Source organism: Pituophis catenifer, unplaced genomic scaffold (genome assembly GCF_029215685.1).
Source record: "Pituophis catenifer annectens isolate HBS135680 unplaced genomic scaffold, rPitCat1.0.hap2 SCAF_2, whole genome shotgun sequence".
Lineage (NCBI taxonomy): Eukaryota > Metazoa > Chordata > Lepidosauria > Squamata > Colubridae > Pituophis > Pituophis catenifer.
Genome location: NW_027256882.1, coordinates 64,870,437 through 65,158,794, shown reverse-complemented (window position 1 = coordinate 65,158,794; position 288,358 = coordinate 64,870,437). Strand labels below are relative to the sequence as shown.

The 288,358-nt window shown below is 38.8% G+C and overlaps 1 protein-coding gene and 1 long non-coding RNA gene across 2 annotated transcripts; one reads left to right on the top strand and one right to left on the bottom strand.

Moving 5' to 3' along the window:
- Nucleotides 1–64,820: 64,820 nt before the first annotated feature.
- On the bottom strand, nt 64,821–69,609 carry LOC139309500 (uncharacterized). The gene is made up of 3 exons (XR_011599867.1): nt 69,333–69,609; nt 68,366–68,433; nt 64,821–65,362 (listed from the first exon to the last, which is right to left on the bottom strand). It is a non-coding gene; the product is annotated as an uncharacterized lncRNA (long non-coding RNA).
- Nucleotides 69,610–74,443: 4,834 nt separating this feature from the next.
- Nucleotides 74,444–204,221, top strand: RAD18 (RAD18 E3 ubiquitin protein ligase). Its single transcript, XM_070933585.1, has 13 exons — nt 74,444–74,547; nt 77,799–77,880; nt 84,090–84,155; nt 91,982–92,048; nt 107,325–107,662; nt 110,036–110,135; nt 123,520–123,704; nt 130,044–130,120; nt 134,456–134,516; nt 148,456–148,599; nt 154,711–154,843; nt 166,782–166,844; nt 203,639–204,221. The coding sequence occupies exons 1-13, from the start codon at nt 74,494–74,496 to the stop codon at nt 203,724–203,726; spliced, it is 1,458 nt and encodes a 485-aa protein (XP_070789686.1). The 5' UTR covers nt 74,444–74,493; the 3' UTR covers nt 203,727–204,221.
- The last annotated feature ends 84,137 nt before the right edge of the window (nt 204,222–288,358 follow it).

Below are 288,358 nucleotides of genomic sequence, written 5' to 3'. Positions count from 1 at the left end.
GAGATTTCTGAGGTGGATTGAGGATTAGGCCACATGGAGGCTTGTCAGTGAACTTACCATCTTCAGGATCATTTTTCTTTCATCCCTGTTGTAACTTCCAGGAATAGCTTTTCATCATCCTGAAGAGTCGGACAGAAATTTGTGCAGGACTACTACTGAGCAAATGACAGAGTCTCATCACTTCAGTCACGTTCCCACAACATAGCAAACTATAATGCAGTTTGTTGCTTTGGGTTTAGCTCATTTGATTAAAGGGATAAATCTAGCCAAACGGTATGTTCAACTAACAGTAATGTGAAGCATGAGACCAGTTTTAGAGACACACATAATGTTGTGGATCTGATGATGCTTCCTTCTCAAATCCCAGAGCTTTCCATATTTGTGCAAACATACCTGCTCAGAGTAGGATATCTAACAGATGAGTTTGGCTGAAGATCATGTATCTCTTTCCATATGTTCAAATAACAAGGCAATGGATTGGACATTTGGAGAGAGGTGAGCATACTTATGCCACTGAAGCAAAAAAAGGCTCCAGGTTTAGACCCCGCTGCTACAAAGTGGAGCTCAGAAACATGCTTGTCTGTAGCCAACACACATTGTGAACCAGTCATAAGGCAGATTAATATCCATGGAGATCCTCAGTCATCCAGGTCATGGTTGTCCCAAAGGTGCTTTTTCAAAAGGCAACAGGACTTTGTTTTTTCCTTGAAGATGTTTTGCTTCTCATCCAAGAAGTTTCTTCAGTTTGAACAAAAAAACCCAGTCGCCTTTTGAAAAAGCATCTTTGGGACAAGGTAGCTTAATGTGTGTAACTAGCCCATCCTGTTTTTGCTAATGTCATTAAAGAAGGGACAGCATAAATACAATTTTTAATGTGTGTGTGTGTGTGTGTGTGTGTGTGTGTGTGTATGCAGCAAGGGAATTGCTGCTTATAAACTTCCATTTTATAACACAGAGTATTTCCACAAATGAAGAGTTAAATTCTAATAGGATGGAATAACTACGAAATTAGAGACTGATGCTGATTTTGTGTAAAAGTGTATTTATCAATTCATGTATTTCCAAATACTTGAGAATTGTAAACATGCAGATCATGAAGGAAAAACACACTGATTTCTATTTACTGAGTTTCTAGGGTTTTATTTTTGTTTTGCTGCTATTCATTGTAAATATTGGGAATACTTGAGAGTATTGTTGAAAGCAGCAGTTATGTTTGCACATTGTCCAAGCATTGTAAAATATTAATGGGAAAAATACATTAATATTTCTTCTAAAGCCACAGAAGATGCAGTAGAGAAGATTGCTTTTAAAAAAATCATGTTTTGGATTCCAAAAAGAAATATAGGCAGAAAGAAAAGAACTGCTGATGATAGAATTTATTTGATCTCAAATAAACTATACAATGTCTTGTAGCAGTTGTAGCTCTTGTGAATCTGTTGTTGTACAGGTTGATTTCTAGATGCTGTCTTTGAAAGGATTAAAATCTACATCCCAGATAGGCAGACAGATGACATTAGGTAAATCCTACAATTTTTTAATGGCAATTCTATCACCATCTAGTGTCAGATCTATTGTGAATAAAAGCTTGTGGAAATGATTGTTTGAGATAAAAAAGCGTCTGTAACAGTAGAGTAGTTTATTTGGGATAGTGTCAGAGCAGAGAGGGGGAAGTTTTAAGAAGCAATTAATTGATGGAGCAGAATACACTAATATTTTCATTGTTGTCCCCATGTTATTTAACATCTATATGGAACTGCTAGGTGAGGTCAGCTTGTGACTTGGTATGAGTATTATGAGTATGAGTATGCCAATGGTAGTCAGATGTACATTGACACTCCAAGCTAAATCAGGCAGGTCACAAGCTTGATCACATTTCTGGAGACTGCCAAGGTCTGGATAGGGCAAAATAAAATCCTTTCAAGACCAAGTTCCGTAGTTCTGTCTGGGAACATCAGTCCCATTAGTCTGAATAGGATCACGCTTCCCAATGAAGGATTCCCTCTGCTCAAGGGACTTATAATTACCACTTAAACAGCAAGTGGAAATGGTGACCAAGTGGCCTTCATCCAACTTGCTCAGACTTCTCTGTATTGTTCCAATTTTAGTATGTATGTTGCTGAAGCAAGCACTTCATTCAACTTTCTTTGGTACATCATTTGAGATCCTACCTGGATCCAGAAGCTTTAGTGACAGTTACTTATCCCTTCATTACTACCCACCAGGGGTGAAATCTAGCAGGTTCTGACAGGTTCTGAAGAACCGGTAGCAGAAATTTTGAGCAGTTTGGAGAACCGGTAGCAGAAATTTTGAGTAGTTCAGAGAACCGGCAAATACCACCTCTGGCTGGCCCCAGAGTGGGGTGGGAATGGAAATTTTGCAACAGCCTTCCCCCAGGAGTGGGGAGGGAATGGGGATTTTCCAGTATCCTTCCCTTGCCACCCCCACCAAGCCATGCCTACCAAGCCACACCCTGCCAACCAAGCCACTCCCACAGAACAGGTACTAAAAAAATTTGGATTTCACCACTGCTACCCACTTATATTACTGAAACATGCTTGAAATGAAACAGGCGTTGGTGATAATGAGAGTTGCAACTGCAGTAGAATGTGGAGGCAACAGTCCTGGCAGATTAGACTTGCCATTGCAGGGTAACATCTCTCCTAAAATTGCTGAATTGGCAACCAGTGACCTGTGGGCACAGTTGAAAGTATTGATTATCACCTATAAATTCATCTCTGGCTATAGCAATGGGATAAACAGTTACCGCTTTGCCAGGATTGAATACACCATTTGGTAAGAACATCTAAAAAGGCCTCCTCTCATTGATGGTGAGAGAGGCATGGAACAAACAGCAGGGCTTTGCTTATCCTGTACCAGCCAATGCAAAACAGGAGGAACAACCAAATACAATTTTAAAAGGTTTTACTGCCAAACATTTTGATAAAAGCGAGGAGTAATTGATCAGAAAGCATATAAGCCTTAGGAAGTTCAAGAAGACTGTAATTTTCTGTTGCAACCTGAGCCATAACAATTTGCAATCTGTTAGTAATCTATAGGTAAGAGAGAGGCAAGAGCAGAAGCAGGGCCATAGAAGGCCAGTGTTCAAAGGCAGACAATTCTAGGAACTGGTCCAGATTTCAGGCCACAGGTGAGATGGGCAGTATAGAAATTTAGTAAACAAACAAACAAACAGACAAACACCTGGAGGACAAATGCTGTTTAAGAGACAAGCGGGTCAGGAACACAGCACTTGATGCAAATTGATCTTTGCAATAGGGGGAAAAGAACTGGAAACAGCGGTGGGTTTCAGAAATGCTTACCACTGGTTCGCTGTGCATGCGCACACTCACTTCACTCACACACGCGCCTTCTGCGCATGCACTTTGCTCACACGCGTGCCTTCCATGCATGAACCCGGCCTCGAAAACGTGGCTAAATAGGACGTCTTTACGCCGCCACCCCACCTGCAGTCACTGCTACTGGTTCACCTGAACCAGTCCGAACCGGCTGAATACCACCTCTGACTGGGAGCTACTTTTACATCAGTCTAGGTGCTGAAGTGTCTTGATTATGTCATCTCTTCTCAAGATGATGTTTTCATCATGTTTGCTCAGCCCTTCATAGCTGCTAGTGCATTCTTGATCTAGGTCAGGGGTCTGCAACCTTAAACACTCAAAGAGCCATTTAGACCCGTTTCCCACAGAAAAGAAAACACCGGGAGTCACAAAATCCTTCCTGTGCCTGACTGTTTCTTGAGCAGCCACAAAACTAGCATATGTAGTTGAATTAAACATTCTGTTTTCTTCTGAAACTTTTCTTTTCTTGGATTTATCCATGCTTGGCCTACCGGGGGTTGAAAAGCTCAATAGATTGCGTGCCAGCAGATCTCGCACATTGGCAGTTGTGATGCATATTTTGAATGACAAGGAGCCGCAGCAGAGAGGTGAAAGAGCCACATGTGGCTCCAGAGCCGCAGGTTGCTGACCCCTTATCTAGGTGCTCCCTTAGGAATTGGATGCTAATATTCTGAATAGGGTCTCCTCTGCCCAGGAGAATGATTATGTGAAGCTGCTGCCAGTGCCTGATTGGCCTCCCTCTCCCTCTGTTTCTAACTCTGGAGGTTCAGAGAACATAACTTTTGTGTCATGGTTCTTCATTCAGGAACTCTTGGAGATTCATGCAGTTCCTGAATGGCATTTTTAAAAAGCATCTGAAACATCTCTGTTCCATTGAGCCTTTAGCCCTCGGGCATTGCCAGAAGCATCTGTCTTGTTTTTCACAGTTTCATTAGAGTCTTCTGTTTCAGCCGAGGGAACAATATAATATAAATATAACATAATATCATCATATAAGGAGAGCCAGTTTGGTGTGGTGGTTAAGGCACCAGCCTAGAAACTGAGTGGTGGGGAGTTCTAAATCTGCCTTGGGCACAAAGCCAGCTGAGTGACCTTGGGCCAGCCACTCTCTCTCAGCCCTAGAAAGGAGGCAAGGGCAAACTTCTGAAATCCTGCCAAGAATATTTATTTGTTTGTTTGTTTGTTTGTTTGTTTGTTTTTTGTTTGTTTTTTGTTTATTTTGTCAACAAGAACAAGGAAACAAGTAACAGTATAGACATAGACATGGACACATGAAAAAAATTGGCACAAATAAAAGAATATAAATAGGCAAAACATAGCCATAAAAACATAGAATGATTACATATAAATGGGGACAATAGGACAGGGACATTCCAGGGACGTGAAGCCAATCAACAGGAGGCAATATTTGAAGGCACAAAAACAAAAAAATAAATGTATTTTATACCTCATATCATGCTGTGTTAAAGGATGGCTAACTCAAATGAGAGAGGACAGCCAATAGCCAGCCATCAACACACCAATCAACCAATAGGAAACCACACCCACCCAACCAGCCAGCCACCACATAAATATGACGTATTTAGAGCAGCCCAAAGCACACAGTCCGGCAGAGAGAAGTTCCCTGGATGGGTTCCAGCACAAACCCAAAAGTTCAGAAGACTAAAGCTCTGGTCCCAGTGTCTGACCCAGATTGGATCCTGCAAGAGAGAGAAAAAAGACTAATAGTTCTGAATGGGCATTCCCTCTGAGGGAGATGGGTGGTTAAGAAATAATAAACAAACAAACAAACAAACAAACAACAAATAAATAAATAAATTGTCTCCATGTTTCCATATTATCTACAGACCCCTAATATCCTGGACATAAACCGTTTCAACTTCTTCCCTTAAGATGATACTACAGGGCATTGCACACCAAACAACTAGACACAAGGATAGTTGTTTCCCCACTCTGCTAAATAACTAATTCCCACAACACTGTCAAACTACCTAGTAGGGCTGTATTATTATTGTCCTTCTCCTCTTTCCTATTACCTATTTCCTTATCTTCTTATGACTATAACTTTGCCATCCATTACTTTGGATGGCTGTGTGTGTGTCTCCCTCCTCAGGGACTAGAGGAGAGAACAAAGTTAGAAAAAAACCAGCCTTGGGGATAGCAAAAACTTTCATGGTGGCACAGTTTTCTGCTAACTCAAAGGAAATCCATTGCTCCAGGCCACCTCTTGGTGATATGTCACTAGATATGTCACTAGACTTTTTCCTTTCCATGCAGTGATGCAACTCATAATCCCTGTTGGTTTACAATTTATTATTAAATTGATGTTTTTTTTTTAATAGCTCAAGACATTGTATATGATGTTCCCCGTTACATTTTCCCACACAGCAGCCCTGTAAGATGGGTTGGGCTCAGAAAGTAACCAACTCATTAGTTTCCATGAGTAAGGGTGGGGCTAGAACCCACACTCTCCTATTTTCTAACTTAGTTCCTTAACCATTACCTCAAATTGGTCTTCATTTGCAGTGCTTTACAATACTATGTAGCCCACTGTGGGAAGAAGAATGAAATATTTTGGGGGAATATTAAAAAGGCAGGATAGAATATTTCCCCTAAAAGAGAAATGAAAAAATCTTAAGTAAGAGAGAAACCAGCCCCAGTTTCCCTGCCCCAGGCAGAAACTGAGGAGGCCAGCTTTTAGAAATGCAGATTTGGTAATCCATTCAGAAAGACTGGGTCAAGACAGAAACTCAGATAAGCAACAAACAAAAGGTTGACAAAATTAGCTCAAACAAGATTTGCATTTCCTCTTTTGCCTATAGAGCCAGCCATGACCCCATAAGAATCTGACAACAGCTAATAGAATATTAAAGGACATGTTCTTGCGCAGAAACAGGAAGCTCAGATACAAAGCCCAAAGAAAGTATAAAAACCCACCCACTCTCAACTCCATTTTGTGAGCTGCCCAGAATCACATGTGGTTCTGCTTCATCAATAAAGAGTACCTTTCTTTCCAATCAGCCTCCAGCCTCCATTTTATCTCCAGGGCCTTTCTCATGGTTTGGAACTGAACCAGGTGGATTTTTCTTCCAACATCACCAACTAAACATTTAATCTGGTCATTTGGAGAAAGAAAAACATTTATTTTATACAAGTGAATTTAAGAATAAGTTCACAGAAGGAACCTGTAGATATCTCTGTTAGTCAACATATTTTGCTGTCTGAGATGAACTTCAAACAAGGCTCGCCCCAACTGTTAGCACTAATGTTTTTAAATGTCTTGCTTCATCATTTAGGCTTCTATTCCTGGCTTCCTTGTTTTCTCATGGTTCTGCCTAAAGTCACCATACTGCATGCTGGGAATCTTTCTCTTCACTTTAGGAATGAAGCAACAATGAAGCAGCAAGTTGCTGGATTTTTTTAAAAAACTAAACACTTTTGAAAGGAGTAGAAGGGGTAGAGATTCCCAAACAGAAATATGACAATATAAGGCTGGAAAAAACCCCATCAATCTAGAATCCCAGTAAGCGTTTCCTATTAAGAACTGTAGGCAGTGGTGGGTTGCTATTGGTTCTCCCCAGTTCTTGTGAACTGGTAGTGGAAATTTTGAGTAGTTTGGAGAATCAATAAATGCCACCTCTGCCTGGCCCCGCCCCTAATCTATTCGCTGCCTCCCGAATCCCATCTGATTGGCTAGAAGGAAAAAATCAGGGCTCACTTGACAAAGAAGAGAAAAAAAAAAACCAAGACACCTTAGCTTTAAATTGAGAAGCCAAGAAGCCTCCCAACTGATCAGCTAGAACCGATCCACTCCTTGTAAACTGCTCGGTGGTAGTAGTTTGGCAATTGAGGCCAAACTGCCTGAAAGCAGTTTCCGATGCTCTTGGTGGTGACAGAGCGGCAAAAAACTGTTTAAAGTCTTGCCACGGTGCTATAAAGGGCCACCCTACAGCTGATCAGCGATAAAAGGCACCAGTGAGGGACCAGTGCGCTCCAAAAACAAATAGGTAGACTGGAACACTCCAAAAACAAATGGGTAGACCAGAATGCTCCAAAAACAATTAGGTAGACCGGAATGCTCCAAAAACAAATGAGTAGACTGGTATGGCTCTGCAAGCAGTTAAAAGCCTGGTGGACCAGTACTTCTGCTAAATCCTAAAGAATTGTTTGTCACATGACCATCAAACCACGCCCACAAAATAAGCCATGCCCACAGAACCGGTAGTAAAAAATTTTAGAACCCACCCCTGACTGTAGCCCAACCCAGACAAATTGGCTAAGAAGCCTTGAGGAGGGCTTCATTTCAAATTCATTTCAGTGACAAATGGCAGTTCTTAAAAGTGACAGGGCTATTTTGTAATTCAACTAGAATGGTTAAAAGCAACCAGTTGGGTTTAAGGACTTCCTCTGTAAGTATTCAGTTTGTAAGCTGAAGAGATGCATGACCAAAGCAAGTGGAGATTTACTTAAACAACGGTATTTGCTACCCCAAAGAGGAAACGTACACCATGCTTCAGAAAACACTCTTTGTTTATTGCTGCAGTTTTGTAATCCAGTCAGGTAGAGTTAATACAGAAGGATCTATGAAGAAGAACCCTATTGCCTAAAAATAATCTTGGTTCACTCACTGCCTTGCTTTCCACTGGGCAAGGATAGATAAGGTGCCTCATAAACAAGACATAATGATCTGCTGGAGCTCTGGAATATGGAGAGGTTTGGGAAGCCTAATAAATCTATGCCTATTAACTAAAGACTGCATATTGCAATAAAGCTGCCAATACTTGTATTACTCCTGTAAACAGCAATAAAATCTTTTTTGATAGTCAGATTTTGCATTCATTTGTCATCAAGCACCTTCACATAAATTTAATTGGGATTACATCTCTCTTATAGAGTGTGAAATTAATCCTTTCCCCCCACGTATTTAGTGAATGGAAGCTAATTTTCTGCTTTTACCTCTCCTCCCAAGAACGGTTTTGGGATGCAGAGTCTCCTTTGTCAGGCCACAGAATTGTTCAAAAGCCCTCCTGGCTATGGCTGTTTGTTGAAAAGTCTGGGAGGATGCACAATTCTGATTGATTGGGAACAAATCTTTATGGAGAAAATCTAAGAGTTGAAAATAGCACACAATCAATCACTCAGTCAATTAATTTATTTGAGGTAGTGCAATCTGAATCTGATTGGACATGTGATGCAACACCCAGAAAAATACGGCATATTTCACTTAATCCTCCAAGGAAAGATTGAAGGCAAATGAGGTCCAGGCAGAAGAAAAACATCATGGCTTCAGAATCTAAGGGACTGGTTTGGACAAAACTCAACAGCACTTTTTCGTGCAGCTGTTGATAAAAATAGGATCACCAACATGATTGCCAACGTCCGATGAGGGATATGGCACAACAAGAAGAATCTGATTGTGGACAAGAGCTGGAACTAGAGAGCCTCAAAACCCAGAATCATTACGTCTAGTAAGGGTTGTCTTGAAGCCTAAGATAGAGCCTCCACAGCATCACATGGTTAGCCTGGAGTGAAGAAGTGAAATGGATATTTAGCAAACTGATGGTATCTTGTGCCACATGATGATCTCACTCACCTACTTGCAGAGATGAACGACAAAACTCCTCTTTGCCAAGTCCATTCCCATTGCCATGCCATCTTGCCAACCATCGATTGGTATTTCAGTCACATTGCTCCACTTCTATAGCCATTGCTGACTCTTTGAGGTGTCACCTAAAACAAAGTGATAGCCATGTATGCTTCTGTCCCAAATCACCTAAAGGCCAGACAAAGGATATTAAGAAAACCAGCCAAATGAAACCACAATCCAGTCCTATATAGCCACCTGGTCTGCATCAAGCTTGGAAGATCCCATCGTCCCATTAACCTGCTAGCATCAATCACAAATCCGCTCTGATGTACTAAAATGAGGCCATAATCAAAGCCTTTCACAAGGCCATCATGCTACGATGGAAAAAAATGAAATACTGAATGCTAAACTGAAATCAACGGCACTTAGAACCATAAAAGATGGAGAGTCTCCAACAAGGTGAAGTCAGATGTAAACCAAAAGCAGCATATTTTAATAAGTATGAGAATTAGGATGCAGTGGACTAATATTAGGAAAGGATTTTAGAAACAGTCTGGTTTGGATTGGAACAAGAATGATAATCAGACTTCTTTCAAAAATATTACTAAGAAAGAAAAGTTGGGAAAGAAGTCTGTATTGAAAGGCCTGTAAACATTTCTGAGATATTACCTCAACCTCCATCTTAAAACCACCAATTGACTTGGAAAGCTCAACTAAAATGATTCCATTAGTGGAAGATATTTTAGCCACTGCAGCACCAGCGTCTTAGTCACTGCACCACCTTGTTATTGCAACCTATTATCAATCCTTTCAGTGCTCCAACCAGATGATGAAGGGGCAAACCATATCAGTAAAGAAAAAGAAAACACCAGGCCAAGAAAGCTATTTGAAATGCCGTTCAAGAGGTTGCAATAAAAATTGAATCAAAGATGGATCTGTTTGATCGAGAATGCCGTAGTAGAGAAGGAGCAGAGATGAACCTCCTGTTTAACTTTCACTCTTCTATTTTACCTTTGATGTTTGATTAATATATTACTTTGTGTGGTTGCTGTGGTCTCTTGATTTGTTCTCTAGCAGGAGGTAATCTATTTTTCATCCCAGGGCCATTTGATCGCAAAATGATCTCTTGACTTTGAGGAGGCACTTAGAACTACAGACAGTATGCACATAATTTATCAAGATCTCCCTGTAAATACAGCAAGGCTGACATCTTTTCCCTAATACATGCGATTTTGTGTATTGTTTATGATGGGAAGGAAAGATTATAATAGTCACTATTTATTTTATGTCAGATATGGCACTATAGCTTTAGAAATAAATCAATTATACATTTGGATGTCTCCGTGTGTATTTCATATGAGATATAGCCTGTGGGATTTTTAAGTTTTCCCTCAAAATTGTAGTTAGTTTCCCCAAGTAAAATTGAATATTATCAAACCTGGGTTGCAAAATAAATGCCAAATAGAAACAGCAATATATTTGCTAATGCTCAAAATCTCACCTCAGCAAGTTGAGGGTTGCCAGGTGAAACTATGGGGGCACACAGTACCAAAGTCCTGGGGTTATTGTAGGGAAGGTCTCCCTTTCACCCCTTATGGGTTCTGAAGCCTAAGTATCTTCACTCTGAATAATAGTAGCATCCTTTCTCTCTGTCTGTTATTGATAGGGTGCCAGGACCAAAGCTATTGCAACAGAAGCTTATCAACTGATTATGATGGAGAATGTCTGTACCATACTTACTTGTTGTACTTATTTATTTATATTTATTTTTAGTTATCTGATAGGTTTGAGAGGAGAAGGAGGAAGAGGAGGGTGGTGGAGGAGGAGGAGGAGGAGGAGGAGAAGGAGGAGGAGGAGGAGAAGAAGAAGAAGAAGAAGAAGAAGAAGAAGAAGAAGAAGAAGAAGAAGAAGAAGAAGAAGAAGAAGAAGAAGAAGAAGAAGAAGAAGAAGAAGAAGAAGAAGAAGAAGAAGAAATAATTAGTGCAATGACTTTATCATGTTAGGAATTACCTTATACAAACTCAAATGTTTTATGTACCTGAAGTTCAAAGCAAATCCTAAAATTACTATACATCAAATTTTACTAACGCTAACAAATGGTTTGTGAAAGTGTCTAGATTATAGCCAGTCAATTCAGTCTGATGGATTTGTATGAAGATTTCCTGCTGCTACCAGTTGCAAATGACCTTCATAACAAGTACATTCCATACCGAATCTTCTTTTGATTAATGGACCAGGGAACCTTTAGAATCCATAATGTGGTATAGAAGACGCATATTAACTGAGAGTAAATCACACTGGTGCTGTAATTCTTTATCAAGGTAAATTTACATTCCTAGAATGTTCTAGTCAGGTCCAGTGAATTTAGTAAGTAGAAGATGATCATATTCAAGAAAGAGAGCAGAAGTAGAAATATTGTCAATACTAATAGTGTCAAGTATTTGCAAGCCATTGGCACATATATCATACAGAACACTAGTGGAGGCAGAAAGTGCCCCCACCCCTATGTGGAGAGGAGGGGCTTACACTGAGTATAAAACCCCCTCTAACCTTTCCACCATGCTCTCTTTTACGTTTGTTCTCCATGAGACATGATCTTTGATAGGGGTAGTCACACACGCTGTGTGCCCCCTATCCTAATGGATATTAAGACAACCTTTGTATATAGTTAATATGTTTTGTTATATGAATAAATACATTTATCACATTTATTCTTGCATCTGCCTTTGGACTCTTCTATGCTCCTGGGTGTTTTCTACGATCCCAATTTCCACAGAATGGTAGCAGAGGGAATGGTAGCAGAACTCCACTCCAGGAGCTGTTGAAAAGGCGAGATGCCCTCCAAAATAACCTGTGAGAGAAGCTCCCCTGTTGTGACCAGAGGCCTTCAACGGAGGAGAACTTCACAGCAGCCCCAGACTGAATCAACGATGGAAAACATTGAAGGGGGTTTCCATCCAGCTACACCCTGGCAGCCAGAGGCCACCCAGATGCAGCAAGAGATCCCAGGGGCCGAGCCAAGCGATGCTGGAGAAGGCTTCTTCAGCACTGACGAAGAGGGGGCAGAAGGACCAGATGAAAGCCTGGACAGGCAAGTGGCTGAGATGTCAGAAGAGGAGTGCAGAGCAGCGCTCGCCTGCCTCCTGAAGACAAGGGCAGCAGCCAGAAAGAGGCCTGAGGAGGCAGCACCAGAGATGCCTGCCATCCCGGTAAGGACTCCCCTGCCTGATCTCTCCAAGATGGCGCCTGCCGCCAGAGAGACTGCCCCCCCACCCAGTTTCCCGCCAAACAAAATGGCCGCCAGGCCACTTCCGGAGGCAACTTCCTCCAAGATGGCTGCTCCCCTGGGCACTTTGCCAGAACCACGAGCCAGGCCCTCCCCAGCTCCACAGCCCAGGCCTACAACGCCAGCCAGTCAGTTCAGCCTTCCAGCGGCCCAGAGGACCACTCCGAGCCCACAAGGCCCTTGCCAGGCCCCGCCTGCCATGGCAAACATCAAAGAGGCCATAGAGGCCCTGGTCGCTGCCCTGCAACTTATGGAGCAACCACCCACTGGCCCCCCCGAGGCCCCAGACCCAGCTGCCCACTCAAGGAGGGCCCCAAATCCAACCTCCCACCCCCGGAGGAACCCAGATGGACCTGCAGCCTCCCACCCCCCACTGCAGAGGCGCTCACCATTCACTGAATGCTCCAGGGAGGCCCAGGCTGAGGCCTCCACACCTTTCCGGCCCTGCTGGGATGATCCGGAGCTGCAATCCTGCTCCTCTGATGGAGAAGAGGAGATCCAGAGACATTTCCAGGCCTACCCAGCCCATGGACCTCATCTGATGGGCCTCCAGTCTCCAGAAAGATCTCCAGGCCTTCTTCCCACTCCTCCAAGGCTTCCCCACCACATCGCTGATATCCCGGCCTATTCTGAGGCTCCAGCCAGACCTGACTTCAGAGCTCAGAGAGGGAGATCGGAGCTCCAACAAGAAAAGGCTTTGGAGCATGCTCCATTTCCTGCACGTGCCCAGTTGCTTCAAACTACAGAAGGACTACAAAAAGGAGCCAGACCTAAGCAATCGATCCCAGGCTTAGGGATCCCAATGCCATTCACATCAGGATTTTTTCAGCCATTTGAACAACTCCCCATGCAGTTTAATGGCAATAATTTTGTAACTTTGCCAAATAATTTTGAAAAATTACATTTAAGTGGTCAGAATTTTAAAAAATGGTGTAAAGAGATTCAGATAATTCTCTTAAGAGAAAATACTCTGGACATGATCAAAAGACCACCCCCTTTACCTTGGAGCCCTGAAATTGAGTTCCTGCATAAAAGAGCTTACACAACCCTGTTAAGTTCTATAGACACAGCTCTGTATGCCAGTCTTTCAGATGGCCTCACAGCTCAGGAAGTTTGGACTGCCCTATATAATTTGTTCCATAGTGACAATATGGCTGCCACCAGCAGATTGTCAAGAATGTTCCACAACTATAAACTCAGACCTGGTGTCAAAATGGGGGAACATTTGGCAACGCTTAAAGCCATGAGGGATGAGCTTATACAGAGGGGGGAGCCTGTTTCTGAATCCACTTTAATTAGTGTGATGTTGAACTCCCTAGACAAATCCTGGAGTCCCTTTATTATTTCTCTAGAAGGGGTTTCTAGGGAACAAAGAAATATAGAATACTTTTCTGGCCGCTTTATTGAGGAAGATTTAAGACGCAGAGATGAGGAACAACAAGAAATGAAGGAGGCATATCACAGGCCTAGGCCTCAGAGGAGGCGCCAGGACACAAGTGAAAGGATTAATACCCTTCCCACCTGCTTTGACTGTGGCATACAAGGTCACTTTAAAAGGGAGTGCCCTCGCTCTAGGGCCAGCACGGCTGGACTTAAGCCCAATAAAAATAAAAGAGGCCGTGGAAGAGGGGGAGGTGGTCATAAAGGATACCAATACTGTAGTGTCACTAGTGACAATCACACCTCCCAGGTAAAGGATGCTGAGGGGCTGTGGCTTCTTGATTCAGGTGCATCAACGCATATAGCCAACACGAAGCAACGATTTAAGGTTTTACACCCACTCAAGTCCTCAGTAAAAGTTGCCACTGGGGACAAGGCAGAGGTAACTGGGGAAGGCGTGATCAATGTGCCTGGTATAGGAGATGTCACAGGGGCACTGTATGTTCCCTCAATCAAGAACAACCTTTTAAGCATCTTAAAATTGACTGAGGATAAAAATGTAAAACTGGTTTTTGAGAAGGGTGGAGGTTATGTTTTCAAAAATGGGGGTGTTGTTGGCGATATTGTAAAAATCAACAATTTGCCTTATTTTTCCCCAAAAGCACAGGTCAAAAGGCACAAGAAACCTAACAAGAGGGCTCAGGGAGCTAACGCCCAGATAGAGCAGAAAGCTTCTGTGCCAGCCCCCAGGTTGTCCAAACTCAAGGACCCTGGACCTAAAACCAATGAAGCTTTTAAACCAGCTCCTAGGACATCCAAAGCCATTAAGGCTGAGCCCATTAAGGTCACAACTCCTCAGCCAATCCTGAGGAACTCTAAGGTGACCATTAATCCAGTGCCTACTCTCATTACTGAACAGACCAAAGCTTGTAATGGTAAGATACATAAGGTTGACAAAGTATGCATGGGTAAACCTTTACATTTGGATTGTGCTCATATATTACACCGCAGGCTTGGCCATGCCAGCTTCCCGGTTATTAAGAAAATGCAAGATTTTTCTGATGGGCTTAAGATAAAGAATTGTAATACCTATTTGGAATGTGCCATCTGTAAGGCAGCAAAATCTAAAACTGCTGCTATACCTAAGGTCTCTTCCCGTCGTGCAAGGTACCCTTATCAGCTGGTACACATGGATTTGGTTGGTCCTTTTAGACCCTCCCTTGGTAGGGGGCGTTATTTTTTAACGGTAGTAGATGATTACTCTCGTTATGGCCATGTATTTATTTTAAAGGACAAAACTGAAGTCTTTACCAACTTCAAATATCTTTACAACCAGATCCAAACGCAACACAAGGTGTGCATCGCTCAGGTGCAGAGTGATAGGGGGACTGAGTTTACATCCAAGATTTTTGAAAAGTGGATGAAGGAGAGAGGTATCCTCCATTTTAAATCATCCCCTCGAACTCCGTCCGAGAATGGTATTTCAGAAAGGAGAAATGGAGTGCTGCAGAATGTCATGAACTGCCTACTTGCAGATGCTGACATGAGCCAAGTTTTTTGGGCAGAAGCGGTCAAAATGGCTAATTATCTAGTCAACAGGACGTGGAGTAGTGCCATTAACCAAACCCCATACTTCCTGGTCCATGGAAGGAAACCTAGTCTCTCACACTTGAGAATTTTTGGTTCCTATGCCTGGGTCCATATTCCCAAGCACCTCAGAAGAAAGGGGGGCAAAGCATCAAGGAGGCTCAGATTTATAGGTTATGCAACCGGCAGCAAGGCCTCTAGGTTTGTAGACAAAAATAACCTTGTCATTGTCTCTAGATCAGCTTCCTTTGAGGAGGGGTCAAATTGGTCAAAAATTCATTCCAATGAACCCGGTTATTCCCCTATTAGAAGCGACACTGAACAAGCAGCACCACCTGAAGAGGATGAACCAACAAACTCCAAGCAACTGACCAGCGAAGATCCAGATGGTGATGAATCCCTACCTGACTCTGACGATTCAGACAAGGAATCCCTGGGTGACTTCACACCTCCTGCCTCACCTAAACGACCATATCTTCGCAGCGCCTGGGACAGAGGCCCGCCCCATTTTGATTGGAAAGATACCTCCGGCAGCTCCAATTCTGACACCGATGCTCCGGATGACAATGATGATGGTGAGTGGCAATTTCCCAGACGGTCAAAACGCTCCAATAAAGGGGTGCCACCCAAAAGGTTGGACATTGGCTGTGTTGCCTCGGTCAACAGCGTTACCATGGCCCCTAAAACGTACTCAGATGTCCTTCAGCTTCCCGAGGAAGAACAGCGCAGGTGGAGGGTGGCAATGGAGCAGGAAATGGACAGTCTCAAAAAATTGAAAGTCTTCATCCCCATGGAAGTCCCCAAAAAGAGGAAAGCAATTGGCACCCGTTGGGTCTACAAGGTCAAGCCAATGCCCAACAACAAACTCCTCTATAAGGCCCGGCTGGTAGCACAAGGCTACGCACAGCGCTACTTGCAGGACTTTGATGAAACATACTCCCCCACCGTGAGAGCGGAAAGTGTGAGGGCTGCTTTGGTCACCGCAGCAGCACATGGGGAACACATTTTTCAATTTGATGTGCAAACTGCTTATTTACACGCACATCTAAAACAAGAAATTTACGTCAGAGTTGCCCCCGGATTTCAACGGCAGGAAGGCCACACCTGGCTTCTGAAGAAAAGTTTGTACGGCCTCAAACAATCAGGCAGACTGTGGTACAAATGCCTGACTAAAACTCTCAAATCACTGGGTTTCCATCCATCTCCAGCTGATAAATGTACCTTCACAAGGGATACCAAAGGGGGGCTGGAGAAAGTCCTAGTGTATGTCGATGATCTTTTATATATAGGGCCTGACAAGGGGGGAAGTATTATATTTGCCAGGACCCTACAAAAAATGTTCACTCTAAAGTCTTTAGGATATGTGGACAAGTACCTAGGCGTACAAATCATTACTACACCAAAAGGTTTTGCTCTCTCCCAAAAGGAAAAGATAGAGGAACTCTTGGTGAAATGTAAAATGGAAGATAGCAAGCCAACGGCTATCCCAATGCAGACCGACTATTATGGATTGGCACACAAGGATAGCCCAGAGTTCCAAAATAATACTCTATTTAGGTCAGTGATCGGCTCATTACTATATATAAGTAACTGGAGCCGTCCAGATATTGCCCTGGCCGTAAATCTGTTATCTAGACAAGTGGAACATCCTACCCAGTTCCACTGGTTGGCCATTAAAAAGCTATTAAGGTATCTCAAGACCACAGCAGATTACGTGCTTCACTTGGAACCTGAGAATAGAGACAAGGCCCAATTAAAATGCTTCGCGGATGCGGACTGGGCCGGAGATACCAAGACACGTAGGAGTACTTCGGGCTTCTTGGTACTATTAAATGAGGCACCCATCCATTGGCATGTGGGGCAACAGAAATTTGTTTCGTGCTCCACCGCTGAGGCCGAATATGCATGCTTATCAGAGGCAGGGAACGATCTGATATGGTTTGATGCCTTAATTTCTAGCATCTGGACACCACCGACTTTGCCCATCCAAATTATAGAAGACAACACCGGGGCCATAGGCATTGCCAAAGCATATGCGGTGGGAAAAAGGTCCAGACATATTGATATCCGCTATCAAAATGTTAGGCAACTAGTAGAGATGGGGTTTATATCTTTATCACATTGTCAGACCAAATATCAAACAGCTGATATTTTCACAAAACCTCTACCAGCAGATAGGCACAAAGATCTGTGTAAAAAGTTATGTGTCACAGGGTAAAATCTGTTGTGCATTGCATTTGTATGTTTGCATGCCATTGGCTCGCAAGGAGGGGAACTGTCAAGTATTTGCAAGCCATTGGCACATATATCATACAGAACACTAGTGGAGGCAGAAAGTGCCCCCACCCCTATGTGGAGAGGAGGGGCTTACACTGAGTATAAAACCCCCTCTAACCTTTCCACCATGCTCTCTTTTACGTTTGTTCTCCATGAGACATGATCTTTGATAGGGGTAGTCACACACGCTGTGTGCCCCCTATCCTAATGGATATTAAGACAGCCTTTGTATATAGTTAATATGTTTTGTTATATGAATAAATACATTTATCACATTTATTCTTGCATCTGCCTTTGGACTCTTCTATGCTCCTGGGTGTTTTCTACGATCCCAATTTCCACAAATAGAATATACAATAATTTTTGAAGACTTTATATTTTATTTTTTGGCAAAAACTAACATCCAGTGAGTGTAGCAATTATCTGGTGTTACAGTACTCATTTTCTTCCTAAATAACAATTGCCTACTGATATTAGCAAAATGATTAAATTATGACAATTGGATGTAACATGGCTTATTTGTTATAAAAGCTGTGTATGTAAAATTAATTAACTGACTCTCAGAGCCAAATGTGCTTTATTTCAATTGTCTTTGATCATTTCAACATATTCTCAAGTGTTTTCAAGAATGACTTTTTAAAGCTACATCTGGATTTCTTCCTTTGTTACGTTTATATGCAGGCTGTTCAGTGGTGAAATCTAAAATTTGTAACTAAGGGTTCTGTGGGCGTGGCTTGGTGGGGGGGTAATGTGGCTGGGTGGGTGTGGCCAATTGTTTTTTTTTACTTTTAAAACCATTTTTTCTACAACCTCTTCAGCGAACAGGTTGTAAAAAAATGCTTTCAAAAGGCTCTGACGAGCCCAGCTGAGTTGCCTGATCATCAGAGGGTTTTTTAAAAACCCTCTGCAGATCAGGCAACTCAGCTGCGATCGTCAGAGCTTGGATCGTCAGAGGCATTTAAAAGAAAAAATTTTTTTTTCTTTTAAATGGCTCTGACGAGCCAAGCTGAGTTCCCTTGATCGGCAGAGGGTTTTTTAAAAACCCTCTGACTATCAGGTAACTCAGCTTGGCTCGTCAGAGCCATTTAAAAGAAAAAAAAGCCTCTGATGATCGCGCGGCTTAGTTGGGCATGGGGTGGGGCAGGGATTTTTGCTACCGGTTCTCCGAACCACCCGCCTCCATCACTACCGTATCTGATGATCTGGTCCGAACCAGGAGCATTTCACCCCTGAGGCTGTTCATGAGAAAGTGAAGCATTTGTATCGTGACTTTATTTAATAAGACTTAGAGGAAGTCTGAATTTCAGATGGCAGTTTATATACAAGGACAGAAATTAATAAAATAGAAAAAAAGAAATCATAGGAAAGGGTTCATGGTTCTTCAAACTAATACCATGCATTGTATTTGGGATTGGCAATTTGTTTTGCTTATTATACAGTATATCAATATTATACAGTATACCAATTTCATATGATGCTCCAGATGTATCTTCTTTTCAACTGCTGCAATCTCTGGTAAGTTCTCTATGATGTTTCTTATTGATATTATTTCATTTTATTTGGGGGTGGGGGAGCTTCCTACAGGATCCAGCTGGCACTGCTATTGTCATTACTTTTTACTAGGAGTGACTAGTACTTCAAAAATAATTCAGAACTTGGACTTCCGGTCGGCGAGCTGCAGCGACATGGTGCTGAGTGAGTGATCGCCACTCCTCAACACCGTTTGTCACCGCGTTTTGGGGATCCCTTCGGGGGCGCGGGTCCTGGAGAGCCCCGCGGACAATAGAGAGAGCCGGGTGAGCGAGAAAGTGAAGTGCAAACGCTTCTCGCAAAACCGGGCAGCTCTGTCAAACCGACGCGTGTGAAGTCAGCCTTTCAATGGCTGACCCGAAGCTGTGGTAGCTGACAACTAGATGGGAAGCAAGGAAGATCGGAGGCTGCAGTGCTGAGGTTGAAACGTGTCCTCCCTGCGTACATGAGATTGAACATCAGGAAGGGGTCGGCGGAGTCGGGCGAGAAGGGCTCAAACGGAGAAGAGCGGCGACGGAGATCGGAGAATAGCTGAACGATCACGGAGCTCGACAAGCCGGCGCAGAGAGCAAGAAACTGAGGACGTTAAACTATCTGCGCAAGAAGAGGATCGGTGGATATAGGGAGAAAGGAAACTAAAAGAAGCCAGAAGAACTCTTTTTTACCATTTGCTGGTGAAAGCAGAAAGGTGAACAATGTCGGAGATTGGACTCTATCCAACTATGCCAGAGAACAGGAAGTGCAGCCATTGAAGAAGCCTGACAGAGCAAATTGAAAAGGACTGGCATAGAGACAATCTAGCTTCGAGGCTTACCATAGAGTTTTGACAGTTTTGACAGTGGCAAAGTAAACGTGGGAAGAAGAAAGGGTTGGAGGAGACCGGTGGCTGAGTGAGAAAGAATATCACCCCTCTGGAAAAATATTACTTGTCCCCTACTGAATTTTGGATATTTTCTCCCTCTTTCTCTTTTTTCCCCTCCTCTTCTGAAAATTCTCTTTAAAATATTTTGATCCTCTGCATAAGAATATTGTTATCAATAAGAATGGTAAATTTTTATATTAATTAATTAATTAAGCTCTGACCTTTGCCTATAACATAAGATATATTTTTATAGAACTTATTAGATTTATACACATTTAATTGACTATTTAACTGTATCTAACTATATTTAATTGTATTTAACTATATTTATTTACATCTATTGGTACTGATACTACTCTCATATATTGACTTATTGACATATTGTTATATTAGAATTACAATATTCACATATATTAATTTACTGGTAAACAGTTATATAGGAATTTGAATTAGAAATCTTTTTAAGTAGTAATTTAGTCATAGGAATTTTAGTTATAGATAATAGATGTTCCTAGGAGCTATTGTGTTATTGTGATTTAAATTATTAGGATTTGAATTAATTATTAATAAGTAGAGAAAAATTCTTACTAATTACTATTTAATACATGAATTAACCTTAAATCAATTACAAACCATAAATCCAATTCATCTTTTTTACTTATAATATTGATTGGAAGTGATATAGATTGATAAACTGATATTGATTGATAAGGGTATTTAAGATATTGATCGGAAGTGATATAGATTGATAAATTGACATTGCTTGATAAATAACTTTTCTCCATATTCTGAAAAAGTATAAAAGGAGGTGACAGCCAGTGTATGAAAATTTGGAGAAATATTGAGAAAATAATTAGAGAACAAAAAATAATCTTGAAAGAAATGACGAGCATGTCATCAACGATCCTGAAAACAGGAAAAAAGACCCCCTCAAATCCCACTATATCCTTGACCTCCCCGGCTACCCAAAAGTCAACAGAAGGACTATCAAAAACAGACAAGGCCATAGCAACACCAACATTACTAACAGTGCAGTCAACATTGACATTAATCCAAGAAACAATGATGGCCATGCAGGAAAAAATGTCTACAAATCACACCGAACTAAAAACAGATATCCACCTACTGGACCAGAAGATGAATGAGATTCAAGTCTCAATTTCCAACAACGAACAAAGGATCCAGAAGGCGGAGCAAAAAATAGAACAAAATGAGAAGAAACTGGACTTGGTAGATCAGACGTTGACAATGCAAAACAAGGAATTAGAAGATTTGTTAATACAATTAGAAATGGACAGGGCGTCGTTCTACTTGCGTTTCCAAAATGTGGAAGAAGATAAAGAGGAGGATCTGGGAGAGAAGATGGCGGAACTAATCGCAGAAGTACTCCAACAAGATAAATGTGAGATCATTAGAGAACTGGACGACGTCTATAGAGTTCAAACAAATTACGCGAGGAGGAATAGGCTCCCCAGAGAAGTCCACATTAGGTTCGCAAGGAAAAAAGTAAAAGACATCCTATACAGTATGGCGAGGGACGGACAAATAACATATAGAAGAAAAGAAGTGATAATATTAAAACAGATCCCAAGAAGAGTGAGGGAGGTGAGAAAAGATTATAGATTTTTGGCTGTGCAATTGAACAAAAGAAATATATTATTTAGATGGCTCCTGCCAGAGGGGATGTTAATCACCTGGCAGGGGAGAAAAATAAAAATAGATAGCTTGAGCACAGCACAAGATTTTCTTGATCAGTTAAAGGGTGCAGAAGAAGAACAAAGTAGCAAGGAGGAAATAGAGGCGACAAACTTAGAAGAGGAAGGAACCGCGGAGGAGAAGATTGAAGAAGGAGCTAAGGAAAAAAAAACAAGACCAGTAAGAGCCGTAAGACTAAACAAGAACTAAGACCGAGCAAGGAAAATAGGAATGAATGATTTGAAATTAATCTCAGTAAATGTCAACGGATTAAACGACAGTAAAAAGAGGAAATTAACACTTACAAAACTAGCAAAACACAATTTGGATATAATCTGTTTACAGGAGGTCCACATAAAAAAGGATGAGGGTAAATGTCTGGAGTATAAAAAATATGGTAAATTATTTACATCATTAGCAGAAAAAAGAAAGAGAGGGGTAGCAATTTATGTTAAAAAAGGAATTGACGCAGAATTGAAATATAATGATACAAAGGGAAGAACCCTCATGGTTGAAGTTACGAGAGAAAACACTAAAATGTTACTAGTGGGCATTTATGCCCCAAATAAAAAACAAGGAGAATATTTTCAAAAGCTTCGTGAACAACTAGGGAAAATGGAATATAATGAAATTTGCATGATAGGCGATTTCAATGGAATCGTAGACCCAGACAATGATCACAAAAGCAATAAAATGAACAAAAATAAAAGGACGACTTTACCAAAAGCCTTTTTCGACTTGGTGGAGGAGATGAACTTAATTGATATATGGCGAACTTTACACCCAAGCGAAAGACAATACACATTCTATTCCAATCCGCAACAGTCATGGTTGAGAATAGATATGGTCTGGGTTACCAGGACGTTGGGGTTAGAAATAGAGACGGTAGAAATCAGCCCAAACATATGGGCAGATCACAACCCCTGGAAATAAAATGGAGAAACACAAAGAGAAAGAAACAACTGAGATGGAGGCTCAATGCAAAACTACTATGTGACAAAGAGTGTGTGGAAAAATTGAAAGGAGAATTAAAGACTTTCTTTATAAAAAATGAGAACCAAGGGACACCCCGTGAAATAATATGGGACACAATGAAGGCCTACCTAAGAGGGGTAATAATATCCTACTCTGCATATAAAAATAAATTAAAAAGGAAATCCCGGGAAGATCTTATTAAACATCTGGATGAAGCAGAAAAGAAACTCCAAAAAATACCTGGAGATACTGTAGCAAAAGAAAATTGGCTGGTGTGGAGACATAAATTAAACATCCTAGATCAAGAGGAGCTAGCTCAAAAAATAAAAAGAACAAAACAGTATCACTTTGAGAATGCCAACAAATCGGGCAGGTGGCTGGCCTATAAATTAAAAAAGGAAAATGAAAAAGGGACAATTCAGATACTAGAAGATGCTGAGGGAAATCTTTTAAATAAAGAAGAAGACAAATTGGAAAGGGCGAGAGAGTATTATGAATCCCTATACAAAGAAGAGGAGGCCTTGGAAGGAAAAATAGACCAATATCTGGCAAATGCGGAGCTCCCACAAATAACAGAGGAAGAAAAGGAGATGCTAAACGCTAAGATAACAATTGAAGAATTTAAAAAGGCTCTCTCCAAACTTAAAAACAACAAATCGCCAGGCCCAGACGGATTCCCAGGAGAAATATACAAAAAATTTGAAGAAATCCTACAACCTAAATTAATGGAAATTTTCAATGAGGTTTTGATGGGCTCAAAAATTCCTGACTCGTGGAGGGAAGCACATGTTACACTCCTGCCGAAAGAAGGTGCCGACCAAAAAAAAATCCAAAATTACAGACCGATTTCGCTTCTAAACACTGATTACAAACTATTCATGTGTATAATGGCAGAAAGAACCAAAAAAATATTAAACAATTGGATTCATAAAGATCAAAATGGATTTCTCCCGGGGCGACAAATTAGGGATAATTTGAGAATCGTATTAGATACTTTAGAATATTACGAAGAACACCCAGAAAAGCAGTTGGCCTTAGTTTTTTTGGATGCCCAAAAGGCATTCGACAATTTAAATTGGAACTTTATGACCAAGCAAATCAAAATAATGGGATTCGGGGAAAACTTCGAAAAGATGATAAAGACTATCTACGACAATCAGAGGGCGAGCATTCTAGTTAATGGAGATAGGACAAGAACATTCCAAATCAAGAAGGGAGTAAGGCAGGGCTGCCCCCTGTCACCACTATTATTCATTCTGGCTCTAGAAGTTCTGCTACGTAAGATTAGAAATAACAAAGAAATCAAAGGCCTAAAAATTAGAAAAGAGATCTATAAAACGCAAGCCTTTGCGGATGACGTGGCATTAATACTAGAAGACCCATTAACATCTGGACAAAAAGTATTAGAGGAATTGGGTAAATATGGCGAGGTGGCTGGCTTTAAATTGAACAAATCTAAAACCAAAATACTAACTAAGAATGTAACTGAGGCGCAGAAGAAAGAGATAGAAGGAACTTTGGGCCTACAGGTTGTCCCAAAAATAAAATACTTAGGAATTTGGCTAACCAAAAGGTGTTCATCTCTAAGAGAAGATAATTATACTCCATTAATTAACAAATTAAAACAAGATTTGGATAGATGGAAAAAGATTAAATTGTCACTTATAGGCAAAATTGCGGCAATCAAGATGAACATCCTCCCCAAGATCCTATTTTTATACCAAAACTTACCAGTGATTTTAGAGAAATTTTTTTTCCTAGAATTAAATAAGATCACTAGGGATTTCGTTTGGGAGGGAAAAAAATCAAGGATTTCACTCAAAATCTTACAGGACAAAAGGAACGTGGGAGGATTTGGACTCCCGAATTGGGAAATGTATTATAGAGCAGCAAAGCTGATATGGATAAGGGAATGGATCACTTTGGAGAATAAGAGAATCCTAATGTTAGAAGGCCACGATTTACAGAGAGGGTGGCATGCGTATTTATGGGACAAAGATAAGAAAAAGAAAACCTACTTCCACAGGCATAAAATTAGGGACTCCCTAATACAAACGTGGGCGGGGATTAGACAGAGATATTATACAAAAGTCCCAAATTGGCTCTCTACGGTAGAGGCATTGATTTATCCCAACAGGTGGGGAATGGAGAAACTGTGCAGATACAAAGACATCGTTGACGGAGGGGGAAACCTTAAATCAAATGATGCCCTGAGAGACCAAGGCATAATCTTAGATTGGTGGACTTACATGCAAATAAAATCAAGATACCAGAAAGATAAGGATGAATTTGGCTTAGAATTAGGATACAACGGATTAGACAAAATTCTGATGGGACCAGGAAAAAAAGCGTTGGCCAAGCTGTATAATTACTTATTAGATGAGGATAGAGATGAGGACATAATCAGAAACCAATTGAGAGCGTGGGAGAGAAATATCGGGCATAGTTTGAACTTTAACGAATGGGAAGAGGCGTGGAATAAAAATTATAAATTAACTAGAGCAGCCACGTACAAGGAAAATCATTATAAAATGCTTCATAGGTGGCATTTAGCACCTGCAAGATTAGCACAGATGTTCCCCAATGTACACCCAAATTGTTGGAAATGCGGTCATGGTCAGGGCACCTTCTTTCATATGTGGTGGACATGCCCCGAAGCAAAAAGATACTGGAGCAAAATTCGGAGATGGTTGAAAGACATACTTAAAGAAGAAATTGATTTGAATCCAGAAATATTTCTCCTGGGAATGGTAAAGAAAGGGCATGGAAAGGAAAAGGTCCACCTCCTAATACACATAACTACAGCTGCCAGACTGGCGTACGCTCAATACTGGAAAAAGAAAGACCTACCACCAGATGACCTTATAATTAGTAAAATATTAGAGTGTGCAGAGATAAGTAAATTAAGACACGAGATAAGTGATGATGAAAATTCAGATTATGATATGGTATGGGGAAGATGGTACGAATGGATAAATGATAGAATCAAGGAAGGAGTTAAAGGTGCAGAAATTAATTAGAAATGTATAGTATAAATGACACCAGATATTTTTTCATGTATATATGTACAAACACTGCGAATCCGATGTCAAACAAAATTGTTATTATATTTTATCTGTCTTAAAAAAAAAATCAATAAAGTGTATATAAAAAAAAATAATAATTCAGAACTTGCAGGACAGGAAATGTAACACCTGTCTGCAACTCTTTAAAGTAACTGCATCTTCTGCATGTCCGCCTTCTTCAGCTGCAATGTGATTTTGGAAAAGGTCATAACATTTGTAAGAATTCAAATGTTAATAGACATGCATTCAAAATGTACATTCTGGAATCAAATCCAAAACATTGTTTAGCCCTGCCATTCATTCTTCTGTTCTCTCCCATCCTATAACATCAAATAATCTTACTTTGTGTCGTATTTTGGATTTTGACATCTATAAAGTTTGTTGGTGTTATTTGTTTATCTGACCTTATACAAACACGCATATCACCTCCTTCTCAGAACTCAAGCTAGTTTGCAAGATAAAACAAAAAAACCCACACATAAATATCTCCTATTTTATTTAATAAAATGTAATTTATTTTTGTATGTTACCCAAGCATGAAAAGATGGGATTTCAAGGTAATATAAGGTGGGAACTGTGGTTCGTGCTGTCCCAAAGGTGCTTTTTGAGGAGGCAACTGGACTTTCTTGTTTTTCTTTAAAGACGTTTCACTTCTCATCCAAGAAGCTTCTTCAGCTCTGACTGTGGATCATGCTGTACATGATTTTTTTTTCATGGTAAGACATACTTTATCTTGAAATGGAGCATTTCAGATTTTGAAAACAGGCTGATGCATTGAAGAATCAAGAATGTACTTGAAAAAGAAACATTTTATGTATTTGTTAATGATAATGTTGGTACAAACTGAAAAGCTGTGGTGTAAACCTGTATGATTGATCAAGAACACCATAGACAGGGGTGAAATCCAGCAGGTTCTGACAGGTTCTGGAGAACCGGTAGTGGAAATTTTGAGCAGTTCGGAGAACTGGCAAATACCACCTCTGGCTGGTCCCAGAGTGGGGTGGGAATGGAGATTTTGCAATATCATTCCCCCAGGAGTGGGGAGGGAATACATATTTTGCAGTATCCTTCCCCTTGAATGGGGTGGGAATGGAGATTTTGCAGTATCCTTGCCCTGCTATGCCCACCAAGCCACGCCCACCAAGCCACACCACACCACACCCACCAAGCCACGCATACAGAACCGGTAGTAAAAAAAAAATTGAATTTCACCACTGACCATAGGGTGTCTCCCCCCCACCCCCCACCCCCACCCTCCCAGAATGTACTGTGTTCTTCAATTGTCTAAGACATAAATTATGACAAAATTATGACCTGGAGGGTTTTTCAGGTTAGGATTGGATTTGAGAGAAAGCAATAGAACTATGCAGAGCAGCTGAAACAATAAAAAGCTGCCGAGTCCACTAAAAATGACACAACATGGATAGCACATCATGTTGTGGTTAAATAAGCTAAGCCAATTGCCTAGGTGTGATTCATGCCGTTCCTGATTGTATGTTAATTTACTAAAATCATACAGATAATGCGTACCAAATTAAGAGGAATGCTTGGAAACAATCTCATTAATTTTTAATTATCTCAAGGTTCCTGTGATTAAAGAAAATGTACCTATGTTGCTGCAAGTTATACATCTAGTAATTCATGGAGAGTATATATGATAGCTGAAATGAATTTTTTATGCACTTGCTTAGCCCCACATTGGCTGGGAATGATGGCATTATCTCAATATTTCTGGAGGACATTACGTTGGGAGACCTTTAATAAATATTATTAACCAGATTTATGTGATACTGAAACATCTAGTCTCAAGGGCAACCAAGAGTTCTAGAAGAAGGGGGGGGAGAAACGTACAAGGAACATTTGGAGAAATTGGTACATTTAGCCTGGAGGAAAGAAGTCAAAGGAACATCTCAGAGTTGTCTTTAAGCATCTGAAAAACTGTCATGCAGAAGAGGAGGTAGACGTGCTCAGTGTTCCAGAAAACAAGAAAATAAATAATGGGTTTACCTGAGAAAACGACATATCTTACTTAGACATCAGGAAGAATTTCTTGGTAATAGCTGTTCCATAGTGGTAGAGATTGCCCCAAGGATCAGGGATGTACTTTCTCTTGTTGGCGGTGTTTAAACTGAAGTTGGAAGGTAATCTGTTATAAGTGCTGTATTTATGGATTCTTGCAATTGGTTGGACTAGTGATCCCCAAGGAGCTTTCCAGCCTTCCACTGATTACTTTAAAAAAAAATATTATGGATAAAGCACAGTTTAAAAACAACTCTGGAAAAGTGTTCCAAAAAATCTTTTCTTGCCACAAAATATTTAAATCTGTGTTGGAAGCATTTGAGGGATATAATCACAAATCTGGAGGGTTTGGCACAAAGGTAAAATGACTTGCTACATATCCAAAGATATTATTGTTGACTTTTGCAACCCATTTTCCCAGATCTGAACAATCAGACTCACTGAGCTTAGCTCACAATTTAAATACTTGCTATTTCCACTGTCATTACTACATCTCATCTGGGTAAAGTTTTAACCTCAACTGGCATCAGTACCAATATTTTTATAATTCTTCTTCTAAGAAATCATCAGATGCTCAGCCAGGCTGAGACATTTGTGTGCTTGCATTTTTTGTGTCCTTGCTGTGCAAATGCCATGTTGCATTTATTTATTTGTATTCTAACATTTTCTGTGCATAAGAGAGGACAAATCAATAAAAGACACTTATAAATGTTGCGATTCCCCCCTCCCCAGTCTTTTGGAATTCACATTTACATTCCTATCAACAGCCAATTCTCTGCAAGTGATGAATTCTGTAACTTGCACACCTGAAGTCATTGCGTCAAATCCCCTGTTCAGTACAGGAATTCACAAGAACTTTCCCAGTGAATTCTGGACTCTTAGGACAAGCAGAAGGGAAAGAGTTTCTGATCAAATTTTGGAGCCTCCTATTGCAAGCCACTTGCAATTTTTCTTGCACTAGTGTAATATGCAACAAGCACTTGCAAACTCCTTCCGTTTCTTACATGCTCCAGTACAATTGGCCCAAAGTCTTTTCATAGTATAAATAAAAAAACCCTACCTCCTTTTTGGCTTCCAGGAGTGAGGGAAATAGAGATCCAGGAAACCCAATAAAGGTGACGTGCCTCTTAAAGAAGAACCTGGGTGTTAGTATAAGTTCAAGGAGTTTTTTCAGACTGGAATGAAATGAGAATCTGAAATGGTTTAAACACAGTGTTATTCATGAAATGTCCCACATATGGAAAGAAGTTGATCAGAATTGAAGTATGAAAATGTCTATACTAGTATTGGATCAGGAATGTTTTCTGCAACCTTCCTGTGGTAGCATGATTAAGAAACAGGGATCTTATAGAGTAAGCAATGGTTTAATGATGTTTAGCCATTTTATTAAATATAGTTGAGAGAAATCTCACTGTTTCTGGGGATTCATCTTCCCAGAAATTATTTTCTTGGAAAGGTTGTAGAGAAAAATGTGGTCCTATAGAGACCCTATAGAAGAACCCTATAGAAAAAAGATTATTTGGACTCTTGTTAGTCAAGGTTTAGTCCCAGGATTAGCATGGAAACTGCAGGAGTCATATTTGTGAATGACCTTAGAAGATAGGAACTATGAGAATGTAACCTTCCTCCTCCTCTTGGTCTCAATGGCATTTGATACCATTGACTATATCCTTCTAGACCATCTCCTACCTAGAGACTAGAATGGAAAGCACTGTTTTGCACTGGTTCTCTTCCTTCCTGGAGGGTTGTATCCAGACTGTAGTGGTAAGAAAAGAGAAGGTCTATTCAGAGTTCTCAGCTGTATAGGGTCTTGGGGCTCACTCTTCCTTCCACTTCTTTTCCACATCTCTATGAAATTACTGATGGGGGAGGAGGTCATCTGCTGGCATGGGATTTGCTATCATCAATTCCAGTTTAAACATATGAAGTAGCGGATGTATTCCCTCAATGTCTAGAGGCTGTCAGGTCTGGATGAGGGGGAACAAATTTTGACTAAATCCCTCCAACTTTGAGTGGTTTTATTTATTTTATTTCATCAAGCATGTATTTTATGACAGATACAAGTGTAAACATAATTATAAATACATAAAAAAGATATGAATAAAAGAAAACATTAGGACAGGGACGGTAGGACTTAAAGGAACTTAAAAAGGAGGAAAATCTTAGAGGAAATCCTTTGTTTTGTTCAAGTTTTCAGAAACTTCCTGATGCAGATTGTATGTACTACCATGGCACCTATAAAATACCTCCTGAGTTTTTAAATTAAATTATTATGCTACCCATCTCAGCAAGAGGCAACCCTAGACAACTTACAACCAAGTGAAAGCAACAAGACAAAACATTAAACTATTAAAATAATAGATACTGATATTAAAATTGACTTAAAATTAACAAAGATGTTGAGGAAAGGAGCAAAATGCGCATGGACCAGGTGTGGAATCTATCAGTGACAAAAAAAAAAAAAAAAAAAAATCCATAATTTTTTGTTTAATATCCTTTCTGTTCTTTTTTTGTTTTTTTGTATGGAACAAAATGTCATCCAGACTGTAGTATACTTCTGGAAAAGAGAAGGGTTTAGCTGAGAAGAGTTCAGCTGAAGTAAAGTTTTAAATCAAAGAAAATTCAGGGATTATGTCTTCTTATTTTCCGCAGACTTCAAGTCTCATCCCAGCTCCCAGATTATTAAAATAATGCAAGCATGATGAGTGGCCAGACTAATCCATGTGTGCATCCAGCAAAAATCATCATTTTCAAGTAAAAATAATAATAAAGCAAAAATGAAGCCTGCTAACTGCAGTGAAAACAAGTGCAATAGCAGAAAACTATTCAGGCAATGAAAATTCTTAGTCACTGGCTTACATTGTTTGTATGCCTGTCATTCCTGAAGGCTTTACGTGATAAAGGTATATAGTTATAAAGGCATATAATATAAAATAGAAGATGCTCCATACGTATCTAAGTATAAACATAAAAAAATCAGAAATGCAAATGCAAAGAATACAAGAAATATCAATATGACAAACCAGCAACCAACATTCTAATCAAAGAAACCACCCCCCGCCTTTGCAAATCAGAACAGTTTTTAAAGCTTTGTGAAAGTCTAGGAAGGATGAGGCTGACTGAATTTTCACTGGGAGCAAGTTCAAATGAGGGGGGGGGGAGGGGAAGCCTCCAAATCTCTATTAAGTAGAGTCTGGTCCTAGACCTAGAGGAAGTTAGCCCTCTTTGATCTGGCCAGAAATGTATATGACTAGAGGAGATAGTCTTCGGGTCTTTGCCGTGCATGCTTGGGGGTGTGTGGGGAGGCTACATATGCATGCGCGGGGCACGCACAGGGGACTGCATGCATGCGCAGGGGGCGCACGTTCAGGGGGCACATGCACATTGCATTTGGGGGGTTCGGGCACACACACATGCATTCGGCGTGCACGCTTTGGGCACTTGGTCCAGAAAAGGATAGCCATCACTGTCCTATGTTCGCTAGTGCTTTTTTTTTTTTTTTTAATGCTGATCTCTTGGAGATTCATATTTCCCTGTTAACAGCGCCCTCACCAAAGAATTTCCCTTGATACATTTTGTCAATCTCTTTCAAAGTGGCAGCAATTAATATTGAGATAAAGTTTTCAGGTTAACACTTCTATTTTTTAAAATTCCAGTCATGGGAACATTGATCTCTAGATCCCAACTGGGAAATGTGTCAGGTTGAAATGTTGATATACGGTACCCATGGCAAAAGAAAAAGAAAGAAAACTGACAGATTGGAGACACTTGGAATTCTTTGCAGCAAGTGATCAAAGTTTTCTTTTGTAAAACAAAAGAGAAACGACTTTCTCATCCTGGCTGCCTCTTTTCCTCCTCCTTCAGGAAAATCAGGGGAGAAACAAAAGCAGCAGCACGGCTGACCTTGGGCAGCACAGTGGCAGCAGGGATGAAATCTAGCAGGTTCTGACAGGTTCTGGAGAACCAGTAGAGGAAATTTTGAGTAGTTCGGAGAACTGGTAGTGGAAATTTTGAGTAGTTCAGAGAACCGGCAAATATCACCTCTGGCTGGCCCCAGGAGTGGGGAGGGAATGGGGATTTTGCAGTATCCTTTCCCTGGAGTGGGGAGGGAATGGGGATTTTGCAGTATCCTTTCCCTGGAGTGGGGTGGGAATGGGGATTTTGCAGTATCCTTTCCCTGGAGTGGGGTGGGAATGGGGATTTTGCAATATCCTTTCCCTGGAGTGGGGTGGGAATGGAGATTTTGCAGTATCTTCTCCTGCCACGCCCACCAAGCCACACCACACTACACCATGCCCACCAAGCCACACCCACAGAACTGGTAGTAAAAGAATTTGGATTTCACCCCTGAGCAGCAGTAAGACTGGGTTGGGCTGCTTCTTGGAGCTTTTGACTGCATTAGATCCCCCCTGGCTATGTCTGGACAACCTGCTCTGTATCCTTCTTTCTGCCTGGCCTAGGAATGATCCATTCACACTAAGGTAGCTGTGCTATAGACTTTGGGCAGATTATGATACGTTGAAGAAAATGTATTAAATCATGTATGGTCTTCTCTAAAGAGATCACTGCTTACTGTTCAACATCAGCTGTAGAACCACAACCAGTGGTGGGATTCAGCCAGTTCGCACCACTTCGGGAGAACCGGTTGTTAACTTTGTGAGCAGCCTGGCAAACCAGTTATTGGAAGAAATCATTAGGGCAGAGAACCGGTTGTTAAATTACTTGAATCCCACCACTGACCACAACTCCTATCATTCTTTGCCATTGCCCATACTGGTTGGAACTTTTAGTTCCAGAAACAAAGTACAAATATCAAATTGCTTATCAAACTAAGTGGCTTTTTGCATTGCAGTCTTAAAATGCTTGCCACTTCTGTGTAATCTGGTTGGAACTGAAGCCCCTTTAAAAACAACCCTTTCTGGATTCTTATTCCTTTTCCTGCAATGGCCAAAGTGATTGCCTGCTGTCTGACTGAGTGACATTTACTATAGTCTCTGATTGGTGGATTTTTGTACTTCTTTATCCTTTTAAACACACACACACACACACAAACACGCATGCACGCACGTGCGCGCACACACACACACAGCTTTACCATTTTTCCAGTCACTTGAATTAGAAGAAAAGTGTCAGAACATTTGTCAATTTACTGTTTAAAAAAATCCAGGTCCACCCTTTCAAGTGTTTCATCATTGAAATCATAAAATAAAAAGGCATCTTTCCACTGTTCTCACTTAACTTTTTAAAAAGAATTAGTTGTGGAGAGAAATAATCAGCAACTGAAGGAAAAGGAGAGTTCCTGAAAGAGTACACAGGAGTCAGTTGGGGTGGACAGAAACCTACAATGAAATAAGAGCAGCAGGCAAATCAGACAACATCGCTGAGCCAGCATAAGTTATAAACATATTGATTTATTTTTTAAAAAATAGGTAGAAGGCATTTGTTTTCCTTGTGGCTGGGTATGAGTAGAGGGTGTAGAAAGTTACCGTGTTTCCCCGAAAATAAGATCCTGTCTTATATTTTTTTGGAACCCTGAAATAAGCGCTTGGCCTTATTGCCATGCGCTCAAAAGCCCGATTGGGCTTATTATCAGGGGATGTCTTATTTTGGGGGAAACAGGGTAGCACCTACCCCTCTTAGAAAAATGAAATATTTTAGGAAACATTAAAAAGGCAGAATATTATATTTTCCCCTAAAGGAGAAACATGTTTCTAAAGACAGAAACTCAGCTCCCTGCCTCTAGCAGATATTTGGTCCCCATTGAGAAGGACTGGGCCAGTCTATCTACAAAACAAAAGACCTTCAGTTCCAGGATGATGGGATTATCCTTCAGGGCAAAGCCACATTAGAAACTGCACAACAAAGCCCCTTCATTGCATCAGCCAAGCTTGATTCAGATAACCTACAAAATCAGCTATGTGTCAACTTGCAAAGACCTCTGCATAGCCCCATGGGAGTCTGACAGCAACCAATAAAATACATGCCCTTGCCACAGGAACAGCAAGCTCAAGGGCAAGGCCCAAGAGTGGGTATAAATAAACCTCACTCTCCACTCAGTGTGTCAGCTACCCAGAATCACATGTGCTTGACAGTTCTGCTCCATTAAACCATCTTTCCAGTAAGCCTCCATTTTTCTACTGTCTTTCTCCCCACTTGAAACTGAACCAGATGGATATTTTTTCCAACAAAGGCAATGCTGTTTTTCTGATTTTGAAAAATGATCACTAGTCCATGGTCCTAGGTACAAGCTGGTCATATAGACCAACCTTAAGCATAAATGTTTAATGGTACAGGGCTCTACCAAAGTACTGCAACTTTATAGGTCTCTGTCATATTATGATCCTTCATGTGACCAGAGATCCCTTGACACTAAGCTTTATAAGCAAGCACCTTCCTCCCTGCTAGATAGCAAGTCTCTCATCACCAGAGTTCAGTTTACTTCAATTAAGGCAAGATGTGCTAATGCTTCTTCTTTCTGCATCTAAAAATGCCAATCACTTAATAGTATTTCACTTTGATAATACACATTTAGCATCATTAGGAAAATTTAGGTTTAAAATGTCAGCAGTAATTTTGTAGTTCCTCTGTCATTACATGCAATGTGTTGAAAAATAGATAGAAACATTACACCCAGTAGTAGGTTTCAATTTTGGCCGCTACTGGTTCGTTCGTGGGTACGCGTGCGTAGAGTCATCCAGGCAGGTAGGCGGAGCCTCTCACCACCACTGCTATCCACCACTGATTACACCACACAAATGTGGTGGCGTTAAATTCAAATAGCATTTTTTTAAAAAAATGCTTTCTCAGAATGAAAATATCGGCTATATTCTAAGCCACTTTTCTTGTAAAGAAACTTTACCGAGAAAGTCCTATTACATTTAAATTTCCAGCAGGAACCTGTGCCTATGGATTTTGGCATGCCTTTTTGCTAGCTCTATTTGGTCATTAACTCAATTTTGAAATATTCAATTATTTGTGTCATGCTGAAAAAATTTGCTGTTTTTGTTTACTCATATACTTACCACTGTAATTGAATTTTGTTATTTTACCATTATTGCAAAAAATATATATATATTAAAATGAAATACAGTGGTACCTTGGTATTTGTCATTAATTGGTTCTGGGAAGCATGATGAGTACCAAAAATGATGAGTCCCAAACAATTTTTTTTCCTATAAGGAATAATATATATAAATGAAGCAACTGACACTGACAAGTTCTAGTTTGTGCGTCAAGTACCAAACAAATGATAAGTACCAGGACAAAATTCATTAAGTTTCAAAGCAGTTGAGTACCACAGTATGACTGTAATATAATATTTGCATCCAATTTTATTAATATCTAATTGAAAACTTTAGAATTAGGCCAGAGATACTAGCACTTAGTATGGTGGTTGTCATCTGCTTAGATGAGCCCTTCCATCTGAAATATTTTTTACACTATTCATTCAGGTCCAATTTTTGGAGACTGGACAAGTCCCTGCAGTTTCCTTGGCAAGGTTTCCAGAAGTGATTGCCCTTGCTTCCTTCTTGGCATCTCTAGAATGACAAGCAGTGACTTAGGCCAGCAGTCCCCAACCAGTTTTGTGGAGATAAGTTTTTCCGTGGACCAGAGGAGGGGCATGGGTTTGCATGCTGCCTGCATTCTGTGGATGGGGCTTCACTTGTTTGTGTGGCCCAGTTTATAACATGGTGCAGCCAGTGCTGGTCCATGGACTGGGAGCTGGGGACTCCTGACTTAGGCTTTGTGCCTGAGGGGACTAGAACTCATTGTCTCCCAGTGTCCAAGAGATGTCTTAACCACTACACTAAAGTGGCTCTCAAGTATAATAGAAGTATCTGAACTATAATAGAGCAAAAACTATCAGTTTTTAATATTTCCAGTTGGAAATGGTTACCTGTTACAGTCAGGTCCATAAATATTGGGACATCGACACAATTCTAACATCTTTGGCTCTATACACCACCACAATGGAGTTGGAATGAAACAAACACCATGTGCTTTAACTGCAGACTGTCAGCTTTAATTTGAGGGTATGTACATCCAACTCGGGTGAACGGTGTAGGACTTACAGCAGTTTGTATATGTGCCTCCCACTTGTTAAGGGACCAAAAGTAATGGGACAATTGGCTTCTCAGCTGTTCCATGGCCATGTGTGTGATATTCCCTCATTACCCCAATTATAATGTGCAGATAAAAGGCCCAGAGTTCATTTCAAGTGTGCTATTTGCATTTGGAATCTGTTGCTGTCAACTCTCAAAATGAGATCCAAAGAGCTGTCACTATCAGTGAAGCAAGCCATCATTAGGCTGAAGAAACAAAACAAACCCATCAGAGAGATAGCAAGAACATTAGGCGTGGCCAAAACAACTGTTTGAAACATTCTCAAAAAGAAGGAATGCACCGGTGAGCTCAGCAACACCGAAAGACCCGAGAGACCACGGAAAACAAGTGTGGTGGATGACCGAAGAATTCTTCCCCTGGTGAAGAAAACACCCTTCACAACAGTTGGCCAGATCAAGAACACTCTCCAGGAGGTAGGTGTATGTGTGTCAAAGTCAACAATCAAGAGAAGACTTCACCAGAGTGAATACAGAGGGTTCACCACAAGATGTAAACCATTGGTGAGCCTCAAAAACAGGAAGGCCAGATTAGAGTTTGCCAAACAACATCTAACAAAGCCTTCACAGTTCTGGAACAAGATCCTATGGACAGATGAGACCAAGATCAACTTGTACCAGAGTGATGGGAAGAGAAGAGTATGGAGAAGGAAAGGAACTGCTCATGATCCTAAGCATACCACCTTATCAGTGAAGCATGGTGGTGGTAGTGTCATGGCGTGGGCATGTATGGCTGCCAATGGAACTGGTTCTCTTGTATTTATTGATGATGTGACTGCTGACAAAAGCAGCAGGATGAATTCTGAAGTGTTTCAGGCAATATTATCTGCTCACATTCAGCCAAATGCTGCAGAACTCATTGGATAGCGCTTCACAGTGCAGATGGACAATGACCCAAAGCATACTGCAAAAACAACCAAAGAGTTTTTGAATGGACAGAAGTGGAATGTTATGCAATGGCCAAGTCAATCACCTGACCTGAATCCCATTGAGCATGCATTTCACTTGCTGAAGACAAAACTGAAGGGAAAATGCCCCAAGAACAAGCAGGAACTGAAGACAGTTGCAGTAGAGGCCTGGCAGAGCATCACCAGGGATGAAACCCAGCGTCTGGTGATGTCTATGCATTCCAGACTTCAGGCAGTGATTGACTGCAAAGGATTTGCAACCAAATATTAAGAAGGGAAAGTTTGATTTATGATTATTATTCTGTCCCATTACTTTTGGTCCCTTAACAAGTGGGAGGCACATATGCAAACTGCTGTAAGTCCTACACCGTTCACCTGAGTTGGATGTACATACCCTTAAATTAAAGCTGACAGTCTGCAGTTAAAGCACATTGTGTTTGTTTCATTCCAACTCCATTGTGGTGGTGTATAGAGCCAAAGATGTTAGAATTGTGTCGATGTCCCAATATTTATGGACCTGACTGTATGTTGCCATATTACAGCTGAAGAAATATCTCAGAATGCTTCAGATAATTTGTGCTTCTGTTATTTGTTTAAACTGGCAGCTACAAAGTCTTCTCTGAATCTCTAGAATACAAAAGCTGCTAATGTTTTTGGTTTCCTTGACAACAGATAAAGTATTAATGAAAAAGAAGAGGGAGAGAACATGCACTAAGGGTTCAATCCTAGTTCTACACACATTAAACCAATTTGCCAACCTGTTCATGGTTACATAATTGCTACAACATTGTGTAGTTTTTAGAGCTTTATTATTTATGACCACATTTTTACCAGTGAGATGGTGTGCATAAATTTTAACTCTGTTTCAAATTTACATTTATTATCTAGCAAATTAAGTCAATCTCTTCCATTTTCTTCCCTGACTCTTTTTCTTAATTTGGATCATAGCTGCTGACTAAATAAATATAAACAGTTTGCTGGAGTTGTTGATACAAACAAAGATAAGAATAGCCCTGGATTTCTGGCCAATATTGATTTTATTCTGTTTTCTGAATAACTAGTCTCTAAATAATATCTCTGGATATTTGTTCAGAAAGACATTTTTACTTTTAGTCTATCTCCAATTTTGGAATCTTCTTTCTTTCTTTTTTTTTTTTTTGAAAAGATCTTTTTTTTTTTAAACAAACAAACATAAAAACCATCTTCCATTACAATTACAAACAGTGTGTCGATTGGTTACAAGTCTTTTGTGCATCATTCACCAAATTCATAGCTTACCATTTACAATTTACCTAGCTTCTCATATCATCGACCTAATATATATATCTTTATATTGTTATCTTCATTAATCTTTTATTTGACTATGACTATTTCTTCCCTCATTATCATTCAAAGTATTTTAAGATTTGCATTAATTTTTATTATAACATTCATTTCATCCTCCTGTATCTATCCAATAATAATACATCTATATGTTATATTTCACATAGTTCTACAATTCTTGTATTGTAAAAATCTCTACCATATTTCATTTCCATATTTTTTTAATCTAACCATTGATAGAATAGGTCCCATATCTTATAGTATTGTTTATCTTCTTGTTCTCTAATTTCAAATGTCAATTTGCTCATTTCAGCACATTCCATTATTTTCTTAATAACTTCATCCTGCATTGGTATTTTCTCATTTTCCCAATTTTTAGCAAACACAATCCTAGCCACTGTTAATACATTCACAATCAAATATCTCAATTCTTTATTATATATTTCAATTTTGGAATTTTCATTGCTTTGTAACCCAGTTGATAATGACTTAGTTGTATCCTTTTCTGTTCAGCTCAATGGATCATGTTCACTTTCTAGAGGAGACCAAAGAATGGAAGCAATCTCTGGTTTTAATTAAAAACCCTTTGAATGGACATAGCTGCATCTTTTATGATCTCTTCACTTTCACATAGATCCTCTGTTATTATTTTTCATAATTTAAATTGATGGAAATATCCCAGAACTCTTGGATCCCAAATTATATCCTTTTCTGTAAGGAATACAAAATGTATTTCTCTGGAATACTAACATAGAGATCATTGTTCTATTAAATGGATGTTCTGCTCTTCACTTGGTTCAGCGGAGCTGGGTTGAAGATGAGCAGAGTGGCAAAATACAAATTCCACAGAACCTTTCAATTTTTTTAAAAAAAAAGCTTCTTGAGAGCTAATATTCATGCTAGTGACTAATTGCTACCATTGCTAGCTGCTATTCTTCAGTGAATAACATAACATACAACAGCTAGCATAATGCAACTATTGGCTGATTGTTTATTTATTTGTACCTTTATTATTTTGAAAAATAACTCAAGGCGGTGGAATATATCTATCTTCCTCCTCCTATTTTCCCACAACAACAACATATGAGGTCAGTTGGGCTGAAAGAGAATGACTGACCCAAAGTCACCCAGCTGACTTTCATGGCTAGTAAGGCCTTGAACTCATGGTCTCCTGCTTTCTAGCCTAGTGCCACAACCACTAGACCAAAATGACTAATTATCTCTGAAATATGCCTGAAAAGAATGACTGACTGTTAATTTTCTTCATACGAACAGGGAGATTTCTTGAGTATCTGGTCAGGAAGTGCATCTATTGCTTAGTTCAAAACTTTGGCTTTGCAAATGAGACACTGATTAGTTGTAAATAGAAAGAAATTTGCCCTCTGACAAAATTAAACCTGAAGGTAAATACTTTGTAAGTCTGGTTGAATTGGTTAAGTTTGGGTGATCTGGAGGTGAAATAGCCAAGGTTCATAGATTGGTAGACTTTGCTCAAAAAAGGCTCAATTCGACTGATTAGCCGCTGACAAATTCTTGCCAAGAAACCTGGAGAGCCGCTGCAAGTCACGATTGATGATACAAAACCTAAACAAACCAAGCACTCTTAATTTTGTGCCCTTATAAGGATGTTCAGAGAAGTCCCACCATCACCAGCCCCAATAGCCAATAGTAAAAGATTCTGAAAGTTGTTGCTTAATAGGTTCTGCAGAGCTAAAGGTTTCTCCTCCTGAAGAAAGGAAAGGAAAGGAAAGGAAAGGAAAGGAAAGGAAAGGAAAGGAAAGGAAAGGAAAGGAAAGGAAAGGAAAGGAAAGGAAAGGAAAAGATTCTTTTCCAAATAATCATCCAAGGCTTATCAAGGTATTGGCATTTGAAGGAGGGCCACACCCTTTCTGTGACAGTGAAAATATATTTGCAATAAATAATACAATTGACAATCATTTCATATGACCCCAAATCAGCTATATGTTAGGACTGTCTCAATTTAAAGTTAGGCCTGTTATCTCAAGTTTGAACAAGCCACCATGGCCCCAGTTTAGGATTCCAGTGAATTGCTGTTTTGACCAGAACTATACAATATCATATAGGCAAATGTCTGATCTGTTTAAAACCCACGGTGACTTTCCTATGGCATTGTCAACATTACATTTTACTAACATTCCATGAATAACCAGGTCCCAAATGTTATTAAATGTACTTCATGTAAACTGTAAAGAACATGGGGGATACTTTTCCTCTCAAGATATATGAATTTCAAACAAATTTCCAAAATCACTGGTGAATGATATCCGCTATCTAAGGCAACTCTAGGTCAAGACTGGTACACATGACTGTATAGTCAGGATATCATTGTCCCTGGATGTTTAGTCCAATAGTGGATTGGAAGCTGGGAAATCATCCTATCAAGTTTCAAAGCTTTGAATTAAATTATTCAGCTATTTTGGTAATTTTATTTTGTCCATCATTCATTCTTCTTATCACCTGCTGAGGAAATAAACCCATTTAATGAACCTGCTATTAATGTCAGATCAACATAACTAGCCAAAAAAATTGAGTAATATAATTTCCGGCTTTCTCAGCTCTGAATACTAACAAGCTATTTAGAAGCTACTGTGTTGGGGCAACCTAGCGAAAACAACAAACAAAATTTAAGACAAATATTTTTGTTTGGTAAGGAAAGAAAAAAGAGTATTTTGCACTGAGATGTGAGAACACAGTTCAAGGATAATTCAGAAATGTGAAATTACTGGTTGTTACTGCATCTATGTTTGAAAAGCTTAATATGAACTTCAGAGCCTCGTGACTGTAATTAGACATAATATGTTTTTCTTGGGTCCTGCTGATTATAAATATTTTCAGTTTCTTAAAACACTAGTTTAAACCTTGGGCACTAAAACTTAAAGGGAAAAAAGTACAGGTACGGATTGTTATATGTGTTTTCCATGAATGTCAAGCAAAATATTAGATTCAACACAAGTGTGGAATGTATCTCTGCACTATAAAAAATCTACAGGCAGAATTGCTTCATGGAGAAAATTTAAGTTTTGCCTTAATTCAAGAGCAGCATGGGTTTAAGATATACAGCAGTCCCAGCTATGACATTATTAATCCAAAATTAAAACATACATCCATATTAAAACTGTCTATCTATCTATCATAATCATAAGTTTCATAATCATAAGTTTATTTTGTTAAGCATATATAAGATAACAGGTAAAAGTATAAACATGATTTGAATACATGAAAAGAGTAAGTAAAAAGGAATATTAGGACAGGGATGGTAGGCATGCTGGTGCTCTTATGCACGCCCCTTACAGACCTCTTGGGAATGGGGTGAGGTCAACAGTAGACAGTTTAAGGTTAAAGTTTTGGGGGTTTGGGGAAGAAACCACAGAGTCAGGTAGTGCATTCCAGACATTGACCACTCTGTTGCTGAAGTCATATTTTCTGCAATCGAGTTTGGAGTGGTTTACCTTTTTTATTATTTGCTCGTGTATTGTTGTGGTTGAAGCTGAAGTAGTCATTGACAGGAAAGACATTATGGCAGATAATTTTATGTACTATGCTTAGGTCAGACTGAAGTCGGCATAGTTCTAAATTGTTTAAGCCCAAAATTTGAAGTCTGGTGGCATAAGGTATTTTATTGCTGTTATCTATCTATCTATCTATCTATCTATCTATCTATCTATCTATCTATCTATCTATCTATCATCTATTTGTCTATCTCTATTTTACAATGTTTTTTTCATTGTTAAGTTCATGATAAGTTCAAATCTGAAGCAAACAATTAACAATACAAATAATAATAACTCTCCCAAAGTAAAACATTGGGAATGTTACAATCAATGTCTCCAAAATTAAAACACCAGAGGGAGACACCATAATATTCAGTTAGTTTCAATCTTGCCAGCAAGAACCCAGAGACCTTTTGTTCTGCCTCTGGGCTTTGGGACAGGATGATATACGAGCCTGCTATAATTATATGAATTACATCTCTGGCGCTGTATGTGTACAGTATGTTTTATTTTATTGGTTCTTACTGTTTTTACCAGTTTCTTTGCCTTTGATTTAACTGTTGTTAGCTAATAAGTGTCACCTGGTGAGTATATACATTCCGATTCCTGCGGTGTGATGGAACAGCTATGTTTTAATGGAATTTCTAAAACTAGGAGACATTCAATGCTATTCTAGAGGAGATGAGCGAGATATTCTGGAAGATACTTCCATGGCCTTCATGGATGGCAGTACTTAAGATAAGGTACCTGTAATGAATCCACCTACTTAATCTTATGGTACAGGGAGATGTTGGGATAAGATGATCCTGCAGATATCTAGATCCTTCACTATGAAAGTCTTTAAAGGTGAAAACTGCATCTTGAATAGTACATGGAAGCTAATGCATCTGTCAAAATAGAGAGGTTACACAAGCTTGTTGAAAGTTCCAACTTCATCAGAGGAGACCATCATTTATGGTAGATGACAGTCAGGAATACTTCATCAAAGAATGGTGATGGCTGGGATACCAGAACAAAGAAAGAAAAGCAAATGTAGGGGTTAAATAATAAGACAAAACATTGACACAATTGTATGAAGAAGCACAACAGAGAAGATGGAAGTTGTTACAAAGCATGAAAAAGCACTGGTTTTCATTTAAGTTCAATTCAATTGTATTGATGCATTCCATGGAGTTTTCTTGGCAACAGTAGAAAGTCATTTGCTTTTGCATTCTTCCAGGATACTTTTCCACTTTCCAATCTAGGCTATGTCCTAGAATATCTTGGTGCTTTCCCATCCAAGTACTAACCAGACCCAATTCTGCTTAGCTTCCGAGCTCAGGGAAGGTTGGCCAGAGGCTTCCACCATAATTGCAGACAGGAACTTCATAATGGATTCCAAGAATCTGCAAATGAAGTCCCCTTGCTTTCAATTAAGCTAATGCCTGAAAGGGACCTAGATGATGGCAACTGATGACAGAAATAATGATCTTGGCAGAGAACAGCTGGGGAATAACAAATCTAAGGAACAGTGCAGAATGTTTTAGAAATGACAGTTTTAGAAGAACTCTAATGTTCAAGTAAAATGAACATTATCCCAAGGGGGGGGGAGTGGGTCTCTGCAGCATCCATTGTTTGCCAGCAGGCAGGCAATGAGAAGGTGGCAGTGGTGGCAGGCAAGTGGGCTGGGCCACGGGGTCTGCAGGGAAGGCAGTGGGGAAGGCAGGCAAGCGGGCTGGGCCACAGGGACTGCGGCGAAGGCAGACAAGCGGGCTGGGCTGCGGGGACTGTGGGGAAGGTAGTGGGGAAGGCAGGCAAGCGGGCTGTGCCATGGGGACTGTGGGGAAGGCAGTGGGAAAGGCAGGCAAGTGGGCTGGGCCATGGGGAAGGCAGCGGGGAAGGCCGGCAAGCAGGCTAGGCTGCGGGGACCATCGGGAAGGCAGGCAAGCGGACTGGGCTACAGGATCTGCAGGGAAGGCAGGCAAGCAGGCTAGGCTGCGGGGACCATCGGGAAGGCAGGCAAGTGGTCTGGGTCATGGAGAAGGCAGTGGGGAAGGCAGGCAAGCGGGCTGGGCCACGGGGACTGCAGGGAAGGCAGGCAAGCGGGCTAGGCTGCGGGGACCATCGGGAAGGCAGGCAAGTGGTCTGGGTCATGGAGAAGGCAGTGGGGAAGGCAGGCAAGTGGGCTCGGCCACGGGGACTGCAGGGAAGGCAGGCAAGCAGGCTGGGCTGTGGGGACTGTGGGGAAGGTAGCATGGAAGGCAGGCAAGTGGGCTGGGCCATGGGGACTGTGGGGAAGGCAGTGGGGAAGGCAGGCAAGTGAGCTGGGCCACGGGGAAGGCAGCAGGGAAGGCAGGCAAGTTGGCTAGGCTGTGGGGACCATCGGGAAGGCAGGCAAGTGGGCTGGGCCATGGGGACTGTGGGGAAGGCAGTGGGGAAGGCAGGCAAGTGAGCTGGGCCACGGGGAAGGCAGCAGGGAAGGCAGGCAAGCAGGCTAGGCTGTGGGGACCATCGGGAAGGCAGGCAAGTGGGCTGGGCCATGGGGAAAGCAGTGGGGAAGGCAGGCAAGTGGGCTGGGCCATGGGGAAGGCAGGCAAGTCGGCTGGGCTGCGGGCACCACATGGGAGGTAACTGACCGAGAAGCAAAGGAAGGCTCACCAGGCAGAGATCAACTGGGCCATGTGGTCGAGGCAAGGGAACCAGAGAGCAGCAGAAGCTATGCTGTGGGCGTGACTCTAGGTAAGCAGCCTAGGTGGGCAAGGTAAGAGAAGGAGTGTTGGGGCAGGGTAGGCGGGGCCAGCCAGTGGTGTGATTAGCCAGTTCTCCAAACTGCGCAAAACATTAACCATCAGTTCACCTGAACTGGTCCAAACCGGCTGAATCCCACCTCTGCTTTAGCCAGTTTGTGCGCTACAGTGATGCCAAGTGGTTATAGCAGTTTGTTCTGTCAGATTTTTTTTTTTGAGTGTTATCCTTTTCATAGGTTGCACTGGCTCTGCTGTAATGGATTGTACAGACAACTTCTTAATAAAGTTGCATTGGTATCCACTTTGTTGAAAGATATTGGATCAGAAGTCTGTTTCCTCCTTCTGGTGTTCCATGTTGCTGCAGTGTGTTTGTGACTGTTGAGTAACGTTCTAACAGAGCTCCTCTTATGGAAGGTTAGGTTGCTGCTTTGGTACTGGAGCATTTGGCTACATAGTGTGGGTTACATAATGATATTATCAGCAAATTCTACAGCTTAATTATGCATAATAGTTAACAGTCACTACACTATTTGCTTATATGTTCAAGAAACCCTGTTTCATTAAATAATTAGATTTTCATACTATGGACACTTGATATTTGCTATTTCAAGAGAGAGTTGAAAGCAAAATCTTTGTGCGCTCACTTTTTAGTCTGAACTTGCCAGAATCAATTAAATTGGGAGGAGGTCTTCAGTGTAAAGAACTCCAAACATTTTCAGTGACTGAAAAAAGTTATTTAAATGTTGTTACTGCCTTTTGCTGTTGAAATTGTAAGCGATTTCAGTTCCTTCCCCCCATTAAACTTTCAGGACTGCCGAATGACTCTTGCCAATCAAATCCAAACACAGGAAAGGATTTTTATTGTTGTTTATTTTACAAGAGGCTTTCAGCCAAAAACATATCTTATTCACAGGAAAAGATATCATTGTTCCCAGTTATGCAATTGTTTGCATTTTTGAGCAGGCAACAGAGCGGGCAACAGAATTTCATTTTTAATATGGGCCAGTGTGCTCAGAGTAAAAAATGAGTTTTCCATGTAAATATTAGTAAGAGTGGACTGGCGGGGGGGAACCAACAACCCAAATGATGCATGATGGAGAAGCATTATTCAGTTTGTCCCAAGATTCTGGTCCCCATTTTCAGATCCTCTTAATAGCTACATGAATGGAGAAACCATTTTAAAAAATCAGGAAAGATTGTATCTATATATAATAGCAGGGTTAGAATCTCATGAAAGCAAGGAAAGGTAGAAATAAAATTAAACAGTACATTGCAAAAATAAAAGTAAAAATATTTAGGAATAAATGTTTTAAAAGGTGTTGGAGAATAAAATGTTTTTGCTGATGTCAAAAAGACAAATCTGCACTCACTTAAGAGATATCTATGGAGATTCTCAGTCATCCAAGTCATAGTTGTCCCAAAGGTGCTCTTTTTCAAGAGGCAACTGGACTTTCTGATTTTTCTTTGAAGATGTTTTGCTCAGTGGTGGGCTGCTACCGGTTCGCCCCAGATCAGGCGAACCAGTAGCGGCAGCGGCAGGAGGCTCTGCCCACCTGCCTGGACATCTCTGTGCATGCGCAGAAGTGTTGCGCATGTGCGTGAGCGCCCGAGCACCTGTGAGCGAACCGGTATCAATCAGAATTGAAACCCACTACTGGTTTCGCTTCTCATCCAAGAAGCTTCTTCAGCTCTGGCTGGCTGGTGGGGAATGGAAGGATTTATAGCCCTTGCAGACACCTGGTCATTTGCATTCTTTTAGCAAATCGTTAAGGTCACCTGGAGGTTTACCTGTGTCATCAGGGTCACCTGAGTGGTGTAAATGGATGTGGAGCCTTCTTGGAACTGTTGAAAAGACAGTGTTGGTAAACCTCCAGATGATCTTAATGACCTGCTAAAAGAATGCAAATGACCAGCTGTCTGTAAGGAATACAAATCCTTCCAATTCCCATCATCCAGTCAGAGCTAAAGAAGCTTCTTGGATGAGAAGCGAAACATTTTCAAAGAAAACCCAGAAAGTCCAGTTGCCTCTTGAAAAAGCACCTTTGGGTCTCACTCAAGAGTTTGAGTAACTTTGGGTATTCCAGAGCTGGGGACTATCACTGAGAAGACTTCTCAACCGTCCAAAACTTACTGCCTTCTGCATGAAAAGGCACCCAGATCAGGGCCTTTAAAGATTTTCCATTCATATACAAACATATTAGAAGACATGTTCATTCAGACAAATTGACTTAATCAAATAGGAATTTGATTATTCTCAGAAAAATACCCTTGATAATTTTGGCCAGGATGACCCACGATAAAAGCATCATCTTTATTAATGCTGTTAAAAAATAAACCTTAAAGTGTCTTTTTTTTTCTGGCTGAAGTGTTAGAAAATGACTTTTTAAAGGTGAAGGGGGTTTACAAATAACTGCATGTTATTTCCAACATTTTTTTTTCTTTTTCTTCTTTCTCCTTTTATATTTTGTATCTTTAACCTGGATGCATCCTCTGAATTTCTTATTCTTGCAGCAATGCATTTTGACAAGCTGATTAAGTAAGCCTAGGGAAATTAAATGCCAGATCTGAAGAAAACTTAATCGGGACTCAACCTCTATTGGAAACTGAGTGCCATCTTTTTAATGAAGCCAAATGCTGGGAAAGATTCTGCTTCCTTTGAACTGTTTTCCTTCATCAATAGCACTAGGCTTCATTGCTTGCATTAAAGCGATTCTGCATCACTGAAAGCATGATTTTTTCTCAATAAGGGAATCTCAGCTTTCATGTACTGTCAGGCACTTAACCTGATGAAAGACACCACTATTTTCTCCATTGAATTCTAATATCAAAACCTTGGCTATCCATTCATCGCTTTCTACCAGGAACGACAGATAGAACCATAGAGATGCAGACATTGGACTCAAATCTCATGACATACCGATTTGCCAAGTCACATCATGCTTGGGTAGTCACTGGACCTCCCTTCTGTTCATCTTTTAATGTGATACATACCACTGTTTTTCAGCAATGAACTGAAATGTTATGAACCTAGCCGAAGTTTGTCCTATAAAGAATTAATCAGACATTAGCATGCTAACATTGGAAGGCTTTTTAATGAGAAATCATAAAACATTTTGGGAACTTCCATGGTTGATTTCCATTGTGGCGAATGTCTCTGGATGGTTCTCCTGGTGGGGGTGAGAAGAAGCTATTTTATTTTAGAATAGTATTTGATTTTCAAAAGGATCCCCCCAGTGGTGAAATTCAATTTTTTTTACTACCGGTTCTGTGGGCATGGCTTGGTGGGCGTGGTGTGGCTTAGTGGGCGTGGCTTGGTAGGCGTGGCAAAATCTCCATTCCCACCCCACTCTGGGACCAGCCAGAGGTAGTATTTGCCGGTTCTCCAAACTACTCAAAATTTCCACTACCGGTTCTCCGAACTACTCAAAATTTCCACTTCCGGTTCTCCAGAACCTGTCAGAACCTGCTTGATTTCACTCCTGATCCCTCCCCCTCTTCCTAGCAACCTATTTTGTGAGGTAAGAAAGAAGATACAAGGTATATAATAAAGCAGGAGAGAGAAAGAATGCCCTTAAAAGAGAAAAAGAGCATCATTGTTTCACTCTGCGCCACCTTTCACTTGTTCTGTAGAGAAGCCCTCAGTACAATTTCCATGAGGATGAAGCCTTAGGAAACAAGGCTTGCCCATCCATTTTAGATATTTTCACTGAATGGTCAAGAGTTGAGTTCAGAAGATTTATTTACTGTAGAAAGGGGAAAAGATAATGGAGAAAATGAGAAAGAGCCAGGCAAAAGGATAGTATGGAACAGTCTTTGATGTTCTTAACATTGCTTATGGCTAATGCATTTTTTATGAGAGCTATTTCTGTGGCTGTGGAATAATTAGTATTCCTGCAATTTAATTTTTCTGAATGTATGAACTAAATAAAGTTAATCTATATTTATGATTTATGGAGCAGTAAATGCTTTTTGTGAACATATTTTTTAAATTTCATTTGTTTACAAATGGATATTTGGAAGAGTCGGAACTGACATATCATCTAGTGGTTGTAAAATTAAAAATAAGTCCTTAAAAGTGTAGGAAGTTAGCACCCACCCCTCTCCTAGGAGAATGAAATATTCTAGGAAATATTAAAAAGGCAGAATATTATATCTCCCTGGATGAGAAATGGAGAAACATGTTTTTAAGGCAGGATGCAGACTCACTTTTAATAGCCCACACCCTCCTCAATAGCCCCCAACAGATGTCAGCACTTAAGAGATAAAGAGATAGCTATGTCTATTCATAAGCAAATGCCCTCACCCAAGATCCAACAAAGATAGGATTAGCCCTCTACCCATCTAGCAACAGAACTCGCCAAGTGGCACCTGGGGAAATTGCATCACCAGGCAAGGCTCAACCAAGCCTGGGACTCTAAAGACAACCTACAAAGCTACCCCTGCATGGCCCCTTGGGAGTCTGACAACCAGTCACAATACAATCTTAAATTCAAAGACCAACAGAGGGTATAAATCTCTCTCTCACACACACCCATGTGCCTTTTTTGTCCAGGATCTCAAGCCATGTGATCCTGTCCACCATTAAACCATCTTTTCAAGCAGTCTCCATGTTTCTAGTGTCTTTCTCCCCACTTGGAACTGAACCCAGATGGACAGTTCTTCCAACAATTGGAACAAGGGATCCTCTCCTCTCCTCTCCTCTCCTCTCCTCTCCTCTCCTCTCCTCTCCTCCCTCTTTCAATTCCCATCCCTTCTCCATTCCACCTTACCTTACCTCACCTCACCTCACTTTACTTCCAAAGTAATAAAACTTTCCAAGCAACCTGTTAATAATAAAACTCGACAGGTTGTGTGGCGTAACTGCAATCCATGAAAAGGCATCTAAGGGTAAACTGGTATCTTCTGGAACATATTGAGATTTCAGCTGGTTGAAGATCAGTCGTTAGGTTTTCAATGTAAAGAAGTGTTAATATTTAATCTGCAGCATGAAGTAGGAAAGGAAAGAATAATCTGCCTTTATTTATTTATTCTTATTTCCTGTAGACTTATTTGTCACAAAGAAAAATAAAATCTGGGTATCGAGTTATCAGTCACATCAGCAAACACGAATTCCCTCTTTTCTCAACATGCCCTCATATGCTCTCCAAATTTGCTCTACAAAATTGGGATGATTATCTTTCACACCGTATTACGGGCTAGAGAGGGAAAATGAGAACAAGCATGAGTGTGTGCTATTGAATGTAGCCCTCATAATCCAATATATTGTTTTGTTAGCAATTTTCATTCTTGTTATTGTCAGTACAATGGGAACATGTCATAACATAAAGAGACATAAAGATCAGTAAATTGAGTGGGACTTGCTATTTTGTAAGTATTTGAGCTAATCCAGGTAGCACAGAAAGTCCTGACCTTTGAAAAGCAATTCAGAAAAGTCTCTTTCAATTTTATTTTCTTGGGTGAAGAAGGAATAGGTCATTCAAAATGTATTACCCCTAGAAGAAAAATGGATGATCGAAGTAGAAACATTTAATTCATAATCTAACAGTAGTCCTCATTTAGTGATTGCAATTGGTTCTAGTGAAATGGTCACTAAGTGAACTATGTGACTGAGAGAGAGAGAAAGAGAGATGTTACGAAGATCACTGGTTGCTGCTTTCTCATTCAGATAAAGTTCTATCATATAATGTCCAATGCCAAACCTGTCTTATTTGTTTTTGTTTTTGTTTTTGCGCCCTCACAAGATGGAGAAATTGCTTAAATAAGCTATCTCTTCCTGAGCTGTTTTTCTCTGCAGTGCAGCACAGCTTTCAAAGATGTGAACTGCAGGTTATCAAGCTCAGCTCCTGTGATGTTAATTTGTTGATTAGTTGTTTCCCACAGCTGGAACCTACTGCCTGAAACTGAATAGACCTCAATCAGAACTACACTAAAATCTTTTGCAAATGTGCATGTTTGTTGGAAAATGAATTTTTGATTACTGTTATTTGCTAACTGTTGTTATCTGAGACAGTTGCTAATCGAGGACTACCTGTATTCTGTGACAAATTCTGGACCCGTGGAAGAAAAATGAACAATATAATAAAAGAAGGAGTTTTCAGAGCTTGAAACCCCAAAGCCACATATATTTCTTATGCACCTATAGAGATTTTGAGACAGTGGTATCAGTTATAGCATTTTTATGAAATGGTATAAAACATCTTACTCTACTACCTTTGACATTCAGTCTTATACAATATAGATGATTCAAGGATGGCTGAATTATTTAAGACAACAAGAAGACACTTCTTTTTCCGCCGTAGCAATTATCTGGTATACAAAGAAATAAATGGCGGTCAATGAAGTTTCATAAAAGAGAATATGGATTTGAATTTGCCACATTCAGTGGCTTAGTGTAGTCCTTCAACGATGCATTGGTCATAGTGTTGAACTATCACCTCTATCTGTTGTTCAACATGGTGTTGTAAACTATAAGTGCTAAACAGCAGAAATATCAAATATATCAGTAAAGAACTCTTTCTTGGAAGAAGAGATGGAACTTTTTGACTTAGAACATTCTTGATCCTTCTCAAAAAGCATTCTTGAAAGGTAAAAAGTTTCTGAAAGACTGGTTGGGCCCAGTCTAGAGAGTAAAAACAACAAAGAATAAAGGGATTTTATCTTAGAGAGTAAAGCAAAATTTGAAGATAAACTATCCTACAGGATGAAGGTATCACCTGTTCTGGAAAATCAATGCAGCAGGCTCGGTCAATAGCCAAATAAAGATATGCTTGTATAAGATACTCGCATCAGATACTGGAAGAGGTCCTCCTCAGAAACAGAATACTTGGAGGAGACTTCTCTTGATCTGCAGCAAAGTCTTGGACAAAAAATCTAACCTTAAAAGTTTTTGTGGAAGATGGCACATTTCGTTGAAGCAACAATTATTTATATAAATAAAAATGAGACATCATAGCAAGGTAAGATCTTTTGTAGGAGTTTTGGACTGCAGAGTGGGAAATTCTAGGTTCCAGTTTGTTGTTAGCATCTTGGGATGATAGGAAGGAAACTGGATTGTTTTTAGTCTAGGCCAGGGCTGTCAAACTCCCAGCCCATGGGCTGTATGCGACACGCACTGGCCACCCCTACCCCTGGTTTAGCAAAGGGGGAAAAAAGTCCTGATATGTCACACAACTCCACCAGGACAACGTGAGCTTGACACCTCTGATCTAGACAAACATTTTATTGTTGGAGAGAACTAGTTTTTATAAGGGGGTAACAGTGCTGAAATAGCCATTGTCTCCTGTTAATGAGAGGTGGAACATTGATGGAATTGAAGCAACTGCCCTTAACTGACTATGGAAGGTCTGCAGTTTTGTGCAGGGACATTGTTGTCTTTCTCTATGATGATGTCTACCTCAGGCAACTGCATGGACCAAATTCCTGCAGTTCTTTACCAGTTTGATCCTTCTTGGGTTGGGTTGTGTAATATCCCCCTCTTTTCAGCTCAAGAGCATTATGGAGCCTTGTTTTAAAGGCAGAAATTGTTCCTTTGGGCTTGACAGGATTATGTAAAGTGAGGAACTGGATCTAGTCCCTGTCATATTTACAAGGTCAAGAAAAAAGTCCTAGAAGTAAGCTCCTAACCAAAAATCTACCTTTGCAAAACATCCTTATGAAACTTGTTTACCTAGGGAGTTTTCCAACTCCCTAGTGTATGCTGATGTTTGGACCTTGTTTCTAAGAAACATTATGAATTGGAGTATCATTTGGTAGTTTCCAGGTCCTCTATATGTGTGTGGGTGTTGTGTATGTGTGTATTCCAATAATACATTTTTTTCTTAGCTTATCCTTCACCGTAGAAGTACAGTTTCTTAACTACAGTTTTTACCTTTATGTCACCTTTAATAGACTCTTGGAATGTTGAAGGTCTAAGGTCTCCACTTAAAAAATGGATTTATAGTAAATGGGCAGAAATAAAATCTGAAGTAATATTTCTCAACAAGACATTCATATTCTTCTACAGGAGATGGATTTTCAAGCCAGGAGATGGATAGGTCCAACATATTAAATGGTAACTCTAAATTTCTTGAGAGGTAGTTAACCTACTTTCTAAATTCCTGGTGGGATTTCTAATGAGCAATTCAGAAGGATTAAAAAAATCTTTGTAGATTAAATGTTGCAATTAAAAGATAGTACTGATTAATTACTACAGTTCTACTAAAGGTCACCCAGATATTGTACCAATATGTTTTATATTTTTGTTCTGGCTATTTCTCTCATAATTATATCTAGAGCTTTTAGTGGACTGTAGTAGAGTTTCAAATAAAGTGAAATCTAATAATTGCTACAAATCTACTTACTAGAATTTATTTTGGTGGGAGTATAGTTATGTTTTAATCTTTCCCAATATGGATATATTTTTTTCTATTTCTCCAAATTCCTGACCTAATTCTTATTTGTTTCTCAGTCTTCAGCTAATCAAGTAGACTTCTGCAATGTGCAGTCAACTGCAATTTCTGAACGTGCTCCAATTATACCATTAATTTTTAAAAGAAAGTATATGTTAATATTCAAAATTTACATTTAAGGACATCAATCATTGGTTAAAAGAATGATGAATCTCACTTTTTTTTAAAAAAAATAGAATTTCATTGAATTTAGAGATATATTTGGGACTTTAATAAAGCATATATTTGAGAAGAGTTTATAGTTTATGCTGCTTGGAAAAAGAACAAACAGAAGTTGGAATGTGAAAAGTTGAAAAATAAGGTTAAAATTACTGGCAGTTCCTAGGTTAAGAACGAGTTTTGTTCCCTAACTCGATCTTTAATCTGAATTTATTAGATTATTTTATTATCAGATTAATGTATTAATCTGAAGTGTTAATACTACTTAATAATGCCTTAAGTAAGACCACACTTGGAATATTGCATCCAGATTTGATCGTCACAATATAAAAAATATTTTGAGACTCTAAAAAGAATACAAGAGAAGAGCAACAAAGATGATAAGGAGACTAAAGGCTAAACCATATGAAGAAAGGTTGCAGGGATTGGGTATGTCTAGTTTAATGAAAAGAAGGACTAAGGGTGATAATATCTAAGGGACTGCCACAAAGAAGAAGGGGTCAACCTGAAGGCAGGACAAGAAGAAATGTGGAGAGCCTTCTCTGTGGGGGCACCTACTATCTGGAATGAGCTCCCCCCGGAGATACGGAGGATCCCGGATCTGCGCACCTTCCGCTGTGCTTTGAAGACCTTTCTTTTTCCCTCTTTTCTTTTTAAACATACAAATTTTAATCTGTTTTTAAATGACTGAGGTGTTTTAATTTATCTGGGCCAAATTGTTTAATTCGATTTTATCTTGTTTTTAAATTTTGTATTTATGTATTTTACTGTTTGGCTGTTCACCGCCCTGAGTCCTTCGGGAGTATGGCCGTATACAAATCAAATAAAGATAAAGAAATGGATGGAAACTAATCAAGGAGAGAACCAGCCTAGGACTAAGGAGAAATTTCCTAACAGTGAGAACAATTAACCAGTGGAATGCCTTGACTCAGTAGTTGTAGGTGCTCCAACACTGAAGATTTTTTCTTAAGAACTCGGACAACCATTTGTCAGAAATGGTATAGTCTCCTGTTTGAGCAGGGGGTTGAACTAGAAGACTTCCAATGTCCTTTCCAACTCTGTTATTCTGTTATTCCGTTAACTTAAGTCAGATCTTGTATTTTCAAACAGACTGCATACCGGTATTACCATAAATGGTGGATGGTGTCATCCTTCCACAAGCCAACAAAGTGCTGAAGTTGTGCAGTGATTTTAGGAACCGCTGAAACTGTTGAAAACAGATTGTATATTAAAACATATGGCTCCAGAATTTCCTGAAATCATTGCACAGCTTCAGTGCTTTGTCGGCTCAAGGAAGGGTGATGCCATCCACCGTTTTTGTTATCTTGGGCACTGATTAAATACTTTTTCATATGAGGTACTGCCAGGCCTTGTTTCGTTTTTTTAACCTTAACATGATTGGGGACAGGTAGATCTCATTTTTTACGACTTTTTAAAATTTCCACATGAAACAAAAAGAAAGCATTCCATTCACTTGATTTTGGCAGCTTTTTATTGTGCTAAAATCCTACCCACCTATAACAGGTTGATTATTAAAATTAGGTGGTACAGAATATAATACTGCAACATTGGCTGTTTTTTTGTTTACATTATGCTTACAAAATGTTTACATTAATGTCATATTTAGCAGTCTCTTGTGTTAAAGGCAAAGGTTTTTTTAATGTCTTATATTGGAGCTCAGGTTCAAGCCTACTCTGTAGTGACAAGAAAAGCAAAGTGGGATGATTTCTCTGACCTTGCTATATCTATGAAATGTTGGTTGCACTGTTTAGTCATATAATCTGGAGTTTTCTGAGAAAGATGGGCAGGAGGCTCCACTAAGTGTGAGAGACAATCATTTGACCAGTTATTTTGTAAATGAAATTGCTCATATTTGTCAGGCACAAACAAGTGGACCCACACATGTAAAGTTCAAACTAGCTTCTTTATTGTTCTCCCCAGTCTGGTAGCTTTTCGGAAAGACCAGATAAAGCACAAAGGGGAGGGGGTCAGCTCTTGCCCTCTTGTGTTTATATAGTGGGTCTAAGATAATTCCCTGCTTGAGACCTCTTCTCAACTGGGACAGTTACTCTCCAACATCTTTGCTTTAAGTTATCAACTACTGCCATGGTAATGGATAAAGACCTTTATGATGTGAAGCCCATCACTTGTGAATCTGATCTCACTGCTAGCTAGTCAAAGCAACAAGGAAGGGACTGAGAGTTGGCTGTTGTTGACAACTCATTGCCAGAAGGAAAATTTCAGCTGCCTTGAAAAAGATACTTGTCAACTTCCTTGAGGGGTTTTCCTTTAATCAAGCCATCATCTTTAGCTTTTGGAAGAAATGAACCAACTGGACTCTTGGCAGTCAGGATTCAGGTTAGTATATGGAATAGAAACTGCATTGTGAGTGATGATGTATAGTGAGGCATGACGGGCAGGAAATGCAACCGTCCATGTCCTCCTATATCTCCCAGAAGCCTTTACATTGTTGACTAAAGCATCCTTTTAGGAATTCTGCAAAGTCTGGAATTTGGAGGCATCATTTTATGTACAGGTCCAGAAATATTGGGACATCGACACAATTCTAACATCTTTGGCTCTATACACCACCACAATGGAGTTGGAATGAAACAAACACAATGTGCGTTAACTGCAGACTGTCAGCTTTAATTTGAGGGTATGTACATCCAACTCAGGTGAACGGTGTAGGACTTACAGCAGTTTGCATATGTGCCTCCCACTTGTTAAGGGACCAAAAGTAATGGGACAGAATAATAATCATAAATCAAACTTTCCCTTCTTAATACTTGGTTGCAGATCCTTTGCAGTCAATCACAGCCTGAAGTCTGGAACACATAGACATCACCAGACGCTGGGTTTCATCCCTGGTGATGCTCTGCCAGGCCTCTACTGCAACTGTCTTCAGTTCCTGCTTCTTCTTGGGGCATTTTCCCTTCAGTTTTGTCTTCAGCAAGTGAAATGCATGCTCAATGGGATTCAGGTCAGGTGATTGACTTGGCCATTGCATAACATTCCACTTCTGTCCCTTCAAAAACTCTTTGGTTGCTTTTGCAGTATGCTTTGGGTCATTGTCCATCTGCACTGTGAAGCGCCGTCCAATGAGTTCTGCAGCATTTGGCTAAATGTGAGCAGATAATATTGCCCAAAACACTTCAGAATTTATCCTGCTACTTTTGTCAGCAATCATATCATCAATAAATACAAGAGAACCAGTTCCATTGGCAGCCATACATGCCCACACCATAACACTACCACCACCATGCTTCACTGATGAGGTGGTATGCTTAGGATCATGAGCAATTCCTTTCCTTCTCCATACTCTTCTCTTCCCATCACTCTGGTACAAGTTGATCTTGGTCCCATCTGTCCATAGGATCTTGTTCCAGAACTATGAAGGCTTTGTTAGATGTTGTTTGGCAAACTCTAATCTGGCCTTCCTGTTTTTGAAGCTCACCAATGGTTTACATCTTGTGGTGAACCCTCTGTATTCACTCTGGTGAAGTCTTCTCTTGATTGTTGACTTTGACACACATACACCTACCTCCTGGAGAGTGTTCTTGATCTAGCCAACTGTTGTGAAGGGTGTTTTCTTCACCAGGGAAAGAATTCTTCGGTCATCCACCACACTTGTTTTCCGTGGTCTCCCAGGTCTTTTGGTGTTGCTGAGCTTACCGGTGCATTCCTTCTTTTTGAGAATGTTTCAAACAGTTGTTTTGGCCATGCCTAATGTTCTTGCTATCTCTCTGATGGGTTTGTTTTGTTTCTTCAGCCTAATGATGGCTTGCTTCACTGATAGTGACAGCTCTTTGGATCTCATCTTGAGAGTTGACAGCAACAGATTCCAAATGCAAATAGCACACTTGAAATGAACTCTGGGCCTTTTATCTGCACATTGTAATTGGGGTAATGGGGGAATATCACACACCTGGCCATGGAACAGCTGAGAAGCCAATTGTCCCATTACTTTTGGTCCCTTAACAAGTGGGAGGCACATATACAAACTGCTGTAAGTCCTCCACCGTTCACCTGAGTTGGATGTACATACCCTCAAATTAAAGCTGACAGTCTGCAGTTAACGCACATTGTGTTTGTTTCATTCCAAGTCCATTGTGGTGGTGTATAGAGCCAAAGATGTTAGAATTGTGTCAATTTCCCAATATTTCTGGACCTGACTGTAGGTTCTGCTTGGTCCTGAATGGGCAGGTCTAGTTGCTGGTTATAGGAGGAGAGAGGTCAATTATTCAGACACTGTAATACAATCTGCCTTGCTTCTCTCCTTATTGTTAACATCTAAGTATATGAAGGAGAGGTAATATATAAACTGCTCAAAAAAATAAAGGGAACACAAGCAGAAGACATCCAAGATTTGAATGAATGAAATAGCCTTATTAAATACTTTGTTCTTTACATACAGTAGTTTATACACTGCTCAAACAACTAAAGGGAACACAAAACTACTGTATGTAATGAACAAAGTATTTAATAAGGCTATTTCATTCATTCAGATCTCGGATGTCTTCTGCTTGTGTTTCCTTTATTTTTTTGAGCAGTGTATATATATATATATATATATATAATAATGGATGGGTGATGCAGTGGAAATTTTGACTTAGTCTGAAGGCTGACAAAACTTGCTCGCAAGAAGTAGTCCCAGACTCAACTCAAGCAAGATGGAGTGGGGTTGGTTTAGTAACCAACTGATTCTGGGTAATACAGATTTTGGTTTTATACGGGGTTGGCTCTCCCCTGAAAAAGAGGGCTGATAATCTGGACTTCTGCTGAAGAAGGAAGTGGAGATCAAAGCCAGAAAGTCTTTACCCAGTTTTGGCTGGTTCCCTAGCTGCAGGTGTACCTAGACCAGGGGTAAAATCCAGCAGGTTCTGACAGGTTCTGGAGAACTGGTAGCAGAAATTTTGAGTAGTTTGGAGAACTGGCAAATACCACCTCTGGCTGGCCCCAGAGTGGGGTGGGAATGGGAATTTTGCAGTATCCTTCCCCTGTAGTGGGATGGAAATGGAGTTTTTGCAGTATCCTTCCCCTGCCATGCCCACCAAGCCACACTACACCCACCAAGCCACGCCCACAGAACCAGTAGTAAAAAAAATTGGATTTCAGAACTGACCTAGACAGGATGCTCTGAAGAGGACTACTCTTATTTGCCTTTGGATTACTGTCATTTACTGTATATGGGACTGCCCTTGAAGATCACTTTGACCATTTCAACTGTTGAAAGATACAGCTGCCTTTGTGTTGGTTGGGCAATCATATTATTACATAACACTCCTGCTATGGGAACTGCTTTTTTACCAGTCTGTTCCTGAGTGCAGTTCAAGGTGCTGGTTATATATTTCCTAGCAGGGCTTGCGACCTGGGTATGTACCCCAAATAAATTCTGTGCATCTGACCCAGGTGAATAGGAGCACCAACTAAAGGCCTTCTAATTCAGAATGTATGTTGGAAAGGGACCTGGATGTCCTCAATAGACTCCACAGACCTGGATCAAGTTGCCCCCTGAAGTATGAATGGCCACCGTTTATATGGTCTCATAGAGAACAGCTAAAACCTGGCTTTTCTGAAAGGCCTTTGGTGTTTAGCAATTATGGTAGAAGAAGACCCATTCCACTATTGTTCATTATTGCATACAGTTTTATTTTTATTACTGTGTTTCCCTGAAAAGACATCCCCCCCAAAAATAAGCCCTCCCCCTAAAAATAAAATCTCCCCAAAAATAAGCCCTCCCCAAAAATAAGCCCTTCCAAAAATATTTAAAAACATGCACAGCCGGTCCATGCCATTTTCTCTGGTTAGGATTAGGGAGATAGAGCTCAAAATCAGGTAAGACGACAAGAGGAGCCCCATCTTGCTCCATGTGCTCCAAAATAATAAGACCTCCCCGAAAATAAGCCCAAGTGCTTATTTTGGGGTTCAAAAAATATAAGACAGGGTCTTATTTTCAGGGAAATGCAGTATCTTGTTCTTTGAACTTTGATTTTTTTTTTAATATCACCTAAAACTTCAGGAATGAGGCAATTTATAAGTCCAATAGGTTAAATAAATCATGTTTTCTCTATATAAAAAAAGAAGCAGAGATTTGGGGGAAGGTGAAATTTCTCCCTGAGCAGCTGACTCAGTTTTTATTGTTATGTTATTTATAATCCAAGTATACCATTACCAATGTTTTTAACATCTACTTTTTTTTTTTAGAACTGAGATCATAATTAATGGTGATCCTATTCTTATCAAATAGACTAACAAATTGGGGTATTTGAGAACCTCACTAAGCCAACTCAAGGAAGGTTTTCATATCAAGTGTTAAATTGTTCCAATTTTAAATAGCAATTTGAAATGATCCGAACACACTGAGGAAGTATAGACTTGCAAGGAAATAAGGGGCATGTAGCAACTGATAATTGCACACACTGGAAACAGCTGACAACAATTGAATAGCATCCTAGTGGTTTTCTGAATCATTGTCACCCGATAATGATACATTGTATATGTTTGCACAACACGGACCAAGCTATTCTGAATGGTTAATTGGAAAGCAAGCATGACTGTATGTCGGCTTACTGCATTCTATGGCTAGTTTAACAATGGTTGGTGGCTTTCCTAGAATTAAACACTGTGTCGAAATGGTAGTTATCGAGTTTTTCATGCACACTTATTAAGTCACAGCGCTAAGAAAATATTGCTCTAGCTGTGTCACCATATGAATCAAGATGTTTCGTCTCTGTGTGTGCTGGGATTGAAGCAATGAATAAGGATAGCACTTACTCATACCGAACCACAGAGCAAAGTATTAATCACAAAAATCAATGCAAGCAATAATTCCAGCCTGATAAATCTCTCTATCCCCATAGGAATCACGTAACATTAAATCAACAAAGGAAAGAATTTAGGATCAATGTCTAATAATATTACACAAAATATCTTCATTATGGAACAGGTTATCAGAAAGACATCCCTGCACATGGAATGCTGTGTGTAAGAAGAAAGCTGTTGCTGTTGCAAATGAAGTGTCACCTCTGGAAAAAAGAAGCCTAGTAGGACAATATCATGGAGGTGACCTGATTCTTCTTTTTCCATCTGTAGATCAAACTTTAAACTGCCAGAATGAAGCCACCTTCTTGGCTTTGTCTTTGGCCAAAAATAAGTCATCATTGGTACGTGTTTCTGGTATTACCCGACATACCAGAAGATGGGCCAGGCTCTGCATCTCTCCGCATTCATATGTTGTTATCCACTAACAGCCTCCACTTGAGCATAATATATTTAGGCACTCCAACTCTCCACCTATTCCAAGTTCCTCCAAGTAGTATAAAGGAGGTCATATCCTTCAGCCATCTCCTCCTTTAATGTTATTCCTTGCTCGATGGTCTCTTTCTTCCATCTTTGAAATCAGTTTTGTTCTTGTGTACCCTCAAGAATGTTTGTTCTTAACATAAAGATGTTCCTAGATTTGAGTCAGCGGGCTTGGGATATTATGTCTGAGAATAGAATAGAATAGAATAGAATAGAATAGAATAGAATAGAATAGAATAGAATAGAATAGGATAGAATAGGATAGAATAGAATAAACTGAGTTGGAAGGGACCTTGGAGTCCAACTTCTAGTACAAGCCAGGAAACTCTATAGCATTTGAGACAAATGGTTATCCAATCTCTTCTTAAAAACTTCCAGGTTGGAGCATTTACAACTTCTGGAGGCACTCCACTGATTAATTGTTCTAACTGTCAGGAAATATGTGGGGGATCATTCTCTTGCTTGGTTCCCTTGGAATCTGCTGCTATTTCTCTCCTGATCCTAGGTGGGGTAATGCCAGTGAGAGAATATGTTTTCTCAATGGGTGTAGGTTTGAGACAATCTTTCACTAAGCATACTGCTTAGTGCTTACAAGTAACTAGATGTTAGTGTTTGAAGAGAGATACCTAGTTGGAACTAGCATTATTGTTTTTGGCAAAAGGCAAAGATGTTTTTGACATTTTTTCCCCAGAATTTTTAATATATTCAAATTTATTCAAAAAGCTTGCTCTTGATCAATTCAATAGTCATTGTAACCTATGATTATCATTAAGTGTTGTACCTTATGATTCTTGAGGAACGTATCTTTTATTTTATGTACACTGAGAGCATATGCACCAAGACAAATTCCTTGTATGTCCAATCACGCTTGGCCAATGAAAATTCTGTTCTGTTCTGTTCTGTTCTGTTGTTGTATTGTATTGTATTGTATTGTATTGTATTGTATTGTATTGTATTGTATTGTATTGTATTGTATTGTATTGTATTGTATTGTATTGTATTCTATTCTATTCTATTCTATTCTATTCTATTCTATTCTATTTCTGTATTTTATCTTGTTTTCATAAAATACCCTGGACATTTTTTCTAATGGCAGCACTGAAGTCTTTAAAATTGCTTAAGCATTTTTATGGCTCGTATTTCATATGAAATCATAATGAGATTCAATAGGGTTTCCTTTGTACAGTACCTGGTTTATGACTTGTCACCTGCATGACAAGGCATTACAAAATGATAGAAAAATTATACCTCCCGAGGTCTGGCTGGCCTTGGGTGGAAAGTGCTTTTTCTTTAAGTTAAGTGATATGCTTCACCTCCGTTGGCTAGGATTCCATAATGTGCTAAGCAATAAATAATAAAACATGCTTACCAGTTCTTAGTGACATATTCGCTCCGCACTTACGACGACAAGAAGCTTTCATTCGGGAGTATAGTAAGATCCTGTTAAATTCCTCTCTACCCATACATGGATACATTCCTGATCTCTTAAACTGCCGATTAAAGTCAAGAAATCCACCAATCTTGACAGCGCGTAAGTCGATGGCCGATCATCAGAACACCACACAAAAGTGGATGGAGGCGTGGAATAGCTGTTCCCCCCAAGATGTCTCCAAGCATATCAGTCCTAGTAGTATACCTCCAGGATTTAGCCTACCCCGACACATATGGGTGACATATAATAGAATTAGAACAACTCATGGGGTGTGTGCTGACTCCCTGTATAAATGGGAAAAGACACCTTCAGCACAATGTGATTGCGGGGCCCCTCGACAGACTATCCAGCACATAGTGAGGGGATGCCCTAACAGAAGGTATCCAGGAGATTCTAGGGACTTCCTCTGCATAACAACGGCAGCTACTGACTGGATCTCCAAACTCGACATTAAACTTTGAAATGTTATTTCTGTTTTCTTTTTAGGTTTTCTTATTGCTTTTTTATTGTTTTAATTGTTTTTAACCTGTAAAAATGAACTGTTTTAATACTGTGTGGGACCAGCCATACGCTAAATAAATAAATAAATAAATAAATAAATAAATAAATAAATAAATAAATAAATAAATAAATAAATAAATAAAACATGCTTTATTGAATATTTGTGCAGAGTGGCATGTAATTAGCCATCTTCGTGTTTTTGAGGTACAAATAAACTTCTACTTCTGAGGAGTTTGTAATAAACAAACAAAAAGTTAGAACTGAGCAAAGCTAGCTAAGCCAAAATTAAAACAATTTCAAGTAGTGGGCATGAGAAAAAGCTGGCATTTGAAGGTGGTGCACAGAAATAAAAGCTGAAAAAACTCCAAAGAGAAAGATAAGCAACACTCTTAGAGCTGAGCTCATTTTTTCCCCCAGAAAAACCATTAAGAAGAGAAGACAGCATTGATCAGAATTGAACAGTGATCTGAAACAAAACGAATTCCAACTTTTCACTGAAACTTACCTGAATCTCTTGAGGCTTAGCAACTGATCAATGGCATCGAGTCACACAGAACCATTGAGAGCAGAGGACTTTACAGACAAAACAGTAAAACTGTTTTTGTGCTCAATTGGTAATAACTATGCCAGAAAATTGGGTTTTCCAAAGATAAATCAGGTTTGAGTGGCCCTTTATGCCCTGTCCCACAACCCCAACTTCATACAGTTAAGGATAATGTTCTGGATTCCAGTCACTGATCTATAATATTGGGGGCATAGTGTCTGCACAACACACATACACACCAACAGACTATTCCCAGACAGAAGAGGACTGACCAACTTCTCGGGGTTTGGACTTCCCCACTTATCCAGAAAATAAGCTACTGTTTCTGCTGTTAATTTTTAAAGATTTGTTTTGTTTTGTGAGTTTGACATGTTGCTTATTGTTACTCTCTCTGGGGATGATCTTAGTCTCAGATTCTACTTAAAAATGAAAAAGAAAAGAAAAGAAAGTATTTTGCTTCGCTTCTAAGTTTGGTATTATTTACATTCCTTTCAGTGCACTCTGTGCACTGTGGGTGTCAATCTGTATAGTGTGCGGTGTTTATTCTATCCTAGCTGTTCCTCTGCAAATAATCTTGAGTGATTTTTGGAATATAGGAAATTATTAAAGGCAGAAATTATTAAATTTATGCAGACTAGACACATTGATTGATTGATTGATTAAAATGAAGTCAAATTTTATCTTGGATAGCAGGTATTCTGATAATACTTACGTGATTAGATTTGTATGCATGTTTATGGACTAAGGAATACTATTTTTGGAATTGTCCTTTCAACCAAACTGGAGCCGAGATGTGCCCAGACACTTTTCTGGAATGGCTGACTTGTTCAATGTATGGCATCACATCTAAGGAAAAATCCTACAAAAGCAGCTCAGTTATTCTTTCTACAATTCATATTAGTGTCTTGGGTCTAATGAATAGATCATTGATCCTAGCCATGTGGTAAAAACATTACAGGCAAGACATAATATTTTTATAGTAATATAGAAGGGTACAAACCCCAAATCTGATAGGGAACTCTGGGATTTGCAAATAATTCCAATGTATCTGAAGGATTTCCTTGGGGTTGTTTGTGGATAGTGGGATGTTTATAGTAGAGTGATACAATTGGAAAGGCATTCCCAGAAACCAGTTTCTCCTGTCTTCTGGAATAGATAAATCAGCCAGTGTGGTATAGTGAGAGCCAATGCGATCTCATAGTTAAGGTGTTGGGTTTGCTTTGGGGAAACCCAAGTTCAAGTCTACCCTCAGCCCCAAAAAGTTGCTGGGTAACTTTGGGCAAATCATTCTCTTTCAGCCCAGCTTGTCTGGCCAAGTTTTTGCAGTAGTAAAAACAATGTGTCCTTTTGAATTCCCAGACAAAAGGTGGGAGATCTGTCAAAGTAAAGTTTTCTTATTTGAACCTATTGAATAAAGGACTAATCCAAATGTTGTAGATAGTATTTATCAACAATCCATGCTGCAAATGAGGCATAGTTTTCTACTTCTAGTGTTGCATGATAATTCTTTCAGCCAACCCCTAGTCCTGAAAACCCCACAAGTTCTGATATCTCGATTCCATATTCAGGGGTTCAGACAGGAAGAACATAGGCATATTTGACACATAGTAATTGTTTTATGGTTCTATGTCAGTCCAAAATGCAACAATACCGGGGCCAAACAACACGAATTACATTTCCAGCAATAGGATGTCCTTAATCAACCCTTATTGACCAATCCTTAATCAACCCTTATCAGCATTCTCTGGGATAGCCATTTTTGTTGTATTGATCTCATTTTGAGAACATATGAAATCAATTTCACATTATTTAGTGCAACACTCTATTGGTTTATCAGACACGACTTTGAAACTTGTAATTCCATGATACTGTAAATAATTAATATCAATTTCATCAGCTTCCTTCAACTTCCTATACGAAACAGTTACTGCAGTGATGAAATCCATTTTTTTTACTACCAGTTCTGTGGGTGTGGCTTGGTGGGTGTGGTGTTGCTTGGTGGGAGTGGCAAGGGAAGGATACTGCAAAATCTCCATTCCTACCCCACTCCAGGGGAAGAATACTACAAAATCCCCATTCCCTCCCCACTCCTGGGGGAAGGATATTGCAAAATCTCCATTCCCACCCCACTCTGGGGCCAGCCAGAGGTGGTATTTGCTGGTTCTCTGAACTACTCAAAATTTTCACTACCGGTTCTCCAAACTGCTCAAAATTTCTGCTACCGGTTCTCCAGAACCTGTCAGAACCTACTGGATTTCACCCCTGAGTTACTGGCTTAGGAATCACCATTAATTACTCAAAAATATCTTATCACCACTGAAATTCAGAAATAGCAATCATATCTGGAGGTCCTAAAGCAAATTAAAAATGTTTAATTTGAATAAATTGTCAAGATGTGCTCTGAGATAAGGCAAACTTTAAAAAAAACAATTCTGAAAAAGCTTTATAAATAGCTACTCAGAACTGACGTGATTCAATTATTAATGTTGTGAAAACACCCTTTATACAGATCAAGATGCTACTTTAAAGTAAGGTGTAACATAATCTTTTTATGCGCACATGAATCCCCCTTTTACTCACTCCAGTGGCTGGCTCATGTTAACAGAACAGCAGCTGTTCCATGGCCCTAAAACCCCATATACACACATTCTGGTCAGCTTCTCTGTCCAGGTGATAGTCCAGTTCAACTTGTGTTAGTATGGAACATGGCTCATTCCACTTCCTCCCATTATCTGAGCAATCTGGAACATCTCCAGTCATCTGGTACTTGAAAAAAAATCGAATGACATTATTATTACTACATTATTATTAGATTTTTAAAATCCCACCTTTATTATCTTTTATAAGTTAGTAAAGGTGGCGAACATACATGTACCTAATACTTCTTCCTCCCTCTGCTTTCCCACAATAATAATCCTGTGAGGTTAGTTGGGCTGAGTGAGTGATTAGTTCAAGTCATGGCTAAGGCAGGACTTGAACTCACAGTCTCCTGGTTTCTATGCCAGCACATTAATCGTTTACATCAAACTGGCTCTCATTGTGATGCCTATAATTTAAATGTTTAATCAGAGCATGATATTTGCAGGCATAATGGACAATTTTTAAATGCTTTCATTCATGACATAATTTTCAGGCTTTTTTTTATTGCGAAGCTTATCATGTCAGATTATGTTCATTCTTTAATATTGTTGTTTGTATTTGTACTATTCTTTTTATGATTAGTTTACCATAATAAAATAAAATTGAAAACTGTTTATGGTTTCTAATAGTCCAATAAGAGTACATTCATTTTTTTCCTGCTATTTATGTCTAAAAAGATAATGTACAAAATGGTGTTATTTACTGTCTATGGATTGTATTAGTGTAAGTAAATATTCACTCAGTGAACAAGATACTATATGTGAGAATAAATACATGCTCTCAAGCACATAAGCAATAAAGGCAAAATATACTAAAGTGCTTAACGGGAAGGGGTTTGTTGTTATATCTCTAATGGCATAATCAGTAGAGCAAAATATGCTCAGGATGCAATGGTTGAGGGAAATTATTTATATTAATTATTCAGAGTTATTTCGGGTCAAAGCATACTGTATATTCATTATTGACATGGTGGGATTATATTCTTCCAAAGCAAAATTCTTTCAATCTTTGCAGGACTCTTGCAATTTAGGAGGAAAAAAAATAACAGTTTGCTTTATACATATTTAATGTGGACAACCTTACAACTGTGTAAAGGGTCAAGATAGTACCATTCTATATTGAAATGATTAAAACTACAGCTGGGTTCTGTCAGTTCTGGTTTTTCTATATAAAAAAAAGATACAGTATCTGGTGCCAGGATTCTCAAACTTGGCTTCATTAGCTCACTTCTGAAAATGCTGTTTTTGTATGTTCATATCAGCTTGCATTTGATTGTGTCATTGGTTGTGCTTTATGAGGATGTATCTTTGAAAAACTGAATATGTAATGAATAAGTAAAATAATAATTCCGAGGTGTAAAAATTCTAGAAGCAATTAGGACTGGGGAGAGAAGAAAGATATTCAATGAAAGACATTTATTATGGTCCTGTATTTCTTTCTTTTACTTCCATGTTAATACTGTTGCACATTGTGGTGAAACTGAACCTAAAGAATACAGATTTACCTGGAGGAAACAAAATGACATTGTTCTTATTAGCCCCACAAACTGGCAAAGCAAATACAGGTAATTCTCGACTTACAAGAGTTTGTTTAGTGACTGTTGTTTTAGTGCAATGGCACTAAAAATGTGATTTATGACAATTTTTCACACTTATGACCATTGCAGCATACCCATGGCCATGTGATTTACATTTTGGATGCTTGATAAGTGATTCACATTTATGACGTTGTAGTGTCCTGGAGTCAGGTGATTACCTTTTGCAACATTCTGACAAGCAAAGTCCATGGGGAAGCCAGATTCACTTAACAACCGTGTTACTAATTTAACAATTGCAGTGATTCACTTAACAACTATGGCAAGAAAAGTCGTAAAATGGAACAAAACTCACTTAACAAATTTCTCACTTAGCAACATAAATTTTGGGCTCAATTGTGGTTGTGAGGATTGCCTGTAATAGAAGCACCTGTTGTGATTTTCTTGCAGTACAAACCAGAAACCGTAGCTTGTTTTCCTTCTAAAAGAATAGAGTTGGATGCCAAGGTTTGCTCTGACTTTGGATTCTTAATTAAGACCAAAGCAACGTTCCCAGTTTCCATATGATGGCAAAGAAACAAGAGGAGTAACTTTCATGGCTATTTTTTCTTAGCTCTTCCAGCAGTTATCAGCTGAACTCACTATAATATACGGAATAAGTAAGCACTGAAGGAGCAAATTAGTTCTAGAAGCCAGAACAATTAATGTATTGTTATATCTATTGTCAAATGTCACTGGCCATCAACTATATTCAGCATAGTTAATGTTAATATGTGGGTTAAGCATGTCAGAATTGTTCGGCTATTTTCTTCCCTGCGGCCATCCTTAATCTCTCTCACTTGTTTCTAATTACCTTGTGAATCTCAGCAATACCTTCTTTATGAACATCCGTGGGGTCCAGAATGTACAGCAATGATGACACTCAAACCAAGTCCTTTTTTCCAATTTACTCTAAAACGTACAAGAGCTGCTATAATCTTACTGTAATAGTAAATAACACTCCCAGAAGTCTAATAAGTAATCTTAGAAAGAGCGCAGAGAAGAACAACTAAGATGATTAAAGATCTTGGAGACTAAAACATATGAAGAAAGGTTGGAGGATTTGGGTTTGGCTAGAATAGAGAAGAGAAGGGCTAGTGGGGACATGATAGTTATAGATTGACCTTAGTTAATCCTTGGATGGGATAGGATCTCTTGTTTAAGCAGGGGGTTGGACTAGAGACCTTTAAGGTCCCTTTCAACAGTTACCTTATGTTTCTTGACAAATGTATCTTTTCTTTTATGTACACCCAGAGCGTATGCACCAAGAAAAATTCCTTGTGTGTCCAATCACACTTGGCCAATAAACTATTCTATTCTATTCTATTCTATTCTATTCTATTCTATTCTATTCTATTCTATTCTATTCTATTCTATTCTATTCTATTCTATTCTATTCTATTCTATTCTTGTTATTCTAATAGCAGTCTCCCAGTATTTGGGAGGCTGCCACTGTTACAGATGAAAATACCTAACCTGATATCTGTAAATATGTGTGCTTGTGTATATGTCATTGTGTGATGTCATTGTGTCACTTACCATTCGTTAGTACTTACCATTAGCCCCGCCTTCTCTGTATATAAGTTCTCGCTCCTCCCAGATTAGGGCTTGTCTAATTGTGTTCCTGAGGAAGAAAAGAAATAAATATTACTATTACAAGAAAGTCTACAGTCTCTTATATATGGGCCTAACCAGGATAACCAAACTAGCAACAAATTGGTAGCAAGAGGATGGTTTGGTAGGCCCAACCAAAAATAAAGATGCAAGACTCACAAAAAGAAAAAAGAAGACCTGTCACCAGATACACAACAAAAAGAATGGCAGCCCAGCTGACTCCTGACATATATACACCAATTGAAAACATGAAGAAACAAACGCAATCACAAGAATATGAACAGCTAACGCAAAACGAACAACCACTAGCTGAAGCAGAAGAACCCTTCTCAACGCCAAACAAAGAAGATGAAGTAAAAAGAAAAATACTACAATTAATAGAAACAACTACAACTGAATCAAATCTGCTTGTGAAAATCCGCAGCATGATAAAAGACCACGGAACAGCAGCAGATAACGAAAATAACAAACAAGAAAACTACGAGGTAAGAAACTCAACCCCTAACTTCAAAAACGACACCAAAGATGGCGACAGCTTCCCGCCTTTTTCATGGCAGCCATCTTACCCACCTAATACCTCTAAAATGCCTGACCAATTAATAAAAGAATTCCAAACCTCAAAATACGAAATGAAAAATGAAAACTACCAAGAAGATGACTACCTGAGCCCAAAAACAAATAAAAAACAATTATTTAAACAAAGCAAAGCTCAACCTACTGAAGTAGAAATAGACAACGCTATACAAGTGCTGACTGCAGCACTCGGGACTAAACTAAAAATACCAAACGAACTATCAGAAAACAAATTAGAAAATTCTAAACTACCATCAGCAAAAACCCAAAAAGAAACAGACTGCCTAAACAAAGACCTAGCCACCCGAAGAAAGACGCGCTGGCAATCATACTCACCTACCGAAGAGCAACTCGCAGAGCAACCCGGCTCCATCGGCAACAGCAGCAGAGAAAATGGCCGACAAGCCTCCAGTGTCTTCTCCCCCGATCCTCGCGACTCCGGAGACTCCACGACGAGCAGAGCAGCATCCCAGGCATTTTCCAGCCACCAGAGGCCCTCCGGAGACAAAACAGAACAACGGAAGGCCGTCTGGGACATCACCCCGGGAGCTGCAAACAAAGGAACCTCCCTCGCCGACTGCTGGAAGAAAATGAAGACTGAGCATGCCCAGAAAGAGCCTGCAGAAAAGGAAAAAGGAAACATAGATACAAGTCAAGACAACGTAGAGATAAGTAAATACAGACATACATCTACCATCCCCAGACCTTATTGTGAGTATGCTAAGGTCTTAAACCATGGACAGCTACTAAACATGAATAACACCTCACTACACTCAGGGACAATACCTCCAGACTTTATAAAATTGAAATTAGATGGAAGCAACTTAATGGAATGGGATCAGTGTTTACAGATTGTATATTTGAAAGAAAATGTTTTATTTTTTATTGATAACCCACCAAATAAGCCTTGGACCTATGAAATAGACTGCCTCCATCACAAAGCATACTATATGTTAATTGTTTCTATTTCCCCAAGTATACTCCCCAGTATAGAGCATAATTTAACTGTATTTGAAGTATATCAAAAATTATTCAGACTGTTCTATAGCAAAAATGTAGCCACTACCACAAAAATCTCTAGGGAATTCTATTCTGCCAAACTAAAACATGATACATCCATGAGTGAACATATCTTGAATTTAAATGCTGTAAGAGCAGACCTTATTCAAAGGGGAGAAACCATTTCTGACAACACCATGAAAAGCATTATAATTAACTCACTAGATCACAGCTGGGATAACTACATTACCTTAATAGATAACCTAAGTATAGAGCAAATTACTTTAGAAAACCTTACCAATAAGCTTATTACTGAAGATAGACTTAGAAGAGAGAGATATATACAACAAAGAGAAGGTAGAAATCAAAGAAGGACTGATTTCAGGGCCAGAGACAGATACCCACATGAATGTCTCACATGTGGATCTGAAAGACATCAGAGTAGAGACTGCCCCAAGAATATAGGATACGGTGACTCATATAAACACAAGGATAGAAGAATACATTTTTTAGACAGAACTTCCCCAGATTACAGGTATAAGAGAAGAGAATCACCACACTCTAGAGAAAGACAAACATACAGAAATAACCCTAGAGAAAATAAGAAAGGATCACTATATGGAATAAGAAATAATAACACTTTGATATCTGATTCACTCAACACCTGGCTCATAGATTCAGGAGCCACATGCCATACAACTCATAATAGAGAAATATTAAGTAACTTCACTGAAAAGAAATATTATATTAAAGTAGCAAACCAAAATAAAGTCCTAGTGAGAGGAATAGGAGACACGCATATAAAAGGTATAGGAAAAATAGAGGGGGTATTATTTGTGCCCGAAATTCCAAATAACATATTGGCAACCCTAAAGTTAAGCATAGAGAATGAAATAGAAACCACTTTCAGAGGTGGAAAGGTATTCATGACTAAGAACAACAGAAACATAGGTAAACTATTTACAAATGATGGACTAACATACCTACTGCCACAAGATAACGAACTAGTCTATGCAAACTATCAATTAAGAAACGAAAAACCAAATTCAGATAGCCATGATGAAAATAATGATAAGAATGCATCAAACACTGATACTAATATGTCTGAAAATTTAAACAATGGAAAACCTATTCACGATAATTGTAGTCACTTACTCCACAGAAAGCTAGGACACGCGAGCTTTCCAGTCATACGAAAAATGTTAGAGTGTTCCGAAGATTTAAAAATAAAGAACTGTAAAAATTACTTAGAGTGCTCTGTGTGCAATTCATCCAAAATTAAAAACAAGCCAAAACCCAAAAAAGCCACTCGCACCACACAATCAACCTTTCAACTAATTCATATGGATGTAGTAGGCCCATTAAAACCTTCAATTAAATATAAAAAAAGATACTTCCTGACCATAGTCGATGACTATAGTAGATTTGGTTTTGTATACACCCTTAACCACAAAAGTGAGGTTTTCAAAAAATTTAAGGAGTTCTTTAAAATGGTAGAAACACAACACAATACCAAAATCAAACAAATAATGACCGACAGGGGGTCGGAATTCCTATCCAACGAATTTTCAACTTGGCTAAAATCACAAGGAATATTACACTTTAAATCTTGTCCATTTTCCCCATTCCAAAATGGAGTTTCTGAAAGGAAAAATGGTTTGCTACAAACCATGGTTAAATGTGTGTTAGATGATGCTGGCTTAAACCAGTCATTCTGGGCTGAAGCCCTTAATTATTCCAATTACACTATAAATCGCTTATGGTCCAGTACAATCAACAAGACCCCATACGAACTCATGTATGGAAGGAAACCAAAAATTGGGTATTTACACGTGTTTGGTGTATCTGCTGATGTATATGTGCCCTCACAGTTAAGGCGCAAAGGAGAGAAAGTATCCAAAAGACTAATATTTATGGGGTACGAATCAGGAACCAAGGGATATCGCTTCATTGATAAAAATAATCACTTCATTGTATCCAGATCTGCCGTGTTTCATGAACACATGAACTGGTCAAAATTACATCTCAATGAAATTTACCCAGAATCAAAAAATATTACACACACGCACGCAAAACATCACACATCAGATACGAACCCCAAATCCACATCCACTAACAGAATCAAATGCCCAGTAATAGTTAATGATGAATGGAAAAAAGGACACCCCACTTTGAAAGTAGATCAATTAACCGAAAAAGAAGCTAAGTATATGCATAGCGATGAACATCCCCAGAATAGGCCCATTAGATCCAATAGGGGCATAATTCCTAAAAGATTAGATGATTACGTACTGTCTATCCAAGCTAAACACCTGACTCCTAACACATATGATGACATACTTAAGCTACCCCTAGAAGAAAAAAGTAAGTGGGAGGAAGCAATGAAAAAAGAGATGGACAGTTTGAGAGAACTAAATGTATATACACCAACAGACCTGCCTACTGAGAAATCCCCTATTGGCACTAGGTGGATCTATAAAATCAAGGAGCTAGAGGATGGTAAATTCCTATACAAAGCCAGGTTGGTGGCTCAAGGCTTTGCCCAAAGATTTCCGGATGACTATGAAGACACTTACTCCCCAACCGTTAGATCAGAAAGCGTGAAAACAGCACTAGTGTTAGCTTCTATCTTAAATCTGGAAGTATATCAATTTGACGTGCAGACAGCCTATCTACACGCTGATCTAGATAAAGAAATTTATGTGAAAGCATCCCCAGGAAAGGATACAAAAAAGGGAGAAATTTGGCTATTAAATAAGAGCCTTTATGGACTAAAACAGTCCGGTAAGCGGTGGTATGAGTGCTTATCAAAGATACTTAAAAATATGGGTTTTGTAGCTACTTCATCTGATTTTTGTTTTTTCACAAAAAAAAATAATGATTCTATTGAATATGTTTTGATTTATGTTGATGATATATTGTATTTTGGACACGACAAGATTAAATGTGATAATTTCGCTGAACAACTAGGCAAAAATTTCAACTTAAAAATATTAGGAAAGGTAAATAAGTATCTAGGAGTCCAAATTGACAAAACAGATAAGGGGTTCAAATTATCTCAGAAAGACAAGATTATGGAACTCATACAAAAATGTAACTTAATTAACTCAAAAATTTGTGATACTCCTATGTCAACTGATTTTTATAGGAATGTGTATAATGAGTACGAACCATTCAAGGATAACACGTTATATCGATCAATTATTGGGTCCTTATTATACATATCTAATTGGACCAGACCTGATATCACCCTTGCTGTAAATTTGTTATCAAGACATGTAAGCAATCCTAACTCATACCACTGGGAAGGAATTAAGAGGATTCTAAAATATCTAAAGTCTAGCATTGATATGTGCTTATTCTTAGAACCATTTATTTCTGAAAAACCAACTTTGACCTGCTACGCTGATGCTGATTGGGCTACTGATTCAAAAACCAGAAAAAGTACTTCTGGATATGTTTTTCTTATAAATGGCTGTGCGGTGCACTGGTACACAGGCAAACAGAATCTAATTGCCACTTCCACAGCGGAAGCCGAATATGTTTGTTTATCCAAAGCGGTCAACAATCTAACTTGGTTCGATGACTTGTTAACCAATGTGTGGGATGAACCTGTTTATCCAATTATTATCAATGAGGACAATAAGGCAGCAATTGATATATCTGCTTCCGAAGCAATAGGTCAACGATCTCGACATATTGATATAAAATATAAACATGTGAGACAACTGTCAAGTATAGGATTTATTAAAGCTGTCCATTGCGATACTAGTGAACAAATTGCTGATATCCTCACTAAGCCATTGCCAATCAAACAACATATGTATTTGACTTCCAAACTTGATGTACATATATAATCTTAATAACCCACCATTAGTTAGGTATTTTAGAGGGGGATTTGTTACAGATGAAAATACCTAACCTGATATCTGTAAATATGTGTGCTTGTGTATATGTCATTGTGTGATGTCATTGTGTCACTTACCATTCGTTAGTACTTACCATTAGCCCCGCCTTCTCTGTATATAAGTTCTCGCTCCTCCCAGATTAGGGCTTGTCTAATTGTGTTCCTGAGGAAGAAAAGAAATAAATATTACTATTACAAGAAAGTCTACAGTCTCTTATATATGGGCCTAACCAGGATAACCAAACTAGCAACAGCCACAAAGAAGAGGGGGTCAACTTATTTTCCAAAGCACCGGAAGACAGGACAAAAAGCAATGGATGGAAAATAATTAAGGAGAGAAGCAACCTGGAATTGAGGAGAAACTTCCTAACAGTGAGGAGAACTTCCTAACAATTAACCAGAATTGTCATGTCGTATTTTATGATCGGGAAAGGAAAAGAAAAACTACGATACCCAACAGCCTCAGCGAGAGTCCCGGAAATGTTCCCTTGCCGCGCGCTCCTCTAGGGCGCTGAAAGACGGTCCGCGCGGGTAATTTCGAGCCCGGCGGGGCGGGAGAAATAAAAGTTTGGGTAGTTGTAGCTGAACGTGATGTCTTTCCCGGTGACTGAATTGCGGTGGCCCAAGCACCTTCTCCCGCTGCAAGTAAGTAGAGGCGGAAGGGAGCCCAACATAAGGCGCGGGCTGCGTTAATGGCGTGAATTAGGGGTACGGAGGATGTCCCTGATCCTGGAAGGGATGATAGTTTAATGAGAAAAGTGCTTTTCCTTCTGCGAAAGAGCTAAGCTAGAACCTTGGCGTCGCTTCCGTTAAAAGCTTAAAGAAAGAAGAAAAAAACTAGTGCAAATTAATATAAAGGAAGGAAGGAAAAAGAAATAAATCAAAAAGTTAAAAGTGCAAGAAGAAAAAAGAAAAAAAAAAGAAAAAGATACAGAGAAGTGGCTTCTGATCTTTTGCAGCGATTATAAGTTCAGTTATAACTTTACCTTTTCCCCTAAGGTTACAACGTGACTCTTTTTTATAATCTTGTCTAATCATCAAAAAACATGCATCATAACTTCATTTTGTTTCTGTTTTATGCCAAAAGAGGTTTCCAGCCAGCAATAAATATAAATATTATCTTTTCTCTCATCAAAGAAGTCAATTTGGCCATCTCAGCAAGTTCCAACATCTTCACTAACCATTCCCCCTCGGAGGTATTGCTGAGTTAGTGTCTTTTCCGAAGGTCTGGCAGGCTTATATTTTCAGTGAATAGAGATCGGAAAAGGCAAAATCTGTTTCCATTTGTTCCTGAGTTGCTTGCAAATATTCTGGAAGTGGTTTGCTTCTGCATTTTTCCAGACTAGCCTGGAGCTATAATATTACACCTCCCTCCCTCCCCATGATCTTCCATCCCAAGTACTGAACACTCACTTAAACTGCAACAGTAATTTTTGGCATCTCAGCTTTTTAGTTCTGCTAGTACTCCTTAGTAAAATATTAACTGTAGTTACATAATGTGATTTTACATAAGAGATGGCAAAGTTGTTGGGGTGTGACACCATAACATGTAAATGAAGCCTATACCAAATCAAAACAAAAGCAGCAAACTTTAAAGCATAAAAGGAGGATTTATCAGGCCTCAAAGCAAGAAGAATTAAAACCCCCGAATACAAACAGAGATTTAATTTGTTATGTCAAGGACATAAAAAAAATAAAAGTTGATTGCATCTGCAGCCTTAAAGTAGCCCCACATTTGAATTGATTGATTATTAATTAAATTTATTTCTGTGTCACATGGTTACCCTGTTCAAGAAATCAGCCTGGCTGCTGAGTTTTCTTAATCCATTCTGGTTCTCCATTCTCCCTGCTTTTTTAACTGAAGTATTTTGGAGGGATCATTGCCTTCAGGTATTATTTCAAAAAATATTTTGTACTTTTGCAGCTCCTATTTGTCTTTTGACACTGCCTTTTTGTATGCGGATGAATATTTGGCAATTGTGGTTTCTATTAGTACATTTTGTGATTGATGCACATAATTCCAGCGGCTGTGGAGGAATGTTGAAGGGAGTATTAATAGCCATGCAATCTAATAATGCTAAATATGTAATAAAATAGTTAATCTCATCTGCTCAGCTTCATGATGTCTTTGTAGCATTTACTGACAGGGTTCAGAAAGCCTTCTGTCTGAAACCCTGGAGTGCATCTTATAGTCATTGTAGATAGTCTTGTGATCTGATTGGGTCAAGGTGTATTGCACATTACATTTCCTTCCCTGTTGCATTTGCAGTTAGATCTCTGACATATGGTAATATAACTTTTTGTGGCTAAGTTAAATTGCTGCTGGTTCATATCTTTTTTTTTTTTAATTTGATTTATATGCCGCCCTTCTCCGCAGACTCAGCGCAGACTATCTGTATACAGATAGTTGAGAAAGCTTTTAGAGCATTTGTGCAAGCTTTGCAAAAGATATGGCATATGAATAATTTTGCATACTATTACAAATGAATTTCTGAAATGGGTTAAAATACATATTTCTGATGTTTTAAATAATTTTTCCTTCAATCACATATAAAACTCCAATTGGCACCATTTTTTAATGATTCAGGGAGTGGATTTTTAGGGTATTGGGGGCACAGCTTGTGTATTTCTGTAGTAGACAAGTTGATACTATAAAGCAGCTTCTCATATTCTCCCAAATCCTAGTCAAAACAACTATAGACCAGGGGTGTCAAACTCAAGGCCCCTGAGCGGCCGTCCCGAGCTCCGCTTTCACCGGCAAAGGGTTGCAGGAGGATGTGGCAGCTGAAAACGGAGCTTGGGAGCTTGTTTTCACTGGCAGAGCACTCGGGCCACCATAGGTGTCCCCAACAGAAGTGATGTCGAGCTGGCCATACCCACCCTGGCCACGCCCACCCCGGCTCCATGAGATCAAACACAACCCTGATGCGGCCCTCAAGTTTGACACCCCTCCTTTAGACTAAGCAATGCCATTTCCCCACTGATATATGTGGGGAATATACTCTGTGGACCACAGGCTGAGAACTGGACTAGAGGAAGATACTTAAGCCATTGAAATTAGGTTCTCCCTGTTACTGATATGGTTTCAGGTTGCAGATGGAATTTCTAGGGTGCTGGTATAAAGAACCATGTTGTTTTTTTCATTCTTAGCTGTTCATTTAATTCCTTGGATGTGTTCTTAAATTAATAGTTAACTTAAATTAACTTCAATAATCTTAAAAAGCATAATGTTCTATAGATATTATTAAACCATACTCCCAGTGTTGACTGTAGTCATTGGGAAAAGGGCAGAATTAGAGGGAATAGGTTTTTTACGCTATGACTTTCTTACAGAAAAGAATGGAGTAGCTATTCCCCCCAAGATATTTCTGAGCATATTAATCCTAATAGTATACCTCCAGGATTTAATCTACCCCGACACATATGGGTGACATACAATAGAATTAGAACGACTCATGGGGTGTGTGCCGACTCCTTGTATAAATGGGGAAAGACACCTTCAGCACAATGCGATTACGGGAACAGACTATCCAACATATAGTGAGGGAATGCTCTAACAGAAGGTCTCCAGGAGATTTTAGGGATTTCCCTGCGTAACAACAACAGTTACTGACTGGATCTCCAAACTCGACATTACACTCTGAAATGTTATTTCTGTTTTCCTCTTAGGTTTTCTTACTGCTGTTTTTCTAATTGTTTTGTTTTAACCTGTAAAAATGAAATGTTTTAATATTGTGTGTGACCAGCCATACACTAAAAAAAAATAAAAGAACAGAAAAACAGAAAAGAATAGGAATTACATTCAATTTGTTATTTTTTTCCAGTGAGTACTTTTGCAAAATGACTTTTCAGCTTACTCTGTATATAAATACTGTAATTTTTAAAATGTATTTCAGGAAGTTGATAACTTGTTGCGTTGTGGGATATGCTTTGATTACTTCAACACTGCGATGATAATTCCACAGTGTTCACATAATTGTAAGTACAGAAATGGTTTCCTTCCTCCTGTCTTTTTTTTTTTTTTTATAATTATGTATTTGGTCTCTCACTATTTGCTATGATGAAGACATATCTAATGCCTGGCTTTTAACTGTTGAATTATTTTAGTATTTATTTTAAGCTGTGTTTTTAGCTTTCTTTATTATATTCTTAAATTCTGATAGCCATCTTAAGTACTCATAAGAACAGAAAGGCATAATGCATCTTAAATTATACCCAGAAGCTTATAGGGAACCAGTGTTCAGTGCACAGATTGCCTCAGTGTACTTTTTCCTTCCAACTGAATGATTATGAGCAGGGTGGATAAAAATCAATGATTTTTTTTAAAAAAATAAAAAAAATCAGATTTTTTTGATTTAAATCGGATTTTTTTGATTTAAATCATTTTTTTTAATTTAAATCGAATTTATTTTAATAAAAAACTTTTGGAGTAAAAATCTATCGTAAGATTGCTTTCTATTTAAAATACATAAATAATTTAGTTTATTCAGCATGAAATGGAGCTTAGTTATGTAGCATGAGGCTGTATATTCTGCAACACAGGGACTATCGGTGAGTCAACAGTGGGTCAAAGGAGTAGCAGAGATGACAGTTGCTCTTTAAAAATTATGATTTAAATTGAGTTGATTTAAATCAAGCATTTTTACTAGTGATTTAAATCATGATTTAAATTGTGATTTAAATCAACTCGATTTAAATCAAATCCACCCTGATTATGAGCAATCATATTTGATGGTATCAGCATTCTGACATTGTGTGACACCAGGTCACCAGATGGGAATTCTCTCCTTCATCCAGCATTTTCATGGGAAAGTTGAATAGCATGGAAACAGTATGAAAATGGAACCACAGTAAAACATTCCCCAGGTTCAATCCTTCTAGCCATTGGCAATTCAGAAGTTTACGATAGTTGAGGATAAATAAACAACACTATATGTTTTGGTTCTCCAACTCAATTGTATGTTTAATTCCTCAGAGAGTTTATATAGTAAAGCATGTTGTAAATGTGAGAGTGTGAGGTGGGTCATATCAAAGAAAAATCAGCCAATCAATATTTATGGATATAAATGGTGAGCTTTATGAGTGGCTAAGGAGCCTGGAAAAAAAATCTTGTTTTACACTTTGTCTTATAGTTTTATAGCTTTATAAACACTACATTTTCTAAAGCCAAGTCAGTGATCTGGCTGGCACTTTTCTTTCTCTCGTTCCATGTAGGAATCCATTCTATGTTGAATGATCCTAAATATTTTGCTAACATATGAAATAAAGATGTTGTGTTGTAGTTTACACAATCAGTTAGGTTTCCTTTCTTTGGTATACATATGTAGATTGACCTCTTCCAATCTACTGGCTACAATTGTTCTCCACAGTTGCTGCTACGGCTCAGTTAAAACCTTTGCTGATTATTCTTCTGTTCCAATTGATATTCTATCGATTGTATGGGCTTCAATTTGGTAATGACTAGAGGATCTAGTTGATCTATTCATCTTCTAACACTAGGGTCTTGGAATATCAGTCAAAGTATCTTGGATATTGACATCTTTGCTATATAAAATTTCAGCATATGCTTTCTTTGATCTTTGAATCAGTTGTTATCTGTCCATTGGCTTAAATTAATAACTGTCCATCTCCTTTAGCATAACAATTGAAAGCTGAAACTTTCCTCTGAGTTCAGAAATCTTTTGGAATAGTTTCCTTGTTTTTCCATGTCTATTTTCCTCTTTGATGTCTTTATGGATGTTGTATAATAATGCCTCTTCTTGTCTCTTCTAACAGCTGTCTGAAATTCTTAAATTCCTTTCTGAGATGCTGTTTGCAGCTTCACATTTTCTTTTCCTGCATGGCAATATCAGCTACTAGATGTCCCGAAGGCTTTTATCTAGCCATGTTATAAACACCATTAGTACGGTGGGATCCACAACTCTCTCTGAGTAGCATGTTGAGAGCTGTCTGGCCTAGGGCCCATCATCCAGCACTATATCATCAGTCATTTTGTATTTTCTATCCATTTGGTTTTCTTGGTGAGATTACTAGTGCTGTGTAGTATGAATGGATACCTTTGCTATAGATCAGTGGTTCTCAACCTTCCTAATGCTGCGACCCTTTAATACAGTTCCTCATATTGTGGTGACCCCCAACCATAAAATTATTCCTAAAACCATTGAAAATAGGTCTTCCGATGGTCTTAGGCGACCCCTGTGAAAGGGTCATTCGACCCACAAAGGGGTCCCGACCCACAGGTTGAGAACCACTGCTATAGATAGTAAGTGATTATCTGCCTCCAGCATCTTCCTATATTGCTTGTCCCCAATAAAGGTGCCTGCTTGCTTTAGCTACATACTGGGTATGCAAGTAGTCCTTGACTTATAACCATAATGGAACCTACCTATTATGGTTTTAAATCCTGACAGTTGTAAAGTGGGCCATCATGAGATCGGACCCAGTTTTACAATCTTTTTTGTGGCAGTCATTAAGTGAACATCAGCCTTGTAAAGAAAATGCAGTGGTTGTTAAGCAAACTCATTGTTTTTAGTCAAACACCATAAATGTGGGTCAGTTGTCGAGTGCCCAAAATGTGGTCACATGACTGCAGAAGGTATAATTGTTGGAACTTCAAAACCAGGTCTTAACTATCTTTTGGGAGGGGGGGAGGAGTCTCTTATAACTTCAGATGAGTGCCAAGCAATCTGTCGTAAGTGGGAGGCTAACTGCTTAGCATATGTTCTCAACATTATTTGCTCATCGTTCTTAGAAATCATGATGAGGAAACATAGTAGGAGAATAATGGAGATTGTGTTTAAATTTCTAGTCTGCTTGAAGATGAACGGGTAGGAGAAGAGCAGGCAGATCTGGGGGTGGGTGGGTGGCGGAGTTAAATGCATCATCAACTTAGATTTGTGCATTCCCACAAGCACTCTTAAGTCCAACCTCTCTTGAATTTCATTGATCCTTATCTGGCACTAATTTAGGATTCAACTTTAGTTGACCAGATTCTTGTGTATAGGCTTTAATAAATCTATGCTGCAACCTAACTGATGGTCCTGATTCTTTGTGCCTGACAGTACTTCATTATAATATAACTCAGAGTTCCAAAACTTATCCAGGTTGGTGGTCTGGAGTGGGAGGAGAGAAGAAAGGGGGGATAGTTTTGTGGGAGGGGCAGGTGCATGTGTACGCGTGTGCACACACACACAAGCACCCATTGCTTGTGCAAGGGGGGTCACTAGTGCCCACAATGCTCGCATGAGTGGGGCTGTGAGCATTGCACACATGCGCACCAGCCGGCCACCCATGCGGCCCAGTTGTGAATAGGCCATGGCCCGGTAGTGAGCCGTGGCCCACAGAATGGGGACTCCTGATTACCCATTTTATTCTTCTACACTGTTATTTCTTTAATCAGTTGCCAAATTCTGTGAGTTGTCAAACTCACAGAATTTGGCAACTGACTAAAGAAATAACAGTGTAGAAGAATAAAATATGTAATAAACATTAGAGGTCATTCATAATTTTTTGATTCAAATACTTATGTGAAAATAGAAGAATTGGTTACAAAAGTAACTGACACATTTGAAATCCAAGTCCTATTGGAACATTCCTCTGAGCCTTGGATGAAAATATTGATAGAACAACTCACCTGTTGATGATGTAGAGAGTGTGAGCGGTTACACTCTGCTCATGGAAAGACTTCTGAACAGAGCTTAAATAGATTTTAATGCTAGTGAGGAATATAATTTGAATTCTTTGTACTATGTATTTTGCTTTTACAGCAATTATATCTACTTGGAGAAAAACAATGAAATTAATGGATTTTCAAAGGCAACAGGCATGCTATCTGATTTGAAAGCTGTTATGTGCTGTATTGTGACCTAAATGCTAATTACTTTTTGTAAAATAGTTTTACAAAATTATTTACTGGCCAAAATAATGTTTCTCTTGACAAATGAAGTCCATTCTATGCTGCTTGGTTGATAATTATAAATGTTGATTATTTGTATCATTAATACTACTCCATTTTTTAAACCCATGACTTGTTATGTGATTTTAAAGAATGGCTAATTTTAGAGACATGGATTTTCTTCATGGTATTCTGTTTTGTTTTTTGTTTCATACGGAAAAGTGTGCTTTGGTTTAATGTACTTTCATTAGGGATATTCAGTTCTGAAAAGATTAGGATTTTCCCCAGCCATTCTAGGTGTATTGGTCTGAAAACTGAAAAATTATATGGTTAACTTGTTGCATAAAGACTAGTCCTTCAGATCTGGACTGCAAAAATCAGAACTTCTAGACGGCAGCAGAAAGTTAGAATTTTCTATATAAAGGATGATAGTAGGTGAGTTGAATAGTAATAGCAGCAGTAGCAACAACAATAATGGTAATTTGTAATGAAAGAAAAATGGGGCCACAGAAGAAATAAGTGAGATTGGAATGATCTGGTTTGCTGTTGGAGCTAGATAGAGTGACTGTTGATTGTAAGGATGACAGGCAAAAAATTGCAGAGTTAGAAAAATCAAAGGCAAAGGTAGTTGCAGAGGATAATAGATGGAGTCTGGTTTTTGAGTGACCTAACTTGCCAAGAATAGTGAATTTGTGTTTGTTGCTGACCTGATTTGAGTGGTCACCCGGAGGATTGAGTTTCAGACTGGAGGAGGATTAAGTTGCATATTAGAGAAGATGGTGAAGCGTAGGCTGAATGCCATCTCTAGAGGCCATAGACAGGCAAAAGAACAATTGAGAAATGAAAGGAACTGGGGTACCATGAAGCAGATAGAAATATACCAGGATACAAATGGGCCAGGAATGAAGGAATAATGGTGTAGGTGAGAAGGTAACTAAATGGAGCTGGAGGACAGGAGAAGGGAAAAAACCTCAGAATGTATATATAAAAAAATTGAGAACAGTGGATGATATTTGAGATGGTTAAGTTGTGATGATTTACAGTGCTGTGTTTTGACTGTGAAATGTTTTGTATGTTTGAAGGGTCTAGTTTTATACATTATTTTATAAAATAAATACCAGGAGCCCTGGTGGCGCACTAGTTAAAATGCAATATTGCAGGCAAACTTTGCCCATAGTCTTGAGTTTGAACCTGACCAGCCCAAGGTTGACTTAGCCTTCCATTCTTCTGAGGTAAGTAAAATGAGAACCCGGATTATTGGGGGCAATATGCTGACACTTGTAAACCGCTCAGAAAGTGCTGTAAAGCATTATGGAGCAGTATATAAGTCTAAGTCAGGGATCCTCAAACTTTTTAAATGGGGCCAATTCATGGTCCCTCAGACTGTTGGGGGACCAGACTGGCTGGGCAGGCGTGGCTAGGTGGTCATGTGTTGGTTGGGCATGGCCAATTTAGCAGTCCAAACAATACACACAAATTAAACTTTAATATGTTATGTTCTTGGGGTTGGAAAGCAGGTTAGTGAAGGGATGGGGCTGCCTTGGGGTGCGTATGAGGGACTTGTGTGTGTGTGTGTCTCCCTCCCTTCCTCTCTCTCTCCCCCGTCTCGGGAGGCTGAGGAGGCCAAAGACGGCCCATTTTTGGCCTCCTGAGGCCTCTGCATGTCCCATTTTTGGCCTCCCCGGCCTTCAGTACCACTCTGATACCAAAAAATGAGCCCATTTTTGGCCTCCTGAGGCAGCCGTACATCCCAGTTTTAGCTTCCCTGGCCTCCAGTAGCATTCTGCCGCCCAAAAGCGGTCCTGTTTTTGGGCTCCTGAGGCCTCCACAAATCCTGTTTTTGGCCTCCCCAGCCTCTAGAAGCGGTTATCTGGCCCGTGGGCCGTAGTTTGAGAACCCCTGGTCTAAGTGTTATTACTATTGCTATTCATGATTTATGATTAAGATTGTTTTTATAACTATTATGCTAACGCTGAATTTATATCACTCCTGTAAGCTGTGTAAAGTCATAGTAATTGAAGCAGCAAAGAAATATCTGAAATAAATAAGATAGTTATTTCATTTGCTAGTCTGCCTTACCTAATTTCCTCCACTGTACTTTGCGGGTATAATTATTGTGAGAAATACTTACTCATTTGGATACAGAGAAAAGATTTTTAAAAGTTGTGCTAATAAAATGAAAGACATTTTGAAAAGTATAAATCACATTTTGCCTATAGAAAATCAGATCTCATGATTTGCTCTTTTGTGCTCTGTTTTGCTTATGTTTTTGTGTGTATGTTTTTTCTTACAGTTTGTTCTCTCTGTATTCGCAAGTCGCTGTCCTATAAACCTCAGTGCCCTATATGCTGTATGGTAGGTGTGCCTTTATCATGTTAAAAATGTTTTTAATTTTACATCTTACTGCCATCTGCGCTGGATTAGGCTTTTGAGCATACAATGTGGAATAATGTGTAGGTAACTTTACAGAAGGTATGCAGGAGGAAATAAGGCAAGATAAGAGACAATTTAATCCTGGGAAAAGAAAAGGTGTAAAAAAGGACCTCAGAATAGTTCTGTTTGAGCCTGTTTTGTAAAAGAAGGGGCAAAGGAAAGCCACAAGCCTTTCAAGATGCTGTTATTATTATGCATTACCATAATACTAAAAAAGGAGAATATTTGTAGCTCAGTGTTGAAATGAAGGGAACTTGGTGCTCTCTGAGCCTAGTTGTTTTCTTGCAGATGTTTCATTACCCAAACTAGATAATATCATCAATGCTGGTTTGGGTAATGACACATCTGCAAGAAAATAACCAAACTCAGAGAGTCCTCTTACCATAGTAAAGTTCACTCCTATACTTCTTGTAGTGTTTCCTCACCTGGTTTACTTTGAAGGGTTGATGTATAACTGTGCCCCAGATATTACCAGATGTGATATCTTTTTTGTGAGTTGAGCCATAGGTTTCAGTGAGGATTGTTGCTCATTTATCTTCCTCCCTGCAATGTAGCAGCATCCCTGACTGCACTTCTGCATTTTGTCTGGTTGGCAGTGGAGTTCCCCAGAATTATGGTTCTGGGGAACTTCAGTCTCTTTTCTCTGGATCTGGGATCTGAGGTAGTGTGGGTATGCATGGCCACCATGTATTGTCAGATAGGCTTAATTAAGATGTTTATGAATGCTGATGTTACAAGTTTGATATTATAAATTACTTTGGAAAGACAGCAGTTTTGACTAGAAATTCCTTAAATAAATTTATTTTAACCGTTAGCAGCCTTTTTAGTGATACTACCATGTTTTCCCGAAAGTAAGACCCTGTCTTATATTTTTTTGAACCCCGAAATAAGTGCTTGGCCTTATTTTCGGGGGGGTCTTATTATTTTGGAGGTGCAGGAGGTGGCAAGTGTGGTCACCTCATGGCTGCTGCTGTGTGTGGCGCTGCTGCGGCGGTGCAAGACAGCTGTTCGTCAGCTGTTCGTCCCTGAAGCTCTTCCCGTCCACGCCTGCATCCTCCCGTCCCTGAGCCCGGCTCTTTGGGAGCCCGCTCACAAGAGAGCAGCCGCCCGGCACCTAAACCTGCACATGCACAAATGAAGTTTTGTGAGCTAGCCTGCCACTTATGTGACCCAATTCCCAACGGGCTGCAAACCAGTAGCAGTCTGTGGACCAGAGGTTGGGAACCCCTGATCTAAACACATGGAGTATGTAAGTGTATGAAAAATTGATGATTCAGATATCAGGAACCCAGGTTTCCAAGAGGAGTTTTGGAAATTAAAATCTATATTGTAGATTTGTAATAGAAACAAATAACAATAATAAAACTGGGAAAATGGACCTGACACCTAGTCTACTTAATACTTTTGCAGCTATAGTTTATAAAAATTGAAGTTTTGGAGTTAAGTATAACCCATTGCTTGGAGAATAAAACTCAAAAGGACTGTGTACCAGTTGGTTAAGTGACATACTTAAAAGCAGTTTCTTTGTGTGGATCTGCTAACCCTCACCAGGATTATTATGGTAAACAAATTAGGTTTTGAAACATGTTTACTGCTTTGCTGGATTTGGAAAAAAAGAGAATTGGATTGCTAATTGCATACTGATGAAACTCAGACTGACCTGATTCAGTGGTTTCATGTAAATGTTAAAATGACATGAAAAATGGAACTGCTTAGGTATGAATAAAGGTCATAATAATATGGTCTTAATCAATACAACTTGCACAATATCTCCAGAAGGTACAGATGGTTGATGGTAATGAAAGCTGTTGTGAAGTCCAAAAGGACCAACAGGGCGTGTATTTCCCACTTTTTCTTGGAAGAAAGGACATACCACAGGATGAATGAGGCACTTCTAGTGCCAAGCCAAATTACAAGTCTGTTTGAAATGGGTCCAGAAAATAATTTTCATTCTGGAGTTTCTAATGTTGACACACTATTTGTTAGATTACAAGGTATGAATAGGAATAGCTGTATAATTACCAGGAAATTGTAAACTATATAGGGAAATATAAGGTAATGCAAACCTGTTTAAAATCTAGTATCAGTGTTTCAATATTAAGACTGAGAATATTCTGCCATTATCCAGCCTACACATTTTTTTGTATTGGCATTTCATCATACTTTGCCAAAACTAATCACAGATAATATTTAGGCAAGAGATTTTTCACAAGGGTGGATACAGAAGTTTATAAATATCATTGATTTGGTTTAAAATCTAAGTTTTAAAAATACAGTTCCCATCAAATTTGTGAGCTAACAGTATTTTGGAAAACACAACCCTATACATCTCTTTAAATTTAATTTCAGTGAGATATTATCAGAGGTAAATTGGTGAGACATATGATTGTTGAGTACTACTGCATATAGTGTTTACTTCAAAATTAGCATTATAGCATAAGCTATTTGAAATTCTGGCTGCATGTTGAATAAGCTAGAAATACTATGATAATCCTCCAGTGTGGCACTATTTTGATGTGGCTGTGGACATGTGGGCTCTGAGGAAGATGAAATCTATGCCAGAGTTAACCATATTGGATAGGTCTCATCAGAGGAGCCAGAAGAAGAGTGCCTCTCCCAAAAACAATATGGTGAGATGTAATTTACAGAAACTTATATCGAATCGCCTGAGTCAACAAGGGACATTATAGGTGTTCTGGACATGTGGTGAAAAGTGGACTATAGGACTCAGAATTGTTGACTGAGCAATCAGGGCCAGCAGGTGCAGGACTATTGGAAGAAAAGTTATTTTCAAACATTTGAAGTTTGAAAACAAATAATGCCCTCCTTTTACAAATTCTGTCCCAGCTCCTGTCCAACTAGCAGATTGAAAGCATGCAAATGCAAGTAGATTAATAGGTACCACTTCAGTGGGAAGGTAACGGTACTGGTGTATAGTCATGCTGGCCACATGACCAGGGAAAGTGTCTTCAGGCAACAATGGCTTCCTTGGCCAAAAATTGGAGATGAGTACCATGTCGTAGAGTTTGAGACGACTGGGAAAGGGAAACCTTTACCTTTATTACAAATCAAGTCCAAAGAGAAGAAGGTATTTTTTTAAAATGTACCAATTCTGGAAGGACATCATCCAGAATAAAAAAATAACAGAACAAAGTCTAACAGGTCAAAGCTTACTTAAACTATAAAATAAAATATTTGCAGAAGTAGAACTGGAAGAATTGCAAAGTATACCCAGAGCAAAGAAATGAAGGCCTTGCCAGAAGTCGGAAGTAGAGGAAGCCAGCATAGCTATTGAATCATTTTCTTTCCCCAACCAGACATCTTTTCCTCTATCTTCTCAGAAAGAACAAAGCCTTCTAAACTAAAAAAATAAGAGAGATTGAAACAAAGAATAGCTTTGTTTCAAATGGCACGAAAACAACAGAGTAAGGTTGCCTGCATTAAAACTTGTTCCAAAGAAACAGCTGGCACAAGTATTAAAATATACCAACACTGTAATATCAAATATAAGCACCAGCTTACTGTAAGAAACAAACCAACTGCACAACTGCAGTTATAACTGAAGATCTTGGATGCAAAATCAACAAAAACAAAAAATAGCCAACAAAAATGGAAGATTAGATTGGAGAATAAGATCAACATACTAACTTCAGATGCAAACATGGTAGAACAGATGAAATAAAAGAAGCTGAAGAACAAGAACAACAAGTGGGGGGGGGGATAATAAAATACAGAGCCATGCAAATAGAATTATCTTGGCAAAAGAAAGCAAAAATAGTACCAATAGTAACAGATGTCTTTGGTGCAATCTCAGAATATCTGAAGCACCACCAATCGGCATTGACAAAATCACCATCAGTCAATTGCAAAAGGCAGCTTTACTCGGAAAAAGCTTATATGTTATTAAACAATAGCATCTGCCTGTCCCAGGCCCTTGAGAATGACTTGATAGGTAAATAAAAATGCTAACCGAGTCTGAACATCTGGCTGACTGTGTGACCAACCATAATAATAAAGCAAACTGTTAATTGTTCAGCAGAGCCTGCTGTCAACTTATTTGTATTTATTGAGTGCTATACAGCAGGGGTGGGTTCCATTTTTTTTTACTACCGGTTCTGTGGGCATGGCTTATTTGGTGAGTGTGGCTTGGTGGTCATGTGACTGAGTGGGCGTGGCCAACTCAAAGTCACTCACGGCAAGGTGGGGCGGCACCTTGCTGTGAGTGACATCAAGTTGGCCACGCCCACTCAGTCACATGACCGATGCTGCAGAGACAGCGATTTCCTGTGTACCTTCCCCTGACCCTTGGGCTGATAAAATAAAAGCCTGCCTGCCTAGCAGACCAAACTGGAAAATGAGTGGGGGGGGGAGACGCTTCATGTCTAGAAAAACAGCCTTTCTTTTAATCGCCTCATCAAACCACAAACTCCTCCGATCATGGCTTCGGTCTCTGAGTAATGGGTTGGACGAAGAGTGGGGAAGTGACTAAAGGGGGAGAGAGGGACAAAGCCGCCTAACGTGGATACATGTAAAAAAAGGGTGGAATTTTGACAAACTTCTCCCCCAAGACCAAGAAGAGATTCATTTCCCACTCGCCCTACCCCTCCCAACATTTCCAAGAGCCTCCAACATTGCAGCAGCTGCTGCTCCTCGCCTCTCCTGTCCCGGAAGTGGAACCAGGCGCCGTTTCCTCCCCCAAGTCATTGTTGGAGCATCAGAGATCTAAGGAAAAGTCTTCCAGCTCTTCACAATCAACTTTAAGAGAGGCGAGAAGCCAATGCAAAAGAAGCGGCAGCAGAGCTGACAGGGGTGTGTGTGTGTGTGTTTGTCCTTCTGTGGTCCTCTCCCGGGGGACAGCCAGGGCTTCACCGCCTCCTCTTTCCTTCAGAGGGGCTGCCTCCAAATCCTTGCGAAGGGATAAACACACACACACACACACACACACACACACACACACACACCCTGCCTTGTCACCTCCACTGCTGCTTCTTTTGTATTGGCTTCTCACCTTTCTTAAAGTTGATCGTGAAGAGCTGGAAAACATTTCCTTAGATCTCTGACATTGCACAATGACTTGGGGGAGATCTAAGAAAACGTCTTCCAGCTCTTCACGATCAACTTTAAGAGAAACGAGAAGCCAACGCAAAAGAAGCTGCAGTGGAGGCAACAGGGCAGGGCGTGTGTGTGTGTGAGACAGAGAGAGAGAAAGAGAGAGAGAGAGAGACATCCAGCCACCCTCCCCCAGCACTGAAGCTGCTCCTCCTGCCCCTCTCACCTCCAGCACAGCGGCTCCGTCTCCCTGAAGGGCCGCCTACCCACCCACTGGCCGAGCTGCAAGGCAGGCAAGCATGGTAGGGCCATGGGGAAGGGAGCTAGCTAGCCGAGCAGCCCCGACATGCTTGCCTGCCTTCCTGATGGTCCCCTCTTGCCAGGCCCTCTTGCTTACTTTCCTCCCCCACCACCGCTTCTTTTTTTGGCTGTTTACCTTCCACGGCGGCTGGTCCAGAGTCGGGAAGGCAAGCTAACCCGAGTTTTTGGCAGTCCCCTGCCAGCCGCCACTGCTGGAAAGTGGCTGGCCAGAAAGCCTCCGAAAAGGCTTTTTTGCCAGCGACTTTCTCCGCAGGCTGCCAAAAAGCATCTGCTGTTGTTGCCATGTTCTTTGCGCATGCACATTCCATTGGACTTGCAAGGCAATAGGATGTGCATGTGCAAAGAACATGGCGGTGATGAACATGGTAGCCAGGGAACTAGTTTGGGGGCGTGGCCAGCCAGGAATTACTACCGGTTCTCTGAACGATGAGAGATTTTTACTACCGGATCTCGAGAACCGGTGCGAACTGGGAGCAACCCACCACTGATACACAGTTACATTACTGAAACTTAGGTTCTCCGTCCTGCATGCAATTTGAAATTCTATTCTATTCTATTTAATTCTATTTTACAGATATTAGAAAATGGCACTGATTTAATCAGCTTCAGAGGAATTACTGGGCCTTTTCTTCCAAATCTTCCATGGGAGTATGCAGTTTGGGAGTCATTTTTCAAATTCCAATCTGCTTATGTGGCTCCCTGTCTAAATTTGAAATAATTAGCTTTTGCTCCTAGTCACCTCTTCTCAACCTGTGTATCTAGAGTCTAGACTGTCTCTCTAGATACGTGGACTTCAGTTTCCAAGATTTCTCCATGACTATTCCTGGAATTTGGGAATCAAAACATATTGAGGCTTCCCAGGTTAAGGAAAGTAGGTATTTTGTTCATTTTTGTAGCCTGCAATGATTGTTGCAGTGTTTGTAAAACTAAATTTGTTAATAAACATGTATGTTCTCTAGAATCATGTTGAGGAACCATGTAGCACATAGGAGATAATGATTCAGAAGAAAAGAATAAGATCTGTTATATGCATAGAATGAAAACTATGTTCCTAAAAAAAAACTAAATGAAAATAAAATCTGTTACATTCAACTATGTTGGATTAGTTATTATTATTATTATTATTATTATTATTATTATTATTATTATTATTATTATTATTATTATTATTTTGCTTTAATTTATATGCCACCCTTCTCCGGAGACTCAGAGCGGCTTACAATGCGTTAAGCAATAGCCTTCATACTTTTGTATATTTATACAAAGTCAGCTTATTGCCCCCACAAACTGGGTCCTCATTTCATCTACCTTTGAAAGGATGGAAGGCTGAGTCAACCTTGAGCCTGTTGAGATTTGAACTTGCAGTAATTGCAAGCAGCAGATGTTAATAACAGTGCTTTAGTCCACTGTACTACAGGCTCTTCTCTTTTTAAAAAGTTATTGCTTTTAAATTGGTAGGTTTTAATGCAGTACTTAAAACTGTAGTCTGTATGAAAGATGTTGTGAAAGGTTTTAATAAGCCCTGGAAAGATATGTCTTCTTTTCAAGCTCTGCAGTATATCTAATTGGATGAATTTGACTGTAAACTCTTCTGGGAAGTTGGAAGTCTCTATGTTCTGCTTTCAGTCTCTCTCGACTTCTCCTGCTTGTTTGCTTTGTGTACTTTGAGCAAGTAACTTTGTTTCTGTCTTTATATTTTCAACATCACATATTGTGATGTTTTTCTAAAGAACATTAGAAGTTTGGCTTCATACAAGGCAACTAAAAGCTCAAGGAAGATGATTATCACTTACATAAAAGAATACGTGCATACAAAAAAATAATAATTATAAATTAAACTCTAGAAATTTTTCTTTTCTTTTTTTCAGTTTAAGCATTTTCAACAAATATATGTGTCAGCACTCCAAACTACATTCGTTCCAGTGCTGACATAAGGAGGAGAAGAGGGGGCAGCTGGCAAGAGGACGCTTGACTTTTCACCTACTTATTTTCCCTGAAAATAATATCCCCTAGGAGATGAGATGGGAGGGGGGACATTCCTGGGAGCTGAAGTAGCAGATATGGGGAGAGTGATTTGGAAGATGGCCAATGAGACGCAGAGAATTGGGGAACGGAAAGGGAAGGTTTGGGGTCAGGAAGTCAGTGTTGGCTACGACATAATCGAGGACAGATTGTCGTGCTTAATAAATGAAAGATTTCATCAAAGACTATTTGTTTGGAAATGCAATTTATTTTATTTGAGACGACATCGAAACCTGACAATATGTAGATCTCATGTTTATGTCTTTATATGTGGGAATTAATAGTACAGAGAATTTACGAGATCAATAACAGCCAAGTGTACAAGTACAACCTTGAGCATTTCTGTTGTTTTACAGGTAGCCACAGGACCTGACTTGAAAAATAACCGGATATTAGATGAGCTGGTACAGAACTTTATTTCTGCAAGGTAATGAATAATTTTGGGAATTTTAAACTGAGACCCAGGTATGATTCAACCTAAAATCATGTCCATATATATATATGGACACCCCCCACCACACACACCGTATTTCTCTGAAAACATGACCCACCCCAATAATAAACCCAACCCTAATTTTTTTGGGGTGGGTATAATATTACCCCTACCCCGAAAGCAAGCCCGGAGAGATGGGTGTGGCCAGCACAAGTGGTGCCATGGGTGAGGGAGGGGGCGGGAACTGTCTGGCCCCTTGGGGCACTGCAAATATCGCTTTTGCCCTTCTCTTTCTGGGTGCAGCTCTTGTGCTTGTTGGGCCGCTTCCCCAAAGCTGGCAGCTCCACGGCCAGCTGCTTTGCTTTTTGGGAGGCTCGTGGGAGGCTTTTTGGCGAACTGGAGGAAAATGGGGAGGGGGATTTTCCTGCCTGCCATCCTTCTCTCAGTCTGTGCTGTGCTTGAGGAATGGATGATAGGCAAGAAAATTCCCCTCCCCATTTTCCTTCCGTTTGCCAAAAAGCCTTCATTTTGAACGCTGAAGGTTCGGAATGGAGGCGGTTATGCATTCACAGCGCGTCCAGCTCACCGAGTGGCCTGCTGCACCTCAAAAAAAGTAAGACCGCTCAAAAATAAGTCCAAATGCTTATTTTCAAATCTAAAAGAAAATAAGATTCGGTCTTATTTTCTGAGAAACACAGTATCTATCTGTCTGTCTGTCTGTCTGTCTGTCTGTCTGTCTGTCTGTCTGTCTGTCTGTCTATCTATCTGAATGATAATATATGCAGTTAATATATGCGGTATTTTGTCCATATGCAGTTGTAAATTTAGACACACAAAACACTGTCACACAAAACAAATCAAATTGGTTGAAATTCAGTGCTGTTATAGATAGGATACTATTTCTAGAATACAGGGAAGGAAAAGGTAGAATTGGAGAGTAGAATAAAATTGTGGTATGATAGAGTAAAACATGAAATATTTATTAACCTACCCTGTCCTAGGTTTAGTTTTCTGCATTGAAATATTACAATTTGTAATATTAGATTAGGTGAACGAATAATTTGGCCTCTGAGATTCCACAGAGGAAAGATGTGAGGTAACTTTAATTTGTAATAATAATGCAATTGAAGGTTAAAAATTATGATATCTTTCTTCAGCTCTCAAAGTTTCAAATTCTCCCTTTTCCTGAGAAAGACTGCAGAATTTATATATCTGGCAATATTGTAATAACTATTTGCTAGTGATATTTTCATGAGCTATTTCTTTTATATTAAAACATTGCGACATCATTGTTAACTAAGTTAAGAAGAATTGTATCTAACAATATCCTGCCTTATTTAATGAAGTCTGTCCAGTCTTGCATTCTGTGAATGGAAATTGAGGTGTTGCTTTGTACTGATTTTCCATTTTCTCTTCTTCACATTCCTCTCCACCCATCCAGATCAGATCTATATGGTTGGAATATAGTGGCATTTGACATGATGTAGGAGGATATATAGGGACACGGTGGGTCAGTAGCTAAGATGCTGAGCTTGTCGATAAGAAGGTCAGCAGTTCAGCGGTTCAATTCCCTAGCGCCGTGTAAGGGATTAAGCTCCCATTACTTGTCTCAGCTTCTGCCAACCTAGCAGTTCGAAAGTACATAAAAAATGCAAGTAGAAAAATAGGGACCATTTCGGTGGGAAGGTAAGAGCGCTCCATGCACCTTCAGCATTTAGTCATGCTGGCCACATGACCATGGAAACTTCTTTGGACAATGCTGGCTCTTCGGCTTAGAAACAGAGATGAGCACCACTCCTAGAGCCAGAAACAACTAGCACACATGTATGGGGGAACCTTTACCTTTACCTATTACCTTTAGGAGGACATAGTTTTGCAAATAATTCCCACTTTCCCTTCTTTTATTCATGGAAGCTATCCCCTCTACAGAGAGTTGCCTTATGAAGGTAAATATAATTGCCTAATAGGAGAAAAGAATAGTCTTTAACAGACAAAATGTTTTCTTTTCTTTTGATGTGGGGTCTACCTTTCTGAACATAAATTATGCAAGATGACTGACAATCTTATATAAACAGTTTTAAACCATATAAAGACAATTTAAGTTATTGCTACCATAACTTAAAAATCTGGCTTTCCCAAGAAGGAAGGATTCCCAAGAATTGATCTCTATGAAGGAATCCTTCATAGAGATCAATATACTGTCCATGGCAGTATATTTAACTTTCCCATATCTGTATCTAATAGATTTTGGATTATCTTGGAAATTAAGTAGGGTCAGTCTTGGCTAGAACTTAGATAGAGGACCCTCTGGGAATTCCAAGGTTGTTGGCCCAATTTGGAGATCTAACAAACTTCCCAAAAGAAGGCAGTGGTAAGCTACTTCTATAATTTTGTAAAGAAAACTACTACATGGATATGTGGAATGAAGTCTCCAACAGTTGAATTCAGCCTGAATGAGACTTTCATTTAATTATTTGACATGACGTGCTTATCTAGATTGTTGAGAAATGATTGAGATGAATTTGGTGAGGGGAAACAAGCTTTTGTATGGGCAGTGAGCATTCTGTAAGTGAATAGTTTTACCAATCTGTTGTAGAATTAGAGCAAGAATAGATTTTCTTAAGAAGAAATGGAACATTTCCTTTCGGCTAAATTGTGTTACTATTGACTGGTTTATATTTTGGGTCACCAAAAATTATTTCTTCACTAGATGACTCAGAATTGGCTACCTCAATGGTACCAGTAGACTTTTAACCTTTCTGTGTAGAATAAATTGTTCTTTAAAAATGAAGGCAACATTGTAGAATGAGACCCGGTTTGTTCCAGATTATGTAGGCAGTCTTTCGGGATCTATTTCAAGGGATGAAAATCTCTATTGAATTGTTACTCTAACAATTTGCATTTCAAACGTGTGTCTGTTCAAAGTGTTACAATAAATATTCACACTTTATAGTTCTGACAGTAAATAGTTATTTCAAAGGTTGATGATCTGAGAAGTGACTTATTACATATAATAATAATAAACCCATCCATTTTTTTCAAGATAGGACTATGTTTGCACATAGTTTGCACATTCCCAAAGCAATTGCAATTGAAATTACTTCCTTGGATCTGTTTCTCCTTTGCAAATGATGGGATCTATTTCAGATCACTTTTTAATAAACTTTCATGTGAATTAGAAAAATGCGTATTTTTATATCAACAGCAAAGAACTTTTAAATTTTGGATATTCTTTTCTTAACACCTCAATATTATGAAGCAATTTTTTTTCATTTTGAGATAACAGGATCCAACTTCTTGGTACCAAATGTGGACTCTGATAAAAATGAAACTATACTTCTTCTCATATCCTCTTATCTGCAGTTATGAAGACTGAATTTTGGCATGACAAGTTGCAATGTTGTTTTCTCAAAAAATATGTTTAGTGGAAGCAGAATAGGGAAAATTTAGTGAACTATAAAATTAGGAATTTGTCATGATTCATTTTGCCCCTTTGTAGTTAGTTTTATTTATTTATTTTTTATTTTTATTTTATATTTAAATTTATATACCGCCCTTCTCCCGAAGGACTCAGGGTGATGAACAGCCAAGGTAAAAACCATAGAATACAAAAATTTAAGAGCAATTTAAATACATATTAAACAATTTTGGCCCAACAATTAAAATACCCCATTTAAAATTCAAATTAAAATTAGGCCTTTGAAGAAGTTAAGCCAGCCCGACTTGTTGAAATAAAAAAGTCTTGAGGGCCCGGCGGAAAGTACGTAAATCCGGAATCCTCTGTATCTCCGGGGGAGCTTGTTCCAGAGGGCAGGTTCTCCCACAGAGAAAGCTCTCCCCCTGGGGGCCGCCAGTCGACATTGTTTGACTGACGGCACCCCGAGGAACCCCTCTCTGTGAGAGCGTACTGGCCGGTGGGAGGCTCTCGGTGGCAGAAGGTGGTCTCGTAGGTATCCAGGTCCTAAGCCATGGAGCGCTCTAAAGGTGGTCACCAACACATTGAATCGCACCCAGAGGACCACCGGGAGCCAGTGCAACTCGCGCAGGAGAGGTGTTACATGGGAGCGCCATGACGCTCCCATAATCACCCGCGTGGCCGCATTCTGGACCAGTTGGAGCCTCCGGGTGCTCTTCAAAGGGAGCCCTAAGTAAAGAGCATTACAGGCGGGAAGTGACGAGGGCATGAGTGACTGTGCGCAGGGAGTCCCGATCCAGAAAGGGACGCAACTGGCGAATCAGGCGAACCTGATAGAAAGCCCCCCTGGCCACAGTCGTCATATGTTCTTCTAAGGACAGCTGTGCATCCAGGAGGACACCCAATTTGCGAGCCCTCTCCGTGGGGGCCAACGACTCGCCCCCAATAGTCAGAGATGGCACCAGCTGACTATCGGGATGCCGGGAGCCACAGCCACTCGGTCTTGGATGAGTTGAGCTTGAGCCTGTTTCTCCCCATCCAGATCCGCATGGCCTCCAAACACCGGGACATCACGTCAAGGGCATCATTGGGGTGATCCGGGGTGGAGATATACAGCTGAGTGTCATCAGTGTACTGTTGCAACTTCACCCCAAAACCACGGATGATCTCACCCAGCGGCTTCACATAAATGTTGAACAGAAGGGGTGAGAGGACCGACCCTTGTGGTATCCCACATACAAGGCGCCTTGAGGTCGACCTCTGGCCCCGTCAACATAAACTGCGACCCGTCAGAGAGGAAGGAGGAGAACCACTGCAACACGGTGCCCCCCACCCCTAGCCTCTCCAACCGGCGCAGCATGATACCATGGTCGATGGTATCAAAAGCCGTTGAGAGATCTAATAGGACCAGGACTGAGCCCTCCAGAGATCATCGACCAATGCGACCAATGCCGTTTCCGTGCTGCACCTAGGTCTGAAGCCCAACTGGAACGGATCAAGATAAGTTTTAAAGAAAGTTGGTCTATCCTAAACAACGTTAATTTCAGAAAAATGTGACTGGTGTTTATGAAGAAGCATTAGCTTTGTTTATTTTTGTTTTTGTTTACATTTACTATTTTACTGCTGGAAAAAGGTATCAAAGAACAAAAAAACATTCTAGCTCTTTTTCCTGGATTTCGAATGGCATTAATAATTATAATTATTTTATAATTTATTTTAATTATAATTTTGTATTCTGCATTATTGTAACACGTTTATCACTTTTAAGATGGTAAACCACCCAGATTTGCCTTGTGGCGAGATGGGCAACAAATACATTGAATAAAATAAATAAATAAATACATATATAGATACATGCATAATACATACTTAGGGAAATCTGCTTAGGTAAAACATAGTTGTTATAGACAGGACTACTATTTCTTAAGCTCTTTGCGTGATACAGTTATTTATCTACCTAGAATATTGCCGGAAACAGCAAAATATTCTTTATGTCCTGATATGGAATTTAAGAACTGATTCTAAGTTTTTATCAATATTGTTTTAATATAGAGCAAAAAAATGAAAGTGAAAAAGTATAAAGAATCAAAACCAAAAACTTGGATTTGTTTCAGTCATTCTCTGCATCAGCTCCACCTTATAGAATTCTTCCCAGAAATACCGTATGTGTGGCATATTACTACAATTGGAATTAAGTTGAAACTTTTTAAAAATTTCAATATAATTTCCATTCCAACTAAATGATGTAGAGTTTCTGTCTTGGGTTTTCATCTTGGATTTCTTTCGTGGTTAATTTTGGTCCTTTGAAACTGCCTTTGATTTAATTATTTGTTATATATTTTTTTTCTTTGTTTGAAATTTGGAATTGGGCTGTATTATAAGTATTGTAAAAAAAGTATATAAATATTTAAAAAGAAAAAAGATCACAATCAAATACACAGAAAATAGCTCATGTTTCACTGCAGATTAAACCTTGAATGGTTTAGAATTCTGGTGCAGCCCTTGGAAAATTGTATCTTCTGTGCTGATAAAAATACATGTTTTTATTTATTTATTTTTATTCATTTATTCAATTTCTATAGGATGGCGCAGGGCTCAGTGGTTAAGACACTGAGCTTGTTGGCTGAAAAGCCGGCAGCCCAGGTTTGAGCCCCGAGCTCCACACGATAGGGTAAGCTCCCATCCTCAACCCAGCTGCCAATCTAGCAGTTCAAATGTGAGTAGATAAATAGGTACCACTTTGGTGGGAAGGTATCAGCATTCCATGATGTCATGCTGGCCACATGACTGTGGAAATGTCTTTGGACAGCGCTGGCTCAATGTGGTCAACCAGCGGTGGTCTTCCGGGTGTGCTTCAAGGTTTTGGTTACCACCTTTAAAGCGCTCCATGGCTTAGGACCCGGGTACTTGCGGGACTGCCTACTACCACCAATAGCCTCCCACCGGCCGGTACGCTCCCATAGAGAGGGGCTCCTCCGGGTGCCGTCAGCCAAACAATGCCGACTGGCGGCCCCCAGGGGGAGAGCCTTCTCTGTGGGGGCACCTACTATCTGGAACGAGCTCCCCCCAGAGATACGGAGGATCCCGGATCTGCGCACCTTCCGCCGCGCCTTAAAGACCTTACTATTTCACCAGGCCGGCCTGGCCTAATTTTCCCCCTCTTTTATAAAAGATTTTTAAAAATTTTAAATATCTTTTAGTATTTATATATTCAATTTTAAATTGGTTTTAAAAGTTTGGGGTTTTAAATTTGTCGGGGCCAAAATTATTTAATTTGATTTTATTCTATTTTTTAAATTTTGTATTGTATGTGTTTTTATTGTTTGGCTGTGCACCGCCCTGAGTCCTTCGGGAGTAGGGCGGTATAGAAATCTAATAAATAATAATAATAATAATAATGGCCTTGAAACGGAGAGGAGCACTGCCCCTTATAGTAGGCAACGACTAGCAGAGTAAAATCTACAGGGACTCCTTTCCCTTTATTTAATTTCTATAGCCACCCATCCCATTCAATGACTCCGGGTTGCATACAATTAAAAAAATATATTGGCTCAGCATTTTCTTACCGCTCCCGCCTTTTTTTTTTAAGGTCCTGTGCCTGGGCCTTCAAGGGCATGTATAAATTAAAGTCATTTTAAGAACTTTGTCTCTTTTCTGTGCTACCAAAGCTGTCATGGACAATGTGCTCTATTTGCCTCTTGACCAGAAGAGGGTGTTATGACTCTGTAATTCATTTGTCAATCAGATGAATTGGAAGGCATCCTCAAATTTAATCTTTACCTTGCTTTTTATGTCTCCCTTTCATGGTTTATCAGTTTTCTACTTTACTTTGGATGCTTTTGGATCAGTTCTAGAGAAACCTATGTTGCAACTTGTACTAGAGAAGTTTTTTTTCTTCTTGGATTTTCCTTACTCCCTTACTTACACTTCCTTGCCCCCTTTTTGATTGGAATATGAAAAGAATAACAGATTCCTTTAACATTAAATTGTAGAAAAGTTGTAGTTAAAATGTATAAATTAGAGAGTCCTATAAATAATATAGAGTTATAGTTAAAGGATATCTGTTCCCAAACCATCTTAATGCTCATATAGTCACAAGATATTTGAAAACTGAGATATGTGGATGGGTTGGAGGTAAAACACGAGTTCATGGAAAAGATAATAAAAATATGGGTGGAAAGATTATTTAGGCACTGAGGAATATGTGGGGACAATCTGAACAGATGAAAAATACAGACTGCACTTGAATCTGACTGGAGACCGAGCCCAAAAGAGAGCTGTTTTACTTTGGACAGAAATATGTTAAATGAGTGGGGTGAAAATGTTTTCCATTACTCAAGATGGGATGGGATGGGATACACTAAAAATAAACCATGAATAAATAGTAATCTATGATAATCCATGGAAGTCAAAAGTTTGTAAGAGAAAATGTAGATTCTAAAAAAAAATATCTGGAAAAAGTACTGTATTTATATTTCTGTTTTAATTTTGGAAGCATCTTAGACCAAAATGGGATAGTGGTTCTTGAAGAAGTTTCTGTTTGTTTATCTGAATATCTACCACGTGATGGAAACATAGAGGAATGTAAAAAATGGTAGTGTATGGTCATCTTTGTATGGCCAAATGATGGAGTGGGAAGGGAACTTTGGGGTAGTAACACCGTACATCAAAAAGAACTTTAAACAACCAGAAATCAAATTCCTTTTGGAGAATTACTGAAAGATGATTACCAAGCTAAAATATACCAACTTCCAAAATAAATATTAGAGCCATTAATTAAAGTGGTCTTAACTATTCACATAGTAGAAAAATGCCCTCCACATTAAGCATTAAACTTTTAGATACCAAAAATGTGCATCTTAAAGAATTGGTTATGAGCTTATGCAGAGTATAAAATACACATGTTGTTGGACCAACTGAAAATGGTGACATGGTGTTAGCAATTTTTATTTACATGTAAATGGAAAATTGCCAGGGAAGGCTAACATAATTGTATCTTAATTCAGAGAGAAGTTGTAAAAGGACAGTTTAAGTAAGAAAACAAATGTATGTTTTCCAGAATAAGTGATTAAAGGTCACATAGCTCTACAACGTTAAAAGTTCATCTAGCTTTAATATTGCAGATCAGGAAGATAAACTCGAATAAACCAAATGTCATAGCATGAGTATAATGCAACTTCTAAGAAATTGTTAGAACAAGGAAATAGAGAGCCATTTTTAGCTTGAGAGCTGAGATATTGGCTGTATGCCAGCAGTCGACATGGCCAGAACAGTGGCAATTAACTGGTATTTTGCACTAGTACATTCCTATTCTTTTCTGTGAAGCCTAACACAACAGTCATAGTAACACAACAATTCCCTAATTTTCCTCTTTGGTTAACCCATTATTTGGAAGATACACTTTTCCCATATAACACTGAGATTGACATTAGTATATATGGGTGGGATGAGGGACTGCAGATTAAAACTGAGCATGTTATATTTTCTTTCCTTTGGATGGAGTATTCAACTGAGTGGTCATCACAAAAAATGAACATGTTATCTGCATGAATACAAAAAAGGAAAGCAAAGCTACCCAAAAGCTATATAAGCAGACAATACTGAATGCAAATAAGAAATAAAAGAACTATAACATTAATATTTAAGAATTTCTTTCTTACATTACATTCTTTTGTAAGTCTATCCTGTTTGTTTTAACAGTTTTTAATTTATTAATAAACAGATAGCTAAACAAAAAAGGATAGACTTGAAAAAGAATACCAAATCCAGGAAGTGAACATAAAAAAACCCACAAGGGTAAATTGTATCCTGTCCAAATGAATTAACAATGTACATTGATAGAACCTGGCTGGTAGTAGTGATTGACTAGGAAAAGAATATTGAACTTACAGTAGATAGTTTGTGGAAAAGAACTCAGTGTTCAGCTGCTATAAAAATAATCACTTCTATGGTAGGAAACATTTAGAAAAGAACTGAAAATAAAATTGTCAACATTCATTGTTAACACAATTACCCTAATTATGCTCACAGTGAATATTGACAAGATTATGTAGGACAGAGGATACTACGTGCATTTTGCTCACTGTAAAAATAATTATGCATCTAAAAGGAAGCTCATGATCGATGGACTGGAGGAGATTTCTTTGAAGAAAAAGTTACCATGATTTGGATGTTTCAGTTTTAGAAAACAGCAACACTGCAAGTAATAGTGGTATTTAAAATGCATGGTGTAAAAAAAGTACAAACAAAACTGTGTTTCTTCATCTCTCAGTAAAGTAGAATCCTACATTATATAGTTGAGCCAAATTTATAATCATATAGCAAGTTATTACCAAACAGTTCTTGTATGCTATTTTAAATCTGTTGAATCCCTTGGGTTTTCTATTGCTCGGCCCTATTTAATTGGGGTGTGATTTAGGGCTTGGCATTCTCCCAAGGGTCCAATTTTGACTTTTTTTGCTGTTGAAATCAGTAGCCATCTGGACTCACTCTAACTCGTCACCCACAGGTATTATTACTCTTAGTATCAAAACCCATAATAGGTTATTAACAACCACAGATGCATAACACTTATGTGGCAGGCTGTGCACTAGCTATTAATAGTGTTCAATAGTTTACTGGTTCAAAATGCTGGTGGTATCTACTAAAATCCTACAGGGTGTCAAACTCAAGGCCCACGGGCCAGATCCTGGATCTGTCTGGATGCATGCCTGGAAATATCAAAGGACCAGCCTGCGATGCCTCTAGCGGCTAAAACGGGCAGCATGCGGTGGCCCCCAATGCCTCGTTTTCACCCTCCATGGCCTCCTGCAGCACTCTGCTGGCTGAAAACGGGCCGAACACGCCCAAGAACGGGCCTGGAAAACAGGCCGAAAAACTCACGAAAAACAGGCCGAAAAGGGCCGCACGGCCTGTTTTCAGATGGCAGAGTGCTGCAGTAGGCATCTGTCTGCCCCCTCGCCCCATGGAGGAAAATTACAATGCTGATCTGGCCCTCGAAGAAATCCAGTTTGACACCCCTGCCCTACAGGACTTGGGCCTATAGTGTTAACAGAATTCCTTCTTCCAACCAAAATTTAACCACCCCATATTAATTAATACTAAGAGGTGTTTTTATTATTATTATTACTGAATATCCTTCGTACTTTGGAATGATCTCCACTTGCTTCTTCTTTAATAGCATTTTTCCAAAAGCTAGTCATCACTGAATAATATTATATTTTTGTTCAAACAGCAATTATGGCTTCTGCAAGGTCATTAGAAGTTTGCTTATAACTCAGATTTCTAATATTTACCAAGATTTTTGTAAACCGCCTAGAGTTTCTGGAAGGTTCAATATAATATAAATTATAGATGGCTAGATAAAGAGACACAGGCATGCATATACTGAGTTGGCATTAATATATTAACAATCTTTCATAATTCATGTGATTATAAATGGTTAACATTTTAAAGGCATTATATTACTGCATTTATCCATTAGTAGTTCTTCTCATCCTTTTGAACTATTTATGTTTCATATATTTGTTTAATTATGCTTATATTTAGAAAGTATATGGGAAGCTTGCTTTAAATGTGACAAAATTGTGTTTAACTCAGAATGCTTCTTGTTCTTGAAAATCAATGTTAATTTAGAAAATAATGTTTTAAATCCCACAACATAAATATTTTAGTTCGTACTTTGTTCTAAATTGTCTGAGTGACAAATGATTTATTGGAACTTTTATTTTATCGTCTAAAGCTTTGTCTAATATTGCTAAGGTCAAGTAGTCCTGTTCTCATCCAATTTGATATTGGATTATAATATTTCACCATTTTTGATTATGTATAAATCTTACGTGTCAGGGAGGTCAGATAATCTACATGTTTTTGACTTGGAGAAGAACCAAATCAATAGCTGTCCAATAAGGTATCCTTGGCTAAATTCTGGCATAAATAGTACAGTTTAGACACATCTTGGGACTGTTCACATGTTTGCATTCTGAGGAGCGTGCCATGATATAATCATGTATAAAAAACAGGGCTATGGAGATTCTCAGTCATCCATGTCATAGTTGTCCCAAAGGTGCTTTTTCAAGAGGCAACTGGACTTTCTTGTTTCTCTTTGAATTCAAAGTAAAGCAAGAAAGTCCAGTTGCCTCTTGAAAAAGCACCTTTGGGACTATTAAAAAATGGATGCATATGTGAAACAGATGGGAAGATATTGGAATCTCACCATTTCATTTTCCCACTGATCCATCTAGCAAGTTGAAAGAGATTTGTTTTCCATTTGCTTGGTGGACTTTGCATAATTATGAACTGTATGTATGTATGTATGTATGTATGTATGTATGTAAATATGTATGTATGTATGTATTTATGTGTGTATGTATTTATTTATTTATTTATTTATTTATAAGATTTCTAAGGATGCCTACTTCAAAATGACGACTATGCTGAGGCGAAAAACCAGTCACCAAACATACCCAGTGTTTGCCTGGGCCATAACCCATCTTAATCCAGAACCTAGGAAAAAAACCAAATCTTTAGTATCTTCTTAGAAGTTACAGTGATTGGGCTATATGGGGATATACTATTCCAAATGGCAGATACAACAACAGAGAAGACAAATGTCCCTGTCTTGTGCCCTGAAGATCTTTATAGATGATCATCAGCACCTTGATTTGCACCTGGAAGCTAATCCTGAAACTGATCAGAGCAGCAATGTTACAAAGGCAGACTGAGTTGCATCCATAACTAATTACACTACTACATTGTGGATCAGCTGTAACTTCCACATAAATCTTTAAGGGCAGCCCCATGTAATGCATATTGCAGTAATACAGACGTGAGGTGACTGAAAAAGGCCTTCTCATCCAGGAATTGGCATAGTTGGCACACAAATCTATGCAAGGCCTCCCAGATGCTTGCTGCATGTCAGCACGATGTAAAAAAAAAAATGTTGTGACTCTAGAAAGAGTGCAGAGAAGAGCAACAAAGATTATTAGGGGACTGGAGGCTAAAACATATGAAGAATGGTTGCTGGAACTGTGTATGTTTAGTTTAATGAAAAGGAGACATGATAGCAGTGTTCCAATATCTCAGGGGTTTCCACAAAGAAAAGGGAGTCAAGCTATTCTCCAAAGCACCCGAGGACAGGTCAAGAAGCAATGGATGGAAACTAATCAAGGATAGAAGCAACCTAGAACTAGGAAGACATTTTCTGACAGATCAATTAATCAGTGAAATAACTTGCTTCCAGAAGTTGTGAATGGTCCAACACTGGAAGTTTTTAAGAAGAGATTGGACAACAATTTATCTGAAATGGTATATAGGGTTTTCTGCCTGAGCGGGGGGTTGGACTGGAAGACCTCCAAGATCCCTTCCAGCTCTGTTGTCCTGTTTTGTTCTGTTTTTCATGTTCTTTAAGCAGGAGCTGGAAGTCCTCCAAACCATGTGCCAAATTTGCCCGGGAGAGTGCTTCTTATTCATTCCTATAGTTGGAAGACACATACTCATAGCCACTCAGTCTCACTAGGGTTGAGCCTCAATTTGTTCTCCATGGAGACTCCAACAACCTCCAGATTCTGCAAGAGGACCTTAATATTACTATCTGGATCTGAGCCTTGCCATAAGAGTATCATCTGCTGTACTGATCACATCTGACCTGTGCTACCAAATAACCTCACCTAGCGGTTACAAGTAGACATTGAATAACACTAGCCGTTACTTTTCTAGGGAAGTAATTCAGTGAAAGGAGCATCGTTTTTACTATCCTGGCTATAACTGAACTGTGGATTAGGTGGATTTGAGCCATTGGTAGTCAAAAGTTTTGTTTTTATAAATTAAATTTGTAATTGGTTTTTCTGAAGGTTGTGGTATATTTTCATGGGTGAAAATTATATTTTGGCTCAATAGAACATTTTCATCGCTTACATATTTATGGATCCATGGCAGGGGTGAAATCCAGCAGGTTCTGACAGGTTCTGGAGAACCGGTAGCGGAAAGTTTGAGTAGTCAGGAGAAACAGCAAATGCCACCTCTGTCTGGCCCCAGAGTGGGGTGGGAATGGAGATTTTGCAGTATCCTGCCCCTGGAGTAGGGTGGGAATGGAGATTTTGCAATATCCTTCCCCTGCCATACCCACCAAGCCACGCCCACCAAGCCATACCACGCCCACCAAGCCACACCCACAGAACCGGTAGTAAAAAAATTTGGATTTCACCACTGATCCATGGCCTTATGAGCTGAAAGTACCTTTTCTGCCTCCTGTCTAGGAGGAAAAGATAAAAAATGGCAGTGATTGCTATGTGTCTTAGAAGATTTTGACATCTGCTCTGGTAAATGCCATAAAAGATCTGTATTATTTTTATTTTTTGTTTAATTTGACCAATTGAACATGTCAAATAACATTGCATTCACAAAAATTACTTTTATGACTTAACTTTTTTTTACTTTTGGGGTTTATTATGAGGTCTTATTAATTGCACCTAGTATGTGTCCACTAGATGTCACCAGTTGGCTTATTGTAACTAGGCAATAAGAAGTATTACTGTATGACTCTTAATAACTTTTAAAGTTCAGTAATAGTTTTTTGAACTTTTGCAAAAAGTACTTTTATTATGTCACTAATACTTGGGTTGAGCATTTTGCAATGAATTCACTCCATTATGTCTGAATGAGCATTGATAATAGCTTCATAAAAGTTTTAGATCTGTTTGGGGAGTTGAAATTTTATAGAGTGTCAATTATTTTTTAATGTTGCATTCATTTTATAGCAAAATGTTCTGAATTTGTTATCATTTGCATCTGTAATCAACTTTCAGTAATATTAATTGCAGCAGTCTTCAAATTAATATGTAACATACCATCCTAGGAGGAATTTTGTGGCCCAAATCTTTCATAAGAGGTTTATTTATTAAGTGTTAAACACATAGGCCACAGGCTATGTGCATCCTAAAATATATGCAGATTCTCCTCTAAGGATTTTGTCTTTCTCTGCCCTTGTGTGTTCTGTAGCTTCTTTACATCTGTTCATAAATTACACAAAATTGTAGGTACAAACTTTTCCTATCAGCCTTAAACAAAACTGACTGTTTTTATATTATGGTAATTATTTCTTGAGCTTAGAGTCCTACCATAATTAGAGGATTATGGCTAATTATATTGTACTGGGATATGCGTAGGAGAAATGCATAGCAAAAACAAAGTTGTAGATATTCAACCAATAACTGATGTGCTGTGTTAAATGTTTTGAAAATATACTAAATTAACTGATCAGTATTTATTGTTTGAAATATATTTTGGGGAAATGCATTAAAAAGAAGGACAGAAGTTGAGTTACTGTCTGTAAAAGAAAATAAAGTGTATTATGTGATAGAAATTCTGGAATTAAAAGTACACTTTACTAGTGTCAAAATATTGTACTAAAATTGTTGATTGTGAAAAAACTGCTATGGGACCCAGCTATTTAATTCTTCTTTTCTCCTCTCACTCACCCCACACTTTTCTAATTTCAACGACTCCATCAAGTGATCTGAATTTAGAGTAGTCAAACTCTGTCTTCTAAAAATGTGGCAGAATTCCTGGATAACTGATGAGTTTTCCTTCTCTTTATATAAATAAATAGTAGGCAGTTTAGGGGGTTTGTATCTCAGCTCCCAATGCTAGTTACAAATAAGGGGATAAATATTCAGTTGATTGTGGATGCTTACATTAATTATCATCCTTTCACTTAATCTTCAGCAGGACTTCAGCCAGAAGGCAGCATGCTTGGGTTTTAGCTATTGTTCCCCTTTCAAATGTTGAAAAGAATCCTGAGAAAGAAAAGGCATAATAGTTTTGTAAATTGATCTAGCTCTGTATTTTGTTCCTAGACAGCGACTGTTCCAGGCAGTTTTGGATTCTCCATCAATTTCTTCTCCAACTCTGTTACCTAAGAAAGCTCCTCTCCAAGGTCACATTTTGAACTCTCCAGATGGATTGTTTTTAAAACGGAAAAAGCAATGTGCAGATACCTTTCCAGTCAATGAAAATAGACATTTAATATCAGCGGACAAAGACAAAATTATTAAAATAAAGCAAGAAGAAAACCCCTGTAGCTCAGAAGAAAGTTATGAGGCAGGTGGTAAAGAAGTAGCAAATACAGCTCCCACTGGAAGCATCAGAAACTCTGAAATGCCTTCCACATCTGCAACAAAATTTGTCACAAAAGGTAAGGCAACTTGCTGTATACATCAAAATTGCATGTTCATTTTTCTATACTCTTGCTAGTTAATGTCACATAGTTGATTCCGATTATTTTCATCTTTATATTAACATATCAGTTTATTTTATTCATACTGTTGCTTCTACACTAATGTTAACTGTGGGTATTTTTGTGTTAGCTTAGATGTTCACTGCTGCATACAATAAGCTTCTCTTTAGGGGGTGGATGAAATGAATGAAATACTTGAGTCGTGTTTCTCAACTTTGGGAACTTTAAGATGTGTAAAAACTCCCAGAATTCCCAAGCCACTCTAGAATGCCGGATGGGGAATTCTGGGAATCAAAGTCTACACATCTTAAAGTTCACAAGGTTAAGAAACTAGAAGACTATTAGTACTTACATTTCTCTAGATTTCTTACCTCCGTATATAAAGTAAGTGGAGTGGTTCATTTGTGGAGCCTTGCATCATCTGTGTGTGCATAGGATGACCTTTTGGGATGTTTCAGATATAACCTTAGCTTCTCTGGGTTTCTTCTCTTTGTTTTTTAGAAGCATGGTAAGAAGGAAGAAACCTTTTACCTTAATCAATTTTCCCCCCTCTCATGATCTTTTCCCATTTTTAAATGTTAATGGAGGACCCCCAAAGAACTTTTGCTCGTATGGGTTATATTTATTAATATTTACCAACATTAAAAATTAAAATTGATTTATTCACTGCCATTAGCTCTTCTGATGATTGTTTAATGGGATTTTAATATTGTATTATTTTTTAACATAGCGCTGGCAAATAATTTTGAATTTTGGAAGGATCCCCAGGGGTTTTAGGACCACGCTTCAAGAAACACTGCTTTAGATGAATTGGAAGTTTTATCTATTATACAGATTTTAGTGCTATGGTTTAGCTATATATAAGAAAAAGAAAGTTTTCATTATCTTGATTTGACAGCATGGGTGTCTCAGAGAGGGGGCAAATAATGGCCTACTTGAGTCAGATGTTGTGATATGATTGATACAAATTACATAATTTTTCGATGGCTGAATGCATATGTTGTTATTTGATATCAGGATGACTTGTTATACATGCTGCTGTTTGACATGGGTACATTTCAATTTGTAGTTGTTCATACTGCAAGATGTAATTATTGTAAGGCAGAAAGAAGAGCTTTCTTCTGACTGCATGAACACAGAGAGGTTGCATAAATTACCACCTGAATGTACACACAAAGCTATTAATTTAGCTGGATTTTTAAAAGAGTTGTATAAATCCATCCATCTGCACCTAGTAGCCATGATGACTAAATCACTTTATAATTCTGATTTCAATATTCTAGGAATTAGGAGTGATCATCATCTTTAGGACCCAATTGTGAGCTTTTATTTATTTTCTTTTGAATGTTAACAAAAGAAATAATACTATCATTGGAAAAAAGCAATACAGTACTGAAGTTTTGTATTAAAAATCTCAGTGAAAATTGATAAACATCTAGTTGAATGAAATTGTTATTCAGCTGGCTTCCTTTTTCCAAAGCAATAGGAAATTATGAGACCATGTTTTAAATTATTTATAATGGAATTTTTACATTTGTCATACTTTACTTTTGTTCATCTTAAAAAATTGAAATTTTAATTTAATGATTACTTATTTATGGAAAGGTAACACTGTGAATTTTTCCTACCTCTGCACTGCAAGTCGAATCAAAGATATAAAATGCAATGATAGCTTTAATATACTTGCTTTATTCTTACATCAGCATCTTTGCTAACTTGATTTGGAATACCATGTTTGCTCTAGCAATATTATTGCTTAGATGGAGTTGACATTGAAATTTTGCTGACTTATGAGTGTAAGTATGTGGAAACAGGGAATAAAGCTATACATGAAAGAAAAAAAAATTCCTTCATTTCACTTTCTTCTGCTTCATAATAAAAAAATGAATGGGGTAGTAATCGTTCCCAGCTACAAGATAAGCAATTTCAGTCTTAGTTTTTTTTTTTTTTTTACTGAGAATCAAGAAAACGATTTCACTTTGTTTAGGCTGGCAGAAATCTATTTGCATTGTTCTTTTTAGTAATACATAACAATATACAGGGAAACTGTTCATACTAGCTTCATTATAAAAATTGGGTCATGTCTTTTTTTTTTGAAGATGTTGGCTTCATTAGCATTTGATGACGAACTTTGAAATTATATAAATACAAACCCAGTGTCTTCTGGATATGTTCGACTGTAACTTCTAACACCACTTCTGGAGGACACTGGCTTGATAAGAATCCATCTAGATGTCTGCACACTGTATAGCCGCAAATATCCCCCCTTCCCCCAATGAAAGTTTTTGTAATTTAATTTATAATCTGATATGGCTAGTTTATATATTTCAGTGGAGTGTCCTGTCTGTGGGGTTCCTGTTCAAGAACTACATATAAATAACCACCTTGATAGTTGCCTGACAAGAGATGAGAAGAAAGACAGTCTTCGAAGGTAAGGTTCTTGAGTGTATAAATTCTAATAAATGCTATCCATGTGTCAGCGTTCCAGAACAACCCAACTCCAATCAAAAACTCCGAGACAGGCATCATCTCAAATCTTCCATTTATTAGAGTAGGTATACTCTAGGTATACCCGAATCTGAGAGTTCTGGGTTTTCCCTCAGTAAATCAAAATCCCAAATCCAGCTCCTGCACCCATCAGTCCATCACGTGGCCCAATCACCATCTGTCCCAACTTGAGCCATCACTGCAACCACTCCTCCTCCAGATGCAGAAACACCATGACCTTGACCGAAGGGAAGAATGCTATTATGTCTAACTACAATCACTCTACTAAATCCCTCCCTCCTACTTTCCCAAGCGCAAGAAGGTGGCAGCGTGGAAGCTTCCAGTGTTAATATGGTTTCCAAAGCTGACACCATGCTTGCTTTAGCAAGAAAACAGTACCAAATTGGGTCAGTTTTTCTTGTTTTATCTAATGGCCTTTGAATAATATTTTAGGTATAAAAACAATATTAGAGAGAAGTTCCCTGCAGATGGGCTCCAGCGTGAGTCTGAAAGCACGGAAGACAAAATCTCTGGTCTTGATGACCAACTCAGATTGGATCCTAAAAAAATATTAGTACGTTGGCTATCATCAATAAAGTAACAATTTATTCAGATTTGTTTGAATTTATTGGACAAATGCAAGTCCTTCCCTCTGGAGCAATTCAGTTATCTGGAGAATAGCTGAAACAATGTCAGGGCCTCTTTAGTAATATTTTCCAGCAGATGATTTTTCTTTGCTACACTTCCATCAAGGAGGCAGTTAAAACCGTTCAGTTTCTTTTAGTCCTTTGCTGTTTTTGTTTCATCTAGAGGTTTGATGTTACTGTTTCTAATATCCTCCAAATATGATAATGGAGTAATTACTCATCCTGTTAATAGCAGAATGATACAGTTGAATCTTTCGAAGAACGTGTTTGGCATATATTTATCTCTCTCACAATCTTAGTAATCAATACAAATATAAATGAAACATGGCACAAGGAGCCTGGATAGCTCTGCAGACAAGGTACTGTAATTTAACACCAGCTGTCTGCAATTAAAGTAAGTTCGAATCTTGCCAGGCTCAAGGTTGACTCAGCCTTCCATCCTTTCTAAGGTAGGTAAATTGAGGACCCACTTTGTGGGGGCAATAAACTGACTTTGTATAAAATATACAAAAGTATGAAGGCTATTGCTTAACGCACTGTAAGCCGCCCTGAGTCTCCGGAGAAGGGCGGCATATAAATCAAATTAAAAAAAAAAAAAAAGGGGGGGGGGCTAGCAGGTTGCACAATATTGCTGCAAAGCCTCCCCAAATACATCCAAAAAAGATACAGTTAGTTGAAAGGGGAGAACAGATTGTTTCAAATTTTCATATTTGTTGGGGCTGTACATCAGAACATGAACTCAGGAAAAGGGCTGCTGGTTCCAGTCTGGTAATTCTTTGCACTTGATTTCAAACAGCTCCTAAATCAGTCTCAGTTTAATGTTCCTGAGCTTATAAATAAGGGCAGTAATTTAGTAAGTTACTGCATAGAGCAGTCTTTCTTAACTGATGTTCTACAGAACCCTCGTGTTCCACAAGAGGTCATTAAAGGTTCCACAAGAAATAAACTTTTTAAAAAAACTTTCCATGCTCTGCAATGCTAGAACGTGAAGTGGTAAGAATTTTCATGTGCTGTGAGTGATATGCTCACCAGCTACGTTGCTATTGTTGTAAATATTGTAAAATATGGATTTTATAGGTTAGAAGTGAATTGTATTTTGAAGTTCATTCTTGTGACTGTTATGTTCCCTAAGACCTGTGAATTATTCCATGAGATAAATGTTGAGGAAAGCTGGTCTAGAGCAGGAGTGTCAAACTCAAGGCCCACGGGGTGCTTAGATCTGGCCCACGGAGCTGCCCTGGAAACAGTGAAGGACCAGCCCGCTTCTCTGGCAGAGCGCTCGGGCCACCACAACATGAGTGACATCGAGCTGACCATGCCCGCCCCTCGGCAGTGTCCCCCCCTTGGTCAAACACAACCCTCATGCAGCCCTTAATGAAATCAAGTTTGACACCCTGGTCTAGAGCAACAAATATATATGGGACATAACTGTCGATCATCCAAACAACTGCCTAAATAGTAGTAGATACATGTAGACTTAATCAGCAAGCTCAATAAACAAGGGATTTTTTTATTTAAAAAAAGAAATGTTTTCTCATCAGTGTTTCAATTCTTTTTATTTTTGATCAAAATCCAATCAAATACAGATGATTTTCCCCAGTTGTGATGTGTCTACATTCCTTACACTTTAAATCTTTCTCTTAATGTTTACTTAAGAGCTAAGATTGTCCTTTGTACTTTGATTGTCCTTTATGTTTGCCCATAATACAGGAAGGGGTATTTTTAATGAATTTTCTAGATTTTTTAAAATAAGAGTAGTGATCTTAGATTGCTATGGCCAATTCTTGTTGTTGTGCCTTTTGTTGTAAACTACAGAGGGATTATTTTTTCCCCTTTTAGTGGATCTCTTCTAAGGATCCCCCAATAAACAGAAAAAAAGAAAGAAAAAGAAAGACAATGAATTAATAGGACATCACCAATTAAACTGAACATCTTGACATAGTATAGAGTCACATAGAGTCTTATGTGAAAAATAAGACTATGGCTAAGAGCTAAATATGGAAATGGAATAGGTTTGAGCCTGATTAAGCCTTGAAGAGGATACTGCCAAGGAATGCCAAAGGTGTAGTAAAGGGTAGTAAGTCAACCTTTCAGAAGAAGCAGTAGCAAGCCACTTCTACCCTCTTACCCAGGAATGCTATCTTGATCTGTTCATGACACTACCAAGACTGTGAGGAGACATTTGTAGACTAGGAATGCATACAACAGAACTAAAGCTATTGTTCCCACCAATAAGCAGAAACAAAACCCCAAACATTTGGTGTTTTGGAAGAAACAGAGCTCCCACCTCTTTTGGATGTTTTTGTCATGGGAAATATGGGATTCAAAAGAAGTTCTTGAGCTGCAAAAATATGAGTTGTCAGTAGAGCCCTGGAAAGACACAATATCCAATCTTAACTGCTAAAATAGAATGGATTACCTAAAATGTTTTGCCTAAAACAGCTGCATTTCAGCTTGCATCTGGAATAAAAAACACACATAATTCATAAAATACCAACTGCTGTATTTCCAGATTTGGACATAAACAATGTACATCCCTAAATCAGACATATGTAAACATTTTCCCATTATGTTTCATCTCCGATATGAGAAGTCTAGACAGCAATTAAGAAAATTACTTGGAGGCTGAAACTGTTTTGTTAACAATATTATACTATATTGAAAAAAGTATGGTGGCTGTACAATTTTAATTGAATAGGAAATTTTAAAAAATTATGTCAGAAAAACATGGGAAGAAAAGATAGGCTGCAGTTTGTTTTGGCTTTACTTATTTATTATGATCTTTATAAAGATATTAGAATTTATTATACTTGAATTATTAATTCATACTATTGTAAAGTTATTTTGGGCTGTAAAGGGTAAAATAGTCCAGTTCTGGATTACACCAGTATTTTCTTTTCTTTATTTTTGTATCAATTTCTCTTCCTCTTTTTTAAAAAATGAAAATGTGAGTAGGATTATGTGAAGAGACTGACTAAAATTAAATTCTACCGATTAGAATGGAGTATCAGCATTGAATTCTTGCCATAAAGAGCTTTACTATAATTTAAATAGGCCCACAAAATCATGAATGGAGTTAGTTGTGAATGATTTTTTTTTCTGTCTTACGGGGTAAAAATCAGAGGACTCCCACTGAAATTTTAAATAGACAGCATAAACTGTGAACAGTGTGGGAGATTTCTTTTTTAATTGAACTCTGAAAATTGTCTCCGTGGAGCCTATTTTTGTTGCTAGGAAACACTATCTGCGGTGTCCACTAAAAATTGCATTGTGTGCCTGTGGCAGAAGAGTGATTCATGACTGTTGGAAATAATAAATGTGAGTTAAAAAGGGATTAGATAAGTTTTTGTAGTACGTGGTACCCCAGTGCCCAATTGCTAGGTAAGTTTGGGAATGCAATCACATATTGTTAGTAACCTGCTCCTTTACATATCATGCTAAGGCATAATTGAATGCAATGTTTGCGAGTATTAACAAATTGCAGTGGTCTTACGTTAGTACATTTACTTGTCTTACTGCCAAGTAATTAGGATTTGCTTTTACTTATCTTCAACTTTCTGAGAAGTTCAGCTCCGAAACAATAATTAATACTACACAAGGTTAATAAACATTCAGTTTAAATTATGTGATTTAAGATACAGTTAACAAGAGACAGAGTTAGTTGATTAGATTGAGATGATAAGCTAAAAATTTATCTGCATGGAAGGAAATTGACAAAGGAAGAATGTATAAGCCTGATAGTTTTTGCAGCTCATGATTTAGTCAGTTTTTTTCCCCTCAAGGAATTTATTGCTGACTGCTAAATTTAGAGATAGATATTAGAAGATAATCTTTTATCAATAACTTTGCTATTTTACCCTAATGCAGAATTCATTTCCAATTGAGGAGCAAAATATAAGCTAGATTGAATGCACATCTAGTACACTTAATTTTTGTAGTTCAATGTTAAGTAATTTGAACATTTTATTTATTTATATGGTGTCCATTTGACACACAATCTAACAATAATTCAAAATAATTTTAAAGCAACATCTGGTACTCCAAGAGATTCAGAAAACATGTAACCACAATATCAAAATGTCTGAAGGTTGAGTCATGGCAACTGAACTTATTTTTCTTGTTAGTTTCAGATGTTTCCCTGCTCATCCAAGGAGCTTCATTAGTCAGAACAAGTTAGTTAGCCAGAGAATCATTGGAATGTACCAACACCGCCTGCACCAACCTCTGGTTTCCTCCCGAAAGTGTGTTGCAATATATCAATGAAGTTTCTCTACCTAACTTACTTTGACTGATGAAGCTCCTTGGATGAGCAGTGAAATGTCTCAAACTAACAAGAAAAATAAATCCAGTTGCCATGACTCGGCCTTCAAACAACTTTATCTGGATGATTGAGAATCTTCATCGATAAATATCAAAATGTGTTTGCCTAAAAGCCTGATCCAGTACCCAGGGGAAGAACTAAGTGTTCAGTGCTGTATAAAAGGCTAGCAGGGTCATCCATATCTTAGGAGGTATTCCATTTCATAAGGCAGAATTACAACAAAAAGGGCAAGCTTTGGGGGTCCCATTTAAATGATATTAATAGAGGGGATCTGGAGCTTGCCTGCCCTGTCAGTCCTTGTGTGACAGTAGTAAGAATTGGGGACATGGTTATCTCTGTGTGATGACTCCCTTAGATGATTGCAAAGGTACCTCTTTAGATGTCAGCTCAAGGGAGGATGAGCCAATTCCTGGCAGATGGCTCAGAACAACCATCTGTGAGGGATTTGGCTGAGGCTCCAGGTTGGGAAAACATGCAGATGCAGCTGGTTAGTGAGGAGAAGGAGGAACTGCCTTCTGTACCTGATCCAAGAACATGTAGGACAGAGAAAAGGCAGGAGCAGAGAAGGTCAGCCAGACTACTCGAGAAAAGAAAGCCTTACCTGTCTTGATGGGCTGCACCAGAAGCTGGCTATTATTCACAGCAGACAGATGGAGGTGTTGCTGGGAACAATGTGTTTGTTTCCTAGGTGTGTGCTTTCTGGTCGTTGTGATTCCTGCCTCACTTTGGATTGACACTGTGTTTTGATTTGAAGTGTACCTTAGAAACTCTGGGCAGGACAAACGCCCCTTTTCTTGCCTCAGGTAGGACAAACGCCCCTTTTCTTGCCTCATGAGCTCTCTTGTGCTGTGGATTTAAGTTTGCCTGATTTATTTTGTTGCCCGGATTTATTTTGTTTGAGAAACTTTCAAATGCCTTGCGGAATCTTTGGCCATTGCTCTGTGGACTAACGTTGGTCTACTCTTGGCTGGACTTAATTGGGACAGTTCTGGTTTTTATTTTATTTTTTTGGTGAAGGGAATTGCTGGGGAATATTAATAAACTCACTAAGCCATAGTTGTGTGTGTGTGTGAGTGTGTGTGAGCAGGGCAGCACACACTGGCGGATTATATATATCTCTTCCTTACTATTCCATTTTTAGGATTATTTGGAATATAATACCAGGGAGTCCAGAGTTATATTCAGTAGAACTCTTCTCTGAATGGAAAAACTACTGATTCAGTACAACTACAAGTGGAAAGGCTATGATCTATGCTTCACAGTCTTCAGTGTAATATTTAGTACTGTTTTGAAGGATCTCCCAAACCTTTAGAGCAATAATAACATTAGGCCACTGGATGAAAGGAGCATTAGTAAAACATCATTTACTTTCCTTAATTGCCAGTGCTATCTTAGAGGGAAAAAACCCCAGTATCTACATTTATGGTTGACTGGAAACGCTTTATAGATTGTTTGCATAAAACAAAACAAAAAGAGCCGAGGTGGCACAGTGGTTAGGGTGCAGTACTGCAGCTACTTCAGCTGACTGCTAGTTCAGCAGATCAGCGGATCAAATCTCACTGGCTCAAGGTTGACTCAGCCTTCCATCCTTCCGAGGTGGGTAAAATGAGGACCCAGATTGTTAGGGGGCAATATGCTATTTAGTATACTGTCTTTGGTGTAAGCCGCCCAGAGTCCTCGGAGAGTGGGCGGCATAGAAATATGACTAATAAAATAAATAAATAAATAAAATGCATTTAAGATTTCTGGTTTTGATGATTAGAAAAACTGGATAATAGAAAAGAGTGAGCTTTTTCATAATCATAGTAAGATAACTTTGCAATTATACTTACATTTACTGCAAAGAATTTGGAAGCTTCTTTTTGTTTTTTCTGCACTTTACTTTTTTAAACTCTTTAATAGTTTGTGTTAGTTTTTGTGCTCGTTGTAAAACTTTTAACAAAAAAATGAATTGCCAATGCCATTCAGTTGATTAAAACTCCTTTCCACGAATAGGCAGAAATAAATTCTACTCATCTTTCCACAGCATAGTTTTTTTTTTTTAATTTGATTTATATGCCGCCCTTCTCCGGAGACTCAGGGCGGCTTACAGTGCGTTAAGCAATAGCCTTCATACTTTTGTATATTTATACAAAGTCAACTTATTGCCCCCACAAACTGGGTCCTCATTTAACCTACCTTAGAAAGGATGGAAGGCTGAGTCAACCTTGAGCCTTGGCGAGATTCGAACCAGCAGTAAATTGCAGGCAGCTGTGTTAATAACAGGGTGCTTTAAACCACTGTAGTACCAAGGCTCTTAGTAGTAGTCCTTTAAGCTTCTTTCTTAAAGTCAGGCTGGAAATAATATTAGGAAAACCCTTTCTTTATCTTTGAGTTGAAGCTTGTGCTCTATTCTTACTAGAATAAAGTGAAGATAGGACTCTTATGTGACATAAATTTGTTTTGCTTACTTGAAAGTCCTGTAATTCCTTCTCCTTTTTTCCTTCTCTAGTTAAGACCTTTGATTTTGTTTAAAAAAAGATATAAGTATTAATGAAACCTGAAGCTTTTCTTTTAGATATGATGGACAAGTCAATTGAAAAACAATTTGGGGTGCTATTCCTTCACATGGTGATGGCTGTGAGGATTGTACTTGCCACATTGGAAAGAAAAAGAAATGGTGGCTGTTGAAAAATGGATTTTGAAATTGACTGAATTAGGGGAGATTAGGGGAAAATTAACTGCTTTGATTAGAAATAAAGGACTAGACAACTTTAAAAGAGCCTGGAAACCATTTGTGGACTTTCTACACGCTAAATATAATAGCAGATGGTTAACAGAGGGATTTGAAGATTAGTGTAATGTTTAGCACAACCTGTTGAATGATTTTTCTTCTTTTTTCATATACAGGTGAAACTCAAAAAATTAGAATATTGTGCAAAAATTCATTTATTTCAGTAAGGCAACTTAAAAGGTGAAACTAATATATGAGATAGACTCATTACAAGCAAAGCAAGATAGTTCAAGCCTTGATTTGTCATAATTTTGATGATTATGGCTTACAGCTCATGAAAACCCCAAATTCACAATCTCAGAAAATTAGAATATTACATGAAATCAATAAAACAAGGATTGTACATAGAACAATATCGGACCTCTGAAAAGTATAAGCATGCATATGTACTCAGTACTTGGTTTGGGCTCCTTTTGCATCAATTGCTGCCTCAATGCGGCGTGGCATGGATGCTATCAGCCTGTGGCACTGCTGAGGTGTTATGAAAGACCAAGATGCTTCAGTAGCGGCCTTCAGCTCTTCTGCATTGTTCGGTATCATGTCTCTCATCTTTCTCTTGGCAATGCCCCATAGATTCTCTATGGGGTTCAGGTCAGGCGAGTTTGCTGGCCAATCAAGCACAGTAATCCCCTGGTCATTGAACCAGGTTTTGGTACTTTTGGCAGTGTGGGCAGGTGCCAAGTCCTGCTGGGAAATGAAGTCAGCATCCCCATAAAGCTCATCTGCGGAAGGAAGCATGAAGTGCTCCAAAATCTCCTGGTAGACGGCTGCATTGACCCTGGACTTAATGAAGCACAGTGGACCAACACCAGCAGATGACATGGCTCCCCAAATCAACACAGAGTGTGGAAACTTCACACTGGACTTCAAGCATCTTGCAGTGTATGCCTCTCCATTCTTCCTCCAGACTCTGGGTCCTTGGTTTCCAAATGAGATGCAAAAGTTGCTCTCATCAGAAAAGAGGACTTTGGACCACTGAGCAACAGACCAGTTCTTTTTGTCTTTAGCCCAGGTAAGATGCTTCTGACGTTTGTTGTTCAGGAGCGGCTTGACAAGTGGAATACGATATTTGAAGCCCATGTCCAGGATCCGTCTGTGTGTGGTGGCTCTTGATGCACTGACTCCAGCCTCAGTCCACTCCTTGTGAAAGTCCCCAACACTTTTGAATGGCCTTTTCCTGACAATCCTCTCCAGGCTGCGGTCATCCCTGCTGCTTGTGCATCTTTTTCTTCCACGCTTTTCCCTTCCACATAACTTTCTATTAATGTGCTTTGACACAGCACTTTGGGAACATCCAACTTCTTTTGGAATTATCTTTTGAGGCTTTCCCTCCTTATGGAGGGTGTCAATGATGGTTTTCTGCACAACTGTCAGGTCAGCAGTCTTTCCCCTGATTGTGATTCCTACTGAACCAGACTGAGAGATGATTTAAAGGCTCAGGAACCCTTTGCAGGTGTTATGGCTTAATTAGCTGATTAGAGTGGGACACTTTGAGCCTATAATATTGAACCTTTTCACAATATTCTAATTTTCTGAGATTGTGAATTTGGGGTTTTCATGAGCCGTAAGCCATAATCATCAAAATTATGACAAATCAAGGCTTGAACTATCTCGCGTTGCATGTAATGAGTCTATCTCATATATTAGTTTCACCTTTTAAGTTGCATTACTGAAATAAATGAACTTTTGCACGATATTCTAATTTTTCGAGTTTCACCTGTGTGTGTGTGTGTGTGTGTGTGTGTGTGTGTGTGTGTGTACACGTACGGTATGTATAAGGGGGAGGAGAATTTATTGCTTTTTCTTTTAGCATTTAGCAAGGGTGAATGTTAAATGTTAACTCTAATTGACCTTTTTCCTCCTTTTTTGTACATTATTTTTTTCTTTTTTGTTGTTGTTAGGGTGAATGTATGTTTTTGCTTTGTTTCATTTTGTTTGTTTGTTTTACTGTTCTGTATTTTATTATCTATGATAAAACAATAAGTAATCCGAAATGTATAATATCACTGACTTACTGTTAGCTTGCCCTTTGTCATAGAAAGATAATGACAAATGTTTGTAAGTAATTTTATTTCCGTAGAGATTTCTCCCTATCACTTTGAATAATTGCTGGCATCTTTTGTTTGACAGGTTTTTGAGCATTTGTTGATTTTCATGATTATCTGTGGGTGTAATGATTTTTATATGTGTAGAATGTGCTTTCCCTCTGGTATCAAATGGATTATTTTTATTTAGGCTTAGGTACTGTTTGAAACAGTACCTAAGGAGATTGTTTTCGCTAAGATTTAGCCATGGTGAGTTATAATGTAACATTGGTACCATATGCTAATTTATTTCAATAGCAACATATTGAGTTAGTTGTAGCATGCGTTTTTTTTCCCCCCTTCCAAATCCTCTCTAATTCTCAGAGACTGCCAGGACAAGTCCCTGTGATTTTCTTGGCAAAGTTTTTCAGAAATGGTTTGCCATTGTTTCCTTCTTAGGGCTAAGAGAAAGTGATTGGCCCAAGAATACCCAGCTGGCTTTGTTCCTAAGCCGGCACTAGAACCCATGGTCTTCCATTTTGTATTCTGATGCCTTAATCACTATACCAAACTGGCTCTCATTAGATGTGCATAATTTTCAACAAACTCAGAAGGGGAATTATAGCATTGTTTGAGTACTTAAAAGGAGATCACTAAAGGAAGGTCAATGATAATGTCATCACACAATGCAGGATACAGAATAATGCTTTTAAGTTACAGAAAGGCAGATTCTGATTCTAGAATCTGTATTGAAGTAGAAGCTGCTCAGCAATGTAATGGATGATTTAATCTGGATTTCTACACTCAGTAGGGAGTTGATTCTAAGGCAAAGCCAAAGAAAACATAGTTTTAAAGTGTAGCAGTATACGAAAGGCACAGGTCTATTTGGTGCAATATTTGAATTTGATCATAGCATGGCTGTTGTCTGTAATGAGCTGTGAGAATAACTTTGGGAGACAGAAGGAAGAGCTACAGCCTAGGCAATAGTCTGAGAAATGAAAATTGAATCCAAAGGAGGGATAGAGGAAAAGAAAGCATCTCAGAATGTACCACCCTTAATTGTTTGGAAAGTAAAGACGAGGGAAGAAGTGCTTTTCAACTTGCAAGGTTTTGTTACTGTAACCTTACAATAAAAGTAGTATTATCATGTTTCTTCAAAAATAAGACCCTGTTTTATATTTTTTTGAAATAAGCACTTGGCCTTATTTTTGGGGAGGTCTTATTATTTTGGGGCGCATGGAGCAAGCCTCTTGCTGTCTTACCTGATTTCCAGCTCTGTCTCCCTAACCCTAACCAGAGGAAATGGCGGGGACCGGCTGCACATCCATTTAAATATTTTCAGGGAGGGCTTATTTTCGAGGAAACACAGTAATACTCATGGATTTTGGTTTTCTGTCTCAAAGGGCAAGATCAATCTTGCAAGTTTGAAAGTACATCTTTCAGCTGAAGAAATGAAGGAGGGTCCTTTCCAAGACAGTGTCTCTCCCTCATTTTCCTTTCAACTCAATTCTCTCTTGTCAGACTGCTGTCCAGGCTTTTCTTCCTGTCTCTCAAGGTTATTTTCATAGTCCATTACATTGTCCCCATCACAGTTTCTGAATTGCTCTTTGAGAAAGCTTCAGTTTTGATTGATTATCAACATATGCATCCTACCATGTTTCCCTGAAAATAAGACCCTGTCTTATATTTTTTTGAACCCTGAAATAAGCGCTTGGCCTTATTGCCATACACTCAAAAGCCCGATTAGGCTTATTATCAGGGGATGTCTTATTTTGGGAGAAACAGAGTAGTTGAACTGAAAATATAATAAAGCACATAAATAATATTAAACTATATATAAACCAGAGGTATATTCTAATTTTATAAGCATGTATTTATGGAAAGTGAGTGCAATATTGGTCTTCTGTTGAATTCTTTTCTTAGTTGATTCAGTTCTAGCATATAGTACATGTAACTGTTCTATAGCATTTACTAGGTAGCATCTCCTATTTTATTTACAATACAACATATGTGATAGCATTATTGAGTTTATCAGAATATTACTCTTTATCAGGATATTACTGAAGAATTTATATTCCCTTCTGGAATCACGTAACTCTTTTAGATGTCTTTTCTATCTCTGCCAAATACCAAGGTGGTTATAATTAATATTAACAAACATCTTGTAGCTGTTTGAGAATTAAAGATTGAAGGTATAGTACTACTTTGGGAAAAAAACATGGTATCAAGAATATCTTATAGGGAGCTTAAACTTGGATAATATGTAGCAATGGTGAAACAAAGAGTATATATACATGTACATGGCAGCAGTTTAAATAAATTAAAGCAAAAATGGTACCATTTACATTATGCAGCAAAATAAATTCAAACACTTAGACTATGGTTTCTAAGTTTACTGATAAGATAAATTCTTTGGGGTACAAGGGGTAAAGTCACAAATCAAATATTTATTTTTAGAGGTGCCTTTTTAATGTTTATAAATAATATAATGAAGACTTTGTCATTAAACTAAAATAGATATAACTCATTTCAATACAGCTAATGTTATATGAATAATAATTATATAATTTCAGTAATTACCTGTTTACTTATAGATATAATAATTTTTAAATACATATTAAAAAAAACAAGGAATTTCTTTTAATTCCTTTTTTACTAGATTTTCCTAATACAATTTGGAAGGTATGTTAAATTGGTCCTATAAATAAAGCAGTACATGATTGAAGTTGGTTTGGCAGGAAATCTGATCTATAAATGGAAATCGATGGCAGTAATTTTGCATTTCCATAACTGCATTACTTGTTCAAAATTCTTGTCTGCTAGTTCAACTGTTTGTTGAATGCAGTGGTCACATATTTTTCTGCAAACTATGGAAGTTGCATTTTAAAGAGGGAGAAGGGAAGAATGTGACTGGAAGTCAGTTTTGATTAGCAGAGTCTGTGTATGCAATCCTAAATAAATAGTGCTTACATATATGCCATTTTTGTGGCTTGCTGATTGTTGATATTTTGTTAGCGTTTTTGATTTTATTTTTTAAAATAAATAAGCAGCAACTTTTTTTTTTGAGAAACAAGAGATATTAGCCTGAATGAGTTTGATCAGCTACTTTCTTATGTTCTCTATAATAATAACAGAGAAAGGTGCCATTCCTCATTAAATATTTGATTATTAGCTTTTAAAATATTTACTTGAGTGCTGGACCTATCCCTTTGGCTTAGATTAAATCACAGTGTTATTATAAGCATAAGAAAATAAAGCTCTCTGAAAGGAAAATGGGATATAAGTAATAATTTAATCAAAGAGTATATTATTGATGTTGGAGATAGAAATGGGACACGGCAAGGGGTTGAAGAGGGTTAAAAATAAAATAAATATGGTCAAAGTAAAATAACATTAAACACGATATCTGGAATAGAACTTGCAACATATACTCTGTAATTTATTTGTACCCTGTAACATATTTATGTGTGCCTCATAGATTGAATAAAAATATATACATCTGTTCATTTTGCCTTATATGAAATATTTTTACATGTTTCCCTCTATGTTTTTTTTCCTCCTAGTTCTGGACAAAAAAGAAAATTACTGCCGAAACTGGTTTACAGTTTACTTTCTGACCGTGACCTGAGGAAAAGACTGAAAGAACATGGATTGTCTACCCAGGGAACAAAACAACAGCTTATTAAAAGACACCAAGAATTTGTGCACATGTATAATTCAGAGTGTGATTCTCTAAATCCTAAATCAGGTAGGAAAATGAAAATGTAGATAGCGGTTTTCTTTAAATAGTGCTGTTTCTTAAGATATGCTTCTTCCTAACATTTATTTTACTTACCGTTTTGAGCTAATGTAACTTTACCTTGCCAATCTATTATTACTCTTTGAAATACTTTATATGAGACTTGCTTTACATGAAGTGTCTGCCATGATTGAAAACATTGAGCTTACATGACCATGGCAACAGATTTGAATTGTTAGCTATTTGTACGCATATTAATTCGAGTCCTTTTATGCCTATACATTCATGTTTTTCAACCTTGAGAACTTTTAAGATGTAGGCATTTCAGCTTCCAGAATTCCTCAGGCAGCATCGGAGTTGAAATCCATATGTCCTAATGTTGCCAAGGTTGAAAAACACTACTCTATATATCAACAGTATTTAGGCAAATCCTATAGTGATATCAAAGTTATGGGGCCTTTTCACAAAAAAAAACCCCTTTGTTTATTCAGCCCTTTGAGGTATTGGCAAGTGAAGAAACAGATACTGGAGCCCTGGTGGCCCAGTGGTTAGAATGCAATATAGCAGGCTAATTCTAGCCACAGCTTGGAGTTTGAACCTGCCTGGCTCAGGATTGACTTAGCCATCCAAATTTCCGAGGTCGGTAAAATGAGAATCCAGATTGTTGGAGCAATATGTAAATAATGCTGACATTGTCAACTTCCTAGAGAGGGCTGTAAAGCACTATGGAACACTAAGGGCTATTTCTATTGCTACTGAATTGCTGTTGTTACAGGGTATAGTAAGAAAATATTAAAAGTTTCCTTGTGCACTTTTTTTATGCTAAAAAGATTCAAGACAGGATTATCTTGAATTTCAATGGATGAGTTTCTCCATCTTCCTTCCCATAGCTAAGTGGATGATAATTATTCTTGTACTCTTCCTTCAAGGCTAGCACACTCCTCTATACTGGCTAGCACTTAAAATTACTTCCATGTGATGTTCCTGTGTATTGTGAAACTCGTCTCTGATTTTTAATTGCTGCAGATGTCTCTTTCCCATGTGTGGAAATTCAGGCATCTTATTTTGGATTTGTTGTGTTTCTCTCATTGGGGCTTGTATAGTTCCTGCCTGCCAATTTCAAAAGATAGTGGATGGCTTATGATGGCATAAAATTACAACTAGAACATCAACAGCCTAATCTTAATAGCACGAAGGCCTAGAAATGTCACCACTGAGGAGGCAAAATCTTCAAGCATCTCTGAATATCAATCTGAAGAGCTCTGTTTTTAAGCGTAGGAAATGCATCCGAAAAATAGGAGTAAGTGGTTCCATGGTTCCATTGGTATAAGGTGCAGACATAATTATTAGGCACACTTTAAAAGTGTGATGGTGCTCTAAAGAGAACTTAGTGGGGGAATCGCTGACTCAGTTCTGACAAATACTTATTCTATTATAGCTAAAAGCAGAGACATCCTTTTTGCTAAGGTTCAGTGTGTCTTAATGCTACAATGGGAAAAATATGACCAAAGGGCACAGGTATTTGTCTGCAGCAAAGGGAGGCATTTTACAGTTTACCAGTTATAACTGTGATTAAGCTGCTTCGGTTAGTCAGAGCCAACAACAGAAGAGTCTGTTCTAAGTGATTTGATTTGTTAAAATTTTAGCAAGAGGTAGAGAAACATGATATAAACTCAAGAAGAGCTATGCTGGATGAAACCAAAGGCCTAACTAGTCCATGAAGAAGAAATAAAGGCCTCTGGAAAGCAAGATATGAATGAAATTATACCTGCTTTAGTTTCCTAGCAACCAGAATTGAGAATAGTGTGTAGCTAATATGACTAGTAGGCATTGTTAGGCTTAATCTCTGAATTTATCTAAGCCTCTTTTAAGATTGTCTATGTTAATAACCATTACTGTTTTACATTGTATTGTTTACTGTGAAAAAAGTTGTTCCTTTGTGTTGAATCAATAACTGTTTGGATACATCGGATATTTCTTGATTCTAGTGTTATGAACAAGAGAAACTTTTTTTAGATCCATGTATAACTTTATAAGTATTAATTATCTGCCTTTGTTCACATCTTTGCTGCTTTTCCCTGATACATTAATAAATAGTGTTTGCGAAAAAGTCCAACTTTAAACTATGATTTATGAAATCATTTATGAAAAAGATGGTTCACGTGTACTTTCTCACACATTACAGTGATTCACAAGGTGTGCATGTGTCATATATTCATAAAGGCTAGGCTCAACTCCACTGTGTGGTGGACTTTAGCCATTCCTAGTATGTTTCTTCTATCATACTTACTTCTTTAGTGACTATATACTAAGTAACATGGATTCCCAAAGTGAATTAAGTAGTACCAAGTCTTAATCAGATGGTGTCTTGAGTCCTCTATCATACGCTACATGCGTGAATGGTAGGAAAAGGTTTATGATGTGTTTGGATGGTTTTGGAGTACCATAGCTGCCTCATTTCTACATAGAGGAGACAGTATGCTGCTTAATATGCTTAAGGTAAGGTCTGTGAAACAATGACCCAATGGAGCACAGGTTGTCTAGTAGTATATACAAACCTGGAACAGGCAATATTAATGCGACTGTAGTAGTGTGCAGATTTTGAAATACAAGTGACTTTCATGATTCTGTTCGTATTCCAAGTAACATACCTGTAGCAAACAAAACTCTGAGGAAGGCAATTTCCTCAAAGAATAGGTTTATTGAATATGTCATATTGGCACAGGCTGGTGAAAACCGACTCTGATTCTTCCCGTGGTTTTCACCTAATTAAAAGTAAAAGTTTGTCACTTTCTCAAAACAATCAGTCACATGGTCCAATCAGGATACTGTCCAGTTGCTAGGTGACTCCAGTCCCCTCCTTCTGAGCACCTGCAGGAATGTCCTTGGTTCCCAAGAGGAAGTATTTTGTTTTGACTACAACATCCCTATTATCTCCATTCTCCCTCCCTATCCCTCTTCTCCAGTATGTCAGCACTGAATCTCAAAATGGCCTCAGTCAGGCCAGCTTCAGGGTTGACAGATACTCTTTTAAACTTACACAGTAAGAGCTTGCTTTTTTAATTTATGTCAGTGTTTTGTTGAATATGGAACTAGATATATTTCAGGTAAAACACAAACAGATAAATAAAAAGTGGCATATACAATTCAGTGTAACCAAACCCAAGAACCTTGAAATAGGGCATTCTGTGGATGCCAACTCTAAGAATCTTCATGGATTCAGTATAAAACTGAATTTGCTGAATTAAACTATAATCCTGTTCATATTTCCCTGCATTAATTTTCACTGAACTCAATGGATCTTTTGAAAGGGGTGTTTATAAATTCTTGGATCCTGCTGTTGCTGATCCTACTTCTCTGCCATTATACATAAATTCAACAAATGAAAGTTGTTGGCAACTAAATAATCTTTGTCTTGTTTTTAGTGAACTTTCAGGATTGCATCTTACTTTTCCACAGTTAATATACAGTGTCATAAATGTCCTTAAGGAAGCTATGTTGTTATTCTGAAATATATCCATCATGCAAATCATTTAAGAAACTAACTGTTCTGTAGAAAATATTATAGTCTGGCAGACTGGATTTTCTAGTGGCTGCTCTAGCAACTTTTAATGCAGGAACCAAAGGTTATGAGAAGCTTGTAATCTTACTAATATATTTAAAATATTTTTAAGCTGCCATGTAGAGCAGATTTTTCTGCTACATGGTCTACAATAAAAGTCAAACTACAAAATAGAATATAATGATAAATATAAGAATATTGATAATAAAACGAGACTGCATTAGCTTACATAATATATGTTTTTAATACTATTTCTTAATGTAGATATCTATGTTTTTTACATTATAAGTGGTTTTTATCTGATTGTTTGTGTACCACTCAGAGTTGCTTTTGGGGAAATGTATGGTGGAATTGCCAGCTAGAATGGGGGGAAGTGTGAAGAGGGGACCAAAATTAGAATCCTTGCACAGCTGGAAGTGACACAGTTCTTACTTACCCCAGAACCCCTGAAGCCCTATCTAACCATTCCTAGGAAAATGCAGTTGGTCTGGCGAGATTCTTGTAAATAGGCATGCAAGAATTAAAGAAAGTAACATTGATCAACTCACGGTGTTATTATGATTCCTTCCACTTGACAGATGATCATCTGTACAAATTTAATACACAAATAAATAAATAAAATAGATAAAATGTAGTCCTAAATCATTAACTGGCTCTGCTAAACAGTTGAGTCTTTAGGGTTGAAGTGAATGCTTATATTGATGAAATTTAATAGATATCCACTGTTTCACAGCTAAGTGGCCCATGAAAAACAGACTCCTAATTGTTCATAGCAGTGGATGCATAATTGCACGTGTAAAACTTTTAATTCTGATCTCAGTGTCAGCAGGTTGGTACAAATGAAGGCGGGGTTCAGAGTCACTTTGACAAACATTGTAATTAGTATAGCATGATATGATTTACTATTAATTGGCAACATGTCATTAAGATTCCAAATTATGTTGGAAAGGAAGTCCAGTGCAAGGATAGAGTTCAGCCTAGGTATGGTCGAACTATGAATAATTGAAGCATTGTTCTTCCTTTTTTGGCTGAAAGTTATCTACATATTGATGAGAGCTAATTATTTCTGTATTGCCCTTAGCAATCCATGATAATGCTAAATTTCATAACATTGTATTGCTCCTGTGTCATTGCAACCTAAATCAGTCAGGTAGCATATAAATTTAATACATTATTACAATAATTATTATTAAATTGCCATACTGATTCTAAAAGCTCTAATAGCTCAAGGAGAATTAATAGATAAGTTACAAAAAGGATGGCTAGTAGTTTTGAATACCAGTTGTTCACACTATTGTGTTCTTGTAATATTGATGGGATTGTTGCATTTGGATCTGAAACCAAATCTAAATAATCAGCATTGTAGCCACATAGCCTGAGAGGAAATACATTCTTCAATACTTTAAAAGAATATGAGAGTAAATATTGTGGAATTTCATTTTTTTTGCCGAGTCATTAAAATAACAGGCATCCTGCTACTCCTCAGACTATTAATCACTTAATTGTTTATAAGGTCCATTAATCTTAATCACTTATAAGGTCCATGATGGTGCAGTGGTTAGAATGTAGTATTGCAGGCTAATTCTGCTGACTGCCAGGGGTTCAAATCTCACCAGCTCAAGGTTGACTCAGCCTTCCATCTTTCTGAGGTCTGTAAAATGAAGACCCAGATTGTTGGGGGCAATATGCTGACTGTAAACCACCTAGAGAAGGCTGTAAAACACTATGAAGTGGTATATAAGTCTAAGTCTAAGTCCTATTGCTATCAAGCCCTGATAGTTTTTAGAAGGATCAAAGGTGGCGCAGCAGACTAAAGCACTGTTATTAACATCAAGCTGTCTGCAATTACTGTAAATTCAAATCTCACCAGGCTCAAGGTTGACTCAGCCTTCCATTCTTTCTAAGGTAGGTAAATTGAGGACCCACTTTGTGGGGGCAATAAACTGACTTTGTATAAATATACAAAAGTATGAAGGCTATTGCTTAACACATTGTAAGCCGCCCTGAATCTCCGGAGAAGGGCGGCATATAAATTAAATTTTAAAAAAAATGTATGTGTGTGTGTGTTAAGCTTCCAAACAGTTTGTCCAAATCTTCAAGCTGTACGGTCTGAAAAATACCTGTAGTAGTATGTCCAGATAGAGATGTATTGATCAACAGTGGCTAAGAAATTAAAAGTGTTGTTTGGAGAAAACTTGGTATTCCACAAAACATGTGTTGGTAATGTTCATAGCTCTCTCAGCACACTTCAGTTCTCAAGTCTCTTAGCCCTTGAACTTTGGCTGCTGATAGTGTTGGGAGATAAATAGTTTTGGAGATCTGTCTGTCTGTCCATCTGTCTTCTGGAATATCGTTCTCTTTTGCTCTTAGATCTTGTAAGAAAATACTGTATTGATTACAGAGAGAAAAGTTTAAAGCTCAGAACCATTGTCCCATCAAGGATTTCTGGAGAAATCTCTCTGGAGTCATTTACAGTGATTTTAGTTAAGAACAGAACAAACCTTTTCTAATAATTACTTCTTTCACCAGTTTCCACTGAACCTGTCTTCCCTCCCCTAGTTAGCTATTAGTTTTACCGTACCTTTTTCTCTATATCTGTTCATTTTTTAATTCCATTTACATATGGTAAAAAAACCCTCATTTATAATGCATTTTTCATGCACCAATTCCAGTTTTTGCATAATAACTGCAAATATTGAGTGCTCTTCAAAATATTTTATTCTGGGATATAGTCACAGTTATCGAAGTGCTAGATTGCTATTAATGATGTTTATTTATTCTAACAGTTGCGGAAATAGTAAAAGAGCTGGAAAATATTGAAAAGACTCAAGCACAACTTGATGCCAGTAAACCCAAAGAAGATGTAAGTTAATAACCTTTAATTTTAGTCCTGGAGAAGACAAATTTAAATACATTATTCTACCTATTAGAAAACCACAGTGGATTTTTTTTTTTTTGCATAATGATGCTAAATTAGTAGATACATGTGGGTAGATATGTGTGGATAATTTTGATGCCAGATCTGACCAAGGTTTTTAGCATGTGATAATCATAGATTTGATGTCCTGCTGAACTCAAGCTTGAGTGAAGATTGCATTTGGAGTCTCTTTTATTCTGCTCAAGACATCTTGTGCCTTCTGCACAAGAACCATGCCACATTGTAGTGCCTGTGCTGCAGTCAGTAGATAGATATTTGTTATACATGTGTCCCTTTTGCTTGATATATCTGTGCCTGTGTTATTTTCTGTTCATATGCCTGTTGAATAATCTCCCCACCAAAAGTTGACTTTTGAAATGTCATTGCAAAGGCCAAGTAAATGTGCATTGTATGCCCATCCTTAAAGTTTATATTGATGGGAAATAATGTCAGAAACCATCCAATACTGAACTGCATGCTAGATAAACTGCTTCCATCTATTTAATTGCCACCACCAAATTAAAGGTTTGAAAGTTTGTTTGTTTTTCATTTAAAGCATTTATGTCCTGCCCATTTTAGTTTTAGATTGTGCAAAATAGTAAAGCCATTTATTTAAACATAGAAACATAAAACAGCAGGAAATAAAACAACAAAAAGGCTTATATATGGTAAAAGGAAAAATTTCACCAGCTATCAAATTGCTGCTGATTCCATTGATGTGCTGATGGAGATACCATGTGCAGTTTAAAAAAAAATCCATATTGCATGGCAAGGAAGTTTAGAAACCTACCTTCAAAATGAATGAATAAATGAAGGAATATTCACTTAATCTGTGTATTTTGTACTTATATTTTAGAATTCTAGCCTAATCTCTCTCCTGATGTCTAGAAGGTTTATTAAGTATAAATCACTAATGTCTAAACAGCTAGTGATAGGTAGAGAGAAACACCAAGCTTTTATGGCAGAAATGGGTAATTTAGTATCTGATAAACTCTCTTCCTAATCTGATTTTATAAATTATAATGGTGATGATGATGATGATGGTGATGATCATGTATTTAGCATAATACAAAGTGAAACACCTCTAATTTGCATTTTTCTTGGGCCTTATATCAGGATGGTAGAGCAACTGGAGGATTATGTTCATTTTTTATAAAACAGTATTTAGTAATTAGTCTATCCTGACTATTCCCCACTTCTCCATGACTGATATTTACTGAATAAATAAATCTTGCACTTTGTGAACCTCTTTATTAAAAATATATACTCTTAAGTGCCCCTATCCCAAATGATGTCACAATTGTGCTGTTATCATACAGATAGCTAGGTATATATAGTCTATAGCTGTTGGGGCACATGGAGCCTTAGTAGGTCAATTCTCCCTTTCCATACAACAATTCCATTTATACTCTTGAAATCTGAAGTACTGTATTAGAAATCTGAAAAGCCTGGCATATTGTTTCTATGTCAGGAGCCATGACAAGGCTATGGTTTCCCCAGTTGCAGTGTATAGTTGTGAAAGTTGGACTATAAGGAAGGCTGAGCGTCAAAGGTGCTATGAACCTTTGAACTATGGTAGTGGTGAAGACTCCTGCAAATTCCTTGGACTGCAAGGCGATCAAACTGGTCAGTCCTAGAGGAGATCAACCCTGATTGCTCTTTAGAAGGCCAGATCCTGAAAATGAAACTCAAATAATTTGGCCACTTAATGAGAAGGAAGGACTCACTGGAGAAGAGCCTAATGCTGGGAATGATTGAGGGCAAAAGAAGAATGGGACGGCAGAGAATGAGGTGGCTGGATGGAGTCACTGAAGCAGTCGGCATGAGCTTAAATCGTCTCCAGGAGATGGTAGAGGACAGGAAGGCCTGGAGGAAAGTTGTCCATGGGGTCACGATGGGTCAGACACAACTTCGTGACTAACAGCAACAACAATGGCCCATTGAACATTTTTGGGTGAAATAACATTATTGGAGAAGTTGGGGAATGATTTTTCAGTTTGTTTTAATATACAGGTGAAACTCGAAAAATTAGAATATTGTGCAAAAGTTCATTTATTTCAGTAATGCAACTTAAAAGATGACACTAATATATGAAATAGACTCATTACAAGCAAAGCAAGATAGTTCAAGCCTTGATTTGTCATAATTTTGATGATGATGGCTTACAGCTCATGAAAACCCCAAATTCACAATCTCAGAAAATTAGAATACTATATGAAATCAATAAAACAAGGATTGTACATAGAACAATATCGGACCTCTGAAAAGTATAAGCATGCATATGTACTCAGTACTTGGTTTGGGCTCCTTTTGCATCAATTACTGCCTCAATGCGGCGTGGCATGGATGCTATCAGCCTGTGGCACTGCTGAGGTGTTATGGAAGACCAGGATGCTTCAGTAGCGGCCTTCAGCTCTTCTGCATTGTTCGGTATCATGTCTCTCATCTTTCTCTTGGCAATGTCCCATAGATTCTTTATGGGGTTCAGGTCAGGCGAGTTTGCTGGGCAATCAAGCACAGTAATCCCCTGGTCATTGAACCAGGTTTTGGTACTTTTGGCAGTGTGGGCAGGTGCCAAGTCCTGCTGGGAAATGAAGTCAGCATCCCCATAAAGCTCATCTGCGGAAGGAATCTCCAAAATCTCCTGGTAGATGGCTGCATTGACCCTGGACTTAATGAAGCATAGTGGACCAACACCAGCAGATGACATGGCTCCCCAAATCAACACAGAGTGTGGAAACTTCACACTGGACTTCAGGCATCTTGCAGTGTGTGCCTCTCCATTCTTCCTCCAGACTCTGGGTCCTTGGTTTCCAAATGAGATGCAAAAGTTGCTCTCATCAGAAAAGAGGACTTTGGACCACTGAGCAACAGACCAGTTCTTTTTGTCTTTAGCCCAGGTAAGATGCTTCTGACGTTTGTTGTTCAGGAGCGGCTTGACAAGTGGAATACGATATTTGAAGCCCATGTCCAGGATCCGTCTGTGTGTGGTGGCTCTTGATGCACTGACTTCAGCCTCAGTCCACTCCTTGTGAAAGTCCCCAACACTTTTGAATGGCCTTTTCCTGACAATCCTCTCCAGGCTGTGGTCATCCCTGCTGCTTGTGCACCTTTTTCTTCCACACTTTTCCCTTCCACATAACTTTCTATTAATGTGCTTTGGTACAGCACTTTGGGAACATCCAACTTCTTTTGCAATTACCTTTTGAGGCTTTCCCTCCTTATGGAGGGTGTCAATGATGGTTTTCTGCACAACTGTCAGGTCAGCAGTCTTTCCCCTGATTGTGATTCCTACTGAACCAGACTGAGAGACGATTTAAAGGCTCAGGAACCCTTTGCAGGTGTTATGGCTTAATTAGCTGTTTAGAGTGGGACACTTTGAGCCTAGAATATTGAACCTTTTCACAATATTCTAATTTTCTGAGATTGTGAATTTGGGGTTTTCATGAGCTGTAAGCCATCATCATCAAAAGTATGACAAATCAAGGCTTGAACTATCTTGCTTTGTATGTAATGAGTCTATCTCATATATTAGTTTCATCTTTTAAGTTGCATTACTGAAATAAATGAACTTTTGCACAATATTCTAATTTTTCGAGTTTCACCTGTAATCTGAGGAGGTTAAATATGGAAATGAGACTGTTACAGCTGTCATAAATCTTGTATTCCTATTTATCCTATTTAAGGATTTTTTTATTTTTTTTTGCCACTGCATGTGGGAGCTGATCTCAACAAAGTTCAAAAGTTTTGAATGTGACGTTTTTGAGGCTGTGTGCCACTGTTACTGCTTAAGAAGGAAAGTGGAAAAAGGACAATCCTGTGGAATCCATTGACTAGATTTTGTTTGCATTCAGCAATCAGTTGTGAAAACTGTAGTGGAATGGCCAAAGTCATTTTCACTATCATGGATTCTTATTTTTTTTCCTTTTTGAATAATACTCTGAAGATTCTGAAAAAGGTTTTCCTTGCAGACAAAAATACAAATTCCAAGGTATAAATTTGTTGTTCTGAAGGCATCTCATATCACTTTGAGATTATGTAGTAGCAGCTTTAGGGCTTTGCTCATAATAACAGGGTATTTGTCATCAATTTTCTATGATTTTTTTTTTAAAAAAAGACCTGTCCTCTAAATAAGCCTCTAAAAATTAAATGCTAAAACAATATTGATGGGCAGAAAAGTTTTTTTAGTTCCAAGATAATTATGTCTTAAAATCTTTCAGCTGCAGATTTACATCTTTCATCTATTAACCTTTAAAAATAATGTTTGTGCTATTGTTGCAGAGTATGATATTTTCAAAGCACCAGACAGAGAATGAAATAGATGAAATTCATAGAGATTATCGTAAGTAACAAAATTATTTCATTTGTGTTTGAAAAGAAACTGATATTGTCTTTAAGAAATGTACATATTAAAAATGAACTTGTATTAAAATACAAACCTTCCTTTTTTATATATTATTTTTTAATGTGAAATTACACGTTTCTCTCTTAATAGGCTTACAATCTCTATGGTTAGCTTGCATATCGTTTTTGGAGAACAAGTATATAGTTTGGATTTATCTCATGACTTTGGTATGCAGTGTAAGAGAAAGTAACTTAATAGAATTAGAATATATAGGGGAAAGGGGGTGGACATAAAAAAGTCTTAATCATAGAATACAAAATCATTGACTTAGTTTGTATCTGAAGAGAACCATTGGTGAGATTTGGAAAAAAATACAACTATTTGGATCTTGAAATTGTCCTGACAGTCTGCACATGAATCAGCAATATGATATGTCTGCATATATGCCATTTTAGATGCAATAGAAATATTGCTTCTAAATCATAGGAAATGATGCTTTTAATCTATTGTCATTTGTCAGACCTAATCTCAAATCTTGTGTTCAGTACCGGGCACCACCCTTTAACAATGATTCATCAGGCAAACAATTTCATAGAAGGGCAACGAGTAGGGGTGTGCAAAATGTTTTCATTTCAAAATGTCTTGAGCACCAAATGTCATAAAACATCCTTCTCTGAGTCAAAAGCTGTCCTTTAAGAACAAAACAGATTGCCTTGAGCATTCAGAAGCATTTTGAGCTTGTGACAAATTTCTCAATTGGGGGTGCCTCTGTTTTGAGCTCAAAAGCTTCCTCAAATGCCTGGAACAACTCACTAAGAACAGCCTAAATTGCACTTAAGAGAGTATTCTTTATGAAATTTCAAGCTTGAAGCAGTTCACAGCAAGCATTCTGTACACTTCTAGTAATATGAATAATTGACAATTAAAATTAAATTTCATGAAGAGAGACTGAAGAAAGTGGGTATGTTTAAATTTGAGGAGAGAAAGGATACCACTGAAAGCATATCACACAGAAATAGCTCAAGATCAATGCTCTTGTTATTTATTTTTATTTGTTTAAAAGATTTCTATGGGTCCCCAACTCTGTGTGGCTCACAACAATAAAACCAATGGACTATAAAGCAGTAATAAAAACAGGCAGTAAAACAAAAGCCCCCTACACCTTAATTGTCCCCTTAGCTACCTACAGTACAGTAAAATGAAGAATTTAAGTTACAAGAAGATAAATTTCACCTGAGTTAGCAAACATTGTGGATCCAATTATCAAGAGTAATGGCAGGCTCTCCTTTCTCTGAATATTTTAATTTAATCACATTGCTTTAATAGAACTCTAAACTAATGAGGAGGAGGAACTTTTAAAAGTCAACTAAATCAGTAATTGTATTTCAGTGAACGTAAATATATTGGCATTTGTTCCATTGCAACAGGGGTGAGCAATTGGTAGCCCTTGGAGCACATGCCCTTGTCTTCCATTCTGCAGTCCTTGGTGCACTCCCAAATATACCTCCAGTTGGTGGTGCATTGTCCTAAAAAACCTGGAAATCGGTGCATTAAGCATCCCACAAGCATCAAACATCAGAGTTTAAAAAAACACAGGAAAAACTGCTTGACTTCATTGAGTTGTCAGACATATTTCAGAGGCTATAAATCAACAAAGCATGGCTTACAGCGGGAACAAAAACCCTGATGTTGGCCTTGGGATTCAAATAATGTCCAACTTTTGAAATAAAAGATATCAAAGTAAACCAGATGAATTGATTTTATTCAATTTGGATTATTAGACTTCATATGTACGTTCCTACAAGTAGCATTTATATGGGAAAAAAGACTGAGCTTGTCATAAGAGCTCTTGGAAAGTACAAAAGCAAAGCTATAGCTACTGTAAATCTGCTAGTCTTCTTTATTTAGCATCTTTGTGTCGAAAATCTATTTCATTTATAATTTTTGCCTTTATTCTCCAACATTTTGAATTTGATAGGCTGATGGCTAAACAGTACTGTCAAGTTCTCTCCTTTCTTTAGGCTCTTTGTAGAACTGTAAACAGTATTAGTTCTGAAAATATAAAAGGCTTTTCTTTTCTCTTGTATTTTGCAATAGGCATTTGAGGACTAAGGGAGAAAAAAATTCCTTGAATTATGGCCTCATTTTAAATAGCTTCTACATAGCTATAATTTGTGCCTTTCAGAATCAAACAATCTTTTTGTTGGAGAAAGATTGTTGTCAAAAGCTGTCTGTCTGTGTAACAAACACAGTCTTTGGTTTATCCTCCAAGAAAATCTATATACTATTACTGTCATGACCGTTAACTGGATGAAACAGTGCATTATAGGGCAACAATTTTTGAACCAAGGTACTTCAAATGGCTGATTTACAAAATGGGTCCAAAATCTGGGCCCATGACTCCTGTACAAATGAAATTTGTAGAAGCTGTGGCTGCTTCAGTGCTACTGGCAACTGCCATGCTGCTGCTGTGATCACATGATCTTCATCTTCAACTTTCTGTGGCAGTTTCCTAGCCAGTCTCACAATCCCTCACTCCCCCACCAGCCACTTACTTACCTGTTGGGGAGGGAGGGAGGGAGGGAGGGAGGAAGGAAGGAAGGAAGGAAGGAAGATTTCTTATGCTCCATTTCACAAAGAAACTCAATGGGAAAGTTGGAAGTCACTCCTATTCCCACTGCTTTTTGGTTCATCCTTGGCTTCTCTGTTTTTCTGCTTAAATAAGAAAATATGTCTGAAACAATGACCCAACTAGTTATCTTAAAAATTATCTAAAAAATAATAAAAATGACAACACCGTAACACTTTCTGCTAGGGTAAAATAAAGATAAAACACTATGTAAATCCAATGTCAAGCTTTTGAAATGTGTGATAGTTTTCTCCATGGCAATTTTGCCTATAATAAGTTTACTCTTTTTGTTAGTCCATCTTCATGAATAATAATATTAACTTGGAACTATCTTGGAAAGTTGCTTGAAATGTCTGAACTTTATGCCTATGATTAAGATTCTGTTTTGAAAGGAAAAAGGGAGATTTAATGTAAGTCAAATGGCATTTACCTAAAGCATTTCCACATGTCTCTTGTATGAGGCTGTTCCCCATTCTCCCACCTCCTTTCAGTCTTTCTGATATGTGGTAATAACACCGTAAAAGAGATACTTGATTTATGTGCTCCTTGTCAAGCATTACTAAGTTTTCTATTTTTGTTCTGGCAAAATTTTGATACACCAACTATAATTTTTCTCCTCCTTTCCTCAATTTTTCATAAGTCTTCTAGCTCCATTCTCCTATTTGCCTGCACATCAGCTCTTATTTTTCTGTGGAAAGGTTTCTGTCTGTGTGAAAAGTGTGTTATCTTTTCTGATCAGCTATGTAAAAGAACAGTAAGCATGTCCTAACAGGATGAATAACACCATCCAGCTATTGGATACTGTCACAATATAACTCTCCATGTATTAGATATTACCTTATTAACATTTATAAAATGGTAGGAGCTTTATAGTTATTGTTCTTAATTTGTTCATTAGGTTTATATGTCAGGGCATTTATTAATCCCATGTTTGGCTCTGGGACTAATTACCCTGGTTTAGATTAGAGGAGATGAATCGAGGCTTATTCCTTGTTGCAATAATCTGAAAAAGAAACGCGAGAAAGGTTTCTAATAAAACTCATTTATTTGTTATAAAGAAAATAAAACACCTCACTAACTAAGAAAAGTTAATTGTTACATTTTGGCAAGCGAGGTCTCCTGCCGGTCCAAGCCGGACCTTGCTGGCAGGAGAACAAAGGAAGGAGTGTGAGAAGCAAGTGAAGGAATGTGGGTGGATGGACATGCGTAGTAGCTTCTGATAACAATTCTTGGCAAGGTACGGAAAGTCAGATAGTCCAGAAATAATGAGCTCAGCTGGTAAATAAAATAACGCAGTGACATTATATATATACCGGCTTTTTTTAGAAGCTTATACAGTAGTACATGCATTTTTCATTTTATCCTCCCAAGAAGAATTGTTTGTAGAAGGCTAAGCTGAGAAATAATAACTGGCCCAAGTGAGCTTCTCTAGCTGAGGATAGACTTCATCATAAATTTTACTCATGGAAGGAGCCAGAATACATCAATCTAATGGGTCATTGCACCAGATGTGTTATATTAGCAGAAAGCACTTAAGCACAGAAGTTCCCTTAGATCAGGGGTGTCAAACTTGTGGCCCATGGGCTGGATGCATCACACGTTGGCCATGCCCATGCCTTGTTTAGCAAAGGGGGGAAAAGTTGCAATATGTCACGTGCCACTGCTGTGATGATGCAAGTTTGAGAACCCTGTCTTAAATTCTCTCTCCTAATTTTCTGCTACTTCCTTGTCAGCATTCACATGTAATCTTTTGACAATTTTTAAGGGTGATAATGGTTCTTAATTTGTTTTTCTACGTAGGCTTATTGATATATATACCTTCTTTCTCTGTGCTTCTAGGAATCCTCAATGGTTACAATCCTGTTGCCATCCACAAAGTTTTCTTTCCAGAGAGAAAGGTTGTGCCTTTATATGACATTTTTGAAGTGTACAAAATACTTCAAATACATAGCCATATGTGTTTATAGCTATGTTGGACATAAAATATGACCTTTAGAGCCCAACATCTTTTCTAGGCTGTCTTGTTCGTTTCCTTTTTGCTCCCTATTCAGATGCAACTATGAAGAAGACGTTGGAAGCTTATGGTTCTGTTTTAGATTAGGATCTGAAGTTTGCAATTTATAGCTGCAAAACATAAACTGTCATTAGTCTTAATAATAATGATAATAGGTGAAAACAAGCTAGCTTAATACAGTAGGGTTTGTTTCAAACTCTTTATAGCTATCCTAGCATGGTCAGAGGTGGAAGTAAATGAGCAAGTAGGAAACTATAGTTTACATTATGACCAGCTAGTCTTTTCATTTCATTTCTTGACTGCCTTAATAGAAGCGGGTTTAGAAATTACTCTAAATGAAAGTAATTTTAAAATAGGGAATTTTTTTTAATGATTTAAGAGAAGACTATGTACCCTCTCTCTCATTTTGTGTACATGTGTGTGCATATGAAATCTTTAACTTAATTTTTTAAAAAATTCATTATACTTGGATTCATATTGTTTATTGCTTTCAGCTTTCATAATGAATCAGAAAAACAGAACCCTTGCCTTTATATTTACAGTAGCATTATAATTACTGCAATAATTGTTAATTTTTGTGGGTATACTTTCTCAAGTATGGCTTCAGTTGTATACTTAACATAATCTGAAGGAATGAGAATTGTGCCGAGGACATTCGTTCTGGGTAACATCTGTTTTAACTCCTCCTTGTTAATGATTTATTAGATTTTATCTCATCTTTATTAATTTTATTAATAACTCAAGGCAATGAAGATACATAATACTCTTTCCTCCTCCTATTTTCCCTACAACCACAACCCTGTGAGGTGGGTTGGGCTGAAAGAGAGCGACAAGGTCACCCACCTGACTTTCATGGCTAAGGCAGGACTAATACTCAGAATCTCCTGGTTTCTAGCTTGGTCCCTTAATTTTTTGACTAAACTGGCTTTCTCTCTAGTTTATATTAATTCTTTTCGTATGAGTTGGGAGTCACTGCAGGTACTTAATAGTTACTCACGTGAACAGTGGTAAAAGTGAAATGTTTGTAGAACTTTAACTCTACAATGTTAAGGGCTCCCATAGAGAAAGTTGGATTCAGCAATGTTTTTCTCATTTTAGTAATAACAATACAGCTAGTGCATTTAAAAATTGAAGTATTGAACCATAACCATAAAAAGTGTTCTTTTTATGTACATGCAAATAAGACAATTTTCACAGAATTTGTGGTAATCTATTTGTCAGTGTAAATGCATGGCCTCCATCTTGGAATGAGATACATTGCATTGAGCCAGAGATTTGTGTATAATGTTGACAAGAAATGCCAAATTGTACTGGTTTTCCTTAATGCAAGGAATATTATAAGGACAAGAGAAAAAAAAATTATGTGATTTTTCACTTGTCTATCTGTATAAATTCTGGGAAGTGCAAGGAAATGCAAAATTAATTTTGAAATATAATTTGGCTCTATAAAAATAAACTTTTAATGCTTGCATCTATTTTTATACTTCAATACTTAGAAATCTAAAAGTGCTAACCTGAGACTTTGCTGGACAACTGTGAAGTTTATACTTGAGTCTTTTAAGTGTCCAGGATGAGATCAGACCCTTTGAAGACAGAAATATGCCTGTGGTTTATGAAGCAATCACTATTCTTTTAAGCCGTTGGACCGATAAGTCCAAAACCAAGGACACACGGGTAATATAATTAATAGCAAGGTAGTGACTTGAGAACCAAGAGAATAAGAAATTCATTGCTATCTTTGAAACCACTTGAGGTTAACTTGAAAATAAGCTTGTTATTAGTTGGAATGTATGAGGAGAGGAAGAGACCAAATCTATTGCCCTCAATTCTCTGGAGCTCTCCTCAGCATGTAGTATACTGATGTAGTAAATACAGTAATAGGGACAGGTGTTTACTCTTCTGGGGTCATTCTCAATATAGCTTGGATGTCTGTATTTTCTAATACTTATGTAATTGTTTCCCCAATCACTATCCCTTCACCCTTCTTCTCAAACTGTCTATGTTGACAGATAGCCGATAACTGGAAATACAAGGGGAATTCCTGATGCTGCTTAACTGCACAGATAAGATTGGTGTACTTTGTCCAGAATGGAGTAGCCCATTTATTAATATGGGCTGTGTATAGGTGCTTGTAACATCCCTGCTGAAATCCTACAATGGCTTGTAATTATTGCAGGTAATTTAAAATCCTGAACAATTTAGGATGAAGGTAATTCAAGGATTATTTTCTCCCACTGAGTTCTTCTTTGGAGGCCTCCTTTTATGTGCCAAGTTTTATTGTTTCTGTAAAGGCCTGAAATAAAGTAATATAAATAATATAATATGCAGAAAATGAGTAAGGACAAAGGAGTAAGATGCATGTTGTTCCAAGGAAGACCCATCTGATTTCTTAATCAGAAGTTCATTACTATTTTCCTGTTTTTAATATGTTAGATAATTTTATTTTTCTAAAATATAGCTCTTATTCCTGCCTGCCTGCCTGAAGGAAGCAGTTTCACAAACTTTTGATGTTTTAATAAATTTTGCATGTATGATGATTAATCGGATGGTATTCTCAGCTAATCTTTTTAGTTAGCAGAATTGTCTATTGCTTTTTCCAGTTGTTGAATAGTTACAAGAAAGAAACTCTACACAACCTTTTCTAATTAATGTAATGGAATGTATGAATGACCTTGGGCAAGATAAAGATATGCTGCCTAGGGAACAATTAGACAAGAGAGAGAGAGAGAGGAACCCGCAGTCATTTTTAGTTTATTTTAGTTTATTTTGTTTATTTAGGATTTATATACCGCCCTACTCCTGAAGGACTCAGGGTGGTGAACAGCCAAAGATAAAACACATATAATATAATATAAAATTTAAAAAACAATTTAAAACACATTAATGATCAGAGAAAGAATTTCAGAAAGACCTTGCCCTAATTGATCAGACAATTAAAAATAATGGCAGGAAGTTTGTGTCTTGAGACTTGCAAATACCTCTTCATTGTTTCATATCTATTTACTGTGTTTTTGTGACATTTAAAAAATATAGGTGCTAGAAAGAATAAACTGCTTATCAATTTTTAAAACCATTTCCAAAGGAGGTAGAAAAGCCCAAAGACAAGGAACATTATTTTTACAGGACACAAGAAGAAAATCACCTCCGTAAGTACTTTTGAACACTTCACTAATGGACATGAAAGATAATTGCTAAGAATGTTTTGAATCACCAAAGCCCCAGAAATTATTCACATAAAACTATTTTAATAATTTCCCTTTATTTTCTTTCAATTATCTATGAAATGAAATATTTCTTCATTTGAGTATGAAATAGTAGATGTATTTATATTTTAAAAACATAGCTCCCTTTAGTAATACTCTGTTTTTGACAAGATATTTATGGCTCACAAAGTCTTTTTGGTGACAGAAGCAGCTAAAAATTTAGATTTGTGCCTTGAAATTTTAAAGGCAAACAAGATGGATATGCTATTTCAGTAAAGAAATATCATGGATATACAGGTAGTTCTCAACTTACAATCCTAATGGAGCCTGTCTATTTCAGTTGCACATTGTGACAGTCATTAGGAGACATCCCCACTTGATTGCCTCACTTAATGACCAACTACCCCCCCCCCCCCGCTATTTTTGCAAGTATAGTTGTTAAGCCAAGCAGAGGGTGCCTCAGGTGGGGGAAGCTTCGGGAAGCCTAGTGCACACCCAGGTCAATTTACCCCAAGCCACCCCCATTCCCTAAGGCAACCCGTGCTCCACTCCCACCATGTCCCCACAGGCCTTGGTTTCCCACCTGCTGGGTCTCAACCCTTCTCCTCACTCTCCATCACTGATTGGTACTTAACTTCTTTAGATCTCCTTCTGGAAGCCCTGGAGATTGTGTTGGGGAAGGAGAGCAAGCTGCTCCGCCCCTCAGCATCCCTTTGGCCTCCCCCGGAATGGCACCACACAGCCTAGGGATGCTGAAGACTGGAGTGGCTTACACTCCTTTCCCAAAGTGATCTCCAGAGCTTCCAGAAGGAGGTCTGTAATAAAAGATGAAGATTGATCAGTGATGGAGAGTGGTGAGAGGGGCCCGGCGGGCTGGGAAGAAAGCCCAAAGCCTGTAGGAATCTGGGGGAGTGGAATGGGAGAGAGGTATGCGGGAGGCTGCTGCAGAATTTCTGCAGTCTCTTCTAAGAACAGGCAGATTGCCAAGTGCCTGAATTTATTCACTGTGGGAGTGCTGCAGTGGCCATAACTTTGAAACCAGTGTGGGTCTGTTGTAGCTTTGAATGATCGATAAGCTACTAATTGTAAATTGAGGATTACCTGCATGGAATATATAGATTAAACAGCTTGGAAGATATTTCAGTGTAGACATTTTTTTTACAGCAGTCTTGTAATTTGTTACTTAGTGCATAGACCAGAAAGCTTTCAGGACTATCTGAATGATAAATTATCCACTCTATAAAAAACAAAAATAACCCTCTTTTTAAATCTTAAAATAGCAAAGAAAAATGGTAGAGCCAGATATATTTCCAGATCATGATACAAATTTTTCTTTCCTCCTCGGGTTTTTTTCTTTGAGTCTAAATATTTGAAAAGGAGAATTATTTTCTGCCTTATGTTTGAAAAAAAAAATATTGCTCAAGAAACATGTAGCAGAAGAACTTCTACAGGACTAAAAACAAGAATGTTTAAAAATGTATAAAATGCATTTGCATTGAAATTTGTTTTGCTCTGAAATTTGATCTGGTTTGACATAAGGCAGAATCCCTTAGAGATAGAACTGCAAAGGCTGGATGCTAGACCTCAAAATTCTTCTCATCTATTAATGCCCACCATACCTTGAAATAGTTCATTATTCTGTTCTGAAGCCATAAAATGCAACAACTTTGTGAAACAGGATCTGCCTTTTTCAGTGCTTAGAAGAAGACCTGTTATTTGAGTGAAAAATGGTGGGATCTGAAAAATATAAGGCTGACAAATCAAATTAGTTCCTCTGATCTAGGCATATTCCTAAACGATTTTGGGATCAGATGGAAGCATGCTAAATCTGTCGCAAGAGCTATTCAGCTCTGCTGTACCACTGACCTTCCATTGCTCTACCTAGCTATAGAGTTTTTTGGTGCTCTTAGATTAAAATATTGTTTCATAGTATATGAAGGCAGCTCCTCCCCCAAAGGAGGCTCAAATCATTCACTTCTCTCCACTACCAGGAAAACTCTCCAGGCAGTCCCTTCAACAGTTAAGTTTTATGAATGAGATACTTTTGTATCTACTGAGAATAAATGCCATTCAGCATCCATTTACAGAAAGCCAGATATAAACAAAACAAGGGTCTCCTGCTTGGGCGGAGGGGGAGGGTTGGACCAGATGACCTACAAGGTCCCTTCCAACTCTGTTAATCTGTTAAAACACCTTCATCTACAGCTCCCACAGAAGGCTGAAGCTGATGGAATTTGTTAAGGAATTCGCAGAGCAACCCTGAAGTAGCAAGGGTGTGCACATGAAAGCGACTGAGAGCAGTTGCAAATAATCACAGCCAACACACAGATACACTGAGTTGTGTTTACTTTTAGGAAATAGTAATAAGGCACAGTCCAATAAACAGTCCAGGTCATACACAGATAAAGCAGTAGATAGTAAAACAATAGTCCAGGGATAATCCAATAACAAAGTCTTCTTACTTTGCTTCTTACTTACTTCTTACTTACTTACTTACTAAACAGTTGCAAACAGTAGCAAACACAGCAAAGAGCAGTAATGATCAGCAAAGAGAAATAATGATCAGCAAAGAGAAACAAACCATGTTTCAAGCTCCCTCTTAAGGACATTGGCTACAGAGCTAACCAATCAGGACACAGTATGTTGCAATACAACAATAAGTCTTAAAGCTATATTGAGGGTTTATATATTGCCAACCCAACAAGTTAGGTAATTATCATTTCCTAACAGAATTAAAAGCAGAAAAACAAAAATCTACATTCCCTGCCCAGCTCTAAGGACAGGGCATGATCTCCCAGCCACAATGGGAGTCAGGCAACAATAATTAGAATACCAAAAAGGGCACACTCAAGCACATATCAAAGTACACTTCACAACAAACAGGCATCTCAATCACAAAGCCCCAAAGAATGTATAAAAGCCCATCTACTCCCAATCCCCATTTTGCCAGCCATCTCAGAAGCGTCTGCTGTCACTAGTTTCTGGCTACCAAATAAACCGAGACTTCCTTTCTTGCAGCCTGTCTCCATTTTATTTCCAGCATCTTTCTCCTGGCTTGGAACCGGATTGGATTTTTCTTCCAACAACAGTTCTTGAAGAAAGAGTATACTACAAGTGTTCTGAACTAAATAAAAAACATAAAATGTGCCCAGTTGTCCCTTCAATAGCATCTTATGAGGAAATTTGCTTTAGTCTCAATAAAGGATATAGATTGAAGGAAGCTTTATCAGGCTTCAAGTTGGAAACCATTAGTTCTGTCTCTGTGATCAGATTTGGGATACTTACAGGACAGATTCTGTATAAATCATTGTTGTTCATCCAGGTTAAGTTTTTAGAACAAAGCCTTGATATTATCGAAGTTTTGCCTTAAATATTGGTTCGGAATTTGAATGGATCAAAAGAAGAAATCAATGCTTGGGAGAGGGAAGTTATCCCAAAACGGAAGTATCTCAAAAGTATCCCCAAAGGATACTAAACTTTGTCAAATCAGCTGGCAGACTTTACTATTATTTTGGATTATTATTTATTCCTTGAAGTTTAATGTCATTGAGTTCAAGATAAAACCTTGAATAGGTAGTTTTGATTGGAAGATATTTCAGATTTAGAAGAGTGGCAGTGTGTGATTCCTTACATACTATCTTCTCTTTTGGTGCTTATATTTCTTGAATCTTTTTTTTTTAATTTGAATGTTATATACTGTACATAGTGAGAACTCTGAATGGCTGAAGACAACTGGTCTTTGGAGTCTCCATCTTAAATTTAAAAATACTACATATCAATAAATCAAATCTTTATTATGGTCATAGACCAGCAGGTATTGCATATCAGAATTTCTTAAAAGTGCTGCCATGGTGCTTTTAGTCATGTCAGAAAAATCTTCAAGGATGGTTAGATGTGTTGTGATCCAGGCCCAAGTACGTAGTAGTTGACGCAAACAGTTCCAAAACAAACAGATTTTATTAGAACATCTGAGAATTAACTCATTCTCAGCGTGGTCCAAACTAAATCAAAACAAATTCTTCATAACACAAATTCTTCAGTCTAATCACCAACCTTGGTATAATTAGGCAAACTGCCAAAGGCTTCTCTTGGCAAAGTTCAGAAGCAGAAGACGCTGACGAGATAAAAGCAACAAGACAAGAACACTCATGCCCTCGTCACCTCCCGTCTGGACTACTGTAATGCTCTCTACATGGGGCTCCCCTTGAAGAGCACTCGGAGGCTTCAACTGGTCCAGAATGCGGCCGCGTGGGTGATTATGGGAGCGACAAGGCACACCCATGTAACACCTCTCCTGCGCGAGCTGCACTGGCTTCCGGTCTTCCGGGTGCGATTCAAGGTGCTGGTTACCACCTTTAAAGCACTCCATGGCTTAGGACCTGGGTACGTACGAGATTGCCTTCTGCCACCGATAGCCTCCCACCGGCCAATACGCTCCCACAGGGAGGGACCCCTCAGGGTGCCGTTGATCAAACAATGTTGACTGGCGACAGCCAGGGGGAGAGCCTTCTCTGTGGGGGCACCTGCCCTCTGGAATGAATTGCCCCCGGAGATTCGCATGATCCCCGAACCACAACAAGATGCCTCTATTTATTTATTGAGCAAGTGGGCTTCTTCGTTTGCTTTTTCAACAGCGTGTTATAAAAGAACAGCTTAAATAACTTCACATATTGTACAGAAGCAGCTGGTGAAATTCATTCTCTTGTATATCTCTTGTCTATTAAAGAATGTTTAATAAATTCTTCAATACTTTTATTATATAATGCCTGAATATGGAGCTTGATTAAGAAATGATCCTGATTGGGATCTGAAGGCATGTGTACCATCCAATTTTTTGGCAAGGTTAAAGAGAATATTTTCTGCTAAGATAAATATAATTATTTGGATTTGTTTTAGAGTGAGACTCTTATCAGTTGAAAAAAAAACAAGAAAAAAAGATAAAAGAAGAACAATTGGTTGAATAGAGAAAGTGATATATCTACTAGTTGTCATTTGATTCTTTCCCACAAATGTTCTGTCCATTGTTCTATAACTGTCTATCTGTCTTATAGGACTGTTGTATATACATATGAAGAAAGTAACCCAATCCAATTTTATTTCAGTGCACATAATTTTGCATTTAAACTGGTAATGCCAGATTTTTTTTTCATCCGGTTATATATCAGAATCTTCAAAGCAATTGTCTAATTGGTGATTTGTATTTTTAGAACTAGATTCCTGACAGAATTGATCAAGATGCATGTTGAATGATTTGATGTAACATATTTTATTAAGGCTTGCATTCTTGCATTTTTTTCATCCTGGTTATATATCACAGCTTTGTACTCAAATTGTCCTTTCACTGGCGATTTATAGTCTTTGTATTTTTAGAACTAGATTCCTGACAGAACTGTACAAGATGCCTATTGAATGATTTGATGTAACGTGCTTTCTTGCCTTGTTGCCTTAGAGTTGGCTGACTGAAAACATAATAGCATCAGTGCATTATGCAATTAATACATTTTAATTACCCATGCAAACAGGACGAATAGTTCTACTAAGTGACAGTGAGTGTGGCCAGTCCAGAAGGTAAATTAAATCAAAACAACCTGAAAAGCTGCATTCGTGAAAAGACATACATATTGGAGAAAGCTGTGGATGATAACAATGTTTGCCAGAAGTCTGACAAAATAGAATTATACATAGAACCCTACGGTACCGCAATAAGCAAAGTTTGGCTGAGCACCATGATTCTTGTTCAATGTGTGTTCAATTTTCATCAATTCTGGTGGTCTGGTACATCTTTCTCTGTGTTCAGAACATATTTCTAGTTCTTTATACTATCCTAGCAATAATTCCTGCTAAAATTACTGGCCAAAAAAACATATTTTAACCATCCCAGTTAACCATTTGTGGTACATCAAAAAGAAAGGATAAGTACAATAGCAAAATATCTTCTGCCTAACATTTCCTTTACTTTATTCTAAAGCTGTGTTTAAATGACTTCAGTTTCAATGAAAATATGCCAAAAATTTTAAATAAAATCAGTAATTTGATATACATTTATGCACATGTTAAGGATCTTCTTTACACTTTTTTTTTATTTTTCAGGAAAGAAACACAAAGCTGAATTTCAGCTTTTAATTGACCAAATGAAAAAACGAAAGAAAAATGCAAGCAAAGAACAGATAAAGGAAGAAAAACCAGAGCACAAAGAAGAAAGACCAGAGCAGAAAGAAGCAACTACTGACAGTGGTATTCAGTGCTAATTATGATTAATATAATTTCATTAATTAAACAAAAAATAAAACATATCAATTTCCATAAGAATTGATTTAGTGAACTTCTAAAACACCTGTCCAATTTTATTTTGTAAATTTCTAGCTTTGGAAGATAGAATTGCATCCAATTGAAATATGTTTGTGAATTGTTTGTTTGCTACCTAGTTTACTAAAATTGGACAAGAATCATAACATTTGTTTTAATAAGGTTTTTAAAATCATAAAGATACACAGTTTGTATAGTTATTTTACGCTATATTCTGTATCAAAGAAAGATCACAAAAAGGGAAATTGTATTGTGAAGTCCTTGGTGCTCTCTGAGCTTGGTTATTCTCATGCAGACATGTCATTACCCAACTAGTAACATCATCAGTGATGATGTTTAGTACCGATCATGTTACCCAGTAAAATAATTAAATATTTGCAAGCAATAAGCTCAGAAGGCACTGAGGACTTCACAGTTCAGCCCTGAACTACATATATTCTCTATTGTGTATCATGAAAATAGAAACAATTTTTGGCTCCTGCATTTCTAATTCCTAATGTTGCTGTTATTTTTTCTTATGGTCTGAATTTCTGCTATCCAGCTGATGTCAACTTATGACTTTTCCTTCTAGCTAATTTACAGTGCCTTCCGAAAGTATTGTGGAGATTTATTTATACGGAATGGCTGAGATATTCATATTTATATGGATGAAATACAGACATTTTAAAAGATCTTCAGAGAAAGTTTTCTTTTGCTCTTATATCTCTGATCTTTATTGCTGATATTGTCTATGGGGTTTGTTCCCTCAGCTGACATGGACCTATATTTTCTACAACAGAATTGCAGATGAATGCAAACTGTGTTTCACTAATGTAACACTCTGTTTTCCATAACTTTCTCACTTTTATCTTTTTTCTTTCCAATTGGAAATAATGCGTAACGTTAAAAAAAGTAGTATGTCAGGCTTAAAAAAAAACTTTAAATTTAAGTGGTCTAGATCCTACCAATGTTTATAGTTTATATTTTCCCCTCCCCTTAAAATTTCCTTAATAAAATTCCGTCTTTTATTGCCGTGCTTCCCTTTTTCCACATCTCAAACAAAAAAAATGAGATTCAGACAATTTTCAACTTGATCTTCCATGTGGAGGGAGATCTGCCTCCCCTAGGGATGTTTGTCATTATGGGGTACTGAGTATAGATTAATGAGGAAAAAAAAATTCAACAACTATAAAATCCAGCTGCAGCATAACAAATTTGACCAAAGTGATGGGAATACTTTCTGAATGCACTCTATTTCTTATGATAAGGAACATGTTAGTATGGGGCATGAGTTGGGCAGAACAATAGTTGTAGGATGAAAATAGGATGAAAAAGATATGAGTGAAATGATTTAGAGCAAGATGCATAATTATAAAGCAAGAATTATAAATTTGTTTAATTCACTTTTTAATATAAACTAACTAATAAATTTAGAAATAGTCAGAATTCAGTCATTTATCAGTTTTTATACTTCTCTGGATTTTTTAAAAAAATAGTCTTTGAGTTTAAAAAATGGTATGAAAAACTGCATACAACAATTGTATATTAAGAAACATTGCATGCAAAATTTACATGTATATAAAAATTCTTGTTAAAAATTCCACTTCCAAATATTGTTTCAAAGCAATCCCAAATTGTTTTGGAAGTTAGCCAAAGGGCTAAATAAGGTGCTTCCAGCAGAGTGACGGGAACTAAGCAGAATTGAAATGGAATCTTATTTTTTTAATTTCCAAGGGGAACAAATGATGAAAAGGAAATTATAAATGCTCTGAGAATATTGAAAAATAATAAAACCGCAGATATAAATGATAGAACTGAAAAAATGTGGTTATGGTTTCTACAAGTGACTGTGTAATTTGATCAATGTGTATATTAAGAAAGCATCTGTGTCTGACAGTTGAAAAAAATACTGTTACTGTGACAGCAATGAATATGGAAATCCATTGGGAATAATTTACCAAGTATATCTGGGAAGCGTTTGGGCAAAATTCTGATTCAAAGGATACAAGAAATGACAATAAGCAAATTTTGGAAAATGCAATGCCGTTTAATTTTTCTTGGAATTAAAAACCATGTTGCTCCTCAGTAGATCATTGAGAAATTTGGAGAGGTCTTTTGATAAAGTGAATAGGTTTGAAGTATGGAATATTTTGTATAAATCTGGAATTGCAGATTGTTTGCTCCTTGTAAGAGAGATATACCATGGAACTAAAGCATGTGTGACAGTAAATATAATGCTATATGAATATTCAATATTGAGCCAGGAGTAAGAAAGGATATATGAATACTTAGCTTTTTAAAGTATTCATGGATAAACATATACAAATATTACTTAAGAACACGAATGTGTAGGTCCTTTTATATGCTGACAATTTCATTGCTGAAAACTTGAATGATTTGCAACCTTTGTTAGATTATTAGATGTAATTATTAGATTTGTTAGATGTATTGAAGAATATATAATGTAGTATGTAATTAACAGTATTCGATTCGTTAGGTGTAATGGAAAGTACGGACGTGAAAAGAAAATTATCAAACACCAAAGTGACAGAAAACAGAGTGAGTGAATGAGTGCAAGTCATACACATATGGTGGAACAGTAATTACACAAGAATGTGATTTTGGGTATCTTAATAAAATGTTTACTAAAGTTGAGAAAATGGATGGAAAGCATTTAATAGATGCAAATGTTAGTAGAAAGATAACAGGTAATGTGATACATTTCAAAAGAAGCAAAAATAATTGTCTAAGACAGCTCAGTTTATTAAGTGAAGTAAGAGTTGAATGTATCAGAAGAAACATAGAACTAAGTTGAATACAATGGGAATATCAGAATAACAGAGTTGGAAGGGACCTTGGAAGTCTTCTAATCCAGCCCCTTGCCCAAGCAGATGACCGTACATCATTTCAGAAAAATGGTTGGCCAATCTCTTCTTAAAAGCCTCCAGTGATGGAGCACCTACAACTTCTGAAGGCAAGCCATTCCACTGATTAATTGTTCTCATTGTCCAAAAATTTCTCCTTATTTTTAGGTTGGTTCTCTCCTTGATTAGTTTCTGTTCTTTGTTTCTTGTTCTGCCTTCAGGTGCTTTGAAAAATAGGTTGACCCCCCTTGTCTTTGTGGCAGCCCCTTAATAGATTACTTAAGCGTCTATGGTAAAAGAGAACAAATATGGTCAAGAATCAATGGGTGTGAATTTATTAAATACATAAGTGAGTGATCAGTATGAGAAATAAGAGAGAAGTGGTTTGGCCATACAGGGCTAATAAATGAAGATAAATCTCATGAAGGAAAATTGGCTGAGAGGAAGATGAATACTGGGAAAGTCAGTTAAATGGAATTGTTGAGATCCTTCAAAAGAGACAAGAATTAAGTCTAGAGAATGAGAGCCAGTTGTTATATAAGAATAGAAGCAAGGATAGTTAGCAAAGAAATGATGGATGAGGAGATAATAATGAATTACGTTGGTATAAATTAGATTTACTGAGATTTCCTTCCCCCCCTTATCTCCTGTGTCAGATTTCTTTTGCTTAATATTATTTTTCCAATAATATTAAGTGTATTATTGCTTACAGTGAAATGGAATGGCATGCCTGTGAGTATATTGAGGTCCAAATTTTAAAAAAATAATTACTTTTATTTATGGACATATTTATTTTTTATACTTCCATGGAAAACTTCTTATTTTGCACTTTCATCTTGGCAATCACTTCATTGTAAGGATCTAAATCCCAACTGTTTTCAAGTTAACAAGTTTGCTTTTTTGGCCTGTCACTGAATCTTGACTTTTTTTTTTAAAGTAAATCTCTCATGAATAAAAATAAACAGAAATAGCAAGTTGTTTTTTGAACCTTGCTATTGACATCTTATGCAGCCCTTGAAGCCCTCAAAATCTGAAAGGCTTCCAGGAATAAAACGTATTGCTTTTAGTTTATCCAGCAATAGTATTCTTCCTCTGTATGGACATAAATCTTATTGGGTGGAAGGATATCAAACTAACAGTCTGCAATCCTTTTGCAATCCATAACACTGAAAGACTGATCAACACTTCCAGGTAAAATCATAAAACCATACTAAAAAAATGGTTTTCAAGGTGAGAAAAAATCCAGGATTGCTCTAGTGCAGTAGTATCAAACTCAAGGCCTGGAGACTGGATCCGGCCCGCATGATGCTTAGATCTGGCCCGTGGGGCTGCCCTGGAAAAAGCAAAGGATTGGCCTGCGGTGCCTCTGCCAGTGAAAATGGAACTCGGGAAGGCTACACGTAGCCCTCCTGAGCTCAGTTTTCATTGGCAGAGGGTTGCAGGAAACTATTGCAGCCGAAAATGGAGCTCGCGAGGACCACGAGCAGCACTCCCAAGCTCCGTTTTTGCTTGCAGAGGATTGCAGGAGGCCATCGCAGCTGAAAATGAAGCTAGGGAGCCCATTTTTGCTGGCAGAGCACTTGGGCCACCACAGGTGCCAATGACACAGATGATGTTGAGCTGGGCATGCCCACCCTGGCCATGCCCACCTCAGCCCCCAAAAGTCAAACACAACCCTGATATGGCCCTCAATGAAATGGAGTTTCACACCCCTGCTCTAGTGTTACATGCACTCCCAGGTTTGGCTTATGGTCACTCACTCAAATCACTTTCAGCCAAACCTATATATGCTCTTTCTCATACGCACACACTCATTCACACTTACCCCTGTCCTTCTCAACTAGGCTGGCAGGCAATAGCCGGAAGCCGGCAAGCCTAGATCCAAAAGAGTGGGTAGTCTTCAGGAGCTCTTTTATGCCTCCAAATCCTTGATTTGTTGATTCTCAAAACTGGCAGCTACTCTTGCCTTGTTGATTTTCAAGTCTGGTAGCTTTTAATGGGATTAAGGAAGAGGTTTCACCGTGCTCAGGCCCAATTTCTTTGGTCTGGTGAAGGTGACATTTTTCTTTTGTTTACTTAACAACTTTGTTCCATCTTTTCTACCCTCTCTTAAGAGTATCCTCTACCCTTCTACCCTCACTTAGACTCTGGAGAGCTGTTGGTCCAGAATGGTAGCGTCTCCTGCTTATGTAGGGGGTTGGACTAATAGACTTCCAAGGTCTTGTCCAACCCTATATTCTATGTTCATATACATAACATTTTTTTCTGTTCATTTGACTACTGTTCATTTGAAAATTTGTAGTCAAATTTTCATTGTGCTACAGAGGTGGTATCCAGCAGGTTCTGACCAGTTTTGGAGAACCGGTAGCGGAAATTTTGAGTAGTCGGAGAACCGATAAATACCACCTCTGACTGTCTCCACCCCATTTATTCTCTGCCTCCTGAGTCCCAGCTGATCAGGAGGAAATGGGGATTTTGCAGTAACCTTCTCCTGGAGTGGGGAGGGAATGGAAATTTTACAGTATCCTTTCCCTGCCACGCCCACCAAGCCCTGCTCTGCCCATCAAGCTACGCCCACAGAACCGGTAGTAAAAAAAATTGGAATCCCACCACTGCTGTGCTAATTTTATTTACTTAAATATACCTATCTGAATGTGTGCATGTGTGTGTATGTGTTACTGTGTGACTTGGGAAAGGCTATTTATTAAAAAGGCTGAGGTTGCTGTATCAAAAAGTGCTCTGTTTACTTGTGATTTGAAAAGCTTCACAGGAGTAAAATTTCTGTCCTCAGTGACTTCAATGAAGGGAGAGCGGCTTCTTTCTGCAGATTTGCCAGTCTCTGTGTGAAGGGTGGGAAATAGTGTTCTTGCTTACATACTCATTCATTTCTCTTGCAGTTTATTCCTTTTCTTCCAATATCAGAAAGTCATTCTATCATTTGAAGCCTTTGAAGTCTAGGATTTTTTAAAAAATAATAATTACAAAATCCACTTAAAACACTCTACAAGGTTTAGCAATGAGTAGTTTTAAAGGATGGATTTTCAAAGTTTTATTCAATATCGAAACTAGTAGACCTTATGTTCTTATCTGAACGTGTTTCAATTATATACTAAGGAAATAGATATTTTGAAGTAAATGTCAATTGAAACATAGCCTCACCAATTTGCTTATGGTTGTGCTGTAATCTTTCCGCTAGGAGAAAAATTAAGGGTTCAAGAACAAAGTGAGCGGGCCTCTGTCAGCAATCAGTCCCCCGAAACAGAAGCTGCAGTCTGGGAAGAAAACCTCTCTCTTTTTGCTGCCTGTCAGTCCTCTGCATCTTCAAACAGGTGGGTATATGTGTGTGTGTGTGTGTGTGTGTATGCAGTTTTTGCGATTAAAGGGCCCAGAATGTAAGTAGAGTGTTGAATGGGATGAATGCTTGAATACAGTTGAAATTACTCTGTACCTGACAACAGTTACCTAAAACTGTAATATATAGCATTTCCCGTAACTGCACATTTTATCTCTAGGATGTGAAATTATAGTCTAATATGCAATTGCATTTTCTGATACATAGAAATCCATAGTCCTCTGACACCCAAGGACGTACATGGTGAGCAGTGTTTTCCTATTTCTTCCTTCTTGACATAATCCATCTATCTAGTTAATTTCCATTTCAGCTCTTTGTTGCCTATTTCTCCACCCTCCTATTTCAGCGTTTTTGGTGTTTTGCAGATTTATTATTGCATGACAGATATATATTGCAGCATACATACTGTAGCTATGTATAACAGGATTCTTTGGTATTTTTCTCTCATTCGTTTTCTGTCTAGCTGCATTCTGTATTTGGAAATCTTTTCAGATTCAGATACTGTTTTCCAAGACCCATATTGAGTTGTCCTTCAGAAAAACAGAAATAGCCTTGATTTCTCAAATTTATGGGTCTCCTTTCTATAATTTAAAGGCATTAATCTTTATATATTATTGTGAATGTACAGTGTTACCAACTTGTAGCCAAGTCTAAAAAAATCCTTAGAAAAGAATAGGATAGAAATTTAGGAAGTTGGTTTATATTATTCCTTGCAGCTCAGCAAAATCTGTTGCAACTACCAGTTGTCCAGACAATCTGGAGATGCAAGGTATAGTATAGACTTTTTATTTACCACACAACCCCTTCTTACTCTAAGCTATGGATATAGAGATAGAGAAAAATGTCTCAGATTGAGTCAAGCCATTGGTTCATCTATTTCTTTGTTGTTTGCATGGATTGGCTGCACTTCTGTGGGGGTTTTGATAAATATTTTTCCATATCTGGAAAACTCCTTTGCTTCCAGACCTTAAACATTATCACTAAACTATGGCCTTTCCTTTGGAAGCCTCTTAATGAAAAATGCCAGAAAGACAGTAGTATTGGTGAATTATCAGTTGTTTTTATTTTTATCTTTAAATATTTTTGGCGTAGTTAACTTATTCAACTGTTCTAGAGGTCTTAATATGCATATTGTTTCATTCATTCATGCTTCAGGGATGCCTTGCAATGTTTGTGGCTAAGAAAAAAATAATTAAGCAGATAGGCACATGAAAATGTAAAGCATATAAAGAAATTTGGAAAGGGAAATTGGCAATGTCAGCTATAGTTTGAGAAAACGCTTTTTGAAAATTTAAATGTTTAGCTTACTTAAGGAACAGATGTTTTCCATTGTTTTTGCATCTCTGGCTAGAAGAATGCTAATTCAATGTATTGCAGCCAAATAATTGAACAGCATTATTACATTATGTACATTTTAGCCGCAACTAGGATAAACGATGTGCACTTTTATTTTCATGTCTAAATATTAAATTATGGATTAGATTACTAATCCATAGTTTCATAATCCATAATCCAGAGGTTGTTCCTCTGTCCCGGTCCTATTAGATCTCTCAGCGGCTTTTGATACCATCGACCATGGTATCATGCTGCACCGGCTGGAAGAGTTGGGGGTGGGAGGCACCGTATTACAGTGGTTCTCCTCCTTTCTCTCCGACCGGTCGCAGTCTGTGTTGACAGGGGGGCAGAGGTCGACCCCAAGGCCCCTTATATGTGGGGTGCCACAAGGATCGGTCCTCTCGCCCCTTTTGTTCAACATTTATGTGAAGCCGCTGGGCGAGATCATCCGTGGTTTCGGGGTGGAGTACCATCAGTACGCTGACAACACCCAGCTGTACATCTCCACCCCAGACTACCCCAACGATGCCCTTGAAGTGATGTCCCGGTGCCTGGAGGCCGTACAGATCTGGATGGGGAGAAACAGGCTCAGGCTCAACCCATTCAAGACCGAGTGGCTGTGGTTTCCAACGTCCCGATATAGTCAGCTGGTGCCATCGCTGACTATTGGGGGCGAAGCATTGGCCCCCACGGAAAGAGCTCGCAACTTGGGTGTCCTCCTGGATTCATGGCTGTCTTTAGAAGAGCACTTGATGGCCGTGACCGGGAGGATTTTTCATCAGGTCCGCCTGATCCGCCAGTTGTGTCCCTTTCTGGATCGGGACTCGTTACGCACGGTCACTCATGCCCTCGTCACCTCCCGTCTGGACTATTGTAACACTCTCTACATGGGGCTCCCCTTGAGGAGCACTCGGAGGCTCCAACTGGCGCAGAGTGCGGCCGCGCAGGTGGTGATGGGAGCGACGTGGCGCTCCCATGTAACGTCTCTCCTGCGCGAGCTCCACTGGCTCCCAGTGGTCTTCTGAGTGCGCTTCAAGGTTTTGGTTATCACCTTCAGAGCGCTCCATGGCTTAGGACCTGGCTATTTGCGGGACCGCCTACTACCACCAATAGCCTCCCACCGACCAGTACGCTCCCATACAGAGGGGCTCCTCCGGGTGCCGTCGGCCAAACAATGTCGACTGGCGGCTCCCAGGGGGAGAGCCTTCTCTGTGGGGGCACCTACAATCTGGAACGAGCTCCCCCCCAAGATACGGAGGATTCCGGATCTGCGTACCTTCCGCCGCGCGCTTAAGACGTTCCTATTCCATCAAGCTGGCCTGACCTAAACTTTTCCTCTTTTTAAATGGGAATTTTAAATTTGGTTTTAAATTATTGGGGTTTTAAAATGGTTCAGCCAAATTTATTTAATTTGTTTTATCTCTATTTTTAAATTTTGTATTTATATGTTTTATTTTATGGCTGTTCACCGCCCTGAGTCCTTCGGGAGTAGGGCGGTATACAAATTTAATAAAATGAAAATGAAAATGAAAAACTACGAGTTTGATTATTATATAAAATAATATTTGGTTATATAAAATATCAGTTGGCAGAGAAATGGGTACATATAATGAAATTTACCTGGTTGGAATGAGGCAAATACAGCTATTATTCATGCTGTTATAATATGCCAGAATTGATTGGATCAGTAATTTATGGTTATACAGCTATCTATCCCACTAGATTGGAACGTGTGGATTCACTGTCGGTCTCTTCTCTTAAATGTCATTTGGTGGAACTTATTAAATGGGTCTTTTTGTAGTTGTTTCTACTCTGTAGAACAGACATCCTCAAGATACACAGGACCTACCTTTCATGCCTTTCGGAAGGCCATTAAGACATGACTTTCCTCACCTATTGGATCACTGGATCAGTGAAGGGGAACCCAGTATTTGTGGTTCTGTGATAGCATTGCAATGCTGCATGGAAGTATGAAAGTTTTTTAATTTTAATTTTCTGTCTATTTGTTGTTAGCTGCCCAGAGTTAATTAATATGACATGGGCAGCCATACAAATATTTTAAATGCGTACATAAATAAATGTGTACTTTTGTAGCAGCTGAAAATTGTGATGAAGAGGATAAAAGTTCTTCAATGTCCAGATGTCATAAATTTGATCCGTTTTAGAGTCTGAGCACATGAGAACCTTATTCACTCACCAACCCATTCATTCAGCAACCGTTAAAAGTTTCTATGACACTGGATGAGTGGTCCTTATGATCACTCCTCAAAATTCTGGCTGTTGCCATACCCTCACAGTCATATCGTTGCCATTTGCAATCTTCCTTCCTGACTCTGCAAGCCAAGTCAATGGGGAAGCCAGCAGAGAAGGATGCATGTCACTCTGGTTGGTCCACCACCCTGGCCTCGCTGTGTTCACATGTGGCCTGTGCTGGTTCTCCCAATTTCCTCAAACATATCATACGGCACCTCACCCCATGGCCACGGGGTTGCATCCCCGTGCTTCTTACCTGAAACTTCATCTCTTTTCCATTTACCCATGTCTCAGGGTTATGTGCCAACAGGACTGCCAGGATTGCTGTTGCTAAACAATATGTCATGTGATGTCACACTTTACAACATTATCATCTAGCAACAGCAACCCAGGTCCAATTGCTATCAGAACTAGACAATTATTTTTATTAAATTAACATAAATTTATGCTTTTTTAAAAATAGTACATTATGTATGGCTATACATATTTTGTGTCACAAGTATGCTAGACGTATTAAATGTAGGCATCTGACATACTCAGAATGGTTACTGCTAACATTTCTTTCTCTGTAACCTATGTAGCCTACTAGTGGAATGATAGAGTTTAGATTACAGATCATTATGATAATAATTGAAAATGAAATCTTAGTTGTTGAGTGAAGTGGTCATTAAGCAAGACATGATCACTTTGTTCAAAAACTGCAATCCTTTGTTGTGGTTCTTATGCTGACAGTGTGAAAGGACAGGCAGGCAGTAACCTTTCATGTGTGACGGGAACTCCTGCAGCGGTAGAAACCAAACATGGATCCCAAATATCCAAGCCCCATTCCTGCAACCCAGTGAGCATCCTCCCAATTCCTCCTGCACGGAGGAAAGGGGAAATCCTTCAACAGGTGGCAGGAGCTTGCCGCCTTCCCTGCCAGCTTCCCCATTGAGTTTTTGGGAAAGCTGGCAGAGAATTGCACTTGGCAACTCATCATAAGTGGGAAGAAGCACTCAGATCACGATCATGCATCTAGAGGGGCAAGCACGGTGTTTTATGCACTCTTTCTGAGACTGTTGTTAACTTTGAATTGTTATTAATCATTGATTTAACAATGGTTGTAAGTCAAGGACTACCTGTACCCCATTTTAGTTCACTGATAAAGTACTTAAGGCAAATGCTCTGCCAGCCTCCTTTAGTGTCTGCTATGTTGCTGCTTTGAGAATAGTCTCAATAATCTAAGTTTCTTATTCTAAAGGGGGGAAAAAACCTTCCTACATTGTTAAATAAAGCAATTTTCACATCAAATCAACTCCTTCAATTCTTTTATAAGACTTAGTTTTTTATTCCTGATCGCTGCTATTCTTCAAATTTCTTCTGCTTTTGCGAAGAAAACAATATAGTTGCATCCATCTGGTCATCAGAAGTTGTCTCAAAGGAGTATTTATGTTTCCTGATAATTGTAGCATATATAAATTTATGTGCTAGTGTGAAATCTAATAATTCACAGTTTTCTTTTTCTCCTTGCAATCCTTGCATCCCACAAGGCAGTTCTGTCAATGAAATAATCATTAATAGAATAATAATGGATAGGACTCAAACTTACTCATGCCAAGAATAAACATACTGAAGTTAGTTAACATAAACCACACTGATTTCAGTGGACTTGTTCTGTATGAAAATAAATAAAATGTTGAACCTTCACTATGTATTTAAGTTTTATATTAAAATTAAGTTCTTTTGAACCAAATAAGCTATAATAGAAATATTTCAAATGAAAGAGGTCTGTATCTTTGTGTGTATAAATATAAAATGAAGCAATTGTTTTCAACATTAATTAATGTACAAATTGATTCCAATTTTATAGAAAATAATGATTTTATTATCAAATTATTCATCCATTCTTAATTAATATTAGATCTGTAGATCATAAATACAGATTGCTTATTAAAACAAATAAAATAACGAAATTCACTCTTCACAGCAATAATTACTGTTTGTCGCAGCTGTCTCTTTCAAGTAAAAACTTTTCCTTTGCTGACAAATCAGATTATGAAGTGCTAGGGTAGTGGTGAAGCAAACAAGAAGGAACATCTGTTTCAAATACTTCATGGATTGCTTTCCAATCTTCAAAGTTATTTTCAGGCTCCCTAAGTAAAATGTGTTGCGATTCTGTCAGTTAATTTGACCAATAGCAAAAATAATCATCCTGACAGTGAAATAAATGTTAGTTGTGGTGGAAGAGACAAAAAATATCAATCAACTCTCATGTTAATATGTTCAAACATGAATTTTATAAATCTTAATTTGTTTTCTGATTAATGCAATTTTTCATAGTATAAGTAGAATAAAGTTTTATATTAAAATAAATATACTTCTAATGTTAGACTGTGATAAGGGTTTACTGCACTCTTTCCAATATGAAACCAGAAAAGTACTTTTTATAGAGCATATGGGGATATTCTCAAGCCCTGTCCGCAATTCCTTAAAAACTATTTTGTTTGGGTTTTTTTTTTTTTCCTGGAATCGTGTAGCTGTCCATAACTGCAGTGTGGTTTTGAGAAAAGGCCTGCTTGGTTTAAGGAGCTGCAGAAAAATGCTATAGGAATGCTTCTGTGAATTCCAAAGCACATTATTGCTTTTAACTCCTAAGATGTTTCCTGGCTTAATTGGCAGCATGATATAATTTCTCTTAATTAAAAAAATCAAGGTCTTTTACGGGAAAAATGATCTGATGGAGCAGAAAGTATCTTTTTTTTTTCTCAGAAGTCTAAAGCTAGGGCTAAACAGTTTTGGAAGCTGTGAGCTTTTTTTGTAAATATATAAATTAAATAGTTAAAATTCTCTGATTTGAAATGCATGTCTACAAGGGATAGTTTACAAATGATTCTGAGATGGGATCGTAGGTGATCAGTGAGATCCAAGTGCAGAGAAAACCACGTGTGAAATGTCAACTACTTGATAGTTGTCATTGAAGAACATGACCATCTCATGAATGACTGATTCAGGTAGTCTTTGTTTAGAGATCACAATTGGGACTGACCTCTTGGTCATTTAGCAAAATGGTTGCTAAGTGAAATTAAGTGTGCTTGTGATCTTACTTCAGCTTTCCTTTGCTTTATAGACCTGCAAAGGTCGTACATGCAAGAATTGGTCATAACATTACTTTTTCTCACAACCATAACTGTGAATGGTCACTAAACGAGGCAGTTACTAAATGAGGATTACCTGTATTGCCCTTTGATGCCTTTTATATTCCTAAGCAGATGGTAAAACCTAGTAGCCCTTGCCTGGTTTCAAAAGAAGCTAAAGATGAGACTTAGTACTTGCATGGAGTTTAAAAGAAAATTGTACTGGCCAGAGGTTTGCCATCACAGGTATAGTGTATAGTGACTTCACCCACACATTGCGTTTTGATTTCAAAATGTTTGAATTGAGCCTAACTTGATCCTTCCAGATTGTGTTCCCGGTCATTCTTGTCAAACGTTTGTGGTTACCCAGTTGGGAAGATTGAAGAGGAGGAATGGCTAGTTACACTTCAGCTGTAAAACAGTTTTTAGAATCTGGAGACACGGTATATTGGCAAATGTTTTAAGTTTTAGCAACTTAAGTTATCCAGTTTTATACATGTAATGAAAACGTCCAGAGAACAAATGAAGAAAAGGGGTCAGATTTGAAAGCTTACATTTACTTCTTGTCAATATGTAATAAAGTTCAAGAGCAGACTACAACATATTGATCGACTGCTAATATTTTCTGTATATTAGTTGCACTAATAGAAGTAAACCTGCTGGGGAAAGCATGCAGAACATATCTTCTGGAATTCTTTCCAATCCCTTAAAAAGAGATTTATGTAATGGGGAAGGAAGAAGGAGTGGGCTTAGAATGGATCAATCAGTAACATTTTGAACCATTGTCCAACTGTTTCTCCTATGAGGATCCACTGGAGATTTTTTTTTCTTCGTATTCTGTGGCCAGATATAATGCATATTTATTTTATTTATTTATTTGCTTATGCCATACCAAATTTGGTCCTATTCTATTTAGCTGCTGGAGACATATTCTTTTGACAGATAATTCTAACACTTTTTACGTAACAACTTTCAAAAGTTCTGGATTGGAAAGAGAAAGGACATGCATTTCTTACTTATCATATAGTTAAGTTGTGATAGTTTATTATACAGTGGTGAGATTACTTCAAATTGTGTTTTCTATTTTTGTAAGAAAAAAAATCATATCCACTATCAATCTTTTGGAAGATAAGATTAGATAATGAATGTTAGCCTTTAAATTTATTTTTATCAAAATTTCCCAAATTTCTATTTTTTACCACCACTTTTTCATAGATAGATCAAGTAGTTAACCACCACAATAACAAGAAAAGCCAAAAATTAAATGTTTGTAACAAGCTTCATTTTCTAAGAATAAGTTAGCATTAAAATAACTGTAAATCACTGTTGAAATGCAGAAAATTTTGCTTTTCTTGACCAGTTCTCACTCAATTTGATGAATTTGCTTTAGGAATCCTTTGAAAGAAGGGAATGTTGGATAAATTCTCATGACTCGGATTTGCCATTCGTTCAAATGGTCAAAGGGTATCTGTGAAGGACTTAAATTTTATTTTACAACCATCTCTCCCACAGTTTGTAGCCTCTTCTTGGCATCCAATACTTGACTGCAATCCCGAGAGAAGGTGCCATGAGGGAATTCTTCCCACTGAGCTTTTTAAGTAGCAATACTACTGTTACCGCTAATAGGGAATTTTGCCCTTGAGAAATTTTTGGAGAATTTCTTTTCCCCCTGGAGAAATTCAGATAAATTATCCATCCAGATTCTGTGATCACAAATTTTTGGTGAAGAATGTTGACAGGACTGTTTGTGCTGTCTTGTGGAATGCCATTGGAGAGGACACAAAGTTCCAAAGCCTAAGTAGTTCTTGGAAAGATCCGGTGCTTGTCTCAATGTGTTGCTGTGGTTGCTGAATCACTTTAGTGCATTTGCTTGTAAAGATGATTTAAATAAAGTGCCCAGGTTACATGCGACAATAGGGGCTTTCAAATATTTTTGCCCCAAACTGGTAAATATTTTGTTACCATATTGAAAATAATTGGAGTGGTTCCTCATGAATAATAAGTAGAAGTTATTTGTGTTCCATTCAAATGGCATGAGGAACGACTCATGAATGCCCATTCCTACCCATCCCTTTTTATGCTTAATACATTTGTCAGATTGACCTTTACATGATTTAGAATAGAGTAGAACAGAACAGAACAGAACAGAACAGAATTCTTTATTGGCCAAATGTAATTGAACACACAAGGAATTTGTCTTGGTGCATACGCTCTCGGTGTACATAAAAGATACATTTATCAAGAATCATAAGATTCTTTTATGATTCATTTAGAGTTAATAGTCACACCAAGCAGCTTATTGTCCAGTGTAGGAAAACATAGACTGTTTGTCTTCTGTTGGCTTTTATTTTATTTATTTGTTTATTTGTAAAATTTATATTCTCGCGGATGAAGGTAAATTTATAAATTTAAAATTTATATTCTATTTTTCATAAAGGATTTCAAGCCTTTATGGAAGGCACTAATATCTCTCGAGCAGCTTCTGACTATCACCCCTTGGTTGTTTGTTCACAAGGCAAAAAATTGTTCTAGACCAGGAGTGTCAAACTGGCGGCCCGCAGGCCAGATGTGTCACATGCCACCCCCACCCCAGCTCCACAAAAGCAAAAAAAGTCACAATATGTCATGTGACGCGAGTTTGACACCTATGTTCTAGACTTTTTAAGCATTACTTTGAAGGATTGTGTTGGTCTTGATCATAATTGCCAAGAAAGCTTGCTTAAATTGCTTGTATGTTTTGTGTCAACTAAAAATTTTGTACCCTACAAAGCAGGTCATTATGTATGCCTGTTCTTCATCACTTCCTGGTTCAAGGTCAGGTGACATCTCATTTTCTGGCTTCCAAAGTTTACTTTACATGCTAGCATATGTAGACTTGGGAAAATATTGCAACGCTTTAGGGAAGGACCTCCTGGTCCTATACCTGGTGATATTTGTGAACATGCAGTCATGAACACTAAGATGATCAAGTGCCCAGAGCATTGCTATTTTATCCAGGGAAGTTTAGGTCTAAACTTTAACTCAGTTACTTCAGTTCCTCCACCTCTAGAAAGAAAATGACCGATCCTGGAGAACTAAGAAAATGATTTTCTCTTTCAAAGAATCTACCCACTTGCCTCTCATGTATCCCATAATTATCCATCCCACATTTCCCAGCTCTAGCCCAATTACCTTTGACTGCAGCTGAAATCAGGAGCAATACATTTTGAAAAAATGTAATATGTGTCCAACAGATCAAAAATTATAGTCCTCTCAGGCATGTCAGCACTACATAATAAATGGATTTATTCCTAAAGGTTCAGCCAAGATCATGAGCAAGATGCAAGAAGTTTTGAGGGGAGAAGGAGAGGGCAGCGAAAACCTCTTCTAATTATAAGGAAGTTTTCTTTAGACTTTCTGTTAAAAGCGGAAGGAAACAACAATGAAAATTAAATTTAAAAAATATACATTGCTACGATTGTGCAGGTCAGAGGTGTTTTCCACAGTAAAACATGGTAAGCATGGAGATAATAACCAATAGATAGCAGGCACTACATATTTAGTCTTGCCAGCACTGTGAATTGATCAAATAAATGGCAGTAGGGCACACTCATACGCATAACACATTTTGGAGCTGAAACAAGCATTTCTAATTCCTTGAAATTAGATTAAACTTCATGCACTGCAACTTCAGTTGTATGAGACAGTTTTCTTGATGCAATTTTACCTTGAAATGTACCTGAAAATTTTCTTACTTGAATTTTGCACAAGTCAAAAAGTCTTGGAAAGCTTTTGCTTCTAACCTAAATAGCTCTTCATTTATATGAATGAAAAAAAGGTGAGAGACTTATTTGTACAGACCCTTGTCAGGCACAGAAACTTTATTGATTTTTGTTTCCTGTGGATCAATAACATTTCATAAGAAAAAGGTTATCTTACCCCTTCCTCCACGTCTCTGACTAATCCATTAACCATTATAATGTGAGAACTCATAGATGTGGTGCAATTGAGATGAAGTGTCTCAAGTTACATATAAGGTCATGGACGACCTTTAAGACACTCTGGTCTCCAAAAGTATAATTCTGGTGGTCAAAGTATGACATGAATTTGCATAGATTTTGTTTCTTTCTCAAGTTTGTCAGTTATTTCTCCCTTGTTGTTTAGTGTCTTGCTGTTATGTTCTTAACTATTTTGTTAAATAGGAGACAAACACCAGGGGGTGGGGGGAGAGCCAAATATTTTTAATCTTTTCAAGTGACCACATGGGGGGGAGATAATTTAATAATTTCAACCAAAAATGTCCTTTTTGTGACTTCCCAAATTATGAGGTACCTGGCATTGTATCTAATTAACAATGTTTATTTAGCTGCATGATCATAGCTTTCTTAGTGGATTATATTTCAGCCATATGTATTCAGGCCATGTATTCAAAACTTAATTTTTTTAGTTAACACTTTATCTCTTCAGGGATGTTAGAGATTGCTTTCCTACAAGGTGTTGTAAATGAAATAAACATATCATTCACTCACATTTTAGGAAGAGGGTTTCATGAGATTTTATTGTTAATAATCTTTTGTTTCTTTTCACTGCTGTTTCACTATTTCGTCTTGATGCAGAGGGTTTGAAAAGTAGCAGTTTCAATGAATATAAATTCCCTTAATGCTACTTATCTATTTAAGAAGCAGGATTTGGATATGCAAATGACTTCATCACAGCTTAGACTACATTTATTATATTACATTTGCTATAGAAACTATTTTATTTATTCCTAATATTGATTTTCAATTAATTCTAAAATTCTTTACATTTTCCCTAAATTAAACAATAGCAATGTACAATTCTGAAACTTAGAAATTATTAAAACGTTGCCAGAGTTTTTAAAGTGAACTGTATTGTTATAACACTACTTTAAAAACAAAGAGATTTCTGTAGCTTTTTAAGAAGAGTTTGATTTTTGAAGCTTTCTGGCAGAGAATTCTTTCTTACTTGTTACACGATAACTCAGTCAGCCCAGATGTGCTTAATAATCCCCCATTTTTAAAAAGCCCAGTGATCAACTTTAAAGAGGAGAAAGGAAAAGACAGAAGACTCTCAGCATTTTCATAAAGTCAGCTCAGCTTCTGTCTTACTTTGGGTTTGGCAAGCTGAATGTTCTCACATACATTTAATAACTTCTTTGATGTATCTGACGATTTTCAAGAAGTAGTCTAAACTAAATCTTATTTTGCCTTTCAGCTCCAGTTCGGACATCATAAGAGATTTAGAAATTGCTGGGATGTGTTCAAACTCATCAGATAAGTAAGTGTGAAATGAGATCATTGTTTTCCATATCATAAAATTATTGTTGATTTATTTTGGTCACTCAGCTGGCAGGAAACTTGGCCAATGTGGTTGGAAAACTTGCTAACTATTTTGGCTTGGAGTCAGAAAATTTCATATAAAAAAAGATTTGGTTGCAGGTGAGCTTCCTTCTCCTGAAGGTCAAGTTCCTTCCGTTTCCCATTAGAATCCAGAAAAGCTGATGGTGAGAATGCCATCTTTAGTCTGGGATGCTATATGGCAGGGGTATCAAACTCAAGGCCCGCGGGCTAGATCTGGCCCACAGGGTGTACTTAGATCTGGCCTGCGGGGCCACCCTGGAAACAGTGAAGGACCGGCCCACGGTGCCTCTGCCAGAGAAAACGGAGCTCGGGAAGGCTGCGTGCAGCCCTCCTGAGCTCTGTTTTCACTGGCAGAGGGTTGGAGGAGGCCTTCACAACCGGAAACAGCTCGGGAGCCCGTTTTCACTGGCTGAGCACTCGGGCCGCCACAGGAGACCCCGACATGAGTGATGTTGAGCTGGCCACACCCACCTTGGCCACACTTACCCCGACCCCCCCAAGGTCAAACACAACCCTGATGTGGCCCTCAGTGAAAGCAAGTTTGACACTCCTGCTATATGGTGCAGGAAGCTCAAAAACAACAAGAAGAAAAAAATCTGGGATGAATATGTTCCCTTCTGTTAGCAATCCCTGTCTTTTCCTCTGCTTTCTGTATTGTATTTCATTCCATTTAAGAGGGGGTACTCTGACCTTTCCAATAGAGCTTTGGCAGGAACACAGTTTGCCAAAGAAGGAAGAGACAGCCAACCCAGTTTTTGCTTATTCATTTCTGCCAGGGCAGAATAAAAGCTGATATGAGTATCCTTTTATTTCCAGGACTTCGTGTTTTAATTGTTGCTTCTGTCTCTTCCCAGATTTTAAACAGGCTGTCTAGTCAATGAAGACTTAACACTAAAAGTGCTAAAACTGTCTTGTCTTTCCATTATCATGTTGCAGTTCTTATCCCCTTGGGGCTCATCCTCACATTGACAGTAATGTGCTTTCCTCCATCCTTGAACCAGAAAGAAACGGTTGATATTAAGATTGCCTCTGCAGCCTACCTTGCCTGCATATTAGTTGTCTATGTTGCTGCCTGCACATTATGCGGAAGAGTTTAAAAGCTTAGATTGGTACAATCCTTTCCATCCTTTCCCTTCCCACTCAGTGTTATCTACCCATAGGAAATTGCTCTCCTGATATGTTTGATTTTGTGATGGAGGTTGGCTCTTTATTTTATTTTTTTTATTGAAAAGTTTTATAAGAAATACAAACATTTTCTCCCCCCCTTCCCCCCTCACCCCATCCCTCCCCCCTTGCCCTCCCACCTATCCTTTCCCCTTCCCCCTTCCCCCCCACCCCCCTCCCTAGACTTCCCAGAACAAGCACAGGCTATAGCATTCACAAACATAAAACTAAAATATGCTAACAAATTGTTAACTTCAAATTCTCTCTAGATCTTTAACTCCTTGTAGCTCAAAACCCTAGAAACATAAACTAAAGATTGAAAATGTTTCATTCATAAGCTATATGAATCTTCTTAGTCTGATACTTGTTTTGAATATAGTCGATCCATCTTCTCCATTCCGATATGTATCTTTCGTTTGAATAGTCTTTAAGATATGATGAAATTTTTGCCATCTCTGCCAAATGCAGGCTTTTTAATTTTTGACAACTCGAAGCATAAAATGCTGAGCTGCCTATGCTATTGGCCACTGACAGGTTAGGTCAGTACAATTGGCAGCAGAACCATTCTGGGGAAAATGGAGACTGAACGACTGCTAAGAAAGTAGAAATGGAGAAATTGGCCTGAGTATGTAGAAGAGATGATAAGCCATCACAGACCCTGGGAATGTTAGATCTCCCATCCAGATTTCCATAAAGCCAGGAAAAATACCAGTAATCATCTCTATTTCTAGAAAGGAACTGGCAATCTAGTCAATTTCAACCCAAGTTTTTTTGTGATAGGTTAGTCAATTTCAATTAACCAGATTCTTTGGGTTTGGAGAAAAAAAAGGATAACCCCTCAGTGGATGGGGGGGGGGGGGGCTTGCTCTTTAGAATCTGTTTTCTTTATATAATGTTAAGTTGCCTCCGTTAGTTTGGCAGAACCCAATGCTCCAATCACACAAATTCAGTCAACAGGAGAGGAAACAATAATCAGGAATTAGTAGTCTCTCTCCCTCCTCAAGGGGACATGAAGGATTAGCGGTTAAAACACTTAAGAGCTGGAAAACTGACAGCTCAGATTTGAGACCCAAGTGCCGTGCGATGTGGTGAGCTCCCGTTACTTACCCCAGTTCCTGTCCACCTAACAGTTTGAAAGTATGCAAATGTGAATAGATAAATAGGTACCACTTCGGTGGGAAGGTAAAGTGCCATGCACGTCAGCCAATAGTCATGCTGGCCACATGATCATGGAAATGTCTTCAGACTACACTGGCTTCCTAGACTAAGAAACAGAGATGAGTACCACCCCCTAGAATTGGACACCACTGGAAAGGAGAAACCTTTACCTTTATCTCCTCCCGCCCCCCTGCTCTGTGTACTACCCTTTTTCATGCAAACTCCCATGACAAATTCATGTTATTTCATTCAGTTTTCATTTAGAAATATATTTATTTTGCTGGAGGAAATGTGGGAAGGTTCATCGTTCCCAGTTGTCAGGTTTTATACTCGAGCTCAGCATTAAATCTCAGCCTGTCCAAATGCAGAATTTAAGAATAAAAAGACTCTCAGTCATGATTCAGTTAATCAGAGCTGTTTATAATAGATAAGAATGAAGCCATATGCATACAGATTATTTGCACTCTGGGGAAAAAAGAGTTTTATATAGGTGCCAGAGTTTAACTTCTAGGCTTTTCTTCTGGTCTTTCCAAGTAAATAGACAGTTCATTTAGTGGCCTTGGGCAATTCAGACAAGTTTACCTAAATATCTTTTCTAGTCTGGGAACCACACATTTCCACTTGACTAAATTGAGCACTTATATCCAATCCAGTCTGAGTGTAGGGGGGAAAAAAACTTTACACATAAGGTTGAAATCGAAATACTTTGTTTCTTCAATAGCTTTGCAGTGTCTGATTTGGTTAGGCACAAGAGAATATATTCCCAGCCTGTATAACATTTCTTTATTTTGGTAGCCCAGAGAGCTTTTTTTTACTTTGTGTGACAAAGATGTTGACTCTTAGGAGCGTTCTAAATAACTCCCTCCTGTTTTTAAAATGGGTCTATTGACATTTCTCCTGAAATAATGATTAGCAAGAAGAAAAACAAAATCATCTTGACAGGCAGTTTATACAAAGTGAGAGAGATCTCCAGACTTTACTCCTGGAAGTAAATTAAAACAAAACAAAATTAGCATGCATAAATTGAGAAAATGCATTCATAAATTGTTATTGCAGAGACTACTCAAAGTTTGTAGGGAGTCCTGTTAAACAGTGCTTGAATTGGCTCTATCCTTTGACATATTGAGGTTACAGGTAGTTCTTACTAAAGGACCACATGCTCAGCAACTGTTCAGCAAGTGGCATTTATGACCTGTTCTCATAGTAGTGACCATCACAATGATCACGGCTTGCAGCCATGTCTTCACCATCTTGGTGCTTGGTGATCAGCTTGCAATTTTGATGTCATAGCATCACACAGTTCTGTGATTGCCTTTTGCAACCTTCCCTGCTGGCTTCCAACAAACAAAGTCAATAGGGAAGCTGGCAAGAGGTCATGAATAACGACCACATAACACTGCACTTAACAATGGTGTTTATTCACTTAACATCAACAATGGAAATGCTAGAAATGCTTTTTGCTAAGCGGCGTGATCATGTGACATCATGTTTTATGACTGTCACCTAATGACAGAAATTCTGGTCCCAATGGCCATCATTAATCAAGAACTAGCTATAATAGTAAAATTGAAACTAGTCTGTATAAATGTTTTTCTTTCTTGCATAGCATGCCACCATTGGTTTTTGAAAGAGGGAAAGATTGAATATAACTTAAAGATGCAGTACAGGAAGTCCTTGATTTATGACCACAATGGAGCCCAAAATTTCCGTTGCTAAGCAAGACAGTTGTTAAGTGAGTTTGGCCCCATTTTACAACTTTCCTTGCCACAGTGGTCAAGTGAATCTGCAGTTATTAAATTAGTAACGTGGTTGTTAAGTGAATCTGGCTTCTCCATTGGCTTTGCTTGTCAGAAGGTTGCAAAAAGTGATCACATGACCCTGGGACACTACAAGCGTCATAAATATGAGACAGTTGTCAAGCATTCTAATTTTGATCAGTGACCATGGGGATGCCGTAACAGTTGTACGAAAAACAGTCATAAGGCACTTTTTTCAATGCCATTGTAACTTTCAACAGCCATTAAATGAATGGTTATAAATTGAGGACTATTGAGTAACTCAAACTTTAATCTTCTTGTTGGGATTTTGTCACTGGTGGAGGATAGAACAGTAGAGCCAGATATACTTTTGAATTATATTCTGAATGCAACTGTGTATTTTATAAAAATAGTGTTTGTAGTTATACCGTGTTTTCCCTAAAATAAGACTCTGCCTTATATTTTTTTGAACCTTGAAATAAGCACTTGGCCTTATTGCCATGCACTCAAAAGCCTGATTGGGCTTATTATCAGGGGATGTCTTATTTTGGGGGAAACAGGGTAGTTGTAGAAAGGTTTAGTTTTATTCCGCAAGTAGTAACTAATCTATTTTCTCCCAAGGTTTTTTTGTAGCTCCAGCTCAGTAGAATCACATCTACTCGGTTCTGGGCTTTTTTCCTTTCTAACACCTAGCAAGCTCTAACTGCTATATATATATATAGCTTCAGGGCTTTTTTTCTGTTGACAAACTGCAACTCTGTGTTGCTCTCTGGGAGACTCAGATAGCTATTTCTGCCTTTTAAGGCGTCGTCAGTGAGCCACACCCACTTCTCAGATATTCCCCCTGTAAAGGTACAATGTGTCTTTTTCTTTTTCGTAGGCTTTTATGTGCATATTCTTTCTAGCCAGGTTTTACCTATGTAAACTAAGTTGTTCTGCAGCTCTGGTTGTGTGAAATCTCATTCACAAGCTTCAGGGCTTTTTTTCCGTTGACAAACTGCAACTCTGTGTTGCTCTCTGGGAGACTCAGATAGCTATTTCTGCCTTTTAAGGCGTCGTCAGTGAGCCACACCCACTTCTCAGATATTCCCCCTGTAAAGGTACAATGTGTCTTTTTCTTTTTCGTAGGCTTTTATGTGCATATTCTTTCTAGCCAGGTTTTACCTACGTAAACTAAGTTGTTCTGCAGCTCTGGTTGTGTGAAATCTCATTCACAAGCTTCAGGGCTTTTTTTCCGTTGACAAACTGCAACTCTGTGTTGCTCTCTGGGAGACTCAGATAGCTATTTCTGCCTTTTAAGGCGTCGTCAGTGAGCCACACCCACTTCTCAGATATTCCCCCTGTAAAGGTACAATGTGTCTTTTTCTTTTTCGTGAAGCTGAAGCTTGTGAATGAGATTTCACACAACCAGAGCTGCAGAACAACTTAGTTTACGTAGGTAAAACCTGGCTAGAAAGAATATGCACATAAAAGCCTATGAAAAAGAAAAAGACATATATATATATATATATATATATATATATATATATATATATATATATATATATATATATATATATATAAATAAATAAATAGGTTGATTATGATTTTTGTAAGGATAGTAATTTGGCCATAGCATTCATATTTAAGAAGTATGATCTATCTTTGCTCCAGATGACTTTGACATTTTATTAAATTGAATTATTTAGTTTAAATTTACTACAAAAATTGTTTATGCCTTTTAAATCCTTTCAATTTATGAACCTGGTTCATATATTGCATTAAACATGATCTATTTCATTATGATACAAGGCGTTGTATAAATCTAACTGCGATTTTTTCAGTAAGGTATGGATAAAAGAAAGTTCAGCTTAGTGTTCTGTGTGATGTGTAGATATAGTCACCTTATATGGTCTAAAACAGACTTTCCACCAAATGTTTGCAAATCTGTAACTCACCTGTATTAAATGTTAGAGTTTTGTAATAGATTTGTTGATGGAAGATTTACTAATTTGGGCAGATGAAATCGTTCGAGTAACTCGGGGTTCTCAAACTCTGGTGCTCTGACCCTTTTAATATAATTTCTTTGAACACACTTTTCCCATGAATAAACATATCTGTCTATAGTGAGACACAGCTCCTACTATGCCTCCCATCAGGCAGTATCATTCTCCTTCAAGAAGAAAAGATGCAACGCTCAGATTGCCTGGAGTGGTTCAACACCAGGGACAAAACAAACGTGCATGCACACACACACACACACTCAATCACACACATTCACTGCAGGAAGAAGAGGTACAATTGCTCAGATTATCTGGAATGGAAGTATAAACTCAGTACCAGAGAGAACACATCCACTGACTCCTTGACGGACAGAACTATTTTGGAAGAGGGGAAGATAAAACTGACCAGAAACAGTTCAATCCTAATCTGGTAATCTTGGACAATACTCAGGAGTTGGTTTGGGGCTTGTTACAGGAGCTAATGCTAGAAATGCAAATACCGTCAAAGGAGAGACCTACACCTGGATTCCACAACTACCTTCCCATGAATATACAACCCAAATTTGGAGACCTTCGTAACAATGAAGAAAGATTGCTGCTTTTTCTTTCATTGTCATTTATGACAAATTGCCATTTATGCATGATACTGGGAAAATCCTAAATTTTATTTTTAGCTTTGTACAATTCTATTTTAGTTACTTCAAAGAAAAACAACATTTTAAGATAGCAAAACCTTTTATAGAACTTTTCTCCCTCTAGAAGAGTTTCCTAGAAAGCAGTTTGAATGCTAAAGCTCTTTTCAAACTTGGATTTGATGATAAAAAAAAAAAAACTAAAAGGAAACTTGGCAAACAGAAAAGTCTTTTTGGAACAGTAAGTAGCACTTTGGATTATTTAACATGTTCTCTAGGAGAAATAATAAGATTTATTAAAATGATAATGATTTCTATTTGATTTGAAAATGTAATCCAAATTATTGCCCAGAACATGACATTTACAAACTTTGTAGAAGAAATGGTAAATGTTCAATGTAAGCTTGATAGTATTTTCCAGTGTTTCAAAATGCACTTTTAACAAAGAAGCACATTATATGCATGGCTGCTTATTGCTTTTAAGAATTTAAGCATTTTCTGCAGATTAAAAGAAGTAGTCCCTTTCTTGTATGCCGAGCCAACAACTTTCCAAATTAGCTTGATAAGTATTTCGAGTAATGGATGTTGTACAAGAAAAGCTCTTTTTAAACTTGGGTTATGTTTAAAATTCTTGTGATTTAAAATAAGGTTCTTCCGCATAGGTTTATGCAGAAGTCCGGCCTTACTGCACTTTAAGGGTGGTAGAGTTAGTATTTTAATTGACTCTCCTTTATCAAATTGGCTACTTTCATAATTCTTGGCCTGTGTCAGAACTGCAAAATAATTATGCTATGGTTTTTATATTTTAATTTGCACTTAAAAGTTATCTATCACTTGTAGCTTCAGTAGCAAAAATCTGAACAATTTAAACCTCACACCTAAAAATCAGCTTCCTACATGGCAAACCTTGTAGAATAGGTGCCGTCAAAGTTATGTGTTCTCTATAGAAATGATAGAAAAAAAGATTACTCAATAGCAGATGTGTAGAGTAAAAAGGCATTGTTGAAGGCAGAGAGATGACAGGTAGGTAGGTAGGTAGGTAGGTAGGTAGGCAGATAGATAGATAGATAGATAGATAGATAGATAGATAGATAGATAGATAGTCTATTATATCTGTCCATTAATGGTGCTGAAAGAAAAACATTAGATCAGGCCTAGTATATAAATCAGACAAATATTTCAGCACTGTTGGATTGGCATCAGCCTAAAATAGATTCCTTTTTACATAGGAGTCACTGGAAACTAGTCTTGTTTTTTTGTTTTTTTTGTTTTTAAGTTGGTATCCCAGTCTTTCTCTTAACTTACTTTCAGTAGTCCAGGTTCTTCAGCATCACAGCATACTGACCACAAGGAGGTAGACCGAGAATCGTTAGAGCACTTTATGCACCGTCTTTATCTATCACTTTGCCTTCTCTTTGTCCATGAGATTGTTAGCCTCAGTGTCACTTCCATGTAGAAGTAGAATTCTTGCTCTCTGACTTTCCTCCTGGTGGAATGTAGTTACCTTGGTGCCACACTTTGCCTATCCCTAAATGTGATTTCTGCTATAGTTATACACCTGCTTCACTAATAATTGCTCAGATTAGATTCCTGCTCTGAGTTATGTTTTTTGCATACGCAGAGAGAGATATTCTCTCCAACAGATTTTTTTTAACCTTTTCAGAACCCAACACATGTACAAATTCAGTAGGAAAGCCACAATTTAGAACTGCTTCTCTAGTGCCCTTTCCATGTCACTTTAAATTTCTTACCCAGAACCTACTGGAAAAATACAGTTTCAGCCAAAAAGACAGTTAAAAAAACAAGAACCAAAACTGTCCCTCCATTTTATTTATTTATTTATTTATTTATTTATTTATTTATTTATTTATTTATTTATTTATTTATTTATTTATTTATTTATTTATTTATACGCACGTATTTATATGCCGCCCTTCTCCCAAAGGACTCAGGGCGGCGAACACAAGCAAAAACATACAATAAAAATCTGAATTAAAACCAGTTAAAATCAAATAATAATAAATAATAAAACCCAAGAATCTGAATCAGCCCATTTGTTGAAATAGCCAAGTCTTCAGGCCTCGACGGAAGGAACGGAGATCAGGCGCCGTCCGGAGCTCGGTGGGTAACTCGTTCCAGAGGGTAGGGGCGCCCACAGAGAACGCCCTAACCCTGGACGTCGCCAGATGACATTGTCTGGTCGACGGTACCCTGAGGAGAGCTGCCCTGTGAGAGCGGACCGGACGGTGGAAGGCAGGCAGGAGATAGTCCTGCAGGTACCCTGGACCTAAGCCATGTAGGGCTTTATAGGTAAGTACCAGCACCTTGAAGCAGATCCGGAGGACCACCGGTAACCAGTGCAGCTCGCGCAGGAGAGCTGTTACACGGGAGTAACGAGGAGCTCCCATAACAAACGATTGATTAAAAAAACTATATACTATCTCAAGACTCAGGATGTTTACATTACATAAAATAAAACATAGTTCTTCCTCTAAACATTACTTAAGAATAATAAAATAATGAGTGAAAAATGCAAAAGATATCAGCAAACCCCAACAAAGGCAGCCTAGATATTCCCAATTTCTAAATAGTAAGAAGAACAGAACCTATCACTGTATCAGAGACAGAGGTAGGAAGTGTGAAGGTAAAGTAGAGAAATCTGAATTGTTCCATCTCTGGAACAAGCTCTGATGTTGGGAAAAGTGAAAGGAAAGAACAAAAGAGAGTGACCAGCAGCAAGGTAGATATACTCAGTTACAGTGGTGATGATGCAGTCAGTTTTGGAAAACCTAAAAGACCAGATTAAGGAGAAGATCATCCAGGAGATAATCTGTCTGTGGTTATTAAGGGTTTCCACTGACTTGATGGCACATGATTGATCAATCAACTATTTATTGAAGTCAGTTTTGTCTGTGTTTCAGCTATTTCTTTTGGGGTTTTAACACATCTAGGAAATATTAGAAAAATATTCTTTTGCCTGCCCCTAATTTTCCTACTGAGATATACACCGTATTTTTCAGACTATAAGATGCACCTAGATTTAGAGGAAGAAAACAAGAAATAGGTTTTGGCTTCCCTGCGTCCTGTTTTCGTGCTCCCTGGCACCGAGAAGCACTTTGCAGGCCAAAAACAGGTCCATTTTTGGCCTCCCGGACCCTCCATGCACCCCATTTTTGCACTCCCTAGCCCCCAGAAGCACTTTGCAGGCCAAAAACAGGCCTGTTTTTGGTCTCCCAAACCCTCTGTGTGTCCTGTTTTTTGCAAAAAATGGATCCATTTTTGCCCCACAGAGTGCTTCTGGGGGCCGAGGGTGAAAACGGGACACGTGGAGAGTTCGGGAGGCCAAAAACAGGCCCATATTCAGTCTATAAAACACACAGACTTTCCACCCACTTTTTTTTGGAGGGGGGAATGCATCTTATAGTCCTAAAAATACTGGTAGTTTACTTTTTGTCCTCTAAACCAGGGGTGAAATCCAGCAGGTTCTAACAGGTTCTGGAGAACCGCTGGCGGAAATTTTGAGCAGCTCGGAGAACTGGCAAATAGCACCTCTGGCTGGCCCCAGAGTGGGGTGGGAATGCAGATTTTGCAATATCCTTCTGCCACGCTCACCAAGCCACGCCCACAGAATCGGTAGTAAAAGAAAAATTGATTTCACCATTGTTCTAAACTAAATATTCTCTTGAAAAAAGGAAGGAAGAGCACTAATTGGGAAAGTTCTTAGAAGATAGAGAATAAGGAGTGCTAACTTTTTTTTTTACTGGAAATGTTGCTTGTTCTTCTGCTAGTCAGCCAGGAGGCAGAGAGGAATCACTTCTTGATTGTCAAGGAACAAAATGAAATGTCTAAAATGCAGGCTGCAGGTACCTCATCTGCTATTCCCAGAGCTCTTTCCCATTAATATCACTGCCAAATTAGGGGCTGATACTTTTAGTGATTGAAATAAATAATAGAAAAGCAGGTGGCATCTCTTGTAGTCTTGTGTGGTCCTGGCTAACAACCCCCTCCCCTCCCCCAACTAAAGTAGAATTCATTCACCTTGGAAGGCACTCTCCTCTATGAGACCTCAATTCAAAACATTTGGTAATAATATCTGCAGTGAAATAAAGTTCCATTTCTTTTCAGAACTAGGAGAAGCTAAGGGACATAGGATTGCTTTGGTTTCAACTTGGGAACAGTCATGGATGGGGAAACTGGGTATGAAAGAACCAAAATATTGGGCAAGAATATTAAAAGATCTAAGCCTAGCTCAAAATAATATGGCTTTTTAAACTGGAGACATCTTTTTTTTTTTTTTTTTTTAAACCTCCTAATTTATAAAAAGTCCCACCAACTACTGGCTATTTGTGCGTCTCTATCAGCTCTTATCCTGACCTCTACAGTATTCTGTATAATATACATAAATTAAGACATACTTAATTCAAGTCGCAGTTCCTAGTCAGTATGGCTGAAGGTTGTTTCTGAAGATTGGAAGACTAAATATGCCTTCTCTGCCCCCAAATACTTAAAATATAAGAATTGAGTCAAGTAAACAGGAAATAATTATATTTTTTAGATTTAATTATAGTAGGATTCAGTGCTGGAGAATTGAGTTAAAGGCTTTAGAAAAACAAACTGGTAAAATCAATGAAGCCATCACATGCAGAGATGCCTGTCTCTGAATGTTAGTCTTTGAATATTAGGTTCTGGGGTGAGCAATCCAGCACCTGCACATTGGTCTGCAGTTTTTTCAGACATTGGTTGAATGCAGTAGCCAACTACATGTTGGGTTCAGTGTCCTGTTGCCTAGTCTAATAATTTGCACGGTCTCATGGACATGCATCATTGTTATTCCATAGATTGTAAATAATTTATTTCCAGGTCAGATTTAGTTTTATTAATTCCATACAAGTAGTAACATCGCTCTCCCCCTCAAGAACATTTTTGCTTCTTCCATTATGGTGGAGCTTTAGAGTTTTTATTTATTAACATAGCTATTTGGGCGTTTTGCGGGCATTGAAGAGAGAGCAGCCAGATGTATTTCAACTCTCTTACTTGAGTAAAGTTTCAAATACAAAACATGAAGGCAGTTTTTCTTTTTAAACTATTAGGTCGTATAAAATGTAGTTGTCCCACCCAAACAACAATAAACCAATCTGCTACCTCTTTGTGGCAAGAAAATTTTTGGTTTAACATTTTTATTGAGTTATAAAATATTTAAAAAATACAAATACATAAGTAAACAGAAAAGAAGTAGGGGGGGAAATGGGGAAGAGAAGTGAGGAAAGATAAGAAAAAAGAAAAAGAAGCATTGACTTCCGACTCTCTCTTTTACAGTAAAATAAGGCATTAATATCAACTCACAACTTTTTGCTTTTTCATAATAATATGTACAAGCCATTTCTGTCAAGATCTGTCAATCTACTTGATAAAACCCAAAATCAAAGTTTCATTCTTTTCCACATCAAGCACGAAATTCAGAAGCAGTCTCCATGTGGAAACAAAAGTACTTGTGTTCTTTTCTTTAATCATAGTAGTCAGTTTTGCCATTTCAGCCAACTCCATCAACTTCTGCAACCATTCATTCATAGTAGGAATCAAATAACTTCGTTATTATATATGTTGACAGCGGGAAGACTATTGTATGCACAAAAATGGAAGGACACTTTGAAGAAAATTTTCCTGGGAGGGATGAGAAAGGAAAGTATTTCAAGACTATATCTTCCCAGGTACACCTAAAGCATGAACATCATCCCAGCTAAAACCCCAATATTGATCAAAGGCAATGCAGGATGGTGCTGGCAGTAGATGAATACTTCATTACAATAGGAAAATTACAATTTCATACCAGTCGGGAAAAGTTAATGGTAATTCACTACCATATTTTATCAAAACCAAATGGACAGGCAAGTGTTTGATAATTTAGTGGCAGATTATTGGCCCCTCAAGTGGGATATCACTCAATAGGTTGCTGAGGAAGAACTGAGAATCTTTCAGAGTACTAAAAGTGTTTATCGCATAGGTAGAGTAAAACTTCCCGGACATTTTATTGTAAAAAAAAAAAAAAATCCAAATCTGCAAATACAGAATAACAGGAAGAACATGAAACATTAAAAAAGACAAAGAACAGTATTAGAATAACATCTGTAAGGACATAAAATATGAGGAAAAAAACGTAAATCTTTTCAAAGTTTTCCACATTCAGAGAGAGTTTCTCTCTGATATTAAATTAGTATTCTAAAATACACTAATGGGCAGATAATAACTGATTCAAAGAAGATCAAACAGAAGTATATTGACATTCTGTTCTCTAGACACGTCATATCTTTGATCAGTGGTTCTTAAAACTGGGGGCAATTTATCCTCAAGAGGGCAATTTAAGCATATCCTAGAGACCAATTTGTAAATGCTTGCTGATGAATCAAGTATCCAGTTTGAAACTGCTGTCACCAAAATGCTTGTGGGTTTTTTTTTTTTTTTGCTGAGGATAATGATATTATTCAAGATCAGAGAAAAGAGTTAACTGGGTCGAGCTATTTAAGAACCACTGCCTTTAATGATATTACTTACTTACAAAAACCTCCAATACTAGAAGTGAAGTTAGATCTGCTCTCCAGCCATTACTAGAGAAGAGATTTTTGGATCGTCATGGGGATAAATGACGACAAAGAACAATTCAGCATTTGTTTGTTTTTTAACTGAGCTTGATGCACTTATTTATTCTATTTTAAAATATATACAGGTAGTCATCAACTTACTCATCAGCCTGGCCATGCTGGTCATAAGTCTTGATGGTAATAAAAACTATTACAATCTTTTTTTGTGGCAGCCGCTTAGGAAACACTGTGTTCATTATCTGAATCAATACTTCTTTATGGACATGGTTTTGCTGATGTTTTGGCAACAGTTTGGCAAAACTGTTGATCATGGTCACAAGATCGTGGGATGCTGCAAATGGCCGTAAATATGGCCTGGTTGCCAAGTATCCAAAGGTCAGTCACATAACCGAGGGGGGGGGGGAAGTGGTGACTGTAAGAACTTCAAATCCAGGTCATAGGTAGCCCCGAAGTAGGCCTGTCAGAACTTCGAATAGTGACTACAACTAATTAACCAGTCATAAGTGCTTTGTTTTGTTTCATTGGAAAGTGCTTAAGGCATGGGTTGAGATATCTCTCTGCATTTCATAGCCTCCTCTAATGTCCACTATGTTTAAAGCAACCTTGAGAGTAGTCGCTCAGTATGCCGATTTTATTATAACCTACATTATTAAATAAAGTAATCTTTCAAATCAAATCAGGAAGGTGACAATGACGTTTCTTTTTTAATTTTTCAATGTTTACTTGGCTTTTTTCAAGCGCGAGACTACATATTTAGCGTGCTTACTCTTCAGATGTATTATTGTTATATAAATATTCTGATAGAAAAAAATCAACTAGTTATAAAGATAGGGAAGAATCAAGACTGCAGAAATAAAATCAGGTTTCTCGGAACAGAAAATCCTTCCCAATTTGGCAAAATTATCAGTTACCTGACTGGGCTTCACTAAAGCAACAAACCTTAGTTATGTCTTAGAATTACTGTGTTTTTATATACCATGGTGTTGTGTTCCTACCTGAACTGTTTGGGGTTATTTATCTGGGTGATGAGTTGAAAACTACTTGTTCGGAATTTAAATGTTTTGAATTCTTAGCATAGCAAAATCCCTTGTAGAATAATTTAATAAATAATCCTGTATATGTCCTTGCAGAAAATTGAATCTCCCATAAGCACCCTCCCCCCTTATAAATAACTCATAGTGGCAAATATACCTAATGTTCTTTCCTCCTCCCATTTTCCTTACAACAACTCTGTAAAGTAGGTTGTGCTGAAAGAGAGTGACTAGCCCAGGGGTCAGCAACCTGCGGCTCTGGAGCTCCAAGCGGTTCTTTGGGCCCTCTGCTGCGGCTCTCTGTCCCATCACTGGTTGGCCCCGCCCCACATTTCTTTTTTGGATTCCAGCAGGAAGCAAAGGCTGCCTTAAGCGCAAATGTGGCGTGAAGTCAGGTACAGGGCAGCTTTACTCCTGTACTCTCCTCTCCCCCTCTCATAACCCCCTGGCCGGCTGTGGCTGAGCTGGGAGTTTGCGCAGGCACTGGGAGACCCTCAAGTGAACGCCAAAGCTCAGGAAAGGCGAGCACGGGGCGGGCAGTGGCTCGCTTAAAGAGAGTTTCCCCACACTTGCGCATGCTCCCGGCTCAGCCACAGCTGGCCTAGGCATCCTGAAAAGGGTCACCGGAGAGTGCAGGAGCGAAGCAACCCTGTACCTGCCTTCGTGCCACATTTGCATGTAAGGCAGCCTTCGCTTCCTGTTGCTTCGGGCTGGAGTCCAAAAAAGAAATAAGAGGGGCAGGGCCAACCAGTGATGGACAGGAATGGAAACTCCTCATTTTGAAATGGCAATACAAATCCCTAAGGTAATTACTATTTATGTTGTATAAGAAAGTAGCATATTGCTTTGCCAATTCACATGACTTCCTAATATGCAACTATTACACATCCACATGAACTTTTCAATTGCCTCAACAGAGTTAGAGTTACTGCCTCAGGAAAGACACATGCATGTTCTCTCTCTCTCTCTCTCTCTCTCTCTCTCTCTCTCTCTCTCTCTCTCTCTCTCTCTCTCTCTCTCTCTCTCTCTCTCTCTCTCTCCCTCCCTCCCTCCCTCCCTCCCTCCCTCCCTCCTCTCTCTCTCTCTCTCTCTCTCTCTCTCTCTCTCTCCGTGCTCGGCTTAAGAGCTGCCGGGAGTGGGCGATGACACGACAAGGCGATGGCCGGAGCATTAGTGCAGGAGAGAAGCCGTGTCCTGTTAAGACCCTCCTTAAGCGAGTGGCGCCCACCCCGCGCACACCTTTGCTGCAGTTTGCTCCTGGCCAGGGAGTTACAAGAGGAGGTGGGGGAGGAGGAGAGGGAGACACACACACACACACACACACACACACACACACACACACACACACAGAGAGAGAGAGAGAGAGAGAGAGAGAGAGAGAGAGAGAGAGAGAGAGAGAGACATACAGAGTGATACATAGGGGAAGAGTGCGAGTGAGATACAGAGGGACAGAGACACGGGAGAAAGGGGAGGATAGGGAGAGGGACAAACAGAGATAAAGGGGAGATAGGGAGAGGAGGAGAGAGACATAGAGATTGGTTTTGTGGCTGGGTAGATGTGGCTGGGGGGATCATGTGACTAGGTGGCAGTGAGTGACATCAAGTTGGCTCCCGGTGTGTTTTTTTTCTGTAGGAAACGGGTCCAAGTGGCTCTTTGAGTGTTTAAGGTTGCTGACCCCTAGCCCAAAGTCACCCAGCTGGCTTTCAAGTCTAAGGTGGGACCAGAAGTCACCATCTCTTTGTTTCTAGCCTGGTGCCTTAACCACTGGAAATGGCACCAAAATGACTTTATTTCAACTAAATTAAGATACATCATTGTTTTTAATTTAGAAGGACTGCAGTTTTTATCTGTAGAATACTCTGCACTGTCATAAGATAATTTTAATGGGCTGCCAAGTAGGTGACACCTTTTTGTTTTACTGTGCAATAATAGGAAATGTCTAACTTTCCACTTAACCAGGTTCTGCGTTATAAATTAACATATTAAGAAGGCAAGAACATCTATTAAGCAAATTGAATTACATTTAGAATTGTAGCCATATCCATCACACAGAGTTTATTACCCTTCGGCAATAAATGAAAAATGCAAAGTAGGCTATGTTAAGCATAAGAGCGCTTTCTTTAACAAGAAAAACCCCTTGGATTCTGCATCTTTTTTTCTGTTCCAGTCCAGTTTCTGTCACCTTGCTGTGTTTTATTCATTAAATGTTTTTTTAATTGTGAGTTTCTCAGAGTCATAGAATGTCAGGCGGCATATATTGGATGGATGGATAGATGATAGATAGATAGATAGATAGATAGATAGATAGATAGATAGATAGATAGATAGATAGATCGATCCAAAGAGCAGGTTTGTGCAAGAAAATTCTTTTCTCCGAGTTCCTGTATAGTGTGTGGTCTGCTGCAATTTTACACTGCAGGTATGTAGCATGGCAAATCATGCCAAATATTTGGAATACAAAAACCTAAGTTTAGAAATAAATGGATAATGCATAATTTAAAGATTCAGACAGTGTATTCCTCTAAGAACTTTTCTAATTTATGAACTTTTAAAATTTATTTTTAACCCATTTCACATAGTCAGTCATGATTACTAAACCTACAGTAGGAATCTAGACTATTATTATAGGTGTTATATATACATTATTATATCATACCTTTCCTTGCCAGCATTATGATTGTGTTTTAATTATTTTATTTGGGGTTTTTTTTATATACATTTCAGTAAGTTTCAATTTTTAACTTGCCTCAATGCTTGTTCTTGGCGTCATTTTACCTAATCTCAGCCAATCCACATTTTTCTTCTTCGACAGTATGTTTGATTTGAAGTAAACCTCTTGACTTCATTGATGGTTTTGATGGTGTTTCCACTGTTCAATTTTGTCTTCAGCCCTTTTCTTTACCAATCATGTTTTTAATCCATGTTTTTTTCTAACTGCAAAATGTCCAAATTCTTGTAGGCCTAATAGCTCTTGATGGTTTGGCCATTCGACATTTAATTCCATTACTTTTTATTATTATTATTGTGATTGGTTGCATGGTCAGCCAGATGGTTAGACTAGATTTGATTTGATTTGATCTGAAATATGCAGATGACGTTTAATAATATTAAAGATAATACCAGGAGATGGCAAGCTTTTCCAAGTAAAGCTGCATTTTGCAATTGGTTGTTGGTGATTTTGTCAATGACAGTGGTGTTCATGTAGTGCTCCAAATATTTTGGAATTGTAACTAAAGCATCTATTACTATTGGTAATATCAGATGATTATTTCCTGATTTTCAACAAGTGAGCAATTTTTCTCCCAATAGTCCTGCAGTTGCTGGTCCTGGTTGCTCAGCCAATAATTTTGAGTCCTGTGGCCCACTTGTCACCAGATATCCAGGAACCAAGGTGGATAAAAATCGATGATTTTTTTTAAAAAATCAAAAAATTGGATTTTTTTTATCAAATTTATTTTTTTTATAAAATGCTTTTGAAGTAAAAATATATCTAAATATAGTTTTCTATTTAAGATACATTAATAATTTAGTTTATTCAGCATGAAATGGAGCTTAGTTATGTAGCATGAATCTGTATATTCTGCAATATGTACATTTTTGGTAAACTCATTCAATGAATCCAAGCTCTGCAAGCCGAGATAACATGCACTGCATTGATGCATTCACACAATTTCACAGTAACCATGAGATAAATCATAAAACAAAGTTCAGGAACATTCCTTTATCCCATTGTTTTGCAAATCTATGTACACTACAAACTGTATGATTGTTTGAAGAGAAATGCACCTGTACCACCAGGCTCTTAAGTGTGAAGAGGAAGGGCAGGCAGTAAAAATGAATGTGAAACCTTCTAAGCAGCTTATAAATATAATATTAAAGAGCACTTGACATTTCAGATGGCAGCGCCTGTTAGCGGGCATCCACTCACCTCCTGCCTGCCACGTCCCTCACCTTGTGTCACTGCCGCATCACCAGCTGTCCCATTAATGTGAATGGGACGGTCTGTGGGTCAGAGGAGGAGCCGCTGCGGGACAGAGATGACAGTTGCTCTTTTAAAAATTACGATTTAAATCGGGTTGATTTAAATCAAGCTTTTTTACTAGTGATTTAAATCGTGATTTAAATCAACTTGATTTAAATCAAATCCACCCTGCCAGGAACTCCCAACACCAAGCACATTCCTTATTTGATCAGGGTGACAACTTCCAGTTTCTCTAAGTTATGTCTCACTGTATTGTTTATGAGAGAGACATTCTTCTTCTGGATCCTGTGATGAGACCTGTCTTGTATGTTTGACCTTCTGGAGTAGCTCTCATCCTCCTGAGAGTATTCAAGCCCCACAGTAACATCAAGGTAATGGCTTAGTGGAAGATTATTATCATAATTTCAATTAGGATGCTGAAAGCTTTATTTAGTTGATTTTTTCTTTTAAGTTGTAAACTTTTGAACATCTATCACTCAAAAGAACAGCATAAAATACTTCTATTGTTTTGCAAGTAATGAATGCTGTGTGAGCCAGGATTTTTAATTTATCCAAGTGATATATAGCTTATTTCTTTCTGAGCGGTATAATATAGTGAATGTAAAGGAACTTTAAAACCAAAGAATTGACATGAAGCACATGGTTTTATAGATACTTCTGTTGGAGATTCCAATTCTGCAATAAACAGCTCTCAATATCAGTTTGAGTATCATATGTTGGATCTATACTTGTAAGTAACAATTCTCCCGGCACCAATAACTGATATTTTCCATTTAATACATACTCACTCTTCAATGAAAGTGCATCACGTATCAAAAATCCTGAGGAGACATAAGAATTTTCTTGGGCCCATCTACTTACAACTACTACTTTTTTTTTTATAAAAAATTTTTGTTTTTAAAACAAAAACATAAAACACATCTTTTCAAAACGAAGCTTTTGCTCCGGTCACATATTAAAGCAAATCATTAACAAATCTTATTTTTCAATTAACACAACTAAATATTTTAAAACAAGTATTTCCCTCAAATCTATCTATATAACTATGCCATTATCCCCAAAAACCTGTTCCTTAAATCTTAAATCCTAACCAATTATCAATCCATTTTCTCTTTCATTTGCTTAGATCAGTGGTTCTCAACCTTCCTAATGCCGCGACCCTTTAATACAGTTCCTCATGTTGTGGTGACCCCCAACCTGGGGTGGGTTCTAAATTTCTTTTACTACCGGTTCTGTGGGCGTGGCTTATTTTGTGGGCGTGGCTTGGAGGTCATGTGACCGAGTGGGCGTGGCTAGCTGGTCATGTGACCGGGTGGCCATGGCTATGTGTATAGGGACTATTCAGAGGGCTGAAAAAAAGTCATTTCTGACAGGTCCTCGCACTTTTGACTGGTCCTCACACTTATGACCATCCTCACATTTATGCCTGTCCAGCATTCTTAACAACCATGTCACTCATTTCACAACTGCTTCTCTTCACCATGGTGACAAGATAGGGCAAAAACATAAAATGTGAGGACAGTCGTAAGTTCGAGGACTGGTCAAAAGTGCGAGGACCAGACAAAAATAACTTTTTCAGCCCTCTGAGTAGTCCATATGCATAAAAGGATACAGCAATAGAGAAGGATGAAGGAAGGGAAGGGAAATTAGAATAGGAGTGAAGGTAAGAGAGGGAGGAAGAGGAGGAGAAGGAGAAAGAGGAAGTAGGGAGAAGAAGAAGAGGGGGGGGAAGAGAAAGTAAGTAAGAAAGAAAAGACAAAGGTGGTAGGTTTGAGGAGAAAGATTGCTGTACAATAAAAAAGATGAAAGGGAAGAAAGCCAACCCCAAACAAATATAAAGATATTAAGATAAAGAATGAATTGTTAAACTTTAAAGAATAAAAGAGAACAAATAGCAATAAATAGCAATAATTAGAAACACACATACAAACATACAACATATTTTCTTTGAACAGAGTATTTGGCCGGTCCACAAATTTAAACAGTTGTAGGAGGTTAGCAGCCACCCCTTTCCTAGAAGAATGAAATATTTTGGGAAATATTAAAAAGGCAGAATATTATATTTCCCTGGATGAGAAATGGAGAAGCATATTTTACAGACAAAGCAGCTCCCACCTTCCTGCCCCCCACCCTTTGTTAATGGGCCAGAGGCAGAAAGTCAATCCTTTGTCAAAGGACATTTGCAACACAATAGCAACAGAAACTAACACAATGGGCCCCATCAAGCCATGTGATCCTGTCCACCATTAAACCATCTTTCCAAGCAGTCTCCATGTTTCCAGTGTCTTTTTCCCCACTTGGAGCAGAACCCAGAAGGATATTTCTTCCAACACAGTATTTAGTCATTTCAATTAAATTTACAATTTCTATATTTCCTTTTTACCATATTTATTCCTCAACTATTTTTTTAAAAAAACCAATATTACCCTTCATCCTCATCTCTAATCTTAATCAAATTCAATTTTTCCCTTCTATTCTATATTATACCCCTTTGCATTGTCATCTATTTTTATATCCATCCTCACATTGGTTAATTATGTAATACATAATGTATGGTGAGGAAAAAGAAAAAGAAACCTCTGCCTCATTTTGTCACGTTGCAGCTAAGACCCTGCTTTCGCTTTCTCTTTTCAGTATAGCTAGGGGGAAAAAAATCTGCTCCAGGAATTTACCTCTTTGCAGCTAGCTCTTTGAAGCCCCCCCGGCAAGAATTTAAAGTTTTTTTTCCCTCTAGCCACCAGCTGGGACTCCGGAGGCAGCAATAGATTGGGAGTGGGCGGGGTAAGCGAACGGCGACCAGGCGATCCAGCAGAGGCAGAGGGTGAGTGAAGGCGGGGGGGGGGTGAGAGAGGGCTTTGGCGACCCCTGGGAAATGGCCGTTCGACCCCCAAAGGGGTCGCGACCCCCAGGTTGAGAACCGCTGGCTTAGATGGATGTATTTTAACATTATAATTCATACAATTATTTTAAACATTCCAAAAAATTTTAATTTCAACATACCCATTTTTTTCTAACTATTAAATTCAAAATATATATTCTTTATTTCTATTATTAAATCTATCATTATTCATTTTATCTTAACTATCACTCTCAACATACCTCCCCTCACTTTAATTATCCCACCTCATTTTATATTTTCCTTAAAAAAACCCAACCCAACATTATTGTCTTTATCTTTGTAGTTAAACCAATCATTTTTATTTCTTGGCTGTTAAACACAGCATAACCATTTATTTTGGCTGTTCAACACAGCATATCCTTTTTTATTTTTTGGCTGTTAACACAGCATGCCCTTTGTTTGGCTGTTAAACATAGCATATTAATTTTTGTTTTTTGGCCTTTACATGGCATATTCAGTTTGGTTTGGCTGTTACACAGCATAATCATTTTGTTTGGCTGTTCAACACAGCATATTATAACTTTTTGGCTGTTGAACACAACATATTCATAATTGGTTTAACTATCAATCTCTACTTAAACCTTTCTTTGATGTTTGCATCCATCTATGCATTGCTTTTTCACTTAATCTTATTTTTCTATATCCTTTTTCATGACATTCATGACATTTTAACATTGAGACATGGTTCTTGCTTAATACATATCTTTAACTGTATTTATAAATTCCTTTTAACATTTTCAATTAATCATATTTATCCTTGTTCTTTTCCTTAACATTTTGACATTAAAACATAGTTCTTGCATCAATCTTTACATGTACTACATATCTTTACATGTACTAATTAATTCTTTTAACATTCTTAATTTCTATAAAAACTTCCCTTTTATTATTACAATCCATCTTTACTTTATTTTCTTTTTAATCACATTATCTTCATTTCCTCGCATGCAAACATATATTTCCTTCCATTTTCCAAATTTTTTATTTTTTTCTCCATAAATCACATTAAATCTCTTTTCTTATTTTTATTCCGGATATGATGTATCAAATCTTTTTCTTTTGAGGCTGCGCTTAATCCTCCTCCTATTCCTGCGCCAACATTTAAATTGTTATTATTTCAACTGTAGGAGTTCCATTGTAAATTTCTTTTCTTTTCACCATAATCAACTGCCTGCATACAGGAAAGAAAAATCCTCCACAGAATTTGGTAATTTTTATCTATAAAACTCAGAGTTTCCCATAACAAAGGAAAGTTACAAAGTTCCTCTTTATGCTAGATGGTGTCTTTCTATAATCCACATTTCCATTAGTCATGCAAGACTCCATTTTATTTATTATTATATAACCATCCAATTTATTTCTTATTTCTTCTTTTAATTAAAAAAAAATCAAATCTTCTTTTTAAAATCCAGTTCAAATTTTAAAGTGTTTAGTCTTTTAACCATATCTCCAGATTAATTCTCTTAGTTCTGTTCCAAAATTAGTTGTTTCTCGGGTCTTTGTCTCTTTTAAATTGTAGTTTTAAAAAGTTTTTTCAAAGCCCCTTTGTTGCATAGCCGCTGTTTTAGTCTAGGGGTCTTCTAATTATTAGTGATGTTCCAAACGTTGTTACAAGCCTGGGCTGTTGTCATTCACCCAGCTTCAAAGAGCTCCGTTTTTCTCTGCTTTCCTCCAGCACTTTTCTTGCCCGGTTGTTACAGCTTCGTGGTAGCCACCATGGCTGCCGCCCCCTGCCACCAACTCACAGAGGGTTCCCTCCGACCTCTGAGCAACTTGCCTGTTCCTCTCGGTTGTCTGAGGCGCCCCTCTTCTTCCCCCGTCCCTGCAAGACGGGTTCGGTCCGAAGACCCATCGGCGGCGGTTCGGCAGCCGGGGTTTTCATGGGGCTTATCAAAGCCCGCTATTTCCCCGACTGTCTCGACGTGACGCCAAACCGGAAGTTTCACCTACTTGCAACTTCTTGACCTTGCAGTCAAAGCTTTAGAAATAACTGTCCCTATTCCTCATCCCACTATTTGCCAAAGTCATCTCTAATTATAGTAATGAAAACACACAATCCACAATCATACTTTCAGTCCCTGGTCGATATTTCATTTTATAACTGGAAAAAAATAATATTGTCGATCATCTGGCAAAAGCCGTGGTGGCTCAGTGGTTACAAATGCAGTAATTGCAGGCTAATTCTGTCGACTGCCAGAATTCAATTCTCACCAGCTCAAGATTGACTCAACTTTCCATCCTTCTGAGGTCGGTAAAAGGAGGACCCAGGTTGTTAGGGGCAATATAGAGAGGTCTGTAAAGCACTGTGAAGTGGTATGCAAGTGCTATTGCTATTATTTCCCACTGATGGTCTATCCTTTGTAATCAGTAGTATAAATGGTTTATATTCAGTTTGGGGCTTAAAGGTGTGGCTTACTGGCACAGCATCCACTTCTCTATGGTCCAAATCCAAGCTAGTTCTTTCTTCTTTCCCAACCATTTAATATTTTTTTCAGCATCAGTTAGTGGTATTTTAAGACTTCTCTATCATATCCTCATAAATATATAAATACAGCTCTCAATGCAGAATAAGAAGCATCTGTTGCACAGTAAAATGTAATGCAGAACTATTAATAATGAGATATTTCATATTTTCAGAATAATTTTGGGTCTGTTCATTTTCTTTCCAGGAGAGACTACCAGAGAGGAATATGGGGTAATGAAAGAATTAAAGCTCAAAAGTAACCCATCATAAGCCATGGTGCTTCTATATTTGCCACATGATTATGATCAGCTGCAAACCTGATCATTAAATGCTTTCTAAAAAAAGAAAGTTTGTTTTCTCTAATTCACATTTATCAAATTAAACTTTACAGTACTATATAACTATACTATAAACTATAGTACAGCCTGCAAGTTACTTTGAAGCTCTTCTGTTATACTCTTAAAAACATTGTAATCATCCAAATAAAATTGAATCTCTTTTCAATGTTTTAGATTTTTGGCATTTTTAAAAAATATGCTGCGTGCTGAAACAAATCCATAGGGAGACTTTAAAATAGACAAGTTTCTCGTGTAATAAACACAGTAAGGTCTTTATTAATTTTCTGAAAAACAACTTGCTGGTATGCACTCGGAAAATGAAGGATACAAAACATCTTTGCCCTTTGCAATTCTACAAATGCTTTTATGTGTAGAACAGATAACATTGCATTACAATAAATTCATTTTCTCTGTTAAATCCATATAAAGATGGATACTCCTATTTTACTTTTTTATCACTACAGCAGGTAAAACCATTCTTTATCAATAATATCCCTCTGCATCAAATCCTTTATATCTTTTGACATAGACCTCTCAATGTTGCAAGTTCTTTTGTACACAAACATCTCTTCTTTTTTCACTGTTTAAAAGGACTAATCTATGGGAACAGTGCAATTCCTTTTCATGTCAGCACCATTGAAATTGATGCTTGTCCCACAGGAGTCTTTAACCAGGTGAAACATGTCCTTCCAGTATCCCAGTATTTAATTCAGCAAATACGTTTCTAATTTAGAAATACCCATTGAGTCCAATAGACCTGTACGTGGTGGATTTTTTTTAAATGAATTTTGTGAATTCGTTTTAAAGACATAAACATTAAGATTTCTCAAAATCTGAAGACCATTTTTTTTCCTGCTTGATCGGAAGCCACTTGTTACCCTGCAGATTTTTCTAGAACAGAGAGAGCAGAGTTTCTTTCTAGGAAGTTTCACATAACAACCTATTTGATTTGATGATTTTTCCTTACAAGATTTGAGCTTGAAAACTGGGCATGGAGTTCTTCCCCACTTTATTTTTCAATAGATGGAGAAGTTAAGGTATTACTTCTGAGTTTCCCATCATAATCCAATACCCCTCTGCATTAGCATCTATCCAGCAAATGACAGCTAATAAAATTCCAAGTGCGCTAGTACCACTTGGGAGATGCTTTGTTGAATTAGATGGAAAACATGCGTAAACATTTTTGGAACAAGATCTTTATCTCATCAAAAGGTCTAGAATATAGTGCTATTGTTAGTTTTAAAATACTGAGAATTGGAAGGATTTCAATAAAGAACAGCAAAAGATTCACATAGGAGAGTATATTAACAAATGTTATTCTTACTGGGAAATCATTACTTATCTTGGAAGTAATTTAAATGGAAGTAACCACAGCAGTGTCTAAGATATGCACAACACAATCTATTGTGTTTAATGAGACCTATTTCCAAAGAAATATAAGATTGCAGTATTAATACAATAGAATTAGAACAATCTTATTTATTGTCCACATGGCTTGAAAAATATGAAAATGACTTACAAGTTCATAATGTAAAAGAAAAGTGTTTCACCAGCAGAATTGATTTATGGGTCCATGAGCGAGGCATCTGTAAAAAAAAAAAAAAAAAAAAAAAAAAAGACCACTATAAATATACAGGTCCTCCTTTCCAAATCTAATTTTGAACTAACTTCTCCCGTAATAACTGACAGTCTGGAGAGTTCTAAGTTGGTAAAAGCTGATTTAATATTATTTTAGTGATTTTATTTATTTTTCTTCTCTGTGATGTTTTATGTAAGTTTATTCTTAAAGAAGGGTTTAGGTAATAGTGGTAATGTATGTGTATAAATTCTTAAATTCACATCAAGAATTTTTTAAAATAACCCTGTGATTCGTGGCTAACTGTTGAAAATTGCTTCTTGAAAACAGAAACCAGAATATTGGCTCCTATTCTAGTTTTGATTTTGTGAACAACAATTTTTCTGGAGTAGTATTTCCAAGTGAAAACAGCACATTGAATGCATTGGCTTGCTTATTGAAATATTATGATATATTTCCCTATGACTAGCAAAAATTATGTCATCAAATCGAAAGGCCACTTACCATCTTGACTATTGGCATCATCAGAAGTTCAAGGACTTTTTGTTTAGTTAGATCTTGCTGCAGAATAATCTATATATAGATTTGATTACTAGATCCAATGAACAAACATTTAAAACAATACTAAGAAATGCAAAATAAGAAACTACTATCCTTGTTTAAAACTGGGTTGGAATAAATATGAGAACAACACTATCTGGAAAATGAAGAAATGAAGAACACTATCTGCAATTTTACTTGAAATGCAGTCCTAATCATGTACTTTCTCTAAGGAAATCTTATAGGTGGATCTGGAAAAAAGTTTTGGGTCATGCATTATGTTCATCTGAAAAGAAGTGGAGTTATTATTCTTCCTGAAAAGGAGGCACTACCATTTTTTAAAATAATAATTAGCATAATTTTTCTTCTGTTTGGAGAGACAGTCATGTCTTTGAAGCTACTTCACACAAGCCTCTATCATATCCATTATTTTTTCTGTCAACCAACGAAAAAGTTGTGTTTAACATGTTTTGCAAATAAAAGGTCAAGCAAGTCCATGTATAAATCCAATGGGAAAAGATCAAAGCAGTTTTTAAAAGAAAAAGTAGCTTAAGAAAAACAGAGATCCATCCTCTTACTACATGTTTTTTTTTGTTTTATTTTATTTTATTTTATTAAATTTACTATAGACATGTTACCTTACCATCCCTCATAGAGTACTGGTTGCTACTTTGCAATGTTGGGCAACTGATTTTATCAAACGAGCTCATATTTTATATCTACTGATACATGTTATCTATATATTTCCATTGGGTAGCAAAAAAACCTGATTGCCAAAAATAGAAAATTGAATTTTTTTATTTGAATAAATAATGTCACTTTCCTATCCGTACAATCTACCATTTTTCAATTGTTCAAATTTCCATTGAAAATAGTTATTAATTTATTGTGTTAATTTCTTATCTGGTTGGAATCTTTTTGTAGGGAGTATCCATAACATTATCAGCACTTCAAGAGAAGGATTATCCAGTGATTTGTATGGTAAGATGTAAATTCTATAAAGCTATACTTTATCAGTCTTTCAGGTTGTGGCAGTAAAAGGCACACAAACACATCTAGACATGCAAAACTGCATTTATTATGGTTCTGGCATTTCAGACACCATTTTGACTAAAACAAGATGAATCAGTAAGCCTAAATAAATCAGGAGTTTTCAAAGTTTAGGATGCTGTAATTGTTTCCCCCCTTCCCCATGAAAAATGAACCTTCCCATTCTCCTCATACACAAACCTAGTGATTTCAATGAGGCAAGAAATAAACATCCTCCATATGCCTTCAGTAATTAAGTTCAGTTTCCCTAGGTCCCAGGGCTACTGTGCTTTATGATTTTTCCTGTCTTAAGAGAATCCAGTCATGGGTAGGCACCAGGGGTGAAATGCTACTGGTTCGGACCGGTTCTCCCGAACTGCTAGTAAAAAATGCTACCGGTTCAGGTGAAATGGTATTTCCAACGATCAGCTGGGTGACAATCAGCTGTAGTGCGTGATTTATATTAGCTAGAATCATCAGATTTCCTGCTTTCTAGCTTATCTAAATCGTGTGGCACAGCGGATTCCCCCTCCCTCGCTGCCTCAGCCACACATGTGTGTAAAGTGTGCATGCACACGCAAAGCCTGCCCTCGGTAGCAGACTCACAGAACCGGTAGCAGACTTCAGAGGATTTCACCGCTGGTAGGCACCCTTTTTTTTATTATTATTATTATTATTATTATTATTATTATTATTATTATTATTATTATTATTATTATTATTATTTTATGTGCCGCCCTTCTCCGGAGACTCAGGGCGGCTTACAATGCGTTAAGCAATAGCCTTCATACTTTTGTATATTTTATACAAAGTCAGCTTATTGCCCCCACAAACCGGGTCCTCATTTTACCCACCTTAGAAAGGATGGAAGGCTGAGTCGACCTTGAGCCTGGTGAGAATTGAACTCGCAGTAATTGCAGGCAGCTGGATGTTAAATGCTGCCTTAGTAGGAGGCATTAGCCTCCTACGCCACTCAGGCGTAGTACTGGTTGTGTGGAGGTCTGCAAGACAGGCTGCAGAACTGATAGGCCATATTCTTACTGTGCCTGGGCAGGCATTTTCCAACTACAGCAAGCCATTAATAATCTGTCCCAGAATTTCCAACCCTTCTCAAATGTGCTAGTGGATACCCACCTACAGTTTGAGAAGCCCTGCAGTAGATAGGAGGCTTTTTGTTTTTTTTGTTTTTTTTTGTTTTGTTTTTTGTTAAATGACCATGGAAAAATATTGCAAGAAGAAAAGTGAGAACAGGGTAGAATAAAATCAAACTTCCACTTTTTTGAAAGTAACTAACATCAGGTAAATTTATATTTATTATGCTATTTGTAATCTGTATTTTTCTCATTCACGATGTTCATAAATTACTTCTAATTGATAATTCCCCTCCATTGTTCAGGGATATTTTTTTTAATGAAAGTCATGCCACTGAAATTATTTCAGTGAAGTTTATTTTAAGTTGAATGTACTTTTCAAGCTAAGCAGAATATTAAGATTCAAAATCAGTTATCTTTACAATTTATTCATACTTGGTAAAATAATTGATTTTTTTAGTTTCTAATATATTACATTGGATACTTTCTTCCTTTTGGTAAAAAAATAAATAAATCTAAATGCCAGATATTTGGCTCCAGTAGCATCTTATGTAAGACCTAGAAGCAAAAGCTGGAATGGATTGGTAATTTGAAAAGTACAATAGATACCAATATATTAAATGGAGTAATTATTTATTTGCATGGACTCTTAGAACACAGTTGAATTTGTTTCTGCAAAGTTGAATATTAGAACAAATAGAGATGTGAACAAAAACTGGTTTGATAAGAATCCTTTCTCATGTATTATTACAAAGAAGAGCTTTCAATGAAATGCTAGTTACATGATGGCAAAATGGAAATTGCCCGTTGAAATTTGCTGAAATATTGTAAAATATTAAAATAGCGTGTAAATATTCTCCTTTTTTAAAAAAAGTTCACCATATACCCTTTGCTTTTTCCCCTAGCTTGCTTTCTTTTTAAATATAGTGCTCTTTTAAAAGTAGCATTAATCAGAATCCAAGATCCTTTGTGATCTGAAAAGGCAGTTCTGCTTACACTCACCAACAATTTCTCTAGATTGCTCCAGGCCATAGCAATGCCTCATGTCCCACCCAAAATCTCTCTTTTCCTAGGAACAACTTTCAGTAGGAACAGAAAAAGCTATATTGTTGCCAAATGAAAATTCTATGTCCCATCTCTAGACCAATCTATTATTTGTGGCAGAAAATTTCCTCATGAAACATAAATGTTACAATTTTAAAACTCTAGAATTCAGTGCCTACTTTTTGACTTTCTTTGCTCTTACAATGTTCCGCTTCATTTATCCCCTACCAAACAGTGGTAGGTTAAGATAATGTGTGTTGGCTATGTTACAACAATCAATGCTTTGGAAATGGCTGAATGCAAGCGCTTGCTTCATAATAGAACAGTGTTTTCAACTAACTGAGAAGGTGTGAAATAATACAGCCTTGAATATTTAATTTTTAAAAATGCAGCTAAAATTTTGCCAGATTTCTGTACTCTCAGATTAAAATTTGACCATTTTTAATTATATTTATTGTACTGTGTGATCCTGGCCCTCTGATAATGTCTCCCTCCTGAAAATATTGCTGGCATTGCTCTTTCTCCATAATATAGAAGTCATCGTTTTCTAGGCCCAATGTTGACACCACAGTTTTTCTCTGAAATTTTTTGTGTGAACTGGCTCACTGAAACAATGGGGCGTAATTGTTTTGTGTTGTTTCCTTTGTGCAGTATATTTCTCTGATGTTGGCAGCCAAACTGCTCTTTCTTATTGCAGATTTTGGTCTATGCTGTATTTCAGTAGTTACTGTATGCATATTGTTCTGACAGTTTGTTCTTAATTCCATTCTCTTCCAGATAATACCTTGCATTCTTTAATTATCATGTGGCAGGAATTGTAGTAATCAAGGATTTTAAAAAGATTCTAATTTCTCAGCAGTTGTGGCAAAACATGTGTATTCTTGGAAATTATAATTTTATATGTGAAAATGTGATATAAATTCTTGACTTTTAAATCTGTAGAAGACCAAACTCATTTTAGATATGTTGTAAATGTTAGATGATTAGAAGATGACTGATTATGTTTAATGTTCACCTTTTGTTTGTAAAGTATAGGTCTGTTTGTATCGTTATAATAGATATTACATTAATGGCTTCCTAATAGGTTTTTTAAACTTCTAATTCATGGTAGCTGTACATTACATTGGCAGCTGTAGAGCTCAATTATGAGATTCATTTGCTATGAATGTCATAGAATTTACTGCTCAAAGATGAATTATGTTGGGAATAATCTTGTTACATCTGTGATATAAAATCCTTTGGTCATTATAATGATCATTCTTAATGGAATATAGAAATACACCTTTAACCAAGATTGTCTTTGCTGCTAAGATGACTTTTGCTTCTGCTTTCATGTTTGTTCTCTGATAAATTTGTAAACAGTGATTTGCTTATGATGTAAACATGCAGTTATCATTAAACATAAATTTAAGTGCAGTTAGCTGTCTACAATAATACAAATAATGATTCAATTTTCTGTCTCTATTTTTTTAATACAATTTGGTTGACTCTTGTTATTACTTTATACAGATGTGAGATTTGCTTTCTCTTCATACTTGTTTGCTGCATAATTATCAATTTATTGTTTACATGCTTTTTCTATCAAATCTAACATGTAGTTTAAAAAACGTTTTAAAAATTCAAGTTCTTGGTTCTATTTCCTATCATGGAAAAGTAGGGGAAGATGATGAAAATGTAATCAGGATAGATTACTGGAAAAGATATTTGAATATGAATTTTAGCATGGCAGTAACGGAAATCTAGCACTTATTTTGTTAGTTTTGGTGTTCTTGATCTGAGCATATTTATAAGCCAGGGCACAGTACTAAGTGTATTAGGAGTAGCTAATTTGTAGAGTCTTAATGGTTGTTATGCTAATAGACTTTAACTAAGGTCTGCTCAATTATCTTACTAAAAGTTTTATAGGTACATCCCAACACATGAAATATAAGTTTGGTTCTTTCCCTATCTTTAGATGCCCATCCTGAATGCACATCAGGATGTATGTATGTACATTGACTGTACAGCACGCGGACAACAGAGAAGAGATCCTACTCTACTCTGCATAGCATAGCATGAGTTTACTTGTGATAAAATTCACATTTAATTGCACTTGTGATATATTGGCCAAAACATCAGCAAAACATGTACTGTGTTTCCCCCAAAATAAGACTGGGTCTTATATTAATTTTTCCTCAAAAGATGCATTAGGGCTTATTTTCTGGTTAGGTCTTATTTGGGGGGGGACGGTATTAAATGCATCCATCTGGCTGACAATCTTAACGGGGGCTTATTTTGGGGGTATGGCTTATATTACAAGCATCCTGAAAAATCATGCTAGGACTTATTTTCCGGTTGGATCTTATTTTCGGGAAAACAGGGTACCATCCTTATTATTAAGTGCTAGAAGTGAGTTAGACATGTGAAAAGAAATAAAAGTTGAATGGAATTGAAGTGCAGTACTTAGATCTGTGTGTGGTAAAACGAGAAGAGGGCCAGGAATGCATGGGTGCTGAATGAATGTGGGTTGAATACAAACATGAATGATGATTCTGAAGGAAGTACAGTACATTGAGACACAGGTAGTCCTTGTTTAGCAACTACAGTTGGAACTGGCCATAAATGTGAGGATTGGTTGTGGGGATGACCTGTAGTTTTGATATAAACTGAGAATAAATATAAGATCAAACTGGGAAAAATAGCATTTGAAGAGAGAGTGAATGGGTTGAGAGGAAGGAAAAGTTCAAGAGAGTCATAAATGAATTAAGTTGGCAAGATTCTAAAAAAAAAAGAGAGAGGGAAGAAGTTTAAAGTACAAAAGGCGGTATAGGAAGCACTAAAAGGCCTTGATGAAAATGAGCATGGCCTGAAGTTGCATAGTGAGAGATAGTGTTACACGCTTTATTTTGTTTGTTATATCTTATTCCCATTCTGTACCTTGCGTTTCTTACCATTATCTTTGAAGTGAATAGTGTGATAGATAAGCATGTATGCATTATACAAAAGGACAAGATGGTGATGTTTCAGCATGCTTTTGGACTGGATAGTGACATATATATGTCCAAAGTTAAATGTATTTTCACTATTATTTTTAATTGTTTTGAAGAATCAGAATGGGAAGCAATAAAGAAATAAACTATTTGAATGCATTATATTTATCGGTAGAGGAATAAGTAAGTTCTATGTGCCAGGCCATCAAAAGAGGTGTTGGCAGCCATCTATATTCAGTGTTAGAAGTAACGGAATAACGCAAGAGGAAATAATGGATTTTGTACATTCCTGTTTTTTTCATCCCTTTTTCTGAAAATAAACATCTTACAGACTTTAAAAAGTAAAATAGTTTGCCTACCAGATATCTCTGCATCAGTAAGCTAAAGAGTATTGGGGGAAAAAAATCCTTTGGAGGCTTTGGGAAAAGGGAAGCAGATGGACCTCATTACTTTTGGACTCTCTTTGTCTCAGAAAAAAAAAAACCAATAAGAAAACTCGTTATAATAAGCCTGCTTTAACTAGAAAAGAAAACATTGAATTTTGCATTTCTCCAATAAAAATAAAGAGACTTAACAAGAAGGAAACGCCAGACTTACTTCTGGATATTTTGGGATTTGACAAAGATGCTTACTGATTTGGATAATTTAAGTAGCATAGTTTTGGTGCACAGATTGTTTTCTTATTAAAGTTTATAGTTCTAATTAGTGATTATCCAAGGTATACTTTAGTGTAAACAACACATGCCTATCCTCATTTAATAAACAATATAAAGAATAAACTGTTTCATGTTTAAATTGTGACTCAAGAGAAATTCTTGAGTGCTGAGACATTTACATAAAAGAGGTTTTGTGGTTTTTATCCAATATTAGTTGTCTGTTTTAATTAATACCGTGTGGTTGATGAGACAACTTGCACTAGGAATTAGACAGTACTAAGAAAGCATCTTTCTGGGAACGTACATAGTTAGTGCTCTTGTGTGCCCTGTTCCATCATGGTTATGTAGAATGGCAATATAATCTTCATTAATCTGAAATGATGTACAATATCATGACATGAGCTTCCTGGAAATTTAAAGGCTTGCAAGTTTCAAAATTTAAGATAATCAATTCACTAAAGTATTTTTCAAGAATAAACATCACACTTTGCAAAAAGGCATCTGCCTTTAGAAAATTCTAATGTGGTCTATCCAGATGTGTTGTGTTATACATAGCAATGCTGGTAGTTGTAGTTTTCAGAAATCAGATGGGGAATTAGCTTAGAGAAGTTAGCATGTTCCTAAGAGTCCCAGTTTTTGTATACAAGAATTTTACTCCCAATTAAAATGAATATCTTTGGTTTTTTTTAAAAAAAATTGTCTCTTTCTTGTCTTCAATTTCCAGTACTATATAGAACTGATATGAAAAGATAAAAATGATTTTCATATATAATTGTTCTTATAAAATAAATGATAAGTATTGCTGAAATTTGGATTGTCAGAATTGCCTAAAAATCAAGAGAATTAAAATTGCATCGATTGATATAAACCCTGGGATTATCAATTGATAAATCTAAGCTTCTTTGCATACCATTCTCTCTGCCATACACTGTGAAATTGTAAATTCACTTAACTGGCATAAAAAGCATTTCATGTATCGGTAATTTGATAGTCATAAAACCTGACTGAATGCTTTGTACTGATATAGAAATATGGCTTAGGCAGACTAATTTAGGAGCCTAGGAAGAATATTTTATCTTGACGCTTACCAGTCTTCTCCTCACATCTCTGTTTGGAGCTGTAACCTCTTTCTCCTTTCAGACTAATAAACTGTAATTCTTTAGATCAATGGTTCTTAACATTTTCTTCACCCGGGACCCCCTTTACATACCCTTTGTGGTCACAGACCATGGCATGGACATCCAAACCTTAACTCAAGATTTAGAGCACTAGACTGCATCAAGCTTTTCTAGATCGCTGTGACAACATTGCGGCCTCCCAGGGGTCCACGGAACACAGGTTGAGAACTACTGCCTTAGATGGTTCACCATTGGTCAACAGACTTTTATGAGAAACAAGGCTTTAATTGTTCTTTGTGTGCACTGAGAGTCATATGACTCTGGTGAGTCTAAAATTTAATAAATTGATAAAGTATCCTGACTCATATAGTTGAAAATGCCCCGTACTTTTAAACATACTTAATGATTTACAACCACAATATTCTGCATGTATAATAAACAAATGTAATCTGTCTGAAAAAAATATCAGACTTGCATAAATTATATTGCATTTAACCATTTAAACCTGGCACTTTTAAATTTTTCACTTATATTCTCTTGATTTTCTGTCAATTACTCTTATTAGTTTTATTCAGTTATTGTGCTTTACATTTCCAAATCCATTCATATGCAAGAATATGTATTTACTTTTTCTGACGAATGGCATTTATTCATTTGAAACATTCAAATGAATGTTCTTCATTTAAGCTCATCTTCTAACCGACCCAGGACAGCTCCCAATAGAGAAAAATATCTTTTTAAATTAGTATAAGCCAAGTATTTGTGCTTATCCATCTTTAATCTTTAGTTTCTTGGTTATTATTTGCATTTTTGCAATCTTCTGCTATTTTCTTAATCATTCAGAGTTTTAAAAGCAAATTATACTATGCTTTTGATCTCTTTGGTACACTATAAATTTGTATTCTAAATAATCTGTATCGTATAATAGCATGCACACAGTATTTATATATTTATGTTGTAGTGGTAAGAACGTAAGCTTTCCTTCCACAAGAACATTTTGTTAAAATCTCCTTTTGATCATTGAGATTTCAAAACCCCAGTCTTTTGTTGAAGAGTGGTATTAGCTTGGTCATATTATTCATCATAAATGTCAAATGTCGTTACATTATGTCTGTTATCAATATGTTCACGTAATTTCCCCCCTCTATTATTATGGCTTAGAAATAGTGTTAAAACTCTGAGTTTAACCCTCACACTCATAAAATCAGAACTTCTTTTCCTGACTATTCAGAATAACAGAGTTGGAAGGGACCTTGGAGGTCTTCTAGTCCAACCCTAGGCAGGAAATACTTTAGCTAAATCTCAGGTAACTTGGAAAAATTAGCTTGAGTCTTCTAATAAATATCTTAAGTGTTCATATTTATGTATTTCTTCATTTACCTTTTCAATTTATATAGTCACTTCTTTGCTAAGCAATTCTGGGCAGATAGCAAGTTAAAAGCACCAAAAATATATCCACTGGGTGGGGGTGGGGGGAGTCACAAATCAATGCATATAAAACACAAACACTTAACTCACATAACACAGCTCATACTTAATGATGACATATAGAGCATCCTGACCCAGTGCTCAAGGAAAGAGTCACATATTCAGCCTCTTTCTAAAGGCCAGCAAGATCTGGGTCATTTGAGTTTCAGAAAGCATAGCAATGGAAAAGGAGCTCCATAACATAGCACTGTTTAATAGATAGGACCTGGAGCATAGCAATTCTATCAGTTCTGATTAAGTGGACTTGCATAGTCCTTCAAATATCCTGCCTCTGAACCCTGAAGGGCTTTATAGATGATAACCAGGATCTTGAACTGCAACCATAAACCATTGGTAACCAGTGCAGCTTGTGCACTAGCATTGTTATATTGGCATCTTGAGGTGTACCCATAACTACCCGGACTGCTACATTCTACATTGCCAGCTATATCTTCCAATGGTTTTGAAGGACAGTTCCATGTTAGAATGTATTGTAGTAACCAAACGAGGTCACCAAGCTGTGAGTGACTATGAGCAAATGCACCTGACTGAGGTACAGGCACAATTGATGTGCAAGATAGATTTGTCCAAAAGCCTTGCTATCCATTGCTGCTATTTGCAAAGAGGAGTCAAGAAAGACCCCTAAAGTGCACATCAGTACCATCTCACACTTTATGTGTGAGATGGCACAGCCCTATCTAGAACTAAAGACGGAAGATCTCTAGGATCAGATTGCCTATAATGCCCACAGTCATTCAGTGTTTCTAAATTGAGCCTGTGCTTGTTTCTGTGGCTTGTTCCATCCAGATTACTACAGCATCCAAATTCTGAGACAGAACCTAGACTATGTTACTTGGGCAAAACAGGGGTTAAGAGATGTAGCTAACCTATGTTGCCAGGTGATCTTTTTCCATTAAGCTTCACTTAAATCTCCTATTAGAGACAGCATCAACCCATAAACTAAGAGCCTAACAATTAGTCTCCCCAGCCTATCAACCCCAACTGGAACTAGTCCCGATGCCATCCAGAAGACCCTTGTTCCTTTCATATATACTACTACACAGAGAACTAAATGTGAACTAAAGATGGGGGAGTCAGGGAGTGGGGACCCTTTGATTATGGTGCAGAATATGCTACGTTTGTGATTCATATACAGTATCTTCAATTGCTACCAACTATATCCAGTGTTTAATTGCTACGTGTCTCCTTTTCTTTTAGAAAAAGAAGTGTGAAAATGACCAAACAAAAATCACAACATTCTAGGAGCAGCTCACCAATATCCAAGAGTAAGCGAAGAAGAAAGTAGCAGACATGCTATTTTTGTTACAAAAATTTCCAAAATGGCTTTACTTCTAAAAATTTAGAAGCATATCTATTCTCAAGTTGCATTCCCAGCCATGAACATTGCTTTACAATAAATCTACTTTTCCTGTTAATAGCTGTATATTTAAGTGGCAAGAAAGTACTGTAATACATTCAGAATGTAATGTAAGTACTGTATTACATTCAGAAGCTTTTAGAATATATGCTGTTTTACTAAACCAACCTTGTCTTAACTGTATGTACAGTGGACTGCAATTACGATCATCTTCAGTGATGCTTCTAGGACACCATTTAATTCAAATTATTTAATTAGAAAAAAGTTGATTCAGGTAATTTTCATTCTTTTCCTGTACCTCCCTTTTTAGCACTTATGAATATGTTTGAATCATTATTCTGGATATATTTTATAGCTCGAGTTGGACCATGGTTTATTCTTTCATACAGTAAAAAAACCAAACAGAAATATTGTATGTATGTATGTAAAAAAAATGAAAACTTGGTATTTGCTCTGAGAGTATTGCTTTTTCAACTGTCTTCCTCTTTATTTATTCTTTGACATCTATATTCTTAGTACAAGATTCTGTATTTGTTTAACAATTAGAAATTCTAGACTAAAAGAAATTCAGACAAATGAAATTAATTCCAGATTGAATATTTTCATCTGCCATTTCTTGATAAAATGATTTCAAGATCATGCCACATGAGATTATAATTACGTACTGATATTTTCCAAACCTAAATAAGTTAGCAACATGCCTAACAAAATGTCCACTCCTATGCATCGATTTAGATTGCATGACCTGGAAATCATTTCATTATGAAATTAATTTTGTTAATTATTCAACTGCCCAATACTTTCACTGCTGAAAAAATAGAAAAGTGCCTATTTTCCATTTCCCTCACCACCTCCTCCAAATGGAGTATTGGGGTGGATTCTAGAACAGATGTGGGGGAATAAGAAATTTAAGAGGGAGGGCAGGAAATTAAGATCTTGTTACATCTCCTTGCACAACTTTGGATTTCTCTCTCAAGTTATGTGTTCTATAGTATAGCCTTTGTCATTATACACCATGTATACAACGAAATTGGTTATTTCTAAAAAAATTCAGTCCTGTGATGCATGCTATATAAGCTATATAACAAATTCTGCTTCCATCACACTTCATTTGCAGGAGTATACTGATGAGACTACTATTAATGCTAAATATTTTTCTGTTCAGATATACATACACACACGTCCACACAAACAAACATGTAATTCAATATTGAACATGGTTTATATATACCTTTGCATGCTATATAATGAAGGCTTTCTAATCCCAAATCATAGCAATTTTTTAAAAAAATTAAAGATATTATTTTCCAAAAAGTGCTACTTCTGCCTTTTTGGGATTTCTTCTAAATCTGGAAACATAGCTGCTTCATCTCTGAAAATGAATTTTGGATAATGGGCGAGGAACATACTCACTGCCTCTGACATTTATCCTCCGCTTATTTCCTTGAATAAAGGAATGGTGTATGTCTGCCTTCGTTCTCTTTTCCTCCAGCTCCAAAGAAATGGGAGAAACTAGAGGCTGCCCTTGGGTTAACAGATAAGACTACAGCTTGGGCATGAAATAGGAAGGCATTGTGTTCAGCCTCTATTCCCCATGAATGAGTTGAACTCAAAGTGCCCCTTCATCACAGAAGGAAACTTTCAGCTTGGTTGTGAAGTGAAAGGCAGAAGGGGTACCCTGATTTTGCCTGTGTGCCCACTGGTGGTTCTGAATGTAGATTCACACAATCAGACGAAGAGACCTTCGGGGCTTTAGCATCTCAATGTAAGTCCAAGCCAAAGTAGGAAGGTGGAGGTTGGGTTTGCTTCAAGCTTCAGAACTGAGTCCAGGGTGCACTTTTTAACCATGGCAAGTTGAATGACATTATCAATGCCTATTTAAATTTGTTTGAAGATTTAGCATATATATTAACACCAGTTATTTAAACACGCACACAAAAAAAAAATATGTTATATACAGTTCTTTTTAATTTTTGGAATGAAAAATAAAATGCAAAGGCAAGTTCATCATTCTGATTTCATTTTCCTTGCAGTCGAGGTGATGGTATGAGCAGGGCTGTCTGTCTTGTGCTATGCTAAGCATTCACATCAAGGCCTTGCTTGAATTAAAATCTGGCTGCTTATTAATATATGTGCTTGCTTTTGACTGCCTATAAAATTTCAACCAAGTTTTGGACCTGTTCTTCAATGTCACTTTGCAGCTAACGTTCATCATCAAATTTGCTAAGATATTGCACTTACGTGTAAACAGTTCCCTGATGGTTATTTTTTTAATATCAACTTAGGAAAGTATTTCCTTACCAAATTTTTGCCAACTACTTTATATGAATTTTAATATTAAGAAGATATCGCTATGACCTATTAATAAAATCAAGAGCCTATGTGAAAAATAACTTTATCAAATTATGTCTTATTTACATTCCCTAACACAAGAGTTCTCTTTTGGTTTTCTTTCTTAATGTAATATATTCCTGCAATGTATTATATCAAAAGCCATAAATGTCAGCCCTGCTGCTTTGAATTTTTATCTCTCTCTTTTTTAAAGTTGCTGCTTTATTTTGTTTTATTGTTTCTTGTGGATATCTGTCAGACATTTGAGACGAGAGGGGTTTTTTCTTCCAATTTTGGGTATTTCTGCAGCATGTCTGATTTTGCTGAACTCCATCTGGTACAGATCAAGGACTGTGTCCCAAAGGAAGGTGTGTGTGCAGTTGATGTTTTGCAGATTTTTTGTTATAAAAACTAGTTTTGATGTGCATCCTAAATTTTATGAGATTAATAGATATAATGGCGGAGCGGATCTATGTAAGTTTTGAAATAAAAGAATTTGGTAGCAGACTTACTATTCTTATACTGTGGTTTAAAAGAAAAATACCATTGATATTTTAAAACTTTCTTTAAGGATAATTATTCTATAAGCACAATTCAACTGAGACAAGAGGGACACACTAAGATATAAATGGCTTAATGTCCTAGGAAAAAGATACTGTATTTAGAAATATAGGATGCAATTCCGTTTAAGGAATAGTATTTGAGAATTTTTATATTGAGAGTAGACATATTTGAAATTTTGAGGCTATGTAGTGAGTATGTCAATAAAGAGGGAGCTATTGGTTGTTAAAAGGGCTTTATAATCAGTTACAAAATACTCATTTTTCAGCAGCAAAAGAACAATATATTATAATGTTGTGATACAGGTAGTCCTTGATTTACAACCATTTATTTAGTGACCTTTTAAAGTTACAACGGCACTGAAAAAAGTGACCTATGACCATTTTTGTCATGGCCATTGCAGCATTCCTGTGGTCATGTGATCAAAATCCAGACGCTTGGCAAGTGGCATGTATTTATGGCGGTTGCAGTGTCCTGGGGTCACATGAGCATCTTTTGTGAACTGACAAGCAAAATCAATGGAAAAACCAGATTTATTTAACAACCATGTTACTAGGTTAACAACTCCAGTGATTCACTTAAACAACTGTGGCAAGAAAGTTCATAAAATGGGGCAGAACTCGATTAACAAGTGTCTTGCTCATTAGTGGAAATTTAGGACTCATTTGTGGTTGCATGTTGACCTGTATTTCATTATTTGCATTGTTTTATAATGTATCATAAAATTGTATTACTTCTGTATCATGATTTCATCCTTAGGACCCTCAAAGGTTCATCTGCCATGCATTGCATTTTTCAGTGAGTCCTTACCTGAAGAACAAAACACTGGGCTGCTGCCATATAGCTACTTGGGGTAGGGTGTTGATTTGTTTTGGGTTTTTTTTTTTTTTTTTAAGAAATGCCTCTGAGGCCTGTTTGGTCATCAAAAGCAATCCAGTAAATAGATGGTAGAAACTGACACTTTGCTTTGTAGCACACCAGCTTCTCACAGAGTTGAATCATTTTTAAATAATTAAAATCAGATGGGTGAAGAATGTGACTGTTGCCAAGGGGTGTCGGATTAGCCAAGCCTTGCTCGATTCCATCCTGTCTAATGTTGTTCCCTTATTAGGCTGTTCTTTCTCTCAGTGTGTCAGAGCTGGTGGTCGGAAGTTGCCTTCTCAAACATGGTTGCTTTCAGCATATAGCAATAGCACTTAGACTTATATACCGCTTCACAGTGCTTTACAGTCCTCTCTAAGTGGTTTAGAGTCAGCATATTGCTCCCAACAATCTGGATCCTCATTTTACCCACTTCAGAAGGATGGAAGGCTGAGTCAACCTTGAGCCTAGTGAGATTCGATCTGCCAAATTGCAGGCAGCCGGGAGGCAGCAGAAGTAGCCTGCAATACTGCACTCTAACCACTCCACCACCATGGCTCATATGAAGCAGTTGAGAAGCATCTTGGAGATGGCTGTGAAAAACAGCTTATTTTCAGCAGGGACAAAGAGCTTTCTTCATTGACCTGCCTCCTGGGACACTCTTCACATGGTGGAAGATCATCATCAGCGTGGTCTTCTGTAGAAGACCATCAACAGAGTGGTTCTGTCTCTCATGATCGAAATGACCAGTAACAATTCTTACAGGCTTTTGACAGTTAATCACTGCCAACCCTTGGACTTTCTGAGTTTTCCCATTTTTTTCAACTGCCTTTATAGTTTATGTATTTGTTTTACATTTGGTCATGTGCCATCTGGAAGCCATATGCGATAAAGCTGAAATACATTTTGTTTCCTTGAAAACAGATACTGAGTTTGGCTACGAAATATATTGCTGTGTCTCGTCTCTACAACAAAGCAGACTGTTTATTTATGTTAAAATTAAAAGCAAAGTGCCAGTGAAACACAGGTCTTTATTGAACGTTTACTTTTCATATCCTGTGAACTTATTAAGCTATGTAAGAAAACAAATTTCTTGGCCTTATTTTAATTTTGATCACTCATTTTCAAAATAAATAAATAAATAAAAGTTTGCAGGATCAATTATCTAGCCATTTTTTAAAAAATAAAAGAGCCCAACAATCCTTTTAAATTAATGATATATATCCAATTCCTGATCCAATTAAAAGTGAATAATATACAAAGGGTATGAATGAAAAACATCCCTTAAGAAAAATTAACAATGAAGTTCTTGCAGATAAATAAAGCTTTAAGCAACAGAATACAACATATTTATCTGGTATCTTAAGACAATTATATTTTTGCTAATATAGAGGTATGGTATTACTTCCTGATCCCTTGTGATTTTGGTAGTGCTGTAACAAAAGTTAACATTTATCATCTCTCCATCTTATTTACTGATTACATTTTTTTCAAGCTTTTGGTACTTCTTTTCAAACTGGGTGGGTTCTGTTGATTATCCTAACCAAGAAGACAATTTATAAATCTGTTAGGTAAAGAACTATGGACTTTGGAATAGTTCTAAAGACAAGCCTCTAAAGCAGTGTTTCTCAACCTTGGTAGCTTGAAGATGGGTGGACTTCAACTCCCAGAATCCCCCAGCCAGCAGCGCTGGCTGGGGGATTCTGGGAGTTGAAGTCCACTCATCTTCAAGCTACCAAGGTTGAGAAACACTGCTCTAAAGGCTGATTGAGAGCTGTCCGCAGCATCCATAGCCATCCCCACATATCTACGCTACAAAGGGGTTGATGGGTAAAGCAGGTTGCAGAGGGCTGCAGATGGACTGACACACACACCTTCCAAATCCCAACTATGAGAGGCACACACTGCGTGCTGATTGGTGGATCTGACTTCCTGTTCTGTGGCTTTGCTGTTTGAGGGCCCCCTAACCAGAATGTTAAAATTTGCTGATGTGTAAAAACGCTTATGCAACCATCTCTAAAAGACAAGCACATACGTTCCCCCACATGCTGGAGAAGTCTGCTCCCAACCTTCTGACAGTATTTCTTCTGCATCTTTCTGTTTAGGCATTTGTTATTTGAAATAATCTGGAATTCATATACCTGCCTTTACTGCTTTAACAATGTTATCTACTATAAGCACTCGCATGCTGGTCCAAAGTAGACCAGATTAAGAAACCAATGCCACATAGGTCAAGACTAATGGTAATAACTATAGTAACAGAATTTTGCAAGTCTGAATATGTTTTCAACACTCTTCCTTTATAATGGAACTAGGGAGGGCATTATTTTCTCACATTATTTTCTTGGCTCCTCTTATCTGACTTGTTTTCTTCATAGTGGCTCTTCCTTCTGTCCTTCATGGCCATTCCCTATGCTATCTCTTGAGCAGCAGTGAAGCCACACACAACTTTATACACACTGTCTTCCACAGAAGCCAATATAGCAGAAGACCGTGTAACAACCAGTGCCTTTGGCCTGATGTTTGGGAGAAGGTAAGGGTTACCTAGAATGCTGTTGTGCTGAGCATTCCAGCTAAAAGGAAGTTAAAGCTATTTTTAAAGTTTTGGCTGATCTGAAAGTCTTTTAAGAAGTAATATTTGGGGCTTCCGGTTTGGCTTCCGTCACCGTCAGACGGTCTTTTGAGACCGCCAGCCCCGTTGCCCGTAAAGAGCCGCCTTTAAAGCTGAAAGGCGGCTTGAAAAACTCCATTTCCTCAAGGAAATGTGAGACAGAGCAGGCGAGGGCAGGTAGAGCCCTCTGCGAAGTCCCCAGAGTTTTTGTTTTACTCTTGGGGACGAAGCAGGATGAGGCTCCCTATTTCCGCTCACCGCTGCTCTGGGCTTCGGGAGAACTCTGCCTTTTTGCAGAGCCAGGCGATGGGACCAGACCAATTAATGGAATTAACAGATTACCTGAACAAGTAGGAGGAAATCCGGATCTGGGATTTTAAACTGCAAGTATTTCTAACCCTAAGACTGACTCTAAAAGTAAAGGAGAATGAAAGGAGGAAAAAAGAGAGTTTAAAAAGGCGACTGGCTGAGGCTTGTGAAGATCTGAAAGCGAAAGTCCTTCCGTTTGAGACGTTACAAAGTATCTAAAACAATAGCGCTGGCTAGGAGTGAAGAGAAAAATTCTTATTTTATGCCTCTTCTTAGAGACTTGATATTGATATTGTCTGAGAGAAGTCTTTTTCTTTAAAAAGGGCAAAAAAAAAATCTGTTTGTGAGGCAGGATGGCGTTAAAACTGACAAAGCCAGATAATCAAGCTGTGGGGGGGGGTTCCCCCATTTATAAATCACATGAACAGAAGCAGACGCAGAAAAATGGCTTTACAGACCTAAGGGAATTTGTACTGGAGGAGATGGCAAGACATGATAAGATTGTGAATCAGAACCTTGAGAATTTTAGACAGGAAATTAAAGAGTTGGTTCAACAAAAGTATGATATCCTGAAGCAACATATGAAAAGTTTCTTAGATGTAATTATGAAGATGGATAATGAGTTCAATTTAGAAATAGAGTCTAAAATGAAGGAAGTTGAACATAAGATTTATAACTTGGACAATAAAATACAAAGAATTGAAAATGATTTAACAATGATACAAGAAAAAAGCCCAGAAGCAGAGCTTAAAAAGTTTAAAAAAACAAAGGAAGCTGACTACAAGACTTACAATGTAGATAATATAAAACAAAGAATTGAAAATGAAGCCACAATGATGCAATTCAGATTCATGGAATTTGCGGTCAGAATAAGGGGAATACAGGAAGATAAAAGACAAGATTTGAGAAAGGTGTCTGCTGAAGTTCTGGCTGGGATTGTAAAGGTTAGTCCTGAAGAGGTATCCTGCAAGATTGATAAGGTTTACAGAGTTAATTCCTGGGTGGCAAAGCAAAGGCAGTTGCCTAGAGATGTGGTGATCTACTTTACTGATAAAGAAATAAGAAATGATATCGTGCAAAAGTCTTTTAATTCCACTCTTGAAATGCATGGAAGGAAGATTTGGATATTTAAAGAGCTGCCATCCAAGATGTTAAAAGACAGAAAGAATTTCAGATTTTTGGTGACTGAGCTAAAGAAACAAAACATCCCATTTAGGTGGGATGTTCCAGTTGGTATAATATTCAGATATCAAGGAGAAAGATATCAACTAAATACTGTTGAAAAAGCGGAAGAATTTTACTATAAGGTTTTTAAAATGGGTTCAACATCTCCATGTATAACACACGAGAGGAATGAAGAAAAGCAAAATCAACAAGAGATTGAAATCCAGGCTAAGCAGATGGAGGTGGAGGTAATGGAAAAACAACAAGTTACAGAGGCCTTTGTGGACGAGTCGCTTTTGGATTCTCCTTCAGAGGTTACAGTTGGACTATCTATAAATACAAGAGAGGCAGCTCTGGATTCTAATGTGATGACTTATCAAAGTACAGACCAGCATGGAAATCAATCACTTGATATACAACTCATAGAAAGGCAACCAGGATGGAGATCTAAGCCACAAAAAGTTAAGAAAAGAAGAAGCAGGTCCTACAAAAATAAAAATTTTTAGACTAAACAACAGTGTAATGCCAGTTACGTAAGAGACGATTGAATATATGAAAACATAGTTGAGGCAAAGTATTGGTTTATACTATTTTGATGAGAGTGACAGATCTCTGCAGTACTGTACTTTTGGGATGTGGAAGATGGCCTTAAATTGAGTGGATTGGAACTTTCTATTTTGGACTATTTGACAAATGGATTACGTTTATGTTGAGCTATAAGGCAAGAGAACTATGGGATTGGGGCATGCAGAAGATTTGGCTGTTACCCCAACACGGTGGTTGGAATTAATAATCTAGATGGAAGACATTATAGACGACACTATATGGAATATAAATATAAAGTCACTCGTGGTTTTTTATATATGAAAACATTTACTATTGATGGGGGCAGATGGTAATTGAAGATACCGAACATACTGTTGGAATTAGGATGTGATGTTACCCTAACATGGGTAATAGAATTAACAATCCAGTTGAGAGACATTACAGAAGATATCATATGGATTACAAATTTAAAGTCATTTGAGGATTTTATATATATATGTAAATATTTTTTAGTGGTGTGGGCAGAAGAATAAAGATATTGAAAATATTATGTATGGAGGGGGGGTTAGGGAGGAGGGGGGAAAGGGGGGGAAATTTGTATTTGAAAAACTTTTTCAATTAAAAAAAAGTAATATTTGGTTTAGATGCTCTGGAAAGAAAGGCTTGCAGTGGTCAGGATGAACTCTTCCCTTTGTTTCCTCGCCATGAGGAATACTGGAGCACATCTGGTTTTGAATTTCAAAAGCATATGGCTGAGCTTGTGTTGGAGGAAGATTTCTCTTGCATAGTACAGCAAAGAAGAATTTGAAGCCCAGAGAACAAAGCAGTCATCAGGAGAAAGTGGTTTAGCAGGCAACTGAAGTTGAAGGAGGAGTAGGTGCAGACTTCAGGAAATCAATCAAAAGTGATTGGGAATGGGAAGGCTGAGTCCAGCAAAGACACTGAAAGCCTACAAATATACTTAGCCTACAAGTCAAGTACCTCCCCTCCAGCGCAAAGCACAGTTTAGAACAGCAGCTGAAAGCAACAGAAGACAACTGACTTGAAGATGCTAAACCCTAAGAATTTGCATAAGCTCCAGCAACAAAAAACAGAAATGTTGATAGGACTGTTCAGAATGTAGATTCTCATATGGGTGAATCATTAGAACCAATTATATTAGAACATTACATTAGAACCATTAGAATCAATTATATTTGTTTATTTATTTATTGAGGAAAATGTAACCAAAGCTACACAGAGGGACGCTGTTCCAGAAGGCAAGCACTGCATGGAGAAGGTACATTTCCAGGGTCCCATATGTGGACATCACCTACTGTGTTTTCCCGAAACTAAGACCTCACTGGATAATATGCCTAATTGGGCTTTGGAGTGCATGCGCTAAAATAAGCCCTCCCCAAAAATGCCTGCGCAGCTGGTCCCCGCCATTTCCTGCAGTGGAGGGGGAACATACTCCATGCCCCCTACACGCACTTGCCATCCACATGGAACGGCCTCGCAGAGGCCCCGCCCACAAACCCTAGCAAACCCAGGGGCATGGCCAGGCTGCTGGCATGGTGCAGAGTCCTGGGAAGCATGGCTGGAAGCTCGTGCACAGCTGCAGGGGTAAACAGCTGACGAGTGGCTGTGTTGTGCTGCCGCTGGAAGTTCCGTTGCTGCCACTGCCTCCCTGTTCTTCATGTCGGCTGCGCACATCATCGCCTGCTGGTGCTGCCCATGGCCAGACCCGCCCAGGACAGCGGCCTGCTGACGAGCGGTTTGCCGGCGCCGTCCTGACGTGTCCCGCCGCCGCCTTGTTGCAATCCTGGAATATGCTGAAGGCTTGGAATGGGGCATTTTTGCAAACGGCTTGAAAATCGGGAAGGGGGATTTTCCTGCCTCTTATCCTGATCTCAGTCTGTGCTGAGCTTCAGAACAGGTTGAGAGACAAGGTGGTGGTGGCGGCGGGACACGTCAGGACAGCGTCGGCCAGCTGCTTGTCAGGGCGCTCTCCGAGACCGGGTCTGGCTGCAAGTGGCACCGGCAGGCAACGGTGACAGGACATCCAGTCGCAGCGGTGTGGCCGGGCCAATGGCATGGTGCAGAGTCCTGGGAAGCATGGCTGGAAGGGCGTGCATGGCCACAGGGGCAAACAGCTGATGAGCGGCTGCGTTGAGCTGCCACCGGAAGTCCCGTTGCTGCCGTCACCTCCCTGTTCTTCATGCCGGCTGCGCACCTTGTTGCCTGTCGGTGCTGCTCGCAGCCAGGCCCGTCCAGGAAAGTGGCCTGCTGACGAGCTGCTGGCCGGCAGTGTCCTGACATGATCTGCCACTGCCGCCACAGCCTTGCTCGTCATTGGACTCGCCAGCTCTGATGGTTGCAGCTCTGTACCCCCACCCCCACCCTCAGGTATGGCAAGCTCATTCATACTGCATCTCAAAAAAATAAGACCACCCTGAAAATAAGGCCAAGCGCTTATTTCAGGGGTCAAAAGAAAATAAGACCCTGTCTTATTTTCAGGGAAACACAGTAGAATTCTGCTGGGGAATCCCTGGCAGTTGAAAGGCACGCATCTTAAAATTGTTGAGGTTAGGAAACACTGCATTAGATAATGATACTTCACAGAAGGGACCTCTTATACCCAATGCAGTTCATTGAACAGTAGTGTTACATGGGCATAGACAGCTTATGCTGCTGAGATTTGGACTAGTTACAGCTTCCAAATACTCATTAAGGGCAACTCCATGTAGCATGCATTGCAAAAACCAAAAGAAAGTTGATGAATTACTGTGAACAGGGCCTCCAGCAAGACATCCCCAATTATAAGCCAAAAATGTCTGTCCTGCACACTCCATTTATACCAAAATGTTATGGGCCATGATCCCTGTGGTGCCTCCTCACCAGAAGAAAATGGCCTCACCACAACAAGAAAAAAATGTAGGACTGGGAAACGTTTCAGGTTCACTGGGAACCACTATGCTGACATGCCTGTGGCATTATGCCTGTCAGCACCTCTCTAATCCAAATGTGCTTCCTCTAGTACAGAGGTGGGCCCTTTTATGACTTGTGGACTTCAATTTCCAGAATTCCTGAGCTAACATGGCTGGCTCAGGAATTCTGGGAGTTGAAGTCCACAAGTCATAAAAGGGCCATAGTTGCCCACCCCTGCTCTAGTATGTAATGCCAGAGATCACTCCAACAAATGAGGCATAAATTATTGCTTATTCTGCATACTCATAGGTTGATAATTCAGGATAACTTTGGAATTTGTGAATTGGTGTCCTTGTGAATAACCAACTCTATGTATCATCAGCACAGTGATATTCAACCATGTTTTATATTGAGTTTCTTAATTATTTGCAAGACCTTGGTAGATTATTATATACTTTTTTGTGTGACTGTTGATAAAAATAGGATCGCCAACATGATTGCTAATGTCCAATGACGAATATGGCACAAGAAGAAGAAGGTAGATTATAAAAATGATGTCCATTAGACATATATTGCTGAGTTGTATGTCTGTGTAAATACTAAGCTAATGATCCCATATCATAAATAAGGGAAAAACATGAGAAGACAGTTGTGCTGGACAGGTGAAATATTTTCATTCACATTAGAATAATGTTATTCCTGTCCCTTTTGCTAAATTCTGCTTGTCAACATTGATTATTCAAAAATAGCACAGGCAATGTATATATCGCAAAAGATCTGGAATGTAGCAGTGAAGCATGGATTCCATTAGACCAAACTCACTTGCATTAGCATGTTAATGATCTCTTAGATAGATGACTTCTAAAATCGTATATTATAGTATATAACTCTCCAGACTGAGAAAAAGACTGTTGGGTGGATTTTTTCTTTCTCCCTGATTCAGCTTCCCAAAAGTTTCATCTGAAATACAATCAAAATATAATGCAATGAATATCAACCCAGCAGAAATTAAGTGACTCAGAGTGCCAATATTTAAAATCAAATTGGTAATAGAAACATAAAATAGACTTCAAAGACTAATTTCGTTTCTGTGAACTGAGAAACTCCATTTCTAGAACAAATTGATCCCAGTTCCCAGTTTCTCCTCCTGTTTTCCACCTCCACCATCTGGTCTGGTTCTAGGTATTGAGCAGCATTTTTGAATGGTTTAAGATGACATTGACAGTCTCAGATAGAGGATCAACTGTGGCAATGTTTGTCTTTTATTAGCAAAAGAAGTTCTAGTCCATGAAGTTGTCTTCATTATAATTAAGGCAGCTAAACCTACCCAATTACTTTGGGGAAAAAATTGTTCTTTCAGGTAAAAAGCGGAGAAGATATAGGGTGAACATTTGATTGGAGAAATATTCTTCAACTGGCCCCTGTCAAAAAATTATACAATCAGGAAATCATGTAATCACGAGTCCTTTAAATCAGTTTGAAAATATGTAGGATAAAATTCTGAGAGGCAGAAAATTCTTCAAGAAAAAATATTTCACAGATTGCCTTTTGGGGGAGCTCTTGGATGTTTTCTGTTGCATGTTGAAGAATAAAAAACTAAAACAATGGTTAAGCATTTTTTCTTCTATCTCCTTTTCCCCTATCCCCTTCTACTACTCCTTCTAGATATTCATCTCACCTTCTACTGAAATGCAAGAGAAATTGAGACTTTCTATTGAGTTCCTTGACCAGGAGAAAGGCATTCTTCAGAATGAAATTAACCTTGACATTCTTCACAAGAATCAACATTTAAAATCAGTCATGCATTCTAATGTGGCTAAAGCAAACTTTTCACTGCCACTTTTCACATGAATTCCAGCATTAGACCTAGAAAGGCTCTGGAGGCTGGGGAGAAAGAAAAACGGGCCTCCCTCCCCCCAGGTCCTCCGGAGGCAGGAAACAGCCTGTTTCCCTACTTTTGGTGGATCCACAAGGCCCAAAAATCAGCTGGCCAGTGCACTCATGCATGCCGGAGCTGAGCTTGTGTGCACACCGATATGGCTACGTGTGCCACCTGTGGCACATGGGTTCGCCATCATGGACATAGGCCAAATGTCCAATGTATATTCTTTGAAAATTTAACTGGCTGTGTTTTTTTTTTTTAAATGAATGTTTAATAGGGAATAGCTTTGAGTGCTTGGGTTTTATTCCTTACAATGAGTTGACATGAAATTGCCTTTCATTTCAGAAAGTGCAAATAGCTTTGTTTTCTTTCATTTGAATTTTATTTATGGATGTGTTAATATATTGGTCTACAAATTGAATCTCACAGTGTTTATTTTACTGGAACCATATATATATGTAAATATGCAAAAATGAATATCTCCAAAGAATAACAGCTTTGGAGATTTTTGCATCCCTGCAATCAAGCTTTTTCCATCAATTGTATTAAGGTACTTTATTTTATTTGATACATTAGATTTTGTATGATTACAGAAAAGTGCAATAATAGTGGTTACGTTGAGGAGTGTTTGGTGCTCTCTGAGCTTGGTTGTTTTTTTGCAGGTGTTTCATTATCTCAACTAGGTAACATCATTAGTGCTAGTAAGGGGTGGGGTTTCCTCTCAAATTCTAGTGGTTGGCCCTGTCAGTTTTGGTGCTGATGGTCTTAGAGTTTCTTTGGTTGAGCTGTTTACTGTTGGCTTCCTTGGCAGTTTTTTTATTGGGTTATTGTTTACTTGATTGTAGGCCTGATGTTAATCTTGGAGTTAATCTATGCTCATCTGGGTGTTAGAGATGTGTTTAGATCTTTTTGTTCCCTTTGTCAGGCCTGGAAGCCATTTTTTGTCAGGCCTGGAAGCCATTTTTTGCATTGGGCCTTCAGGCCTGCCACATTTCCTACTGTGGGAAACTGGGAGGGGGGATTATATGGAGCATGGGTGATGTATAGTCATAATAACATTCTTTCTCAGAGAGTCAAGGACATCTTGCCCTGCACCTGGAGAGTTGCAACTGGGAGGCCTCTCCAGTTGGAACGGTGCTTTGATTGGGCCATGTGATGGACTTGTGAATGCTGGGCAGGGACTTGGACTTTCCGTTGGATTGGGAAAACCTGGAAGCTTTCAGATTTGGGTTTTCCCAGATATGCCAATATGACATTTCTAATAAAATGGAACTTTGAGGAACTTCAACCCTCAGAGTCTTCTTTCGTTGAGGGTGTTACTTGGAAACCTGACACCCTTTTTGGCTTTTGATTTTATCATTTGCATATTCTATAGCAAGGGTCCCCAACCCCCGGGCCACGGCCCATTACCGGGCCATAGCCTATTTGGAATTCGGCTGCATGAGTGGCTGACTGCAGGCATGTACATGCAACTCAACTGGTGCAAGCGGTGGGCCAGCGGGCACTCACACACATGGATGCTGACATGCTGCTCTTGTAAGTTGAGCTACGCATGTGTGCACTGGTCTGCCACTTGCATGGCCCAGTTCCCCTCTTCCCCTGCTGGACCCCTAAGCTGCAAATGTTGGGGACCACTGGTCTATAGACATTGATTATGCCCATGTGTCTATTGATGGCTAGTTTGTCTGAGTACCAAGCTTCAAGAAATTTCCTAGCATTTTTGGAATTGGCTTGGTCTAAGATGGTCACAGTTTCCCAATTATACAAAAAGAGAAGAACTTTGGAAAGAGGTATATTACAGTTAAAGTCTTTGAATGTACTAAAAGAAGAAAGGATAATTCAAACTTGGTTTCAGTACGGACAGTTACAAGCTAGATGGAAAGAGGATCAGAAAATTGGTATCATGCAAACGGATGAAAACTTGGTAAAACAAATCAGAGACCAGAGTCAAATGCATATAAAAAGGTTGTATAATACATTGATAGAAACAGATTCAGAAACGGAGTTAGTTAAAGATTGTATGATAAAATGGGCACAAAATATTGAGGAACAAATAATGATGGAAACGTGGGAAAAAATATGGGTTAAAAATGTAAAATTTCCACAAGCTCAAAATATGAGAGAAATTTTTTATAAAATGTTTTATAGATGGCACTTAGATTCTAAAAAGTTAGCTTGTATGTATCCAAGTTTACAATCTAAGTGTTGGAGATGTGAGTGTGATGAAGCCACGTATTATCATATATGGTGGACATGTAAAAATATCAAAGCATTATGGATAAAAATATGGTGGATTATGCAAAACATTCTTTTAAAAAAGATAAAGTTTACAGCTGTTTTTGCTGGGTATAATTACAGATTGTACGGTTATAGAGACTAATTTGATTTTAAATTTAATAACCGCAACAAGACTTTTGGTGGCGCAGTATTGGAAGAAGGAAGATTAGCCTACTATTGAAGAATGGACACTAAAAGTAATGAATTTAGCAGAGATGGCCAAAATTTCAGAATATTTGAAGGACCATTCAAATGAAAGATATATTTTGGAAGGAGAAGATGGATTGACTATATTCAGAACAAATATGGGATTTAAAAGTTTCAAATATTTTATGAATGAATAAAGAGTCTTTAGAAAGTATTTAAATTTAGTCATGTAAAAGGGGAGTTAAAAGTACAAGAGGGAGATAGGAGTCTATAGATAGTTAGCATATGTTAGTATATGATTGTTAAATGCTATACCCTGAATTTTGCTCTGGGAAGTCGGGGTGGGGGGACAGTTGGGGAGGGAGTGGGGATGGGAAAACATTTGTAAAATTTTTAAAAACTTTTTAATAATAATAATAAAAAAGAAATTTCCTAGCATTTTTGGAATTGGCTTGGTCTAAGATGGTCACAGTTTCCCAATTATACAAAAAGAGAAGAACTTTGGAGAAGGACTTTTTCCTAGCCTGGCCTGTCTCATAGGTTTGTTGTGACGTAAGCTTCTAACAGAAAATTGGAATTAAAATCCTCCTGAATGATAATAATGTGCCATGCCATGGTTTATGTATCATTTAACTAGCTGATCAATCTGATCATCCTCTGGACCTCGCCTCCAGAAGCTGTGAGTTGCTCCGTCACTCCATCATTTCTTTTCAAGAAGAGATTGGACAGTCATTTGTCCATAATAGTATAAGGTCTTCTGCTGGAACAGCGGGTTTGACTAGAGCAGGGGTCTCCAACCATGGGACCTTTAAGACTTGTGGACTTCAACTCCAAACTCTGGGAGTTAAAGTCCACAAGTCTTAAAGTTCCCAAGTTGGAGACCCCTGGACTAGAAAACCTCCAAGGTTCCTTCCAACTCTGTTATCCTGTTATCCATCCCATGGGATTTCAAGGAACTGGTTTTCCACTGTTTGTGTGAATGAGGGAGACAAGTAAACGATGGTAGATGACCATATCATTAAACTTACTAGAATGTGAATATGCAGAGATGTGTTTCCTGACCCAGTGGAATCCATCCATAATGCTTAAGCCTGAAATAATAATCTTTGTGTTTAAATAACTTAGACTCCATTGTATATCTTACAAAGTTCCCTTTGGAAAAACCCAGTTAGATTTCAAGATATTCAACTGTGAAAACTTTGTATAGTCACAGAGTCAGTAGTGAAAGATCACCTGCAATCATCATCCTTTTACCAAAGACACTAATGTACCAGAATATTAAAAGCTAATATGGATTAGTTAAGAGGTAGCATTATTTTTTCTGGAAAAATTCAGCTATCTGTTATATCTGAACATTTTGTTAGCTGTGTCAAAAAATTAGTAATAATGGAAGTCTTATGTACCAAGGCAATGCTGATGTAAAGCACTTGAGCTGTAGATTATTATTTTGGAAAGAAATGGATTTAGCACAGTTCAGATGAGTTCAATTAAAGAATGACTGAATGATTACAGGAAGGAAGGTGAGGAAGGAAGTTGCTTAAATGGGTTATTAGGACTCTAATTTCTGATTGCTGCCTCAATTATTCTAATTCAAAAGTGGGCTTCCTACTGGTGGCTATAGGCTCTTTAACATTTTGGAGAATATGTTGATTAACCTTGTCCCAGTGGTCACCAACCGGTGGTCCATGGACCACTGGTGGTACACGAGAAAATTATGGTGGTCCGCGGAGAAATTTTTGTATTTTTACATTTTTGCAGGTGGTGCAACATGGAAAAAGGAGCGCAGCCCTCGCTGTCCAGAATGAATGGTGCGGTGGGGGAGGGGGTGGCACAAGCGGGAAGAAGCGGCGTTTGCGATGGCTGGAAGCTGTGGGAGCGAAGCACTGCACGGCAACAGCATTCCGCCTTGGTATATTTGTGCCAGCCAGTGGTGCAAGGCAGCCCTCGTCTCCTGCCGTTTGGGACTTGGAGCAGTAAATGGCGTCTGGTCTGGGGAGCAGCCGGATTTTGCTTTCCATTGCGGATGCCAGATTGGCCCCCTGCAAGCTCTCGTCTCTCAAGGACTGCTCCCTGAAGTGGCGCTGGAAACTTTGGTCGGGCTCCTCAAGAGGCAAGAGCTTGCAGGGGGCCGATCTGGTGTCTGCAACAGAGAGCAAAATCCGGCTTCTTCTCTCCGTTGTAAGTGCATCAGGATTCCGCCTTGGTATATTTGTGGCACAAGGCATCCCTCATCTCCTGCCGCTTGGGACTCGGAGCGGTAAATGGTGACTGGTCTGGGGAGCAGCTGGATTTTGCTCTCCATTACGGATGCCAGATCGGCGTCCATAATGGTGCAGGAAACTTTGGTTGGGCTCCTTGCCTCCAGAAGTTGTAAATGCTCCAACACTGGAAGTTTTTAAGAAGAGATTGGATAACCATTTGTCTGAAGTGGTGTAGGGTTTCCTGCCTAAGCAGGGAGTTGGACTAGAAGACCTCCAAGGTCCCTTCCAACTCTGTTATTCTATTCTATTCTATTCTATTCTATTCTATTCTATTCTATTCTATTCTATTCTATTCTATTCTATTCTATTCTATTCTATTCTCTGTATAGACCACCCAACTGTTGTTCAAAGGCTGTAATTGCAACTTGGCGAATCTAAGTTTCCCTATCCCTGCTCTCTGTCATCTAATTAGCCCATTCCATGAACATTTGTATTTCTTGATTGGCATTCAACTATATAGCTTGATTATTTATATGTATTATTTTTATGAGCTGCAGTGGTGCAGTGGTTAGAGTGTGGCTCTGCAGGCTAATTCTGCTGACTGCCATCTGCCTGCAATTTGGCATTTCAAATCTCACCAGGCTCAAGGTTGACCTTCCATCCTTCCGAGGTGGGTAAAATGAGGATCCAGATTGTTGGGAGCAATATGCTGACTCTGTAAACCGCTTAGAGAGGGCTGTAAAGCACTGTGAAGTGGTATATACTGTAACTTTAAGTCCTATTGCTATTGCATAGGGTTGTCCCCCATTTTAATCTTACAGCAAGATACTTTTTGTTTTCCTTTAGTTCAGTTGTGTCCAATTCTCACCTAGTCTAAAGGTTCATTAGACTGGCCTAAAATGAAAGAAGGTAACTTTTAGTTTTGTCCTAATAAGGATCTGAACCAGAATCTCACCTAGGTCTGGGATATATATATTATTCCATGAGAGTTCTCATGCTGTTATTGGTGCTACAATCTGTCACCCACAAATCTCTCACAGAATAATATTTCTGAATGCAGCCAAATGATAAATGTTATCTTTTGAATAAATGTTTTCTAATATGATTCTGAAGCAAGGAATTATCCTGCTGCAAGAGCAATGGGCCTTTCAGATTCGTAGCTATGGAAATGCTTCAAAGAAAGACCACAAGAGTTCTGCTTCCTTTTAGTTTCTTCTTTTTTAAAAAAACAGAGGATATTTTGGTCTTTCAGACATAAAAGTGCTTATCAATAGAGCTCATTCTGAGATCTTCCCTAACTGCTCAGATTGTGGCCAATTAATTTCTTTCTTTTTTTTAATTTATCAGGGCAACTAACAGATGAAGAAATAATTTGGGAACTTGTCTAAATTTATTCATATTTTTCTCTGGCAGGATCAATAGATCATCTTCAAAAACTTAAGCAAGAACTGAGGTAATGAAAAACCAGCAGATAAATCAAGAGGATAGTTCAAATAAGACTTAAGTGAAGACTGAATTATTAAATGGCATTAGGTAATTCTAGAAGATAGTATTGCCTGGTTGATACAGCCAAATATGATTCATGTTCTTAACCAAAATGTCACTGAAAAGTCCTAATCTATTGCTGAGGTCAAGAGTTTTTCCATGTTATAACTTTGGCCCCATACAAAAGCATAACCAATCAAAATAGCTATTTCTTTGTAAATTGATCTATTAAACCTCCAGCATAATCAACTCTGTCTCAGTGGGATTAAATTCAAATGTATCCATACTCATAGAACCTACTGTTAATCATAAACACTCATTTACATCTGAGGGGGGGAAAAAGAAATAGAGAACACATCAATGTTTAACTCAAAGCTCTTCTTTTAAGTGGCTTCCTTTAGATCCTTTGCAACAGAAGTAAACAAAATGCTGGAGATTATTTCTAAAAAATTAAATGAATGATCAATGAGCTGTCAATCTGAATCCAAAAAGTTTATTATGTATTATTTACATATTGACTATCAATATCCAGAAATTCCCATGGCTGACTGAATATGTTAGTCAAGAATATAGCAAGATATTAAAAATTACTAAGAGGTCTAGGAAAATTAACAAGAAGTTATATAGTCAATATTTTAGCAGGATGTTGTCACAACTGGCATCCAAAATTCAAACATTTTTAAACGTTTGACCAAGAATGGGAAATTCCTTTACCCAGTACATATCAATCTTATGTTAATTTTCTGATCTCATGTATGTTTGTCCTTTTTGAACCCAGTTGGTTCGTTGCACTTTTCTGTCCATAGATATGGTTATATTCTTACTATGATCTTAATAAAAACTTTGTTGTGCAGAAATTAGTGCAATGGATACTGTAATTTGACTGTTCTTGTATGTAAGTATGACCTCATCCACATAGATATAAATATTTAGATATAGAGGATATAGATAATCTTTGTTCAGAAACCACAATTGGGACTGGCAACTTGATTGTTAAATGAAGCCATCACTAAATGAAACCATGACTGTTGGTTAATGACCACAAGAATTAAGTAAGAACCCCTGATTGTGCTTATGATCTTACTTTAGCTTTCCTTTGCTTAACAAATCTGTGAAAGTCGTAAATGTGAGAATTGGTTGTAAAGTTACTTTTTTATAACTGTCATAACTGAATGATTGCTAAACAAGGAAGTTGCTAAATGAGGATTAGATGTAAAGGTAGCTGTAGATATTGGTATAGATCGATAGTATAGATATAGTTCAATGATGGTGAACCTATGGCATGAGTGCTGGAAATGGCACATAGAGCCATCTCTCCGGGCACACCAGCCATCGCCCGTTGCTCTTATGGGTCCTGGCGTGCACATGCGTGCTGGCCAATGGATCTTTGCGCATGTGGGAGCACTGGAAACTAGAAGAGCAGCTTTCCCGCATGCGTATGCACACCTGGGAACTGCTCTTCTGGTTTCTGGTGCTCCCCCGCGCGCATGTGTACGCTTCCATTTCAACACCCATGATGTAGATGAATTTCCAACTTCTAGGCCAAGGTCTTGTTCCATAATGTTGTATTTACAGCTGTTACAGGTAATCCTTACGACCATTCTTTCAGTGACTGTTCAAAGTTATGACAGCACTGAACAAAGGGAACTTACAACCATCCTTGGAGTTCCAAGCATTGTAGCATCCCTGTGATCATGTGATCACAATCCGGGTATTAGATGCCCAATTTGCAATTATGACATTGCAGCAAACTGCAGTCATCATGGTTTCCAACCTTCCCTGTCAGCTTCCTACAAGCAAAGCCAATAGGGAAGCTGGCAGGAAGTCAGAAGTTGCTTCTGTTCCTAAAGCTTTTTTGCATCTGCCCATGGCATTCCCCTGGAGCACCAGTGCATGTGCCTGCATTCTGGATTCCTATCACTAAGCAATGCAGTCACATGACATGTCTCTAGCAATAGCAATAGGACTTAAAGTTACAGTATATACCACTTCACAGTGCTTTACAGCCCTCTCTAAGCGGTTTACAGAGTCAGCATATTGCTCTCAACAATCTGGATCCTCATTTTACCGACCTCGGAAGGATGGAAGGCTGAGTCAACTTTGAGCCTGGTGAGATTCGAACTGGCAAATTGCAAGCAGCCGGCAATCAGCAGAAACCCTGCAGTACTGCATTCTAACCACTGCACCACCTCGGCTCTATCATTTAGTTACAAAAATTACAGGCTCAATTGCTGTTTTTAACCTGATACTATCTGTAATTGTTTATTTAATTTCTTCAAATGCTTCTCTTCTTCTAATTTTAAACAGTTCAGCAGTTATTTCTTCTTCATTTGATGTTGTCCTATCTGAATACTGACTTAGTGCCTATTGTCACTCACTTTCTTCCGTAATAGAATCAGTTTCTGGATATATTTCCTCTCTATTTGCGGCATTCTATAATTCTCTTTGTAAAAGATTTTAGTACAGTCTTTGCATCTTCCTTGAACCTCATTTGTTCTCAATCAGATGTGTTCTGAGATTATTTGTCCGTATTTCTGTGTTAACTGTAAATGTTCTTGTATTTTTGGAAACTTGACACCATTTTTCTTCTTCTTGACATGTTGACAGTCTTCACTGAGGTGTCTTCCTTTGTCCTTTCTTGATTCCGACTGGACATCAACTATCAGTCATCATACAGGCTTTTCATGGCTCAAAGCTTTCATTTTTCATTTTTCCTCATCTATTAAGATAGCTTGTTTGGAAAACAACTTGGATTTTTATCCTTTTTGAAATTTTGTGAAAACTTTTTTTCTCCTTTAGCTTTCATAATGTCCGTTAAGCATCCTGTATCTTTTCTAACATTGATTTTATGTTCAATTGTACAATTTCAGGTCATTTACCTTTGGCTTACCTTCTCTCTTCAATTGATTGAGTTTAACCCATACATTTGATACCAGTGATTCTTGATCTGATCCTTTTTTCTCAAGATCAATTGGAGTTACTGAGGATTTTTGCTCCAGAGAGATTATTGAGTTTAAAATCTGTTCCAAACTAATAAATAAAATATTTTCAGTCATAATGGGGAGAAAAAACATGCCTGGAAAATGTCTATGGAGATTCTCAGTCATCCAGGTCATGGTTGTCCTAAAGGTGCTCTTTCAAGAGGCAACTGGACTTTCTGGTTTTTCTTGAAGACATTTTGCTTCTCATCCAAGAAGTTTCTTCAGCTCTGACTAGATGGTGGGGAATGGAAGGATTTATACTCCTTGCAGACAGCTGGTCATTTGCATTCTTTTAGCAAGTTGTTAAGGTCACCTGGAGGTTTATCTGTGTCATGAGAGTCACCTGAGTGGTGCAAATGGGTGTGGAGCCTTCCTTCTTGGAAATGTTGAAAAGACTGTGTTGTAGATTGTCCAGTTGCCTCTTGACAAAGCACCTTTAGGATAACTATGACCTGGATGACTGAGAATCTTCATAGACATTTTCCAGTGCAACTTTGTGACTTTCTTTCACAAAGAAAGTCACCCAACCAGGTTTCATAGCTAAGGCAGGACTTGAACTCACAGCCTCCCACTTTCTAGCCACATACCTTAACCACTAGGGCTACTGCATTATTTCCATTCCCTGCGAAGCCAATGAAGGAAGCAGGATTCATTTAATGACTGTATGATTCACTTAATAACTGCGGTGATTTGCTTAATAACATACCATATATAGTGTCTTATAATCTATATTTTTAAAGTATTTTAATAAGTGTTGGAAGGCAATTCAAACATTGCTCTTTTTGACGTGTTTATACTGGTACATCTGTGGCAAAAAAAAGTGAATGAAACTCATTTAACAACCTCTTTGCTTAGCAATGGAAATTCTGTTCCCAATATTGTGGCCATACGTCCAGGACTATCTCTAAACCATATATTTTGAAACAGTAATAAGTTGGGGGGGGGAATACCCATATAAAACTGCCAAGATCTGTAGAGGCCTGTTATCTAAGCAGACCAAATGATCAAGACAAGTCTTGTTGTTGAATTTTTTGGTTTTGTTTGTTTTAAAATTAGATCTATCGTGGAAAGTGAGTAACAGTGGAAAATGTGTTGAAATGATGCATTCTTAGTAAGCAGATACAGGAAAAGAAAACATGTGCTTTCAAGAGAAGAATCCAAAACATAAGGGCATTGGAGGCAAGCATGCTCAATGTTGTAGACAAACTGTTCTTACGGGAATTTCCCACTAGAGAAAATGCTGCATTTCTGAGGAATCTATGGCTATTTGGAGACCGCTGAACCATAGAGTTCTACAGAACAGAAACGCCTCATATCTCTAAATTTCTTACTTACAAGAAAAGGTGTCATTACTACAAGATTTTTTGACTAAATTGAACACTTTTAACAAAAATCAGGAACTTGGTTATTGACTTTACATGGATGCTTTATTAAACAGCGTTTGTTCATCATCCATATTTATTTATTAAATGTCTACACGGCCCATCTCACCTAACTAAGTCTGATATTATTTGATAAGCAGTGAATACAGTACAATACTTAAGAAATAAAATGAAGAAATGAACTTTCAAAGTATATTGGGGGGGGGAAGGAAATTCAGACCAAATATGGAAAGACAGAGGGATGCCCATTAAACTATTCATTTTTGTTCACAGCAGTTGGCAATAGCTAGCCAACTTTAATCAATCTAGACAAAGTGAAGCAGGATCAGAGCTAGTTAGTATTTGAGTTATTAACCTGATTGGAAAGATTCAGAAACATTCCAAAGGAAGGATGGGATCAGCCACTTTGGTACTGCTGCCAGGAGAACAACATAGATGGCTCTTTGCTAGGGGTGTCAAACTCAAGACCCATGGGCCAGATCTGGCCTGTGGGATGCTTAAAACTGGCCCATGGGGTTGCCCTGGAAACAGCAAGGGACCGGCCCGTGGTGCCTTTGCCAGCGAAAATGCAGCAATGGTGGCAACAGCCTCTGGCAGCCCTCTGCCAGCAAAACTGGAGCTCGGGGGTGGGGAACGTGCAACCCCCGAGCTCCATTTTTGCTGGCAGAGGGCTGCTGAAGTCTGTCACCACCAAAAACGGGGCCCAGGGAGGCCACACATGGCAGAGGGCTGCAAGAGCCAATTGCAGCTGAAAATGGGGCCCGGGGCGGCCACACATGCCCCCCCTCGAGCTCCATTTTCGCTAGCAGAGGTCTAGCAAAACAAATTAAAAACAAAACAAAAGGAGAAATGTTTCCCCTTTTGTATTTGAGCATGCAAGAAGGGACAGGAAAGGAGAAAGGGAAAGAAGAAAGACAAAGCAAAAGAAAGAAAGATGGGAAGAGAGCAAGGAAGGAAAAATAAGGAAAGAGGGGAAGGAAGAAGAAAGGAGAATGAAGAGGGAAGGAAAAAGAAGAAAAGGAAGGAAGGACAAAAGAAAGGACAAAAGGAAGGAAGGAAGGAAGGAAGGAGATTATAATGAGAGTGAGGGAGGGTCTGAGGGAAGTCCTGTTTTAGCACTTGGACACCACAGGTGCCCCCAACACAAGTGATGTTGAGCTGGCCACACCCATCCCAGCCATGCCTACCTTGGCTATGCCCATCCTAGCCCCCCCAAGGTAAAACACAACCCTGATGCAGCCCTCAATGAAATTGAGTTTGACACCCATGCTCTATGGAGTCACCAAGAGTTAAGTGTGACTTTGCCTTATTCATGTTAATTTGAAATTTTTGCTGGTCTTTTTCTGCCGAAGCAGTCAAATTCGAGAAAATGAATGAATCGTATTGGAAAAGATACAACATTTGGGAAAATTTACAAATGCAAATAAAATATACCACATATAGTGTCTTATAATCAATATTTTTAAAGTATTTTAATAAATGTTGGAAGGCAGTTCTGACATTGCTCTTTTTGAATTGTTTGTACTGGTACATTTGTAAAAACACTCAAGTTTGACCAGTTTTATGGTGAAATAGCACATATTAATCCTAGATAAAATGTTCCTATTGCAAAGTATGGAGACTGTTTGAGTGCCTATTAAATAACAAGCCACACAATGTAGTCAAATTCCTTGTGCAGCTTCTACTGCAAGAACAATTGGTTTTTAAGAACTTAGCTTTGGAAAAAACCTAAATATAATAAATTAAGTTAACAATTTAACTTGAAGGAAGAGGAAAAGGAGAATTGCCTGAATCTCATTTTTTCTGTTTGAGATGTGGAACAAGGGAAGCAAGGCAATAGAAGAAGGAATTTTGTTAAGGAAATTTTAAGGGAAGGGGAAAATATAAACTAAAAACATTATTGGTAGGATCTAGGTCACTTAAATTTAAAGGCTTTTTTAAGGCTCACATCACTACTTTTTAAACTTTAGGTATTATTTCCAATTGCAAAGAAAAAGGATGGAAGTGACAGATAAAATTAAAGTTATGGAAAACAGAGTGTAACATTAGTGAAACAAAGTTTGCATTCATCTGCAATTCACAGTTGTAGAAAATATAGGTCAGTGTCAGTTGAGGGAACAAACCCTATAGACCAAGGGTATCAAACTCAAGGCCCTTGATCCGGATGCACCCCATAAGGTGCTTAGATCTGGCCCATGGGGCTGTCCTTGAAATAGCAAAGGACCGGCCCATGGTGCCTCTGCCAGCAAAAACAGAGCTTGGGAGGGCCACACAGAGCCCCCCCCCGGAGCTCTGTTTTTCGCTGGCAGAGGGTTGCAAGAGGCCGTCGCAGCCGAAAACGGAGCTCAGGAGCCAATTTTCACTGGCAGAGCACTCGGGCCACCACAGGTGCCGACACAAGTTATGTTGAGCTGGCCACACCCCCGACCATGCCCCCCCGAGGTCAAACACAACCCTGATGCGGCCCTCAATAAAATTGAGTTTGACACCCCTGCCATAGACAATGTCAGCAACAAAGATCAGAGATATAAGAGCAAAAGAAAATTTTCTCTGAAGATCTTTTAAAATATTTGTATTTCATCCATTGCAATATGAATACCTCACCCATGTTGTATACTATATATTCCAAGCCTCAGCCATTTTGTATACTTTGTATATATTTGAATTATGCCCTAGAAGAGCTGATAAAACTGTTCTTGAAGCATTGTCATCTGTTCCTATGGGATCGATCTGGTGGCCAACATTAAGAAGTTTCCATCATGAAAACGTTTCTCTTTTCTTGCTGGTAATTAGGCAGAGGAAAATTTTCCACAAACAAAATTTAAAATCCTGTTTGAAATAGGATTGTGAGAGTTCTTGTGGTTAATGTATCCTACAAGTTTAAGGAGGAAACATAGTATGGCTTTGTCCTTTCCCTGTCATTCTTGGAAAATATCTGCTTCTTCTTTTGATGCTGGCTTTCCCTGTGACATAAATCCCATCTTCCAAAATAATATCACAAAATAAATCAAGCTACAGGCATAAAGGACGGGGAATTTCAGCCACAACATCGATCTTGGAATGTCAATGTGCATGAGCAATGTGTGTATGAGGTAGAAGCAGGAGTTTCAATCTGGATAGCAGATGGTGTAAGGTTCTAGAAGAACGTGGCAGTAGGTGTCTTGCTTAGGTACCTTCTGTCTTTGAAGCAATCCAGATGGAACTGTTGGATGCATTTCATAAGTTTCCTTTTTTATTATGAGAATGTCATCATCTTACTAGAAGGATCAGAGAATTTAGTAAGTTATTTCTCCCCCCAAACCATATTAGTGATGTAACTACAGAAGGGAAATAGGCACCTTCCTGGTTGTTGGAAGAATTAATAAGCAATGAAGGATTCACCGGATTAGCAGAAATGGATATTGCTCTCTTGCTTCATTCCTGTTCCTAGATTATATAGTCCCTATATTTTTCTCCTTTCTATTTCTAATTTTGAGATTCCAGTCTCCAACCTCAAGCAGTACAGTTTACTTGCATGTTTTTGTTGATTTCACATTGAACTTGATCATAAAACTCCTCAACTTCCTCTTCTTCTGCATCAGTGGCTGGAGGATAAACTTGGATAGCTTATTAAAGCATTGTCTGCAAAGTCTAATTGATCTGATTTTATTATTACAATTAGGTACTGGCTAATGTAATATCCTTCCTAAGTATGAAAATAATACCATGCCTTTTGATGTCCTGAGTAATAAATAATATGAAAATGTCCAGCTTCATTGTTGTTGGGAAAATACCCACTTAAGTAAGGAACCAAACTATTAGGAGACAGATGCAACAAAGTACCTTTTATTGGCATATACGTGACTGGACTTCTTGGCAAAGAAACACAGAAAAGCCACAAATCCCAAAGCTTACAGCTTTTTTATACCCTCTGAGTATATGATACATTAGGTATAAAAGAGCAATTTATAACATGACCTTTACTGTGGGAATATAGGATCTGATAACAACTTGGGGTGGCCTTACTATGGGCTGACTTGGCACCGCTGCTATTCTGCTTCTCTAAGGAGGCTTCAAGCCTGCCCTTTCTGATGATACTAGCATCTTCCAGTATAAACAATGGTCTTTACTGTACCCCATATATTGACTCTCTTTACAGAAAACTACTTGGTTTTTGTTACCGTGTTTTCCCGAAAATAAGACCCTGTCTTATTTTTTTTTTTAATCCTGAAATAAGCGCTTGGCCTTATTTTCACAGAGGTCTTATTATTTTGGGGCGCGTGGAACAAGATGGGGCTCCTCTTGCCATCTTACCTGATTTCCAGCTCTGCATTTAAATATTTTCAGGGAGGGCTTATTTTCGGGGGGAGGCTTATTTTAGCGCATGTGCTCAAAAGCCTGATTGGGAATATTATTAGGGGATGTCTTATTTTGGGGAAAACAGGGTATCTATCATCTTCATTCCAGGGTCATCAATTTGCCTGCTCTGTCTACCATCAAAATCAGATGCATTTTTGGATTGTAGGTGTACTTGTCCCCTCTACAATCCATCTGTTGCCTCAAATGTCAATGTGTGGTTGATTCATTTCATTTTTTTACTATGTTGAACTTTCCCATGTTCATTCCTCTTATGTCCCAGGTTCCTACTGTCATTTTGTCATTTCAACTTTGGATTCCCCCACCCCACCCATCATGATGTTGGATGATTCCAACATCAGCAACTGGATAGTCAGAAAATTTTATTCTAGCCACATCATAAACCAAAGTATTACTGTACTCTAAGATGTCCTCAGCTCTTCCATCATTAATACTCTAAAGATCCTCAGTAGTATGTGTGGAGTATCAGTTGAGGAGCTCATCATTCCCCATGATATTCTCAATGATTGTATCTTGTCTATCCACGTGACTTTCTTGGTAAAATACCACTGCCTTCTCCTGCAGTGGTATGAACTGATGCCTTTGCCATTGTCACTAAAGGCATTAGTATGAATGGATGCTTTTGCCATTGTCATTAAAATGATCATCTGTCTTCAAAATCTTCCTGCATCCAGAATAGTTTCCTGGATAGCTGGGATGACTTTGCCCCTTGATCCAGCTGGGAATATGTACTTTTGGCCTACAAATCTCTTGTCAGCAAAGTGCTTGTCAATTTTTGGTTGTTTTGCATTCTTCATTGGTGGAAGGGCTCCCGGGCTGGTGCCATGGCGCTTCTTTCTTTTCCCCTATACCTGGCATTTTTGGTTCATCCTTCTTGGGAACACACAGCATCACTAGAATGAGGCAGCATAGCAGGACTTTGGGGAAAGGGGAATGAAGACTGGTAAAGCATAACATTAAGAATTGTAACAGTATTTTCTAACAGGCCTGCAGGACTTTTGAATTACTTCTAATTTGATACTGTTGTCCAACTAAGACAAATGCTTCTATACTGCAACGCATTTCATTTGCCCTCGCTGATCAAATAGAAAGGAAAGGACAAAATGACACAGCAGGCCTCCCACCAGCTCGATTCCACCCACCACTAACAACGTCAGTAAATGACAAGCTCCAACCTTAGAGGAGCAGAGGAGGCACTATTTTGCCTGCTTGGTGAGATCAGGGAGAGAAACCAAGCTAAAGGAGCCTGCCTCAGCCTGTGGAAAAACCTCTCCTCAAATACAAAGACATGTCTGGAGAGAATTGGGCAATTCTTGTGATGACAAATAAGAGAGGTGTGTGTGTGTGTGTGTGAGAGAGAGAGAGAGAGAGACAAAGGGAGAGATTACATTTGTTGTATTTGTTGCAACTAGAGGTCGAAACAATAAACATATTGAATTGAACTGGATATAGATCTAGATCCCAAATTGCAGCATTTTAATATATGAGCCATTTTCACTGTTTATCATTGTCACTTCATACAGGCATTATTTTTAAAGGAGTTATAGAGCTAGATTGCTACAGGATAAAAACTCCCCAAATCTGTTTTTATGAGACTGTGGATTTGCTTTCAAGTGTTGGAAGCACAGGAAGACATTCTTATACATTTTCTCCCAATTCATCTTCAAAATCCAGGCTCTTTTGTAAGGTTACCTTTGTAAAACAGGTGAATGCGGAACGCCTCTGGTATTGAAATGCCCTACAAGGCCTGGCAATTCGTTTCCACGAGTGCCTGGAGACATTTGAAAGAGCTCAGGGCTTGCTGTAGTTCTCTGCAAACTGGACTGCAATTTAACTGCGGTGGGTTAATGCTGCATTTCATTTGGCTGTCTAGCCAGTCAGAGAATTCTACTGCATGATTTTTTTTTTCTACTGTTCCCAGACAGATTCTGTAATTGTGCTATAATTCCTGGAACCCCTACTGTCCTGCCTGCAGTGCTATGGCCTGGAGAAGCCACCCAACGTACACTTTGCTCTGCAGCTGACTGAGGTGATGACAGCTTGCTTAGAAGCTGGTCAGAGAGTTTTGGAAAGGAGCTCCAGTGTCCCGCTGAGTAGCTGGCTTGTGGCCAGGACATCACAGTGAAGTCAGCTCTGCCTTGACTGAAACTTCTATTAGCAATAGCTAGTTCCTCCCTTTGGTGGGGAGGGATGGAGATAGGGAAGGGGGCTTGCAAAGCCCCTGCTGGGTCAGGCAGGGACGCCAGTCTTGCCAGCCTGTGCCAGTTCAAGTTTATATTTGTTAATTACTTTCAGGTTTTACTTTCTGTTACCAATGGAGGGAGTGATTGAATTGTGCTGGGTGTTTTTTATTTGTGTCCTTCAAATGTTATCTAGCAATCTAATTTGGGTGGTGACCCTGGTCAAAGCCGCTCAGACAATAATGGGCGGGAAGGGTGGTTTCTTAACTCACAATGTCTATTGCTCTTTGGGAGAGGCCCTTGCAGGATCACAGGGCCCTCTGGTGTGCTGATCATTCTCACAAAGGAGGAGAAAGTTCCCTGCTGTGTTAGAACCCAGGCAGAAGGGATGCCAGCTGGAATGAATGGAGCACAAGAACAACTGGTTCTCATGAACTTGACCAAGCCAGCTAGGTGCCACCCCTGGACAAAAGGCAACAGCCCAAGGGTGCTTCTCCAAATGTGGGTAATATACCTACATTTGATTTAACAGATATGAATCAGTCATCAGGTTTAGTCAATGGTTTAATCCAGCCAATTGTGGATTATTCACAAGGCCTTATTAAACAAACCATGGTATAGTCCAGTTAGTGAATCAGCCATAACCTGTTTTAATTTGTATTATTTATTTATTATTTATTTATTAGTTTGATTTATATGCCGCCTTTCTCCAGAGACTCAGGGCGGCTTACAATGCTTTTAAGCAATAGCCTTCATACTTTTGTATATACCTGCTTAGTAGGGCTTTTTTTTTTGGCCCCCCCTAAGCGGTGTTCTAATTTATACAAAGTCAGCTTATTGCCCCTACAAATTGGGTCCTCATTTTACTTACCTCAGAAGGATGGAAGGCTGAGTCAACCTTGAGCCTGGTGAGAATTGAACTCGCAGTAATTGCAGGCAGCTGGCAGCTAAATACTACTTTAACAGTAGTTTAGTCCACTGCTCTGCCAGGCTTGTATTAGCCTCTGTAAATTGCTGGAATGAAGGCACTTCAACAAGACAGATCAGTGGCCTTGTATAAGGTCAGTTCCTATTTCTCCCGGGCCTTTGGATATGGAACATAACTTCATTACTCCTTTGGCCGCAAGCCCTTTAACTCTGGCTTTTGAGTCTGCTTCCTTCAAAAACTCTTCATTAAAATATTTATAATGAAGAATTGTAAATACAAGAAGGTAGGAAGAGCCATCCTAGATCAAACCCAAGGTCAGAGTCCAGGGTCCTATTTACTTTAGTGACCAGATAAATGCTTCTAGGACAGTGTTTTTCAACCTTCACCATAGTAAAATGTGTAAACTTCAATCCCCAGAATACCCAAGCCAGCATTGGAGAATTCTGGGAGTTGAAGTCCACATACCTAAAAATGGCTTAGGCTAAGACAAACTGCTCTAGGAAGCCATTTAATAAGACAATAGCCCATTTTTATTGTTCTAAATAAATGCATTCAATAAATAAAAATAAATAAAAGGTGAAGAAGGAAGAAACATGTTCAATTTGCAAGTTTCTGCTTAATATAATCAATCAATAAATGTATAAAATAAATAATGAAGATCGTGCTGATAGTCCAGCTTCTTGTTTGGACTATCTTGAACAGCTAACATAGCATTTGGCAATAATATTTGATAGTGAGATATTGTTGACATAGAAGTGTGACACATAAAATGGATTTGCACCAGGGGTGCTATTCAGCAGGTTCTGACAGATCCTGGAGAACTGGTACTGGAAATTTTGAGTAGTTAGGAGAACCGGCAAATATCACCTTTGGCTGGCCCCAGAGTGGGGTGGGAATGGAGATTTTGCAACATCCTTCCCCTGGAGTGGGGTGGGAATGGGGATTTTGCAGTATCCTTACCCTGCAATGCCCACCAAGCCACACCATGCCCACCAAGCCACGCCCACCGAACCAGTAGTAAAAATATTTGAATTCCACCACTGGTTTGCACATGCACTGCATATTGATTGATTGATTGATTGATTGATTAGTTCGATTTATATGCCGCCCTTCTCCAGAGACTCAGGGCGGCTTACAATGCTTTTAAGCAATAGCCTTCATACTTTTGTATATACCTGCTTAGTAGGGCTTTTTTGGCCCCCCCAAGTGGTGTTCTATTTTATACAAAGTCAGCTTATTGCCCCCACAAACCGGGTCCTCATTTTACCTACCTCGGAAGGATGGAAGGCTGAGTCACCCTTGAATATAATGTAGCTTGCTTGGTTTTGGCTAAACAGATTATTGAAAACCAGCTATTCTGGTCTGCAACATGAGAACAAATCGATTGTGTGGCTCCTTCCCCAACCCGGGTTGCAACATGTGTGAACCCAGCCATATTTTCAAATCACAGCAGTACTTGCAATTTGCTAATATTGTTTGCCGAAATGCCTCAGCTTATTTACACATCAACCATCAAATGCCAAAGATATATTTCTTATTTAGTAGCTGACTTGCTCTATTATTTTCAATTACATATCAATCAATTGTTGACAGGCATATCTTGCTTTAATCCCAGTGCTGAAACTCCAGCAGAATCTGATCCCTGATACGTTCGTGCATTTTACATTAGTTTCCTACAAACTTAAATGTCATCTGTGAGCTAGATTTTGAAATGTTGGGGGGAAATAATACACAGTCTCACACTCAGTCATGACTTTTAGAGGTGACTTTAGGCAAGCTGCTCTCGCAGCGTGATTTATCTTGCAGGGTTTTAAATAAGATATCTGGAATTGGAATGGCAGAAATGTCTTCTCAACCAAAGAGCCGTCAATGGATTGATGGCTTATTTTCTTTCTTAGCAAAGGTCAAAAGCCAGTGATCGCTAAACATGCTCCTTGCTCCATTTTTGGCCAAGTGTTGTTTGCTTTTGTCAACTTGCACTTGTGAGTTCCATACAGTCCATCCATCATGTTGACAAAGACAAAAGCAAATTCCCAGCACATTCAAATATTGATTAGTGGAAAACTAATTCCAGGATACACAAACAAATAGGGAGTTATAATATTTATGATGCCAGGGATTTTTCCCCCCATGTTATGACCTCTTCATCTATTTGACTCCCGGCTGTTGGTTATCTTGGCAGCTAGTTGGGTAGAGAAGCCTGAGAAATGCAATGGAAATTTCAGACACAGTGTGTTAGGGGAACAATGAAGATAACTTTGAAGTTCATGGTTTTTTAGATGGGTGCTGTTTTGTTTGAGAGGTGACTTAGCAGGATGAGCTTATGAACATAAGCAGACCATTTGATTGAAAAAAATAAATTATTAACAGCAATAGCCATAGCACTTAGACTTATATACCGCTTCATAATGCTTTACAGCATTCTCTAAGCAATTTACAGAGTCAGCATATTGCCCTAAACAATCTGGGTCCTCATTTTATTGATCTCAGAAGGATGGAAGACTGAGTCAACTTTGAGGCGGTCATGATAGAAGGAATCAAATTCCTGGCAGTGAGCAGAGTTAGCCTGCAATACTGCATTCTAGCCACTGTGCTACTACGACTCATAATATAGTTATCTTGGACATTGAATATATATGTAGCCCAACTGTCAATAAATGCTAACAGACATTCATTACAATTGAGTATTTTCATTAAGTTATGTACAATGATTGAAAGGCTCACTTCTAACTAACCAACTTCATATGGAGAGGGAGGAGAGAGAGAGAGAGGGAGAGGGAGTGTTGTCACTAAATAAGAGATTAATTTAGCCAACAACAAGCCAGGTGAGAGACTGACAAAGGGACAATTTATTTATTTATTTATTTATTGGTTCGATTTATATGCCGCCCTTCTCCGGAGACTCAGGGCAGCTTACAATGCGTTAAGCAATAGCCTTCATACTTTTGTATATACCTGCTTAGTAGGGCTTTCGGGCCCCCCTCAAGCGGTGTTATTTTATATACAAAGTCAGCTTATTGCCCCCACAATCCGGGTCCTCATTTTACCTACCTTGGAAGGATGGAAGGCTGAGTCAACCTTGAGCCTGGTGAGAATTGAACTCACAGTAATTGCAGGCAGCTGGCAGCTAAGTGCTACTTAACAGCACTTTAGTTCCCTGTACCACCAAGGCTTCACCAATGAGTGAAGATCTTTCCATTTATTTCAGTCTCATTATTTATAAGGTCGAAGCAAGTCATACTGTAGGTGCAAAGAGATGATGCCATGTCCACCACATCCACCTGCTACTCTCACACATGCATGCACATTGCATCCATATTTGACTTAATCATGCATCACTAATACAAATGGAAGGATAAAAGTATGGCCTATTGGGTGGGGATCAATAAAGTTCAAACTCAATCTAGATCCATCTCATCGGAAGGCACCAGAACAGGGAATTAATGAAATTTGTACTAAGGATGTAGTATTTCCTTTGTTTGAAAATCCAGATCCACCCATCCATCCCCACCCCCTCTCTCTCCTCCCACTCCCTCTGTGTGCGTGTGGTGTGATTCCACAGCCTTTTGAGTTGTATATCTGCTTCTTCAATTAATCATCCCATTTGAGAAATACATGTGAAGAGGACTGTACCATGCATAACACTCCAACTGTGTATTTTAATTACATTTTTTCCCCCTCCAGAGAATCTATTCAACATAACAACCAAGAAGTTCTATTTTTTTCTCCATAATGAGTTGCGTGTGACTTTTGCTACTTCGGGGGGAAACACATCTGTCCTCCTTTATTTTGCCTTCTCTCCAGTCTCCCACCTTAGTCCCTGCCTGGATGAAGGAAAATACGACCCTGGTTGTTCAAAAGGCTAGGCAACAGCGTTGTGCTTTGGGTTTACAAGAACAGCAGCAGCCAAAGCACTGCAGCAGTTCCAGCAGCTGCTAATTCAAAGAGTCCATTTTGGTGAATTAATTGCAGGATTCCTGTCCTACCATGGGAGAGGAAACAGCCCACTTCTTTTACCCCCAAGACACATTTAGAATGGATGCCAATGGATTGACGTTGATGTACATTTGCTAATATTTGTGCCTAGATTACAGGATAGAGGATATATCTGCTTCCAAGATGCATTTTGAGAGCTCTAATGGTGGGATTAAGTGTTTTAGCAAAACGCAGTAAGTTCCAGCGAAACATTTACTGTCTATTTTTGAAAGCTATATAGTGGCTTTATGGAAAGCTAAGTGTAGCCTGATACTGCAGGAGGCATTAAAATGATTTCGAGTGCTGTCAGTTGGTTTATAGGTAATGAGAAGGAACCTGTGTTAGCATACAGCTGCTCTGAAGCAGACAGCAACCCTCGCAAGCTACAATTTATCTAAAATTGGTCCATCTGGGAACAGTTTAAATATAGGCCCATGATCCTGAATGGGTGGCATCTTCAGGCCACCAATGTAAACATCAGAGGTGAGAAATGCATGGTCCTTGGCCCAGATCCATGCTATCCTTCGCATGATCTCACAAACACACAACAAGAAGCAATTTCTTCTAATCTCTGGGGAAAGTGATTGGCTGCTGGTGGGGAAAGAAGGATGAGAGCAAAGATGGTGACAGAAAGAGGAGCAGGATCAAGGCAGGAACCCCAGGGACATGGCAACCTGTAGCCAAAGGAAGGGTCCCCACTCTGAAAGAATAGTTAGGCTGTTGGATTAGGTCTGGAGAGATTCTGCTTGAGATCCGTTTCTACCCATGAAACACTTATACTTTCACAGTTATTGATAAGGAAAAAAATGGCACAAGGAATATTAGGGGTTTAACAGATTAACAGAGTTGGAAGGGACCTTATAGGTCATCTAGTCCAACCCCCTGCTCAAGCAGGAGACCCTACACTGTTTCTGACAAATGGCAGTCCAATCTTTTCTTGAAAGTCTCAAGTGATGAAGCTCCCACAACTTCCGAAGGCAACTTCTGTTCCATTGGTTGATTGTTCTCACTGTCAGAAAGTTCCTCCTTGTTTCTAGGTTGAATCTCTCTTTGGTCAGTTTCCATCCATTATTCCTTGTCTGGCCTTCAGGTGCTTTAGAAAATAGCTCGAGCCCCCTCCTCTCTATGGCAGCCCCTCAAATATTGGTGTTTGAGTTCAGAGTCGAAAAAGTCAAGATGGCAGCTGAAATCATGCAATTGAAGCAGTGGTGGGTTGCCCCCGGTTCGGACTGGTTCGCAAGAACCGGTAGTAAAACCGGCGGCAGACTCCACTCACTGACCCGGACATTATCATAGTTGATCTGTACATGCACAATGCGAACCGGTAGTAAAGGTAACTAAAACCCACCCCTGAATTGAAGCCCCATTTCTCTTTTTACATGCACCAGGTGTACAGGACACACAAAATGGTTGGGGTTTTGATTGTACAGTTTCAGCTGCCTTCTTAAAATTTTTGGCAACCCCCCCCCTTCTCCCACATGGAAAATTTCTGGGGAAGGCTACATCTAATGAATTCCTGAGGGAAAAAATGGTGGGATGCCAATGTATCAGATAATATGAAATAAATAGCATCATTTATCCAATAGCTTCACTTATCCAATTTGTCCCACAGAAGATGTTAGCATGTAGCTGATTTGGCTAATTCTCTCCCCCCTCCCTCAAATCAGACCTGGTCAATAGATTTGGGCTAATTCACAAGCTTGACTAGAAGAACGCCAGGAAATCCCAGGCTTTAGCACCAACTGGGAAACCCAGGACATCCCAGAGGGTGGCAGTGGAGAACCACTTTTAGATTGTTGCCAAGAAAATAACATGAATGTCCCACCGGAATCACCAGCAACTTGAGGGACACTTTGGGGAGCTATTTCACTTAAGTAGGTAGAGGTAAATGCTCTGTCAGGAACGCTCAATGCACCTCAATACAGTAATGTACAGCTTTAAATGGATATCAATTCCTATCTGTCACTTTGTTGACATGTCTTTAGGCTTATAGTGGCTTCTTTAAAAAAATATTCAGCTGCAGCTTTCTTTAGTTAAAAACCCTCACAGTAGTTTACAAAATGCAGAAAACAAGGCAGACTAGTTCTCATTATTAAAAGACTGTGAAACAAAAGCCAAGAGATGACCAAAGAGCAAGAGGTAGAACCTGAACTTGCATTTCAAGTGTGGCGAAATGATACAAATTGGCCTTAGCAATGTTCTAGTCTAGCTGAATGTAAATCTCCCAGGGAATTATTCTGCAATCTAATTGTCATAAAACAAGAGCAGGGGAGTTTTCTAAATTAGGCAACAACCCGGGTCCTGAGGAAGAAAGGGGCAAGGCAGGTCAGGAGGCAAGGCTGCTGGGATTCATACATGTGGAAATGGCTACCCATCATGAGCCATCCTCCCTCCCACACAGCTCTGCAAGGGGCAGAGCATCTTCTGTCTCCGGCGCATCGTGGCTGACATTGCCAGGCATCTTGGGGTGGAAGTAGTGCTGTGTCCCTTTGCCCTTTTGAGTTATTGTCCACAGTGTCCTGCTGAAGGTAGAGAGGAGAAATGTCCTCTCCTGTCCTGGGACAAAAACAACAACAACTGGTTTTCATGAACTGGACCAAGCTGGTTAGGTGCCACCCATGGACAAAAAGTAACAGCCCAAAGGTGCTTCTGCAAATATTGGTAATATGCATACATTTTACTTAACAGGCATGAATCAGTCATTGTGCTTAGTCAATTGGACTAAGGAGCCTTGATACTACAGTGGTTTAATGCACCCTGTTATTAACACAGCTGCCTGCAATTTCTGCTAGTTCGAATCTCTCCAAGGCTCAAGGTTGACTCAGCCTTCCATCCTTTCTAAGGTAGGTGAAATGAGGACCCAGTTTGTGAGGGCAATAAGCTGACTTTGTATAAAATATACAAAAGAATGAAGGCTATGGCTTAACGCATTGTAAGCCGCCCTGAGTCTCCGGAGAAGGGCGGCATATAAATCAAATTAAAAAAAAATTGTTTAATCTAGCCAATTGTGGTTTATCTAGTCCAGTTTGTGAATCAGCCATATTCTGTTTTAATTTTTATTAGCTCATGTTTCATTATCCAAGCTATCAAACCAGGTTTGTTCGTATGAAAATCTATAAACTAAAATGCAATGTGATGGAGAAGGCAGAAAAAACAAGCTGATTATTCAATAGTATTTGACCTTAGCTTGATTAATCCATTAGCTGGGAACATGGGCATCTGGTACAGGTCACAATGATAATTCATGCATCGTAATGTCATTGCACAAATGCCCAAAACAATATAATTTGCAACAGTGGTAGAAGTGACTGGCAAAATTACATCATTTGTATTATCTGTGCGATGACAGCCTGATGAAAGTGGCTGGCTGGGGATTTCTGGGAGTCAAAGTCCACACATCTTAAAGCTGCCAAGTTTGAAAAAAAAAAACATTGCTCTAAAAAACATAAAAAATTACTAACAAGCAATGATGACTGGGTTCATGCCACTTACTAATCCAAAACCAAGTAAACTACATTTTTAAAAGTATAGTGACATGTGTGAATTCAACCTGGGTCAGAGACCTAATCGTGTGCTGACTAAAATCTTTCATTGATGCCTTCTGTTCACCTGCCTTTTGTTAGTTATGCCACTGTTATGTAAATAGGTTTGTTTGGCGGGAAGTTCGAATTAACTGACCCTCAGCTGATTGGCTGACCACCACAGCTGCAAGGTATATAAAGGGAGCTGGCTCCCCTGGTCAGTTGCTGGAGTCTCACCATATAATAAAGAGCTGTTGTCACTAACTACTCTGGCTTGCTGCGTCCTCATTCACCCCACATAACATTGGCGACGAAGGTGGGATTTTGAGGCCAGAAGCAGAGGAGAGCTGAAGCCACACTCGAGAGAAAGAGCTGAAGCCACGTTCAGAGAAGGGACCGGAGACCGCAACCGAATCCAGCCAGGCGAGCGAGCGGAGCACAGGAGAATCCCCGAAGCGATGTCTGCTTACACCCCACCAGCGCCTTTCGACCCCAAGGAAGAGAAGTGGGGATCCTACATGTCTCGGTTCGAGTGCTTCATGGTGGCAAACGACATGCAAGGGCTACCGGACGTTCGGAAGAAAGCCCTGTTCCTGAGTCACTGCGGGCCAAGGGTCTTCGACACAGCCGAAGCATTGTCGGAGCCGAATTCGGTCCACAACATTTCCTGGTCGACGCTACAGACCCTGCTGAAAGACCACTATGCACCAACGCCATCGAAGTACGTCCAACGCTATGATTTCCGGCAACGGCTACAGCAGGAGGGCGAATCGATCAGCGAGTACATCGCCGCCCTGCGTAAGGCCGCAACCCAATGTGAGTACCGAGACCTGGATGAGATGCTCCTAGAGCAACTAATTTGCGGAGTGAGAGATAGCCGGCTCCAGAGAAGGCTGCTTGCGAGGTCAAACCTAACCCTACTCATCGCGCTAGACGAGGCCAGGGCGCAAGAGTCGTCAGTAAAGGCCGCCGAGAGACTAAAGAGCTCCCACCTAACCAAAACAACGCAGAAGCCGGCGCCAGTGCATCGAGAGGTCGTAAGCACCGCGAGTGAGGGGGAGTCTGAAGAGGAGGTCTACCGCACCGAGCAGTCCCGCACAGCCCGGAGGGAGCCCAGAGACGGATGTGCCAGCTGCGGAGGGTTCCACTCACGACAAAACTGTAAGTTCAGGGACGCCGTTTGCCGTTCCTGTGAGAAGAGGGGCCACATCGCTAGAGTCTGCAGATCGAAGTCACACCAGAGCTACAGACCACGTGGCCAAACTGCCCAATCCGAGACGGCGCCACACCGAAGGCCCAACAGGGATGGCGGAAACCGGAAGGGCGCGAAATTTGAAGACGCTGGGGCCTACACCATACGCATCGCACAGACCTGCACCTCGCCCGGAGAAAAGACCTACACCACGGTCGAGATCGAGGGACGGGAGTGCCAGATGGAGATAGACACGGGATCACCAATATCCATCATGTCTTGGGAGAACCTGAAGAAAGTCATCCCCAGCGTACACAAGCGACAGCTACAGCCGCAGCAACGCAGACTGAAGGATTACCAAGGGAACCGCATACCCATCGAAGGCAGAGGCGAGTTCCAAGTCCAGTACGGGGAGTTTACCGAGAAACTGCCCCTCACCATCGTCAGCGACAACCTCCCCAGCCTCCTGGGCATGGACTGGTTCAGGGCCCTAGGCATGGGATTCACCGGAGTAATGAACGTTCGAAGCACCCTGAAGGAAGACCTGATGCAGGAGTTCCAGGACGTGTTCGACGAAAGGCTTGGCAAGTATGTGGGGACCCCAATTTCGTTTAATCTAGACCCCAATATTGCATCCATCCGTTTAAAGCCTAGGCGGGTACCATTTGCCCTGAAGCCCAAAATAGACATTGAACTGGACAAATTAATCAAGCAAGGGGTGCTCGTTCCAGTCGACCACGCCAAATGGGAGACCCCAATTGTTACACCGGTCAAGTCGGACGGGTCAGTGCGCATATGCGCTGATTATAAATGCACAATAAATAAGGCCCTGCAGCAGAGCGCCTATCCAGTGCCCGTCGTTCACCACTTATTGCATTCCCTGGGCCCCGGCAAGATCTTCGCAAAACTCGATCTTGCGCAGGCGTACCAGCAGCTGCCGGTAGATGGCGCTACTGCAGAAGCACAGACTATCGTAACCCACAGAGGGGCCTTCAAGTGCACCCGCTTGCAATTCGGAGTAAGCGTAGCCCCCGGACTGTTCCAAAGTACCATGGAGCGGCTACTACAGGGGATCCCCGGGGTGGTGCCCTATTTCGATGACGTGCTCATTACCACCGACAATGAGCACCAGCTAAGAGAAAGACTGAGGGAGGTATTAAGGAAATTCAGGGACGCAGGACTCAGAGTGAAACGCAACAAATGCATGATCGCAGTCCCCTCAGTCGAATTCCTAGGGTACAGGGTAGATGGCACCGGCATTCACCCCACAGAAAGCAAGATCAGGGCAATCCAAGAAGCACCCACCCCCAAAGACAAGGCAGAGTTACAGGCCTTCCTGGGACTATTAAACTTTTATGCCATTTTTCTTAAAGACAAGGCAACAGTGGCAGAACCCCTACATAGACTGTTAACAAAAAAGGCCACTTGGAAATGGGGGAAGGCTGAGGACAGGGCATTCGCCAGCATTAAAAAACTGCTATCAGCCGAGAGCTTTCTAATCCAGTACAACGCAACGCTTCCCCTTGTTCTAGCATGTGACGCGTCCCCGTTCGGGGTGGGAGCCGTCCTGAGCCACAGACTCCCGAATGGCCTAGAGGCGCCCATCGCATATTACTCCCGAACTCTATCAAGTGCCGAGCGAAATTATAGCCAGCTCAACAAAGAGGCCCTAGCCGCCGTTTCGGGAGTGAAGAAATTCCACGAGTACTTGTTCGGGAGGGACTTTGAGTTAATCACAGACCATCGCCCGCTCCTGGGTCTCCTCGCGGGAGATCGACCAACCCCGGCAGCACTTTCGCCCAGGATGACACGCTGGGCCATCTTCCTCGCAGCATACTCCTATCGCCTGGTACATCGACCAGGGGCAGACATGGGCAACGCGGACGCACTCAGCCGATGCCCACTACCCGACGGGTTGGAAGACCCCACACCCGGCATCCCCATCCTGCTGATAGACGTTTTGGACTCTGGGCCCATCACATCAACCGAGGTTGCGAGAGCCTCAACCAAAGACCACGTGATCCGTACAGTCGCAAGTTGGGTTATGAGGGGGTGGCCGGAAAGGATTGGGAGCGGGGAATTTAAACCATTCGTGGGAAAACGGGATGAGTTGACAATGCAAGGGGGTTGTCTGCTATGGGGCGATCGGGTTGTTATTCCTTCACGTTTAAGGGAAAAGGTTTTAACGTTGTTGCATGAGGGGCACCCCGGGATTGTAAGAATGAAGGGGCTAGCCAGGAGCTACGTCTGGTGGCCCAGCATGGATACGGACATTACCGAGTGGGTGGGGAAATGCCAGCCCTGCCAAGAGTCCAGATCAGACCCGCCAACGGCACCTGTGAGAGAGTGGGAAAGGCCCCAGGGACCCTGGTCCAGAATACATATTGACTTTGCAGGCCCATTCCACGGACAGACCTTCATGGTCATCGTAGACGCATTCTCCAAATGGTTGGAAATTAAGCTAATGAAGGCCACTACCACCGACGCAACCATCAGAGAACTAAGACAATTATTCGCCACACATGGGTTACCGGACATCCTAGTGTCAGATAACGGGCCACAGTTCACCGCAACACAGTTCGAGGGCTACTTAGCGGGACTTGGGATCAGACATGTCCTTTCTGCCCCGTTTCACCCGGCTAGTAACGGACAGGCTGAGAGATTTGTTAGGTCAGCAAAGGAGGCCCTTTCACGCTTAAGCCCCGGGGACTGGCAGGAAAGGGTAGACAAGTTCTTAATAGCTCAGCACTCCACACCCTGCACGGCCACGGGCCGAAGTCCGGCCGAACTATTAATGGGGCGGAAACTCTGGGGAATACTAGATAGACTCAACCCCAATTACTCCCCAGAGGTCTTCAAGGGGGGGGGGAGAGGAAACTTAGAGAGTTCACCATAGGAACACCGATACACGCAAGAAACTATGGACAGGGCCCACTCTGGGAGGCAGGAACAATCACAGAAATCACAGGCCCCAAGTCATACCGGGTAGACATGGGGGACGGGAGAGTTTGGCGCAGGCACATTGACCAATTAAGAAAACGAGTAACCACAAACACCGACGATACATTAGACGACCCCATCTCCGACCACGACTACCAACCAGAGGCACAAACCACTAGCCCGAGTAGAGCGGAGGACTTAGCTGAGGATTCTGGTATCCAGCGCCGCCCCGTCGAGGTAGTCCCAACAGCCGAAGAAGTCGCCGCCCACGAGGAGGTCCCGGAGGCCTCATTGGCGGAGCAGGGAGAAACAGAAAGTCCCTCTGACCTGCTCGACGCCGCCCCTCCGACTGAACTGCGCAGGTCAACTAGGACTCGTACACGCCCTAGTCACCTGAGAGACTATGTATGCAAATAACACCCCAAGTGACTTCTGGGAGGGGAGGAGTGTTATGTAAATAGGTTTGTTTGGCGGGAAGTTCGAATTAACTGACCCTCAGCTGATTGGCTGACCACCACAGCTGCAAGGTATATAAAGGGAGCTGGCTCCCCTGGTCAGTTGCTGGAGTCTCACCATATAATAAAGAGCTGTTGTCACTAACTACTCTGGCTTGCTGCGTCCTCATTCACCCCACATAACAGCCACTTTGTTAAATGATTCACTTAGATGGGAAATCTTTACTGCTTGCTTTATGCTCCTCAACCTCTTTCTTTGGTTCTTTTGTTTTTTCAGCCATTTGTATTTATTTTGCTGAAGGATGAAGAATTATTATTATTGTTAACCTTAATAATGGACAAGTATTTTGCATTGGAAAGAGAGACTTGTTACCTTTTATGGCATTCTGGACACTTCTATTTAACCACCGAGGCAGTCTCTTGGAATGGCCTGTGCCCTATCTCATCCACAATCCACACTTTATCTGTGCTTTTATTATAATGGTTTTAAATAACAGCCAAAGTTGTTGAAAGCATTCAACTTCACTGACTAAGCTCCACGCTGTTTGAGAAATCTCTTCTAAAATTAAATCTGACTGCACTTTCCAGCCAATTTGCGGGCTCAAGCTTAAGCAGAGTTTAATTCTGTTGTGATGGCTATTCCCATGTGATTTGGCAATTAATTCATGGGAATTGCTCCACATGAAATCATGAGATGCTTCTGCTCATGACTATGTGGAGGAGCTACAGATCCATGGCAGAGCACATGTTTTGCAGAAAGAAAGTGCCAGGTTTATTTAAACATTTCCAGTTAAAAGAATAATGTGTGATCTTTCAATCTTGTCAACTCTGACACATATCAGTACAAATCAGAGTTTGTACAAACCAGCATGGCCAGAGTTGAACATTATCTTGAATGTCTAGGTTTCAACATTACTCACCTCTGCAAAACAGCAGCTAGTGATCGGAATGCTCTCTCTAAAACAATGAAAAACAATTTCCAAGCTGAGAAGGCAATGGCAAACTAGAGAGAGATTGTTGCAAGGTTCCTTAGTATGTATGGTAGTGTTTGGTATGGTCAATCATTTTACTTAGATATTTTGCCTAAGTCCTTTGTCATTTTTGAGAGTGACTTTCCTAAATTGTAAATAATGTTATGTTTGCTATGTTTATTATATTTTTATACCGCCCTTCTCCCAAAGGACTCGGGGCGGTGAATAGCCAGCAAATAAAATACAAAAAATACAAAATTTAAAACAATATTAAAATCCAATTAAATTTGGCCCACAGTTTAAACACCCCTATATTAAAACCCATAATTTAACAATTTAAAATTAAAACAATTCTAAAAAGTTAGGTCAGGTCAGCCCGGCTTGATGAAACAGAAATGTCTTTAGGGCACAGCGGAAAGTGCGCAGGTCCGGGATCCGCCATATCTCCGGGGGCAGCTAGTTCCAGAGGGTAGGTGCCCCACAGGTGCCCTTGGGGGCCACCAGCCAGCATTGTTTGGCCAACGGCACTCTGAGGAGCCTCTCTCTGTGGGAGCATACTGGTCAGTGGGAGACTACCGGCAGCAGAAGGCGGTCTCATAAATACCCGGGTCCTAAGCCATGGAGCGCTCTAAAGGTGGTAACCAATAACTTGAAGTGCACCCGAAAGACCACTGGGAGCAGTGCAGCTCGCGCAGGAGAGGTGTTTCATGGGAGCGCCGAGTTGCCCTCATAACCACCCGCGCGGCCGCATCCTGGACCAGTTGGAGTCTCCAGGTGCTCCTCAAGGGGAGCCCCATGTAGAGAGCATTACAGTAGTCCAAGCGGGACGTGATGAGGGCATGAGTGACCATGCGTAAGGCATCCCGATCCTAATAACTATAACTATTACATTAGTTATAATTACAGTGCATCAAGTGATCATGGTATGATTTCTACATACTACTAAGCCATCAATCATAGTTTATAAACTGTATCAGCTGGAATCACACATGGCATAAAGCCATAACCAAATATAAATCATTATGACTAGGGTAAACAGGTTCCTGAGAGTAAAAATTGGGACACATTAATCTGTACAGGATAAATGTACATACTTAAAAGTTGTCCTGATATGTAATACTACCTGCCTTTGAGCACTTAATTATATAGGCATTGAAAATTTGCCATTTTGTCATTGATGCTTCTAGGTTTAGCTCAGGAGCAGATTCTGTTTTATCTCTCTTTTTATGTGGTTTCTTGTGTTACATTTTGTGAATGTATTATTTTCCTTCATCACTATATGCTTGTGATCAACTCCATCACTAGTCTGGAGGATATGAAACATTTTAATTGCCTCCCCAAAGAATAGGCATTCTTAAACAAAAAAGCTACAATGGCCAACTTTATTCCACAAACCATTTTAAATGAGGTCCCCTCTGGGTCCCTCCTCCCAAATAGCCAAAATCTGCCTCTGTTTCTCTTCAAGTGACCTCTCTTTCATCTCAGCATCTTCCACTTCCTAATATAGACTCATATTCAGGGCACACAACTTTTATCCACCAGGGATATATCTGCTTTTATTGCACAATATTTTACAAAGCTTCCTTCTAGTAAAAGGTAAAGTTTATGGAAATCCCTGGTCACTTCATAGATCATAAACCAAGAAGGGCTGTTTTGGGCAGCAATGCAGAGCTGGCTTGCTAGTGTACACTCTTGGGATTTTCTGATGGCCTCCCATCCACCTATTTTATAGACCTGACCCTGCTTAGCTTGCAAAGTTGCAAACTTAATAGTTGGCAGCAGCAAGCCTCCACATTGTATTGTTCTTTTCTCCCTTAACTTTTCTTTGAATCATATTTTTTTCAACACACTTGTAGACCAGAATGCTGGTTTCATACTCATGGGAAGCATCAGTGGTGGGTTGCTACTGGTTTGCCCCGGATTGGGTGAACTAGTAGCGGCGGCAGCGGGGGGGCTCCGCCCACCTGCTTGGATGCTTCTGCGCATGTGCAGAAGCAACATGTACGCGCATGAGCGAACCAGTAGCAAATAAAAATTGAAACCCACTACTGGAAAGCATGTACACTTATGCCCCCCCACCAATTCTTCAACATCCTCCGTGCTGTATATCACAGTATTCTGAATATAGAATTGCCTTTATTCATCTTCCTAGTCCAGATTCCAATTTATGGAAAGCTTTGACATTTTAAAATCATTTAAAATGTTTATAGCTGTATGATTATCTTCGCTTTTTCTGGGATTATACTGAGATGCTCATGTGCGATAAATAAATAAATTAAAAAAAAGAGCTATCCTATATGCAGATACTTTTAATATAGCCTCACTGAAACCAGTAGGAAAGTGCTCAGAGGTACTGTAAATATGAACTAACTGTGTTATAACATATGTATTGAATTAGCAACTGTGTACTAAATTCAAGGAAAACCCATGGAGGGTTTGTGGGGCGGGAATCAATCTTGTGTTGTTTAATACAATGGCACCAATGGGACAATTCTATTAAATTATGTTCCATTGAAAGAATGGGCCAATGGAATAGACTATTATATTTTCTGTCCATGTTGTTTTTATAACAATCCTTGGGCTCATTTGTTCTGAACAGCTGCTTTTGAAATCATGAAATATTTAACACAACTTTTGGGCAGAATGAAGAAAAAAGGTTCACAGTAAAGGGTGAGTTTAAACTGTCTTTCTTCTAAAGAAAATTTTGCCTTTATGTTCAACCCATTTTATTATTCCTTTCAACAATGATTTCGGTTCAAATCATTTATTTCAAATGGAATATCCGTTTCAAATTTGACTGTCAGTAATACTGTAGATTGCCTTTTATCTCCTACAGCAGCCATGGTTTGTGGGATGCTATTTTATGCTGTTTTACTGGATAAGGAACATGGGGCTTTCAAGCACCTTGTTACGGTGATGCTAATGAACGAGCCAGGGTTATCCTCAGGGCTGCATGTCAAAATGGAGAGCATTGTATCAGTATTAAACTCCTACCCTTTTGTATGTGCATGTACAAAAGGGGCTGTACTTTGATAGTAACTTCATGCTTGTCATCCTCCAGATTTTGATATTCCCCCAATAGTTCAGAGAAGTTATTCATTTAATTTTAATTTATACAATGAAGGCACTGCCTGATTGATTTTGGGAGGTATACAATAAAATCAGACAGAATAGAAAATATAATACAATAATGATAAGAAAAAGAAATAAGAAAGGGATAAAGAACAAGAACTGATCTAGTGCCAATTGTCCTGTCCAATGCCTGGGAGAACAGCCAGTCTTAGTTTAAGGCTTCCTGTAATGCCATCAGATGGAAAATCTTAGGGAGAATCTCATTTCTCAGCAAGACAAAGTTTCTGGGTCCCGATAAACAATACTGTTTAAATGAAAGGATCCAGAGTGTGCCAACCCTATCAGCTCATATCTTCCAGGTGAAAGCCAGTTCTCAAATAACTAGGCCCTATACCATTTAATGGGATGAGGTGGCTCAGTGGCTATGAAGCTGAGCTTATCAATCGAAAGGTCGGCAGTTCAGCAGTTTGAATCCCTAGTGCCGCATAACGGGGTGAGCTCCCGTTACTTGTCCCAGCTTCTGCCAACCTAGCAGTTCGAAAGCACGTAAAAAATTCAAGTAGAAAAATAGGGACCACCTTCGGTAGGAAGGTAATAGCATTCCGTGCGCCTTTGGCATTTAGTCATGCCAGCCACATGACCACAGAGACGTCTTCGGACAGTGCTGGCACTTCAGCTTTGAAACGGAGATGAGCACCGCCACCTAGAGTCAGGAACGATTAGCACATATGCGCGAGGGGAACCTTTACCTTTACTTTATGCCATTTAAGGCTTTATAAGTACAAGTAAATTGAGTCACACCTGGAACACACTGGTAACCAGTGCAACTCATGAAGCAGAGGTATAGACATATCGAGATATTGTTTTGCTGATTTCAGGAGTGGCTTGATATAAAGAAAGACAGAGACCAGGTTTTCACCTCTATAAGCTTTTTATTTGTTTATTCAGCTAAATAAAGATGGGCCTTCCTTAGCAAGGGAGAACCCTGAACACACTTTGACACTCATATTTATATGTTTGCTACATTGTCCACTTCTCCACCCAGAAACACTGGCACACTCCACCCAGAAAAGCTAGTGCACTCTAGATAAGATAAAGAAGTTCAGAAATAGCCACCCACCACCATTTGAGGTCCTACAAGGACATTGACTGTCATCTCAGGGACTTTGGGTGTTTCCTGAGGAACTTTCCATGATCTTGAAGGCCTGGAGAGGCAATGGTGACATTGACACATTTGCTTTCTCAAGACTTTCAATAGATTCCTGGTCAACAGTATACCTATCATTTTCATGCTACTGCATATTGATTAGATGAACCTTCTGAGTGGTCTTCAAGAGCACATTGCAACGGTTGAGCCATGAGGTGAATAGGGCATGAGTGAGTCTGGGGTGGTATTCACTTACCTTCGCTAGCAGTCCGCAAATGTGAGCGCCTGCGCAAGCGCAGGGACTTCTGCACATGCGCAGATTGTAAAAAACAGGATGTGATGACATCCGGGTGAGTGGGCCGGAGCCTCCCGCAGCCGCTGCTACCAGTTCACCTGAGCCGGATAGAACCAGCTGAATACCACCACTGAGTGCCTAAAGGACCTTCTCATCTATGAAAGGAAACAATTGGTGCAACAGATAAAGCTGTGCCAAGGCTTTCCAGGCAACAGCTGTTACATGCTTATTGATCAGGAGATGTTAGTCCAGGAAAAACTCCAGATTGATACTACTCTTCAATGGGAAAGTGTGACTCCATCCAAAATTGAAGATGGAATAAAGCAGATCTAGGTGGCCTTAACATTCACTCTTGACAGGATTAAATCAGAGCCAGTTCTTCCATCAAACCTTTATAGCCTCCAGGCATTGAGGCAGACTTGGGGTTGAAAGGTATCATTAGCATATTGATGGTATTGAACACCAAACTAGCAGATGATTTCACCGAGCAATTTTATAGAGATGTTGAATAAAAGGAGAGAGGGAGTCAAGCCTTGTGGCTTTCCACAAAGGAGGTGTTCCTAAGGAGTAACTTCTCCCTCACAACCAACCCCAACTGGATTGGCTCCCAAGGAAGAGAACTACTGTAGAACAGTGCCCCCATCCCAGTGATGAAATCCAAATTTTTTTACTACCGGTTCTGCGGGCGTGGCTTGGTGGGTCCTGCAGGTGTGGCTTGGTGGGCGTGGCTTGGTGGGCGTGGCAGGGGAAGGATACTGCAAAATCTCCATTCCCACCTCACTCCAGAGGAAGGATACTGCAAAATCTCCATTCCCTCCCCACTCCTGGGGGAAAGATATTGCAAAATCTCCATTCCCACCTCACTCTGGGGCCAGCCAGAGGTGGTATTTGCCGGTTCTCCGAACTGCTCAAAATTTCTGCTACTGGTTCTCTGAACTGCTCAAAATTTCTGCTACCGGTTCTCCAGAACCTGTCAGAACCTGCTGGATTTCACCCCTGCCCCATCCCAATCCCCCCGCCAAGCAGATTGAGAAAGAGACCATGGTTGACAGTACTGAAAGTCACTGAGAGATGTACCATTTCCATCCTGGCTTCACTATAGATCAGGGGTCTCCAACCTTGGCAACTTTAAGACTTGTGGACTTCAACTCCCAAAATTCAATTCTGGGAGTTGAAGTCCACAAGACTTAAAGTTGCCAAGGTTGGAGACCCCTGATTTATAGATCATTTACAAGCATACCAAGGCTGTCTCTATACTAGGTTCTACCTTGAAACTTAACTGGTCTAGTTCATCTTACCTGGAACATTTATGGCAGTAGTTGCCAGAGTTTCAGACAGAAATCTTTTTCCTAAATCTTCCCCCCGCTTCCCCCCCCTCTGGATATTCCAGACAGGGAACCATTGAGGAATGCCATTTGTTCCAGATCTGCAACTAGACAATACTAATAGGATTTAGAGACCAACAATTTTCGGTTTGAGGAAACAGCCTTTCCTGGGTAACAACAGAGTGCTATTATTTGGAATGAAATATTTGGGACGTATTGATGGTTGGCTGCATTTGTAAGAAAAAGATATGTATGCTGACAAGAATTTTCTAATTGGAATGCCTAGTTGTGGGGCTGGAAGCAAATACATCAAATGTAATAGATGGTGACTGAATTTTGTTCAGGCAAGAACTCCTTAAAATGTTAAATAGAAGCATTCATCCAAATGTTATGCATGACTGAAATTCAAATCCTTTGGGAGAAGAAAAGATATGGAAGGATGCCAAACTATCAGATTCAAAGCTTTATTGTAAGATATACTACAAATAGTTTTCAAATATTCTCATGTCATGAATCATCATGAATAACACTTACCATTAAACAACACAAGACAGGTAATTTACATTACAGCGAAGTCATTTCATATGTTGGGGTAGGAATTTAAAATATTTAGCAGCTTTGTATTATTTGTCATATATCAGCAAGTAAATATATCAAAACAAGTTTAGTTTCCCTTTTTTAATGCTCTCTTGCTGGTACAAAATAATGTGGAATCAAATGCAAGACCTGTAACCAACAACCAAGGCTCACTGCAGCATTTATTGTTAACAGTGCACACTGCAGGAATTGCCTCCAGAAAATAGTGGCATTCCTGCAGACAAATGATGTAGAGGCCAATTGTACACATTTCTATGTTTCCTGTTTGCTAATCCATTCCTACTCCTCTAAGAGTTTTTTTTTATTTATTTACAATAATGGGAAAGAGTAAGGGTGGGATACAGATCTAAAATGTGGAGATATTAGCTAATTGTTTTGCTGGTCAATCCATGCAACATCATATGTACCAGAAGTGGGTTTCAGCAGGTTCTGACCAGTTCTGGAGAACCGGTAGTGGAAATTTTGAGTAGTTCTGAAAACCGTTAGTAAAAATTCTGACTGGCCCGCCCCCATCTATTCTCTGCCTCCCAAGTTCCAGCTGATTGGGAGGAAATAGGGATTTTGCAGTATCCTTCCCCTGGAGTGGGATGGGAATGGAGATTTTACAGTATCCTTCCCTTGCCACGCCCACCAAGCCATGCCACGCTCAGCAAGCCACATCCACAGAACCGGTAGTAAAAATTTTTGAAACCCACCACTGACATATACATATCCATCTTACTGTTTATTGGTTTTAGGCCGATTCTTTTAATGTGCATGTAGTTGTTAGGGTGGAAGAAAGAAGCTTTGTGAAAAGGCACATAGGCCTCCGGAGCGTCTTGAGCAATGCAATCTATAGACATTGTTTTCTGGTTTTTAAATGGCCACACGATGGTATAAGCTACACAAGGACAAGCATCCCAATAAAGAGGCACGATCACATCCTATCCTAGCAAACAAAAGACTGTAAAGGATATAATTTGGATACATGCTGTATCTTCTTGGGCTTCTCTCTCTCACTCTCTCTCCCCTGCTCCCACTCCCCCTCTCCCCCTCTCTCCACCTTATTATTCCATATAACTTTTCTGAAGGATACTAAAGTTGATTTAAAGTACAGTATATGGAAAAATGCTTCCTAAACAGGTGTAGAGAGAGGCTTCCTTTCAGGAATTTGGATTCCAGGATGTGAGACCTACAGTGAACTCGAACTGAACTCTGCAACATATATTCAACCTTTCTAGAATAGCGTTCACGGCCTTTTGAATAGGATTAAAAAATCATACGTGAGATGTTATCAAAAAGGAACAGACAGTTCCTCCTCCTCCTCCTCCTTTTTTCCTTATTGAAGTCTCTAGGTTATGCTCTCTACAGTGGTCGAATTCATTTTTTTTTTACTACCGGTTCTGTGGACATGGCTTGGTGGGTGTGGCTTGGTGGGCATGGCAGGGAAAGGTTTCTGCAAAATCTCCATTCCCACCCACTCCAGGGGAAGGATACTGCAAAATCCCCATTCCCTCCCCACTCCTGTGGGAAGGATATTAAAAAATCTCCATTCCCACCCCACTCTGGGGCCAGCCAGAGGTGGCATTTGCTGGTTCTCCAAACTACTCAAAATTTCCACTACCAGTTCTCCAGAACTTCTTAGAACCTGCTGAATAGCACCCCTGGCTCTCTCCAAAAGTTAGGCTCTGATATTTCACTCTGTGTGGATTGTGCCTTTGGTTTTTATGGTACAAGTTTCATCTACAGTAATTGTTTCTTAACTGGCGATTTGTTGTCCTTGCTCAGTCCTTAAGTCATGTCTGACTCTCTGCAACTTCATGGACCATATATACAAGCCCTCCCCCATTCTCCAGTGTCTCCCAGAATTTGCCTAAATTCATGTTCATGGCACTGATGACACTATCAAACCATCTCTTTCTCTGCTGTCCCCTTCTTTTTCCTTCCATCTTACCCAACACCAGGGTCTTTCCCAATGAGTCCTCTCTTCTCATTAGATGGCCAAAGTAGTTGAGCTTCAGCTTCACCATCTGTCCTTCCAAAGGATGGTCAGAGTTGATTTCCTTTAGAATAACTGGCCAGACCCTAGGAATAATTATGCTTTTCCTGTTTCCACAGCAGCATTAAATCCTTAATAGGTAATATCACCTGGGTCATAAAGAGGAATGAAACCATTTTAATTTTCATGTTTTTTAACAGTATCGGCCGGCATGGAAAATAGCTCAGAGGAAAAACCTATTATGGAAATTATTTATTTTTGCACCTAGCTAAATATAATTATCTTTTGCTTTCCCTTTCCTACATCCTTCCCAAAGATTTTGCTGGCATTATGAAATGAAAATTCCTCATGACCTGAACATTTAGCCTCCCCCCCTTGTGTGTATATGCCTGGTGGATGTACAAAATATTTGTAACTGACCTTTGATTCTTGAAAAACCTTGAAGCAGCTAGTGAATGGAGACTTGGGCAAATCGGTGAAGTGTATTACACCTGTACGTTACCCATGTTCATATGTCATACATGATTTGCGAATGATTTTTTTCCCCTAATATATTTCTTCTGGGGGGAAAACTTTCTCATAAAAAAAGGTACATGCAGTATTTGGCATCTTTTTTTTTTTTTTGAGTGATAAAACCACTGTAAAAGTGAGAAGAGCCTCAATGACACCGCTGAGTCTATTCTGATTCACAAATAATTTCAGGCTATAAGTTGCATTTGCTGACTCAATCCTAATGAAGAACAGGTGGGATCAAACTGCTTTTAGTATTGCCACTGAATATTATCTCAGGAACCATCACAGAGAATGGTTATCTTGATGATATGTACAGGATTCTATTAAAACCCTAGCTCTGAAAAACCATTTGTGTGTAAATCCTTGGTTTTTGCAAAACAAGAAACAGTTTCTGGAATTTTAATCATGATGCTGGGCAAAGCGTCAGATGTATCATCGGAGCTATCTGAAGCAGAACAGCAGATTTTATTCTGTTTATGTTCTTGCTGAAGATGAATTGATGTGACATATTGCATTTCTCTGGTTATGGATTTTGAGAGATCTGGAAGTGGAAGAATTTTGCACAAAATGCGCTCCCATCCTCCCCACACCCAGGCCCACATTAAAACAAATCTTTAAAAATTAAGTTTAAAATGTTCTTGGCGCTTGTTTTCATATGAAAGAAAGAACTGTGCTGTATAGCATGAATGCAAGTCTATTTCTCTTTTTCCTTCCCTGAAATGAACTATGGGGCTTGTTTTGCTGAGTTGTTTAATAATTTTGAGATATTTGCACTTATGCAAATTTATTTATGTGGGGAAAATAAGAGCGGGAAGGTATGTTGGATAGGTTGCCTTATTTGTAAAAATAATAAAGGCAGGATACAAATAGATTAATTAATAAAAGTTGGGAATTCAGAAGTGGGACAAAACGTAAAGGAACAGAACAATGCATTTCAACAGCCTAGAAATACCACAGCCTTATCTTGAATATGCTTGCAGTAACCTGAATTTTGTTCTACCAAAAAGAGAATTTTTTTAAAAAAAATCCACATAGCACCTTAATAGCCTAATTCTATTAATTTGTCAATTTCATTGATTCAAGCGACCTTGTCTCATGATCTGGAGTACAGGTAGCACCAAAGTCTGCAACTAAAATTGACTACAGTAGAGAGAGAAGATATTGGGTTAGCCATGGATTTGGTTGTCCTTTTGACTTGAGATGGAAGATGAAAAAAAACATTCTGGTTGAAGGAGACAGCAAGCCACTGACATGTCCTTGAAAACAACAGAAAAGTCCAAGTCACTCTGAGGGAGATTTTACTTTTAAAATAATGTTCCTTGAGCTATTCTAATTCCTTATTATTTTTTGCAATTACTTTAATCAAATTGTTTAATCTGACAATTGTTTTTTTTTTTAAATCAACATCTATCCTTTCAGATGTATCTTTCTTTGGGATACATAATTTTGTTTATATTTTAGTGCGCAACTTACGTATGTGCTTGTTATCAATATTTTTTTATACTATTATTCTAATTTGGATTCATCACTGAAGTATTTCTCATTCACACATGTTAAGGCAAGTTTCTCAGTAGATGCTGTTCTTTCATGAACATTTGTAGTAACAAACAGCTGAGACCAATAAATTCTATTTGCAGTTACTATCTATGCCACAGTGGATTCCATTTCCATGGTTTGTGATATTTTCTACTTGTTATATTTCTTTGACATCACTTCTCCTGGCAATGGTTTTTTTTTTTTTTTTGCTATATTCCCTTGATGTTGCTTTTATCTCATCTGCAGCCCATGACTGGAACAACTTCATGTCATTTATGGCTTGACTAACCCAATCAATCAGAAAACAGCGGGATGGGACATTGGAGGTATTCTAGTCCAGATGGCTGTCCAGTCTTTCCTTAAAAATCTCCAGTGATGAAGCACTTACAACTTCTGAAGGCAAGTTGTTCCATTGATCAATTGTTCTCACTGTTAGGAAGTTTCTCCTTGATTCCAGGTTGCTTTTCTCCTTGATTAGTTTCCATCCATTGTTTCTTGTCTTGCTGTTGTGGCCCGCCAGGGGCCTGTGCGGATCATGGCTGATCCCGATGACGAGGAGGCTGGTGTGGGGTCGCGCCAGCAGCCTGCACAGCTGGCGCTCTCATTGGACAGTGAGAAGGCTGAAGAGGATGTGGTGCCAGAGGCAGTGACTCAGCTTGGGCTTTCAGAACCTCCAGAGGCTCCTTCAAGTGGAGAGAGCGAAGTGGAGGAGCCTATCCTCAATGCTCGAGCACGCAGGGCTCCTCAATGCTCGAACACGCAGGGCCAAAAGGCAGGAGTGGCTACTCAGGAGGAGGAGGTCTCCTCGAGAGTAAGGTTTGAGGATAATTGGCCACTCCCTTAGCCTATTTAAGTCACACACAGTTAGTAATTTCTTGCAGGAAACAACGTGTAATTATTACAGAGCATTTTTGAAGAGTGAGTGTCTTATCATATCTTGTTTTCTGGGCTGGTTGCCAACCTTTGCCGGACTTTGTTTATTCTTGGTACATTATAACTTTGATAAGGACCGTTGGTGTGTATCACAATCCTTGGGAATCCGGAGCTGGGGCAGAACACTTGCCTTCTGGTACTTTGGAAAATAAGTTGAACCTCACTTCTTTGTGGCAGCCTCTCAAATACTGGAATACTGCTATCATGCCCTCTCCCCCAGTCCTTCTTTTCTCTAGACTAGCCAAACCCAATTCCTGCAACCATTCTTCATATGTTTTTGTCTCCAGGCTTTAATCATCTTAGTTGCTCTTCTTTGTACTTTTTCCAAACCCAATAGGAGTTGTTGTTGTTAGTTGCAAAGTCGTGTCTGACCCATTATGACCCCATGGACAACGTTCCTCCAGGCCTTCCTGTCCTCTACCATCCCCCGGAGACCATTTAAGATCACGCCTACTGTTTCAGTGACTCCATCCAGCCACCTCATTCTCTGTGTCCCATTCTTCTTTTGCCCTCAATCTTTCCCAGCATTAGGCTCTTCTCCAGTGAGTCCTTCCTTCTCATTAGGTAGCCAAAGTATTTGAGTTTCATCTTCAGGATCTGGCCTTCTAAAGAGCAGTCAGGGTTGATCTCCTCTAGGACTGACCGGTTTGATTGCCTTGCAGTCCAAGGGACTCGCAGGAGTCTTCTCCAGCAGCATAGTTCAAAGGCCTCAGTTCTTTGGCATTCAGCCTTTCTTATGGTCCAACTTTCACAGCCATACATTGCAACTGGGAAAACCATAGCCTTGACTATATGCACTTTTGTTGGCAGGGTGATGTCATACTACCCAGTAGTATTTTCCCCTTATTATTATCCTGTTCGGGGTAACTTCCAAGTTATAAAATCTGCTAGTCTTTCTTTTCTATCACCTTAAAGAGGGATTAGGTACAGATAGCATGAACTGGGTGTAGAAGCTCTGGAGGCAGGATAGTGACAGGCAAATGTCCAACCTGAATAGCTTCTAACTCAAGGCTCAGCAGCGGAGAACAGTCTTTGAACTACTAGCCAATTTGTTTCAAAGTACAATTCATGATACTGGCTTCAGACTTTAAAGTCCTAAGCAGCTCATTAAGCTTCTCTGAACAATTCTGACTTCTTAAAGTGCCAAGGCCAGATACTCAGAGGCAATTAGTGATTGGCAATGTGGACCAGTGCCTCATGCCTGAATTCTGCTGACTCAGCAATTGGTGGATAGTACTAGCATACAAAATAAGAAGGGGACAACAGAGAACGAGGTTGCTGGATGGAGTCACTGAAGCAGTAGGCGTGAGTTTAAATGGACTCCAGAGGATGGTAGAGGACACAAAGGCCTGGAGGAACATTGTCCATGAGGTCGTGATGGGTTGGACATGACTTCACAACTAACAACAACTAGCATACAAAAGAGAGGAAAAACTGTTGGGGCTTCAGATTCGTAATATGCCATAGCAGGGCAGACCAGCTCTGAAATTAAGTGCCTCTGGTGAAAGCTTAGTAAATTAGTTCCATACATTTCTGATTAATATTTTATCAGAAACACATGGATGACTAAAGTTTAGTGGAGCTCTATATTATAGATATAACTTACGGGTCGACCTGTCTTCAGAGAAATGTCATACTCTTCTTCCACATCAAACCAAAGGAAAGAAACAAGAGCACCTCAGTTCAGTTCACCAGCATGAAATTCTAAGCAAGCATTCCCCTTTTGAGAGAATGCTCTTGGAGCCGCTGAATGGGTAAACAATGTTCCAGCTATACCATCTCTTTGTGTTGTCACTGCTCCTTCAAGCTATGAGTCATACCTGCCAACTTGAATTCTTTGAGTCTGACCTGAGCCTGCTGTGTTATTAATTTGCTGCTTTGACTCACTTCAGAAGAGAAGTCACAAGGGACAGCTGGCTAGTTTTAATCATCCCTCTAGATCTCTTTTATATCTGGAGCTGCTGCAAAGCAAACACATCTGTGACATTTAATGAAGAAACATAGGAGAAAATATATTGAGCACCCAGGAATGCAATTTTTGCAGAATAGAATCTTGAATTCAACAAAGATCACAACCTAATTGATGGGAATTAGGATAAGAGGTGATGCAATTTGGAGGTCCAGTCTTGGTAATTGGCCCTGCAATTTTTAGTAGAGTAGTTAGAAACTGAAAGTCTACTCAGTGTACAATGTGCAGCCACATTGTCACTATCTAGAAAAGGATATTTATACAGGTTATTCTCTTTGAATGTAGTTGTCGATGACAATAGCTTTAGTTATGTTTGGAACCAAATAGCAAGAACAATACAAATTAAAAAAAGGGAGAACAACAAAAAATGCAGCAAAATATGTATACAATCTTTCATTTCCAAATAAACACCATTCATTATTTGTGACTTAAGATTTATGGTGATACAGAAAGCCAAGTGTTTAGAATAAGATATTAGATTGTATGATAAAAAATTGGTGATTTGATGTGTTTTTTTTTCTTTTTAAAGATGTAAATGGATGAAATTTGGAATCAAATTGGTTAAAGAAGTGTGGGCAATTGTACTTATCTAATACCGGACCAAACCTTTGCTCTTAAAAGATGTATTTTATGTTTAAGATGTTTAAAAACAAATAAAATATTTTTTTTAAAAAATGAAGCAAAATATGCAAATCATAAAATGCAAAAATGTGTCGGTAGATAGTAGAAAGAAATAGCTTTAAAAATCTACCAATGGTATAGATAAATAAACAAAGACATTTAACGTGTAATAATGCTGTTAATCAACAATGACAATTGTGCAAAACATGGCAGCTTTCCTAGATATTTTGGGAATCGTGATAACCAAGAGAAGGCAGATTTTCAGTTCATTAGAGCAGCTATAAAAAAGTTTGACAATAAACAATGTACTCAATCTGTGTGGAAAGGCATGCCAAAGGTACAATGTAGCAAAATATGACTGACAGATTCATTTGACAGAGGGGTTCATGTCTTGGGGTGTTCTGGTGAAGGTATCTGCTGTCTGTTAGCCTAGAAGGTAAAGGATTATATCTTGCCAGGGAGAAATTCCTTTGTCATAAGACATCTAAAATATTAATTAAGTAGCTAATGAAAGTAACTTTTCTCCTTCTCAGACAACAACCCTTTCCCCCATATTACTCTTATGGCTAGGAAGGTCAATATGAAGGATGCACTGTTTTTCATGTCCTAGAGGTATAAAATTCATGATGGATTAGGAGACTAGGAAGTCTGAAGTTGAGATGGTTTTTTAGGCTGAATAAAAGTCATCCAAGAAGGTCCATAAAACCAAATATCCTTTTTGTGAAGGTGAATTCAGTCCAGAACTTGAGTAGACTTAACCTCATATAGGCTCCTATGGAAATGAGCTGTGATTCCTGCCATATTGAAAATTGGAAACCATATGCATTTTTTTTTAAGAATTGTTCTTTAAAAGTTTCATTGGACTGCTTCATTTTCAGATATCTTTATCTGAAAATAAAAACTCATCCAACAGCATACCAACTAATGGAATCCTAATGGAATCCTAATGGAATCAATGGTAGCATGTGGGTAATTGTCACCTCCACCACTGCACTCCACTCCATACTGACATGGTGGCATGATGGCTTAATGATGCTGGAACTGCTGGCTAGAAATGATCTGCACACCAACAGTTTGAGCTCAGCTCCAGCAGTTTGAGCCCAGGTGGGATGAGTCCCCATGCTTGCTCCCCGACTCCTGCTCACCCAGCTGTTTGAAAGCATGCAATATTGCGAGTAGATAAATGGGTACCACTTTGGTGGGAAAAGCCTAACTGCATTTGTGTGTCTTTAGAGTGGAAGCTGGCACTGGATCTGGCCGGATGTGAGGCAAGACTGGCAGAGGAGTCCAGAAGTGTCAGCAAGCCCTGCACCACTGGTCAGCTGGTGTAACCTGTTTGCCCCCTGTTGTGCACCAAGTGTACGCATGCAAGTGCTGAACAGAAGGAACTAGTAATTGAGGCTGTCAGGGCTGCATCGTGTCTATAGCATTTGTAGATTTCCCTGACACTGTAGCCACATGCTAAATAAATAAACTTCCACTGCTTGTGAAACAAGCTTCCATTTGCAATCCTATAGGTTGCGTCTACTGTTGTTTTGAAGATATTTGAAGATAATGGTAGATATTTAAAGGCTTTGACTTATCCAATGATGGCATTATTTATTTTCCAATGATGCATCTGGCTGACAAGCCTTTTAATAAACTACTTTTGTCTTAGGGAAGTTGATGGCAAGACTTTTTTCACTGCAATATATTGCAAGACCCACAGGCTTTTCCTCCAGCCCCTTAGAGTTGTAAAGAGGAGGATGCTGTTCAGAACTGAATTAAATATATTTTCCAGTTTGGGTAGGCATAATTCCATTTCTTCCAGAACTGAATTAGGAAATTAATATAAAAAAAATAAGAGGGAATGGGACAAATATAAAACCTTGCTTCATTCCTTTATGAAACAGAGTGAAAAAGTAGCCTAAGGTAGACATATCTTGCATTAGAGTATTTTTTTCTGGTTCTCTGGTAAAAAATTAGAAGCATCTGATCAATGGAAGACACTATCAGCTTCACCTGAAGTCTGTCCTTGGAGAATCAATTGAATGCCATCATTAGATCAATATTTTATTTTTTTCATTATTTGATCAGTTGGTGCATTTTTCAGCTGCAAGACAGTACAAGGACTGAAGTGGATTGTCTTAGCCTGAATTTTACTTGCTTTTCAGTTCCAGATCTTTTCCTGGATAATTCAGTCAAATGATTTCTACTACAGACAGGAGTGTCAGTGAGCATGGTGGGAAAAAAAGAGGTCAAGATTACAGCTTCAAGCATGCACTCTCAATCTCTTGTTGGATACGCTGACTGTCATTGTCAGATATTGCCTGCATATGATGCACCAGAGACTAGAAGGGGTTAAGTCTTTACAGACATCACATGTGACTATATCAGCCAATGAACTCTCTCACTGGACTCTTACCTAGAAACCACTTGGATATCTTCCCTTTTTTCTCTCTTTCTCTCATCTATCTCTCAGCGAGACAACACGTGAACTTCTCTCTCCTCTCAACATCTGAGTCATACAGTTGGGGTAAAAAAATGTAACAGGACACCCTGTTCATTATCGTATGCATGTAGATATTTGTAAATAATAAAAACAACTTTTGAACCTGAAGCTGTATTGAACAAATAACTTCCTCATAGAACCAAATGAGCACGACCATCAATATATATCTGACTGTCATGTCTGGCATATAATTTGGCAAGTACTCTTAATTAGGTACTAATTATAATCAGGTCAGAACTTGGTCATTGTGAGTGTGGGACTGGGATCAATTCTCTGAAATTAGGCCGGTATAGTTAATATAAAAGGCCAATACTGGGTCTCATGAATCAAGATCCATCTTTAATTATTCAACAAGGATCAAGCCACCTCATTTTTCATCTGGAGAATGAACTCAGCTAGAGACACTGGGGGCTTGTCTGGTGGAGGCCCTCCAGGAATAAGAGAACTCATGGGAAATTGAGCAACTGGGTTCATTGCTGACCTGTGCTGAGAAATGCTCAGCTCAAATGTCAGGCCCAGATGATTTATTAAAAACTAAGTGGACTATCAGGTATGAGAAGTCAATGAATTCTACCCTCAATCATTCAGGGAAATTTGCACTAATTGTTTAAATAGGCTCTCTGTTTTTTACATTTTAAGGATAGATTTTTCAAGACCAATTGAAGTATCCAGGGAAAAGCCTGACTATGAGTATAGTTCAGGGGTGTCAAGCTTGTGTCATCACAGTGGTGTCATGTGACGTATCGGGACTTTTCCCTCCCTTCGTTAAACTGAGTTTGACAGTCCTGGTATAGTTAGAAAGTTTGAGGACTGGGTTGATTTTTAGCTACAGCTCTAGCTTAGTTCCTGTATTAAAACTTGCAAGGCATTAATACTCTCATTTAGTCTGAGATTGAAAACTGCAGGTAATCCCACCCACCCAGGGGTGAAATGCTCCCGGTTCAGACCAGATCGCCCGATCCGGTAGCGATGGAGGTCGGTGGTTCGGAGAATCGGTAGCAAAAATCCCTGCCCCCTCCCAATTGCCCAGCTGAGCCGTGCAATCATCAGAGGCTTTTTTTTTTTAATTTAAAAAAAAGCTTCTGCCGATCAGGCAAGTCAGCTGGGATCGTCAGAGGCTTTAAAAGCATTATTGTTACAAATGGTTTTAAAAGTAAAAAAAAAAAGTTGGCCACCCCCACTCAGTCATATTACCCCCCACCACCAAGCCACACCCACAGAATCGGTAGTAACAAATTTTACATTTCACCATTGCACCCACCCCTTTTTAAAGACATCATCAAGTAGGAGTATGCCAGTCAATATCCACACCTGATTATGATCTATGTGTAAGAAGGCCAATAGCAGCAAAATAACTGGTAGCTGTGATTTCACATTGTTGTAGATATTATAATAATAATCTTCTGATACAAACAGGACATTAATCTTTGATGTTGAAATGGTGGGTTTTTCTGGGTGGCTGTCTGAATTTTATCTTTGATTTCATTGTGTTTTTCTAGTTATGTAAGGAAAAAAGACTACTACTAATTTTCATGTGGGATGCTTTGATCAGATTCAGAAGCTCTCTCATCGGAGAGTCCCTTTGATAATTCATTGATTACAAGGAACATGGGTTATGGAAGCTTCTCTCTTTTAATGAATGGTAAGATCCATTGCTTTCCATGGTCCATTAGGGAGTCCAGGTAACTTCTAACAACATAGTCTTAGATTGGCCTGTGGCTATATACAATAGAGTCAAAAGAACTCTGAAATACACAGGAAATCTGTTATATTTAATTATATGGTTCTGGTAAATGTACACTGTTGTTCTACTCATAAACATGACCAATGAAATAACTACAGCTAGAATCTGTCATGGCTATCAGAAAACACTCTTGGAGTGGGGGAATGTTATGGGAATTTCAAAGATAACCACCCAAGGGTCACGACTTTACATTTTTACATCTTTAATAGAAGTCAAGAAAACAATTGGGAATAAAAGATAAACAACTGTAGTTTGATGAGATCAAAAGCAAAACTTGAAATTAATAAATTGGGTGCATGTAAACACAGTCAGTGGAAGAGAAATGGCCAGCACGAGAAACTGAAAAGAACATGCCGATGGAAACATAAGCTATGCTTCAAATTCCACAAGAGTTGAAAGGCCAGTTGAAACGTGGAAGTGTGAATAGACAACTTCCAAATTGGGAGATAGAGATCTGTAGAATGCAGAAGTGTCCACAAGTCATGGTTGAAAAATAAGTCAAGATGGTGTCACAATGGGTTTGTCTACATCTACAATTATTGTTCTTTTTCTACAGCTTTTTTTTTTAAAGCTGCTATCCCAGGTTAAAACTCTTTCTCATGACTCAAAGAGTTCTCATCACACCAGCTCAGACAGACTGACTTCCAATCTCACCAACAGGTTTTGGCTCCAAAGTACATCAGTCCACACATTTCAACCACATTTGTTATTTTGGTACACATTCATCCATTTTATAGCTTGTCACAATTCATTTGTGTTTTAATCATTTTGATGGCTAGCAAGAGAAAGCTCTTACTCCTCATTTTTGTGAGGTGGTTGTTTTTTTTTTTGCAAAAAGAATTGTGATGGATTAATGTCATAATTTGATGTTAGATTGAAAAAGCTACCTATTAGAGATTGTGTGTGCGTGTATACGTATATACCCTTTTCTTAAGATGCTCGGTTCTACAAATAATGTTTAAAAAGATAGTTTAGTTGTACTTTTCACAAATACCAGATGCTACAGACAAAACCCTTGTGAAATACCTTTCAAATAAGAGTGGTGTCTTAATGCTGTCTCTCTAACCTACTGGCAGAATTTTAGGGAGACAATTCAAGGATATAAACCAGTGGTGGGTTTCTACCAGTTCGCCCAGTAGAAACCCACCACTGGGCGAATTGGTAGTGGTGGGCGAACCGGTAGTGGCGGAGGTGGGAGGCTCCGCCCACCCGCCCGGATGTCATCATGGACATTCTACGTATACACAGAAGGTTCTGCGCATGCTCAGAAGGGCCGCACTCAAGCGAAGCGCACACATGCTCAAACATGTTCCCTGTTCCGAACCGGTAGCGAAGATAAGAGGAATCCACTACTGATATAAACCAATGAAGAACATGTTAATAGATATAAAACAAGCTTGTTAAAAAGATGAGGAAAAGAAAATAATGTAAATGAAGGCAAAATATTATGGACAGAAATTTTCCTATTTGATTAGTTTCTTGAGCTTCAAATTCTCTGTCCAGAGGATGCTAATCTGGTCTCCTGCAGAACATTTCTCATTACCTGACTTTCATGCATGGATGGAGATTTAAGACTAATGAAAAGACTTCATCTCTTGGATGGGATGGAAGTGGTGACTGATGCCTGAAATAGGTTTCATTTCTGAAGAAATACTTAGTTGTAGAAGCAAATCCAGCCATTTTACTGCGATATATTTATTTATGAATAGGTTAAAACACATTCACTCCAATTCTGAGCACACAAAAGTCAAAAGATATACATGTATTTCAATTAAATTGCACTTCTAATGCTCCTGTGTTAAATTATCTCAGGAATCCTTGTATGGTTTGTCTTTCTTCTCTGAAAAGCCAGAAATTCAATGGGCAGGGCAGATGACCAACACTGGGACTTCTTCCTCTGCAGTTCCTCCAGCCTTTGTAAAGTCCCGGTAATCTCTTTAATTTAATTTTAATTGAGTGATCAGGGAATCTTGACTGTGAAAAGCCACAAGCCCCTGCAAGAAAAAGAAGTGTGGAGGACTGAACCATGGGCCAGATGGAAGGAGCTGAATCTTCAGCCCTGTGATGGCCCCAGACAAGGAGAACATTTCAGACAGATTTGAGCTCCAAATCATGAAGACCTGAATAGGATGATAAGCTTCAAGAGCTTGGCTTTTGACAGTTACTCATACAAAATTGGATATTGGTAATTGTCAGTTATTGGCAACAGTGATGGCACTGCCACTAATATATGGATAAGTGCATATCCAAGAAGGTTTGAAGAAATGCCTCATTTGCAGCTGTTGCTCATTTTGGAGATGCTGCTTTGACAGCTCATTGCAAATCTCCTGGTTTTAACAATTCTGAAGCTCTGTAGAAAAGTATTTTGCTCAATGTGTTACTTAAAGAAAGGAAACCAAAAACTCATTAGCAGGAAAGGGTATCTGATCATTAGTAAACTTAAAAAACAAAACAAAACCCAACCTTCAACTAATTTGGAAAATGTCATAATGAAGTTGTCTCCCCAAAAGAACATGAATTTTATTTTCATAGGAAATAATTTTCAGCCAGATTCTGATCACCCTTCTTGTAAATAACTTCCACTGAATTTAATAGGCACTACTACCCATAGCAATCTTGTTTAGGATTTCAGTCATCCTTTGAAATATAAAATGGCCCCTTGCTCAGAACAATAAAATCCCTATAAAAAAACACAACATCCAAAAAGACCCATTTACTTTCTGACTCACAGGACATTTTGCTCTAAAGTCAGTTGATGCCGCAACCTTAAAGCAAGCATATTTTAAATTGAAGATTTCAAAAATATTATTAGGAGTATTCTGAAGAGCTGCAGAATATAGAAGCAGCCAGAATATATTCCTCTTAATTCTTTCTGCTAGGCTATGTTCTATTTCTGGAAACCATCTTCAATGAATTTTAAAGCCAAAGAGAAAGTCTGTCCTCCTTTCACAGAGAGATTTCCACGTGAAGATTTTGCACCAGTTTGAACAAAGCTCCAGATCTCCGAGTTCCTGATGTCAGTAATGTTGGAAACAGGTTTATCTCTGGCTCGGTTCAGCTATGGTGCAGCTAAAACCAGTTCAAAGCTAGTTTCTTTTTTCTTTCTTTCCTTCTTTTTTTTTGCTTCATCCCTTTTCTTGCTACTGAGGTTTGGATCTATAGCAGAAAGGGTAGTTTGATGGTATGTGTATACCTTTAAGTCAGTATTGACTCCTAGCAACTGCCTGGGCAAATTCCTGCATTTTTCTTGGCAAGATTTTGGAAGTGATTTGCCCTTGCTTATTTCCTAGGGCTAAGAAAGAGTGACTAGCCAAGGATCACCCAGCTGGCTTTGTACCTAAGTCAGGATTGTAATTCATAGTCTCCTGGTTTCTATCCTGGTGCCTTAATCACTACATCCTGCTGGCTCTTATCTCAGTAAGGTAAAGGTAAAAGTTCCCCTCGCACATATGTGCTAGTTGTTCCCGACTCTAGGCGACAGTGCTCATCTCTGTTTCAAAGCTGAAGAGCCAGCGCTGTCCGAAGATGTCTCTGTGGTCATGTGGCTGGCATGACTAAATGCCAAAGGCGCATAGAACGCTGTTACTTTCCCACCAAAGGTGGTCCCTATTTTTCTACTTGCATTTTTTACATGCTTTCGAACTGCTAGGTTGGCAGAAGCTGAGACAAGTAACGGAAGCTCACCCTGTTACCCAAACCGCTGAACTGCCGACCTTTTGATCGACAAGCTCAGCGTCTTAGACACTGAGCCACCACGTCCCTACCTTAATTTAGTAGATAAGGCAAAATAAGGAAAGATGAAAGAGCTCAGATGGAAATAACAGGCCCCCAGATTTTTTTTTCCTGGTTGTACTTTTTTGGGGCCAAGGACTTCAGTTTTTGTAGGAGATTGGGATGGGAAAGTGAAATAGCTCAAATAGTCAAATAGCTTTTGAGGGTTTAGGGGAATGAAACAGGCCCATAGAAGTGTCTCTCTGTGTATTTCTTTTTCTCAATAATAGAGAATATCTTTAATTTCAGGGCTGGAATCTTGGGTATGAGTTCTCTGAGCTTCATTTGTAGACATTCATTACTTTCCAACATCTTTAGTGTGTTATGATATTGGAGAAGGGAGGCTTGTTGGTTAACTATGGAATATGTCTTCCCTGACCTTTCAGTCTTTTATGAAATTCGATAAATTGTGCTATTGGATAAGGTTGTTTTCTATGTGAGTGACACATTGTCATGTTGTTCTTGTTATGTTGATGCGGGTGCTGGGCTACGGTTGTGTGCAGAGTTTTTGCACAGCTTTGTGTTGTGAGCCAGTGGTGCCCATTTCTGGATTGAGAGGCGTTACTCACAGTCACTCATACATTGGTCATCTCCCACATGGACTACTTAATGCATTCTATATGGGGCTGTCCTGCAAGAGAATCCAGAAGTTTCAGCTGGTGCAAAATGTGACTGCCTAGACAGTGAAGTGAGGCAGTAAAGTGAGACAGTAATGTGTGTGTTGAGGGTAAGAGTGTGCCCTCTGCAAAGTGGTGCAATGGACCAGACAGCAAATAGATACGTTGCTTAGCAAAACACACAGATACTCACAGACTCTGAACGTTGTAAGAAAAATAAACAGTCTATACTTGTAGTAAAAACAAACTTGGCTTCTCAAAACAAAGATAACACTTCTTAAAATAATCACGGTTCAACACAAAAACATAGTTTGCTTACAATTCCAGTTCTCTTCAGTAACACAGACACAGTTCCTTTCAGCAGTTCAATCTTCTAATAGCAGGAGCAGACGTGAATGAACTTCCTGCCTTCTTTTATGTCTGCTTAGCACAGCCAATTAGTCATCTTGTAGCAGTTAAAGTTACAGAACATAGTTTTCTATATATTATCTACCCAACCGTAGGATAAGCATCCAACAGTGTGTCACCGTAGGGTGGCACCCATTACATTCTTATTCCATGAGCTTTATTGGTTTGCTTCCTGATCCAATTCAAGGATCAGGAAGCAAACCAATTCAATTCAATTGGGCTTTAAATGTTTTTTTTTTAACCTTTAAAGCCCTACATGGCATTGAGGCCAATCTATTTGAAGGATTGCTTCTTCCTGATCACATCTACCTGTCCCATCAGGTCCACCAAGGGAACAATGCTCTGGGTCTCATCTCCTAGAGAGTTCCCTATTGTGGCACATCATTCTTCCAAAATAAGGTTACTGTATTTTTCGGAGTATAAGACACACTCCCCCCCCAAAAAAGGGTGGAAATGATGGTACATCTTATACACCGAATACAGCCATTTTTGGCCTCCTGAAGCCCCGCCCCACTCATCTAATTTTTACAAAAAATGGCCCCATTTTTCACTCATTTTTTGCAAAAATGGGGGTCTTTCTGTCCTCCCCCAACCCCCAGGAGCACTCTACTGGCCTCCCAAACGCTCTGCGCTCCTTATTTTTTTGCAAAAACAGGCAAAAAATGGGGCACACAGAGGGTTTGGGAGGCCTGCAGAGTACTCCTGGGGGCTGGGGAGGGCAAAACCTTTTTTTTCTTACTTATGTCTTCAAAATCTTGGTGTGTCTTATACACTGGTGCGTTTTATAATCCAAAAAATACAGTAGCTCCATCCCTGTGAACCTTTTGGAAGGCCTGAAAATGTGACTTTTCCAGAAGCTTTGGGGAACACATGGGGAGCCTATGCTATGGTTATATTGTATATAACCATAGCAATAGATTTTGCTTTTATTTATATTTTTAAGTTTTTAACAGTTGTGACATCATTTTAATTGTTGGTTGTATGCCACCCAGAACCAGATTCAATAAGATGGGTGTCCATATACATTTATTAAATAAGCATGGGGGATTTCTTGCGATGAGTGTGTTTCTATTTGAAATGAGTGACGTGGTGGCCTAGTGGTGAAGACACTTGCCTCCCACCTGGAAGGTTTAAAATTCAAACCTACGTAGCAGCTGATCTTTCTCTCCCAGAGCACACGCACAAAAAAAATCTACTGTGATTACCATATAGGTGTTAGGAAGGGCATCTGCTCAGTTCCATCCAGTCACCCCAGTTCACCCTTAAAAAGGGAGTGGTTTTTTTATTTGTTGCAATGAGTACTGTTCTCATTTCTATTTGAGTTTTGATTGTTTCTTTTGAATATATGGGGTCTAAATTTATGTCTCTATCAATTTTCTTATTTGACAGAGATCCGGGCTTCTAGGAATTTGTATACATTCTTTCACTTCACCTGGTCTAGAATTTTAATATTTCTCCAGCTGAAGTCAGGGCTGAACTTGCCTGTGTGAAGTGAAATTAATCAAATTTCACTGCGTGGCTAAGACGCTGAGCTTGTCGATCAGAAAGGTTGGTGGTTCGAATCCCTAGTATAGGTCTCCTGTGTGAGCAGGAGATGACCTCCAAGATCCCTTCCAAGTCTGTTACTGTTACTTTGCCCTCTGCTAACCTTCTGTCTACTTGTCCTAGGTTGTTGTGTTCACAGTCCATAACTTTATTTTCTGAATAATGCTCTGTCTTCTTGGAAAACAAAATTCCTGGATTTACTTAAGTTGCTTTGGAGAGATTTTGTTGATTTGTTTGTTGGTTATTCCAAATAAGGGATGCGGTGGCTCAAGGGACGTGGTCTAAGACGCTGAGCTTATCGTTCAAAAGGTTGGCAGTTCGGTTCGAATCCCTAGTGCCGCGTAACAGGGTGAGATTCCGTTATTTGTCCCAGCCAACCTAGCAGTTCAAAGCACATAAAAAATGCAAGTAGAAAAATAGAGACCACCTTTGGTGGAAAGGTAACAGTTTTCTGTATACCTTTGGTGTTTAGTCATGCTGGCCACATGACCATGGAGACGTCTTCGGACAGTGCTGGCTTTTTGGCTTTGAAACGGGGATGAGCAACACCCCTAGAGTTGGGAACGACTAGCACATATGTGCGGGGGAAACATTTACCTTTACCTATTCCAAATGGTTGTAATGGCCTGTGGATCATTTTTGAGCTATACTTGATTTAAAAGAGAGAGAGATCCTTTTTGGGCATTGAGATGATTGTGCTGCAATTGGTTTGTTGGAAATATGCTTTTTTTTAAAAAAGAGTTTTCTACTTGCATTGATTTCTGTGGGCTGCTTTTTAATAAATTTGAAGGCCATTGTTTTCTGTGTTGATAACAAAGATAACAATGTCCCCAAAGGAGTGTTTATTATTATGTTTTTCTTTTGTGAATACGATCTCCAACACATTGTTGATTACCTCCTTTGCATTTTTGTTCTTTTTTTTATTGTAACAAACATGTCATCCATGAAATTAATCTAGTGCTGTGTAGGTTTTCTATTGTTTTCTGCTCTGAGTTTTGAAATGGGAATCCCATGAGTGTTCTTCATCTGCTTTATGTCCCTCTCTAATTCTAGATTGTTTTGAGAAAGGCACGCCAGTGGTATTGCACATGCTTTACAAGAGTGAGAAGTAATAGCCAGCAGCAAAAATTTATGCTGAAATGGAAGTGACTGATACATATTGGAGCTAATAAGGATGACATTTAATTTGAGGATGAAGTGAATATTCATGCTCGGCATACAGTTAAAATCAATGTCACACATATTTTTAAAGATGACTCATAATTTTGACAATGCTAAATTGATAATGGATTTTGAGATCCCGGGGTTTGCTGAGCTTTTAAGTCTTCTTAAAAACTTTTCATTTGCAAGCATAGTTAGGGCTTTGAGATGAGGGGTGTGGTTTTGCTGACTTTTAACCTTGATGGTTGTTTGCCTGTTTCTGATTGGTCATGTTTTGCCTATTATTTGTGTCATCTTTGTTTCTTTCTGACTATTGCATGTGTTATCTGAGTGTTGATTGCTGGGTGTGCAATTTTTTTTTTTTAAAATTTGATTAATATGCCGCCCTTCTCTGGAGACTCAGGGCGGCTTACAATGCGTTAAGCAATAGCCTTCATACTTTTGTATATTTACACAAAGTCAGCTTATTGCCCCCACAAACTGGGTCCTCAATTTACCTACCTTAGAAAGGATGGAAGGCTGAGTCAACCTTGAGCCTGGTGAGATTCAAACTTGCAGTAATTGCAGGCAGCTGAATGTTAATAACAGGCTTATTAGTCTGCTGCGCCACCAGGCTCTTCATAAGAGCCAAATAAGGGAGGATGCACTCTGGCCTGTTTGCTTCCTTCTTGGGACTTTGCTTTTTTTGAATAATTTATAGATTTATCCCAGGTGTTTGTGAACAGCAGATCTGTCAGAAAGCCAGACTTTTAAAATTTTTCTTCCATTTTTAGATTTGGCTTGCTCTAAAATGTTCCACTTGAATTTGTGGTTAAATCGGCCTATGTGTGGTGAAATTAAAGGATTTTCATCTCCTAGTGATTGAAATAATCTGCTGATGGTTTCTGAGTATTTTCGATGTAAGGGAGATGTAATCTTTGCGTCAATTGTGATGGTTGTGTTCTAACTGGTTGCATAAAATAGCTCTTTTTATGAAGTCGTGTTAACCCATTCTGTTGAATGATTGTTAACCCATTGTGTTGAAGGATGCTCTAAGGGGAATCAGTTTGCTTGGGTTGTGGCAGTGTGCTTTTGCTTGTCTGCATGTCATTGGAAGCTGCCTGAGCACAAGTAAGGGGATTTACTTTAGGATTTACTGGTGGTGATAAGGACAGAAAGGCATATTTATTTCTCTACCTTGTTACATATGCAGATAACTGCCCACTGGCCCTGCTTCAAGTGATCAGATCTCTCCTGGGCATGGAGGAACCAGGGGAGTGCTGGAACATTGTGATGTGAGGAATATTCCCAACATCTATCAGATAATCACATGGACTCGGCTGTGCAGATTGCTTGTAATTGACTGAGATACATCTGAGCCTGATTATCTGGGAGAAGTTTGAGCTGGATGATCCTGTGGAAATGGAGAGGTCCTTGTGATTGTTAGCTCGGTCACCTGTGTTCTGGTCCCATGGCCCCCTCCCCTTGTTGTTCAAGCCTTCCTTGGGGGTGGTATGGGGTTGGGTCCAAGTGATGATTATTAATGGGGTGGTTAGAGGTGGGATTCTACCAGTTCGGACCAGAACTGGTAGCTCCAACGATCAGCTGGGAGCAAACCGGTTCACTCCAACAATCAGGTGGACCTGCCCACCTGCCCCTGCACTTTACTGACCTATATCTGATTTGCACAGCAGAGCGGATTGCCATGCCTCAGCTGTATTACTCTCTAGCAGTAATGCGGAATGTAAGTTTTTGTAAAACTACGCACAGCATGTGCATGCGCAAAGCGCACGATCACCAAACCAGTTGTTCAACTGGCAGGATCCCATGAGATGGTACCTTCTCATCCTTGAACTCATCAGTGCTAGATAACTTTTGTCCAATCTCCAACCTTCCCTTTTTAGGGATCAAATGCGATACAGTAGGCAAAAAAAAGCCAAATAAGATTTAAACAACCTAGCCAGGATATGTTAATTAGAACGAGGCATGCGAGAATCTCACTGACAGATACAGTAGGTTAGGTCAGCAAACTTTACTCTCTCTCATGTCAAAGCAGTGATATTCTTGCATAGTTTAATACTGAAAAGTTCGTAAGAAGACAACCAAGCTCAGCAAACACCAGGATCCTATCATCTCTGTCCTGAGCGACATACAGTATATTCTCCACAATGTGGAAGTTTTCAGAAGGAAATCAACGCTGTTTGTTTAAGCAGAACTCTGCCAAAGCTTTAATCTTCTTGCTGTATTTCAGACTGCCAGTTTCCAATAATGAACCATTAAGGTAAATCAGTGTATCTTTCTTTCAGTGATTCTAAATAATACTAGAGGATGAAACACTGATTGCCATTAATCTTCATGTTGTTTCCTTTTGTGAAAAGATAATTCTATGGCAATTGTTCAATTTTTGCCCTTCTTGCTCTTATAAAAGTGCTCAAATGTGCTCAAATGTTATTTCTCCACCATTGTTTGACATAATAAAAGTTGAAATTAATTTGCTTCATTTATTTTAAAACAGTTATCATATCTCCATTCAGTCTTCTCTTCTGTAAACTAAACATACTTAGGTCTTTTATCTGTACTGCATAGGACTGAACTTCCAATTTTTTTCACCACTTTGGTAGCTCAACACTCCAAGTGAGGCCTGACCAAGGCAGAATAGAGTGAATAATTATCTCCCATGATTTACAGTGTGTTCTTTTTGGTGCTCTTCAATATGTCATTGGTTTTCTTTGCAGCTACACAGCTACCTTACAGTATTGGAATATAGTCAACTTATGATTCACTAGTATACCCAAGTCGTTCTCACTTGCGCTGCCCTTGAGCCGAATTTTCCTCATCCTGTACATGAGTTTCTTCTCTAGATATATGACTTTATACTTCTCCCTGTTAATTTTCATTTTATTTGTTTTCACCCTCTGTTCTAGCTAAAGTCTCTCTGAACGTTTCCCCTCCCCTCCCACGTATTCGCCACCTCTCCTAACTTTGTATTGTCTGCCAATGTGTTCAGCATTTCCTTGACTCCCTGATCCATATTATTTATGAAAGTGTTGAATAACTCCACACCCAGGACAGAGCCCTCTTGCATCCTACTTGAGATGTCTTCTCAAATAGATTTGATGTCATTTATAACTATCCTTTGTGTATGATCCTTGAACCGTCTGTGGATCCACCTAACAGTTGAGTTCCCAAACCCGTATTTGACTGTTTTGTTGATAATATGAGACACAGTCAAAGACCTTGCTGAAGTCAACATATGCTATATCCATGACATTTTCCTAATCAACTAGTGTAATAACTCTTGTCATAAAAGGAGATCATGTTAGTCCAGCATGACTTGTTCAGCATAAATCTATGTTGGCTCCTATTAATTAGTAAATTCTCATCTAAGCACTCAAAGATATGCTGTTTGATAATTTGCTCATGGTCCTGGCCCAATACCAATGTCAGGCTCACTGGCTGTTTTTTTGGGTCCTGCTTCTTCCCCCTTTTGTAAAAAGGAATAAAATTAGCTCTGCTTCAGTCCTCTCAAACTTCAGGTCTAGACATGAAAGACAGTGACTCTGCAATTACTTCTGACACTTCCTTCAATAATCTAGGGTGCGAGTCATCTGGCCATGGAGCAATGGTGGGTTGCCTCCGGTTCGGGCCAGTTCTATAGAACCGGTAGTAAAACTGGCGGGAGGCTCTGCCCACTGACCCTGACATCATCAGAAGCAATCTGCGCGTGCACGCTGCGAAATGAGCGTGTGTGCGCGATCCCATTGCGAACCGGGAAGGTAAGTAGAACCCACCCCTGCCATGGAGATTTTAACTTATTCAGATTAGCTATTGTGACCCTAAATAAAATATCCACCATGCTCTGGGCAGCTTCATCTGCTAGTCTGAGGGAGGGAAACCTTTGCCTTTTATGAAATTTCTGATAAAGCCGCTTTCACCTGGTGTTTATGATTTTGAGGACTCTTCACTCGAAGTGCAGTCAGACTGCTGTCTCTCATTCACTCGGCCTATAACCGACTTTCACCTAAGGGAATTATCAGTATGTAAGAACAAATTAAGCAGTATTGAAAGTGTGCAGAAAATTACCGGAACTAGCATATTTCTGAAAGTAGATGAACAGTCACTTGTTATTGTCCTACAGTGCTTCATTACTTTGAGAGCTGGTCCATGGTGCTAAAGTTTTGAGTACACCACTTGAAGAGATATATGTAATTGTTTGTATAGTTGATTCTTTCCAATCAAGCAATGCATGTGTGTTTGTGCACATGCTGATACTATATTAGGAGATCCTAATAAAGTCAACCCCCTAGTGTTTTTTCCCCCAGTTTTTGTCTGAAGAATGCAGGAAGGAAGATATTTTAGGTTAGAGAGCAGCATTATGGTTCCTTTATAATCTGATAAGAGATATTTCCATGGAGATCTGCCCAAATAACTGCTTAAAACAGTGCTATTTTGGGAGACGGTGGGGAAAAGGAAAATAGACATTAAAGTAAACTGGTCTTTTAAATCCTGGTTTCAAACAATGTTCTGAAATAGCCCCAAAATCTCAACACCTTGAACTTGTGCCAAGAGTAGGAAGCAATAAATGAACTGAAAGCATATTTTGCTCCAGAATTTTTTTTTTCTTGGAGAGATGCAATCGATAAAGAGACTTAGGAAAGAGAAAATTGGAGAGGGATAGAATAGAATAGAATAGAATAGAATAGAATAGAATAGAATAGAATAGAATAGAATAGAATAGAATAGAATAGAATAGAATAGATTTTTTTATTGGCCAAGTATGATTGAACACACAAGGAATTTGTCTTGGTGCATACGCTCTGGGTGTACATAAAGGAAAAGATACATTCATCAAGAATCATAAGGTACAACACTTAATGATACAGAGCCTTTATAGATTGGACAAGAGAGCTGACTTCCCTATGCATCATGAGGCGAAACAAAACACAGAAAAAGACCAATTGAAGCATTTGCCCATGTTCTAGGTTGCATAAAGTCTTCTTTTTTTTTTACTGTGACTTTGGAGGAAGGTGGGAGGGAGTGACTTGACTTGTGCAGGTGTGAAGAAGGTGGGTATGTGAAAGAATTGAGGTAGAAAATGCAAAAATGCAAACCAGAGGATTTTTCTAAAGTTCTAAAGCAGTATTTCCCAACCTTAGCAACTTTAAGATACCTGGACTTCAAGTCCCTGGATTCCAAAGCCAGCCATGCTGTCTGGGGAATTCTGTGAGTGGAAGCTCCCAAATCTTCAAGGGGCCAAGGAATATTCCAATGTTAGGAAGCATTGTTTTAAAAGGACATTATTTTAGTATAGTTATTAATTTCACACTAAATTGTTTTGATCCTCCAATTAAAAAAAAAATACAACTGTTCAAAGCTGTACATTGAGCCATGGTGGCACAGTAGTTAGAGTGCAGTACTGCAGGCTACTTCTGCTGACTGTTGGCTGCCTGCAATTTGGCAGTTCAAATCTCACCAGGCTCAAGGTTGACTCAGCCTTCCATCCTTTCCAAGGTCAGTAAAACGAGTACCCAGATTGTTGGAGGCAATATGCTGACTCTATAAACTGCTTAGAGAGGGCCACTTTAAAGTAGTATATACCATGTTTCCCCGAAAATAAGACAGGGTCTTATTTTCTTTTGACCCCCCGAAATATGGCCTTGGCCTTATTCTCAGGGAGGGGAGTCTTATTATTTTTCAGGTGCAGGAGGCCCCTAAACATCGGCCCGCTGCAGGGGCACTGGTAACAGAGCGCTGACCAGCTACTTTGCCGGTGCTGCTCAGGCTGCTGCCTCCAGCAATCATGGCAGCTTTTAATTTGCTTCCTGTGCAAACAGCATGAGGTGAGGAGGCAAGGCGGTGGGGGGGGGGACAGTGAGGGATCATGCCCCATGCACACCTGCCATCCACCTGGAACAGCCTCGCAGAGGCTGCTTCCACAAACCTTGTGCACCCCTTGTGCACCCCTTCTCTTAGTGGTGGCTGAGAAGAGTGGCTGCAAACAAACTCTTGCTAGCCCTAGCCCTGTCAACCTGGGGGAGGGGTACTGGCACTGGAGCTCTGACCAGTGGTCAGTGCGGGCTGTCTGCACAGCCATGAAGCGGGATCGGCGTGGCCGGTTCTTACCCACAGCATTGCCAGTGAGGATCAGGTCAGAGCCGCTGCTGCTGCCACCCAAGATCAGCAGGCCAGATTCAGTGAGCCAGACACACTGCTGCCACTCAGAGAAGAGAGAGGAGGCATTGTGAGAGAGGCCATTTCTGACGTTCTTCTCCTCCTGGGTGGCAGCAGCATGTTCAGCTCCCTGAATCAGGCTTGCTGATCTTGGCCCATGAGGGGGAGTGGCAGGTGGGGAGGTGTGGGGAGGCGGAGAAGCAAGAATTCTGCCACTCACCCAAACCTCAGATCTCCTGTTTGCCCTGCAGGCTCTTCAAGAGGAAAGCAATCCAGCCAGTCCATGGCTTTTGCAATCCAAGCCAGCGCTTCTTCTCCTGCTCCCCTTTCCTCCCTTCCCCAAAGTTTTGTAACCCCACTTCCCCGGCTGCCAACCAAGGAGGCTGTCTGGACTGGGCTGGGTTGGGCTTGCACGGCCGCTCTCAAAGCAGCCAAGGGGGCCAGGGTGAGGATCTCCACCCTGAGGGTCACCCAGCCAGCCTTTCCAAAGTTCTCCCGAGCACCCCCCCCCCAGCCAGGGATGGGGTGGGATGGGGGTTGGTTGCAGCTCCTGGAGCCAAAGCAGAGAACAAAAGGATGGCCAGGAAGAGTTTAAAAGAGAGAATCCAAGGTGCTGGTTCTCAAGTTACACTTGAGAATTCCTCGGGTGAATCACATGCCCCAAGGAGAACTTATTACAGGAACCACGACACTGACCTTTGCAGCTCCACTTATGAGCTTGGCATAAAGACACATGCTTGTTAGTTCAGTATGAAGAACAAAAGACATTTATCCTGGGCAATTAGTAGATGTCAGTATATGCTGGGCCACAGCTTCATTACCCAGAAGTCTTTTGAAATGTTCAGCCGAGCAGCTTAATTGTATTTAACAAAAAAATTTCAATACCTGTCTTCAGTGAATCAAGGACAACTGGAGTATTATATAGACTGATATTCTTAAGATGAAATTTGCAAGATGAATCACAGCTGTTTATGGAGGTGGAGGGGGGGGACAGAAACTGTGTTAAAGCTGAGAAATTCCCTAGTTGTGGCAAAATCTCTGTCAGAGCAACATCATTATTTGCAAAAGGTAGAGAGGGGGCAATATTATAAATTAATTAGTCCGAAATACTGGGGAGATTTGTTTATTATTATTTCTGCTTATTAAGAGGATAGGTCTTAAGGACAGATTTTACAAACTAGCAATTATCCAATTTAGAAAGAGAGTGTCAATTATTTTTCTGCTTTAGAGACAACCAACCCTAGGCTGGCAAATGATAGTGATCCAGTTGAGAAGTGCAATTCACTAGTGGATTCCACTATGTCTAGTTGTCATATAGAGTTGTGCTGGTGCAGTGGTTAGAATGCAGTATTGCAGGCTAACTCTGCTAAATGCCAGCAGTTTGATCCTGACCAGCTCAAGGTTGACTCAGTCTTCCATCCTAAAAGGAGGACCCGTATTGTTGGGAGCAATATGCAGACTTGTAAAGTGCTTAGAGAAGGCTGTAAAGCATTATGAAAGCAGTATATAAATCTAAGTGTTATTGCTATGTAGATTATTTGATTTGAAGGCGACTGTACATGTTTTAGGAAGTTAGAAAATAGAACAGCTATTTTCAGAGTTGGAACATTTTGTGACAAAGAATCTGGTACACTCCTGCTTGGAAGTATACATTTATGATATAATGTCTAGTCTTTGCCAATCATATATGTTTCTAAGTGACTTTTTAAACTAAAATGTGTATGAGACATGAAATAGCAAAACTAACAAAACTTCATTTCAGCCAAGTACATTTCAATTATTGACTGATAACCGAAAAGTGAGATTTTGCCTTGGCTTGTTTTCTTAGAATATCTTTAGACTCTGTGAAAATGTAAAACTGTAACAGCAAGTAGCCCTTCCTGTTTCTGAAATCTTGAAACAATCATGGTTGTTAATACAATTATATCAAGCTCCTACAATACATCAGAATGGACTATATACTTACTGAACCCAAAGAAGATTTCTATCTATGTCAATTTCCCCCCTGAAAATCCTATGATTATCCCATACAATGTATTTCAAAGATATTTCCACAGCTGCGAAATTTCCCTTAAGTGTTGAATCAATATATAACTTTACTTTATTTGGAAGCTTCCAAGATATTGCTTTCTGCTATTGTGCAGGCTCATTCTTTTACAATGATTCCTAGAACACAGAGTTATAGATAGATACCTGTCATAATATTACTTTTCAGAATAAACAATATTTAATGCCTTGCACGTAGAAGTACTGGCGTAATACATTTCCTGCATTTTTGGAAAACCATATGTCATGTCTAATCCTAGAGATTTTCTCTGCATGCCCCGAATAGCAGGTAGGACCTGAAATGTTGTTATTTTAAATCATGGTAGATGTGGGTTTTTTGTGGCATCAACATAACATCTCTAGTGTAACAGCTAGCCTTTAATCAGACCATAAAGTGAACTTTGCATTTTAAAAATATCATGTTAGTTTACCCCGAAAGAAAATTGGCTATGGCCATATCACCAAGGCAAGTGCTTCTGTTTACTATAATTTTAGCCTTAATCTATTTTTTGAAGATATAAATTATTATGATATTTAATGGTAAGTTTTCTTTTGGGAACATTACTAATAGAGTTACAAGATGTGCCAAAGCAGCATAATTGGATAAAGAGGTAGAATTAATCTTCCTTGGTTTTGTCAAGTTTCATTTAGCATTATTAGAAACTTCAAATACACAAATTGGATGAAACCCAAAGGATCTTCTAATCTACTTTCTCTATATCCCAAAGCACAAGTTAAGTCTCAATCCTCCTAAATAATGATTGTTCAGAACTGGCTTCAGAACTCCCTGAACTGGAACTGGAACACTTGTGGGCAATCTCAAACCCTCTCCTTGTCTGGAGGGGAATTTCAAAGAATTTGCCTTCTCACCAGGCCTCGATTCTGCTGTGATCATTGACTGTACCTTTAATTGAGTTGTTGTCAGATCACCATTTCTTACCTGGAAATCAATTGTGAGAAAGACGGATTTGGATCCTCACTCCCCTACAAAACTCATTATGTTGCCCTGAGTAATGAGGCAACTAGAAATACTCTAAACTTCTAAAAGAGATAATCTAATAAACTGAGTTACAGCTGACATTCACTACATTTGCTAATGCTCCACAAGAAATAGAGGAATAAAAACATGGAATATATATATGACTTGCCACACAGACTTCCTACCCTGTTTCCCCCAAAATAAGTCATCCCCTGATAATAAGCCCAATCATGCTTTTGAGCGCATGGCAATAAGATCAAGCACTTATTTCAGGGTTCAATATATATATATATAAGACAGGATCTTATTTTGGGAAAAACGCGGTATCTCATTATATAGTGCTGATGATTAATAAAATAATGATGAGGAAGATTTTGCTTCCTCATCATTTGCTAGATTTTATTACCTCTGCCTCTTGAGGGACATTCATTCCAATCTGATAATTAATAAAATAATGATGATTTTATTCATTCTAAAGAGATAGAGACAGAAAACATGCTTTAATTAGGGGAATCCAGCTGTTCCCTACAGCTAGGTAGTAACACCTTTCCTTCATCTCACCTATTTTTTTTCCTCCAGAATTTCATTCATTCATTTCATGCTACAAGATCAGCATGACTCAAACATCTGAGACAGTTCTATTGCTTCACAAAAGCAATAGAGAAATCGATTTCTGATTCTAGGTTGAGTTAGTCTTTCCACTACATGGTCCAACAACCAAGCATGCTGAACTGTGAGCAGAGTACTCTCAGAACTGAATGTCTTATTGGCAACAGACCAGCAGGGGTGAAGAAGGAAGGGACAATATGTACTGCTCTTCCTGTTTTTTGTTTATGATTTTTTTTTTTTAATCCTTCATAGTGTGTAGAAAGAATAAATTTAGACTAACTTTCAATCTGGTCTGCGTTATAACAATGTTTAGGGTCTGGTGGAGAAACAGAGGACCTAAGTAGGTCTGCTGGGAAGTGAGGGGGGGGAGCAGGTGGGCTTAGCACGATTGGGGATTTCTAATCTTGGGAAAAGTCAACCTTTAAAGTTGGCAACGAGGCAACAGATCATAAAATTTCTTCCTAAAATAGAGTAAATAACAATAGGAGTCAATCATTTTTTGTTACCTCCGTATTAAGTATCAGATCAACAACAGATCATTATGGTTTCCGGGTTTCTAGAAAAAAACCCATATAAAGAGTTCAGAATTACAGTGTATTTTTGTGCTCCATGTTAATGCCAGAAATTATATGCTGTGCCTAATTTAGGCAGTAATTTGTATTCTGATAATTTCTTTGATGATTGCTCATTTACTTTCCTGATAAGAATCTTGTAATTATTAGTAAACCACAAGTTTCATTATGGTTTCTATTAATATCAACCAGAAGACAGCAAATGTGGTTAGTTGGAGGGATATTAATTACTTTGTAAATAATATAATATAGCCATTGTGTTTTTTCTGAGATTATTTTTAAACCTTCCCTGAATGACAGATTTTAATATAATCACTGTCTTTTGATTTTATGATTAATAGTTATCATAAAGCTTTGTCTACATGACCTACTGTTTATACGATTAATACTTTCATTGCACCAGATATGGGCATTGAAACTCATCATTCAAAACTAGAAACATGTCAGGAACTCCTTGAATATTCATGGTATAAAAAAACTTTTTGATTTCCTGCTTTGGTGCTACTTTCTTTCTGATTAAATCTGTAGGAGACCCTTGTTCATAAACTCATGTCTTCTTCTTAAATTTTCTCAGTGGTATTTCTCATTTATCTTCTTCAACATTATTTCTGTCTGCCATGTTCTAGATGATAGAATAAAAAAAAAACCATTTAACAGAATTCTTGATTCAGAGTACATAAGTCTTTGGAACCAATAAATATATGACATGAATGCTATAGTTTCATATATGGATCTACTTAGTGAGTCATCTATGGAGATTCTCAGTCATCCAGGTCATGGTTGCCCCAAAAGTGCTTTTTCATAGAAAAAAAACAACAACAAGAAAGTCCAGTTGCTTCTTGAAAAGCAAGATACCCAATAAATATACTGGGATACTTATTGAGTCAAACAATGGACAATGAGGCTTCAGTCAAAATGGCATCCAGAATGGCTCATATATAACTAATGAAAGTAGATTGTTTCCTGTCTACAGAGAAGAGAGAAGAGACAAGAAAGGGAGGAGATTTAGAGGAAATTCAGAGGCATTAATTCTTAAAATTAAAAACTTCTGAGGACTTGGCACCTTAAATCAATCAATCTATCTATCTATCTATCTACTATCTATCTATCTATCTATCTATCTATCTATCTATCTATCTATCTATCTATCTATCTATCTATCATACACAGCCATAAAACTTCCATTATAAAGTATCCAGCAGATTTATATATAAAAAAAGGATTAGGCTTAAATATACAAATATGTTAACTTAAACCAGCCAAGGAAGGACAATAAGAACTTCTAAGAAAACGGTGAGATTGGAACTAAAAAGTCTAATTAGGCCTCTTTCTAGGAAGATATTCACAATAAAACTTTAGAGTACAATAAACATTTTTTGGTTCTCATCATGTAGGGGAAGCTATTCCTTCAGGTAGATGTTGCCAGAGCAGATGTCCTGTTCTGGCAACATCTACCTGAAGGAATAACTTCCCCTATATGTCAAGAACAAAAGATTCTTATTTTACTCCCAGTAATCTCACTGGGAAGCAACACAGAGAAGATTAGCCACCATATAAGAGACTGGTTACATTTTCTGAGTTCATCCCACAAAGAGTTTAAGTAGGAGCTAAGCAGCATGTGAATAATGGTGATAGGGTCAGCAGTAGATAGTTTTTATTAAAAGATTTTATGTACAGAATAAGAAATACATTCCAAGAAAAATATAGTAAATGTGAAAAGAAAAGAGACAAAGAAAAAATGAGATAGAAAAAATAAAAAATAAAAGAACAGAACAGAAAACATTAACACACACACACACACGATCTTCTCCTCAGTATTTATACATACAATTCTAATCAACCTCTCTAAATTACATCATGTTTCCCTTCTTTCTATAACCTATTCTTTCTAATTATCAAAACCATAAATCACAACATTATTTTCTTGGTAAAAGGTTTCCAATCATTGATGAATGTCAATAAGGACCCTTTTCTAATCAAAAAAGTCAATTTGGCCATCTCAGCAAGCTGTGTCAATTTTACCAAGTATTTCTCCATGGAGGGTAATGCTGAAACTTTCTATTTTTGTGCATATAATAATCTGGCTTTCATGCCTAAAATAGGACTAGAATTCACAATTTCTTGATTTTTAGGCTGACATCTAAACCATTAGGCTAAACTGGCTCTGTTTTTAGTCACTTCAGCTCAGTTTGAGTTTCTATTTGCCTGACACAAGCTCCATAGTTTTGGTACACCTTTTGTACTTCTTTCTGTTTCTTGGCTTGGTCGTTTGTTTGTAGACATAGTATGACAGAATAACAGAGTTGGAAGGACATGGAGGACTTCTAATCCAACCCCCTGCTCAAGCAGGAGACCCTATACCATTTCAGACAAATGAGTACCCAGTCTCTTTTTAAAAACCTCCAGTGGTGGAGCACTCACAACTTCTGAAAACACGCCATTCCACTGATTTATTGTTCTGACTGTCAGGAAATTTTTACTTAGTTCTAGGTTGCTTCTCTCTTTGATTAGTTTCTATCCATTGCTTCTTATCTTTCATTACATTTCTTTATTGGACTAGGTAACATCATCAGTGCTAGTGATTGTAGGGTTTGCTGCCTGTTTATGTACATTGGCTTGTCCTGCCAATCTTGGAGGGGGGGGGGGAGTATAGTGTTCTCCTTGGCAGTTCCTTGATTAGGTATTTTTTTTTCCTGTGGTATTAATCCCTGTTTATCTGGATGTTGCCCTGAATAGAGGATGTGTTCCTGTCTTTTTGTTTCCTTCCTTGCTTTTTTATTGTTTCTTTTGAGTGGTGGCCGAATACGATTATTTCTGTGTGACTCTTGATGGCTGATGAATCAATTACTTAATATTGCCTAGAAGTTTGCATCCACTTGCTTGCATTGTTAACCACGGGCCTTTTCTGATTAAAAGGCAAAAAATTATTTTTTTGATGTTTTCTTCCAAGAGCTAATTTATTTATCCAATGGAATATTTCAATAGCTTGTTTTGTTACAAAGTAGTAGCAATAGAAAATGTCTGCCAGAGGGATCAACAAATTATACATGGGAAATAAATGTCTGGAATTTTATTGTCCCAGATTAATAAATGTCCCTGTCCTTCTCAGAAAGCCCCTGGTAAATAATGGAATGTTGCCATTGCAACAGTCACTGCTTAAGTATAGAAATTTGATTAATAAATAAATAAATAAATAAGTAGCTTAATAAGGCTAAAAGAAAATCTGATCATCTTAATACAAAGTTGTTGTAGACTTGGTTTACAGGGAATACTTTTTACTAATGGCAGAGATGAAAAGCAAACCAGGATCAAAGGGCAGTTTGGAAGCTGCCTTTTCCACATGGCTGGTTTATTCCCAATAGCTCCTCCTTCAAGCAAGATTCTCTTCATAGATAAGAACAACAAGGGAAGACGAGTGTCCTTCCTCCTTCTCCATCATTTTTTTAAAAAAATTGATTTATATGCCGCCCTTCTCCGGAGACTCAGGGCGGCTTACAATGCGTTAAGCAATAGCCTTCATACTTTTGTATATTTATACAAAGTCAGTTTATTGCCCGCACAATCCAGGTCCTCATTTTACCGACCTTAGAAAGGATGGAAGGCTGAGTCAACCTTGAGCCTGGTTAGATTTGAACTTGCAGTAATTGCAGGCAGCTGATGTTAATAACAGTGCTTTGGTCTGCTGCACCACCAGTAACCAGTTCCTCTGTGAAGATGTCAACCAATCCCGTGCTATTGGAGAAGCAGATTAAAGATAAAAATACAATTACTTTTGTTTCTACTTGGAAGTCACTTCTGGACTTTGTTCTTGAGGTGGAAAAAAAAAAGGAAACATTGACTTTGGGTTTTACCGATCAGATAGGTTTGTTGTTATAGAAATGGCAAGTTTATACTACTATGTAAAAGTAAAAAAATTGAGTTTTGATGTTATGTTATTCTACTGTATCAAAGGAGTTGGAAGTCAAAACCTTTTCTTTCTTTTTCCCTTTTACCCCATACTTTTCCCTTCTCTTTTCCCTCCCCTACCTTTCCTACTATTTTCTTTTCTTTTTTTTGTATTTTATAATATTAATGCATAAATAAACTAAATTTATTCGAGAAGCAGAGAAAGGCAATTTCTAGCTCTGTGGGTGTGCATGCATCCAAGCGGTAGAGAATGCCAATTAGTATACTATGTACGTGTGTGACTCTATGCATGCTCAAAACTGAATAGTGGCACTCATGAACACAGAGATTTTTGAAGGTTTATCCCATATTGCATCTGCACGCAAGTGGACTTTAATTACTGTTTCTATCAATGGGAAGAAAGTTCACT

Coding starts and splice junctions, on each gene's coding strand:
- RAD18 (XM_070933585.1), top strand. CDS start 74,494: ATGTCTTTCCCGGTGACTGAATTGCGGTGGCCCAAGCACCTTCTCCCG. Junction 84,156..91,981: donor CCCTATATGCTGTATGGTAG/GTGTGCCTTTAT, acceptor TTTTACAGGTAG/CCACAGGACCTGACTTGAAA. Junction 154,844..166,781: donor TCCTCTGCATCTTCAAACAG/GTGGGTATATGT, acceptor TTTGCCTTTCAG/CTCCAGTTCGGACATCATAA.